At 43.1% G+C, this 288,358-nt stretch overlaps 2 protein-coding genes and 1 pseudogene across 9 annotated transcripts in view; all 3 read right to left on the bottom strand.

Annotated features, from left to right (window-relative positions):
• The window catches only part of ARID2 (AT-rich interaction domain 2), a 165,731-nt gene extending 138,945 nt beyond the window's left edge, over positions 1-26,786 (bottom strand). For 2 of the 3 annotated variants that reach the window (XR_007772046.1, XM_050936013.1), the window contains exons 1-3: positions 26,190-26,786; positions 25,936-26,029; positions 24,728-24,825 (exon numbers count right to left, since the gene is read on the bottom strand). Coding sequence is in view for 1 of the 3 variants with exons in the window: in XM_050936013.1 (XP_050791970.1) it covers positions 24,728-24,825; positions 25,936-26,029; positions 26,190-26,281 (284 nt within the window). In the remaining 2 variants the exon portion in view is untranslated. Of the gene's footprint in view, positions 1-24,727; positions 24,826-25,383; positions 25,462-25,935; positions 26,030-26,189 lie in introns of those variants that run through there. The other variant, XM_050936014.1, reaches the window with a different exon arrangement.
• Positions 26,787-52,496: 25,710 nt separating this feature from the next.
• On the bottom strand, positions 52,497-52,663 carry LOC127043401 (uncharacterized; annotated as a pseudogene).
• Positions 52,664-154,801: 102,138 nt separating this feature from the next.
• Positions 154,802-287,417, bottom strand: ANO6 (anoctamin 6). Of its 6 annotated transcripts, none has more exons than XM_050936115.1 (20): positions 286,749-287,415; positions 243,132-243,211; positions 226,939-227,067; positions 207,953-208,018; positions 206,265-206,543; positions 205,256-205,369; positions 203,972-204,087; positions 203,452-203,586; positions 195,180-195,285; positions 194,452-194,512; positions 191,022-191,167; positions 188,240-188,317; positions 184,626-184,776; positions 183,630-183,799; positions 182,692-182,789; positions 178,800-178,930; positions 177,745-177,950; positions 161,155-161,357; positions 160,637-160,742; positions 154,802-157,537 (listed from the first exon to the last, which is right to left on the bottom strand). In XM_050936115.1, the coding sequence occupies exons 1-20, from the start codon at positions 286,816-286,818 to the stop codon at positions 157,331-157,333; spliced, it is 2,652 nt and encodes an 883-aa protein (XP_050792072.1). In that variant the 5' UTR covers positions 286,819-287,415; the 3' UTR covers positions 154,802-157,330. The 6 variants fall into 6 exon arrangements, with proteins under 6 accessions (XP_050792072.1, XP_050792070.1, XP_050792071.1 ...); XM_050936113.1 differs by having other exon boundaries at positions 184,626-184,851; positions 286,749-287,414; XM_050936114.1 differs by lacking the exon at positions 286,749-287,415 and adding an exon at positions 285,145-285,317 and having other exon boundaries at positions 184,626-184,851.
• Positions 287,418-288,358: the final 941 nt, after the last annotated feature.

Below are 288,358 nucleotides of genomic sequence, written 5' to 3'. Positions count from 1 at the left end.
GAAACAAAAAAGCACATCTAAAACACCAGTGGAAAATATGAAAGCACCAGTCCACAAATGTATAGTTCAGCAAAATAATTGTTCAAAATTTAACACTGTATTTCACTGCCAAAGGAAAAAAAGATTTTCCTGAATTGAAAATAAATAAATAAATATAAGAAAAAGCTGCGTGACCTTCATATAAAAGACAAAGTTGAGTGAGGACAACACTACCTAGATGAAAATGGTGGCAGGAAGTTTGTGCATCATATTGCTGAAGTTGGTGACACAGCTGGGCTCTGCTCTGTTTCTGTTTATATGTGTCATAGCAGATGGGAGTAATGCCTGTAAGTAGTTGAAAAATTACTTAGTCTGTGTGTTAGGTATGTATATGTGAGTAAATCTTTGACATTTGTTGGTTTGATCGATATTGAAAGTGCAAGTAGATAAGACATTCACAAAGCTATTACTAACGCTCTAGAAGATGTGAAATTAAATGAGGTAAACAGACTTTAAATAATGGATACAAATGTGAGCATCATTGCTATAAACACAGAGGGAAGCTTCAGAATTATGCCACAACTGAGTCAGAAAGAAGAATACTGCTTATCTGAATTACTAGCACCATTTCTTATAGAACCTAAATATTATTACAGGTTTTCCATCGAAGAATTCAATTTATCCAGTCCCATCATGTGAGAACTGACAGGACCCCGATAGATTTTGAGGGCTTTCCGCAGTGCCCCCAAGGCACACTTTTCAAAGTCTGCATGCTCCGGAGTTCTGTGCTCCAGAGTTTTGGTATCCCCCACGACCTTTAATTTCCATTTTTGTATCTTTTCTGAGAGAAAGATTAAGTTCACTACTGTGTATATTTCACATTCGCACTACTGAGGTCAGCTTTCAGTCTGTTACCCTTTCAGCCCAGATTTGTTAACTTTCCAGGCAAGTCTGCAAAGTTTGTTTTTTTTTTTTTTTTTTTTTGGGGGGGGGGGGAAGAGATTCAGATAAGTGTTGGTCTATAGGTTGAGTTATAGTGTAGTTATTATTCTAGCAGTTAAATATTATGTTATTGAATGGATAGTTGACGAGATAAGTCAAGGATTTTTACCATTCATATCAGATAGTTTAAATTAAATAAAAATTTAGAGCTTGGTATATGCACTTAATAAATCACAATAAATAAATGGTCATTTTAAGAGGCAAGACAGCAGAATTTCCTTATTTTTTCTCAACTGTGGTCTCTGACTCCATAGTATATCACTGTTCCAAGGGCCACCATTTTCCAGCCATACTTCTGCCAGTGTTAAAAATTGAGTATCACTGGTCAACTTGTTCTATAGATGTTGCAAGCTTATTGGATGCTGCGTCTTACACTGGGAACTGGCCGCAGGATTGGGGCAGCATAAAAGTGATGTGAAAGCTACTTTTGTCATTCTGCATCCAAGTCCTATACCAAGAACAATTCAGTCAGACCAGAGTAACTGTCCCATCCCATACGAACATTAATGATGTGACAAGCCCAATTCTTTCACTGATAGGAGCAGATTTCTGGATCTCTCCACAATAAGGCCCAATTCTGCCATCAGATGCAATTCCCTTTGAAAACAATAGAAGGTGCACTTGTGTGTGAGGGCAGAACAGGGCACTATATGGGAGAATTAATTAACTAGCACTTTCCATGAGGATCCATTACAAGCAAAATGGACAGGTCAAATCAACATCTACCCACCTAATTAGTCGTATCCTGAATGAACACTACCTTAGTTTAGCTAATTCTTGTTATTTGAGCTCAATGCAGAAAATGATGTGGCTTTGTTTAGTAACTTATTCATTTTCATATATCACAACATCAAACCTAGTAGTATTTCTGAAAATATTCTATGTAGACAAACCACTGAAGGAAATGTTGCTATACTTCATCTGAAAAATTATTTTTTTGAAATATTTAAATGAACAAATATTCTGAGAGAATCCTTCTAAAGAAAATATTTGAAATGTTCATAATAACTATATCCAAATCTTTGAAACAAAGGACCAAATTCAACACTGGCATAACTAGGTACAAGTTCATGGAAATCAATGTATTATCATAGCATCTAGGAGCCTCAGTCATTGACTAGGATCCCATTGTGCTAAGTGCTGTAGACACACAGAACAACAGTCCCAGCCTCAAAGAGTATAGTGGAACCAATGAATGCCAAATATGAATTTACTCCAATGTTTTAAACATAGGAAATATGAGCAGTAACAATAGTTTCCCACCTCAGGTTTTTTGTTTGTTTGTTTTTTAATTACAGAGGACATTTTCATAAAACATGATCCTTGTCTCTGGTGAGTTCAACTTCTCCTCCTACTGTTTATTTCTCTTCTTAATTCATAATCCTAATAGTCACAGCATAATACTTTCCACAATAGCCAGGTGTGATGTAACCACTGAAGGGTTGTAACTTCAGATAAGAAAAACAGGAATAGATGAGTCTTAGCAAAGATATAATTAGTGCAGAAAAAAGACATATATAAAATGATTTCTTTCAAACTTTTCACTGTAGCATCAGTTGTTCTTAAATTTGGATAGTAGGATTGTATGCTGGAGTTACAGTGAAAAGCACAAATATCTGGAAATGATACAAGCTCTACTGTTACATTATTTTTGGTTTTTTTTAAAGTGAGACAGACTTATCTTTTATGCAGTTTTCAAAATCCGTACACCAATGCAAAAGGAAGTTGGGCATATAGGTATGCTACTAGGAAACGCAATGATGAGTGGAGTACAAAAAATGGATAGAATGATGGAAGTATACGGCCTTTGCACTTAAATGTATATTCTAACTCTGTTTCACATTATATAAAAACATTAAAAATCTATTTTAAAATAAAAGTTATATAGGTTGAAGAGTCAAGTACTCAAAAGTAAAGAAATGCTATACAGTAACTCCTCACTGAACAGTATAGTTATGTTCCTGAAAAATGAGACTAAGTGAAACGATGTTAAGCGAATCCAATTTCCCCAGAAGAATTAACGTAAATAGGGGGAGGTTAGGTTCCAGGGAATTTTTTTTTTTTTGCCAGTCAAAAGGCATTATATACATTTTAAACAAGCAATTGAATACAGGTGTAAGTTTTAAACAATTTTTAAATAAGCAATTTAATACTACGGTGGAGGGAGTAGTATGCACGTGCTGTGTGTTTACAAACATACTGTACATACAATACAGTACTACAGTTGGGAGGTATCCCTGCCTTACCCTACACAGGCACAGCTCACTGGCACTAGAGATGAGGCAGAAAAGGAGGCTGAAGGTGCTGTAGGCTAGGAGAAGCACATCGTGCAGTAGCAGCAGCTTCCCCTACTCTGCAAGCACCAGAGGTGGGGGATGGAAAGGGGCAAGCTCAACTCTCAGCCTGCCCACTCCTCCCCTTCCCCCAAGCCCCCATCCTTGACCTGCCTCTTCTTCCCCCCACGTCCTCCCCCTTTACTTCCCACACTGTGTCCTCGCTCCTCCCCCTCTCTCCTCTCCCTTCTAAAGGCCGCAAGCCAGCTGAGTGCCCTGGGCAGGATGCGGGGGGAGGGAGGGGAAGCCTGAACATGGAGTCCTCACTCCTCCCCCCTCCCTGGAGCAATCAGCTGGCTTGCGGTGTTTAGAGGGTGTTGGGGAGGCAAGGGAGGGAGGGGGAACCTGTGCACAGAGTCCTCGCTTCTCCCACCTCGCTCCTGCCCCCGAAACACTGCAAGCCAGCTGATTGCTGCAGGTGAGGCGGAGGGGGAAGGCGCTGATCTGCAGAGTCTGCCTGCAGCCATAGGCAGGCTGCCAGCTGTGGAGAAAGCAGGCAGCCAAACAACGTAAAAGTGGAGCATTGCACAACTTTAAATGAGCGTGTTCCCTAACTGATCAGCAACATAACAACGAAACAACGCTAACCGGGACGACAAAGTGAGGAGTTACTGTATTTACAGTTGCCTATGCAACTTGAATTTTTGATCTCTGATATGTCCACCCTGGCCACTGAAAAAGTCTGGGAGTATTGTGGGGGGAAAAAGTCTATCATGCGCAAGCACAAGGAGGCTGAATTAAGATTGGATGAGCAATCATAAATCTGGCAATTCCTAATTTTTGAGTGCTTGACTTTGCAACCTACTTTTTTTTTGTATAACATTTCCTTGTTAGTTTGGTTTTAAGAGGAAAAACTGAAAAACAAATTCAGCATCGCAGCACAGATTTCTACCACTTGAGCTGGACCAGCTGGCAGGTAGAAAAGGCTATTATGACAAAGAACGGGGATGAGCAGCTAATGCTGGGTCCAAAAAGCTGCTCATAGAGGAATTTAGTCCAGCTCTCTGGGTATGTCTACACTGCAATCAGGAGGTATGTAGACATCCCTGAGCTAGCTCTGATGTCAAACAAGAGAAGTGAAGCCACAGCAGCACAGGCAGGTGCACAGATTAGCCCTGTCCGCCCAGGACCCTGGGTTCATACTTGAGCAGCCACTGCCTGTGTTGCCACAGCCTTATGACTTTTTTTTTTAAATACAAGCTAGATCAAAGCTACTGCAGTTATGGCTAAATATGCTGCAATCAAACCTCCCAAATACAAAGGATATATCCTCTCCCCCTAGTCCTATGTATTACCCTCAGAGGGGAGATGGGACCCTGGAACAACACTGTGGAATGGTCTGAGAGGTATTATCTGAGGTGGAGCCAAAGGAGGTTTCCGCAGCTCCCAGGCATTCCATGATGATGATGCTACTTCAATGAGGGTGTGGGCACTGCCTTAGATTAAAATGTTTGTGTTCAGTTATTTTGGCATGTCAAATTTACCTGAAGAATGCAAGCAAGAGAAGGAAATGGCAGTTTTCAACAACTTATAGTTCAGCCAAACGTGAATGGAATTTCATGGGACAAACAAAAGGCATTTATCTAGCCATAGGGCTTTGTCCCTGCCAAATTTCAAAGGCCTGCTGCAAATAATGGAGGCGTTAGAACTCAGAAAAGCTGCAATAATATTTTATAATGGAAAGAGATAATCAACCTAAGAGTCTAGGAGTTTCTACTAGTCTCCCTCTACAATATCAATTTTGTGTAAAGGCTAAAGGTGGCACAACTTCTCTCCTGTCTACAAGCCTACATAATTTTTTAAAAACTTTCTAATTTTTACTAATTCTACAAACTACCTTTTTAATTATAAATTAAGTGCTTCTACATTTTTGGAGCACATAAAGGAATTATTCTTGATTGAAATAAAGAACTTTCAACTCTGAAAAAATTCACAGCAAATAATTCACCCTTTTAAAATAGTTTAATAGCCTATCAGAATACTTTGACTCCAAGCTATTTTACAAACAACTACTCAGTAAGAAGCAAAGACAAACTTATGTTATTGTAAAATTCTATTAACAGCTAAATCTGGTCATTGTCTGTAAGCTACAATATGTCTCATTACAGTATTCACATTAGCAAAGATGGTTCTCTACCAATTGCTAAACTTATTTAAACACACTGTATATCTTAAGAATATTTTAATTCTTACTTTCCATAAATGTACAGCATTTACATATTTTAGTTAGTTCTGTTTTCCACCATACAATAAAAAAGTAAGCCTTGAGTTCAGCACAATAAATCTGAGGTTGTAACGAGATATAGAATAACTATTATATGTTCAGTGTTGCTTTAGCAGAAACAATTCCATTTCAGAGAACATATGTTTTCTATTTAATCATGAATTGTGACAAAGGACATTTTGATCAAATCATATATGTAGCATATAGCTTTAGCTGACCACAAACCGATTCTTCTATAGACAATGGAAATTCAGTACCTTGCAGGATCATTCATAGAGAATACATGAGATTCAAAAAACTATGAGAAACAGGGATATTCAAGTGCTTGAGAGAAAAGGTAATTTGCCACCAGTCTTTAAACAGACCAATAAGGGATGAACTACTGAGGGCCTTATTGATATTCAAAAATTAGCATAAAAAATTGAACCTCTCCCCTGCTTTTCTATTTTAGAACACAACATGCACCAGACATCAGTCATTAACATTGCAATGACTGCTTGTTGAGTATTTCTGCCTTCTTTTTCATGGAGCCACAGGGAGCAGTAAAACTGCTGGGACTACAGAAGGTGGCCCATACATTTGTCTCTGTGGAAGGACACAAATTCCATCTGCTCACCAATGACCCACAGGAGGCTGCTGCTGATCCACTCTTCTAACTGTAGGTGAAATGGCTTTCTGTTTATATTTCAGATTATTGTCTGCAAGATAAAGCCTAAAATGGACCAACTGCTTTTCAACAGTCTGTTTCTTTTATACTTCTCAAAAACCATAAAGTCAGCATGCTTCTCCAATTTGTGTGCTTCAGTACTCAAAAATCTGAACTTATAGGAGTTTTAGCCTACTTTTGTACTAGCAGCAAAGACTCAGTTCACCAAGACTGGTACCACTGAGGAAAACTGAAAAACAAATATAAATTATGTGTTCTGGGGGTACACTAAATATCAAGTACAAGCAAGGGGATCAGAGGAACAGGTTTAAGAACATAAGAATGGCCCTACTGGGTCAGACCAAAAGTCCATCTAGACCAGTATCCTGTCTTCCGACAGTGGCAGTGGCAGGTGCCCCAGAGGGAATGAACAGAACAGGTAATCATCAAGTGATCCATCCCCTGTTGCTCATTCCCAGCTTCTGGCAAACAGAGACTAGGGACACCATTTGGGATAGGTTAGGGAAAGACTATTTGAAAACAAACAACACTTGAGGATAGTTCCTATTAAAATTTGGCAATATATTCTTTGGTAGTGTATTTTAGATTAATAAACACCTTCACCTTTAGTATTAGCCTGTTTACCCCTAGCTATAGTAACGATCTTGTAGACAGGAAGTGCCTGCAAGTTACGATTTAAACACCCAAAATACTTTAACAAAATAAATCAAACATTTTATTTCCCATTCTTTACTTCAGAAACTGCTTCCATATGGGAAAAGATAGTGAAGTGCATGTTTGCAAATGTATCTTTTAAAAAAATGAAGACCTTGGAACACTAGAGTAACTATCCCTGAATTAAATTCTTACATTATAAATAAATATCAGTTTAAAATATCACTGGTGGTGAAGAAGTAACCAAATCATGTAATACTTAGGTCTCTGATATTATATACCATATAACTTGATCATAAGCTGGTTCGTTTATAAGCCAACCTCCCCCCCAATATGGATAAGTAAAAATGGAAAATTTTGATGACCCGTTCATAAGCTGACCCTATAATTCATGGTTCAGCAAACTTTGGCTCCCAGGCCATCAGGATAAGCTGCTGGTGGGCCGAGATGGTTTGTTTACCTCGAGCGTCTGCACGCACGGAGGTAAACCTCAGTAAACAAAGTGTCCCAGTGCCCCAGCTGCTTACCTTGACGGGACAGGACAGCAACTAGTGAGGTCATTTTTTTGGGGGGGAGGGAGGAGGGAAGAGTGCTGGGGGTCAGGGGAGTAACCCGAGACTATCCCCCACATGACCCCACCCCTAGCCTGGGACCCCCACACTCTCCCCATCCCATCCCTTCCCACTTTATCTGGGGAGGATGTCTCTGGCCTGGCTGGAGCTGCTCCGGCAGACCGGGCAGCGTGGCTGCAGCATGTTCCAGCGGGCTGGGCCGGGCAGCACGGCCACAGCGTGATCCAGCGGGCCGGGCAACGCAGCCACAGCCTGCTCTGCAGGGTGGGACCAAGCGGCATGGCTGCAGCCTGCCAGCCCCAGAGCTGCAGCTACTTTGGAGGCTGGAGGGAGAGCAGCATGGCCAGAAGCAGAGACACTCTGGCTCCGCCTCCTCCCTTCTGGCTCTGCTGGCTGTGATGCCTCTCCTTTCTCCTTCTGTTGGGAGCAGGGGCTGTGTCCCACCTCTCCCTCTCTATACCCATTCATAAGCCGACCCCTTTCTCTGGTGCTTCCCTTTTTTACTACAAAAATTCAGTTTATCAACAAATCTATATGGTACTTGCTGGACTACTGCAAACTAAATGTTCACACTAACAGTCCACCTTCGTCCTTTACAACTTTAAAGATTAGTAGAACATAGCTAATTCGTTAATTTACAGCTTCAGAGGAAAAAGTATAACATATAAAACAACCATCACCTCTATCAAATTGTAATAGTTGTTCCCTATTCTAACAATCAGGTATTCTTACTAAAAAATAGAGATTGGTGGGGATTAACCTGTACTTACTATAAAGTATTCCTGTATGTGAATACTGGTACATTTTCTATAAGCTAATAAACTCATATTTTATCATAAAAATGGAAAACAGTTCTCAAGTAGCAGTTCTCAACCTCTTCTGAACTATACCAATTCACCAGACAGAATTCTTCCACCAATCAACAACTTTCTCCCTCCTTTCTCTTTCTTATGGCCAAACTCCACTATGAGTTACAAGAACTAACAGTTGAATAGGCGCAGCAGTGGCAACACATTGGGACTCAATACAGAGGCTGGATTCTCATATCTATTGAGACAAGAAGAGGTTTGCAGAGGTTCCAGAAAAAGGAAAATAAAATAAAATAAAATAAAATAAAATGAAGTTGGATAGCTAAGGACCAGTTTAAAAATTCTGAAGCATCAGTACTGGTACATGTACTAGAAGTTGAGAATTAACAACCTGGTCCAAAGGTGCCCTCTGTCTTAGTATTCTGTTCATTCTTCAACTCTTTTAAACCACTTTTTGGGGGTACAGAGTTCAGAGGGATAAGGAGTCCTTCAGATGATCTCCTTTTGCATACTAGATTAAATGTATTCCTTTTCCCCCCATCACCCTTCTTTATACCAGAGTCTACATCAGGGGTATGCAACCTATGCATATGTGCCAAAGATGGCACGCAAGCCGATTTTCAGTGGCACTCACACTGCCTGGGTCCTGGCCACCAGTCCAGGGAGGTCTTTATTTTAATTTTAAATGAAGCTCCTTAAACATTTTAAAAACCTTATTTACTTTACATACAGCAATAGGTTAGTTATATATTATAGACTTCTAGAAAGAGACCTTCTAAAAAAGTTAAAACGCAGTACTGGCACACGAAACCTTAAATCAGAGTGAATAAATGAAGACTCGGCACACCACTTCTGAAAGGTCGCCGAGCCTGGGTCTATATCTTATCTTGTTCTTCACAATTACTGTTCACAACAACACACACCGCTGGCAACAGAAAAAATGTTCTGGATAGTAACAGTGAAGAGCAAGATGAAATGAAGGCTCTGGTGTAAAGCGAAAACACAAAAGCAACAATGTCAACCACCATTCAGCAACTAAGCGTTGTTGCTCATTGACATGATCTTGCTGAGACATACTTCCATGGGATTTCCTTTCTCTGAGGGCAAATGTTCCTTGCCTTCTGTATCAGGAGCTGAATTATTGCCAGACACCACAGTTGTGATCTCTGAACTGATTAGCAGCAACAAAAATTTAACTAAGTTTCCTAAAGCTTCCATTAGTTTTTTTTAAGTCTTTTTTTTTAAGTCTTGCATTCTTTTCAGATTTAAAAATGCATTCAAATTAACACAAACATAATTGTATTCATAAGGTAACAATACATTAAATATTAAAAAATGAAGTACTGCCTCCTACAGCCCACAAGACCACAGGGAGACTTGAAAATTACCCCAATCTACTTTAGGTGTTTCAGCACCCACTGCAGGAGATGCAAAAATATCATGAATTCAACACTTAGCGTTTAATAGTGTGTTTATTTTTAAATACCTATCAAACTGTGCTCTCTGGCAACAGCCCCACATCTATACTAAAGAATCTTTCTCCTCCCTCTCTATGAAGTCCCACAAAATCCAATTCCCAATTCTCTTCCTTTTTATAACTATTTTCTTCCTCTCTAATATTTTCTCTACATTTAACTTTAATTATCCCTTTTAAGCTGCTGATATGCAAATGTACATTTCTTTGGAATCATTAATGGCTCTTTCCTATTCACTCTCACTGCCTGTCTTACCAAATATACTTCTGGATTTGTCACAATTTTGTTTCGCTAAATGACATGAACACAAAAGTACTTCTCATGGTCAAGAGAAAAAATATTCAGGCATAACTGTGTCTCTTCTACACTCGCGCCACGCTGACCTCCTATTTGACTCTGAACTTTCCCTTTGCCTCCTATAACACCTATGTGAGTTTATCTGCCTATCACTACCTCCCATATATTGCCTGTGTACACTACCCTCTTAATTGCACTTTTTAAATTATACACACACGCACACATTCATTATCTGGTTTTGCTTTTACTAGTGCAGCTCCTTTTCCTATGGCCTTTCAAATTCAAGGCAGAACACCTCTGGCCTGCTTTCTTGTACACGTACACACACACACACACACACACACACACACACACACAACAGCCATAGCACTCTCATACCTTCAGTGACATTCATTCATTTCAGGATCCACTTTAAAACTCTCCATAGCCTTCTCAACTTCCTCACTCCCTCCATTCCTTCAGTAATTGCATACTTCAGCCCCCTACCAGAAGCGCACTGTGCAAGTCTCCATCATCTGAATAATAATCCTATTACACGGCTTCCTCACCAATTGTCCAAATCATTTCAAATCTCAGCTGAAAAAAGTGTTCTTCCTTTCTGAATACGCCTTTTAATTTTGACTTTCATCCTTTCAGCCATGAGAGCTACCTGAGGGACAAGTCTTTGTCCACTATCCTAAAAGCAAAATGAAGAATATATTCCTGCCTAAATACAGGTGGGGCATGTCCCTAACTGCACTCCTCTTCTTGTTTATCTATAATGAGATTCCCCCGGATGTCCATGATGCCCTCCATAGAATCGAAAGGGAAATTGGAACAAAAATCTTACTTTTTAGAAAATTGAGTGTCCAAATGCATGAATAAATTACCAATCTTTCGCTTTTAAAAAAAAAGAATTATTAATCATTTTTAGGATTGAGAGAGATTTTGGGATTCCAAGGCTCAGATTCCCTTTTTCCCCTGCTCAGTAAGCCCCATCTCTGCTACTAATCGTTCCAATTCTGCACTGGTATCTGCTAGCTCAATACCACGAACCCAGTGAAATCAATGAAACTCTGCACAAGTACAGGATTTCATGTTAGCCTATCCCGGTGCAATGCAAAATCAGAATCTGTTATTATCAAGGGGCAAAGCCAGGAGCACAGCAGCCCCCCAAGGAAGGACAGCATGGCTATATGAAAAAGACACAGCAAGCTGCTTTGTCAGATAATAGCAACCATTTTTATATATATAGGGGTGAAAGAGCACAACTTATGTCTTTTCTCTGACATCCTCTACACCCAGGGGTTGATGTATATTGGGCACCCAAAAGGATGGAAATACCCCTTTCAAATAACATTTATTGCTTTTACTCTCTGCAGCTATCAGTGTTGTTCTGACAGAAGAGAAAACAAACAGAGTGGTGATAAGCATAATAGCCCCAGTTAGCATAATATTACATGAGATTTTGCCCACAACACCTGGAAGCCATTAAATCTTCACTGCAAACAATAATTCAAATTATTGCAGAAACAAAAACCATGTTTTTCTAATGATATTATATATATATGATCCAGCAGAAACTGCAGAGTCATGTGGTAAATTGCATTTTTCATATACCTTTGACTGCCTCACCTGCCCCCTGCTCACTATCTATCCTTGTCAGGACTACTTACATTCCAAACCTCTAAGCAGCTTCAAACAGCAGCCACCTTTTCAAATCAATTTGTTACAGGAAGATTTCCTACTCTCTCCAATATGTGAAAGTTCCAGCCCCAATATTACACTGGTCTGAGGACAAGGACAAGCAATAAACAGTCCCACACTAGGAACAGGATTATCATCAGATATCTCACGAACCATCAGAGCTGGAAACAGAAGTACTGTAACACAGCACTTTGTTCCAGCGGTAGAAGGTTCCAAGATAATGTACTTTAAGTCTTCAAATTTTTATGTATAGAAAGCCAGCAGATCATTTTTACAGGTGTTTTATTTTGTCTCTCATTGCACTCTGTACAGTTGGACTCATCACAACAATGAAATCTGGCTTCAGGTAGGAAAGATACAAGAAATAGTGACAAAACTTTCATGCCATATCATCCCATCACGTACTCTTTACATATATAATTTACATACAAAACATGTATGCAGATTTTGACAGCTAGATGTGCATGAAATAAATTTACTAATTTTTCTCACAGTAACAGTATCATTAGAAAACAAACACAACAAAAAAACCCCTCAAGATAACATTACTAACCAAAGTAAATGTAAAATCTTATTGCGATACTGTGTCCTTCCTTAGCCCTATAGTTTCTAATATTTGTTTTGATCCTCATCATGTTATGTCCTAATATAGAGTCCAATGCAGCACACCCTTACTTCGGTGAATAGTTCAATTGATTTCCTCACTGGGACAATGATTCCCACAAAAAAGGTTTTGGATGATCAGACACTCGGACTGTAAGTTCTTCAGGGCAGGGACTTTATTTATTTGTTTATAAATCATGGTATACAATTACAATATTGTAGAAATAATGATAAAATAACAGTAATTTTCCAGATGATATCTCCACTTTAAAAAAATATGTGAATAAAAATGGCAAATTTAATGGTCATGAAAAATGTTCACAAAAGTGCAATTGACAAAACTGGAAACTAATTCCTCTATTCACAGAACATTCATAACACAAGCAGAGATGCAAGAGAGCCCTGGGAAATCTTGCACAAGCATGTCTGAATTTTGTTCTAGAAGAATGGTCCTGTAGAGATAAGAAGGTGGAACTCAATCAAGTCCACAGCACACCCAACATTTATAAGACAATGGCAATGTTAATTCGCTAGTGACCCAGCATCCTGACCAGAATTCAGTTCCGTGACCTAGAGCTGAAAAGTTCCACATACTACAAATGCTTTCTATATTTTGTATAATATACATTCATATTCCCATTCTCCCTACTTTTCTCAAATTATGTCCACGACTAGTCCCCTCATTGAGATTACAAAAAGGAAATCTGTATTTATTGTGGCCGCTGAAAATCAGCAATATTGAGCATTATAATATACTGATGAAATTAAGGATGATAGTAAAGATAAAACAAAAAGTCCTGTTGATAGAATCTTGAAAACTTAACTAAGAACTAAACTAAGCAGCTACTTTGTACCAATTATTAAGTGAATTCTACTTTTACTAGAGGAGGGGTTATTTTAAATTTTGAACTGTCAAGCTGTGTGGGTCAGTCAGTGTAAAAATCTTTTCCATACTGAACAAGTAACATGAAGTTTAAGTTGATTTTGAAAGCCAAACTATATTTTATATACTTTTTTCCCCATCACCTTGCCTTTCCCAGTTTTCTGTCGATTCCTTCCACCCCTCCTCCCCAATGCTAGCTAGATCAGACATTAAACGGTCTTAAATTGATGTCATTGTGCCAAATACAAGTCCTATCCTTGAGAAAATTACTTCTAATGTGCTTTGAGCCTGCAGCCCTTACTTATCTACAAAGTCCCACTGGAGGCAATGGAAGTTGTGGGTGTTCAGTGTACACTAATTTTATTGTCATAAGTGTTCGGTAGATCTTTCCTGATTTCCACTTTTTAGACCAACTTTTCTCTAAAGCTGTATTTTAATAATTATGGCCCAGATCCTGCAATCTGTTCCGTACAAAGAGACCATTTTCCCTATGTGGAGGATTCCCATTGATTTCAATAGAATTCTGAGTAGGTACAGCAGGCTGCCTATGCAGATCCAAACACACTTCCACATATACCATACATATCCTACTGCAAATCAAACACCTATAAAAGCATCAATGTACTATACTACCAACATGATATTTTTGCTTCCCACTGGAGACCGATATATTTCTGAACAATCATTTATCTCCCTAGAGGTATCTCAGACAAACAGAATTGTATTTTTGTGTGAGTTGCGGGGCGTTTTTTGTTTGTTTTTGTTTTACTATGTCTTATGTAGAACTAGAGCTGATTTTTTTTTTTTTAACTGGGTACTCTCCTCAAACTGTCTTAATAAAGTTCAAATGTTTACTTCTCCAATTGCCAGATGAACTTTATTGAAAATATTGTTAAAATATGGTTATTTATTAAATGAGACAGCATATAGAATGCACATCTCTACATTGTTGTTAAGAAAATTCTCAATATATTTCCAACTAGCTGAATACAAGTAAACTGACAATGAGTTTTTTATAAGATCACATAAAAATTAATTCATGATTCTAATTGTTTAGCTGTATTAAGCAATAATAGTGTATTGATCATGAGGTGTAACAATGAAGCACTACCGATAGTGATGCAGTCATTGATACAGTTAGCGCTGTAATTTAATTTGGGAGTTCAGCACATTTTTACTACTACTCTATGGCACTGTATTTATCAACAGTGTGTTTAACTACAATTTACTGCATACTATTCAACTAAATGACTTTCATGGCATACATAGAGTAGCACATAGTACAAAATACGCAACCAGTTTGCCTAAGATTGAAGAAAATTGTATGATTCTACACTGTATTATTCAAAAAACGTCTTCAAAATTGTATCGTAATCAGTGCTGTTTATTCCACAAATCTGCCATCAGAATTTACTGTGAAATTCATCTTTTATACAGATTTCTGCTCCAGAAGCACTGTTTTCAATTTTAAAATATTATATTTCTAGCCCTTGTGGCTGCAGAGATAACCCTGGAAACATGAATCAAGTGTAAACCAATGTTGCAATGCCTGCCTAGGTCTGCAAAGACCCTGAAATAACAGTTCTAAGACACATGAACTGCCCCCATTCATCTCAGTTTGGTCCTATGGATTCTGTAATTCCACAGCTGTGGAATTTTTCCCAGACACTATGGAATTCAACATTTTTGTTGCAGAATTTTCTATTTTGTTGCAGCCAGGCACCTCACATTTGGTTCTCTGTCTCCCTGCCCTGCTAGGACCTGCCTGCAGCTTCCTTTACCTCTAGTCTTTCCCACAAGTGGGAATTAATGCTCCTTGAATTGTTCCATGGAGAAAGACAGCAATGGGATGCCGGGGGGGTGTCACTGAACTAAAGCTGGAGTCAAACTTTCATCCAGGGAGCCAGAAGAGGATGAGGGGAAAATCAGAAGCACTGACTGGTGAGCTGAGTTAGTCAACTTGGAAAATAGTACAACAGTAAAGACCTAGGAAGCCAGTTTGAGAAGCTGCTGAAGCTGGTTATGAGCTCCCCCATTTCCTGACACAAATGCAGAGGAAAAAAGTTTCTGAGTCTGACCAAATGGGCAACATGATGGAAGCCTGAGAAGGGGAGCTACGATACGTAGAGAACATAAAGAAGAAAAATCCATACTCAAAAATAATCACCGTTGAAAATAGTAAATGAATCTCATGTCAATTAGTATTTTTAACTATGAGCCATAATTGCATGTTTACGTAAGGATGGGAGATACAAGAGATTAATGTTGCTGTGGAATTTAGTCCCATTGTGTCACAGAGTATACAAGGCCCTGATCATAAAACATATGCTCTAGGGGCAGAGATAAGGTTGCACGTTCAGCCTTAAATTAGGTCAATCCTGACTTTTCATGTCTTACTGTGCAAACGTAGCATTTTATGAATATAGGTTATTTTAAATTTAAATTTCTTAGGTCTTCCAGAAGTAAACAAATGGGGTAGGGAAAAGAAAAATGTTCAGGAGAAAGCATTTCAAACTCCAGAGCTTCTAAGTCCTGCTATCCTGCCAAAAATTACAAACAGCACATGTGAATTTCATAAAGTAGAACTGTTTGCGGACACTACCTGACCTCTGCAATACTTGATCAAGACCACCAGTTGACCAAAGTCAACTGTGTACTGACAAAAGTATAACTCTTAATTTTTATCTGGCTATATGATATCAGAGCTTACAATTTTACACCTTCTTAACATCTTAATCACCGTTAAACTACTTGGCATTTACTAAATTTATACTGGAATTAAGGTAATCATGAAACTTAGCTAACTCAGTTTCTTGAGAAATAACCCAACAGAACAGACAGCCCAAGACACCATGTCCCTATAAAGCTCAGTATATACTGCAACTTCTATACACACCAGAACACTTTACACATTAACTTCAATTCCACTACTCACATTTTTAAAGTTAGACACAGGCATCAATACAATACAGACAGCATTATGGAATTGTAGCAACCTCAATTTAACTATCTTGAAGTTGAAAATCTAATCCAACTCAGTTTAGACTTCAACATTTTGCTCCCGGGAAACTATATTTGAAACTGGATGTTTAGCCAACTAAACCCTCAAGCAGAGTCCAAAGATCCACCACTATTCTAAGTAGCTTCTCGCTATTTTCTTTTCTTTCTAAAGGTCAGTTTCTCTCTTTCAGAAGTATTTGTATCAAAAATCATCCAATCTCTTCTGTTCTTTCTCTATGATTGTATTCTAATTTACATATTCCCTAAGGAGGGAATATGTTCTCCCTCTCATCTATGCCATGTTCTTTACTTCTCCACATGGCAGAGCACACATAAACAGTTTGGAAACAGATTTATCTTTTCTAATAGTTCTAATTCCTTAGTATTTATTTTCAAATACCCAAAAGCATGCTAGGCACATCACAGAAATAAGAAGACAGACAGTCTCTGTCCCAAAGAGTTCACAATCCCATTTTACAGATGGGTAAACATTGATGTCAAGGGACTTGCTTAAGGTTGCCTACCAAATAAATGTCACATCCAGGTCCAGAAACCAGGTCTTCCGGTTGACTTCCGGGCCCGCACCCAATTCACTGTACTCCAGGTGTGTCCTCCAAAATTATTATTTGTACTGAAGTAACTCCAAGAAACAATCAAGGACCAGAGCTCCACTGTACAGACAGACAGTAAAAAGACAATCCCTGCCCCAAAGAGCTTACAATCTAAGTTACTGATTTAGCTTTTCGGTGTCTCAATTTTCCCATCTACAAAACATGGCAAATACTACTACTTTGCACTAATATGGTGCTTGTTCAGCTATTGATTTCAAAGGTAGTAAGCATTAATAGCCCCTTTTATAGATAGCTTAACTAAGGCTCAGAGACTGGAAGAAGTTTATTGGATAAGATAAGGGTCTTACACATAAGATACCTGGGTTCCACTCTCAGCTCTGATATATGCTCTCAATGTAATTGGCTTAACTTCTGTGTGTCTTAGGCCTGGTCTACACTACAGAGTAGTGGTAAGCTTACGTTGACCTAACTCTGTAAGCCTCTACACTTAAATGTACCTCCCACCAATGTAGCCCACTCACTACACCCGCTTAATAACTCCACTTCCGCGAGAAGCCCAGTGCTTAGGCCAACGTAGTTAAATCGACAGCGTCAGTGTACACACTGCGTTGCTTACATCGACTGTTGTTGCCTTTCAGAAGCCGTCCCACAATGCCCCACACTGACAGTTAAACTGATGCAAGCGCTCCTGCTCAGGATGCACACTGCTGACAAAAAGAGCCTAGATTTAATTACTGTGGTGGTTGCATGTCAATATAACTTCAGTCGACTTAATTTTTCAGTGTAGACCTGCCCTCAGGCATCTCACCGGCAAATGAGGGCAAACTATATTACTCATTAAGTGTGTTAATTGCAAAGAATTTAAACCTGTCAGATGATGAAGGGAAAAGAACTCTGAACCTCTCGTCTCCCTGCCCACCGCCTTATTCCACTTCACTAGGGAACAAGCAGGAGTCTTGCACTAACAAGTATTCTTTCTGTTCATCCTATATTTGAAACTCAAATGGTTACAATTGCTATTTTTATGTCTGAAAATATAAACACAATTTTTACATAATAAAATGGCCCCCATAACCTTTCACCAGTTAGCAGAAGACTGAACAGGTCTTAGTGTAATCACAATAAGTAGAGCTGTTACCAAAAGGTTATATTTTTGTAAATTACAAGTCACTGCACGTAACTGTCAGTTTAAATATATATTTAAAGTACTTACAAAGAAATTCAGAACTATGTGTTAACACTGAAGTATAGTGTCTTGCCATAAATAAATAAGTAAATAAATAAATAAATATTTGTAAGTTTAGCAGCAGAGAATCCAGATCATTACCTCCAACAGAAAAGCCCACAGGAAGGAACCAGGAGAAAAAAAATTACCACAAAGTTCACTTCACAGAGTTTTCACCAGCTTGTTCAGCAGCAGAGAGGTGTTTGCCCCTTCACTGAAGATCTCAGGGATTCGATGGAGGCGAGGGCCATCTGCATAGAGGCCCTGTCTCTTCACCCTTGCTTCAGGGACTTTTGGTTGAGTTTTCAGACAGAACAACTTTAACATAACCACGCTACCACTAACTCCCTCATTTGCTGCTGGCTCCCAAACACCCCTCTCCTCCAAGTGCAAGTTTTACAACACTGAGGCTATATTAACTATTGAGCAGACTGCCAGTACATTGGTGGGGAGACAGAATCCATCTAAATAAATAACTCTTACCAAGAGACACCCTGAGATTTGAAATGACCAAGATATTTAATCTCAAAAAATCAAGTTTAGCCTTGACAGTAGAGGCACCAACAGTACTACTATAACTAAAACAAAATTCTCCATCAAGTATTTAAAATATTTCCCTAAGCCTTCAAACCAAGGCCTCAACTGCTTGATGGAAGCACGAACTATAAATTATTTTTCATTAAGAACGAATTAAAAAAAAACCACACACTAACAATTAACAGCCATATGTGATCTCTACTCTTGCAATCATTTCAGGGTCTGTGATAAAATTTAAGTGATATAGCTTTTTAAGGTGAAGCACATAGTGTTCCAGTAAAACCTGTAGTAAATGACAGCCTCCCTTAAAGTATTATTCAAGGATAGACAACACCTATAACATCATCTGCTCCATCTCCACATCAATGCTGTTTTTCTCCCTTGTTCCAAACAGTTTATTTTTAAATGATCCATGCAATCGGGTTTCCACCATTTTCTTGGCAAGCTATTCCACAATATAGTAGATCTTACTTTAAAAGTTTGGCCTGCTATTTAGTTTAAATGTATTATTTATTAATTTAATCCCATTACTTCTTATTACAGCCTCTTACACTACTTTAAATAATCCCACCCCTTTTTAAGTGTTAAAACCTGTGAAATGTCTGTAGGATGGATATCACCCTGGCCACTATAGTCCTTGCTTAGTCAAGCAACACATATTTATCTCAGTCTTTCCCTTTAAATCAATCCCAAAAGTCTTCTAAACATAGAATTATAGAACTGAAAGGGACCTCGAGCAGTCATCTAGTCCAGTCCCCTGCACTCAAGGCAGGACTAAGTATTATCAAGACCACACCTTACAGCGTTTGTCCAACCTACTCTTAAAAATCCCCAATGATGGAGGTTCTACAACCTCCCTAGACAATTTATTCCAGTGTTTAACTCCTATTTGTTCCACCTGGTAATGAGGTGTTGAAAGTAAAAACAGTATTCCTGATGCAGACATACTAGTGTCCTAGAAGAGAGACCATTACCCCACTGTTGTGACATGATGCCTCTGTGTATGCAGCCTAAAATTATGTTGGCCTTTTCTGCTGCCATAGCACATTGCAACCTGGGGCCTGATCATTCTGTCAGTAGCATGTAGAACTCCCATTAATATCAATGGGAGCCGTATGCACAAGTAACTGACAGGATGATCAGGCCCCTGATATCTCATTTGCTGTTCACTATCACTCTCATCTCTTTTTCAGCATTACTGCTTTCCAGGTTATTCCCTCACACCGAATACCTGTTTTTGGATTATTGCCCCCGAGATATTTAGCTTGAATTTTCAAAACTAAATCTCATTTTGTTATTTGCTGCCAATGTCTCTAATCTTTCTAGGTCTATTTCTTTTATTTCTCTGTCCTCACTGGTATTTGCAACTTTCTCCAGTTTAGCATCATCTGCTAATTTCTTTAGTATGCTGTTCACTTTCCCTTAAAGATCATTAATAAAGACAATTACGGTCTCGAAGCTGTAATGGAACTAAGTCTATGTGACTATGCATTTGTACCAGTGGATCTCTTTACAGGACTGAGGCCTTAAGCTGGACACAAAAGATCTTGGCAGTTCCGCACTATGCATGTCCCCCATTCTTTGCTATTTATCATTTTTTGTTTTGTTTATGGTTCTTCAATCAGTTTTTAAATCCACAAGATTGGCTATATTTTTAAATAATTTGAAGTGAGATTTTGAGAGAGAATATTTCAGACGTTTTACTCAAATTTAAATAAATTCAGCTATAAGTTTTCCATCATCCACCATGGCCCAGTCCCCTGACCCTACAACCAGATCCAACAGGCACATGAATCTTTGTATCCATGCAGAAATTACTGATGCCTGTACAGGTCCAGCTGCAAGATTAAAACCTAATTTTGAACATTTAAAAAAAAAAAAAGAAGGAAAATCAACATAGTTTGGCAAAAATCTGTTCTTTATAAATCCAGACTACTTATTGTGCATGGTTCCATTATATTACGAGGGGATTTTCTCAATATTTGTTCCATTCTTTTATGAGGAATAGAGGTTAGATTTTTTTCTGAGGGTCTAATTGCTAGGGTGATTCTCCTTTTTTGAAAATCAGAACTATATTTGCTTTTCTCCAATCTCGTATTACCTCAAAATTCAGCAGATTTATAAAACTGTTCAGATTTTTCTTCAAGTATTCTACCTACTCTTCATGAATAGCTATATTTAAGGTTTTCCTCAGCTCATAATTGTCCAAACTTGTTTATTTTTCTCATTAAAGATAAAATTTGTTTAAGTGGTTCAGTATGATGGTCTTTTTTAATAATTAATTTAATCCCTTTCCTCATTTATTAACTGACCTACTTTCCCTTTACTACTACTTCTTCCCCCTTGATATTTATTAAAACCCTTCTTATTCTCCTGTGCCCCTAACATTAACTCATTCTGCTTTTTGCTGCCTTTATCTTTAGCATGAGTTCACTTACAAAACAGCTTCACAATTTCAAAAAAATTACTTACATGACCGAAATTTAAACTCATTCTACCTGATATCTAAAGGAAACAACAATCTTTAGCCTAACTTCTCTAACCACCACAAATATATTAAAAGAAAGAATTCATGTCTCTGTAACAGTGATTTTTAATTCAGCCACCCATGTTCCATCTTTGGTTTTAAATTCTCTTCCCTCCTACCACCTGCTCCCCATATACAGCTACAGGCACAGAACCTACAAACAGATACATCCCTGTAGGTTTATGCCCACATGAAGTTACACTAACAGGACTCCACATGGATGGAAGGGCCACATCAGGGCAACTGTTTGTATGACTGGTGGCCTACCCAACCATTACATGAAATAAACTTCTGTTTTTTGTTAAAATTCTCTTTTGCCAACATGTTTACCAAGGCATAGATGACAAGAAATGTAAAACCATGCTTTTGACCACTATTTACATGTACTGCCCCATATTAAAATGTTTCCTTTAACACTGCAAAGCACCCACACAGAAGTATTTGGAAAATGCTTTACTAATTCATCTCAATTGACATGAAACATCTAATTTGCACTAAGATCCAAGGGAATTACACTAACTGCTATTGTAGAGACTTACACCACTATATTAACAAATAAAGTCCGTCAGTAGTTACTGGCACTGTGGCTTTTGACTGCTCACTACAGAATCATAGCGCATGAATTGCTGTACCTGTCAGACAATTCAAAGCAAATGTAGTCAAACAGTTAGTGTGATTAACGCAGTCTCTCACATATAATTTTTGGAGAATTTTCTTTAGCTTATTTGAATTGTTTATCATGGGATCAGGAGCGTATCCAGTTTGAAATTTATGTTTTTAATAAAGGCTAAAACACACTCTTACACTCATCTGGCAAAATTCCACAACAGTCAACATGAAAAAATAGTTACAGTTTAAAAACAAAACAACCCCCCTCACTACCTGATAAAGGGTGTGGTTTGTCTTTGACAAGACATTCAATTTGATGAAGACAAATGGATCACCAGTGTGTCATACAAATAGCTAGCTATTTACGCAATAATTTTAAATCAAAATGACACAAACCTAAGAGACGATATAGCAAAACAGGCTAATGGTCCACCTAGTTTGAGATCTTATCTCAAACAATGTGCAGTGCCAGATGCTTCACAGAAAGATACAGCTTCCTACTATCACAAACTATCAAGGCTCCAAACCTGCTAAGGTATCCACGTGATTCTTCTTCTTGGTGTATGCACAATGTGTCTCAGGTGGCACAAACAGTGAACATCAATGAGTGCCATAGAGTTCAACAGGGCTCCTGTGCAGGTCTCTTTACAGGATCCAGGCCCAATGTTACATACTGGGAAAAACTTCTAAGGTTGTTAGGCCCAAATTTTGACCAGTTCAGTTTGCAAAAGTCCTTAAAATTTGTGGGCCAAGATTTTGAAAAGTAACTAATGATTTTGTGTACCTAAACTGTACCTCCTCACAAGGGCCTGATATTCAGAAGATAGATGTCCAACAATTCATGAAAATAAGGCCCCTTTAAGGAATATTAAGTCAGGCAATGAGGCACTAAATATCACTAGTTATTTTTAAAAATGTGTGTGTTGGTGTCTTTCTTCCTTCTCTTCTCCTCACCTCTTCCCCCCCCACCCAAAAAAAACCCTGAACAAACAAACAAACAAAAAGTCAGTACCCCAACTACAACCTTGCAATAACAAACCAATGAGCGTGGAGTGGAGGGAAAAAAGTTAGTTAAGTAAACATTTCATCTTCCAATGGAATTACCAACAATGAGCCAAACAAGAATAGCAAAAATTATGAAAAAATAGTTGATAGGCTGCTCTTGAACTATACCATCTAAAAATTGGAAATCCATGAAAAATGTAAACTGTTCTTAAAGATTTTTCATTTTAACAATTTTTAAAAAAAAATTATTTTCACTAACATAAAATCAAATACAGTTCTTTTAAAGCTGTTATGACTGTTCATGTAAATCTTTTAGAAAAAATTGGTATTTTTAATACCCTTCCAATACTACTATGGTAACAATATACAAACTTTTAGTGATTTGGTCTACTAAGAATCCAATGTATTTTTAAATAAAAAATGGCACATTATATATTTTAAATTACTTAATATTTGAATTGTGCTAAAGACCACAGGGTGTAAGACACTTTCAAAACACAGAAGAAGGCACAGTAACTGTCCCAAAGAGTATACAACCTATTAGCGCAACAAGCTTGAGTATTCTGACATTTATTGATTTGAAAACATGGACACGAAAGAAGGAGGGGTCAGACAACAATCATCATATTACAACTTTAGTACATTTTTCAGGAGTTTGAGATCTCATAGTCCATTAGGAAAACTAAAAAAAGCAAAAAGCAATTCCTGTCATCCAGCACATCTTTAGCAATATTCTCTCAATGTTGCACTTTAATAAAACAAACAAACAAAAATTGATGGAAAACACCCAAAAATGAGATTCCAAATTTATTCCTAGGCCCACTAATAGCCATTAAAATAGTACATAGTGTTAGAAAAGTTTATTTCTTCAATTGGTGGGGATTTTAAAGAAATAACATGCCATCACAAACAAATCCAGTAGCTACAGATATCTGACTAAGGTTTTCCAGACTTGACTGTAACTCAATAACTGCTCTACACAGTGCTGTGAACTCTACAGCTTCAAGCTGGAAGTCAATCTAGGACAGCCAATAGAAAGTGCACCTGTGCAATTACTGCATTTTCTAATTCAGAATGCTAACCTGAGACAGATATAACTTCTGTGCATTGTGAGAAAACAAAAATCGACAATTAAAACAACAGAGGATATACCACATACAAAAAGCACAGCCTGTATCAATTTTGTCATTAAAAAATTGGAAAATTACTGTAATATATATAATTAAAAAACATAAACGTTGGCTCCTTAAACATATGGCAAACACTTTTAGAATAGATGTAAGAATATTTTCATGTAGATTACAGTTGATAAAAGTTATAATTAACATTAATAAAAGACCATTTAGTAACTGAACAGAAGCACATGTACCAAACTGAAAGATGCACTATAAGGTTCATAAAGGTCAGAAAAATAACCCTTAGCATTACTTTAAGGAACTTAATAAGATCACTGGGGGGGGGGAGGAAATGCAGGAAACTGACACTTTTAAGTAACTGAAAAAAAATAAAATATTCTATTTGACAACTCTAGGTGATAAAAATCAACTGAAAATACTGTATACTACAAATAGCTGATAATTGTGTATTTATATATTGTTGAGAAGCAAACTATGTTTCCACAAAATATGTATTTTTAAACCAGAGTTTAACTTCATAAACAGGTAACCAAGTCTACCAATAGACATTTTATTGCGCTGAAATGACACAAAGTTTCAATAACTAATATACTAATTTGGTTGCTAGTATCAGTTTTACTGTACTGTCAATTTAAAATAATCCATAAAAAAGGCCTCTGACTATTGTTTACGGACTAAAGTTTACCTGATAGGTTTAAGGCTGGCAGACGTAAAATACAAATATAAACAATAACAAAACAGATTACAAATATAAACAATCACAACATAGTTACTTTCAACTGACCAGTGAAATTGTTCAATAATCAGTTAGGAAGTGCTTTATTTCAGAGTATTTTTGGTGGGTGGGGTTGCTTTTAAATTTACACACATTGAAAATAAAATGCTATCCCATGCTCAATAATACTATTGAAAGAGCCCTTATCAGCACTTACCGCAAGTAATACTGTTTTAAAGCGAAGGCAGCGTTAGAACAACTTCTGGGAAAGTTAAACTCCTCTACAATTTCTCCCCACTGATTCTTCTCAGATACCTGTCAAAAACAACATACAGACAGAGATACACAACACACACAAATACATATCCTCGATAGTGAACATTACAAGGAATACGGGCTGCCATGAAACAAATAAATATATGAAAACTATACAGAGAAAGATCTATATCTATATATATGGGATATATGGCTATATTTCTCATTGACAGTCCCTGGTGGTCTCCTCTCAGGTATAACCCAGCCCCTCACCACTATTTTACATTTTATTTAATGTATTTGGTTATTCTGGGGGAAACGGAGGGATTATATTGTTTTGGAGTTGTTTGTTTTGTTTTTACTGCCTGGACAATAACCAATCGGGAGTCCCTCTGTCGCCCCCTTTTAAATCCTAACGCGGTCCGTTAAAAACCAAAAGAAGTTTAAAATGATTCACCAAAGTCTTGGAGGGGGCGCCCACTGGCGTCCGGGGTTCAGGGGAGCCGTCCCGGTGAGTCCCCCCCAAGACAGATCCATAGACACAGAGAGGCCTTTCATTTGAGGCCTACATTTCTGTCCCTAGCCTTGAAGCCTAAAGATGGCTATTTGATTACACACCGTCTTGGGTGCCCCTTTTGTTATTTCTCTCCGGGAAGGGCTCCGAGGGCAGCGCCTAGTCCCCCCCGGCTGCGAGGATCATTTCCTAGCCCATGCTCCGTGCCGATTATCGATGTTAAACATGCCCGCTAATTTTGAGTTGCACTAAAACTGCACTCAGACGCTCCTCTCCGTCTCTGCTTGTGTGAAACACACAGAAAGCAGCAATCGCAAGCGAGAGAAACAAACTCACACGCACACCTACACACTCTGCTCTCTCTCCTTCTCCGAGGGAAGAGGGGAAGGGAAAAGGGGGCTGTGGAGGAGGAAAGGGAGGCACAAGCAGTGTGTACGGTGCACCCCCAACGATCCCCCTTCATCTCTCTACCAACAAGGCCAAGCCACCAACCTGCCTGCCTGCTTCCTTCCTTCTTCCACCCCCCACCTTCCCTTACCGGCTTTCAATGGGACGCTTCCCGGCCACCCCACCTCCCCTCTCTGCCCCCGAGGGTCAGAGGAGACTTTTGAGAAGAGGTTACTGGGAGGGAAACCCAAATTAAAACTTCCACTCACCTTCCCAAATCCGCCTAAAGTGGTGACTCTGGTGTAGAGAGCGTGAAGATCCAGCTCCTTCCCACCCACCACAGGGATCTTCTTAAAAGGAGACCTGCCAAAGGCGATACACACAAAACAACACAACTTGTCAACTCTGCCCCCTTTTCTCCCCTCATAGGGGCTGCCGTGTCCTTCAGGGAAGGGGCTGGAAGTTGGATCTGGCCGGTTTAAAAGCCTCCCCCCCTCCCCTTCCATCTCCCCATTTTCCTCACCCTCTGCTGTGGTGAAACTGCCGCAGCTCGTCCAGGAAAGCGAGTCCCTTTCTCCGCTGGTCTGGTTGGGTTTTACCCGTCGAATTTGCCATTTTTTTGTATTAAAAAAGGTTTTCTTAAAAAAATCCAATTAAAAAAACAACAACAACAACAATCCCCGGCTCCTCCTTGTCTTTACGAGACCCAGGTGCCCGTGCTCGGCCGGGGATCAGCCATGGAGAGGGGCTTGTTTAAAAAAAAAGTTTAAAAGGAATAAGGGAGCCCCCGAGAGCGTGGTAATTGCGAGTCCCGTCTTCACACAACACACAGGCAGAGACACACAGGGAGGGAGAGGGGCACCTCTCAGTAATTCCTGCCGCTGCCTGTCTCAGCACCACAAACCCAACCGATCCAGCCTGCACATGAGACTCAACATGGTGCTGCTGGATCACACAATGAATTGGGTTAGTGTTGTGGTGGGGCGGGGGAGCTGGAGTGAGGTATTGACAGTGTGTGTGTTACAGACGCGGCTCCATGCAATCTCCCTCTCCCTCTCTCTCACACACACACACTGTACGGCGGCGGCGGCAGCGGGATTCACTTCTCTTCTCTCTCAGACAAAAAGATCTGAGGCCGCCGTGCGGCTGCCTGGGCGAGAGCGCAACACAGCGAACCCCAGAGGCCGGCCCAGGTACTGCAAAAGGCAGCTCGAAAGGCGAAAGCCAGCACAGCCCCAGCAAGCAGTTCCTGGCGGGGAACAATAGGCTCCTCTCGCCACTAAGGGCTCATCTGCAATGTGCCGCAAACTTCACACAAAGCCAGGCGGAAAGAGAAAAGGGAGAAGGAGAAGAGGGACGGGGAAAAACGGCTACTACCGGTTGTTCCAGGGTTAGGGATAGGGGAAATGTGCCCTTCTTCCCAGGCTTTAAAGGGACGAATTATTCCAGTGACTTATTCGAGGGAGAAACAAGGAAACAGGAAAGTTTGATTTGAAATATCTGTATTAAAATTATTGGCCTAAATCAAATGTACTGAGTTAACAAAATTAAGGGGTCAAGGGAGGATTTTGACTTAAAACCAAACTTTTGGGTGTCTCATCACTCTAAGTCATTTTGAATGATAAGGGGGATTTTACATACTTCATTCAAAGGCCCCCAAACTCCTGTAAGAGGTTAAATATTGTAAAATATTCCCAATGAGGAAGTCTGATCCCTTAAATGAGTGATCTCTTAGGCAGGTATGTCACTAGGGGAGTGAATTATCTTGCTAGGTAAATATTTTCTTTCTGGTTAAGAAGTGATATTCTTTGTAATTAAACAATTTTATTAATACTACACCCCAGACAAAGTCACATATATGCCTGTGAGCAGTTAATGGGATTTCCACGTGTATGCTTCTGTCTAATATTGGTCCTCATACAATTCATAGGGAGGGAAACTTGTCCCTCATAGACATTGAACATCTGACAAAGTGGATATTCACCCAGGAAAGCTCATGCTCCAAAACTTCTGTTAGTCTATAAGGTGCCACAGGACTCTTTGCTGATTGAACAGGATGTCTCTTATAATGAGGTCCAGCATCTAGGCCACCACATGTCCCCTGGCATACAATAAATGAGACTCCAGGTAAACTCTTGTCCTTCATATAGTATGTAGGAACCCAAGTGAATGCCTTTATAGTTTTTCATCCAGGCCACCATTCCGCTCCCATTAAAGTAAGTGGGGGTGGGTGGAAGGGGGAATGGGATCATACAGTAAATGGGATCTCAGGTGAGTCCTCCCTAACACTCATCCCTCATTTACAGACCAGCAAGTGATAATCCAGGTGAACACTTGTCCTTCTCATAGAGTAGATAGAACTTGAGGTGAGCACTTGTTCCACTTTATAAGACTACGGAGAAACATTTCTCTCTCACAGACAATAAACTGAAATCCAAGGCCATATTCAGCAGTTTTTAAGCAGAATTCCTCATTAAAGTCAGTAAGAAGTTCTGTTTTAAAACCAATGGCACATTATGACCCCAAGTGAGCACTTAAAGGAAAAATATAATTCCCTTATACTCCCTGTACTAACTTACTTAAGAGAATAAACCATTTTTTACGTAAGATTTTTTTTTTCTTTTAACTTGACTGCTCTTTCAGCTTGAATGTACCCACAGAGACAGAGATATAGTAAGATGTTGGAAAGGAGCTGCCCTCTAGGTCACACTCATTGTGGAGAGGGGGAAGCAGAAATCCCTCTGTTTGGAATTAACTCTCAGGCAGTATTTCAAGCCTCTCCCTCTCTGGATGGAGGATTTCGTTGTGTATTCTGTGTGAAAAATGTATAAAGTATCACTCAGCCTTGTTTTTAAAATGTCCCTAATTCAGTTTGAACCCAAAGAACATTCAGATCAGCACCCCTATGATATTTTGAGGGGGTTGGTATTTCAACAGTAGCGTATACAAGGCTGCCAAAGCTGAGATAATACGAATGAGGGATTTAAAAGAAAATAAAGACTTGGGGTCTAAATATCTAATTGAAACATACACAGCAAAAGCCTTTCTCACGAGCGGGAGACAGTTTTAACCATGCCTTAAAATGCTTCTGAACTCAAGAGGGGTGGGTCTCCCTAAGTGAGTGAGACTTGGCAGAGGTGAATCATTTTTCTAGCCTGTATGCAGTCCGGGTGGGGGCAGAGAGAAGGATAGTCAGATTGCGTAGCAGGGTTAGGTGGGTTTCCGTGCTAAGCACAGCAATTGCGCACGGTCCCTTACGTAACTGTCAGCTGGGGATTCCCTAGAGGGGGTCACTGTATTCAACCATTACACAGACCCCTGCCGCCGTTCCAACACGCCTGGCTGCCGTTGCCGCCGCTACTGAGGCTGCGGGTGCAGCAGCAGCTACAACGGCGGCTCCTCACAAAATGGCGGCGCCCATGGAAGCGGCTGCAGCCCCATTTTGTGCCCACAGAGCTGTCAACAAAACGCGGGACTTGGCCGTGGCAGAGACGCAGAAGGCGGCGGCGAAGCGACGTTACGGGTAGTGAGGGACTTCACCGGCCCCCCGCCCCCGAGAAGAGACTTTCTATAAAGCGTGCGCGCATTGCGCGGGGGAGGCGAGCAGCGGGCGAAGCGGCGATTTGAGCGCTGGGACCAGCCGGCAGCGAGAGCTCTGCGGGGACCTTCCGGAGCTGTGGCTCCGTGGTCGGGGCGATGGTTCTGCCCGGTGCCATCTGGGATGCTCGGCAGCAAGGCGCTGCCTTGATCTCGCCGGCGGGGAGGTTCCCCGTGGGGGATAGGTCTCGGGCACTGGGTGTGCACTGCGAGCTGCAGTGGGGATGGGAGCGGATTTGCTGTCTCCTCCTGGAGGCCTTGTTCCGAGCTCGCTCCTTGCTCTTAAAGCTCTCCACTCTTGAGCTCGTGGTTGGCAGCTCAGTTCATGTAACTTTATTGCTGTAGGAATCTAGCAAACCTGCAAGGAGCTGCAGGAAGATCTGGGTTCTTAGTTTAGTTAATTAGGTCAATTTCAGCACTTAATTACTGTTTGGTTGTTTTAGTGCGGGCCTATGGAATCGGCCTATTAGGTTGACGCTTCAGTTTTCATTAGCTAACAGCAAGGTATAAAATGTCTATGTTAGACTCTAACCCGTGACTCTGACATCTTAACAATATATGTTTTAAATTTAAACAATGGTTTGATCTTTATACTTTAATTTGGTATAGCTAGGTTCCATTTCTTATGGTTTTGTAACTAATGTTTGCAATATTGCAATGCTTTTTATTTCTTGTAGTAAAAGTGTAGCTTCCTCCAGGATAAACGATGGGGGACGGGTTGGAGAAGGAATTAAATTAAGATTTTACTGAATTTCTCCAAAGGTGACTTTTTTGTCTTGGTGCATTGTTCATGGTTCTGAAAGGTGAGGGTTGTTGGTTTTGTTTTTTTGTTTTTTTTTTAAATTGGAATTCTGAATATACAGCAATCACTTGAAATGAGTGGTGTTCAAAGGTTATGAAATATCTTCTAGTGTGACATATTAAAAAGTCATAGATCAAATGTAGGTAGAAAGAACAAAATGCCACTGCCTTACTGTAGCTTCCCTTCATTATTATTGTATGGTTCTTATAATTGTAACTTAAATTGGTATAAAATGTAAAATAAAACCTAAATTACAAAAATTGTTTAGATTATACATACAGGGCAGTTGATTTACTTTAATTTTTTATGTTCTTGTAGATCATGCAGATTTAATGATTGATCTAAGATTATTTATACTGTAAAATTTTTTTTAAAGGGGGTGGGGAGACAAGTATGATGTAGAGCAGTGGGGATTTTGTTTCACAATTATAGTTCCAGTTAGTCCATTTTGTCTGAATCTCCGCTTACTGTTATTTTGTAAGTCTCCTCTGTTATGCTTGCAACCTATTTGTCCAACTGCTGCTCTCTACAGGCCAGGTCACAGCAGCATTGTTAGCACACTACTACTCTACTGTGTTTCTCCTTTTCTGGAGAGTGAAATGTTGCTCACCTTTTCTCACTGGCCCTTTTCATTCTTGTTTTTGCTACTCTTGCTGCTTGGAAATGGTAGTTACTGCTAATCAGAAATGTAATTTTGCTAGCCAAATGTTGATAGGAACTCCTATCTCAGTAATTTGTAAGTTCTTGAAATTGAAGTGCTAGTGTATTTTCTCAGCTAGTATTTTTTGGTAATTGCAGCCCATTATATGGGCTAGAGAGGGCAGTTATGTAATGCATTTCTTAAGTTGTGCACATGGTACTGTGCAGTATAGGATGAAATGTTGGAAAGGAATACTGTAACTATAATTGTGGGTTGAGCATTTGGCTACAGGAGAAATAGTCAGACACTTCACATGACAGTCAGATATATTTCAAGCATTTTTAGTAACAACACATGTAGAAGTGTTGGCGTTAACTTCAAGACTTCGATGTTTGCACAGCTCACAAATACTGAAAAGTGTACTCTCTCTAACAAGGGGTATTTACTGAGCAAAAGTATAGAATACCTGCCATTTTTCCTTCCCCCTATTTACCATTTAATGCTTTTTAATTCTTTATTACACTTTTGAGTACTGGCTGTTTTAAAGAAGACGTTACTAAAAACCTGCAGATCATTGATAAATATCTTTACTGAACTGTGCAATATTATCCTATTTAAAAAAATAGCATATACTCTTAAGCATATACTGAATTTTAATGTACCATGCTTGTTTTATCATATTTAAAGTGGAAAAGAACCTGCAATATGATGGCAGGTCTGTAAATTCTTACCCATGAGTAGTCCCACTGAAGGTGCTGAGACTCTTCATGTAAGTATTTAAAGGGTCAGTTCTGCAAACCCCTAATCTCAATAACAAATACCATCATCTCATAACTAGTCAATCTGAAAACCTTGGTTTAAGTAAATTCAGGAATTATACTTCCTAAATTCTACTAATCTGTTTTCTACTTTCCTGTTTTTAAAAAACTAAGTGTTCATTGTAGTGTTACTGTGTAGAATTCTCCCTCCATCCCTCCACACACACAAATAAAAGGAAAAACTCACTATATACCAAGTCTTGTTGCATGCAAGTAAACTTTTTAAAAAAAATTCTTGTTACATGTAACAATATGTACTTACTATTTAATAGTAAGTCCAAAATTTTCAGACTTTTTTGAAAAACAACTTTTATGTATAACGCAATTAAAGGAGAAGTACTTGCAGTATGTAAATTCAAGACTAGCATACCTGTAATGCAAAGATATTAAAACTGAGGCTCTGAATGATGTGAAAGTGGTGATACTGTGGTAAATATATCTGGGGAATGGTAGAATTCAGAGATTTGCATATGGGATGGCCAACTGGTACAATTCTTAAAAGAAATACTCTATTGCTTACATTCAATTCATTTGCTTAATCTCTAAAGTAAGCATGACTAGCCACTGTGAAAGCATTGCTTTGCAATTACACCTGAGTTGGTCTGGATTGTTTGGTGGTAGTAGTATCTTTCTGATGCCATGACAGCTGTGCTTAAATTTAATGCTGATACTGTACAGCAGGGGTCGGCAACCTTTCAGAAGTGGTGTGCCAAGTCTTCATTTATTCACTCTAATTTAAGGTTTCGTGTGCCGGTAATACATTTTAATGTTTTTTAGAAGGTCTCTCTCTATAACTAAACAAGTGTTGTATTGTAAAATAAACAAGGTATCAAAATGTTTAAGAAGCTTCGTTTAAAATGAAATTAAAATGTTGATTTTACGCCACCGGCCCGCTCAGCCCGTTGTTGATCTGGGGTTCCATTCACCTAGGCCGGCAGTGGGCTGAGTGGGGCCTGCGGCCAGGACCCTGGCTGGGAAGGGTCTGGTAGCCAGAACCCCTGACCAGCAGCAGGCTGTGTGGGGCCAGCAACCGGGACCCAGACTGGCAGTGGGCTGAGTGGCTCAGCCCACTGCCGCTCAGGGGTTCCATCCGCTGGCTCCTGCCAACTGGGATCCTGGCTGCCGGATCCACTCAGCCCGCTGCCAGTCTGGGGTCCTGGCCTTGCCCACATACAGTGGGTACCTAACTTCTCCCTGGTTCTGGCCCATTCTCTTCCTCTCTCTGCAGTGAGCTGAGGGTGGGAGTGGACTGAGCAGAGGGCTGGGGGTGAAGGGTCTGACCAGGAGCTAGAATGAGGGAGGGGGTTCAGGGTTGGGGCAGGTGGTTTGGGTGTGGGGACACTTACCTGGGCAGCTCCCATTTGGTGTGAGGGGTGCAGGTGGGAATGTGAGTGGGGGTGCAGGAGCTCCTGTTTGGTGCTCAGGGTGGGGATGGAGATGTGTGAGGTGCATGGGATATGGGGGGTGCAAGACTCAGGGCAGAGGGCTGGGGGCATGTGAGGTGGTGCAGGTATCAGGGTGGGGGGGCTCGGTATGTGTGGGTGCCAGAGTCAGGGCTGGGGTCATGCGGGGGGTGAAGGAGTCAACAGAGGGCTGGGTGGTACAGGGATCAGGGAAGGGGCCTGGGGTGTGTGCGGGGATGCAGGGCTCAAGGCAGAGGGCTTGGTGACTGCTGCCCCCCCAACCCCCTCCCCCTTGCTCCTTGTCCCGACTACTGCCTCCTGGGACCCCACCCCCTATCTAAGCCTCCCTGCCCGTTGTCCCCTGACTGTCCCCCTAGGACCCTACCTGCCTGTCCTCTGACTGCCCCGCCCTTTATCCACACCCCCGCACCCAGACAGAACCCCCGGGACTCCCATGCCTATCTAACCGCTCCCTGCCCCGACAGGACCCCCAGAACTCTGGACCCATACAGCCTCCCCCTGCTCCCTGCCTGCCCCAAACCCTCTCCACACCCTTACCTCCTGACAGCCCCCACCCAGAAGTTCTGGCTACCAGACCCCCCACCCTCCTTGCTCCTTGTCCCCTAACTGCCCTGACTCCTATCCACCCCCCATCCCCTAACAGACCCCGAGACTCCCATGCCCCATCCACCCCCCTGCTCTCTGCCCCTGCCAGAGACCCCTGCACCAACCACCCCCCCCCCCCAGTATCCAACTCCTCCTGTCCCCTGACTGCCCCCACCCCTTATCCAACCCCCCGGACCCCTTACCATGAGGATCCCTGCTCATCCAGAGCCCTGCCACCGCGCACCAGCCGGCCCTGCCCCTGAGAGCGCTGCGCACACGGCGGCAGGGCTCAGAATGAGTGGGGAGTGTCTTTCCCTCCCCACGGAGCCAAACGCTGCCCCATGGGAGTGTGCAGCCCCAGCCCCCAGAGCGCTGCACGCGTGGCAACAGAGCTTCGGGGGAAGGCAGGAGAGAGGCCGGCAGCTTGCTGCACTCGGCGGGACGCTCCGGCCCAGGAGTGCAGATCCTGCAGCTTGCCGCGTCAGCAGGATTTTTAATGGCACGCGGAGTCCCAGCAGGCAGCTGCGTGCCATTAAAAATTGGCTCATGTGCCATGGGTTGCCGACCCCTGCTGTACAGTGTTATATGGGGGACTAATTTCCTATTGCATGTGTGAAAGTTGAATTGAAATATGAAATTGTGGGGTAAATTCCGTATTGTTGAATGTATTTCTGCTGAATGTTAAAAGAAGATGATTGGGTTATGCTTCGAGCTGAATTTAAGGGTTATTTTTTTATTTAGAAATTTTTCACAAAACTAAAGACCAATAAAATGTTATGTTGTTTGGCGGGGGTGGGGGGGAATGTTTGTTGGTTTTTTTTTTTTAAAGTTCCAGTGGACATTTCCCCCATAGTGTTTGAAGTCCAGATGTTCCAACATTGTGCTAGTGTAAAAGATCTCAAGATTGTGGATTGTCCAGTTTTCCACTAGTGGTCCATGAAACATTTGTTGGTCACGTGATGCTGGTTCATCTTTGTTGTATTTCCACCTATTAAACAGCAGTAAAAGATAGCTAAAAATACATTAAATGTTCTCTGAATAAGCAATTGCTTTGGTTAGCAGAGGGATTTTATGTAATTGTAAATGAAAAGGGAAGCGATTCCTGCAATCACAAATTCAAGGCCAGGTGGTCAGTGAGACAACTGATGAATTTCAGCCTTACTCATACTATGAAAAGAGTTGAGAAAACTGCTAGTTAATGGAAACCTGAAAGCGAATCTGACAAGAAGACAACTTAATAAAATTGAACTAACTAGTCCAGTCCCATTGTTCAAGCTGATTTGAAATGCTTAAAATAGTGTCACTGTATGGTTACTTAAGGGAACTTAATTTTTTTTTAATTACTGTATGACTTTTTAAACTATTGACTGTTAAGCTACGTAATATATATTCAGTATTAGCTATTAGCAGGTTAGCAAAGCTGCACTGAGGATGCTTAGCAGGCTGCTGTATTTACCTGAATAATGTGGTAGTACATGTATAACTTTTTTTTCAGCTAAAGGAAAAATCTCAAACTTATTCATTGGTCAGATAGTAAAGGGACACTACCTCAAATATCATACTGTCTGAAAACATTGTACTTACTGTAGTTACAAGTTACATTTAAGATTACCAAAACTGAAAGAAGCTGGTGGAAAATACATTTTTCTTTGTTTTGAGGTTCACTTTTCACATTTTGATAGCACTTCGTGTATAGTCAGTTTCGGATCCTCTTTCGTGCACTAGCACGATGGCATCACTCTTGCACTGCTCTGGGAGGAGCACATGGGCATGCTCTTCTCCAGATACTTCACTTTTGTTTATCAGCCCCATAGAAACAGAGCTCCTGCTATTTCTGAGTTTTGAGCCAGGAGGGTGTCTTCCATATGATTCTTGCTTGAGAATGGTGGGCATAAACAGGCCCAGGAGGCAACTGGAGCACAGGGACAGGAAGAATCCTGTTTTCCACCCAGCCTTGTGCACAGAGCTAAGGAGCAATTGTTCACTCCCAGAGACTCCCTGGCAGGTCTAGTGGAGAAGTTGTTCAGGAGTTGCTACTGTACACTTTTTTCAGCTCTGCTGAAGAGGCAGGCTGGTGGAGGGATCAGAAGAAAGGGTAGGCCTGAGTATATTTGGTGGTGCTCTTAGTTATTGTCTCAGGGTCTGCAGGGACTTAGTAAGATAGCACTTCATATGTTCATGCTTGATTCATGTTCTTAAGGCTTTGCAATTGTAACTTAGATTCTGGAGAACAGCTTTCTGGTAGCAGATTTTGTGCCCCCAAATCAGAAGAAATTAACCATCTCTCCCTCCTTTCCCCCACCAATTCCTGGTGAGTCCAGATCCGATCCCCTTGGATCTTAAAACAAGGAAAAAAAATCAATCAGGTTCTTAAAAAGAAAGCTTTTAGTTAAAGAAAGAAAGGTAAAAATCATCTCTGTAAAATCAGGATGGAAAATACTTTACAGGGTAATCAGATTCATATAGCCCAGAGGAACCCCCTCTAGCCTTAGGTTCAAAGTTACAGCAAACAGAGGTAAAATCCTCTCAGCAAAAAGGAACATTTACAAGTTGAGAAAACAAAAGTAAGACTAACACTCCTTGCCTGACTGTTACTCAAAAGTTTGAAACATGAGAGAATGATTCAGAAAGATTTGGAGAGCCTGAATTGACGTCTGGTCCCTCTTAGTCCCAAGAGCAAGCAACCCCCAAAACAAAGAGCACAAACAAAAGACTTCCCTCCACCAAGATTTGAAAGTATCTTGTCCCCCTATTGGTCCTCTAGTCAGATGTCAGCCAGGTTTACTGAGCTTCTTAACTCTTTACAGGTAAAAGAGACATTAACCCTTAATGTTGTAACTTAGATTCTGGAGAACAGCTTTCTGGTAGCAGATTTTGTGCCCCCAAATCAGACTATGCAAGGACTTACCTGTAGTGCATGCCATGATGCAGATAGAACTGTGAAGTCATTTTTTGGCAAGCTTGGGTTGAAAAGTATGGTCTTTCTCTAGATGAAACTGCTTTTAGTGTCATTTCATCCTTGAACAGATTACTCTAATTTATTAATTAGTTTACAAATGAGAATTCTTTAACGCTACAAATTTCACTTGTGTATGAAGACCATAAAAGTGAAACATGCTTGTCTCTAGATGAACCCCCTGAAGGTTATTTGTTCTAGTATATACATTTCAAACAGTCCGGGCTCATTCTTCGCTCACCATCTTAACTTTTAAGAAATTGTGGGTCAGACTTTCCCTCCATACCACCAGAGCTTGCTGAATTCTTATAGCTCCCATTATCTTTAGTTGGAGATAGTGGTGTTTAGCACTTCTGCAAATCAGGCCCTGTGGCCATAATCAGATATATTTATTCAATATTTTTAATGTCAAGCTTGCAATACTGTACAGTAGTTCATGGAGAACTCCATTACTAAGCACTGTCTTCAGGAATTTAGGAGTACAATCTGTCCCTGGGCAGAAATTTATTTATTTATTTATTTCAAAAGCAGTTTATTTCTAAATTTTGCGATCACTGAAACCAAGTTATTTGTTATGTGTTTTGTAAGAACAATTCTGAGTGGCATATTATGTGTCATAGTGGACAGAGCCCTGATCTGGTACTCAGGAGACTGGGTTCTATACCTGCCACTGGCATACTGTCACCCAGCAGGCCTCTCCCTGCCTCAATTTCCTAATCTGTAAAATGGGGATGATGATACTGACCATCCTTGAAAAGCACTTTTAGTCTACTGATAAAAAGCACTATATAAGAGCTAGCTATTATCATCAGAATTACTTTATTTTTACATTAAAATTTAAGCCTGTAAGCTGGAAGGGGTGACTAAACATCAACACAAGATATAATTACACACCCACAGATTACCTTGGAAGAATGTTAAGGTTTCAAAGTAAAGTGTATAAAGGTTAGGAAATGGCAGAATTAAGATTATCTTAATTCAATTCCCTTGTGTATATGCATTATATGATCATACATATATTCTCTTCCACAGGACCACCCCCACATTCAGTTCACAGGGTGGATGGTGCTCAATGACTGACCAGTTATTCAATATTTTGTTTTATCATTGTTGAGTGTGTGGGCCCCATGCTTTCTTACCTGCGCAGAATTCAAATTAAGAAACACAGTAAAAGAACTAAAAAAGAGCCACCGTGGCTTAACAACCATGTAAAGGAAGCAGTGAGAGATAAAAAAGACTTCCTTTAAAAAGTGGAAGTCAAATCCTAGTGAGGCAAACAGAAAGGAGCAAAAACACTGCCAAATAAAGTGCAAGAATGTAATAAGAAAAGCCAAAGAGGAATTTGAAGCACGGCTAGCCAAAAACTCCAAAGGTAATAACAAAATGTTTAAGAACATCAGAAGCAGGAAGCCTGCTAAACAACCAGTGGGGCCCCTTTATGATCAAGATACAAAAGGATTAAATATGATAAAGTCATTGCAGAGAAACTAAATGGATTCTTTGCTTCAGTCTTCATGGCTGAGGATGTTAGGGAGATTCCCAAACCTGAACCAGCTTTTGTAGGTGACAAATCTGAGGAACTGTCACAGATTGAAGTGCCACTAGAGGAGGTTGTGGAATTAATTGATAAACTTAACACTAACAAGTCATCAGGACCAGATGGCATTCACCCAAGAGTTCTGAAAGAACTCAAATGTGAAGTTGTGGAACTATAAACTAAGGTTTGTAACCTGTCCTTTAAATTGGCTTCGGTACCCAATGACTGGACGTTAGCTAATGTAACACCAATATTTAAAAAGGGTTCTAGAGGTGATCCCGGCAGTTACAGACCAGTAAGTCTAATGTTGGTACTGGGCAAATTGGTCGAAAACAATAGTTAAGAATAAAATTGTCAGACACTTAGAAAAACAAACTGTTGAGCAATAGTCAACATGGTTTCTGTAAAGGGAAATTGTCTTACTTATCTATTAGAGTTCTTTGAAGGGGTCAACAAACGTGGACAAGGGGGATCCAGTGGACATAGTGTACTTAGATTTCCAGAAAGCCTTTGACAAGGTTCTTCGCCAAAGGATCTTATGTAAATTAAGTTGTCATGGGATAAAAGGGAAGGTTCTTTCATGGACTGAGAACTGGTTAAAAGACAGGGAACAAAGGGTAGGAATTAATGGTAAATTCTCAGAATGGAGAGGGATAACTAGTAGTGTTCCTCAAGGGTCAGTCCTAGGACCAATCCTATTCAACTTATTCATAAATGATCTGGAGAAAGTGGTAAACGGTGAGGTGGCAAAGTTTGCAGATGATACTAAATTGCTCAAGATAGTTAAGACCAAATCAGACTGTGATGAACTTCAAAAAGATCTTACAAAACTAAGTGATTGGGCAAAAAAATGGCAAATTACATTCATCCACATTAAATTTCAAGTAGTGCATATTGGAAAAAATAATCCCAACGATACATACAATATGATGGGGGCTAATTTAGCTACAAGAAGTTAGGAAAAAGATCTTGGAGTCATCGTGGATAGTTCTCTGAAGATGTCCACGCAGTGTGCAGAGGTGGTCAAAAAAGCAAACAGGATGTTAGGAATCATTAAGAAGGGGATAGAGAATAAGACTGAAAATATATTATTGCCCTTATATAAATCCATGGTACACCCACATCTCGAATACTGCGTGCAGATGTGGTCTCCTCATCTCAAAGATACTGGCACTAGAAAAGGTTCAGAAAAGGGCAACTAAAATGATTAGGGGTTTGGAACAGGTCCCATATGAGGAGAGATTAAAGAGGCTAGGACTCTTCAGCTTGAAAAAGAGGAGTCTAAGGGTGGATATGATAGAGGTATATAAAATCATGAGTGATGTGGAGAAAGTGCATAAGGAAAAGTTATTTACTTATTCCCATAATACAAGAACTAGGGGTCACCAAATGAAATTAATAGGCAGCAGGTTTAAAACAAATACAAAGAAGTTCTTCACACAGCGCACAGTCAACTTGTGGAACTCCTTACCTGAGGAGATTGTGAAGGCTAGGACTATAAGAGTGTTTAAAAGAGAACTGGATACATTCATCGTGGTTAAGTCCATTAATGACTATTAGCCAGGATGGGTAAGGAATGGTGTCCCTGGCCTCTGTTTTGTTAGAGGATGGAGCTGGATGGCAGGAGAAATCACTTGATCATTGCCTGTTAGGTCCACTCCCTCTGGAGCATCTGGCATTGGCCACAGTCAGTAGACAAGATACTGGGCTAGATGGACCTTTGGTCTGACCTGGTACAGCCATTCTTATGTTCTAAATCCTGGTGTAAATAATTATTCCCTCATAGGCTTTTCTGTGGCACTCATCAGGATAGTATCTAAGGGCTTCACAGACATTAATGAATTTATTTTCATAACACTCTAGTAAAGTGATATTATCCCCATTTGTAATGGGGTAAACAAACCCCACATTGTGACAGAAGGGGTTAGAGGACTATCCTGGGCCCAGCTAGCCTCACCAAGCCCCACCCCTCCAAGCCTGCAGAGCGTGTTCCAACTGGAGACAGGGTTGAAAAGGGAGGAACCCGGTTGAAAAGGAGGAAGCTGTGGAGGAGTGCAGACCTATCCTAAAGTCTTCTGCCAAAAACGGGTGGAGAAGCCTCCCTGATGGAACAGGACTGAATGTGGAGCCCAACTGAGGCTTGATTTCCTTTTTCTTTTTTCCTTGCCTGGGACCAGAAACAGAGAAGGAAGCAGTGGTAGGAAGCGACCCAGGGAAGGTAGCTCAGAGGGCCCCTCCCAGAGGCCAAACACAGCTCACCTTCCTAGGGCTATGGGTTGCAGCCTGGTGGACTGAGTGGGCCTGGACTCCCCTACCACTACCCCATGACCAAGTGGACGCTAACCACTAGGCCCCTCGAGAACCCTATTACACCATTTCATAGAGCAAGAGCTGAGGCCCAGAGGCCTCAGTGCACACAGGGACTTTGTGCATAAGTCCAACATTTAGGCGTCACTGATATTCACAAAAAGCACTGATGCCTAATCTTGGAGGTGCCTTTTTGTCAGCATGTGCAAAACCACTGAAGTCCTGATGGTGCCAAGCTGCTTAACATGCTAGCTCAGGACTAAATCCCAATGGGATTCTCAAGATAGGTGTTCCCTTTCTTACAGGGCCAAATCCAGTTGGTGTGCTTAAAGCACTCCTAACCTACACAAAAAAGACTGCTAGGGTTGAGGTGTCCCTCCATCAGTCTTCCATGATACCTAATAGCCCACTGGTTAGGGCACTCACCTGAGATGCAGGTGAGCTAGGCTTTAATTCCCCTTCTTCCTGGTTTGAACTCAGATCCCCCATCTCCCATGTGAATTCCATAACCACAGGGCTATTGGCTATCATCGGCTGGGTTCTCTCTCCAGGTCTATCATGAGAAAGTTGCTGACCACAGGAGAGGGTTCATGTCTGAGGGAGGCGTCTCCTTCCAGCCTGTCAATTAGGTGCTTCTGGCCCTAAACCCTGCACCTTCCTGTATGCTTCACTCCTGGCTAGCTTAAGTGGCTTACTGCTCAGTATGTTGGCTTCTGTGAATCCTTTTCCTAGGCACCTAGCTTTTCCTATATAATGCATGGGGATCTTGGGTGCCTAACATGGGGCTTGGAAAACCCCTGGGATGCATAGGAGTTAGTGTTACAGTGTCCAAGTCTCCTTTGTGAATCTGTCCCAGAGAGATTAAGGTCAAAAGTGCCCACTAATTTTAGGTGCCCAATTTGAGATGCCTGGGACCTAATCTTTCAGATTATTTAGTATTATGTCACTTTATGTTCAAAGCACTGCAAATGAAGTCAAAAGGAGCTGTTGTGAATACTCAGTACTTGTGCAAATCAGATTCCAGGGCCTCAAGTTGGGTACCAAGAAAATGAGAACACAATTAGTGGTCACTTGTGAGTTTTTGGTTTAAGTGGCTTTAGAGGCATCCCTGATTCATTCACTACACACCTAACTTCTGCAACAAATGAGGTAGGGGTCCTACAGACAACACTCTTCTTCACTATACAACCCCGACTGAGCCCCAGAGCACAGTCTAGACTCTACTTTTTCTATTCATCTGTTCCTCCTTCCCCCACAGGATTCTTGACGCAGTCTCCTTTCCCAGCCAATCTCATTCTTTGCTGTGCCCCCACATCAGCTCCCAGTTTCATGCCCCCTTTCACCGCCACCCAGACTCCTTGTCCCAGTCCCCTACGTTATCCTAGTGGCAGTCTGTCCTGCCATTTCACATCTACCTCTTCCCGTCCCCTCCGCAAGTCCAGTTCTTTGTCTCATCTGTGTTCCACTCAAGCATCCTTCTCCATGCTCCCTGGACACCAGCAGGGGGAGCACTGAGCACAGGAGAGAGTCTCCCTGCTCTCTTGTGGTGCCCAGTGCCACAGCAGTCACCAGGAGCAATTACAGGGAAAGTCCTGCTCAGACCTCACAGCTGCAGGTTTGAGCATGCCCAGGGTAAACAGGATTTTTCAGAGAATTTAGCTGCTAACTTCTAACAAATCTCTGCTGACCAAGTGCAAACAGCCTTTTTCAAAGGCTCATAACCTGGCCTAATTTGCTGTTCCTGTGGGAAAACTGCCTAAAAGGTCCATCCTTAACACAAAGGTAAGCCCACTGTCAAATTTCAAGTCCCTGCTCCAAAGCATGAAGGTGTTAGCGCTTCTCAACTGAAAGGTTATAAGAATCTTTTTCACATGGGCAAAACATATTTTTCTCTTATCTCATTCTTAGAAATGACTGAAACCCCTTTTCTTGAAACATTCCAAAACAATTCAGCCTAGAGGAGATACTGAAAAATTTCAGCCACAATAGTTAGTTTGACAAAGTTGTAAGCAAAGAAAACCAGTTCTTATAATGAAAGCGTCAAGCAACTATAGGCAGAGAGGGTGGGAGTGCCTATAATATTAAGTAAACAGCTGAATACTGCAAACACACATCTGAGTAACTAACTATTCATGTCAGTAGTTGTATGGAATCCAAAAGATAAATACATAGTTAATATAATACAGATTGAAGAAGCTACTGTCATTTTTCTGTTTTAAATGAGGACTACATCAGTATATAAAATCCTGTTGCCTTAGTGGTCTTGCATGCCAGCTAATAAAATAGAAGTTAAAAATGGACCACGTAATCTAGTTATTTCACAACTTTTAAGTAGATTTTCTTGTTCATACCACAAGAGTCATTTGAATTCTATTTGTGCACACACTCCCTCCTCCCACCCCCCAGCTTTTGAACCCAATTCTAAACATTTTTATAGCAACTAGCTATGAAATACATCGGCTGAGAGCCTGGGACAACCACAATCTCCACGTGAGCAAAGTGAAAGTTGTGAATTATTGATCTGCAGACAAGTTTTTGCATGAATTTAAAAATCAGGTATAGTGGTTATCCATGGATGACGCAGAGGTCTCAATTTTGGGAGGCAAAGCCACAGTCCTGAGTCTCAGCACACTACATACAGAAATTCCTCCCCAAATCTATGCATCTCTGAATCCATTTAGTCACGTATCAGAAATAACTATGTTTTTTGAGACAACAGGCAAGATCCTTGTCTACTGTAAGTCAGCATTGTTCTACAGGCTTCAGTGGAGATACACCAACTGACAATTTGGTACAAAACCTTTAATGTGGGATTGAGAAACGGCTTGATTTTTTTTCAGTTTGTGGGAGATGTACTTCAGAATATCAGGCCCTTGAATTTGTAATATTGATATGGTTGGTTCTAGATGAAGTAACAGAAGCAGATCCCCCTCCCCGCCTCTTCATACCCATGGAGAAGGTACCATCAGTCTCCTTTGTGCATGAAGCTCACTCCCTTTAGGCTGTGGTGGCTTCCACCCTTCATCTGCAGTCTTAATGAGCCCACTGCATGCAGGTGGAGTCAAAAGGCAGCTTTCAGAGCAGAAGGAAGAGGCAGGTGCTTTGGGCATTGGAGCTCTGCCACTGGCACTAGAGTGAGAGCAGTGGATGGGAAAATGGTGGATGGGGCAACTACTTGCCGTGCGGATCCTGGGAAGAGTGAGATCACAAGTCTAAGGATGCTGCAGAGGAACACCAAAACATGCTGGGCCTTAGGATTGAATTTTTCAAGTTTAAAAATGGTCAGGCCACAATTAACTCTTTACATTCTTGATACAATTAAATGTTAATCAGCAGTACTCACATCTTCTCCTGAGTATTTCAGTTCTCCCTGTGCTGTTGGCTGCTTTTATGTTTTTCTTTATTCAGCTCATTCTTTCTTCCATGACACTGACCTCTTACGTTCTAGTGCTGCATATTCACTTTCCTTCACTTCCCATTTCCCCCCCGCGAAAGGCCCTGCCCTGACTGTCATTTCACTTCTGTTTACTTTTCTTCTCAACAGTCAATCCCAACCGCCATGGAACCTTCCGATTCCAACATTCCATTCCTTTTCCTTCTTTTAAAGAGTCATCACCCAAACCTTTTACCTATTGTTCAGACAGCAGTAGAGAGGAGCAAAAAATCACTTTTTTTTAATGTGTCTTATTACGTACGGATCAGTCCAAGAGACCTGAGGCAGAAAACAAAGTTGCACCCCCACCCCTCACCCCCCTACTTCTGCAACAGTTTCCTTGTAAATAGCACCAAAGAGGGTGGTGAAATGAGTTGATTCACCTACTCCTCTGCTAAATTCTCCCTTTAGCTCCACTTGGCCAGTCACAACCCACACTGCATTTTAGAAGGGGTGCACCTGGCTGGTTAGCTAACTGTGCATGCATTCCTTCAGTGCAATAGGGGATACAACTGTCATTCTGTGGTATTTACAAGGAAACTGAAGTAGAAAGTTAGATTTAATTTTAAGTGCAAGACCATTGTGAGATGGACAGAGAATATACAGAATTAGTCAGATGAAATATTTTGGCTACAATGATCATCGCTACCATATTTTTCTCAAATCAGACTATGCATGCTCTCTGGCTGTACACCCTAGAAGGTAGTAGTATTACACAGCACCTAAAATTTGAAATATGTAATGCTGGGAGGGAGCTCAGAGGCAGGCTACCATACTTGCTGGTAGTTTTCCAATGACACTTCAGAGGCCTTTGTGGATTGGAAAATAAGCCTTAGTTCTTCTTATACCTCAACATTAACATGAAAGGATCCAGCAGGATCAATAGAGTTTCTGTACATTTTAAATCTTTGTGCATTCTGAGGTCTGTGCATATTTGACTTGAGTATAGGCTCTAAAGCACGCGTGGGCAAACTACGGCCCGCCAGCCGATTTAATCCATCCCTCAAGCTCCTTCTGGGGAGCGGGGTCTGGGGCTTGCCCTGCTCCAGCTGAGGAGCAGGGTTGGGGGCTGCTTTGCGGGCATTTGCCATAGCTCCGCGCAGCTCCTGGAAGCTGTGGCATGTCCCCTCCTAACCCCAATTTCGTTAGCATTCATAGCCCACCATACCATTTCCATACCCAGATGTGGCCCTCAGGCCAAAAAGTTTGCCCACCCCAATCTAAAGCCTGCTCATCCAAGTGTAGTATGCAGGGTTGGAAGAGAGAGGCAACAGGTCAGGTTGCAGGGTTGGCTTAAAGCAGTCAAAATTAATTAGTTTTATACTTTCCAATGTAGGCCTATCTTACCACAAAAAAAATTATGTTCCTTATCTGAAATGGAGCAGGGGATAGGGGAAGATGGAAATGAAAATGAAGGAGCAAAATTGTTATTGGTCCTTGTTTTAAAAGTAAATATTACAGACTTCAGCTCCAAAGACAAAGTTGATGTCCTCCAGCCCAGCTATTGTGCTTTCCAAGAAATTGAAAAACACTGTGAAGAGGTAGATTTTAGAACTATATTTCCCTTTTGTAAGAACCTGAACTGGGAGCTCTGAAACAGCTCCCCATTCAGCACTGCAAGTAAAATCAAAAAAGCCAGATGCTTCTGAATTGCTATCACTAAACTGGAAGGGAAGTAACAGTGGTTTGACATCAGACACTGTCAGCAATGCCTCAGAAGCAGATAACTTCTTTTAGGATTTTTTATTTTACTTAAAATGCCGAGAAACTTATAAAGCAACTATCCTGCTGCAAATACCTCCTTAAACATATATCTGTTTTAATGCCTAAAAAGCACTCAAAATAGCTAGTGTGTATAATTTCTTAATTTATACCATGTCCTGCCCTCACACTTATCTGTTTTATTCACCTGTTGTTCTTCTCACATGTTTAGGCCTTGAACTGGCAAACATTAAAAAATGCTCTTTAACTGTACACATGCATAGCCTCACTGATGTCATGGGCTATTCATGCATAAAGTTAAGCATGTATAAGTTTGAAGGATGAGGGCCTAAGAATGTAAGCACTTTGAATCAGGGACTATCTTCCTTATGTGTGTGTGCGTAGTTCCCAGCCAAATAGGACTCTGGGGTGTCTAGTTGTTATCCCAGTACAAGTAACTAATGTTTCAGGACTCCAAGTTAAGTTATTTGACAAAATAAAGTGTAAGAGGAACCACAGCTGGGTTGTAGCATGGTTGGAAGGACTCAAGAGAAAAACAGCATTTTAAAACTTCCCTTCTCGTGTACTTAGCTGCACTATCAAGTGGCAGTGTTTGGCCCTTTGACTATTTTCCTACTTTCTGCTACACCTACATATGGAACTCTTTAACATTGACAATATAGTATTTGTAACTGAAAGAGACTGTTGGTCTATATTCTGTGCCTAAAAGGCAGTCCAGCTTCAAAAGGAATAATAGCAGTAATAGTCTGAGGAAGAAACAATTTAATGTATACTTTTGAAAGGCTGATGAATAGGTAAAAGTTGTCTGGCTCTGTGGATGAGGGAAAAGCAGTGGACATCTTATTCCTTGACTTTAGCAAAGCTTTTGATACGGTCTCCCACAGTATTCTTGCCAGCAAGTTAAAGAAGTATGGGCTGGATGAATGGACTATAAGCTGGATAGAAAGCTGGCTAGATCATCGGGCTCAACAGGTTGTGATCAATGGATATGTGTCTAGTTAGCAGCCGATATCAAGCGGAGTGCCCCAAGGGTTGGTCCTGGGGCCAGTTTTGTTCAATATCTTCACTAATGATTTTACTTAAAATGCTGAGAAACTTATAAAGCAACTATCCTGCTGCAAATACCTCCTTAAACATATATCTGTTGGATGACATGAATTGCACCCTCAGCAAGTTTGCAGATGACACTAAACTGGGAGGAGTGGTAGATATGCTGGAGGGTAGGGATAGGATACAGAGGGACCTAGACAAATGAAAGGATTGTACCAAAAGAAATCTGATGAGGTTCAACAAGGACAAGTGCAGAGTCCTGCACTTAGGACGGAAGAATCCCATGCACTGCTACAGACTAGGGACTGAGTGGCTAGGCAGCAGTTCTGCAGAAAAGGACCCAGAGATTACAGTGCAGAAGCTGGATATGAGTCAACAGTGTGCCCTTGTTGCCAAGAAGGCTAACGGCATTTTGGGCTGTATAAGTAGGAGCATTGCCAGCAGATCAAAGGATGTGATCATCTTCCTTTATTCAGCATTGGTGAGGTCTCATCTGAAGTACTGTGTCCAGTTTTGGACCCCACGCTACAAGAAGGATGTGGAAAAATTGGAAAGAGTCCAGCGGAGGGCAACAAAAATGATTAGAGGGCCAAGGCACATGATTTATAAGGAGAGTCTGAGGGAACTAGGATTATTTAGTCTGCAAAAGAGAAGAATGAGGGGGGATTTGATAGCTGCTTTCAACTACCTGAAAGGGAGTTCCAGAGAGGATGGATCTAGACTGTTCTCAGTGTTACCAGATGACAGAACAAGGAGTAATGGTCTCAAGTTGCAAGTTATCCTGAAAGTTAAGTGCTTTCCACTGAAGAAGTGAGTGATCTGAGAGGATGATTACTTGGGATCAATTGGATGGATGTTTACCTACTCATGGATTTTTAAGGGTACGTCTACGCTGGCAGAGTTACATCGCTGCTCAGAGAGTGCTGAAGGGAAACCGCTGTTGTGTATTCACACTTAACTGCCTGCGCAATAGTGTTTTCACACTTGCGGCACTTGCATCAGTATTCGGAGCAGTGCACTCTGGGCAGCTATCCCACAGAGCACCTCTTCCTCTTCTGCCGCTAAGAGTTGTCGGAAGGCAGAGGGGGTCGAGGGGCATCCTGGGTCCTGTTACAGTGCCCCATGATGCACTGCTTCGCATCCCAGCAATCCCTGTGCTTCCATCCACATTTGGCACCATCTTTCAACAGTTTGTGTATTGCGCGCTCTGCCTCTTCAGTCTGCAGGAATGGATCCTGCACTATTGACCAATATGCTGCTTTCTCTTAACAAACACGTCACAAGTGGCACTGGAGTTTTTCCTTAAACTACAAAGGCAAGCAGAGTTCTATGTTGATCTCGCAACGTGTAGTAGCTACGACACAAAATTGCTTGTGGCATTCACAGAGGTGCTGACCACAGTGGAATGCCGCTTTTGGGCTCGGAAAACAAGCACTGAGTGGTGGGATCACATCGTCATTCACGTTTGGGATGATGAGCAGTGGCTGCAGAACTTTCGGAGGAGGAAAGCTACGTTCATGGAACTGTGTGATGAGCTCACTCCACACCTGCAGTGCAAGGACACAAGAATGAGAGCTACCCTGTCATTGGAGAAATGTGTGGCAATTGCACTGTGGAAGCTGGCTACTCCAGACTGCTGCCGATCGGTCACTAACCAGTTTGGAGTGGGAAAGCTGACTGCTGGACTTATGTTGACGGAGGTATCAGGGCCATTAATCGCATCCTGATCCGAAAGACCGTGATTCTGGGCAACATGCATGAGATTGTGGATGGCTTTGCACAAATGGGCTTCCCCAACTGTGGAGGGGCGATAGATGGTATGCATATTCCAATTGGCACCAGACCACCTAGCCACCTAGTACATTAATCTAAAGGGGGGGTATTCCTCTATGATTCTCCAGGAGCTTGTGGATCACCATGGGCTTTTCAAGGACATTAATGCAGGCTGGTCAGGAAAGGTGCATGACGCATGCATCTTTCGGAACACTGGCCTGTTCAGGAAGCTGCAAGCAGGGACTTTATTCCCGGACCAGAAGATCACTGTAGGGGAAGTCGAAATCCCCATTGTTATCCTAGGAGACCCTACCTAGCCCTTAGTGCTGTGGCTTATGAAGCCATACACGGGACAACTTGACAGCAGCAAAGAGCAGTTCAACAACAGGCTGAGCAAGTGCAGAATGACTGTTGAGTGTGCTTTTGACCATTTATAGGCTCACTGGTGCTGCCTATATGGGAGGCTGGACCTGGCCAATAACAATAATCCTATGCTTATAGCCACATGCTCTATGTTCCATAATAATTGTGAAGGGAAGGGTGAAAGCTTCACTCAGGGCTGAACTACTGAGGCTCAGCACCTGGAGACTGAATTTGAACAGCCAGAGACCAGGGCTATTAGAGGGGCGCAGCACGGGGCCAGAAGGATCAGGGATGCCTTGAGGCAGCAATTTGAAGCTGAAAGCCACTAATATTTGTTGCTATGCTTGGGAGTTCAGTGCTTGTAATGCTAGGAGGTGATTGTGATTGGTGCAGACAATGCATTGTGAAGATTTAAGAAAATTGCCTGTTGCTTTGCAGGGCTCTGTTTGTTTTCAATTAATGGAATAAAGATTGCTTTCAAACCAAAACAATTCTTTTATTAAAAATACAACAACTGGAGGAGAGAGACAAACAAACACATCAGCACTGTGGGGGATGGGGAAAGGGAAGGTCCTAGGAGAAGGTGGGGTCCCTGGACAGTTAGATTTGTGTACGTCCAGGTATCCTATGCAACCTTGTCCTTTGGAGTACAGTGCAGCGGGTACTGTACTTCAGCAGGGATAAACTGCAGAGAGAGGGATGTTGAGTGCAGTGGGTACTGGGAGTCCGCAGGGCTGGACTGTGATGGTGTGACAGATTTATGTTACCAATCTGCCTGAGGCATCAGGTGATCAGGCTGAGGCTGCAGAATCATTAGGGGAGGAGATGATGGAGAACACCAAGTGACTGAGTTTTAAAGCTTTATTAATAAAATAAAAAATAACAGTGCTGAATGAGGGGGCTCCCAGCGTCACTCAAAGGAGGAAAGAAAGCGTTAGTGCCCCAAGCCCTAACCCACTTTCATACTCACACACGCACTGCCCGGGGATGGCCAAGCCTGAGTGTAATGTACGAAGAAGGGGGAAGAGGTGGATGGGAGTTCTTTCCTGTGCGCAGGTCATCCGGGGTCTGCTGTTGATCTTCGATTTGCTTCAGCTCTCAGGAGGGTTTTAGGTCCTGGGCTCTTTTTGGTGCGTTTCGTTCAGGGACCTCTATCCCCTGTGCTCTTTGTACCAGTCCAAACTTGCTTTCTGCTGCGTCCTGAGCTTTCCCAAAACACACTAGCTTCAGGGATGCAAGACTGTGTTTTCCCCCTTGCTGGCATTCACCTTCTCGCCAGTTTTGCAATCCCCTGCCCAGCTGACCCCCAACAGAAGCGGAGCGATGGCGGTGCACTCAGGTGTGGAGATGGAACGGAAGTTAGCTGGGGCGGGGTGGGAAGCGGCCAGTGGGTGCTGTGCACCCACCAATTTTTCCCTGTGGGTACTCCTGCCTTGGAGCACCCATGGAGTCAGTGCCTGTGGTCCTGCCACTCCTTCAATTCTTGTTTTATGGCCGCAGAGTGCATCATGACATCATGCAGAAAGTCTTCTTTAGTTTTTCGTGGTCGCTTTCTAATTCTGCGCAGCCGTTCAGCTGACAATAACAAAGAGGGGGACTGGGCTCCATGGTCATATCTGTGAAGCCAAAATACAACATTTTACAGAAGCAGTATCTATCTATCACTAACTGACTGACCCCAGGCAAGCATACATGAGCCACAGGACACCCAAAATGGAGAATAACCGCAGGGGCAGGGGAAATCAGTGTTCCAGGATCATACTGTACGCTGGGCACATGGCTCTTGGGGAGAGACAGCACTGTAGTGGGAGCCTTATAATCATTATTGTCTCCCACATTTTCCACAGGCTGTATTAATTATGGAAGATATCTCGCTGCTGAGGGTGAGCAGGGAATCAAGGGAGGGTCTTCTCCAAGACTGCAGCTTCCGCCCTGGCCCTTATGCAGCTTGCCTATGTGCAGCAATGGTTCTCCCCCACCCCCAGTGACGGCACAGTGGCGTGGGAAAGTTATCCTTAATGGGGCAAGAAGCAAAGCAGCTCTGTCGAAGAACCTGCAGAGCAGATTGCCCAATATCTCCATGAGAGTTTTGTGGAAATCTCTGAGGCAGATTCCTGTGAAGTTAGGGGGTCAATCCGCTGTTCCGCTGCTTAGACTAGGCATGCAGTGGTATGCGCATCAGACAGACACAAGCCTGCTTTCTGCAACCCTCCTGCCCCCAACAACTCGCTTCAGCGATTTCCAAAAGCCACTTACCAGGGACCTCCTTTCCTGTTTGCACTTCGCCAAGTTCCAACAGCTGTGACTGGCTAGTCTCCTCTGGGGTAGAGAAGAGCTCCTGGCTGCATACATCTCTGATCTCCAAGTCATCCTCTGCCTCTGGGTCCCCTTCTCCATCCTCATCCAAGATTTCCTCCTCCTAGTTCGGTCTACTCTTGAGTGGCGCACGAGCCACAGAAGTATCCACAGTGGCCTTTGCAGTGGAGGTGGGGTCGCCACAGAGTATCATGTCCAGCTCTTTGTAGAACCGGAAGCCTGTGGGCGCAGCACTGGAGCAGCAGTTTACCTCCTGCACCTTGCAGTAGGTGTTCTGTAGCTCCTTCACTATGACCCTGCATTGCAGTGTGTCCCAGGCATGGCCCCTTTCTGTCATGAATCATGAAATCTGTAGGTATAATTCCTACGGCTGAAACGCAGCTGAGACTGGACAGCCTCCTCTCCCCAAATGCTGATAAGGTCCGGCAGCTTGGTATTGCTCTAAGTGGGGGATCGGCTGGTGCATGGAGCAGGCATGGTTGCCTGGAAAGATGCACTGAAACCACTGCATGCGTCACTGAGCAAACAGGAAAGGGACTTCCAAAATTCCCAAGGAATTTAAGGGGTGGGGAATTTAAGACGTTGGTCACCTGAGGACAGGACAGTAGAGTTCAAATTGATGAACAGAGAGGTGAGAACAGGCATTGTGGGACATCTCCCGGAGGCCAATTGCAGCACTGTATTCAACCAGAGTGTCTACGCTGGCACTGTGCCGCTGTAACCTCCACATAGAAAGCTGTATGCCTCTCATCAGGGTGTTTTTTTACAGCGCTGCAACTGCGCAGTTTTTGCACACTAAGTGGCTTGGCAGTGTGTACACCTCGGGAGTTACACTGCAGAAAGCTGCTTTACTGTGCAGAAATTTGCCGGTGTAGACATAGCCCAGAAGTAAGGGGAAAGTGGCAGATGGGTTGGGATGGTCAAATAATGTGAGAATAAGACCTGTATGGGTGCTGGTTAATGAAATCATTTGTAGAATTGAATGAAGGGTAGTACTGATCTGCTGGAGACTTGCTTAGCAGTTACGGTATACTTTTAATGCTGTATTCTGCTTTCACTAACATCCTGCTTAACTTCAGTCTTTGTGTTTATGAAACAACTTAATAAGAATGCTGTTGTTGGAATCACTCTTTTGAGTAATTTAACATCCATAAAGGATTGTATGTGCAATTAAGCATTTCAAGGATAATTTCTTAAAATGAAAAGGCTGGCTTAAAATAATATCTTCTCTTGCAAGAAGGTGTGTAAATTCTAAGTGTAAAGTCTGGGACAGATGCCCATTATCCCCATCTGACTATGATCAAGTTCTGTATATATAAAAAGGTAGTAGCTGTAAAGAGTAAATATTTTTATAAAAATAGAGTGTATATCTGCTATATGTCCTGCTATGAGGCTAATACACATGGTACATTTTTTATGTTTGCTTTAAAGGAATACAGGGCTTGATTCTTCCACTGCCCTTCAGATTATGTACTTATTTACTGGTAACCACGATAGTCTCCCCGAGGGGAGATGCACTGTACCTGGAGGTACTGCAATACCAGGTCAATGCGTGGAGTGGATGGAGCAAGATCCTATTCCATCTCCCTGTTCTAAAAAATCATTTAATATATAGTCCTGTGCAAAATAAGCTACCTTTCTGATTTGGTAGCACCTTATACAGGTGTAAGGGATTATACAAGGTGTACAGCAATGAAGAACTCAGGGCCACTATCTTGAAGGAAATTATTAAGCATATCTTAACTTCTGTAAACTTCTGCAAAATGTTACTTGGATTTCTTTAAGTCTAGCATTTCATCTTTAGTTTAAGAAATAATAACTTCCATTTATGTGGCAATGTAGTTAAAGCAAGAGCCCTCTGCTCCTTCCCTAATTACTATAATAGCAATTAACTGACAAACACATGTTGGTTCATACTCCATTAAAAACACAAGGTAGCGAAGGTTTTCCAAGTGGGAAACAAATAAGTCATGGGAAGGATGACACTGCTCTTTAGTTTTCTTTTAAAAGAGTTTCCATTGATCTAAAATGCATAAATTTGTAGTGCACTTAATAATACAATAAGTACCACTCAACCATTTTTAGAACATATAGTCAGGAAATCAGCCCTAACTCATTAGTCTTCTTTTTCACCCTTTGTTCAAGAAAACATTCTCTATTTATAAGAACTTTGAAAATGATAGTCACCAAGATACTTCTTAAGAAGTAGTATAAAGTTTGTGATATAACTTAAAAACAAACCAACAAGGAACCTTCCCAATGTTTCAGTCCCTGAAAATATCCTTGCAGTACCTTTGCTATATCAAAATACCACTTATGGCCATAGAGAATGCTATGAAAGGTGCTGACTATTATTTATATGCAAAAAGTATAGAATAGTTACATAAATAATACCAGGTTAGCATATAACTGAATGTTAATAGACTGCTGCAGTTAATTAGCTCAGTGGTTTAAGCATTGGCCTACTAAACTCAGGGTTATGAGTTCAATCCTTGAAGGTATCTGGGGCAAAAATCTGTCTGGGGATTTGTCCTGCTTTAAGCAGCAGGTTGGACTAGATGACCTCCTGAGGTCCCTTCCAACCATGATTTTCTATGAATTCATGATTAGAGCAGTCAAGAATCAGGCATAATCTAAGAGTGCAACAAGATAGTCTAAATGGATGCGATACATTAAAATTTGTATTTATGGACTTAAAGGTTATTTTGCAGTGAAGATATTTTGCTCCCTCCATGCACCTTGTATCAAGCTCACTGAATTTGTGGTCTCATGGAAGAGGTAAAAGCAGTTGACAGGACTGGAGCCTGTAGAAATGGCTACCTTTACTGAATTGGGACAGCTCCATCCTTTAGAAATTGCTGCTCATCAACTTGAAATTGGGCTGGAGGACTCAGCAAATACTGTCTAGCACCATCAGTTCCTGTGAGTGAGATACTTCTTCATGAAACATTATTTTCATGAGCTACAAAACAATCTTTTTGGCTCTGAGGTGCTGAATGGAAGTTTGCACAAGGGTAGGAATCGGGAGTTCTAGATTTTATTCTCAGATCTGCCATAGACTTTTTTGTGTAATTTGTGCCTCGATTTCCCCATCTGCAAAATGGTGATATTTTCCCATACCTCAGCAATATTTTGAGACATATTTCAGTTATATCTATAAAGTGCTTTAAGATCAGATGGAAGGAACAAAGCTAGAGAAAAATTTTCATATTATTTCTCTATGTGAAACAACCTGAAGGCCCTGACATCTTTGAGGTCATTTTTGGAAGCCTCTCCACCCTTTGGCTTTCTCTTTACTAGAGAGAAACTGACTGTTTGAAGAGCCATTCTACCAGAATGCTTTTTAAGCAGCTCATGTGCACATGCAAAAGCATTTTAATCCAGTTAATATATATATATATATATTCAAAGAACATTTGACTGAAACTTGTTTTCAGCAGGTCTAAGGACCATTTTATTTTCAACTGTTTTACTACCAGTGTGGATATAAATTAGCCAAACAATTCATCTAATCATTTTACTATTGTCCCACAGAGTGCCGGTGGCTACTTGAAACTCCCAAAATGCATTGCTTCTAGGAGCTGGTCCAGGAATTACAGGCTAAATACTCTGACACAGACTATTTTAATGTATTGGTTTACATTATACATATCACTTTCTGTTTGGAGCTAGGTGCTTCTGACTAACATAAAGAGGACGGAGAGCCTCCTGCTGCAGCTCTGGTTCCTGTGTCCCCCACACACCACTACTCTTCCCTTCTGGAGAGAGGTTTAAAGAGCTGTGTCAGATCTTCCAATAGATTTTTAGATAGGGGAGGGGCAAAAAAGGAGAAGCTCTGCTGGACTGCTCATAATTTCATAGGATGGGTAGGGAAGGATGGAGCAGAGCTGGGCTCTCTCTGCTAATCTGTTTACTCCCTACTTGTTCTGTGAAAAGTGTGTCAGGCCAACAGAGCCACTTCTTCATCACCCGTCTCCTCATAAAATGGATGGTTTGTTTCCTTTGTAGCTCCTTACCTTACCTCAAAGGGGAGGGGGAAGAGAAGAGCAAAGGGCCCAGAACTGCAGCTGGGAGTTCCTGGGCTTTCACTCCTCAGTCCTAGGTAAGTAGGGCCTGGAAGGCATTAACATTAGCAGGGGGAACAGGTGCCATATGCTTTTTGGGGGAGCATGGAAAGATAATGCATTAATTGAAGGCGGCTGGCATGAACTGGGCAGGGGGAGAACATGACAATAGCATAAACTTTATGGAAGGGCTGCTTTAATGGTGGGCTTCATTAATTGTCTTTGGGACTGCCTGATCTGCTTCTCTCTCTCTTTATATCTCTCAGCAATGTGGGCAGGACAGGGGTGCTTCCAACCCACCCATCTAATCTCCAAGGGACCAAAATGTGTTATATCTGTGTCATCTTCTTCAAGTAGTGTCCCTGTGGGTGCTCCACCGTAGGTGTATCTGCATCCCAGCACTGCTGGAGAACTTTAGTAGCAGTGTCCATTCAGCCCGCACATGCACTGTCTCCCTCCAGTGCTCTGCCACAGGGCTAACCGGTTTGCCCACGCAGCACTCTCTTCAGTTCCTTCTCAACCATGGATGGAGCTTTAGCTGTTCATTAGCAGATTGTTAATCTCTTCAGAATTGTTAATTTTAGCTAGCTTTTGGAGCTTCCCTTTCTTTCCTATACTCCAGTTATATTTTTTATTTTGTTGTTAATTTAAAAAACAACCTTTTAATTTGAACTTTGTTCTTTTCTTCAACCCCCTGTCAGGGGATCCCAATGGACAGGATATGCCCGGCTCCCAGGGCTTCAAGAAATGTCTCAGTTCTTTTTTTTTTTTTTTTTTTTAGAAACACAGTAAAGACATGTCTCCTTCAGAGCCATGGGTTATAAACTTTACTTACAGATGACAGTGCAGTGAACATAATGTTCAGTCCTACAGTCAGGATGCAGTTGCTCCTTCCCACTCCACAAGATACTGCACCTTTCCATCAAGGGTTACCTGACAAATCAAAACACGGTATTTTTCACCACAAGCTATTCTACCTGCAGTTGCAAGGAATCTATCCCAGTGACTGACGAACACACTCAGTGCATCCCCTGCCTGGGAGAGAAACACATCCCACAGAAGTGTGGTTTTTGCCAGCAACTGAAGCCCAGTTGGATAGAGAACTGAGACACAAATTCCTATTAATCGAGGCACCCTTCAACTATCCTAGCTGCACCAAGACCCCAGACAGTGAGAAACCTCACTGCAACCCTCTACCTTTAAGGGAAGTGAGCCTAAGAAGACATCTACGAGACACTCATACAAGGCCTCTAAGAAAATTGCTGTGAGTTCCCACACTGAGTCCTGATCAAGCTGAAAGGAATCATCGGTACTGACTGGGCATGAGAGACATAGAGAATCCACCCCAGGAAAGGCTCCTGTGGCACGGACATTGACATCGTTACTGCCTGCGGCACACCAGATACCAACAGACCATACCCTCACTCCATATCACTGACTCCTTTGGAACAGACATCCCATGACTGACAATCACTTTCGGTACCAACACCTTCGGCACTGCTGGACCTCCGGTACGCAATAGACCTTTTGGTGTCTGATGCACCGGATTCACCTCTGCTCAGTGCTGGGGCCCCCGTACTGAGTTCATCTAGTGTTCCTGACTACTGGCAACCTCCTGCTGTGCACCACCTTCTTCATCCATTGAGTCAGATAGTGAGCAAGAGGACGTGGTTTCCTGCTGTTTTTCTCTCCCTCCATATAGTGCCCAATTCCACTATGGACCACAACCATACTGTCCATCTGATCCCCAGCCGCCCGGTAGAGGCAGCCATGGTACCAACCACCTGGCCCCTTCCCACCTTCTGAATGGTCCTACTGCAGGGGTCTCAAACTCCTGGCCTGCAGCCCTCTGTGGCCCACGAGTCTCCCCAGTGTGGCCCACAGGGCTCCAGCAGTTTTGGGGCTGGGTCTCTCCCTTGGCCCCACCTGCCACCCCCAGGCTTTTCCCCCTCAGGAGCCCCAGCCCCTGGCAGCACAGCAGAGCTGAGCAGCGTCTGCCTGCTCACTCCAGTGGCTGCCAGCCCCTCCCTGCAGCCCAGGGGTGGGGCGGGGCTATGCCTCCATGTGCTGCCCCTGCCCTGAGCACCCCTGTGGCCAATGGGATGTATGGGGGTGGTGCCTGGGGGACGAAGAGCATGGAGGCCCCCCAGCTCACCCTGCCTTGGAGCCCCAGGTAAGCGTTGCACCCCCTAACCGCCTCCAAGAGCCTGCACCCCCACCCTCTCCCCACACACATTCTTCTGCCCCCAAATTCCCTCCCAGAGCCTGCACCCAAGACCCCCTCCGCCACCCAAACTCCCTCCCAGAGCCTGCACCCCAGTCCCGCTAGGAAGATTCCAGGACTGGCACTGGCCCTAAGGTAAATTGAGTTTGAGACCCCAGCCTTACTGGGATCCTGGGCAGGCTCATAGACAACATGCCTCCCGTAACTCCAGCGTGGCCTACCAGCAACCAAGGAGACATTCTCCTTCAGCTGCTGCATCAAGGGCATCTGAACCACCCTGAACAGACAAGAGGAACAAGAGACTGAAGTCGAGGAGAAAGCTACCCCTCAGACTAATTTCTCATCATCACCAAACAAGATGGGTATGCCCCCTCCTTCATTATTGGCAGATTATTTTAAACTATTTCAGGAGCTTGCCCAGAGGGTGGCAGAGACACTACAGACATCACTACAGGAGGTGACCAAGTCACATCACAAACTAATGGGCATTTTACATTCTTCTCCCTCATCCAGAGTAGCCCTCCGTATTAACAAGCCACTCTTGGACCCTGCCAAACTCATATGGCAGACCCTTCCATCGGTCCCACCAACATGTAACCGGGCTGACAAAAAGTATTATGTGCCAGCAAAAGACACGGAATTTCTCCTCTCCCACCAGCCTCCCAATTCAAATCATAGTGGACGTGATGAACTGAAGAGGCCATCAGCACCGTTTCAAATCCCGCCCACGACAAGGACTTGAAGCACCTAGATCTTTTTGGGAGGAAAACATACTCCTCAGCCACTCTTCAGTTCTGCATTGCAAACTATCAAGCCTTAATGGCAAAATATGATTACCAGAAGTCTTCAAAACTCAATTCCTGTATTGAGCAACTCCCGGGTTTAAACAAGGAACAGTTTAAGGCCATAGTTAATGAAGGCCAACTGGTAGCAAAGACAACACTCCAGTCTGCACTCCACGCAGCTCATGTGGTGGCCTGCTCCATCTCTACTGCCGTCATGATGAGACGAGCCTCTTGGCTGCACCTGTCCCGCTTCCCTAAAGCGTTTCCAACAACTGTGGAAGACCTCCCCTTTGAAGGGACAAAACACCAAAAAGACCAATGTTTCCCTTCACACTTAAAAAAACTTCAGGGCTACTCTTTGATCACTCAGGATTTACACACCTGGGTACAAGGAAAGTGTAAACCAGGGTAGGCAACCTATGGCATGTGTGCTGAAGGCGGCACGGGAGCTGACTTTCAATGGCACTTTCAGTGCCTGGGTCCCGGCCGCCAGTCCGGGGGGCTCTGCATTCTAATTTAATTTTAAATGAAGCTTCTTAAACATTTTAAAAAACTTATTTACTTTACATACAACAATAGTTTAGTTATACATTATAGACTTATAGAAAGAGACCTTCTAAAAACGTTAAAATGTATTACTGACATGCAAAACCTTAAATTAGAGTGAATAAATGAAGACTCAGCACACCACTTCTAAAAGAGTGCTGACCTCTGGTGTAAACCTTTGTAAAAAATCAAGTCATTCAGTATCAGTAAACTCAGGAGGAAGTTGATGAAGAATTGTAAAAAGCAAGAAGTCTGTGGGTATTTTAAAAAATACCATATTGATCATTCATATTTCTCTAGTGGAGATCAGGCACCTGCTCCAAGTGGTTTTAGATGTACATTTGCTTATTTTGAATAGGCACAATGGATTTAGAGAGACAAGGTAAGTAAGGTAATATTTTTATTGCACCAGCTTCTGTTGGTGGACAGTATAAGCTTTCAAACTCTTCTTCAAGTTCTTCTTCAGAGCTCCGTGTAGCTTGAAAGTGCGTACCTTCCACCAACAGAAGTTGGTACAATAAAATATGTTACCTATCCTATCTTTTGTCTTTTATATCCTGGGACCAACATGGCTACAACAACAGTGCAAACAACCATGGATTTTAAGCAGTTTCATAGCAATAAGATGTTTCATAATACCCATTAACTTAGATTATAAGTGAGAATCAGTTTGCTGTATCCACTGTGGCCTGTGGGCGAACATTTTTTCTACTTTTTTCCCTATTCAGAAGAGGGTTTTTTACTAGATTTTATTTTGTAAAACGTTCTTATGAGTTTTTACTTTCCGATAACAAACTTGTTATACCCCAGAACTTCAGGAGAATGGGCATTTGAGGGATTTCTGCTTCACAGAATTTTAATAGTTATGGTGTGTCCTAGATGCTAATAAAAACCTAAAGGCTTTTTAACTCTGAAAATGTACCTTGGCAGCAATTAAACTGACATTCTTGACTAGTAAAGGTTTTAAGCTACTATTGCTACGTTTGTTGGGGGGGGGGGGGAATTGTTGGAATTTGAGAAGCAATTGTGGTATTCCTTTTTTAATGTGTATTTTTTACTTCCAAGGTACATCTTAACATCACTTTTGCAGTAACAAAGAGATAATTCTACATACAAACTACGGATAATGCAGTACTAAAGGCAGAGTACCAGTGTGATGGTCATGGTATAAAACCCAAGATTCTATAGAAATCAATCACTCAAAGAAATGCAGAATTAAACTTTAAAAATCAATCTTAACCTTCCCACTTAGCATCTCAAATTTTGCAAAATAATATAATACATAATGGATTTTATACAGCCTTTATAAACCATAAGTTACAATATATGCAGTCTTCAAACTTGGTTTGATATTTTTTCCGTCTCTTAATGAGTCCTACCAAACAAGCCAAATTTTAAAGAAAATTTAATTAATGGCTTTAAAAGTTCTATGCATGTTAAAGTTTCCAAATTTTGAGCTAGTCCTGAGTTCAAGTTGATTTTAACTTTTAGATCACTTGATAAAGATAAGTGAATATTCTAAACCATTCTGTATGTGTGTTTCTAATGTGCCTGTCACTGAGGGATTTGAACATCAATAATCATCACAGGTAGATAAATCAGACTTTAGACCTGTATAGCCACCATAGGCCTTCATTTACACCTGAGGTTTGAGGTTTTTGTTTGTTTTTCGCACTGGTGTAACTATGCCAATGGAGCTGCAGTGGTGCAAACTCCAAATATAGATGTGCAGACTAGTGTACAAAGTGACTTGCACTGGTGTGTGGGTCTTATCCCAAATTAGAATGGGACCATTTAGAACCAACTTTGTTCTTGTTTTACACTGGTGTAAATGACTACCCAAGGTGCAGGGATGCAAGTATGATTCTCAGATGTCTACCTTACCACCACATAAAGGCAACTCAGTGACAGGTGACTTGGATTTCAGCCCTTTTGTTATTCCTTTAGTGTTGCCATAACTGCCTCCTGACATCGGTGTCCTAGACTTCATAAAGTATTGTAAGGTTTGTAGATTTCAAACTTAGCATTAGTTTTTCTATCCAGTTATGTGATTTCTAAAGTTTAAGCTGCTTTAGATCGAGCAAAAGCCTAACAGCAAAGTCCATTGTACATGGGCACTTTTGACATTCGGTGACAGAGGTTTTGTTCCAGTAACTAATCTTATTGAATATTCATTAAAAGAACTTTCAACTTGCATAACTGCAGAAGTACTGAACCAGTTTTCTTCAAACTTGGGATGTTGCTTAGATCATAAAACATGGCAAAGTTAAACAAAATTGGTTCACCACTCTTCTTGAGTTAGATGTGTTATGCCTCTCTGATCTGAACATAGTTATTTTTTCCTCAGTCTTTTAAAAAAAAAAAAAAGCACAGATTTTGCTTAAACTTTCAAAAATAGTATTTGTCTCTGAAATGTGACTAGGCAGGGAAAACTTCAGTCCAAAAAATATTGTGAGCAACTGAAAGGGGAAATTTCAAATCATTTTATTGCATATACTACCAAATAAATAAGCTCAAATAATCACTTTTCATTTCAATAGTGTTTTCCATGAGAGGGGTCAAGGTGCTTGTATAAACATTAAGCCACACAACAGTTACTGTAACACATTTTTCATTTTGGACACTTACCTAACTATGCAGTGTAATTGTAGCCAGTCATGTTGGTCCCAGGATAACATTCCCAATTAAAAAAAAAATCCCCAAAAAACAAAAAAAAACATGTTAGGCTGGAGTTACTGAGATGTACTCCCAACATTACCTCAAGAAAAAAAACCATCAGAAGAATGTTGTAATCATTCCCAAAACCAAGCATTGCAAACCCAAGAGATTCAGAGTTAAGATTAAACTTATAAAGGTCGTAATATATTAAGATACTAAAATGCACAATTAGGCTCTCAAGCAACCTTAACTCTGCCCTGTAGTGGTCCCATGATGGGGAAAAATAATGCAAAACTAATCTCTCTTTAAAAATTGGTTTAATCTACTCTGGGACTCAAAACACTCATACTTTAATCACAACTGTATGTTTATTACATGGTTTCATAACAGGGAAATCTTAAATTAAAGCAGAATACAAATATGCCTCTTAAACAAATGCTTTTTTAAAAAAATATTTAAAAATACATTTTAAAAAACACTATGAATGAGTATATATTCCTGCAACATGTGTGAAAAGCAGGGGAAATGACATAATCAAATTGAAAGCAGTACTTGAATCTCTCAGCCATACCAACAATTTCTATATAAATGTATTTTAAAATGCTGATTTTAATTTAATTATTTTTGTAAGGCTTCCTATGTTAACTCATCCCATTTGAACTTTAATTTTATTGCAAGTCACAGTTGCACTGTCAACAGATGACAATAGATGAAATTTAGAACATCCAGGAAGTCAAACTTTCTACAACTTTTAATGACCATATTTTTGCTTTTGCTTAGAATTCTGTCTCCCCTCGCAGCTCCGATTTTTACAGCAGGAGTATATTCAACTGAACAGTGCATTGCCCGGTAGTCTGGCTCTTAATTTAGTAGAGAAGGTCCTTCAACTTCTAGATGAAGTGCTTTTTATATTGTCCTCCCTCTCTGCTCAGTAATTCCTGTTAAACTTTTATTCCCAGAGTTATACTAATATCTGCATGCTTATAAAGAAAGAGATTATGAAATCTTAATGGAGGGGGATGACTCATGTTGGTCTCTGATGTGAAAGGTGTCAATTGTAAGCTAGGAAAGGTCCTATTATCTTGCAGTAGTGAGCAACTAAAAACTCAGTATGGATAGTTGAACATTTACTTACTGTCTGTTGGATGAAGCACTAGCCTATGTGTGTGTTACCAAGAAAGAATGATGCGAAGTCCCATATTCTGATAAATATGCCTGTAACCCCACTGTACACACTGTATTATTAAATGACATCAGTACTGGCCCCTAAACTCAGTTTACCCCTCACTGGCTCTATGAAGTTACTATCATGCCAGAATTTACTCAATGGAGAAAATAAATGTTGTTCTTATTCTTACAATGAACCAAAAGGCAAGTCAGGCAGCATTTCAAGCCTTCCCGACAGTCATTGCAGTGAGAGGGAGAGGAGGAACTGTTATGCTTTTCTGTCTCAAGGGGATTTTGGTCTGTTTTTTCCCTGACCCTGTCTGGGTTTTTTTTTTTTTTGTTTGTTTTCCTCTCTTCTGTCATGGAGTGTACTCACCCTTCACTGAACAAGGAAGGGGCTTAGGAAGCCACATTCCCTCGCCCCTGCTGGGCATGCTCCAACTGGAGAAGCACTATAAAAGGAAGCAGCTCAGCTCAGTCAGGCCTGACCACTGAGAAGGGAGGACACACATTACCAGCTCCAGCCTGGGAGCTGCTGAAGCCCCAGATTGTGGAAGCTAAACCTGCGAGATCCAGGCTGGTACCCAGCCACCTGAAGACACCCAAGGGAGGGCAGAGCTACTGAGAGCAGCATAGGCTGAGGAACTTGTAGACCCAGGAGTGGCACAGACCGCTGCTTAAGGAGACAGAATAAGAGGTAGCCAAGGGGGACTATACATTGATACGGTTGCAAAACCAAAAGCTAAGTCAATGTGTTGCAGTAGGATATCTGGTGACCCAGTGATGAGTGTACTCCTCACTGACAAGACCGGTGGAGTAGGGAGGGTCCAGGTCCCTTGGCCCCAACCACTACCATCACCCCAGCCGGTGGCCCACCCCGCTACAGTCATTAAATCACACCTATCTGATTGTGGCCATTAGGCCACACAGCCTTAAGGAGGGCAGCTATACTGACTTTGGCCATCAAGCCACATCATTCTGAGGGAGAGGGCAGCCATACTGACTCTGGCCATTAGGCCACACAGCTCTGAGGGTGTGATAAATGAAGCGGGGGAGGGGGACTCCCTTTGATGGACACCCAGTCAGCCAGTTAGCTATAAAACCCCTGTTAGGAGTTGTTCTTTACTTGCTTTACCTGTAAAGGGTTAACAAGGCCACAGGTAAAAGGAAAGGAGTGAGCACCTGACCAAAAGAGCCAATGGGAGAGCAAGAACTTTTTAAAATTGAGGGGAAAAACCTTCCCTTTGTCTGTGTGGTGTTCTCTGGGAAAGAGGGGAACAGGGAGCAGTTATGGTTTGACAAGCTTTAAGCTAGGTATGAAAAATCATCAGTTCAGACCTCAAACCTGCTTATCTGAAACCCCAGATATGTAAGCATATTAAGGAATGTCTAATAAAACACAATTAGGTTTATTTCTTATCGGCTTGTGGACTCCTCTGTGCTAGCCCCAGATGCTTTTGTTTTGCTTGTAACCTTTAAGCTGAACCTCAAGAGCTATCTTGATGCTTAATTTTTGTAATTGTTTCTTTTAAGATCTAGCAAAAAGCTCAAGTTCCAGATGTATTTTCTTTCTTTTTGTTTTTAATAAAATTTACCTTTTTAAAGAACAGGATTGGGTTTTTTGTGTCCTAAGAGGTTTGTGCATGTTTAATTAGCTGGGGGCAACAGCTGATTTCTGATGTTTTTCTTTCTCAGCTCTTCCCTGGACAGGGGGTGGAAGGCCTTGAGGGTACCCCATAGGAAGGAATTCCCAGGTGCACCTTTCTGGGTTCTCAAAAAAGGGGTTTTTTGCAGTTGGGTGGTGGCAGCATCTACCCAGCCAAGGTCAGAGAAAAAACTGTAACTTTGGAAGTTTAATACCAGCCTGGAGTGGCCAGTATTAATTTTTAGAATTCTTGTGGTGCCCCCACCTTCTGCACTCGAAGTGCCAGAGTGGGGAATCAGCCTTGACAGAGGGAGAGCGCACCTATACTGACTCTGGCCACTAGGCCAGGGTGCCCTGAGGTTAAGGGTGGTCAGGTGGGCTTAGCCATGGGGCTGCAATGCCCTGGCCCCACCCAAGAGAGAGATGGGGTGTACTCACTCAGCAAAATCTTGCTGTGTCCATTCAGCTCCCTGATACTGTACTTCTCATACTCTGAATTCAGTTTCCTAATAACTCCCTCTTCTCACGGGATCCTGCTGCTGACACTCCTCTCTGGTCACCTCTCCTCTTCTAACTGCTCAAATCTAATTGGCATGAAACCTTGTCATTATAACATTCCATCAAGTCCCCTATTTAAAAAGGGTCATTGCCCAGAAGAGTCATCTTGCTGTTCAGATACCTCTCCATGTGTATCCTGTTTCATACTGACTGACCTGACCAGAGCATTCAAGAAGAGGATGTAAAGGAAATTGGCCTTCCATTTTCATTTCTTTGTAGCTGCTTTGCCTCCCTGGCCTGCTGCGTTCCTGAATTCCTGCCACAGCTTGGCTCATGCAGTTGTATACTGTGCTACATTAAGGAATTGCTAAGTAAATGTGTGCTTTTTGTGAAGTAAAATATGGGTTAAAAACGCTGTTCTGTGGTCAGGAAACTGAGCTGGGATTTATTTTCAGCCACACCAATATTGGACACACCAATAAGTACACACCCAGAATTTTAATGCAGATCAGATTGGTAGCTTGTCCTTGAAAAATAAATTAAATCATATGAACTTACGGTACAACACAATTTAATTTATTAAAAGTGACAACCATATCTTATTGTCTTGATAACTAAATGTAAGATTCAAGTTATCCTTGGAAAAGTCATTTAAAAAAATTTCTAATGTGGAAAGTTGTTGGCTTGGTTAAGTCTTAACTTTCCACTTATATGCATACAATAACGTTTAAAGTCTTTGGTTCCCAAAAGCATGAAGGAACCGACTTAAATATTTTCTCTATTAATAGATGCCACTTCCGTGAGGCAAACGTGCATGCATGCTCTCTCTCAAGCATCCTGTTATAAAGAAAGAAACTTATTTAAAGAATAAACTTCCAGTTTATCAAAAAACTTTTTTTAACCTATCTTAATGAAAAAATAGGAGTTTAATACATTCTATCTAACAAATCAAACTAAAATAGTACAACCATATTATATAACCTTGTTACACTGACATTCTAATAATTAATAATGATTCGTAATTAATTATTTCAGGGCCTGATTGAAGTCATTAGGGTTGCTTGAGGAGTAAGGTATTACTTGTCGTATGATTAATCTGCTGAATAGTCATAGGTCAGTGTGGCGACTGTGCTTTTGATGAGATATACAAAAGCAACAAGAGGTTAAGGAACTGCACTGGGCTCAGCCAGCCCTGCCCTGCCCCACCTGCAAAAGATGCACAGACTGGGGGAGGAGTAAAAAGGGAAGCAGAACAGCTCACTGGTGGGCAGACCAGGGAAGAGAGTACACTGTTAATTTGCAGATCCTGAGGAAAGGGCTGAGGGAAGGCAGGGACCTTCCCAACTGCAACTGCCTGAAGGTCTTTCTCAGATAGAACAGAGGACCTGATTCTAATAGCTCCTGAGACAGAAGCATTTCCACCCAGGGCCATTCTTAGCCATTTTGGTGTCCTACGTAGCCCCTCGGGGGGGGGCTGTGTGGGGCCCCAGGCTTTTGTGGGAGGGATGGCCCCAGGTCTCTGTGGGGGGATGGGGGACAGGCTTAAGGGACAGGGGGGAAACCACCCCCCAGCACTCACTGGCAGAAAGGAGCAGGCTGGGGTCTGGTTGCTCCACTTCCTGCCATCTGGTGAGTGGGGGGGGGCAGGCTGTGCAGTGGGAAATAGAGTAACCCAGCCCCAGCCTGCTCCGCTCTGCTCCCCTGGCTCCCAGACTTGGAGAGGCAGGGGGGAACTGTTCCCCAGCACTCACCAGTGGCACGGAGTGGGCTGGGGCTAGGTGACTCCACTTATCACTGCTGGTGAGTGCAGGCCCAACCGCTGCTGGAGTCCTCAGGGGAGTGGAAGCGCAGCTGGGATGGAGCAGGATGAGGCGGGCTGGGGGTGGGGAAGGGGTGGAGGGGCTGGGGCAGCACGCAGCTGTGTAGGGCCCCAGGAAATTTCCTGGGGCCCTATGCAGCTGTGTACTTTGCATGTGGGTAGGGACAGCCCTGATTTCTGTGTCTCTCATACTAATTCAGTTTGTGTTAATTCCCCTTGGTTTTGTTTATGGACTACCCTGCAAGGGGAGAGATTTGGAAATGACCTGGCTGGGGGGGTGGGGGCACATCACAGGAGGAGATATGCCACTGCACTGAGGAGGCAGAGCAGCTGGTGGCTGCTTCCCCCAGGAGAGAGAGTTGCCATGCCACACCTGGCCATGAGGAGGCACCAAGTGGTGTGCTGACCACCTTCACAGTGCTGCTTAGTAGCTGCTCTACTCCAGTGGGTGGGAGGCAGTAGGTCATCAGAAAGACAATATTCTCCGACAGGTGGTGGGGAGGCTGGGAGTCAGGCCCTATTAGGAACATGGTGTTGAAGGCAGTTGGCAAGTTGCCTGCTGGGACTCACCAGCTGTTGGGGCCCATAGAGCATTAGTAGCTTAAGCACTTACAGTTCTTGCCTCAGCCATGGTATGTATAGTATGCTACTGGGGACTGGTTCAAAACAAAGTTTGGTGCCACAGCCCTCTAAAGACCCCACAAAGAGGTGATAATTTCATGAGTAGAGAGGAGGCACAGTCTGTCTCTTCCAGTCTATGTGACTGATCCAAAACGCTTGAAGTCAGTGGAAAAACTCCCACTGACATTAGCTGGCTTTGAATGAGACACAAACTTGATGCCACAATAACTTAGCTACATTTGGGGAACTGAAACTAAAGTTGTAAGTGTGAGTGTATTCAGTGATAGGTCCATTCCAAGTTGCATGTTTCTGCATAATTCTATGAAAATCAGTAGGTTGGTGTGAATTGGTGAAAGGCATGAATTTGTAGAACAGGATTCATGATCTGTTAATTACATGGTCTAGATAATACTTAGTCCTGCCACGAGTGCAGGGAACTGGACTAAATGACTCCTCTAGGTTCCTTCCAGTCCTATGATTCTATGATATAAACATTGTTACAAAATTGTTATTTTTCCCAGAAAGATGGATCTGATTTATACTGTTTGCCATCGGATAAAACTGTTAATGTAATTTTAGTCCTGTTGAGCATGTTTTATTCTTCATAATATGCTATCAATCCATGAGGAAAATCTGTACTTTGGAGATTTAAAAAATAATAGAAGAATCGGTGAGAGAGCTGGCAGTGCCCAGATTAAGGTAAAGTGGTTCTCAGTTAATGCCAGTCATTGTTTATTTATTGCTTTAATAATGTTTTCTAACAATATAATTGTTACAAATGTCTGTATTTGAAATGGGGAGAGTTGGGATTCTTAAAAAAAAAAGTAACATCTTGGCAGGCTTTTGATCTAATGGCAGAGTTTGTCTTTACTCTGTTAATTTCAACAGCAGAGTTTAATTTGCCTTTAGGGGTCAAAAAAGAGGTGTTGATATGTGGGGAGTGAGGAATAGCAAAACCACAAACCAAATAGACAAAATATTATACTTAATATCTATATATTTTCATAGTGGGAGGGAAACTTAGACCAGAACAAAGAGTAACAAGGGTCTACATTCTGACACTAGAAACAGGCAGCATTTACAGATGTTAATATGCTAACTAGCTTTTTTAAAAAATGTTGTTAATAGAAATAAAGGAACAAAAAGGGAGAAAATTGAAATCTGTGTTTTGCCTAGTTTAGGCCTTTTTCAGCATTTAGAGTGCCAGAATCAATCCCCTTTAATACAGTTAATGGTATCAAATAGCTGTGTCAGCTGACAGGAAATAAGAAAGTTCCTATGGCAACTAAAAATATGCACAAGAGGAAAAATGCATCAAACAATATAGCAAACAAAATGAAAAGGAGTATATTGATGATAACAACAAAAGAATACACATAAGCCCTACCTTAGTAAATGCATACCTTAATACCTTATTTTTAGTTTTATTTTTTCCAGGTGGGAAGCAATTCTTATGGATAATGGATACTTTAACTATGTCAAATTGTTTTCCTAAGATACAATTCACTCTTACAGGTTGAGCAACACAGGAAACAGAATGCCACATATTTATTGCATACTGTTTCTTGATAGATATATGCCAAACTACCCCCTTCACCACAGCATGGGCTGGAAAGGAGGACTTACTCAACAAAAGTACAGGTAGCGTTGGCATTTAGACTGCAGTGCCTGTATTTCTACCTATTAAAAGATGTGTTTTGAAAGAACTAGATGTCTATAACTAGACACAAGTGGCTTAAAGTAGAAATGAAAAAGAGCAATCCTGTTTATGTACCTTACTAGCTTACATATCTGGATAATCATCCTCTTGAGGATTACAGCATGCTGCAGTATCCACTCTCATAGCAAGATGTCACAACAACTGTAAGATTTTTAAGGGGAAGGGAACTTTGGAAGAGCTTCTTCAAGATAAGTGAGCACAGGAGGGTAACAGTTACCTCAATGGAAGAGTCAGGTAGAATTAAGATGGTATGTGTTAATAGTGCTAAAGTACAAGACAGATTCTGCTAGCAGCTGCAGAGACAACAGCTACTGTACAAAATATCACTGCAGGAGGCTTGTTTCTTGAAGGACATCAGTATGGGAGTACAGTGGGTGGTCAGTACTCCACTAATTTACTCTTCAAGAAGGTATGGTTAGCAACAACAGTAAATATATAGTACAAATACAGTAGGACAAGAGGGGACCCTTCTGAAGGGACCATAGCAACTGAGCACATGCCTATTCTCATCTCTTACACTGGTCAAAGAAATTACATTCCTTAAGTAATCAAATTCTCATGGATGTCTACCACTTTCTCTCAGGATTACTTTCCAATATCCAATAGGATGCCTGGGTTCTATCCTCGGCTCTCAGAGAGGAGTGGGGTCTAGTGGATTAGAGCAGGGGGGGCTGGAAGCCAGGACTCCTGGATTCTCTGCAGGCCCATCCCATCCGCCACACCTTGTCCACTCTAGGGCAGCCATTTATCTGAGTATTGTGCGGGGGATCACCCATTTCTACCACGTGTCTCTGTTTTATATGATGTACATAAACCGAAGAGTTGAAGGATCTCTCTGCTGCCTCCCAGACATTGACACCCCCTCACAACAGGCTGCTGATGAAACTGACTCTCATGTCCTGGGGGGCCTGAGTTTCTTTCCTTGGGGTGGTCTGAGCCACTGCTTCCATTGTAATGTACTGTAGCAGGCTGGTCACCCCGCTCCTGCCCTGAAGGGCTTAAAACAGCCCTGGGAGAGCGCTGTGGTGGGGAAAAATTTGGCTGATTGGGGGAAGCAGCCACAGGTGGGGCCATGCCCCAATCAGGCCACAGCTGGCCCTATAAGAGGGCTGAGGGCCAGAAAGTGAGAGATGTACTCTCTCTAGCTTATTTGAGAGAGAAGGACCTGATTGCCTGGGAAGCTGATAGGGTACTTAGGGTGGAGCAGTGCTGGGGAAGGGTAGAGGGAGCTGGGGAGCTCCAGCCTAGCAAAGCCCTATGCTGCAAGCTGAGTAAAAGGCCCACAAAAGGATACTAGGGCTGCAGAGGGGTAGCCCAGGAATAGGCAGAGGCAGCTGGTCCAAACCCCCTTGCTGATAATGAGTGGTTTACAGGCTGCAGGCTGCCCCAGTGAGCAGGGGCTAGACAATGACTGGCAGTAGCCACTGAGGCAAGGTTGGGATAAAGGGTTGAGGGTACTGTGGTGGGCAGAACCCCTGGGCAAAGGGCAGCGGGGTCTGGGAAGTACACGGGACCAGTGGCAGGTGAGACACCAGCCTACAGACGGCACTCCGGGCTGGAAAGAGCTAATTCCCTGGATGACCAGCAGGAGGTGCCGCACCGATGAGTCATCACCCCTCCACATGTACATTAAAGACTAAGTGTTTAGCAAAAAAAAAAAAAGTCAAAGTATTTTAGAAGTGGTAAAAGGTCAAAGGGAGCAAGGAATGATACCAATATATTAGATTAGCTTCAATATGTTGTTGAGTGTTTAATTCTCAGGCAAGGCTAGATAGAGCATATTGAGATACAGGAATATTTGTGTCATTCTGTAACTCACACAGGAAAGCATTAGGCTGAGATGAGATTGCTTTTCTTGGCCATTTTCAGCACATGAAAACCTGAAATGCAAGACATGGGAATAGTTGGAGGCTGTATGGACTGGGATGTAGGTGTTGTGGCCTAGTAGTCAGAGCTGGAGTCAGGTCTAGTGGGTGGAGCAGATGTCCAGGTTGGAGAATGAAGCCAAGGGTCAGCACCAGTCTCAACTGCCAATTACCACAGCCAGGGGTCAAGCCAGAATCTGAACAAGGAATTAAAGCTGAGAGTCAGAGCAAAGGTTAGATACCAAATGCCCGAGCTGAGGGTCAAACCAGAGTCAGGGTCAGAAGCATAGGCGTGCGCAGCACATTCCATTAGGGTGTGCACCCAGGGAATTTTATTTATTTATTTTTTATAAAGGTGAACATCATAAAGGTTGAGGTGTGGGAGGGAGTGTGGGGTATGTGTAGAGGGGAGCAGTGTGCAGGAAGGGGCTCAGGGCAAGGGATTGGGGCAGAGGAGGGGTGTAAGGTGTATGAGGGGGCTCAAGGCAGGGGGTTGGGGTGCAGGAGGGGTGTGGGGTGAGGCAGGGGGCTCAGGGCAGGGATCTGGGGTGCAGGGGGCTCAGGGCAGCGGGTTGGGGTACAGGAGGGGTGTGGTGCAGGCAGGGGGCTCAGGGCAGGGGGTTGGGGTACAGGAGGTGCAGCAGGGGGCTGAGGACAGGAAGTTTGGGTGCAGGAGGGGTGCAAGGTGCAGGCAGGGAGCTCAGGGCAGGGAGTTGGGGGGCAGGGTGCAGGAGGGGCTAGGGCCCTGGCCCAGCGCCGCTTGCCTGCAGTGGTGTGCTCCCTGCCTGCCTGCCTGCCCAGGCCCCATGCCACGCCATTCACCACGTCCCTGCGTGGCCCCTGTGGGGGCGCACAAGGCTCCCTGCGCTGACCTTCCCATGCCTCCAGGTACCTCCTCCGAAGCTCCTATTGGCCACAGTTCCCCATTCCCAGCCAATGGGAGCTGCAGGGGGGCGGTGCCTGGAGCAACGCACGGAGCCCTCTGCCCCCTCCCCCCAGGGCCCCAGGGACGTGCAGCTGTGCCGGCCACTTCTGAGAGTCATGTGGGGTCTGTGGCACCATGGGGGGGCAAATTCCATGGGCTGGATCCAAAGCCCTGAGGGTCCGTATCCGGCCCACAGGCATTAGGGTGTGCCTGGGCACACCCCGTGCGCACGCTTATGGTCAGAAGTCAGAGGCCGGGGGCAGAACCAGACTGGTAACTGATGATTGGAAATGAGTCAGGGATCAAGCACAGAGCAGGAGCACAGTGAGAACAGGAGTGAAGGCAGGAGTGAGGTAGGAGCCAGGGGAAGAGTAGGAATCAAAACAGGGTCGGTGCAGGAGGCAGGCACAAGCAGGGTCCAATGCAGCTACCACTGGAAATCACCTTGTTGCTCAAACAAATGTCCTGTGTCTTCTTAACATAAGAAGATAAGAATGGCCGTACTGGGTCAGACCAAAGGTCTATCCAGGCAGTATCCTGTCTACTGACAGTGGCCAATGTCAAGTGCCCCCAGAGGGAGTGAACCTAAGAGGTAATGATCAAGTGATCTCTCTCCAGCCAGCCATCCCCACACTCTGACAAACAGAGGCTAGGGACACCATTCCTTACCCATCCTGACTAATAGCCATTAATGGACTTAACCTCCATGAATTTATCCAGTTCTCTTTTAAACGCTGTTATAGTCCTACCCTTCACAACTTCCTCAGGCAAGAAGTTCCACAAGTTGACTGTGGGCTGTGTGAAGAACTTCCTTTTGTTTGTTTTTAAACCCGCTGCCCATTAATTTCATTTGGTGTCCCCTAGTTCTTATATTATGGGAACAAGTAAATACCTTTTCCTTATCCACTTTCTCCACTTCACTCATGACTTTATACACCTCTATCATATCCTCCCTTAGTCTCCTCTTTTCCAAGATGAAAAGTCCTAGCCTTTTTAATCTCTCCTCATATGGTATCCATTTCAAACCCCTAATTGTTTTAGTTGCCCTTCTCTGAACCTTTTCTAATGCCAGTATATCTTTTTTTGAGATGAGGAGACCATATCTGTATGCAGTATTCAAGATGTAGGCATACCATGGATTTATATAAAGGCAATAAGCTATTCTCAGTCTTATTCTCTATCCCCTTTTTAATGATTCCTAATATCCTGCTTGCTTTTTTGACTGCAGCTACATACTGTGTGGACATCTTCAGAGAACTATCCACAATGACTCCAAGATCTTTTTCCTGATTTGTTGTAGCTAAATTAGCCCCTATCATATTGTATGTATAGTTGGGGTTATTTTTCCCAATATGTATTACTTTACATTTATCCACATTAAATTTCATTTGCCATTTTGTTGCTCAATCACTTAGTTTTGTGAGATCTTTTTGAAGTTCTTCACAGTCTGCTTTGGTCTTAACTATCTTGAGCAGTTTAGTATCATCTGCAAACATTGCCATCTCACTTTTTACCCCTTTCTCCAGATCATTTATGGATAAGTTGAATATGAATGGTCCTAGGACTGACCCTTGGGGAACACCACTAGTTAGCCCTCTCCATTCTGAAAATTTACCATTTATTCCTACCCTTTGTTCCCTGTCTTTTAACCAGTTCTCAATCCATGAAAGGATCTTCCGTCTTATTCCATGACAACTTAATTTACATAAGAGCCTTTGAGGGACCTTGTTAAAGGCTTTCTGGAAATCTTCTGCCTTAAATTGCATGGTTGGACCAATAGGTGGAGCCGAGTGATCCTTCAATCAAGTATCCCGTGGGTAGTGTGTTGGTTGAGACTATAGTCCTACTAACTTCTTGGCCTATCAGGTTTCAGCAGATAATGGGTGGAGGCCAGGATGCAGCAGCCATGGTACAAGACCCAGGACATCACAGAAGCAAGAAACAGAACAAAGCAATAAGGTAGAATCAGCAATGGTCCTAATAAAATCAGATTCATCATTTGTGTATCAAATAAACTACTTTAAATACCTTAAATTACAAATAAAACAAGACAGTGTGTCTGAATATACTAGGTTTTTGTTTTCATCTTATTTCCTCTTGGCTTGGTGGTAGGAAATGTAAGCATTTATCTGAGGTAAGCATCATTATTAAATATGATTTAATGCCTATGAAATGTTACAAATTGACATTGATGGTACTAGGTTTACTGTACTAAACTTGCATAAAATATATTTTAGTCTCTCTCTTCTTTTTGTTTCCAGCTTTTACTTTTATAGATCACTGTATATCTCTTTCCCTCCTGACCCACACCCATTAAGAGATCTCATGAACTGAGATCACTGCTAAGTGGACTCTCAGGGAACTTAGAGAAAGAGTCAATGATTTCAGATGTAACATACTCTAAAATGTCCTGAATCTTAGCATCTGTTGCATTTACACTCTAGTGACTGAAACAGATGGAAAAATGTTTCCACTTGGCTAAATAAGCAGATCTAGTGGAATGCTTTCTGCAAAATATTTTGAACTGCCAAAGAACAATGCTTCTCTGTTTCATCAAGCCACTCAATAGCCATGGTGTAAGGTGCAGGCTGTTCACGTCTGGGTGTAATAACTGACTGTGGTGTTGAGACAGTAGATCTGGAAGTGTAGGCAGAGTCCAAGGAAGCCAAATGGAGAGGCTGTGAAGATCCGAGAACCAGCACTGTCTCAACCATGCTGGTGGTTCTGAGAATTACTCTGGCATGGGCTTGTTTTGATATGAGGCTCACCTGTGGGATGAGATGAGTGGAAAGGAATGCATACATGAGGTATGGCCCCCACCAAAGGAGAAAAGCATCAGTCAACGAGCTTGGGCTGTGACCTGCTTGAAAGCAAAACTGACAGCATTTCCTGTTGTCATTCATTGCAAATGGGTCAACCAACAGGATTCCCCAGGCGTGGAAGATAGTTCCAAGCACACTGCACTTCAGAGACCATTTGCGATCATGAGAAAATCTGCAGAGATATTGGCCAACAGTTTCTGGGAGCCCAGTAAGTAGGAGGGAATGAGAGTAATGCCTTCCTTGATGTAAAACTCTGGAATGTTTGCCTCTTCGTGATAAAACTGATTGGACTTTGCTCTTCTTTGTCTGTTTAAGTAGTATACCATGGTTGCATTGTTGGTCAGAACCTGAACTGACAAACCCCTGATGTGAAGGAGAAAGGTATGACAGGCCTTATGAATTGCATAAAACTAGGGAATATAGATATAAGGTTCATTTCCTGTTCTGACCATAATATTCAGGTTTGTAAATCCCCCAGGTGAGCACCCCATCCCATGAGTCACATCAATGATAATTGTTTTGGATGGAAGAGGGAACAGGACACCTCTGCACAAATTGCTCTGATCCATGCACCACTCCAAAGATGCCAGACTGCAGCAAGTACGCAGACCAATTTGCCCACATAATGCCTGATTGGTTGATAGACTTGAGCTTAGCCACCCCTGGAGGCTGTACCGGCAAAGCCTGGCACGTTGAGTTGCATAAGCCACATGGCATCAGGTGTCTAATAACCTTAGGATCAAAATGTGGTGTTGGAGTTTGACTTGAGTGAAGCTCTCAGCTGAGGAATGTTCCAGAATCTTTCCAAGAGTAGATAGCCAATCAAATGTATAGAGCTGAGTAGGGTCCCAGTGCATTTTGAGTTTTGTGTTGGGGCTAACAGATTTCCCTTTACTTTCTATGGGCCCCAGATGATCGGACAGACCAGTGTATTGGATATTGTGGAGAGCCAATTGTTCAGATCTGCCTCAAATTAACCAACCATCCAAATATGGAAAGACATGGATCTTTTTTCTCTTCAGATAGGCTGCCATTTCTGTCATGCAGTTTGTGAATAATTAGACCCAACAATAGGCCAAGCCAAGTACTGTGTACTGATTATACAGCTTGCTATCACAAGTCTTGGAAACTTCTTGTGACTTGGCAAAACTACCACATGGAAGTAGACATCCTGCAAACCAGTTGGTACAATCTTGGGAAGGACTAATTAGTGCTAGAGACAATGTGAAAACTTACATATTTGACAGACTTGTTGAGACTGTGAAGCTCTAGAATGGATCTCAGGACTCCCTTGAAATGTGGAATTAGAAAGTATTGTGAATAACCTCCCCGCCCCTTTCCCAGTGTCAAATGGGAAATTCCTCTACAGCCCCTACATAGAGCAGAGTATGAACTCCTTGAAAAAGCACTGACTCGTGAGAGGGTTTCATGAAGAAAGATGGGGATGATGAGTGAAGATGTGAGATAGTCTATCCAGTTTCTTCCTATCTCAATCCCACAGTGCTTATGACCCATTTGTCCATAGTTATGGACTTCAAAGCATTGAGGAAATGAGAGAATATACCCCCAAATGGTGGGGAGGAAGAGGGTAGATTGCTGATGACTGTTTTGCTGTCCTTGAGTGGGAAGTCAAATGGACTGCTTCCCCATAGCTGATTAAGGATGGGATGCTAGTATAGTGGTAGAATTAGACTTTCCTACATTGAGATTTATGACTCTTCTTTGACAAACCTGTCTATGTTGATGGGTAAAATAGCTGCCAATAATACCACTGTTGCTGAGGCCTATATTGGCATCTCCTGGGTGTTGGAGTGAAGAGTCACTTGAGAGTCCTTAAATAAATGTAAAGTCTCATCCATTTTATTAGCAAATAAAAACTATCAACGGGAAGGTCTTCAATAGTTTTTTTGAATGTCTGTAGCTATGCCTGAGTTTTGCTATCAAAATACTTTCCTTATTGTTATTGAAGATGCCATCATGCTTTAAGAAGCATCAGCTACATCAACATAGACTGTAGTGAGATCTTGGCCACTGTGTGGCCTTCTGCAAGAAAAACCTTATATTCTTCCCATGAATCTTCAGGTAACTTATCAGTAATTTTGGACACCGCATGCCAGTTCACAAAGCCATATTTAGCTAAAAGCACCTGGTGAATCACTATGCACATTTGGAGAGAGGAGGTTTGAATACATTTTTCTACCAAGTAAATCAAGTCTCTTGGGTTCTTTCTCTTTGGGAGTTGATTTAAGTATTCCCTGTCATGATCCCTCATTGGCAATCATATCTACTAGAGAGTTGGATGCAGAATGAGAATAAAAACGGTTCTGGGAGTGGGAACATGATAGTGCTTATCCATGTGCTTAGAACTAGGGGCCAAAGTCTTTACCAGTTTTAGAAGAACTTCATTAATAGGAGGGGCTTCCCTCCCCAGCGTGGAAACCTGGAGAATATTTAAGAGTTTATGTGTGTGTTTTCTTGTACACGCTCACTTTGAATGCCCAAAGATATAATCATTCTTCTCAGTAGTTCCTGATGAGATTTAAAATAATCAGGAACTGGAGAAGACTCATCCAGAATTGTAAAATCATTTGTGAGAAGGAGGAAACTGCTCCAGCCTCTCTCATGATGCCTCACCCATTTTATATATGACTAAAAGAATTTGAATTTACTATTGAGAGAGATATTCCTTTGCATTAGTAAGTAAAGGGGAAACTGAGACAGATGCACCTCTCTTTCCACAGGAAAGTACCCCAGGAGGAGCTGTCCTATGACCAGACTGACATTTCTTCTCTTTTTAAATGAGAGAGAATAGAAATGACTTACTATCTTTTTAATTAGATTGTCAACTCTTCAAGGCAGGGACTTTCGTTCCATGTTTGTACAAAGGCCTAATACAGGTGACATAATCCTGATTGGGGGTCTCTGGGTGAAACTGTTATGCAAATAATAAATAGGGCTGTCGATTAATTGCAGTTAACTCACATGATTAACTCAAAAATAAAGATTCAAAAATTAATTGTGATAATCAAGTTTTAATCACACTGTTAAACAATAGAATACCAATTGAAATTTATTAAATGTTTTTCTACATTTTCAAATATATTGATTCCAATTACAACACAGAATACAAAGTGTAACTGCTCACTTTATATTATTTTAAAACAAATATTTATATTGTAAAACTGCACTGTATTACCTGTATGAGGTGAATTGAAAAATACTCTCTCTTATCAATCTCTTTAATCATGAAAGTACAACTTACAAATGTAGATTTTTTTTTGTTACATAACTGCACTCAAAACCAAAACGTATGCTCCAAAGTTTTACATCAGTCCTACTTCTTGTTCAGCCAATCGCTAAGACAAACAAGTTTGTTTACATTTATGGGAGATAATGATGCTAATTTCTTATTTACAAGTCATCAGAAAATGAGAACAGGAATTCTCATGGCACTTTTGTAGTCATCATTGCAAGGTATTTACATGCCAGATATGCTAAACATTCATACGCCCTTTCATGCTTTGGCCACATTCCAGAGGACATGCTTCCATGCTGATGATGGGTTCTCCTCAATAAATGTCCAAAGCAGTGCAGCCCGATGCATATTCATTTTTATCATCTGAGTCAGATGCCACCAGCAGAAGGTCAATTTTCTTTTTTGGTGGTATTCTATTATTGTTTAACAGTGTGATTAATCATAATTAATATTTTAATCACTTGACTGGCCTAATAAATAATTTGTGCTGAATTTCTCATATTGTTGTTAACTCATTTACAAGCTACATCAGTCAAAAAGGTGTAGAGACTGCAACCAACCAATGGGTCTTTCATTACTGTGCTGCTGTACAGCCCTGAACAACATGGTGATCATGGGCCAACATAATCTGCTGCTGACAGCCTTGCTTACATTAGCATTTCCACTGCTTTGTTGCAATGGTGGGAAACTCCTGTGACAGGGTGGCTGGGATGGGCAATACTGAGAATGCCACACTCAGGGCAGATTGCAAGAAATAGGGCAGACCATCCCGAGAGCTGGTGATTTATTCTGTAATTTGATTCACCAAGCCAATAACAGAAGAGCTTCTGAAGTACTACACTTGTTAACTGGAAGCCAAACACAGTTCCCTTTAGGTATTCCAGTCCTTGGCTACAACCCAGACAACCAAGTCAGTGAGGGGTTATTGAAAACCCATTCCACCATATGTGAGGTTCTTACTAGTCCCAAAGAATCAGACACTTATCCCCAGGTCTATATGACTCTCAGATCTTATTCAAATATCATGCTATCAGCCAATCCTTAGTAAACTAACTAAAGATTTATAAAGAAGAGAGTTATAAATAGTTAATAGATTATATACATACAGATGATTGCAAAGTCCTTATATCAGGTTTGTAGCAGTGATTGAATAGACTGCTGGCTTGCAAAAGTCTCTCTGGTAACTTCCAAAAGATTGGAAGGTCCATAGGTGCTGACTTCCTCACTGCCCCAATACACCCCCTCCCAAGGTCTCTGCCCCTCCACCGCCCTCGCTCTGCCCCTGCCCTGCCTCTTCTTCATCGCCTCCCCCGAGCGCACCACATCCCCACTGCTCCCCCTCCCTCCCTGAAAGTCCTAAGTGCTGCCAAACAGCTATTTGGCGGTGGGCAGGAAGCACTGGGAAGTACAGGAAGTACCGGGGATGTGGTGTGATTGGGAGGAGGAGGAGGAAGAGGGGCAGGGGGAACTTGGCTGCCGGCGGGTCTGGAGTACCTGCTAATTTTTCCCTGTGGGTTCTCCAGCCCTGCAGCACCCACGGAATTGGCACCTATGGGAAGGTCCTCAATCAATGGTTCAAAATACTCCTTTCAGTTGTAAATCCACAGTCCAGAGAATTGGAGCAGGAAAGAGGCAAAATGGAGATGTTACAGGTGTCTTTTATGCCCTCTGCCATGTGCAAAGAAAGTTACTGTCCCAAACAAAACCGACAGCCCCTTTGTATGGAAAGTTACTAGCCCAAGATGGAGTCTAGGGTCACTTGAGCATATCACATGTCCTTACATGTTTTGCAGAATCACAAGGAGTGGCCTCTAGCTCTTTGCTGTCTGAGGCATCCGCAGGAAAGGCTTGCTGGGTGGGATGAGATTCTTCAATGGCCAATTGTGAGAGTGGAGTGTCTTTAATGGGCAATCAACACATAGCTGTCTAGCCCTAATGTAAATCTATTTGGGTGTCAACCAGGAATACAACACATGTATAAGATACAAGCACATAGCCACTGTTCATAATTTCAGACACAAAGATGATACATGCATATAAGTAGGATAATAATATTTAGCAAATGATAACTTTTCCATTGATCCCTTACAGGATACACTTTGTATAAGATTTATGGAAATTGTGTAACATTTTAACAACAGTGATATAAATGGTCACCTTTCTTTCACAACTTCCAAAAAAAAAAAAAAAAAAAAAAAAAAGGGGGCTATTGTAGCTGCAGCCCTAAATACTATTTAAAATTAAAACAGTGTCAATCTAAATTTAAATCATAGAATTGGACTGGAAGGAACCTCAAGAGATCTTCTAATTCAGTCCCCTGCAGTCAAGAGAGCATTAAGTATTATCTAGACCATCCCTGACAGTTTTTTGTCTCACCTGCTCTTAAAAATATCCACTGATGGAGATTCCACAACCTCCCTAGGCAATTTATTCCAGTGCTTAACCATCGTGATAGGAAGTTTTTCCTAATGTCCAACCTAAACCGCTCTTGCTGCAATGTAAGCCTGTTGCTTCTTTTCCTATCCTCAGAGGATACAGACAACAATTTTTCTCCCTCCTCCTCCAATCTTTTATGTACTTGAAAACTGTTATCAAGTCCCCCAGCCTCCAGTCTTCTCTCCTCCAGACTAAACAAACCCATTTTTTTCAATCTTCCCTTATACATCATGTTTTCTAGATCTTTAATCATTTTTGTTGCTCTTCGGACTTTTTCTAATTTGCCACATCTTTCCTGAAATGTGGTGCCCAGAACTTGACACAATGCTCTGGCTGAGACCTACTCAGCACAGAGTAGAGCGGAAGAATTACTTCTCGTGTCTTGCTTACAATACTCCTGTTAATACATCCCAGAATGATGTTTGCTTTTTTTTTTTGCAATAGTGTTACATTGTGATCCACTATGACCCCAAGATCCCTTTCTGCAGTACTCCTTCCTAGACAGTCATTTCCCATTCAGTATGTGTGCAACTGATTGTTCCTTCCTAAATAGAGTACTTTGTATTTGACCTTAGTGAATTTCATCCTATTTACTTCAAACTATTTCTCCAGTTTGTCTAGATGATTTAGAATTTTAATCCTGTTGTCCAAAGCATTTGCAACCCCTTCCAGCTTGGTATCATCCGCAAACTTTATAAGTGTACTTTCTATGCCATTATCTGAATCATTGACGAAAATATTAAACAGAACCAGATTCCGGATAAGCTCTACCCCTTTCTTGTTAAGTGAACTCCATCTCTGCTTAGCAGTTCATCTTAGAACAGCATCCCACGGTCAAGGAATCCTCACAGCCATCCTCGCAGCCAGGCATTCACCTCCAGGATGCATCTGTGTCTGCCTGGGCCCCTGTGCTTGACCAGAAGGGTCGAAGAGAACACCTGTGCCTCTAGGTCCTTCACTCTTACTTCAGGAGCCCTGTAGTCACTTCTGATCTGCTGAGGGTCATAACTCGCAGTATCATTAGTGCCCACATAGATGGGTAGCATGGAGTAGTAGTCAGAGGGCCAGATGATCCTCAACAATCCCTCTGTAACATCTCAGATGTGGGCAGGGGCGGCTCTAGGCATTTTGCCCTCCCAAGCACGGCAGGCAGGCTGCCTTTGGCGGCTTGCCTGTGGAGGGTCCGCTGGTCCCGCAGCTTTGGTGGACCTCCTGCAGGCAGGAGGTCTGCCGAAGCCGTGGGACCAGTGGACCCTCCGCAGGCATGCTGCCGAAGGCAGCCTGCCTGCCGCCCTCGCAGCAACCGGCAGAGCGCCCCCAGTGGCTTGCAGCCCCAAGCACGTGCTTGGCGTGCTGGTTCCTGGAGCCGTCCCTGGATATGGGCCCCTGGCAGGCAGCATACCTCCTGGGATGCCATGTCAGACTGACAGATGGGTGCCTCCGTCTGCCTCAGAAGAGAGTCATCAACCACCACTACTCTATGTTTCCTCCTGGGAGTGGTGGCTGCAATCCTCTCAGCCTTGCGGTACATGGCTTCTGCTCCTCCACCTTTGGGGGCAATTCCTCATTGCTCATTCTTCATCACTATGGTGGGTGGGTCGGGGGTAGGGGTGGAGCACAGCCTGCTGTCAGAAGTAACCAGCAGCCAGTGTTCTCCCTGTGACAGAGCCATAGCCACCTCTCCTGGGGGCACGACAACAGTCCAATCTATTTGGATATCTTTCTCAGCCTTGGACATCTCCATATGAATACTTTCAATGAATTCCTCATGTGCACAGAGGCTCCTCAGCATAGTCACCTCCTCTGTATCTCTCCCACCTGCTTCCTGAGAGATTGCATCACCAGGCACCTTTCACACTGGATGGTATCCCCCCAGCTTTCTGAGTGGGAAATGCAGGCCACAGTCTCTGCAATATACACCAGGATCTGGGTAGAGGCATCCACAGTGAGGTTCTCTGTATGGATATAGGTGCAGGTGGAGGAGACATTGCCCATGCCAACACTGCTCCTGCAACCTTTCCCAACTGTAGTGATGATATTCTGACTCTGTCTTACAAACTCTTTCTCAAGCTCCCCTGTTTGCAGTCCCTTGGTCGCTTAGCCTCTGGCTTTTAAGGCCTTTTCTCATAGGTCAGCCCACACCCCCTCATTAATCACACAGGGGGAGAGTGATCAACGATGATCAAGGACGATCCAGGGAACAAAGGTTTAGACAGTCCCAAAACACAGAATTCCAACTGACCCTGTAACTTTATGATAACCTGAAAGAGACAGAAAAACACAAACAGCCAAAAACAAACAGCCAAACAAGTGCACTCACCCCCAGATTAATACTTGCACCTTGTTTGTTCAACAGGGGGATCTCCTCCTTTCCCTCTCAAACTTCCCTGTTTGTGGTCCCCTGTTTGCTAGCGAAATTGAAAGTGTAGCTAAAAATCCCAGTGTGGACAAGGCTTAAGTCTACAGCCAGAAAACTTGGCACAACAACTGTGCCAGCTGAATCACTTTATTCGTCTCAGTTCGGGGACTTAAGTCTGAAGACAGTTTAAACGTCAGAACTCTTTGCTTATCTGTTTATCCATTTTAACTGTATATGGTGGTAGTTAGAGTGGGGCTCTCCCTGCTGTCATCACTCAAAACGTACACTGCTGCAGTATAGTGCAATGGAGGCCTGAAGTTTTTTTTTCTTACTCTGTCTTTCTGACTGTCAAGGATTTGGTTTTCCACATAATTGAGTGTATGTGCAGTGTCAGCATAGACGGAGGAGAAAACTATTAAACTATAAAAAGGAGCTTGTTACTCTGAACTATTAAAGTAATTGAACATGTTCATTTTCATTCCAGAAATATGTATATGTTCATAGCATTGGGTGGAGGAACCCCACCCCATCTCAGGTCCAAAAGCAATATGCCTCAAGAAGAGATACACAAATTCCACTCACATTAGTGGAGAGTTTTATCCTTATTCATAACTTTTAATGTTACCGAATTATTGTTTTGTCCATTTTGTATTCATTACGACAGCTGTGAAAAGCATGTAACCCCGCTTTCAGTTCTAGCATGTGCATCTTACAGTGCAGCAATCTTATTCAGAAGATCTGAATCTTGTCCAAATTCATTTTATCCCCTATATTTTGCAACGAGATTAGTGCAGTTAGTAGGCCACATCTATTGTTCCAGTGAGATTTTCCATTTTCACAGTTGTGCTGTGCTTGTGATATTACATTGCAGGTATAGACCGTTATTACCAGACTCATGCTGCAAGTCACTGCATGTAACCACAGGCATGGGGAACAGTAAGTAGACATTAAATGCTGATGCTATTATAGCTTACTCTGCACTTTGGCTATTCAGGCAGCTATAGGTAATTCTCCACCCCCATACAGAAGCACTGTCATTGACTTCAAGAAAAGCACAAATACCTTGGCAGAACTTTAGGAACTGATCATTAAGTAATTCATAACAACCAACCAGAAACTGGGTAGTATAGCTGGACAATGGGAACCATTTTCTTAAAGTGGCTTGTGGCATCAAATACACATTTTATTTTGTGTTAACAGAGACCACAACTGACACTGCCAAGAAATTATCACCCTTCTTACTGAGCAAAGATGTGTGCATCCCTTAAGTACCTCAGATGACAAAAGGGCTCAGAAATCACCTAAGTCAGGATGTATTTGAGAAGTGAGGTTGCACATTGTACACCAAAGCAATTCCAGGAACAACTGTTGGCTGTGTTCAGTTACCTCTTGATTCACAAAAGAGCTGGCTCTTACATACTGCCTTTGCTAACATAGTTCAGTTCACATCTGTAACACTTGTGGATTATGCCTCATGGAATGTTTGATTTCTGTAACTTGCGTTCATGTTTGCAAAGTCACACGGGTGTAATCAGAAGCACAAATCAAAAGGTTCGGCAGTACTGATTCCAGCATTTGCCTCTCCCCTCATTAGCGCTTACTGCTGTGTGTGCCTGAGTAAGTACTCCCTCCCAGCCAAGATTGTACCTATAACTTGAGCGGCAACAAGGAAAGCAGAGGGCTACTTGTCAAATGAGCAAATGGTTGGAAGCATTGAGATGGAGGAGCTTAGAGTAGCTGACCAGGTAGATGGAGTAAACATCTTCATGTGAAAGCTGAAGTAACATTATTTTTCCCTCTGTTCCTTCGACTGAGAGCAAGGCAACAAGAGAGGAACTATGCAAAATATGACTATTTTGGAAGGTTGTGTCAGCTGAAGAATCATAAAACAAGACAAGATTTGGGAAAGAAACAGTAAGACAAGAAGTAAACTCAGTTTGTATATTGGAATTGGAAAGAAACAAGCTTTAAAAAATATGCAAAAGAAAGTTAATAGATTCCCCCCCAATTAAAAATGCTTTCATTAAAAAGGACAATTTTTGTGTTGTACCTCTCAGGAAAGTTGGCTGTAGGCCAGAATGGACTAAGAAAGATGTGCAAAATACAAATAAGACCTGCGCAAAAACTTACTTTTAATATCTCAAAGTATGACTGCCGAAATGCTGATGATGCAATTCAAAATGCCAAAATTCACCAAAGTTCAGATTTTAAAACTCTCTGGAGCAAAAATCAGTTTCTCCTATAAAAAGTGTAACTTGTGTGCTGTGAATACACTGAATTCCAAGAGCATTAGCTGCAGATATAACATATAAAGGCTCATTCTTGTCTCCTGTGAAATTTGTAACTTTGTCCCTCCATAGAACACCACCGCTGAATCTGGCCAACTGCACCTGAGCCTGCAATAGCAAATTATTTGGTTTATTCATTCTGGTTCCAAAATGCATTCTTCATCAATAGCTAGCAACCGCTGAATGGTAATCTGTCTGTTATCAACTCCTGTACAGCGTGTCTATACTAGGAAATGGCACTGTTTCAACAGTTGGGACTCAGCAATCAGATTAGCTGATTGCTGGCCATGCTTTATTTCCTAGTGCAGAAAAGAGAGTAGTCTTGCAGCGAAGGAATGGGTGAATACATCTGAAGTACTTGCATGCTACACAGTTCAAAAGCATGATCAGATTGTTAGGAGAAGAACAGCACTGACACTCTGAGTAAGAAAACATAACACGGCCATATTGATCTTCACTGTGAATTTTTACACCCATCACCAGGGGATACTTGGAGTTAAACTATGAGCTTTATTATAAATGATTCTGTATTTTTTTAATAAATCACTTTAGATTTATTCAGATTATTTATGTATTCAAATTATATTTGAAACTTCACTTTCCCTCCCATCTCTCCCCAATACGTCAACGAAGCACAAACAATTATAATTTGCTTTATCAGTTACTCAGTCATTAATCATTGGAATTAAATACCGTTCATGGATTTTGATATAACTTAAAAATAATGCTAATGAAATTAAAGATAAAAAAAATGGACATGGAAATCCAGCTATATGCAAGAGGGCCTCGCTCTAAGAAGGAACACTGGGAATTGGACGCTACCAACAACACTGCAAGAAGGAATTCTATCATCACGCTCCAAAGAAAAATCAAACACTTTCATTTACCAAACCATATTTATAGCAGAGAGGTGTTAGGCACACTGTTCTTATGCAGGTAGGAATATTTATTTGTACATCTGCAGACCAGACAGTGTGAGAGTGCATTGTGGTTTTTGTCATCCTCATAAATTGAAAGTTGTCTCTGAAAGCCATAGACTAGTGGCTGTCAACCTTTCCAGACTACTGTACTCCTTTCAGGAGTCTGATTTGCCTTGTGTACTTCCAAGTTTCACCTCACTTAAAAACTACTTGCCTACAAAAATCAGACATAAAAATACAAAAGAATAACAGCACGCTATTACTGAAAAATTGCTTATGTTCTCATTTTTACCATATAATTATAAAATAAATCAATTGAAATATAAATATTGTACTTACATTTCAGTATATATAGAAGTATAAACAAGTCATGGTGTGTATGAAATTTTAGTTCGTATTAACTTTACTAGTGCTTTTTATTAGGGCTGTCAAGTGATTAAAAGAATTGCGATTAATCGCACGATTAAAAAAATTGATCGCGTTTAATTGCGTGATTAATTGCACTGTTAAACAATAATAGAATACCATTTATTTAAATATTTTTGGATGTTTTCTACATTTTCAAATATATTGATTTCAAATACAACACAGAATAAAAAGTTTACAGTGCTCACTTTATATCTATTTTTGATTACAAGTATTTGCACTGTAAAAAAAAAATAGTATTTTTCAATTCACCTAATACAAGTACTGTAGTGCAATCTCTTTATCATGAAAGTTGAACTTACAAATAAAGAATTATGTACAAAAAACCTGCATTCAAAAATTAAACAATGTAAAATTTTAGAGCCTACAAGTCCACTCAGTTCTACTTCTTATTCAGCCAATCACTAAGATAAACAAGTTTGTTTACATTTGCAGGAGATAATACTGCCTACTTCTTGTTTACAATGTCACCTGAAAGTGAGAACAGGTGTTTGCATGGCACTGTTGTAGCCAGCGTCACAAGATATTTATGTGCCAGGTACGCTAAAGATTCATATGTCCCTTACTTCAACCACTGTTCCAGGGCACATGCATCCATGCTGATGATGGGTTCTGCTCAATAACAATCCAAAGCAGTGCGGACCAACGCATGTTCATTTTCATCATCTGAGTCAGATCTCACCAGCAGAAGGTTGATATTCTTTTTTGGTGATTCAGGTTCTGTAGTTTCTGCATCAGAGTGTTGCTCTTTTAAGACCTGAGAGCATGCTCCACACGCTGTCCCTCTCAGATTTTGGAAGGCACTTCAGATTCTTAAATCTTGGGTAGGTTAGAAATCTCACATTAAGTCCTTCTTTGTGTTTTGTGAAATCTACAGTGTGGTGAGCCTGGCACTGCAGCATCCCTTTGTGGCAGGGGTGGGATGCAGGGCCGGCTCTAGTTTTTTTGCCACACCAAGCAAAAACATATTTGCCTCCCCCCTCCTTGTTTTGGCTTTTACACATTTGCACTTTGCAATGTTGTCGTTTTGTTTTGTTTGACTGGGTGCGGTACTGATGCAGCATTGGGTAACAACTGCATCTGAATCTGCTTGAGCTGGGTGTATCTGCCTGAATTTCTTATGGAGATAGAGGAGCTGAAAACCCCATGGGCCAGCAGAGCACCTGAGTAACTCGCCGCCTGTGATATGTGCAGAGGGGAAATACAGAACAGAGAGGGACATTTCGAGAGGCTTATATCAGAGGCTTTTCTGCCCCCGTGTCACGCCTGGGTCTCTTGAAGGAGGGCTACCGAGTTGTACAGCCACAATTGGAGACAGCCCTTGGCTTTCCTGGGCACGCTCCATATTTCAGTCTTACTAGGAGCTGGGATGTTGCTTCTGCTCACTTTCTGCTCCTTTCGCTCATTTAAAATGAGCCTGGCATTCTCCAAATCATTAACTGACATGGGTAAGGAGCATGCTGGAGAATTGCCTGCTGTGTGACGGATGCTAATTCCGACACTGCCACTTGATCAAAGGGTCGGGTCATTATCTTTAAAATGTTGTGCCTGAAAGAAAGGATTTCTCCTGGCTCAGATTCATTTCCAAGGAGGTAGGGGCAGGAGAAAAGAAGGGGAAAGCCTGGCTAACCCTTGGGGGGGTATTTCATGGCGCTCTCTGCTGGTGTGTCCTCCTGAGCCCCACCGGCTGTATGGCAGCACAGAGTTACCTGGCTGGCGGCACTGACAGTGTTACTGGCCGCTTGGGGCTTCCTTCCCCGCCCTGGTAAGTTCTCAGCAGCTTTCTTGGTGTTCCTCGGGGGACTCTGGCTTTAGGAACATGAAGTTGCTCTTGGCGGACTCCGGAGTCAGGCAGACTTTGTAGCTGTAGCCTGGAGGGCCTCTGCCCGCCACATTCAGGCAGTTGCTGGGCACGTTGTTGCCCGAGGAGAGCTGGGGCTTGGTGCTGGACTTCTTGAAGAAGGCAGCCAGAATGCTGCCCCTGGAAATGTGCCGCCCCAAGCACCTGCTTGTTTTGCTGGTGCCTAGAGCCGGTCCTGGTAGGATGGGGTGTCGGCCCCTCACCACTCTCCAGTCCTTGCATCCGCCTCCCTGGGGGTGGGTGGTTATGGCCTCCTGGCCTTCTTTCCCCCTATCGCTCTGTCTGGAGGGGTAGCATGACCTAGCAGCCTGAGCCCATACAGCCCCCTACCACGAGCAGGGTAGCACGGCCTAGTGGCCAAAGTGCATGCACCCTGTGGCGAGCCTGGCACCGCAGCATTCCTTTGTGGCAGGGGTGGGATGGGGTGTCAGCGCCTCAACACTCTCCAGTCCTTGCATCCACCTCCCTGCAGGCGGGCAGTTACAACCTCCTGGCCTTCTTCCCCCCTACGGGCTCTGTCTGGCGGGGTCCTGTGGCCTAATGGCCAAAGTCCATACCCCCACCCTTACGAGCAGGGTAGTGTGGCCTAGTGGCCAGAGTCCACACACCCCCTCCTTATGAGTGGGGTAGCATGGCCTAGTAGTCAGAGTCTATACAACCCCTCTTACGGGTGGGGTAGCGTTGCCTAGTGGCTGGAGTCTCTAGGATTCCTCACGGTTCAGGGGTAAGGGGGCAGGGGGACTCAGGCCCACCCTCTCCACCGAGCCGCGACCCAGGGCCCTGGTAGTTGCAACCTCTCCTTGCCACTCACTCGGCGTGGATTCGCCTGCAACACGCTGAGCTTCAATACAGCTCTAATGCCATATGTCTCTAGAGTTCCCCTGGGTCACTTCCTACCATGAGTACCAGTTCATCTGCGGCAGGGGGTCCTCCGGTCTGTTCCTCCCCTGTGACATCCTCTGTCGGGATCTGAGGTAGTGCCTCGACTTGGCTGGATCCTGGCGTGCAGGCTGTCCCTCTTCAGGAGCTGGCAGTGTCCATCCTTCTCCTCCAGTGGTCAGCCCAAACTGAGCTGCTCTGCAGGCTTTTATACCTGTTCTCCAGTTGGAGCATGCCCAGCAGAGCTTCCAGGGCATGGCTTCCTCTGCTAGGAAGGAAGGGTTAACTCCTGCGGTACCAATGCGGGGCCGCTCTGCCCCGTCACATATAGCAAAAGTGAACATGTTCTGGGTCATCATCTGAGATTGCTATAACATGAAATATATGGCAGAATGTGGGTAGAACAGAGCAGGGGACATTCTATTCTTCCCCAAGGAGTTCAGTCACAAATTTAAATAATGTATTCTTTTTTTAACAAGCATCATCAGCATGGAAGCATGTCCTCTTGAATGATGGCCAAAGCATGAAGGCCCAACGATTGTTTAGCATATCTGGCATGTAAAAACCTTGCAATGCCAGCTACAAAAGTGCCATGCAAATACTTGTTCTCACTTTCTGGTAACATTGTAAATAAGAAGAGGGGAGCATTATCTCCTGTAAATGCAAACAAACTTGCTTGTCTGAGCGATTGGCTGAACAAGAAGTAGGACTGCGTGGACTTGTAGGCTCTGAAGTTTTACATTATTTTGTTTTTGAGTGCAGTTATATATAAAAAATCTACATTTGTAAGCTGTACTTTCACAACAAAGAGATTTCACTACAGTACTTGAAAAATACAATTTTGTTTTATCATTTTCACAGTGCAAATATTTGTATACTTTGATTTCAATTACAACACAGAATACAGTATATATGAACATGTAGAAAAACATCCAAAATATTTAATACATTTCAATTGATATTCTATTGTTTAACAGTGCTATTAAAACTGGGATTAATTTTTTTATTTGCAATTTTTTTTGAGTTAATTGCGATTAATTGACAACCCTACTTTTTAGGTAGCCTATTGTAAAACTAGGTAAATATCTAGATGAGTTAATGTACTTCATGGAAGACCTCTGCATACCCCCAGGGGTACATGTACCCCTGGTTGAGAACTCCTGGCATAGACCAAATCCTCTGCTGATATAATTCTATTGAAGTCAATGGAATTATTCCAACAAAGAATTTGGCTCATAAAAACACTCATAAATGCACGTAAATTTTCACACATGGAACTGAATTCTTTACTAATTTATGACTTGACCCTTCAAGGCACATGTGGTGGGATCTACAAAGGGACTTAGGAATTGCAGTGTTTAGTATCATAGCACCTAATGTTTAGGTGCCTAGAAAATCTCAGAAACAACACTGCAGTCAACAAAGCCAAGTTAGGCACCTTTTAGAGTCATTCTCTCTTGCTCTCTCTGGCCCAATAACTGTTCTACTGTGGACAAATACTTAAACTGTCAGGTTATGTCTACACTGGAATAAAAGACCCACGATTGTCCTGGGTCAGCTGACTTGGGTTCATGGCCTCAGGCTGTGGGGTTAAAAATTGTCATGTAGACATTTGGCCTCAGGATGGAGCCAAGGCTCTAGAGCCCTTCCCTCTCACGGGGTCTGACAGCCCGCACTCCAGCATGCTCAGAGGCCACCTACCTGAACAGGTTCCCCCCTGGGACTTAGGCAGCTGAGTGCTTATCTTCCCCCAGTTCATGGATCACTCTGGGACTTAGTTGGCAGATAGACATCTGGGTGCCCAGAGGGAGGAGGCAATGCGCATCCCCAAGGATCTAAAACTTAGGTGCCTAGTGAGTGGAAAGTTAGGGGCCGAGTGAGTTTAGGTGCCTAAAGGGATAAGTGGCAGTTAAGCTGGAGTTTCCTGGATCACAGTGTGGCTGAGTCCAGGGATTTAGGTGCCTAACTCTGGAGTTTAGGCACCTATGTTGTTTCGTGGATCTCACCATTTGCTCCTCCTAAGAGTTGCTATGTGCTCTTGACTCCCATTTGAAGTTACTCAGCACCTTGTAGGATGGGGTCACATTAGTAATTAGACATGACTACTCGCATGCTGCACCTCAGGCAATGTTGTATGAGATTGTATTGCAGTCTCTCTATATAATAATCTTTGCATTGTAAAATATAACAATCCTATAAAAGGCTCATTGCACATATTAACCTGAAAACAAACAAAAATGTTTTATTCTGTCAGTAGATTAAAAATATTCAATTGTCTGTTTAGTACACTGAAACACCAGAATTGAGTGTTAATTTATTTTAACTCAGGTACACATTTCTAGCTATCACTGTAGCTATTTTTCTTCAAAAAATTATACTTTGGGAAGTAGCAGAAAGGTGATTTATAGGTTAAAATCAATCACAGTGGCAAATTCAATATCTAATGAAGTCTTTTTTACTAGCATTTAAGATTTGTTAGTGATTGAGAAATATGAACAAATATCCCCATATGTTTTGTAACAGTTAATTTTGCTTGCTATTTTAAGGTCAGGAATGCACTGTCGCTTAATTTCTATCAGAATTATAAGTAGGGTGACCATATTTCCCTATGCTGAATATGGGACACCTGGTAAAATTACTCATATTCAAGTGAGTTCAACACAATTAATCAGAACTATGCACTACAAACGTTCAATTTAACGTCAAGTTGACTGAGCCCCTGTTAAAAAGAAATACTGCGTAGTTGGAATCTTTTTATTTACCTTCTTCTCTTTAGGCTTTAGGGTTGACACAGGGAGAGGTGACACACACATACACTTCCATTCACCTCTCTCACACGTGGGGGGGGCAACCTGACCCTCCCTGCCCAGCACTCTCCACCCTCTATGCCTGGCTGGGCCTCGGGACGGACCCACCTCTCTTAGTACCTGATGCTCCGTTTTCCAGAGTCTACAAAGCGGTGGAGGGGTAAAGTCCCAACCTCCCCTACCCCCAGCGGAGCCGCTTCAAGCCCTGAGGGGGAAGAGGGGTGGCAGGGAGGGCTAACCTGGCCTGTGTCTTTGCAGAGTTCATCTCTTCCCCCGCCTGCCCCTGCTCCCCTGTGGCTGGAAGCAGCTTGTCCCTTCCTGCCTGCACAGTGTCAAAAGGCAAATAATTCCTCCAGGCTGCTGCTGGTCACTGACATAACTCAGCCACCTCCTGTTCCCTTGCTACAGCATGGTTCCTGGCCAATGGGAGTTGTGGGGGTGGCACTTGGGGCAGGAGCAGCCCCCTGGTTGCCCCTATGTATAGGAGCCAGAGGGGGGACATGCTGCTCCTTCTGGGAGCCACGGCACGTGCGAAGAGGGGCAAGACCGTGACCCCGCTCCCTGGCGGAAGTTCAAGGGCCAGATTAAAACCTCTGAAGGGCCGGATGCAGCCCCTGGGCCACAGTTTGCCCACTTCTGCTCTAAACTAAGGGGAATGACGTAAAGGTTGCACAGAGCCCAAAGAGGGTGAAGAACTTGCTTTGGGCATTTGTTTGTTGTGTCTTACTTTGGACTTTGTTTATCTTGGAAGGGCCAAATCACCTAAATCTTCCCTGAGGGAAACTAAGTCAATGAAGAAAGAAAACTGAGGCAGGGCTGCAACCTGATGCTGCAATGAGGTAAGCTGTGTTCTCACACCATGTTTTGCTCATATTTCTTTAAAATAAAACGCTGACTTCTATATGAACTGTTAAAATGATCTTATACTTTGTTTTGGCTTCCTCCAAGCTTCAAGAGTAAATAGTCTACAATTAAATCAGTTTTCCATGTTGCTTAGCTTCATATGTCACACAATAAAAGATCTGAGAGTTGTTTTATATTCAGGGAAGTATCTCAGCAGGTAAGATTGTCAGTTTATAGGTTTCATTATATCCTTTGTGTGTTTTGTTATCATTCATACCTGTATTATGTAAGCAGAGTCTGAATGAGCTCTCCCATGACATCTAGTGGTGAGTTGTGGAAAAGGACTTCAGGGGCTGATCTCATTTGCATGGACACGCCCACTCTGCCTAGGTGCTCAGCATGATAAGATTGCTTGCCCAAATGATCACTTGTGGCTGGTGTTGGATCCCCAGTCTCCTTATTATTGGGGCAAGAGTAATAAAGGGTTGTTATCCTTGTTGTGTGAACCAAGGGAAGCAGAACTGTCCCCCAATGGAGTGACTCACCCTCAATGGAATTACACTCACTAGGCAGGGGCCATGGGTTCCAAAGCCCTGTGAGTTGAGAAAGGGTGGGTGTTGTTTAACTCTCTTGCTTGTCTGTCATGATATACAGTAAAAGAGCTAATTTTGACTTCATGGGGAGTCTTGTTGCATGCTGTAGAGCTGAAATCACTGATATCTAGGTATTAGATCTACTCTGGCACAGCTTCTCCATTGCAAGAGACTGCCTAGTGTGCACTAGCAGTGACCCCTACTAACAGCTGAAATTATTGAGAGCTGTATTAAGTGGTGGGCCTTGAAGACACCTTGGCAAGTGTGCAGCTGGTGAAGAGATGTGGTAAGCGGCTAGCAGTATGGCTAGCAGAGAGACATGACAAGTGGCCAGCAGGGTGGCTGGTGGAGAGGGCCAGAGCAGAGCCCTGCAGAGAGGTGTGGCAATTGGCTGGTGGGGTGATGAGTGAGTGCCTGAGCAGTGGAGCATATAAGGTGCCTCCTTACCCCCCTGCCACTTCCACACAGGGTGGGAAGTGAACTCTGTGGATGAACCTCTGAACTCTGGGCTTGCACTGGCCAAGGACAGCAACTGTGAGAGGGATACAGAGAAGGAACAAGCACGTTAAATGGACTTTTGGGTTGCTAGACTTAAGAACCCGAGGGGAAAAGGACACTGTCCAATTTACTTTTTTTTTTTGTGTCCAATCTTTTGCTCCTGGTTTATGTTTATGCATCCTAGTTGCAGTGTTTTCCCAAATTAATGCTGAGTTACTTCCCTCTTTTTAGTAAAAGTTTTTACTACACTCAGACTCTGTGCTTGTGAGAGGGGAAGTATTGCCTCTTAGAGGCACTCCAGGGATGGTGTGTAAGTGTCCTAGATCACTGGGTGGGGGCTAGAGCTGGCTTTGTGTTGTATCAGTGAAAAAGAACCCCTAGACACTGAACCCGGCACTTGTTGCTGCTGGCTCCACCTGGCAGAAGGGTTACAATTATATAAAATAAAAAACACAAAAAACGATGCAAAAGAAATGTTAGGGTTAAGTCAAGCAATTAAAAATTAGGAAAATCCAGAATTAAGGTTACCTGTACAATCTTAATTGTCCCCTTGTGCATCTGCTTTATGACACGATCTTTAATTACATGATCACATACTAATTTTTTGATGGGACCCCGCCTTAATCACTGCACAAGATGGATGGTGCTCAGTTAATGAGCATATTCAATATTCTCTTTTATCCTCATTGCTCAATTTGTAGCCTTCACAGCTTATTTACTGCATACCATTCAATCCCTGCTGCAGAGATGACTCGTGCCTGCTGATATTGGGGGGCACAATGTAAAAGGGGAGCCACATGAGTGCACCACGTGTTGCCTCTGGGAAGAACATTAGCCCCAGCTCCCTAGGCCAGAGCAGTGAATCCTGCTGGCTCCTGGGGAGCTGGGGCCATAGGAGTGGGAGCACATGTCTCTGGGCAAGGCTGGGGCTGTCCCTGGCCTGAGGAGACTCACAGCATCACAGTGTCTCTCTGACCTCCAGTGCCCTCACAGATACCTCAGCAGAGGAGGTACAGAGTGCAGGCAATGCCCCTAGCTCAGGCTGAGCAGGGAACCTGCTCCCAGCTCCTTCACCAGCAACCCCCCTCGCCTATGCCCGACCCGGGGCCGCTGTGCTCTCCCCGCCAGAGTTATCTGCAGGGAGGACTCTTTCCTTCTCCTGCTGCACTTCCTCCTCCACCTCCCCCCAGCACATTTCTGGTTCACTTGGCCCCTGTCCCCAGCAGCCAGGCCCAGTCAGGGAGTGGAGGGGGCAGGACGGAGCTGCTTCTCACACCAGGTGAGGGTGGCCGCTCAGGGTTGCTACCTCTGTGCAGCATGGCGGCTGCCTGAGAGAGCCCAGCTGGGGAGGTGGTGGTGGCCTGCACACTCTGCTCCCCACCTAGGCTCCGCTGCTGGGAACAGGGGCCAAACGAGCTGGAGCCCCCCAACCAGCATATTTCCGGCTCGCTCAGCTGCTGTCCCCTGCAGCTGGGTCTGGGCGGGGAACAGAGAGGGTGGGCTGCTGCCACCTCCGCAGCTGGGATCTCGCAGGCAGTCGTGCTGTGCTGTGCTGTACAGAGGCACCGACCCTGATCAGAGTCAGCCGGTGTGAGAAGCAGCTCCATACTACTATCCGGCCAGGCCAGGCCTGGCTGCTGGAAGGAGGGGCCAAGCAAGCTGGAAATGTGCCAGCAGGGAACAGCGTCCCCACCTCGCCTGACAGGCCAAGCAGAGAAAGACCTGCGAGGGCAGTTCAGTGCTGTGAGTACAGAATTATAAATATCTTCATGGGCTTTCCTATAGCAATCATCCTATTGTATCTGAGTGCCTCATAAACCTTTATTTATTTACTTTCACCACATGCTTGTGAGTTGAGGGGGTGGGATTATCCCCATTTTGCAGACGAGAAACTGAAGCACAGAGAGATTGAAGTCTAAAGTTTCTACTATTTTTAGTGCCCAATTTGAGGCACCTAGGGTCTGATTTTTTTCAGAGCAGTTAGCGTTATATAGCACTTTACATATTCAATGCACAGCTCCCACTGACTTCAGTTGTAGCTCTGAGTGCTAAAAATTTCTGCAAATCAGACCTCCAGGTCTCAAGTCAGGAAACACGCAGTTAGTGGCTACCTCTGAAATAGTGTTTTAAATGTATTGCCTAGCATTGGACAAAGGACTCTGTGCCAGAGGTGAGAGTAGAATCCAATTCTCCTGGGCAGCATTCAACTTTCTTAACCTTGAGACCATTTTTTCTTCTCCAGCCATTCCCTGCATCATTCACTACACACCTTTTAGCTGCTGATACAGAACAAGCAGGGTTCCTATAAACAACAATCTCCACTAATCAACCCTGATTCATCCCCGGAAAAGGTCCATCTTGTGACGTACATGAGGCTAGGGTGCAATGGAAAAATAGTAGCTGATCATGTAGTTAAAGGCATAGAAACTTTCAGCCCAAACAATTAGTTTGAAAAAGCAACTGAGAACAATATCTTATAATGAGAAGCATTGGGTTGTAAGGTGGGTCTGAATGAGCTCTACCCTGACATCCAGTGATGAACTGGGGGAAAAGACCTCAGGAGCAGATTTTATTGGCATAGACACACCTACTCTGTTTTGGGGATGTGTGTTACCACAGTGATCAATTTTGAGTGTTTTGGATTTGACCCTTCCCCTTTGGTATTTAAAGCAAACTAGACTCATTTGAGAGTTCTGGTTCTTTCTCAGCGATTGCTAGAGCTAAGCTCACTGATGTCAGAGGGCTGAATCTTAGACCTGGCGTGGATAGCATTTTGGTGAAGAGACAAAGGAGGAGAGGTAGCAGCAGAGAGGTTCCCCATTATGCAGTGAAATGATTGACAAGCTGAAATCACTCAGAACTCTCACTGCGAAGTGGTGGCTGTCGTGATGGAGGCAGCTATAAGTAGTGGTAGTGATGACAATGGTGGTAGCGATAAACAGCGTCAGACTGCTGAGTGGAGACAGAGGCATCAGCCAATCCACCCAAATGCACCCCAGACTCTGGGGACGTTGCTGACCTCAGACAACAAGTTGTGAGTGGGGTTCAGTGATGGGAAAAGGGGAGTGGTGTGTTAGAGACATTCATCCCTTGGACTTTCCCACCCCCATGTGCGAAAAAGATTTTATACAGCCTAAGACAATGTGGGGCCTGTGTTTTTCTTATTGGTTGTTTACTTTCAAATGCTTTTTGCAGTATTTTCCCCAAATTAATACTTTTTTTTCTTCTTTTATTAAAAGTTGTGTTTTGTTATACATAGACTCAGTGCTTGCATATGGAGAAGTATTGCCTCTTAGAGGTGCCCGGGGTGGTGTTTAGTTTTCCCAATTTAGAGGTGGGGTCTCAAGCTGGCTCTGTTTTGTATTGTCAAGAGGAACTTCTACATATTGAACCCAGCCTTTGTTGCTGCATATACTACCTAGAAGAAGGATTACAGGTGTAAACAGCACTACCAGATCAGTCTATAATATGGATGGTAAAAACATACTGCTAAAAACTCAACATATATGACAGTTTATTATGATAAAATTATCAATAGTAATAGATGCTTTTCCTTCGGTACACATAATAATTAAGTCTCTCAGCTAATTTATTTCTCTGTTGAAAATCAGAGAAAATAAATCCAAGTAAGAAGTTATTTGCTTATGTATAAGTGATATAGTGATAACCTCTACTTTGATCATTTTATTTTGCAATCAGTATCAGATATGGCAGATTTAAGATACTTACTGTAGATTGCTGCTCAGCTTTTATTAAATAGGTCTGATGTGAGCAAGATACATACCACAATATTATCAGTCTTGCTCTTTAGCTAAAGTTCAGTATGTACTAGTTACAGCAAATCATTTATAGGTAGGTAACTGATGAGATAATGCAGAGTATGTGTCATTTCCTTGGCTTAACTCAATGAAACTCAGGAGTGCGGTATCAGAACTTACATTATATGCTTCTAATTTTAGAACATGCAGAAAAGAGGTCCAAGTCCTTCAGGGTGTTGAATCCTTTCAGGTGTGTATACCCTGCAGCTAGGAGTTAGCCGCCCAGTCCTGGTAGACAGACTCATGATAGCAGGGCTCAAGCTAGCCCTCTAAAAATAGCAGCATAAACATGGTGGCTCTGCTGGAGACTTGGGCTAGCCACCTGAGCTCAGGCCCAGGGAGTCAGGTGGGCTTGAGAGCCCAACCTGCAATATCCACACTGATATTAGTAAGCACTTTAGCTGAAGCCCCATTAGTGTGAGTCTGTCTAGCGGGGCTGGGAGACTTGCTCCCAGTTGCAGTGTAGACATATCCTTTGACTCCAGTTGAAGCCAGAGGATTGAAGAATCAGATCAAGAATTATCTAACAACAAGCAGTACAAAATGGTATTTTTTACATTTTTGGAAGTTTTCAGTCATTTTGTCCATTTATTTTTCAGTCAGACTCCACTTACAGGCTGCTGCTAGGAAGCATGCTAATAGGAGTTCAAAAATACAGGGTTGAAGATATTATATAGTAGGGTATTATCAGCATAGTTTGTGTGTAGATAGCAAGTACTTCCCTTTCATTTGACATCTTCTGGCTGACCTAGTGATCCTGCTTGTGTTCATGAGGTTAACCCCACTACACTGATTCAAATAGAATTGTCAATGTGATCACATTCTTCTTTTCACTTGTGTGTGTCGTATTATAACAGAATAAAGGAAATCAATTTCTCATGGTGGCACAGAATCTGTTGGACATTGTGAAGCTACAAAAACCAGCATCCTGAAACCACATTTTATCCTCTTGTGACCAAAGGAAAAATTAGAGGGCAACAAGATATTCTTAGCAAGGTACCAGAAAAGGAACTAGAATATTAAATGGAAGATTGGTCTTTTTAACTAGGTGTTTCCCCCATATTTCAGTATCCTTTATCTTTAAAAATTCTAACAGCTTTCCTAGGCCAAAGGAACAACTTTTTGAATAGCTGTTTTTCATAGTGTTCCATTGCAAAACCACATCTACCCTCAGCAGAAGCAGATTACCTAGAATTTACAATGTAATATTGTTTCTCTGAGTCATTGTAATGAATCCACATTAGTTCATTATCACTTTCACTCAGCACTGGCACATTATCCAAATGATGTTAGGTAGCTTGCATATCTGAATGTTGAAGTCTTATAAATGTTAGCTGCTGCTCTGATTTAGAACCTGAAGGGACAAAGTGGTCTTTATAATGAGCATTTGTTTATTAAAAGAGTGATAAAATCTTAGGCAGAGCTTTACAACAAGATCAGGACTACTGAAATGTAGTGAAAAGTTGTAAATAAAATCTATCTTAAGTTTTGCTTGAGTGCCTATTACTGTACTGTCTCAGCTGTGGTCAGATTCTAATAGCCAATACTAATATCACATCCATTACACTAGAACATAAATAAAAGGGCTTGATGTTTGAATTAGTGTCTGGAAACATAGGTCAGGTGCCAACAGTAACCCACCATTCAGTCGGTCTCACTCCCTTAATTTAAATCTTTATGGCCTAACGTCACATCACTGTTGACTATTTTCTACCTTTTTAGTTTGTATTGTAAATGTCAATGCCTAGCTCTTGGCTTTTGTTACTCTAGGCAAAGTGAAAAAGCACATGTCTTGCAGTCTATAGCCATTAATGCAATTTCTGTCACTAAACATTTTTCTTCCCATGATAATCATCTGATTTCTCTGTTTGATAGAGCCAACTCTGCTCCCATGGTTGTCATGCCCTTTTGCTGCTGAACATAATTGCAACCTGCATTTAAGGACTCTTGCCATTGTGACAATTCATACATCAATAACTACATTTGTGGCGTTACATAAAAGATTATGCAGCCACAAACCCTATATATTGTACTATATTACAGAATTTTGGATATCTCAGCATACGACTGGAAAATTCTTCTCAGCTTGCACTCAAGACATGGTGGATAAAAATCAATATGATTTTTTTTAAATCAAGAAAATTGGATTTTTTAAAATTTAAATACATTTTTCTTTTTAAAAATAATTTCAATTATTTATAATTTGAATTTTAATCTAATTTACTATTCTTTATTTAAATTATTTTAATAGATAAAAATAATATTCTGCATCAATGAGCCATCTTCAAATTTTTTTGAGTTAAAAGATGCTGCTTTTTTAATTACACACAGAATCAGGGGGAAAATGTCTAACTGTTGAGGTCACCTCATGCTTTATAAACATACCACAATGTCAAGCATTGCATTAAGTATCTATATATTTTGATCTTTAGAATGGCACAAATGCCGGTATGTATAGTTTTCCAAATGTAAGTACTTCCAATTTGTTTTATGAGGAAAAGCTTGTGCTATAATTACTTTTATTTTAGTTTAGCTAGTAGGTGCAGAGAGAATATTTTCTTCATTTGGACTACTTCATTCAAAGGTGAGAAATTGATTAGGAGTTTAAAAAGCAGGAAAGCTTCATTTTCCTTTTTCAGTCAATGATTAAAAACCAGATAGTAAAGGAAGAGATTACTAACTCTAAAAACTTGAAGGAGATGGAGCAAGATTTTTAAAGGTGTTTAGGTGCCTAAAGATGCAGCTAACTGCTTTATAGGATTATCAGGGGTGTCTAAATAGGTTAGGCCCCTAACTCCCATTGGGTGCTTTTGAAAAATTTACTAAACATCTCTTTACCCACCTAAATTCCTTTGAAATAGGTATGACCCATGGTAATCAGAAACAATCTGTCAATTGACTTAACTATAGCTAAGAACAGCCATACTGGATCAGACTAGTGGTCCATCTAGCCCAATATCCAGGCTCCAACAGTGGCCAGTACCAGGGTTTAGGGGGAATCTGCAGAACAGAACAATTTGAAGAGATCTACCCTGTCTTCCAGCAGCCAGAGGTTTAGAGTCACCCTGAGCATGATGTTACATCCATGACCATCTTGGCTAATAGCCACTGACGAACCTATGCTATGGACTTATCTAATTCTTTTTGAACCTAGGTATACATTTAACCATCACAACATCCCATGGCAATGAATTCCACAGATTAATTGTGCGCTGGGAGAAAAAGTACTTCCTCTTGTTTGTATTAAACCCACTGCTTAATAATTTTATTGGATGACCCCTGTTTTTTGAACTGTGCGAAAGGGTAAAAACCACTTCTGTATGCACTTTTCCCACACCATTCATGATTTTATAGACCTCTTTCATATTCTCTGTTAATCGTCTCTTTTCTAAGATGAACAACCCTCAGAGTCTCTCCTCATATGGAAGCAGTTCCATATGTTGATCACCTTTGTTTCCCTTCTCTGAACCTTTTCCAGTTCCACTATATCCTTTTTGAGATGGAATGACCAGACCAGGACACAGGTTTCAAGGTGTGGGTGCACCATGGATTTATATAATGGCATTATAATATTTTCTGTCTTACATTCTATCCCTTTCCTAATAGTTCCTAACGTTCTGTTAGCCTCTTGGACTGTCGCTGGGCATTGAGCGGAAGTTGTCAAAGAACTATCTGTGATGATTTCTTTCTTAAATGGTAACAGCTAATTTAGAACCCTTCATTATATATGTGTGGTGGGATTATTTTTTCCAATATGCATTATTTGGCAGTTATCAATATTGAATTTCATCTGTCATTTTGTTGCCTAGTCACCCAGTTTTGTGAGATCCCCATAACAGCAAATATTTCCTCTATTTCATAAATCAATTTTAAATACAAAACATTTTGATAAACTTATTTTTTGTTATGTGTGCAGCACACTTAAGATTGTTTTTATTAGTTAAATAAAACTATTTAAAAATGCTTTAAAAATTTTAAAATTTCCATCCAAATGCAGCTTGAAACACATCCCAAGTAAAAAAGAGCATTTAGTAAATAAAAGCCTTATTCCCCATTTCTTAACATAATGAAAAAAGTAATAAAGAATCTGAATAAATGTATGTTAAGCTATATAATTACCTAAATAAATGTGTATAGTAAATATAGTGTATCCTCCTAGTTAGCAGAACAACGTACCAGATTTAGTATGAAGACTATATTTGGTTTTAAATCAACATGTTTTAATAGTTGTACCAACCAATGAGAATGAATCTTTCATTAGAAAATAGCTAAAAAAGTGCAAATGCAACACAAGATTCAATTGATTTAAATGAAGTTTTCCCATTTGTGGATTTAAATCATGATTAAAATCAGTGATTTAAACAAATCCACCCTGACACAAGAGACAAAATTTTAACAAATGCTTTAGGCAATTTTTATTATAAATCTGCATGACTTCCTGAGTTTAGAAAAAAATTGGTCTTTGGAAATGGTTTCAGTCATGCTAGGAAATATCTGACAGCAACGCTTTCAGAAGGGGTCAGCAGTTTTGGGTGCCCAACTTGGGATACTCTGAACTTGTTTATTTCAGAAGTGCTGAAGGCCCACAGCCCCCATTTGAGTCAGGTAGCTGGGGATGCTCAGCACTTCTGAAAATCAGGGTTTGTCTATTTGGTGAGTTTGTGCCTGGCAAGCCAGAATGTGAATCCACAGAGTGCAATAGGCTGATGCACTAAGTGGCCATGTCAACTCTACTGCTGTGCACTAAAAGTTCCCTATGGTGCTTTGATCTACTGGAATAGTAATAACTGTTTAAAATATTATGCAACATAAAATAATTTTGAATGTGGATGTTATGTTAAGATTTTTGTTGTATTTTTAGTGTTTTATGTAACTACTTGTGAAATAGTACCAGAATGCTGGAAATGAAGTTTTGTGGGTTCTCTGCCTGGCTCTAAGAACAAAAGAGAGTCTCATAGTTAGATATAGCATAGCCAAGAGTTATGATACTCCTGTTTGGGTCATCTGCAGGAACTGAATGTAGGACCTCAGGATCAAAAAGTACAAGCCTTCATCATTTGAGCTAGAGGACCAGGTTCAATAGCATGGAGAGGAGGCAGGTGCAGAAAGGGACAAAGACATATATTGTGTTAATGTGGGTACACAAATATATAATTTGGTATATTTCTTCTTAAAGGCTGTGTGGCAAAGTGAATGAGAGTTGGGTCTGTTTAGCTTAGAGTTGGGTGTTCTATTTGTAGCTCTGCCTAAAGTGATATTGCAGACACACTCATATTTCTTATTTTTAAACAGGTGAAGGATAATTGCCTCTCATAAGGGGAGATATAAAGCCTTGGTTAATAATAAAGTTTGTGAAATATGCAGAAATACTAATTAGAATCAGTAGCTGAACTGGCATGAGTGCTGATGGATTCTGACTTTACATGTTAACCAGTAGTCCAGGGGAATATATGTTATCTTGTAGATGAGCCTGACATTTTCCAGTTCTGTAGGAATGCATAACACGCCTATCAAATGTGAGATATGTGACACTAGGCAGGTCTGCAATGCCACTGGCTTACTTAGGGATCTGCAGGGTTTGGAATTCTCTGTTGGAGCCAGTTAATTTCCTTCTGCACTGAAGGAGGAACGGCTGAGGGAACAGCAAAGAAACTCTTGCATTATTAGGATAAGTTGTTTTACAATCTCTGTGGAAGGGAAAGATCTGGGCCCACCCAGACGACCCAGATTCCCACAATCTAGTAGTTATTACAACCCTGATGACCACACTGCGTTATTAAAGTGCCGCATTACCAGTAGTATTGACTGCTGCTGATCCTCCTTCACTAAACGTGACTTCTTACTGTCAGATGCAAGATCTTACTCAAAGAGAAAAAGAAACGACCTGCTAATTTTTAGACTGAGCCAAAGACAGTTCAGGCAGCATTCAAACCCTCTCCGTGGTTAGTGCAATGAGATATTGAAAAGCTGCTTCACTTGTGTGTCTTCAATGGGATTTCAGCTGCTCCTTGCATTTTTGATTTCCTCTCTTGCTTTTTTCCCCACCTCCCTGACAGTGTTCTTTTCTCCCACTGAACCTGGCTTCCTATCAAGTTTCTCTCAGGGCCTGCTTCCCCCTTCTCTTCTCCTCACAGGGATCCAGTTGCTGCTGTTTGGTTATTCTCTCCAGAACTCTCCTATCTAATCTGAAGATCACTCAAGTCAACAGAGAGTCTCCCATTGACATCGGTGGACTTTAGATTGGGTCCTAAATGACCAAATCCAGCTTCCATGGAACTTCCTGACCTAACACTTTGTCCCATACCCTTTTACAAAGGGATAGTGCAGAAAGAGTCTATCAGCTGTTTAAATACCAGAAGAGAGGAAAAGAATCATTCTTTGTGCTGTTAGTGTATCTTTCTGAGATCAAAATGAAAACTGACGTTCTTCCTGTCCCTTGCCACCTCCAGTTAATATTGTTATATGTTGATTTGCCTGCCTGGCTTAGCTCAGTTTGTTTTGCCCCATAATCTACTTTGGGAAGAGTGTGCCTGACTAATTTTTATGTGCTCTCCATAGCCATTCCGTGGCATATACAAAGATATTGAGGCTTTAGGACATTTTTCACTTAGCTTCAAGAGGGTGATGCTAGTCAGCTATTATACCTGGGATCTTCTTTTCAATAGTTTATTCTTAATTGCATCTTTCTTTAGGACACAGAAAAAAGTAATATAAGTAAAATTCACAGACACTGTACAAGTACTCTCTTTCCTCATTGCTTGCAAGGAACGATTTCAAAATCATTATCCTATATAAGACACTTGGACAGACAACCTGCTGGACTCCTTCCAAGAAACAGTGAGACATCCATCATAACACCAGAGTGTAATTACTTTAATTTTGTATTCTAATTAATCTGAAAATAGTGCAGACATTAAAGAAATTCTCATCTGGCTATTTTTTATCGACACAATGCTCAGGGCTGCCTATAGAATTGGATGTCCTGATTAAACAATGGTCTAATCAAGTCTTGCCTTTCTAAAAATACTTCCTGAGTATTGTAATGTGGAGGTGGTGAACTCTATCTCTTGAGGTTTTCTTATCCATGTTGTCCTCAAAGTTTTTTCTTTACCTGGCCACAGTACTGGTACACAGCATATAATGTCAATATTTTACACATATCTTTCTTTAGAAACTGATTTCTGCTGGAAAATGTCCTAAAATGGAAGAGACTTTTTTATTCAAGTGTACAGTACCTTATGAACCGAGATCCAATCTAAATCCAGCTTTGGACACTTGCAAGATTTGTGTAAGACCATACCCTTTTCAGTAAACAGGAACAAATATTCTCTTTAGGATGACAGGGGGAACTGAAAATCAAGTTATCCTTCTCTGAAATTCCCTCCATGAGAGAGAGAATGTATTGTAGTCACATGCGTGTTGAGCATTATTTCTGACAGTCTCACTTTCAGGGTTCTCATTAATTTTGATTTTCTTCTTTATCTTAGATAAATCATTAAATATTATATGCATTATTTGTTTCAATACTTGTCTTCATCTCTCCCAAAGGAATTTTTCACCCAAATCAAGTTATACATATGTAGGTTCCTTTGGAAAGCGACCCAACTGCTCTCTCTTGAGTTAAGGGCAGGTAAGACCATTCCCCTCTCCTGATCCCAAGGGTATTCTGGAAGCCAGGAATTCCATTCTGTTTAGGGTCTTATATCATGCCTATTTCTGTGGTGTCTGAGCAACTACTAGAGTTAAAAAGTTTCTAATGTCAGCCAAATGAAGTTTCTTGTATACTTTCCCCCTATGTGTGAATCAGGAACAAATCAGTGAATTTTTCATTTGGACCAGAAAGTGGTGTGGTTTGCAATCATTCTGGGCCAGATTCTCTGCTTTGTCAAGCTTATGTTCAGCGCAGCAAAGAGGATCAATTAGGGAGAGAGAGAGAGTCACGGTGTGCTGATCATCTGTCTGCTTCTTGTGCATGTTACAGCAGCAGTCTGAACTAGAATAAGTCCTTCTACATCAGGGACACTAGCAGTTTAGTATGCGGATTCTTGTACTACAGTGTCCACATTATGGTCCTGATCTTGCAGTTTTGGTCCACATGGGCAGACCCATGTGTCTCTGCAGAGATCCACTGAAGACTATGAAGTTCTGCCTGTGTGGATCAGTTTGCAGGGCCGTATAACTCTTCCGTGACAGAGGACATAGTTCTCTGCTTCTACTAATTTTGCACCTTCACAAACACTAAAGTAATTATGACTTTAATCTCTTCTTTCTACTGCATTCTCACTCATACCTTTACTTGACCCCTCTCCCCTGATACCCTGGTCTATTCCAATGCTTAATTACTTTAACTGTTACACTTTGCCTTCCTTAGTTTTAGGCTGTTACTCTTTGTTTTGTCTTTTTTTTTGGTAATGTGAATAATCTTCTTCCTTTGAAAATATTTATACAACATGATCTTTTCTCCCTTGAGTCTTCTCATCGGAAGTCTGTAGAATTTGAGCTCCTTCGGTCTAACTTCCTATTTGATACATCATTCACTAGATAATTATTTTTTGCTGTGTGCGTATTCTTTAGCTTTTCAATGCCCTTCTTAAGCTATGGGTCCAAACTGGGTGGGGTCACAGTGATTTTCCAAGCTCCAGTATTCTATAACCCAGTGTCACATTTATGATGTTAGCTTAAATTCAGTCACCCTTCTTGAACTCTCTCTACATATCTCCAAATGAGGACAAGGAGGAAGGAAGAGGGAGCATCCATTAACCCATCTGCCATTAGCTAATGTAAAGTTTATGTAAAATATACAATTGATTATAGCCATCATGCACCTCTCAGATCCTCAATAATGTATTAAGATTGAGAAATGTAAATGTATATATTTCAGAGTTTTGGGGCTGAGCCTTATCTCACCTACATTGGCTAACTCTGTTGATTTAGGTGAATTTATGCTAGATATGCAGTAATGTGAAACAGAATTAAGCCCTTTGTTTCATAAATAAAACTATTCTTCCAAGGTATAATTAGATAGAAAGCTGACCTCTTGTGAGTGGATAGGACTTTTGGTGAGGATACAGTGAATCTTTGGAAAAATCAGAAGCACTGATATCCCCATGTGCTGGATTTTTCCCAACAGGGAAATTTGTAATAAATTTTGAAATGTCTTCATTGATGATGACAATATGGATACCCAGTTATTCTGCCTCTTTGATAAGTTTGGATGAATGAACTCTGGCCAGAAGATGAACAATAATTTATGATGTACACGTGTATTTACAGCAAGTGCTAAACTAATGTCTCTGCTGGGTATCCTGGGGCATTGTGTCTTATCTATGTTTATTTTTGGGCCCTGATCCTGTAATCGGCTCCATGTGGACACAGGACTCCGCCTACACGGAGCTCACTGCAGGATCAGAACTTTAGACTGTAAGCAGGGACTGTGGTCATGTGTGCTGGGTACACTGCTGAGCATATCACCTGCCCTTAACAAAATAAACGTTCAATAGTATCAGATATCTTAGTTACCTTGAATCAGTCAGGACTTTTAAAATCCCTCTTGGTCCAAGTGCAATTTACCTAGGTAATCAAGAAGCAGCCAATTACATTCCCAAAAGGCATGAATAAAGCTTGTTTAAAAATGTTTTATATATACATATACACACACTCAATGAGCAATATTAAGTATCTCTGGAAGAAAAGAAAACTTGAAGCAATTATTTTTCTAGTATCCTTGTTTATCTCAGGACATTTGTGCTGCATTACCTTCTTTTTAATATAGTAAGTGATAATTACACCCCTTGGGTACATCTTGGTGGCTGCCTAAAAGACATCTAGAGTTGTTTTCTTATTACAATGAAAAGTATTTGAAATGAGAGGCTATATATTCTTTAATATGAGGAGCACAAAAGGACACATGAAGAAACCTCTATCTTTTAAAAATGCTAAGTGCCTCTGAGATATGCTAAATACTAAAAATGAATGGCTCACCCCCCGCCCCCATAACTGTACCTCCCTGTTTTATTACTTTTATTTTTTTTCACCTCTGCCTTTTAATCAACTTTATGCACTAGGAAATCTAGTACAGATGAGAAATACCCTGTTGAATACCCAAAATGTTTATAATCTGGCATAGAGATGCAAGCATTGCAAAATTTCCCACCATAGTGTTCAATGACTTCAGTGGAGCCAGGATTTCACCTTAAGAGACTAACTTGTCTACAGAAATTACTCTGATAAAAGCCCCTGCCAAATAAAAGAATATAATTAAAATTGTTTTTTAGCAAAATGTGGTTACATATTGGTAGGAATGTGTATGCTTCTGTATATGGAGTGAAATGTACCCCAATGTGGTTGGCCAGCACTAGGCTGAAATGCCCACTTACACCCTATTTTCAGTGGTACTTAAATGGTGCATAGGCCTTTTGCTGGCACCTGCACGGGGGGAATTTCATCCAGTGTATTAAAATGGCACATTCAGTCTATCTTAAGTTACAGGAGATCAGTAGCCAGCTTAAGTCTGTCTTTCCAGAAAAGCAAGAAAGTTTTGTTACTGAACAGCAACTGAAGCATTCTTTACTTATTTGCAGGTCCAGCTCCAGGTTTTTTGCTGCCTCAAGCAAAAAAAAAAAAAAAAAAGGCTGGAATGCCGCCCCTTGAAAAGGGCCGCCCCAAGCACATGCTTGGAATGCTGCTCCCTAGAGCTGGCCCTGCTTATTTGCTAGTTTATTTAAATCCAGACTTAACGTGGAAAAATAGACAGTGGTATTTACTAAAGATCAAGGCCCCATGGATTCTGTGGCACGATGTGACCAAACTCCACAGCAGCCGCTTCTTAATTCTATGGTGACATAAATTTATTCTATCATCTTGAAGCAGACTTCACTCACTTGTCTCCTGCTCTTTGCTGCCCCCACCCCCGCAATCATGGTTCATAGTTAAAAATACTTACCGACATAACATTGGTTGATTTTTCCACCACGATTATTTCTGAAGACAGGTTTTTTGTTATGGTCTCTTGGCAGCCCAGCTGCACTTCTCTGGCTTTGGTTCCCCATGATATTGTTCAGGAGACCACTACCCCTTCAGAGCCTCTTTCTCTCCATGTGCACCTGGGAAGAGGGAAGCTTGTAGCTACCTTCACCAGCTCTTCAGCGCAAATCCCAGGCTTTGGCTGTTGCATTGTTCTCCAGGCTATCTAGCTTGCCAGCCTACACATTTGTTTCCCCAAATCCCTGGCCACAAGCTGGATTCTAGCTCTCAATCCTCATTAAAATGGAGCAGTGCAGGGAGCATAGCTAAATGGAACAGGGTCAGGAGCATTCACAGTAATCCAGTTTGTGACGGGATGGATCACAGAACCCTCCTTGGGAGCTGCCACCTGATGTGCCAAGACTACTAGTACCCCTGCTTTCCCTGCCAGCTTGGGACCCCAGCACTCTGTCTTGCTGAGCCAGACACTCCTGTCTGCTCCAACGAAGACCCAGAGTCTGAATTACTTGCCCCAAAGCTGCAGGTTTACCTGAAAGCAGCTAAAAGAAGTGTTCCTGTCTTTAACACTCAGGTGCCCAACTCCCAATGAAGTCTAAACCCAAATAAATCTATTTTACCCTGCATAAAGCTTATGCAGGGTAAACTCATAAATTGTTCGCCCTTTATAACACCGATAGGGAGAGATACACAGTTGTTTGCTCCCCCAGGTACTAATACATACTCTGAGTTAATTAATAAGTAAAAAAGTGATTTTATTAAATACAGAAAGTAGGATTTAAGTGGTTTCAAGCAGTAACAGACAGAACAAAGTAAGTTACTAAGCAAAATAAAATAAAATGCGCAAATCTATGTCTAATCAAACTGAATACAGATAATCTCACACTCAGAGATGCTTCAGTAAGTTTTTTCCTCAGACTGGACACCTTCCAGTCCTGGGCACAATTCTTTCCCCTAGTACAGCTCTTGTTCCAACTCAGGTGGTAGCTAGGGGATTCTTCATGATCATGTCTCTCTTCACTTTGTTCTGTTCCACCCCTTTATATATCTTTTGCATAAGGCGGGAATCCTTTGTCCCTCTGGGTTTCCACCCCTCCCTCACTGGAAAAGCACCAGGTTAAAGATGGATTCCAGTTCATGTGACATGATCACATGTCACTGTAAGACCCCAAGCCTTAATTCCTCCCAGCCTGACTCACAGGAAGGCTTGCCTGCAAACAGAGCCATCCACTCAATTGTCCTGGTTGATGGGAGCCATTAAGATTCCAAACCTCCATTAATGGCCCACACTTTGCATAATTACAATAGGCCCTCAAGTTACATTTCATATTTCTAGTTTTAGATGCAAGAGTGATACCTTTGTACAAATAGGATGACCACATTCAGTAGACAATGAGCTTTGTAATGATACCTTACAAAAGACCTTTTGCATGAAGCCTATTCCAGTTACTTTATATTCACTCATTATCAATGTTTTATAAAATCATATAGATTGCAACGTCAGACAGTTAACTCTCCCTGGTGGGGAAAGCTGTAGAGTAAGAAGCAGCTGCAGACTTGCAATGAGCTCAAACATAAAATGGCAGATGCAGGGTGACAGCAACATTGGGAAATCCATGGCAAAAATGCTGGATTCTATGGCATCTTGGGAAAATATAGAATTGTTTAGTCCACGGGACCCTAACTGAGATGAACAGGCTGGTCACACCCCTCAGAACTATTTTTTCAGTCCCTCTGCAGACATGGGCATATAACATCACATTGGTTTACACTCAATTCACGTTGGAGGTTTCCTCTGCTCCTATAAGGCCTAAAAACATAACCTTTTAAAAATGAAAGGTTTGATTCTGGTGCACAGTTCTGCAGCAAGGGGGCATGGGTAGGATAGGATTCTTTGGCAAATTGCATGGCCCTGACTGCGTGGAAGTCTTGTGGCCCTGCACATGATTCATTAGATTATGGAGTCAAGATTTCTGTGAGTTTGCTCTTACACTTTAATAGGTTGCATACATCTCTAGCCTATCAGGGAAAAACCACCTTATGTGCACAAACCTTGAGAATTCAAAGAATAATGCGCATATAATATGACAATCCATTATCTGCTTGCCACATAATTCTGTTTTAGAAACTTACCCCCTGCACATAGCTTTCAGAGTCTGAAAGCAAAGAAAAAGCAGATGCAGTGCAAAACACAACCTACTGTTAAGTGAAGAAAAAATCAAATGTGAAAATAAAAATTTATGCTCAGTGAGCTGATGAACACAATTTTTAAAAGTTGGCTGAACAAAGTATGTGATGTTGACTTCAGTATAAAGACATATTGAAATTGGAGAGCTATATGAAATAAGTGCAAATGAACAACTGTCTAGAAGCTAATTGCTCCTGTTTCCATATAATTCAAAGTGATAACATTCACAATAGTTACTTCATCATAGAAATAGTCCAGAAAAGAGGAAGAGTTCTGTGAAACTGAAAGAAGGATTTTGCCCTAATTCTCTCAAAAAGCCTTGGGCCTCCGTACTCTCCTGTTAAGGAAAAACAATAGGGGATTCAAAAAGCCACTTATTTGAATTCACCCTTTCCATAAAGGGTGGAATTTGCCCCATGAAACAGCAGGGCACTTGGCCCCCAAACTCTGTGGATCTTAGATGAGCTAACAGAAGAAAAGGTCTATCCACAAAGAGGTTCCTTGCCTCTATATAGTCACTTGCCTATCCCAGTACCTGCAAATGGTACACAGCTACCTGGCTATCTGCCTCCTCTTGACAGTATGGTTCCTGCAATCGGTATCCATGCTGCTAGGGACTCCCTATACTGCCTGCTGTTTCCAGAGTCCCTTGGAGTGTGTGGGTTGCACTCTTAGGGCTTGTCTACATCAGAAAGTTGCAGCGCTGGTGAGGGAGTTACAGCGCTGCAACTTTGAAGGTGTACACATCTGCAGGGCACCACCAGCGCTGCAACTCCCTGTTTGCAGCGCTGGCCGTACTCCCGTTCTGTCTCGGGTGTAGAGGATCCAGCGCTGGTGATCCAGCGCTGGTAATCCAATGTAGACACTTACCAGCGCTTTTCTTGACCTCCGTGGAAGGAGGAAGCCTCTGGTAATCAAGCTGGTCTCCTTCCCTGCGGTTTGCTGGGTGGCTCCGGGAACGAGAGAGCAAACCGCGGCGAAGCGGGTCTCCTTTCCCGGTTTGCTCTCTCGTTCCCAGAGCCCAGAGCAAGCAGATCTCCTTCCCTGCGGTTTGCTGGGTGGCTCCGGGAACGCGAGAGCAAACCGCGGCGAAGCGGGTCTCCTTTCCCGGTTTGCTCTCTCGTTCCCGGAGCCCAGAGCAAGCAGATCTCCTTCCCTGCGGTTTGCTGGGTGGCTCCGGGAACGAGAGAGCAAACCGCGGCGAAGCGGGTCTCCTTTCCCGGTTTGCTCTCGCGTTCCCCGAACCCCGAGCAAGCAGGTCTCCTTCCCTGCGGTTTGCACGGTGGTTCGGGAACGCGAGAGCAAACCGGGAAAGGAGACCAGCTTCGCCGCGGTTTGCTCTCGCGTTCCCCGAACAAGCAGGTCTTCTTCCCTGCGGTTTGCAGGGTGGTTCCGGAACGCGAGAGCAAACCGGGAAAGGAGACCAGCTTCGCCGCGGTTTGCTCTCGCGTTCCCCGAACCACCCTGCAAACCGCGGGGAAGGAGACCTGCTTGCTCGGGGGTTCGGGGAACGAGAGAGCAAACCGGAGAAGGAGACCAGCTTCGCCGCGGTTTGCTCTCGCGTTCCCCGAACCTCCCTTGAAGCCGCCCAACAGCGCTGCAGTGTGGCCACATCTAACACCACTTGCAGCGCTGGTTGCTGTAAGTGTGGCCACTCTGCAGCGCTGGCCCTATACAGCTGTACTAATACAGCTGTAACAACCAGCGCTGTAAAATTTTAGATGTAGACATGGCCTTAGTGATGCATTGTAAGTTGGCAGGTGAGAGGAAAAGAAGGAAAAGGTAGCGCATGATGACACCCACAGGCCTGGATCAACATGAAGCACCCACACAGGGACTACACAGGAACAGAGGAACATGATGTGGAACTGGCACTCTCTGTCCCTCGAGCCTGGATTCTGGGTTTGAGGTTGCCTCCTATCACAAACGTGGAGGAGTGTCTCTTGGGTCTCTTGGGCTTAACAATGGAATTAGATCACAAAGAATACTGTGGAAATCAAATACCTGATAAAAATGCAAGTGACTTTAGCAGATTGTCTGAAAAGAGCAAAATGACTTTCTAAGATTAATAGACTAAAAATGACAGTGAAAATAATCATATTTAGTCAAAAGCATATATCAAAATATGTTTTCTTTAGAAATCAATAGCAATTAATCTATAACCACAGTGACAGTATAAACTTAATAAAATCCAGAGCACCAAAAACATTTTAAGAGTAAAGTGTTAAAATTAGTCAAGCGAATACAGCAGAAACATTAAGAACAAGATTTTAAAAATGATAAAATCAAGAAGAGAGTATGCAGGCAAGGGTTCAAACAAAGCATTTTCCCTAGTTCAAACCACATTTCGTGGGATATAATTTTGACCACAATCCAATTTTATGCATCTGGCAGAAAAACTTTGAGTGTTTTTTCTTTAAAGAAGCAGCACAGTGGCAGAAAGGAACCAGTTCTGATCGGGGCTCACTGGAGGAGCCTTCAGAAATGCTAAGGTCATAAGGACCTGTGTGTCTGGTTCACCTGTTGTATCCTTTCTTGCACCTACGCCATAAGATGTGTAGGACAAGTACCATCTTCTTGGAGTCAGTGACCTAGGGCAGGAGACTTGGGTTCTGTTCCCAGCTCTGCCATGGGATTATTTTGGACAAGCTACTTTCCCTCCATGGGCCTCTGTTTCCTGACTTGTAAAATGGGAATAATGATGTGGACCTCCTTGGTAAAATGCTTTGAGATCTATGGATGAAAAACACAGTGTAAGAATTAAGTTTTATTATTATTGTTCGTTTGTTTGCACAGTGCTCCCCTGATTCTAATACTACCATAATAGAAATAAGAAACAACAACAAAAGGAACCCTGATGATCATCTTGTCAGACCTCCTAAATACCACAAGCCATAAAATTTCACCATTGAGTTTGATCAGAGGAACAGTAGACCTATTTTTCATTTATGTCTTTGTTTTAAGAATAAAGGCCCTATAAGTGGGTGTTGGGAAATTATTTCTTAGCTCTGAAGATAGAACCCAATATGCAGCAGGTGATGTGAGCGAGAGTAACATGTCACATTTCAAGCTGACTACCCTTCTCACTGTATTTGCCAGTGGTTATGTAGGTTTTGATATACAGCAAGGAAAATAGCTCTATATAAACATAGCTCCCTTTCATTTCTTCTTTCTCCAGCTGGTCAGCCACAGTCTAACTGTTTCTTCTTTCTATTTCTCAGCACAACCAGGACCACTACAAAGCTTTTATCCTTCAGGGAGCAACTCCTCCAGTCATTTGAATCAGAAATGTAAGGAGGTCTGAGGCCTCCTATGCCCCCTGCTAGAGGCATTAGTGCCCTGACACCTCCTTGCTTAAAAAGAAATCCACTCAGCCTGGGGTACCAATGAGACTTAGGGTATGTCTACATCTACAATTTTGCAGCGCTGGTTGTTACAGCTGTATTAGTACAGCTGTATAGTGCCAGCGCTGCAGAGTGGCCACACTTACAGCAACCAGCGCTGCAAGTGGTGTTAGATGTGGCCACGCTGCAGCGCTGTTGCACACCGCGGGGAAGGAGACCTGCTTGGAGGGGGGGGTCGGGGAACGCCAGAGCACACCGCGGGGAAGGAGACCTGCTTGGAGGGGGGGTCAGGGAACGCCAGAGCACACCGCGGGGCTGGAGACCTGCTTGGAGCGGGGGTCGGGGAACGCCAGAGCAAACAGCGGGGAAGGAGACCTGCTTGGAGGGGGGGTCGGGGAATGCCAGAGCAAACCGCGGGGAAGGAGACCTGCTTGGAGGGGGGGTCGGGGAACGCCAGAGCACACCGCGGGGCTGGAGACCTGCTTGGAGGGGGGGTCGGGGAACGCCAGAGCAAACCACGGGGAAGGAGACCTGCTTGGAGGGGGGGGTCGGGGAATGCCAGAGCACACCGCGGGGAAGGAGACCTGCTTCGATGGGGGGTCGGGGAATGCCAGAGCAAACCGCGGGGAAGGAGACCTGCTTGGAGGGGGGGTCGGGGAACGCCAGAGCACACCGCGGGGCTGGATACCTGCTTGGAGGGGGGGTCGGGGAACGCCAGAGCACACCGCGGGGATACCTGCTTATTCCACGGAGGTCACAAAAACGCTGGTGAGTGTCTACACCTGATGACCAGCGCTGGTGATCCAGCGCTGGATCCTCTACACCCGAGGCACTACCAGGTGTACGGCCAGCGCTGCAAACAGGGAGTTGCAGCACTGGCTGGTAATGCCCTGCAGGTGTGTACACATCCTAAGTTGCAGCGCTGTAACCTCCTCACCAGCGCTGCAACTTTGTAGTGTAGACAAGGCCTTAGTTTTTGAGGCCTAGAAGGGAATGGAGGAGATGTGGATTAGTAGGGAGGTGGCAGTCCAGTTAAGAAGCCTTGCCTGGTTTTCTCTAGTGCGGAGTGAGCACGGGATGAGAGAAGAGCTGCTTAGTGCTACCCCAGGGCCCTGAGGCCTTTGCTTAAGCACTGTGACTAGGTGGTCACCTTTTGTGTTTGTTTATAGTTTAAAGGCACAGACAGCCAAATCTTGCATTTGTTTATTGTTAACCATTGAAGCTTGACACTGAACTAATAGCACAGGTTGATTTGCTCCAGCCTGGGTGCCACAAGGGGCAGGGAAGCTATCCTTTTTTTAACAACCTCCGCCCTCCCCCCCCACCCCCAAAAAAAAGTTCCAACCAAAAACCATAGTCTCTTTGTTTCATACAAACATGATTTTAAGTATAACTAACAGGAAAGAAGGAATTTTGCCACTACCCCTTTTCCCGTCCAATAAACTGACCCCTTCAGGGTTATAGCTGCTAACTAAGGTTGGCAACTATTTAATCGCACAAACCCAAACACCCTTGCCCTACCCCTTCCCTGTGGCCACGCCCTTGCCGTGCCCCTTCTCCAAGGCCCTGACCCCTGCTCATTCCATCCCAGGGCTGGCTCTACAGTTTTTGCAGCCCCAAGCAGCGTGCTGAATTGCTGCCATGGGCGGCAGGGGCAGTCCATGTGCCCTTAGGGCAGCAGGCGCATTTCCGCGGTGGCAGCAATTCGGCGACAGCTTCTATGTTTAACTGAAGCCACCGCGGACAGCTAAACATAGAAGTTGCTGCCGAATTGCCGCCCCTGTGGAAACGTGCGTGCCACCCGAAGGGCACACGGACTGGCCCCCCCCGTCTGCAGCGGCAATTTGGCGTGCTGCTTGGGGGCAAAACAACAGGGACTGCCGCCCCTTGCAGATTGCACCCCAAGCACCAGCTTGGAATGATGGTGCCTGGAGCTGGCCCTGTTCCATCCCACCTCCTTCCATTGCTCATTCTGCCCCACCCTCACTCATTTTCACTGGGCTGGGACAGGGGGTTGGGATGTGTGTGAGGGGTGCAGACTTTTGGCTGGGGGATGGGGCCAAGGAGTTTGAAGTATGGGAGAGTGCTCCGGGCTGAGCCTGGGGCAGAGGGCTGGAATGCAGAAGGGGGTGAGGGGTGCGGGCTCTGGGAGGGAGTTTGGGTGCAGGAGGGGGCTCAGGACTGCAGTAGGGGGTTGGGCTGCGGGCTCCAGCTGGGCGGCGTTTATCTCAGGAGGCTCCTGGAAGCAACTGGCATGTCTGGCTCCTAAGTGCAGAAGTGGCCAGGCAGTTCTATGAGCTGCCACTGCCTGCAGGCACTGTCCCCACAGCTCCCATTGGCGGCGGTTCCTGGCCAATGGGAGCTGTGGAGCTAGTGCTCGGGGCGGGCAGCACACAAAGACCCCTGGCCAACCCTGCGCCTAGGAGCCAGAGAGATGTGCTGCGGTTGCTTTTGGGAGCCACGTGGAACCAGGGCAGGTAGGGAGCCTGCCTTAGCCCTGCTGCGCTGCCAACCGGACTTTTAGCAGTCTATTAAAATCTCCCAGATTACTTTCAGTAGCAAAGGGGAGATCAAGGCTGATTCCAGAAGATTCCTGGCCAGTCCAGGAGGGTTGGCAACTCTACAGCTGACTGAAGTTATAACTGGAACAAAAGGAAGTGTCTGTTTGTGCAAAGGCAAAACTCTGGCTAGAGAAAAGCAGACAGACGCTGTCTGTAGCTATTCAGCAATTGGAATCCTGCTTGGTACTTTATAAAGCAAACACTTGTGCTTATCAAAATGATTATTGGTTAAGGTGTGAGTATGGATGTTTCTTTTTTCTGGAGGGAGGTGGGAAGGGAAGATTAATAAATGGCTTTGGGCCTATTTGGTGCCACAGATGTGGTGAGCAAATGCATGTGAGCTGAAATCCCCTTGATTTAAAAGGGAAGGAGCTGTTGCCAGGGAATTTTTCCACAACAGCCCCAGATTTTAGAATAAACTTTCCCACCCTAGTCTGCAACAGCCAAATCTCTCAATCTCCAGGGCAAACCAAGTCTCATATCTTCTCCCATGCTTTTGAGGAAGGACGGGTGAGCTGATGTTTGAGATGAGAGTATTGTGGCCTCCCATGACTAATCTCCCCAGTATTTTTGGGTTGCATGTGGAGAGGAGACAGTTTTTTGGGAAAGTCGTGTTTTGTTCCTGATTTTGGAAGGTCCTAAATAACCTTGTTGCATCCAGAGAACATTTTCTTCAAACTTGAGTTTGAGCAGAATTCACATCTTGGCTCCTGGGTATCTTATCTTGGTTTATGGCTTGGGAAGATAAAATTTATACTTCCTTAGTCTTAGCCTATGAATTTTCAGTCCAAAAAAAGCTTTAATGTCTTTAAGTTTAACTTATTTTTTGGAGCACATTAGTAAGGTAAATCAATTTCTGCTTGTTCTCTGATATTGCTCTATTCCAGTTTCTTTTAGATTATTTTATAACCCTTTTATTTAATTATTTTCAGATCTGGCTAAAAGGAGTAAGCCTTTGAGTAATAAGACAGACTATTTCTCATACTTGATACAGCATTTGGGAGGTTATTTAACTTTCCTCTGATTTAAATCTTTGACACCTTTGTTTGTTTTTTTTATGACAGGGAGATCCAGTACATTATGCTTTCTTAGCTACCCAAGTTTCCCTGATAATAGCTGTAGGTTTTCAAGATTGTCACCGATAAAGTTCAAAAGGAGAAAATTATGTAGATGTAGCTAGCATATGAAAAATAATCACAATCCCTGGAATCCCCTTGAACAAATTTTTTCAGCATCTTTTACAGAGCATACTACAGCCACATGATCAGTGCCAGAATGGTAAGAGTACGTTTGTGGTTGTTTGGGGCCAGATTCTCGGTTGATATAAGTTGACCTATTTTTCACTGACTTAAATTGTTCCTATGCATTCATACCATTTTTATTTAATGGAATTACAGAAGTGGCCTGTTTCCTAATCTGTTAATTCAGAAGACATTTCTATCTGAGCAAAAAATTGTACTTTGTATTAGAGATGGAAATATTTCTGGAATGCATCACCTTTGAATATTTAATCATTTTAATAATGAATACCAAATGCACCAATTTCCCTTCTCTTCCTTTTTTGGAGAGTAATTATTTTTGCAGTTAGTTAAGCTTGAGAAGCACTTTCTTTATATTTTGAAAGACTGATGATACAAAGAATCAAAAGAAGAGGAAAATATTACAAGGAATGGTAGTGTTTAGAGAAAGGTTAATGAGGGCAATTGTGCTTGCTGTAGATGTGTTTTAAAAGCCCTAGTTCAGGCCTAATCAAAGTTTAAAGACTACCTAGAAAGATAAGCAGTTCTAACCAAGTGTCCATTGATTTTTACCTGAGTAGTTCAACTGTCAAAGTGGGTTAAACTCATCATGCCAACTGTTTCCAGCATTGTATTTCTAAGTGCAAGAGCTAAAAGTGTAAGTGTAGAAAGGATCACAGGAAATGTTCAGTAGTGCAACTTTTTTGACATACTGTGGACTTCTCCATTTACATATTTCTGTGCAGGGGCTAGGCACATTCCAGTTCTTAGGCTTCTGGGGCACAGGATTATTGAACCTTAATACCTTCCATGTGCCTCCTCCTAGAACTGGACTGGCATGGAGAGCACATACTGCACCATGTAGAAGCATGAATGAAAAATCACTACTGAGTGTACGTCCCTAGTGCCATAGAAGCTGCCCTATCTTCAGTTCAGTGTGAGCTGTGGCTAAAACACACAACAAAGCCAGAAATGAGTGCAGGTCTGTTGGCTGTTTGGCCAGCTCCCTTATCTTTCCTATGGCAGAGTGGAGTAAGGTGTTCTGTCTTTGCAAATGGTCAACAATAGTGTTTTAATTCTGGTGACTCTTTTTTGGCCATGTCTACATCTAAAATTTTGCAGCGCTGGTTGTTACAGCTGTATTAGTACAGCTGTATAGGGCCAGCGCTGCAGAGTGGCCACACTTACAGCAACCAGCGCTGCAAGTGGTGTTAGATGTGGCCACACTGCAGCGCTGTTGGGCGGCTTCAAGGGAGGTTCGGGGAACGCGAGAGCAAACCGCGGCGAAGCTGGTCTCCTTTCCCGGTTTGCTCTCTCGTTCCCCGAACCCCCGAACAAGCAGGTCTCCTTCCCTGCGGTTTGCAGGGTGGTTCCGGGAAACGCGAGAGCAAACCGCGGCGAAGCTGGTCTCCTTTCCCGGTTTGCTCTCGCGTTCCCGGAACCACCCAGCAAACCTCAGGGAAGGAGACCTGCTTGCTCGGGGTTCGGGGAACGCGAGAGCAAACCGCGGTGAAGCTGGTCTCCTTTCCCGGTTTGCTCTCGCGTTCCCGGAACCACCCAGCAAACCTCAGGGAAGGAGACCTGCTTGCTCGGGGTTTGGGGAACGCGAGAGCAAACCGCGGCGAAGCTGGTCTCCTTTCCCGGTTTGCTCTTGCGTTCCCGGAACCACCCAGCAAACCTCAGGGAAGGAGACCTGCTTGCTCGGGGTTCGGGGAACGCGAGAGCAAACCGGGGAAGGAGACCAGCTTGATTACCAGAGGCTTCCTCAGGTATGCTGGGATACCTGCTTATTCCACGGAGGTCAAGAAAAGCGCTGGTAAGTGTCTATATTTGATTACCAGCGCTGGATCACCAGCGCTGGATCCTTTACACCCGAGACAAAACGGGAGTACGGCCAGTGCTGCAAACAGGGAGTTGCAGCGCTGGTGGTGCCCTGCAGATGTGTACACCTCCTAAGTTGCAGCGCTGTAACTCCCTCACCAGCGCTGCAACTTTCTGATGTAGACAAGCCCTTTGATTTGTTTCCCTGGGCTAAACTGTATTATCTACATGTTGGGGACTGGGAAGACACCTGTATAGTCTATACTTCTCCTTTGTAATTGTTCATAATCTTATCACATAAATGGGAAACTCTCCAACACAGAAACTGCTCATTTACCATTTTCTATTTGGTGTTACATCTACAACTTGGCATGCTCAGAGAAAATTCACAAGAATTGATCCATGATCAGCGTGTTAGAGAATTCTTCCAAGCTTTTATTTTCAGACTATTAAATAAATAAATAAATGAAAATTCAATCTTGCATAGCTTTTCCTTAAGGGCATCCAGTTGAGAAACTGTGAATTCATGGAAACCATGCTGTTAGATCTCTTCATTTACATCAGAGTAGATGTACATCCTATACTCTCAAAACTTTTTACATGAAGTCACTAGACCTCCTCCTGGCACTGGCCAAAGTAGCCATCTACAACACCAGGAGGAGGATGCTGGATGGGCAGGTGCTCTGCGACTCTGGGGCCTATTTCCATTCCTCCCTTCTCTTACGTATCCGAGTAGAGTTCCTTTGGGCAGTGTCTGCAGGTTTCTTAAACTGCTTTGAGGAGCAGTGGGCGCTGTCCAGCATTCTCTGCTCAGAGTCCCCTCTGGATCCCTAGTTTTGAACCTATGACCCCCACTCCCGACCCTGTTATTCCTTACTTGTTCCACATCATCAGTTGAGTCCTGGGTCCAGTGGTTCCTTCCACAAGGCTGGGGGAGGGACCTTTAGACATGAGCAGGCCTGTGTCCACCCACCTCCCAGAATTTCAATAAGGATCATTTCCTCCATGGATCATTTCCTACTGGTCTCCTCTTTCCCAATGGGTAAGGAATCAAGGATAGAATCTCAGACCTTCTGAGAATCACAAGTCTCTTCCCTTTGGGCTTTGCAACAGCCAGACCTCAGATAGCAGGCACACAGCGTGTATTTCAGTTCCCCTCCACTGTCTGCTGGCTTTGCAGGAGTGGCAGGGTGGAGCTGCCTCGTCTCAGAGCAGCTGCTTAACTCCTTTCTTATTGGTGAGGATTAAGAGTGGTGTCACAAAAACCAAAAACAATGTAATATACATAACTCACCAATACAGCACAAATTTGCAAATTGCTAGTCTCAATGTACTCTTCATGGACAATCTCCAGAGCAAGAATTAGTCACAGAAGAAATAAAAACAAGAGATATACCTGAGAATTTTGCAATTTGTTTGCAGACAGTTCACAAAAGAAAAAAGTGAATAGTTATCTAATAAATTATTGAGGTTGAATTATTGGCCCAATGCTAGTAAATAACACAGGGACAGAAGAATTACTGTCTTTTGACATATCAGAGGTCCTATCTAGTCTGTATCCTGTCTCTGACTGTGGCTAGCACCTGAAGCTTTAAAGGATGGTGCAATAAATTCTATAATTAATATTATGTAGCTATCTGCCCACAATACTAGTTCTTAATTTCAGGTAGTTTATGCTTGGCCTATGCCCTGCGTCATAACACCAAACATCTCAAAAGGCTTTTATTTGCCTCCTCCCCTACTATGACCCTGTTTAAAATAAAATCAGAATAAAAACTAATTTCTAGAATTTACTTATATGTTTGTGCTTTTTTTTTTTAAGTGACTCAAGGTATTGACTTGACAGTCCCAGAGAATGAAGTCCTGTATTTAACCAAATAACTGATACAGCATAGGCAGTGGCAAAGGAAACCTCCCCCTACTGCCATGCTGTGTATTTTAAAGTAGTCCTTAAAGGACCAGCTCTGGGAAGGGAGGCTGGTTCGGCTTCCATGATCACTTTTGCTTTGGCTGCTCAGACTGCTATCTCCCATGAGATTCATCACCAAATGTCATGGTAGATTTTTGTTATATAGCTACCTGTTTACTATTAGTTGTATTGAGATCAACATTTAATTTCACATACAGGTTCTCTGCCAAACATATACAGGTTGCCAAGCATTAACAACTTTCAGTCACTACTGTGCAGACTCATTTTTCCTTGCTATTTGAAAAACTTTATTAACTTTTTATTACGCACGCATGTGACCTTTTCTCCTGATATAATTCAATTCTCATGTTAGTATTTCATGATAATAAGTCTATAAACTCCATGAATTCTCTGAAATGGGACGTGTCACCAGATGATTTGAACATTCTGAACATGTTTTTCTTAATGATCAGTTATTATCACGTGACTTGAGTACTTTATTTTGTGGGTTTATGGTTGTTTCTATAAGTAAATGTTTGAGCACTGGTTAGCTATTCAACTACTAACATGAGTAGACACTGTGGACTGATGGAGCATTACAAATAACTGTTTATAGAGAAGATTAATAAGACAAATGTGCTCACTAACCTAAATCCTGATACTCTCCCATTTTATTGAGTGCCCGACTATTTTCATTTTCATTGCAAAGTTAAGGAATTAGTTCTCTTGCGATATTCTTTACTGTTGAGAACCTATTTTAATGACTGCAAAAACAAATACATATAAATGAACAGAACGTTGCTTGTGCATTTCAGTGATTTCTCTTGTATGGATGACCTTGAGGACTTTTCTTATTTTCTCTAGTCCTTCTTCTATTTTCTGTCTCCTTGGGATTTTTGTGCCTTGTTCTTCTATTCTTCTGTTCTTTGAGTACTTTCAGATTATTTCACTCTTCTTGGGCTGTTTCCTTACTTCTTAAAGATGTCTGGTTCTTAACTCTTTCCGTTGGTGTTCTTTCTTGTGTCTCTTGTAGCATCTTTCCTGTTTCAATGCAACAGCCTTAATTAACGCGCAGGTTTTCTTTAATAGATGAAGCACTCATGTCTTTGGAATGTACATAATCTTGTTTTAGAACATTGAGTTTTGTTTCTCAACTTACTAGGTAAAGGTGTATTTACTTTCAGCCACTTTGTACAGCTAATGTATCCTGCCAGTATTTCATATTGAGTAATACATGAATGGCAGGCCAAGCCATTCCTTTTGTTTTCCTAAAATTAGACAGGAATTCACATAACTCGTGACTCATTAATAAGAATGGGCTAGATTGATACATGTACACACCTCCATTTATATGAGTGGAGCAAGCAAGATTGGAACATCTGGGGTGAGAGCATGGAAGAAGGACAGAGGTGGGTCTGGTGCATGCTCTCCCACTTTGGAATCTATGGAAATCCCTCTGTAACTACTGGAGAGTGCATGTTGGGGGAGAGGTAGAGGCACCAATATCTGCACCATGTTCCCTAGACACCTGTTGGATATCCACTGAGAGTGAAATCCTGGTGCCTTTGAGGTCACTGTGAGTTTTGCCATTGACTTTAATGGGACCAGGATTTCACCCCAAGAATTCCTTTCAGAAGTTAATGTTAATGTAGAAGTAGTATTAACCTCCCCCACCCCCAGTAACTTCTGCAGCCATGATGAGAATTAAAACTATTCCTGCTAGGCCTTAATGCAAGAGGAGAGGGACAGGATTTGTCTATGCCTTCCCCCTTTTTTAAAGAGCAATCTGTAATTCCTCAGTTCTGTTCCTGCTAAAAGCTCTCCCCATCCAATATATGACAATAGAGTTAAAAACTGTCCAAATTTTTTCACCAAAATGTTCCCATTTATAAGTTTCAAAAATCAGTAGGTGTGGAAATACTGTAAAAAGTCTCAAAGAGATGAAATTTCTGAAAGATAGTTGGATTTAAGGTGAGAATTCATAAAAATGTCTTTAGTTAGGCATAACTGAAAAACTTACAGCTATCTATGACATACATTTATATTGATTTGATTTTTTTAATTAGGAAATTTTTTTCTTTTCATTGTGAAAACCTCTTTGAGCAAAGCATTAATCAGTTGTCTTTGCCTCTAGACAACTACTTGACTGTATTGAATCTGTAAAATTCATCATAATACAATGCACCATGTCACAGAAAACATTTAGATGTTAAACTGATAATCACTATTAAATGTCAAATACATATCTGAGATAAGACCCTCCAGACTGGGGTTTGACACTGCGAATACACCTAACTCAGTGCTCAAAGGCACTTATCTGAGAGAAATGGATGGTAACTGCTGATGGACAGTTCTGTTCCCTGCTCTGTTACTGGCCTGTTGTGTAACTTTGGTCAGATCATTACATTTTACTGTGCCTCAATTTCCCCCTCAATAAAATGGAATAATTATGTTCGCCCTTCTTTCTAAAGTGCTTTGAGATCTAAGGATGAAAAGTGCTAGATAACCCTGTTGCAAAGCTGTTGAGGTGAATAGAAAGGTTTCTGTTGATATCAGTGGAATTTAGATTAGACACTGTGACGGACAAATGGTGAGAGTAGTAGTAGCACTATGTAAGATATTGGGACAAATTAAAGCTTTGTAAAGCAACTGAAGCTAGTGGAGTTACACCAACAATGAGTTAGGCCCCTTATCTGAGAGGGAGGTTAACTGAACTGGAGAAGATTTCCTAGATATTGCAGAGCACATGGGCAACGGGGAACAGACCACTCACCCAGCATGAACAGACATCTATTACAGGCAGAGAAAGATTTCTTATGAAGAAGGTTTGAAAAGATGGGACAGTTTTGTTTAGAAAGGCAATGAATAAGAGGATATGAGAGGTATACAAAATTATTAGTGTTATAGAAAATGTGAAATCGGGCCTGCCTATCTGCACAATACGAAAACAAGTGGACATTAAATGAAATTGAAAAGTAAAACCAGGGGTGAAAGTAACTTAAAGAACTTACCAGTATGCCGGAGTTCTGAGCGGGGGCATGGCCTCAACCAGAAGAGGCAGGGCCTCAGCTGGAAGAGGTGGGGCCTTTCAAGATTTAAAGGCCCCGGGGCTCCGGCTGTGGCTGAGAGCCCCAGGGCCTTTAAATCACCCCAGAGCTACCAGCTGCAGACGTGGCTGGAAGTCCTGGGGCTCAGGGGTGAATTAAAGGGCCTGGGGCTCTGGCCACTGTGGAGCTCCGGGCCCTTTAGAGCCCCACCTGAGCCCAGCTGCTGGAGCTCCAGCGGGTATTTAAAGGGCCCAGGGCTCTCTGCAGCGGCAGGAGCACTGGGCCCTTTAAATCCCTGCCTGAACCCGGCTGCCGGAGCTCTGGCGGTGCTTAAAAGGGCCTGGGGCTCCACGCAGCGGCTGGACCCCCAGGCCCTTTAAATCACCACCGCAGAAGCTGATCCAGTCTGGCATGGCTTACTGGCTCTTGCCGGTATGCTGTACTGGACAGTACCAGCTTACTTTCACCTCTGGGTAAAACATTGCATAATTAACTTATGGTACAGATTTCCACAAATATCACTGAAGCTAAATGTTTAGGAGGATTCAAGCAAGGAGAAATTCTTTGTATGGATAATGAGAATATCCACAACTATATTGAATAGGACTTTATGGCACGAACTGACCACTAGCTGACAGGTTAGGGGAAAAGAACCCAAGTGTGTAGGATATTTCATGAGTGTCCATTACCGTGTTTCTTCCTACTTCCTCTAAGATGTCTGCACTGGTCAGAAGGGGATACTGAAGTAGATAGACCACAGTTCTGAACAGGCATAGCAGTTCCTGTGTACCTGGTTTTAATTACAGTTTCTGAAACAATACTAAATACAGTTATTTGCATTTACAGTAAAACTGTGTTCAGCACCAGTTCAGTTTCACAAGTTGCTGACACCTGTTGTCAGGAACGGGTAATTTTCAGGACTGATAATTCTACAGAAACTGAACTCTGCCTGGGAACTTAACTGAAGAGGAGTAAATTCATCCTTGGGATAAACCCATTGACTTCAGCGAAGTTACATCAGAGATTAATTTGGCCTTAACCTGTTTTGCTGTAGTTCTGTCACTGGAGCTGCGTCTGCTGGCAGCATTGCTGCTGCTTGGGCTGTTCTATCTGTCTTTGTTCAAAGCAATAACAGGAATTAGATGGGGGTCAGAGAAGGGTGACGAAAATGATCAGAGCCACGGGAAAACTCTCTTTGTAGAGATAGATTGGAAAGACTGGGATTGTTTACCTTAGGAAGCAGATTAATAAGAGGGGATACAATAAAAGCACATAAAATAAGGAATGGTCTAAAGCAGGGATTCTCAAACTTCATTGCACCGTGACTCACTTCTCACAACAAAAATTACTATGCGATCCCAGGACGGGGGCCCAAATCTGAAGCCCAAGCCCTACCACCCCGGGAAAGGTGTGTGTGTGTCAAAGCTGAAGCCCGAGGTGGGAGAGCTATAATCTGAGCCTGGTTGCCCAGGGCTGAAGCTGAAGCCTGAGCCCCTCTGCCCAGGGCTGAAATCCCTGGGCAGTGGGGCTTGGGCTACGGCTTCAGCCCCAGGCCCTCCAGCAAGTCTAACGTCAGCCCTGGTGACCCCATTAAAATGGAGTTGAGACCCACTTTGGGGTCCCAATCCTCAGTTTGAGAACCGGTGGCAGTTGGTTTCAACCTGTGGTCCTCAGACCCCTGGGGGGTCACAGATTATGTACAAGATTTCCAAAGGCATCTGCACCTCCATTCGAAAAGGTTTAGGAGGTCCACAAATGAAAAAGGATTGAAAACCACTGGTTTAGAGCAGTCAGCTCCAGAGCTTCTGTTATCAGAATTTCATGACACAAGAACACAGAGACTTTCAATGAAATTAAAAGTTGGCAAATTCAAAACCAGTAAAAATGGAAATACTTTTTCACATAATACATAAACAAAGAGGGAACCTCATTGCCACAGGATGTCATTGAGGCCAAAATTTTAGCAAAAAGGGATTGGTCATTTATATGGCTAATGAGAATATCCAGAGATGGTATAATTCTAACTAATTTTGGAAGCAATATTGACTTCATGCTTTAGGATTTAAAACAGCCTACAACTATTAGAGATTAGGAGGAGACTAAATGTGCAGTCAGATTACCTCACAGCTGCCTAATGCAAGGTTTCTTGCACCCTCTTCTGGAGTACCAGGTGCTGGGCACTGTCAGAGCATACTGGATGCTGGACCACAGGACTGATCCAGTCTGACAAATCCTGTTATATATATCTATTATAACTTATAGTATACCAGGAAAGAGTGCACCTCTGTCCCAGCATGGAAGTAACTCACACTTTGAATTCACATCTTTTCTCATCATGCAGAAGCTGGGACAATTTATTCACTTATCAGAGATTTATATATAGTTGTAAAGGGGTCTTTCCCATATTCCCTTTGATTCCCCTCCTCTCCCACAGACATCACAAGTGGCAGAGTCATGGCAAAGGAGGTGGAGATTGGGCTCTATGGGAAACCATTAAATACATTCCTGCATCAGTTAGAGGAGTTGGTTTGGCTAGACAATAACTGAGGTGGTCAGTTACTCTGTTGTGCTCCCAGATCTTGCCAGCTCATGCCCAGACCTTTAAAGGCATTTGGGTGCCTGAGTTAGCTACCTAAATACCATTGAAGATCTGAGCCTCGGGGCCTTGGCTTGTGTTCTAAGTGATGCTGCTATTTTTTTTCATTAATTTTAACTTCTCTCCTTTCTTCCTAAGAGATTCTTTGAATTTTAGAAGTTCATTCATGTACAGGGACTTACACAGAGAACTCCTGTTAGCTGTCACTAATGGGAACTTTGCGCTTAAATCCCTTGTGTGTTGAGGCGATAACATACCGTTAAGTCTTTCAAAGCAAACTCTAATTTATGATCATTCAGCAGAGAAGTAACTACAAAACTTCTCCAATTAACTAAAAGTATGGAGTGTAGAACTCTAGACACCCAGCTATATTATGCTCATCAGTTGCTAAAGTAAGTGACTAGGTAGAGAGCCCTTACGAAGGGGAATCTGTTGTTAACATTACAGATGTAACCTACAGACTTTCTAAAAAAGATATTAACAATCTTCTTCAAAAAAGAATAGATTGCAGGTGTGCAAACTGCTCCCTGTTTTCTTTGTGTCATGAAAATGCAGTCTGTACTTTCAAGATCAGAAGATTCAGTTGCAAATGTTCCCAGGGTACTTTTCAGACAGATTGTGGTCATGTCTGAATCTTGCAGTTTGCAGGTGTGTGAGCTCCCTGTGGACACTACATATGGTTACTGCATCTTTAAAGCCTGGCACCTTCTGGACACAGAGTACAAAAAGACTTGTTAGGTGGAGAAACAACATGGGTGAGGTAATACCTTTTATTGGACTAAGGGTACGTCTACACAACCCGCTGGATTGGCAGGTAGAGCATCTAGTGTAGACGCGATAAAATTGATCCCCAATCGCTCTGCCATCAACTCTGGAACTGCACCGCGGTGAGAGGTGGAAGTGGAGTTGACAGGGGAGCGGCAGTGGTCGACTTGCCACCGTCCTCACGGCCAGGTAAATCGACCTAAGATACACTGACTTCAGCTACGCTATTTGCGTAGCTGAAGTTGCGTATCTTAGGTTGACACCCCCTCATTGTAGACCTAGCCTAACTTCTGCTGGTGAGAGAGACAAGCTTCAAGCTACACAGAGCTCTTGTTCAGATCTGGGAAAGGTACTCAGAGCATCTCAGCTAAATGCAAGACACTTTAGCGCCTCAGGTGCCAGAGTGTGGGAGGGGTGCCACTAGGACCCAGAGCAGGGGAGGGCAAACTTTTTGGCCTGAGGGCCACATTGGAGTTGCGCAACTGTATGGAGGGCTGGGTAGGGAAGGCTGTGCCTCCCCAAACAGCCTGGCCCCTGCCCCCTATCCATCCCCTTCCACTTCCCGCCCCCTGACTGCCCCCCTCAAAACCCCCAACCCATCCAGCCCCCCATGCTCCTCATCCCCTGACCGTGACTCTGGGAAATGTGCATGAAATAGTGGTTGGCTTTGCAGAAAAGGTGTTTCCCTAACTGTAGAGGGGCAATAGATGGCGCACACATTCCCATTTTGGCACCAGACCACCTTGTGATGGAGTACATCAATAGGAAAGGGTATTTCTCCATGGTATTGCAGGGGCTTGTGGCGTTTCACTGACATCATCATGGAGTGGTCTGGGAAGGTGCATGACACATGCATTTGCTGGAACATTGTCCTGCATAGAAAGCTAGAAGTGGGGACTATCTTTTCAGACCAGAAGATTACAGTGGGGGATGTTGAAATGCCCATAATGATCCTGGGAGACCCACTATACCCCTTACAGCTGTAGCTCATGAAACCTTATGCAGGAAACCTGGACAGAAGTAAGGAGAGGTTCAACAACAGGCCGAATAGGTGCCGGATGACAGTGGAATGTGCCTTTAGCAGATTAAAGGTGCGCTGGTGATACCTTTATGGCAGGTTAGACCTCAGTGAGGATAATATTCCAATTGTCATAGCCATGTGTTGTATGTTGCATAATCTTTGTGAAGCTAAGGGTGAAAGGTTTGCTCAGGGGTGGAGTATTGAGGCAGACTGCTTGGCTGCTGATTTTGAGCAGCCAGGTACCAGGGATATCAGAGGGGCCCAGAGAGGGCCAATTTGAACCAGGGAGCCTTTGAGGCTACACTTTGAAAATGAGAACCACTAATTTATATCACTGTGATTGGCACAGCAATGTTATGTTACATGTAGTTTTCCTAGGAAGCAATGGTGATATCTGGGGCCTTACATTCCAGTAAGCAAATGATTAAACTGCCTGTGTATGTATTGCTAGTGCCTGCTATCTCAATTTGCAGAAAGCAAAGATAAGTTACCATTCAAAAACTTTTCTTTTATTGCACAAGAACCAACGTACATACACAAAGATGCTTGGTGGGAAAGGAGGTACCAGGGAAGGGAAGGGCAGACTTTCAGAGCTGTGTGTAGGTCCAGCTATTATTTTGAAAGTTGTCTGAGGAGGTGGAGTGATGGGGAAACCGAGAAATCCCAGAAAGTGGAAAGGACTGTGCAAGTCGAGTTTGTGGGTGTGTGAAAAAGATTTCTGAATGTGCTGCAGGGGAGGGCGGGCATGCATCTGCTCAGCCTGTAGCATTATTAAGGACTTCAGCACCTGCATTTGGTCCTCCGTGACTTTAATTATCCGCTCAGTAGCATCCTGAACAAACTCCTGATTTTCCTTTCTGTCTTGCCTTTTGGCTTCCCTCCATTCTTTCTGTTCCTTTTTCTCTGCATTGGAGCAGTGCAGTATGTCCAAGAACTTCTTCTTCACTCCATCTTGGGCACTTTCTTATCTGGTGGAGACACTCGGCTGATGTGTGTCGGGTGTTCCTGAAGGCCACATCTGCCAAAGCAGAAGGACCAATGCACAGAAGCACGATTGTTGTGTGTTCATGCACAGCATTGAAACATTTCAGTAAAATACACCTTTTGTAACATAACAATCACTTTCTCATTGGCCCTGCCAGCTTTGAACATTTCTATATCCTGAATCCACCTTTGCACTATACAAACCACAGCCACTTACCAGGCATCTCCTGTCCTGTTTCTTATTCACCAGAGAACAACTGCTGAAATTGGCTAGACACCTCTGGAGTAGAGAACAGTTCCTGACTGCCTGCCCGCCCCACAAGGTGACCCCATCAGGAGCTCCACATCATTGTCTAACTCCACCTCTTCATGAATGACTTCATCTTCTGAGTTAGGTCGTCTTTCCTCTGCCTCCAAATCCACCAAAGTATTCATGGAGCTCTTGGCGGTGGAGGTGGGGTCGCCACCAAGGACAGCATTCAGCTCCTTATAGAACTGGCAGGCCTTAGGTGCAGCACCAGAACTATGGTTTGCCCACCTCGCCTTATGGTACGCCTGCTTCAGCTCCTTTATCTTCACTCTGCACTGTAGTGTGTCTCAATCATAGTCCTTTTCACACAAACCTCGAGAAATCTGCCCGTAGGTGTCAAAATTCCTACGTCTCAAGCACAGCTGGGACTGCACAGCCTCCTCTCCCCATATACTGAGCAGATCCAGCAGCTCTGCTATGGTCCAAGAGGGAGAGCGTTTGCTGCGATAACCTGCCATGGTCACTTGGCAAGGTATGATGAGACCATGCCAAGCCAACAGAAAATGGAATTTCAAAAATTCCAGGGGCTTTAAAGTGGTAGTGGTGGATGGTTGTTTACCTGGCTGCAGGGCAATGGAGGTCAAATTGTTGACCAGAGAAGTCACGATGGTCATTGTGGGACATCTCCTGAATCCCAATTAAAGTGATAAAATTAAGCATGGTGTCTACACTGGCACTTTGTTGACAAAAAGCCTTATGTCTCTCATTAGGCTGGTTTTATTTTGTCACCAAAATGGGGCCTTTTTTCTGCCAAAAGTCACATCGCAGTGTGTATGCACCACTGTTTTGTCAACAAAAGCTGCCTTTTGGGGACAAAACTTTGTAGTGTAGGCAAGGCCTAAAATCAGAATCAGGGCTGCTGTTTTTCCATTTTGTTATGCTAGAAGTTGTTAGTTGCTACTAGTATGCATGTCTTTGATCTATAGGCAATCACAGAAAGTGTTAAAGCTGATGAGCACACTAACCATCCCTCCATTCAAGCTATTAAGTCCCTTTTTCAGAGTAAGCTGAAACAATAGCAACCACCATCCAAGGCACTGGGCCATATGAGAAGGCTTAAGCAAGAACTAACTCATAGAGAATAAGAGCGTGGTTGCCCTGGGGACTGATTGCAAATAAATACAGGGAGTGGGTCATGGATTTGTTGGAGCAGTGTGTGGTGTTTGTGCCTTCTGTGTTCAGGGAAACAGAACTCTGTGTACATGCTTTGTAAATAAACAGGATGGTACCAAAGAATATAACTGACTCATATAATCAATTTCTTCTCCTGATGGAAAACTACTGGCAAGGCCCCGAATATTGGCTAAATGTTCACAAGTGTCTCTTTGCCTTATGGACCTGGTCTTCCCACATGTGTAGGAGTATTCATTACTTGCATAAGTAAACATTTGTAGTACTGCAATGGCCCTGACTCTATGAACATTTGTGTTTAACTTTGCATTTGGAATCTGATTGCTAAATGAAAGAGGCACTCCCTCTACAGGACACTGTATAAAGTGAAAAACCTATTTTTAGGAATAAGCATTCATGTTTCTTATTGGCAAGAAATTTATGTCACCATGGCATTACTGCAGTTAGTAGGAAGCACAATATATTCTTTTAATGCTACTACAGTTTCTGCTGTTACTGAAGGCGTTCTAAATGTAATCCAGTACTTTAAAAAGACACAGTATTGAACATAAAGATATGTTTTGCTTCAAACTACTTTACACTTTCCCCATTTTGTTTGTAGTTTTAAAATCTGCTATACAATAACCAAAATGTCAGATGTATAATAACATATTATGAAATATTTAACATCATTTCAAAATTATTTTATTCACATTTTTAGAAAATAGCAAAATGTATTTTCCATTTTACTTATTTGTAATTGCTGAAAATGTGCTCTCACCTAGGGTGACCAGACAGCAAGTGTGAAAAATCAGGACGGGGGTAAGGGGTAATAGGAGCCTATATAAGGAAAAGACCCCAAAATCAGGACTGTCCCTATAAAATCGGGACAGCTGGTCACCCTACTCTCACCTTTGGTAGGTAACTAAGGTCACATCTGTACAGCTGTGCTGGTGCAGCACATCTGGTGACAATGCTTTATGCTAGGGGTTCTCAAACTGGGGGTTGTGACCCCTCAGGGGGGGTCACAAGGTTATTACATGGGGGGTCACGAACTAGCCTCTACTCCCAAACCTTGAGTGTTTTTAATCTATAAGGGGAGGAGGGGCACACTCATTGGTTTGCTGTGTGAAAGGGGCAGGGGTGAAAGTAACTTAAAGGACTTGCTGGTACTCCAGAGTCCTGTGGAGAGGGAGGGGCCTCAACCCGAAGAGGCGTGGCCTCTATCGGAAGAGGTGGGGCCTTTAAATCCCCAGGCTTTTAAATCAGGATTTAAAGGGCTCGAGGATTCATCTGAAGCTAGGAGCCGGGCCCTTTAAATCACCCCTGGAGCTACCAGCTGCAGAGGCAGCTGGGAGCCCTGGAGTTTGAGCAGGGGTGAAAGTAATTTACATTTCTTACCCATATGGTCCAATCGCAAGCAACTCACCTCTCCTATGTACTTCATGGATCCCTCCCACTGCATGACACAGATAGAGAAAATAAAGCTACTATTACTACTACCAGGACTGTCTGTAATAAAATGTTACTACTGGAAAAAGCCTGACAAAGTGAAAACTCACTGTCACATTTTTCTCTATAACTTCCCTCCTCCTCCAGCCAGGCTGAGGACACTAGGATCCATGCTTTCTCCCTGCCTGGCACTGAGCAGCAGCTGCAGGGGCTTCCCTCTAGCTTGCAGCAGGGAGACTGGCTGAGAGAGAGAGAAGCCTGCCTCCTGCATAAGAACAGTTTAAACTCAGCTGTTCCTTGCATGGTTCAGTAACATTTCAAAGAGGATCTGCAAGCAGTTGGGACATCACAACCATGATCCTCTGCTGGGGAGGGAATGGGATAGATTTGAACTTGGAAATGGTTCCTGATTTTGATTGTGTTTTTTGTGTACAGAAGATTCCCTCATCCTGGGGGCAGAAAAGAACTGCCCCTGCCATGGTCACACACTGTTCTTATGCAGGCAGCAGCAGCAGGCATCTCAGCCAGTATCTCTATTGCAAGCTAGAGCCTAGAGGAGAACCCCTGCTGAGGGTGAGGGTGGGGGTGGGGAGAAATGCAGAGCCTTGTCTGCAGCCTGGCTGGAGGAGGAGGAGGGAGGAGATGAGAAACCAATGTGACAGTGAGTTTTCCTCTTCCACCTGCTTTAATTAGCTCTAGATTTAAGCTGTGCAGCCAAATGCTTGTATTTGTTGTGTATATAGGTATTGGAGACAAGATCCCCTCATCCCAGGGGCAGACAAGGACTGCCCCTGCCATGGTCAGACACACCCTCCCCACTCCCCACAGCTACTGTGAGTGAAATTAACAAGGATGCCAGAAACCACTCCTAACCCTGAGGGCTGAACCACGCAGGGAACAGCTGAGTTTAAACTATTCTTATGCAGGGTCCAGGCTTTTCCCTCCCTCAGACAGTCTCCTTTTCTTACCGGTCCTCTGTACCGGCCTGTACCTGCTTACTTTCACCTGTGGAAAGGGGTCACAATACAAGTTTAAGACCCACTGCTCTATGTTGATGAGAGAGAGCTCACTCACTGGCATAACAAAACCATGACGGGCAGAAGCTGTGTTGCTATGACATAGCGCTGTGCACACAAGCACTTATGTCTGTGTAACTTATGTCACTCGGGCGGAGGTATTCACACCCCTGAGCGACATCAGTTATGCTGACTTAGGCTACAGTGTAGACATAGCCTAAGTCTAGTCCAATCTCTCCCATCCAGTGCCACAGAGAAACTACACAACTCATAGCCCGTGATCACATGATCAACACCCATTATCTAGGAATCCTCATATTGCAGTAAGCAATATACAGATTAACCAAGATTAGGCAAAGAAACACTGAGGATTTGGGAGCCATGAAGAGTGTCAAAGATGAAAACAGAAGATTGTTGATGGAAGATGGCAAAATCATTAGAAGATAGCAGCAGTTTTGTGAGAAATTGCTCAATAAAAAGGATCTGAGGAAACTGTTGAGGGAAGTGTGTGTAAGCAACAACCTCACAATTTCTTAGCATAATGAGTTGTCAGGTAGCACTAAAGAGGATGAAACATGGCAGTGGGATTGGATGGTGCAACAATTGAGGCATTTAAAGCATGAGGCCATAAGGGAGTCGTGGTGATGATGATAAACTTTTTCCACTTAATCTTGAATTGGAAAAATACCCAACAAATGGAAGAAGAGCACATTGGTCCCAATCTTCAAAAGTAAAGAGGATGTTCAAGAATGCAGTAAATACAAACCCATCGAGTTAATGAGTCACATGGTGGATGAAATGGGTGGAAAGAATTATGGAGAAGAGATTTCATGAGGAACCAGAACCCCAAGTAAATGACAATCAATTCAGGTTTATGCCAGGAAGGTCAACCATAAATGCAGTATTTGCAGCCTGAATGTTGCAGAGCAGAAGTACAGGGAGAAACACAAAGAATTGTGTTTGGTGTTTGTGGACTTGAAGAAGGCTTATCACAGAGTTCCTAGAGGATTGATATGATGATGTCTGTGGTCATGCAATCTGCTGGAGACATCAGAGACATTTACAAGTGTAACACAACAGCAGTGAGAAGCAGCTTCAGCTACAATGAGCCATTCATTATACAGATAGGCCTACATCAAGGATCAGTCTTAAACCCATGCTATTTGTGATTGTAATGGACATGGGATTAGAGGAGAGACTCCATGCAGCATGCTTTTCACTGATGACATTATATTGTGTCATGAAGATAAATACTCACTGGAAAACGGTATAGAACAATCGAGGGCTGCATTAGAAAAAAATGGTTTACAAATCAGTCAGCATAAGATGGATTACATGTAATGCTTCTTTCAGAGGGACACTGAGAAGCCAGTAGTTCTAAATAGTATAGAGTTAAAGTCTGTGGAACAATTCAAATACCTCAGTTGAGTGTCAAACTATAATGGGGATGTGGATGTTAGGAGCTGTATGAAGAGCACTTGCTGCAAATACATGGAGCTGATGGGAATTCTCTGCGTTAAGGATATGCCAAGTAAACTGAAGAACAAAGTGTATAAGACCATGATTAGGCCAACCATGACATATGGGTCAGAATGCTGGCCAGTGAAGAACAGAAAACAACAACTACATCAGAGTGCCAAAATGAGAATGCTCAGGTGATGCTGGGTAAAACAAGAGCTGATATGCTGTGCAGTAAAATAGCATGAGCCATGATGCAGGTAGTTCTTATAAAGGAAAAGCTATGGAAGCATCAACTGAGAAAATTGCATCATGTGAAATGACGAGGCATGGGATGTGCTGGCCAGAGAGTACAAGATCTAGTAGTCATAGGACAAAGACCACAAGGAAGACTCAGAAAAAGATGATTTGAGATGCTGAAGGAGGACATGAAGAAGGTCAGTGTCTGCTTGGAAGATACATTCAACAGGAATGCTTGGAGATGAAGAACAAGAACTGCTGACCCCAACTAATGGTGCAAGGTGAAGACAAAGAAGATTATATTGCAGTGATCTCTCTGTCTCCACTCAGGTCCATTCTAAATTCTTTGATTCCATTATCTTCCCTCAGAAAATGAAGGATACCACTAGCAGCTGAAGGCGCCCCATCATTCTGGAGGTCCAGGAAGCAATCCAGAAGACAAGGGCTAGCTAAGCTTTTGGAAATGCTGGTTTCCCAGTAGACTTCTTCCAACACCTATCCGAAACACTTGCCTCTCTGTGTGTACATTAATCTGTGCATGTTAATAAAATCCTAAAAGGAGATGTTCTACTTCCTATCCTGCAAACTGCCCGTATTTCATGACTGCTAAAACCCAAATTAATATGCCAGTTACTGCCCACTGTCTATGATAAATAGCAACAGTAAAATATTGGCACAATATCTGCACAGAAACTGAAGAAAGTTCTCCCAACCATTAAACATACCAATCAGATGGGCTTCATTAAACCACCTGCAACATTTGATAACCTAATATTAATCTCTCAGACCTCCATTGCACCTGTCTCTGTAGATACAGAGGCATTTGACAGTCCCAGTCTATGCTCTTGTCTCCATAGGGTTAGATTTGTCCACAAAACCTCTATATACAGCTTAACCTATGGATACTTACTTGTATTTGGGACACAAGACAGCAGATACCGAGACCCCATTCTCATTGGGTATCTCTCTATTCACAGATCATGAAAAAGGAGATGGTGCTTTTTTCCATCCTAATACTCAAAAATGGCTGAGCAGATTTTCCTCAATCTTCCCATAGAGATAAAAACAAACACACTTCAACTCTTCAACTGACCCCAACGATGGAAAATTCAGCCAAAAGGAGATGAAAACAGTCTTACAATGGAAACTCTTTTTGCACCTATAATAGTCAATCCAGTCACATATTTAGACACTGAATGGTCTCATGAACTGCATAATGTTAATTAGCTTTGTTTGAGTGAGATTAATATAAGAAAAATCATATATTTAAGATTATGGGGCTCTAGTCAAACTGTGTGAAGGAAAATTATGGAAAATTGGAAGTTGGCATTCTATCAGGATATACTGCATGTATTATGAACTTGTCCAAAAGTCAAATTTTTATTATTACTGTCAGGGAAAAGACCACCACCCAGTTGATTTTGGATCAGACGGCCTGAGGCACCTTTAATTGCTATAACAAGACTAAAGATTACAAGTATGCATACAGGGAGAGACAGCGTAATCCCATGCAAGGGGTAGGCTGCTCTGCCCTTAACAATTTTTACCAAGCTTATAAAGGTTAAAACCGCAAAACGTCATATTGATTACACAAGTTATTTGCCTTTTCTGGTAAATTAATATTGCAAATCAGCAAGCTATTTCAACATGTATCATGTGTACCGTATCTGGTATAAAATATTATAATTGAGCAAGCTGTTTCAACACCTATCACACATTTTGGCAGTGGGTGAGCTGGTCATTCTATAATTGAGCAAGCCATTTTCACACTTATCATGCGTTTTGGCAGTAGGTGAGTTGGTCATTCTGTAACTCCACCTTGCAGTTATCGTAAGCAAGCAATAATTATCATGCTATATTTTGGTTAAAGCAGCTGGCACTCAAGTGACCCCTTGTCCCCCTCCTAGTTCCTCTTTTGTCAGTGTTTCATACCCCGCTTTCTTATATCTAGGTTCTCCACACCCAGTGCCACAGTATGCAGATAAACAACTATGGCTTTTATTTTGCATTTATTTAGCTTGCATGGGCCTGTAAACTAATAAAGCTAAAAGCATATAATTGTTACAATATTATATGTTAAAATCACAGATGCTTATATCAATGGCAGGGCTCTGCAGCAGGGACTGATAGATTACTATTTCAATTTGGGCCCTGATACAGCATCCGACCAGTGACAGCAACCTCCCAAAAGGCTTTGGTGGCAAGACAAGATCCCATATAAACAGTTGCAAAGCTCTATCCAATGAGACGGGTGTGTGTGTGTGTGTGTGTGTTATGTTCCCTCACATTACAGTAACTATTTTGGCTGAAAAAATGTATTAACTTTACATTTCATTTATTTTGCAGTATCCATAGATAAAAATGATTTTATATTTAGGTATTACCTTTCACATGTTTCTATGGGAGTAAATGTTTTTGCTTTCTTCTTTGATTTTTAAAAAGTAACTGTCATAATTAAGAAATTGCTATTTTACTCTGAAAGGTGCTTGATATACAGTGTTAGCAGATTGAACTAGCTGATGTTGCTGCTTTGAAAAGAATTACACAAAGGCATTTTAAATGGTTTAAAAAAACTTCTTGGAAATGGCTGCCACAAAGTTAATTATGTGTTTAAATAGGAGGAACAGATTTCTGGAACACAAGAGTGCTTTTGAAAACCAAAAGTGGTGTAGAGATTCAGTCCTCAAGTGCAGGAAATTGTGATGTGGCAAATAAGTAAAGAATTTGGGTACAAAGGTGGGAGGAAAATATCTATTTTATAAATGCATAAAGACAATATCACTCTAATGTACTAATTGTACTGTAATAACAGCGCTTTGGCCCTGTCTTGAAGAGTACTCAAGTTATATTGCTATTATGGTGTAATATATGTCCTGCCTTGTGTTACTGCATACTTGAAATATCTAATAGACTTGTCATTGGTGGTGTTTTAGTTCCTTACATCTGAAGACCATTGGCGAGATTTTCAGTTAGGGCTTGTCTTCATTATGGGAAGATTGATGCTGCTGCAATCGATGCAGCAGGGGTCAATTTAGTGGGTCTAGTGAAGACCAGCTAAATCGAAGGCAGAGCACTCTCTGGTCGACCCTGGTACTCCAGTTCTCTGAGAAGAGTAGGGGAAGTTAACTTGAGAGCATCTCCCATTGACACTGCGTAGTGAAGACAGTAGGGTAGGTCAATCTAAGCTACAGGTTTCAGAGTAGCAGCAATCTTAGTCTGCATCCGCAAAAAGAACAGGAATACTTATGGCACCTTAGAGACTAACAAATTTATTTGAGCATAAGCTTTCGTGGGCTACAGCCCACTTCATCAGATGCATAGAATGGAACATATAGTGAGGAGATATATATACATACAGAGAACATGAAAAGGTGGGAGTTGCCCAAACAACTCTAAGAGGCTAATTAATTAAGATGAACTGTTGTCAGCAGAAGAAAAAAACTTTTGTAGTGATAATCAAGATAGCCCATTTAAGACAGTTTGACAAGAAGCTGTGAGGATACTTAACATGGGGGAAATAGATTCAATGTGAGTAATGGCTCAGCCATTCCCAGTCTCTATTTAAGCCTAAATTGATAGTATCTAGTTTGCATAGCAATTCAAGTTCAGCAGTTTCTTGTTGGAGTCTGTTTTTGAAGCTTTTCTGTTGCAAAATTGCCACCTTTAAATCTGTTACTGAATGGCCAGAGAGGCTGAAGTGTTCTCCTGCTGGGTTTTGAATGTTATGGTTCCTGATGTCAGATTTGTGTCCATGTATATTTTTGCATAGAAACTGTCTGGTTTGGCCAATGCACATGGCAGATGGGCATTGCTGGCACATGATGGCATATATCACATTGGTAGATGTGCAGGTGAATGAGCCCCTCATGGTGTGGCTGATGGGATTAGGTCCTATGATGGTGTCACTTGAATAGATATGTGGACAGAGTTGGCATTGGGCTTTGTTGCAGGGATAGGTTCCTGAGTTAGTGTTTTTGTTCTGTGATGTATGGTTACTGGTGAGTATTTGCAACAGGTTGAGGGGCTGTCTGAAAGCAAGGACAGGTCTGTCTCCCAAGATCTGTGAGAGTGAGGGATCATCTTTCAGGATAGGTTGTAGATCTTTGATGATGCGCTGGAGAGGTTTTAGTTCGGGGCTGAAGGTAACAGCTAGTGGTGTTCTATTATTTTCTTTGTTGGGCTGGTCTTGTAGCAGTAGTCATGTTTTCTTTTAATCTAAGCTACGTTGACTCCAGCTACGTTATTCACATAGCTGGACTAGCGTAACTTAGGTTGACTTACCCCGATAGTGAAGACAAGCCCTTGGTGTAAATAGGCATGGCTATTTGTAAGTCAGCTTAGCTCCCTTATATCTGGTGAGAATATGACCCTATGGTGTATTTAAATGATACAAGATTTATAATAGAAGGTAACATACAAATTTAAGAGGTTTCCCAACATATTTTTGTTGTCTGCAGCGACTGTTTCTCTTTTTCATTATTACTGTATATATTTCACTTGGGCTTTGCCTTTTAATCTAGTTGGTCTCCCCCAAACTGCTCACATGAGCACATTCTACCACAGAAAGAGACATCTGCTTTTGCGTGTATTAATAATATGCTGTTGTATAAATGATTAATATAAGACACCACAGGCCTTGAGTTACGATGTGGTAATTCACACTTAGCTCTTAGACGGCTCTCAACCTCCAACCTTTTGATTCACAATGCACTAGGCATGATTTATTACATTGTAATTCACACTCTGTTGTTTCTAATTGCTAAAATTTAGTGTCTGGCATGTACAGAATGGATGATACAGTTGATTAGAATGTGCAGATCAGATCTTGCACCCAAAGGGTACAGTTGAAGTAATTCTCCAGATTGGTTAATTATGCAACTTTTGAGATGACAACTGAAAGACAAAACAGTGAAGCAGAGTGTAAGGGCTCAATCCTTCAAGGTGCTAAGCACTCAGAACCTGATCCAGCAAAGCCCTTAAACATGTGCTTAACTCTGATCATGTTTAAAATTAAGCATATGCTCAAGTACTTCTTGGATCAGGACCAGAGTGCTTAGTATCTTGCAAGATCAAACCCAAAGGAAACCTGTACAACCCTTTCAAAGATGAGTCTAGGAGCTTAAATTCATAATTTTGTTAGACATTAAAAATCGCAACCGTAATAAAGACATTGGATTTATGGCTTATTACAACAATCCGTAACCCAGTAACTCCCCTTTTTGTCCTGTGACTACAGGGGTATTGATGGGCACCTTCACCTTGAATAGTACCTTAGACTATGTGCTAACTACTTATACTTATGCTAAATCACTCATTCCATCTTGTATTTAGCTGTGATGACACTCTCCCTATCTTTCCCAGACCTGAAGAAGAGCTCTGTATAGCTCAGAAACTTGTATCTCTCTCTCACCAACAGAAGTGGGTCCAATTAAATATATTACCTCACCCATCTTGTCTCTCAAATCCTAAGACCCTGGTAAACACATGCAGGTTTCTTGAGCATCTGTGTTCATAGGGTCTGACGAACAGAGGGTCAGTAGGATAGAACTGTACAGCTTTTGAGGTCAAAGGTGTTATTTTCCTATTTACAACCATGGTGAAGGGTGAAGGAAAAGACCATTGTGTACAGAAAAGACCAAGCCCTTGCTCCTTCTAAATAGAGGAGATAATTACAATTATTAACTGGCTATGGCTATTGAAAATATCAATTGAAAATTGAAAAAAAAAAACAGAAAAATACTGCAGATTCCTAAAAAGATAGGTCAGATTGGTTGAGAATTAACTAGCCTCAGAACTCCATGTTTAAGAGCTATGGTAATTTCCCTGAATGATTAGTACATTTCTTGTTTACATTTTTTTTACTCTTTGTCAATCAAATGATTGATTGTCACAATTGATTGGTCGTGAAAAGAAACCTTTAAGTCTCAGTTTGCAAGCTTGTCTACACAGGGAACGGCTCCCGGTGCTGTAATAAAACAACCTCCCCAAAGGGAATAGCTCCCAGCACTGTAGCACTATCTACGCTGCCACTTTATAATGCTGAAAGTTGCATTGCTCAGGGGGGTATTTTTTCACCCCCCTGAGCGAAAACAATTTCAGTGCTGTAAGTAGCAGTGCAGACAAAGCCTTACTCTGACACATAGCTGCATACATTCTGTCCATGCCAAACTGAGGATCTGAATCCTGCAGAGAACTGCTCTCTGGATGTGAGCAGAAGATTCACCTTAAATTATGATGAATTCTCTGAACCTGAACTACAGAACGTTTCTTTTTACAAATAACAGGAAAACAGGGCAGAGGGTCAGACGGTGAGATGCAAATCACACAGCTAAGTTCCACTTAATCAGCATGACAATCACACTTATTTGTATAACATTGTGCTTCACAGAGGTTGTTCTCACACTGATCCTTAATAAAGGGGATAAACAGCTGATGAGAATAACAGCCAGAGGAGATATTTCTAGTCTGCTATTGTTCTTTTACTTGGCCAGTCTCTTTGCAGCCTAAGGGTATAAATAGAGAGACCTGTACAGGGGATTAACATACTTTCTTTCCAGCACTACTGATAAGCCAAGATGATCACTCTATTGGCATTGTTTCATTTGAAAGGTTTATTTCACTCAGACTTTCTGAAATCCATCACAAAAGCAAAAACTCAAGAGTTCTGGGGCTGTTTCTTCTTCCTTCCCCACGGGAACGAACTAGGCAAAGATTACCTGCTTGGTCACTGAAAGATCACTAAGGATCTAGCCACCCTGTGGGCATTGTGGCAGTAGATGTAGCCCTTAAGTCCTGTAAGTGCTGCTTAAAACAAACCAACCAAAGTTATACCTCACATTTCCTGCTTAGCTCTGCCTATGGACCAGGAAACCACAGTCAAGATGCATGTGAATATTATGTGCCCTTACAAGCTCCCGATGGATACGAATATGGCAGAGCCACTTTTCAGCATACTGTGGGTAATAAGATTGATTTCAGCTTCACTATAAATTGTCTAGTAAAAAAGATAGATGCTCTTGCCCTTCCAATTAACTTTGGGGGTGGTGGTGGTGGAATAGAACAAATACAGCACTCTTTCCCACATATTTCATCCTTGAAGGGAGATCTCTATTTGATACCCAAACAATTAAACAATGGTGGATGACCAAGCCTGGGGAATTTCTGATCTTATAGAAACTACTTTTCAGCTCAGTTTCTCAGCGTAGCCCATGCCAGGGCAAGACAGAAAATTGACCTCCTGGGCCCCCAATGCTCTCAGCTTTTTATCGGAACGAAGTCTCATATTCCCTAGAAAGATGAGAATCCTTCCCATCAACAGAATCTGTGTGTTATCTGTCCACAGGGTAACGAGATGCAAGTGCTCTATACTACTTTATAGAAATGTCTGTGTGCTGATTGTCCCATTCAGGCTGCCACTGAGTTCCTGATGTGCAAAGACACACTTCACGCATGCTTAATTTATGCTGATGGAATTACTCACTGCTTTTAAAGTTAAAGGGTTGTTTTGGTGAACGAGTGCCTATGGTATTTATGGCAGTGTTGAAACCAAACAGAAACCAAACATGGTTTGTTTGAATTCCACTCTGCAAACTGCAGTCACTGAGATTTGCAGAACTCTTTGCTGTTTTTATATTCACTGAAATATCATAGATACTTTTAGAAGAACAGTGGGGAAAATTGCAAATTGTTTCACTAGAAAAAGACAGTGACTTTCAGGTGGTTGGCATGTATAAAACTTGAAGACTCCTGTGTGGGGAAAATTATGTGTGGACAGCAAGTATAGCCCCCATGTACTCCAGGCTGCTAAATTTAAAAATTTTGAATAGATTTAGTGATTCTCTAATCACATTCAACCTTTGATAGTTTGAAAAACTGTGACCAAATTTAAGTTTTCACTCTAACCGTACACACATAGTTGAGGATAAATTATTAGACAACCTGGATTTAAAGGAGTCTTCTGACCCTGTTGCTTGACATTCTTGGGAAATAAATTAATTCTTTGAGCCTCACAGCTGAAAATTTCTAACCCTGCCAATATCAGAGGATCAAACTAGTTTATTTATAGGGCACTCTGACCTTTCCAGTTGTAATACAGTTTTAGGCCAGGTAACAGGAATTAATGAAACCTCTGTGTACAGCAAGACCCTAAAATAGGGGATTCTGTATTCACTGAGCTGTGGGATTCATACACGTGGTTTAATTATAATTAAAGATGGACCAAAGAGGTAGCGTCAGCTTAGGTTGAATTATTATTATTTGTGTTGCAGTACTAGAAACCCCGGTCATGGATCAGGACCCCATTGTGCAAGGGGCTGTACAAACACAGAACAAAAAGACAGTCCCTGCCTCAATGAGTCCACAATCTAAATATAAAATGAGGTGCCAAAGGTGATACAGCGGCCAGGAGGAGCGCAAGGAACCAACTGAATAAGCCAATAATGTTTTAAGAGTTTGGGTCCAGGTTTGAGGCTGAATCAAAGCTAGTGCCTGGGTTCAGATTTGGTGGTGCTGAATGGCAGAAATATCACAAGAGCTGCTGACATTGTGAGACTTCCACCATCTTGGGTCAATGTTTTGTGACAGCAGCTGGTCTTATGAGATTTTGGCTGCCCTGAATTAGATGTGCTAAATCCAGGCACTTCCTGGTTTTGAATCAGAACTGGAACCAAAACTATGGAGTGCAGGGCTGAATATTCTAAGCCAACCCAACTATTTTAGACTGGATTTGAGTTCTGGTTTTGGACATCTTTTTCTTAGAAAACATGACTGAGTATAATGTAAACTATAGTGTAAACTTTGGTGGATACTTATGAAGCAGTCTCCTGGACAGGAGAAGAGGTAAGTTAGCGATGACCTGTCAGATTCTTTGCTTTAGTTGGACAATGGAAAGAGGAGCGGGATACCTTTAACCACTTTTAATAGTCCTTTAAAGAAAATGGTAGACAAGAACCATAGCTTCTCTGTAGATCAAATGACAGCTGGGACTATCCCACCTAGTTTGTTCTAATTATTACCCCTCTCTAAAAATGTGGTTGATTTTTAATCTACTCCAAATTTTTCCTTCCTTGACAAGTTATCTTTGAGCTGAAAGGAACATCTGGAAAAGGAAAGCTCTTATCCTGGGCCTTCTGTCTGCCAACTTGGAGGAAGGAAAGAGCTGCTAGTGGCACATCACTTTTAAAAACTGAAGCCTCCGTGGTTAATTAATCCATCCATCTTCTCCAGTGACCAATCCTGGAGTTGTTTTCAGATTGTAGGTGGAGTCTCAGCTCTGTCCTTTTTCACTTGCTACTATCCTGGCCTTTGTTTATTTGTATTCCTGTAGCACATCTGAACTCTAGCTCTGGATCATGACTCCATTGTGCCAGGTGTACAAACACAGAACAAAATGACAGTCTCTGACCCCAGGTGCTTATTTACCCCAGGTCTTTACTTGTTAAAATACCATAAATACAAGGTAAAAGACATTACACAGTGCCCAGCAGACTGTATATGCTAAATGCAGGACATTAGTCTTAACCTTGGCTTCATCATCAATACATTTAGTATTTATTTCAAAGTTATATTTGATACAAGATTTATTAAGGACTTAATATTGACTAGGTGAGCTTTTTCTTCTCAGTGTATTTTGTTGTGTGTCATTAATGAGAATGTATACATTGGTGTTATAAACATATACACAAAAAAAATGAACAGTACCATCCCTGAGCCCCGAAGACCCTTGCTTTTGATGAAATGTTTCAATTCTAATAGTTGAAAGCAGCCCACACAGTGTAACTTCTTATCACGTTTGTAAGGTCTGTTCCTGTCTATGCCTTTTGACTGTGAGCATTTTGGTGTAGGGATCCAGTTTTTGTTTGACACTGACCTTCAGTTGTTCAGTATCACACATATATACAGAGCTAGAGTCTCATTTAAGATCTGCAGTAGCCTCTCCTTTGCCCCATCCTGCGCTCTGTCAGGAGGAGCTTGTATGTAGAGGAGAATCTGGCCTATGGTGTGGGTATAAAGGTTAAGGCTAAGATTCTGACATGGAGGCCATGGTGTAAATGGTAACCGTGAATTTTAATGATGTCTGTGACCCCTGTAGCAGCTATAGGCCTGGCTTCTAATTTAGGCATTGCGATCTGACCCACGTGGTCGCAGCACCACTCAGGTTTGCTATGTCTCTCCCTCAATATAATCCCAACTAGACATATAAAATGATGGGGTCTAAATAGGTTGTTACCACTCAAGAAAGAGACCTTGAAGTCATTGTGGATAGTTCTCTGAAAACATCAACTCAGTGTGCAGCAGCAGTCAACAAAGCTAACAGAATGTTGGGAATCATTAAGAAAGGGATAGATAATAAGACAGAAAATATCATATTGCCTCTATATAAATCCATAATATGCCACAGCGTGAATACTGCATGCAGCTGTGGTTGTCCCATCTCAAAAATATATATATATCAATTGGAAAAGGTTCAGAACAGGGCAACAAAAATGATTAGGGGTATGGAACAGCTTCCGTTTGAGGAGAGATTAATAAGATTGAGACTTTTCAGCTTGGAAAATTGATGACTAAGGGGGGATATGATAGAGCTCCATAAAATCATGACTGGTGTGGAGAAAGTAAATAAGGAAGTGTTATTTATTCCTTCTCATAATACAAGAACGAGGGGTCACCAAATGAAATTAATAGGCAACAGGTTTAAGACACACAAAAAGAAGTACTTTTTCACACAACACATAGTTAACCTATGGCAGTCTTTTCCAGATGATGTTGTGAAGGCCAAGACTATAATAGGTTTAAAAAAAAACTAGATACAATCATGGAGGATAGGTCCACCAATGGCTATTAGCCAGGATGGGCAAGTGTCCCTAGCCTCTGTTTGCCAGAAGCTGGGAATGGGTGACAGGGGATTGATCACTTGCTGATGACCTGTTCTGTTCATTCCCTGGGCATTGTCCACTGGCGGACAACAGGATACTGGGGTAGATGGACCTTTGGGCTGACCCAGTATGGTCGTTCTTATGTTCTTTTGAGATGGAAAAGCTGCAGCCTAACATACAGGATCACAATACTCAGAGTGGAGAGCTAGGTCCAGCCCTGTGGGATAGGAGCTGCTATTGTGGGGTATATGCATGATGGGCTTACTCCAGCCCTACCCCTGGGGCGTCTCCTCCTCACTGGGGTGGGTTTGCTCACTAGCCACCCTCCTCTCCCTCAGCCTCTTCTCCATACCAGGGTGTGTTCATTCTCCATCCCCAGGACCTCCCCTCCTCTCTTGAGTGGGCTTGCTTATCAGGACTTTTGGGGCTGCCTGTCCTTGCTGGAGTGAGACCTTTCTTCTACACTCCTCCCTCTCCCTTGGGCCATGATCTTTCCTGACTATGGGTTTTTTTCTCCCCATACCTGCACCATGAAATCAAGTACAAATTTGCATGACAAAATTGTAGCCTTAATAATAATGGATTAAGAACAGTAGTGGGATATATTTTCAAAAGGGCAAAGTTGCATGTGCATGTCATCAGTGAAGTGTTTGCTTTCCTTCAGCCAATTTTTGGTCCACAACAGTGTTCATAACCATGCTATTTGAATTAATTTGACAAGATATGATCATGAGACAAATGCTAGCAAATTAATTTACAAAAATAGCTAGAGAGACAAAGCAGGTGAGGGAATATCTTTTATTGGACCAACTTCTGTTGGTGGAAGGGACAAGGTTTCGGGCTTGTAGCTCCTCTTCCCATACTACTTCTTCAGAGCTCTGTGTAGGTTGAAACCATGTCCCTTTCTCCAATAAAAGATATTACCGCACCCGCCCTATCTCTCAAGTATCCTGGGTTACAATACTGCAAACAAAAATAATTAAGTAAGGCTGAATTAGACCTTTAACAAACACTTTGCACTCTCAGGCCCCATCACATAAAGTCCAGTCCTGAGACACAGTTACAACATGGTTTGCATATGTACTACTTAACCCTTTTATTTGTCTCATTCTTTATTTTAAGCAGGTCCCCTTACTCAGTTATGTTTAGATGGTTAACAATGCCTCAGTGAGCTAGAAAGAGGTTTTAAGCAACTCTGACTGCCAAAGGCAAGCTGAAAAACTAGTGAAGTCTTTAGTAGCAAAACCTGTTTTCATTACTCAGCTTGAAGTCCTGAGGACAACCCAAATTCCTGTAACACTGAGCTTTCAATAAGACACTGTTTACTCCACTGTGCTGTCAATAAGGTGTTATTACTTTAATTGCAAGATATGAAAGGATTTTCTAGTTGCTCCAATTAGGGATGGTGAGTGTCTTATTCTTTTCCTTGCAGCTCACTGGGAACAAACCAGGGAAAGAGAGAAACACAAGGAAATTTGATGAAACTATTCTCTGAGTTTATGCCTTTCAATTAAAGCATTTAAGATGTAAAGTTGCATGAGGTCTCTTATTTTTAAAAAAATGCTCCTGGTGTAGAAGAGTATATAACATGCAACATTATGGAAAACATGAAAGCCTGTCTGTGTCTGTGTCTGTGTGTGTGTTTAAAACAAACCATTAAAGGTATAAAAAGCAAGACACATTTTTGTCAGTTAGGGAAAAAAAATCTCCCAGTTCCTCCGTCATTAAAGGAAAATTACAGTGAATCGTTATGGGGCCATAATCCGCCATTAATCCAGAAGCACAGGCCTTTGAGATGTAGATCAGTGGCAGGATATGGCTTTTACATAGCTAACTAAGTAGTTACTAATTAACAACAGCTATGAAAAGAATTTTCAGTTTAGTTCTTAAAAATACCTGCCACCAGGCTATGGCTCCATAACTGTGAATGGAGCTGCTCTTCCATTGGTGACCAGTGCCCCATTACCGATACTTCTCAGCAGAAATTCTTGTCTGATCTAGTTTATGACACAGACTTTTAAAAGACACAATAGTTAAACATGTCAGTCTCGGGACTTCCTCACATTCTCCAATGCTGCTCAGGTACATTTCCTGTCACAGATTCCACTAGCAGGCTGTCAAAATGGCAACTTCCTGTTAGATTCTTGCTTATTCCTTTTAAAACTACATTTAAGGCCCAGTTCTGCACACTTGTAGCCATGTCTATAATTTTCCCATTCCTTTAAATTGCACACATGAATAATAGGGCTTGTCTACACAGAAAGACTAATCTGGATTAAGATAGGGTGAATAGTTAAAGCACTGATATCCACATATGGAGTTATTTGGGAATAACTATTGCACTTTAAATTCACATCCTACTTTAATCTGAATTAATTTCCATGTGTAAACAAGCGTTTGCAGCAGTGAAGGATCAGCAACTAGAGTCTTTAAAGATCGAGTAGGACTTGGTCAGCAGATTAATCAAGTAAAACACACGTGGGAATGAAGCTATCTAAACGTTTCATTCATTAATTCAGTAAAAAGTTCCATAGGCAATGGGACACATTGGGCATACTAACTGTAGGAGAGGGATTTCCTAGGTAGAAGGGGTAAAGATTTGCTCCTTCTCAATGGCCAGAGACTCCCTCTTCTCCCCGCTGCAAAAGATGCCGTCTAATCTGCTTCCAGATCTGCAGACCCTAAGGAATTAGCAAATCCCTGTACCATCCACTTGCAGATTTGTACATTTCCTACCCATTGACTGCTGAGCTGTAGATAATTGTCACTAACTTGCACTAGTGTTGCACTGGAGATGAACAGAAAAAAGGCCCCACAATTTTACAATGGCTTATTTGTAGATGACTCAGTGTGATTCAGTTCAGTCTGGGCAGGGCAGGGCCAAACAGTCAGACTGGTTTAGAAAATGACTGGTTGAATGAGAAAGGTGTGTCTGTAACAGGAGACAGTGGTTACGCAGGGCTAACCTGGATTCTGTACAGTGGAGGTAATACACTAGCTGGCTGTATGGCTGTGGATATAAGCAGATATTGCTTATTGACTCATGGGCATTAGCCAAGGGAAATGATACAGGTGGCTGGTTAGTACGTTGATACTGTCAATAAAAACAACTTTTATTAAACAATTGTTATTAATGGTGTAGATTATTAAAATGGAACATTTGCTGAATTTATTTTTCTCCACTTATGCTGGTAGTTTGGATTTCATGCAACTTGGACAGTGGGAACAGATGTCTCAATCTAAACTCATTTAATTAAATTTTTCCATTAATATTGTGTTTTAGAACACACACATCCTCTCCCTGTGCGAATTCCTGCGTGCCTTTCTTCACCACTTCCAGATAAAGCTGCTGCTTCTCATATTCAAGGCCCTCCTCAACTGGTCTACTCTTTACTTTTATCAATAGCCCCCTTACTCAAACACTCTGCCAACTGTGCTAGTCTTGTCTACCAATTGATCAGCTGCTTGCATGACTGTCTCGATATCTGCCATGATGCCCCTTACACACCCTCACTGAATATGGAAATGGAGGGCAAAGGAGAGAATTGCCCAGGGGCCCGGGTGGGGGCCCAGCTGCCATTACTGGCAGCACAGCATGGCTAAGGCAAGCTTCCTGCCTGCCCTTGCTCTGCATTGCTCCCAGAAGCAGCCAGCACATCCCTGCGGCCCCTGTTAGGGGGTTGTCGCACGCTGCCCCCACTCTGAGCGCTGACTCCGGAGCTCCCATTGGCCGGTAACTGCAGCCAATGGGAGCTGTGAGGGCAGTGCCTGCAGGCAGCAGCGCATGGAGACCCCTTGGGCCCCCTGCCTAGGAGCTGCTGCCAGAGGGGTGTGTCGGTTGCTTTTGGGAGCCACCTGAGGTAAGTGCCCACCCAACTGACCTCCTTCGACGCTCAGCCCCCATCCCAGCCTAGAACCTGCACCCCCAACTCCCTCCCAGTGACTCAATGTTACCTGAGTCTGCTAATCAACTTAAGAACACTTTTTTTTTCAGTGAAGCTGTGCTCTTCAAGTCCCACCTCTGCTATCAGCTAATTAATAATGCTTATTTGCAAGAATAGCAGCACTTTATTTATAATTTAAAATTAAGCAAATGTGTTTATTTTGGTATCCTTTTCCCCTTAGCTGCCGATGTTTTTTGGGGGGTTAAAAGCTCTTTGATGAAGGGACAGCTCTTAGCACAGTAGGACCTGATCAGGGCTCTGGCACTACCACAATAAAAATAATAATGTACAAAAACTAAATTTTGAGACTAAATTACCTACCCAGCTGCCCAGTGTACTGACTGGAGAGCCAGTCATAGCAAGAATGTGATCCACACTGATCACAGTTTGATTTTGTTTGGAATTTGGGTTATATTTTAAAAGTAAAGGAGGAGGGACTGGGAATAAAATATGTATGCAGATATGTTATAACCATATTGGTCCCAGAATATTAGAGAGACAAGATAGGTGAGGTAATATCTTTTATTGAACCAACTAGAACAGTAATCTTGAGACTAGACAATTCAGCAAGCAGGCTGCAGTGACTAAACTAAGATGCTGGTGAATTAATGAGGGACCCTTGATGAGTATGCGTAATGCCCATGAAGATAAATTGCGGGACCTGCATGTGCCAAAAGGCTCAGAGCAGTGGAGGTGATTCAAAGCAGTAACATGTTCTGTACTAAAGTTGTGAGTTCTGCAAAGGGGAAAACTGTCCTGGGGGGTGAGGAAAGGGCCTGGCCCAGTTGCGGGGGTGGGGTGCTATTATAAAACACATTTTAAAAAATTGAAAAACCACCCATGGCTGAATATAAATAGTTTCTCAAAGGGCTGGGGGAAAATTAGAGCATTAAACACAGAGGCTGGAGGAAGAATTCAAATCTCCAGCATGTTGCCAAATACTGTGTGACTTGCACCTGGGTCTTGCTAGCTGGGTGACCTGCAAGGCATTGGCTAGGAATAGGGGGTGGGGGTGGGGACAGCACAATTCCAGCTGTGTACCCCACTGTTTGATGTGTTCAACTAGCTCTTCACCAGGTGTGAGTGGCACGTTATGAATGCAACAGTGTGCAGTGCTGGTGCAGGGAGGATGGAGCTTGGACAAGAAGGGCTGAAGAACCAAACCCTCACCCAAGAGTACCCACTGCTTCTATCAGCATACCCATCCTCTCCTTGGAGCACGTCCCCCATTACTAACACATCCAGCAGCACCCATTCAAGCACCTTTTCCCACCCAGTAGCACCCATCAGAACTCCTCCCCATCCAACAATCCTTATCAATGCCAAACCAGTCAGATTTCTTCTGTGACTACATGTCTTGTAAGGCTCCTAATTTTGGGTGCTATCTTGGTCTTCCAAGTGGCTGGCTGGGCCTCCCATTGGGACAAGGTGCCTTCAATTGAGCTAAAGACTCTACACTTTTGCAGGGTGACCGTCTCCTCACTAGCCCTGCCTCCTCCCACAAAGCCACAGCCTGGCTGCAGGCTTCAGCAGGAGGGAGGCAAAACCCCTCACCAACAGCCTGGGGAGGGAGCAAGATTCTGGCTTCCAAACACATAACCGAGATGAGGAGACTTCCTAGCTCCACCCACAATGCAGGAGAAAAGGAACTGCTGCCGCAGGGGGAGCCAGAGAGATGGCTCAGGGCAGGGACACTCAAAGTGGGCAGGGGGCACCAGGGAGAGGAAGGGAACACATAAAGGGAAACAGAGCACGAGGTGGGGGATTCGTCAAATTCAAGGACTTTAGGAGGATCCAGGAAGAGAGGGAGAGATGGGGGAGATGAATGATCTGAGGGCATGGAGGTGGGCAAACTGATTAGTTTAACTGTGGTTAAATCTACAGCAATATCTATCAAATATGCAAATTAGGCTCTAGTTGCATAAGCTCTCCAGATACCCAGCCCACATCCTTCACAGGTACCCTGTGACCCACCTGGATGATTTTTGGCAGGTGATATGTGTGGATTTGAGTTTTTTTGCCCTCTAATGGCTGGCCAACTGAGGCTAATGCACCATAATACTACAGAGACCTACACAAAATTCTTCTGTAACTGGAGGGAGCATCCTCTGCCATGAAGCAAGTGTGAGTTCTGTTCCTTGAGCGGCATGGCGATGGTTTCGCTGATGACCAGGGTGTACGTGTGTGATCCTGTATTGTTAGTGTAACAGATTAAAACTACTGAACTACTGAATGGCGAAAATATACCAACTCAGGGTGACGAAAAGCAAGAGTGGTGAGTTAATAAGTACAGTTGCTGAGCGCCTAAATCAATTCTTTGCTTCATTGTTGACTAGCAAAATGGAGTTGTATTCCAGAGATTAGTGCTGTTTTTTAGGAGCTAATCATATCAAAGCACACAATTAACAAATTAGGAAAATAAAAGGTGCCAATCCTAATGCTGTCTGAGCTTGCAAATAAAATCCCATTTACAGAGCAGGCTCAGGAAGAATTCAATACTGTGCTATTACTATACTACTGAGAAATATTTCTTTCTTACTAGAGAAATAGCCCCCAAATAAATGAAAGTTCACACAGGTTTTGTTGTTGCTGTTATACCAAGTCATGTCCTAATCACTGGGTACATATACAATGCCTAGTATAATGGGGCTCAGGGCTGGGGCAGAGAGTTGGGGTAAGGGGGTGGGCTCCGGGGTGGGGCCAGGGATGAGGGGTTTGGGATGCAGGTTGCCCTGGGGCTGCAGTGAGGAGAGAGGACTCCCCCCCACCCCCAGCCCTCTCTTACTGCAGCAGCTTGGGGCTGGGGGAGAGGTGCCTCTCCCCAGCTGAAGCAGTTCTGGGTGGGCTGGGCTGAGGGAAGGGCTTCTCTCTCCTGGCCCCGGCAAGTCCAGGGCAGGTCTGCACTGGGGCCGGCAGAGAGGGGCACCTCTCCCTGCCGTGGCAGGTCTGTGCTGGGGGAGAGGCAGCTCTCTCTGCTGCAGCCCTAAGCCCCTGTGTGGGGCTTAATAGGCAGCTGCATGTCCGCCCAACTTAGCGGGAACTTAGGCCTTGATCTTTGACTGGGTTGTATATGCCTAGGTAATACAAGTAAATATTTGCTCCAAAGCCACTTTGCGTGTTTCTTTCCTGAAAGGAATTACAGTAACCCCCATCCCCCTTTTACCAGACATGAAATGACAATTGGAGCATTAGGCAAAATCCAGATTTGGTGTAAAATGGTGTAACGCCAAAGGCAATCTCTGGGCCAAATTCTTTTGTGAGGGATGGGTGAGATTCTGTGGCCTGCATTGTGCAGGAGGTCAGACTAGATGATCATAATGGTCCCTTCTGACCTTTGAGTCTATGAGTATACAGTGGAGTAAGCTACACAGCTGGAGTATGTTAGAAAATGGGTGCAACTGGTGAAGCAGTGTAAGCTGGTATGCAGTGGGTATGCAAAATAAGAGTAATTCACTCGAACAATGGCAAAAAGGGAAGGAGACAGCAGGGAAACTACTAACAGTAAAAGCAACTAACGGGCTGCAAAATAACTTATTCTTGTTAATGCATATGAGCTGCTTGAAGTGTGAGCCCTAGGGTGGACTGCCTTGTCTACAACAGGATTTAAGCACATTAACACATTAGCTAACATTTAAAAATAGATCCATTTTCCTAGCATAGACATGGCCAAATATGATGCTACAACCTCTATACTCATAGCTTGTAAATTGCACTCAGCATCAGCTGAGTTTATGTCAGTGAGAGTTTATGTCATCACAGCACCTGGCCATGTGAGAGCAACAGTGTAGATGGGGTACTGGCATTTTTATGGCTGGGCTGTCAGCTTGCTCAATACAGGGCTAGACACCACTGTGGTAAAAACAGCTAAACTAGTGCTCTACTGTTACCACCACTATGGAGCTACACTGGTGTTAAAGAGCAGCTGTGTGGAAAACATAAAAAAAGGCTAGTGCAGAGAAAGTTTGTGTCTGAAGTGGCCAGAGAATCTTTTATCCTTCAAGCCGATCCATTCTCCTAGGCCTCTGAAGAGGGTATTGTTGGGCTAGAGAGGCATAAGAGAGTTAAGTGGCCTGAGGTTTGAATGGATGATGGGAAGAGGAAGAATTCATGAGTGCAGTAAGATCTGTAGATTGTTTCCAATTGTACGTACATGCCTAAGTCAAATAAAGACCCCAACCCCGTACACAGGGGTATAGGAGTAACAAACAGTAATTCAAGCTGATTGTGCAGTCCCAGATAGGAGATAAACCTGGACTAGCAGGACCCCCAAGAAGGAACCTGAAGGCTGAATTACCTGGAAGTGGGGTGCTCATTATAGGCCTGATCCTGCTGGAATAAACTGAATCCCAGATCTTAAGTTTTTATGAGCGCATAACGATTTCCCCGCTCCATATCACAGCTCTGCTGTGGAAAAGGAGGAATTCCATCATCCAGAGAATTTAAAAAATAAGCTGATAGTTCTCAATAGCAGTGGCACAACTTCATGGCAAGAACTTGGAAAAGGACAGTAATATGGAAAACAGACAATGTTGATATTCTAATAATTTAAAAATGATACTTGGCAGCTCTATTCTGCTTCTAAAAAGGACAACACAAATGAAAAACACTGAATGCATTTTAAAATAAATTTTATTAAAATGATAAATATAAAGAAACATCTTAATGTTCGGAAAGTAATAGCAAATATTCTTAACAAAAATACAAAATGCATATTCTTATGTGTCAAATCATATCAACTTCTGAAGAACCTTACAAATATTGGCATTGTTATGTAGTTTATAAAGTTGCTCAGACAGACTATTAGAGAGACAAGGTGGGTGGATAATATCTTTTACTGAACCAACTTCTGTTGGTGAGACAGCCAAGCTTTCGAACTTACACAGACCTCTTTATCAGGTCTGACTTCACTGAATTTATACCAAAGATGATTTTGGCCCACAGTGGATGCTGATGTCACAATTTGTGATCTGCAGCATCAAAAGCAAAAAACCTATTTATATTTCAAGCAGATTCTAATTTCCCTTTAAAAGATTAGTGAAATATTCTCCGAGTGACCTAGTTTCAAAAGGAGTTACAAATACTGTTGTTTTTCCTCTCCTGAATGTTTCATTCTTATGCTTCAAAAAGTTCAGAAAGGCCTAGTAATCCCATCTTTAGCAGGTGTAGATAAAGTCTATGTAAACTGCACAGAATGTTAAGTATCTTTTTATTTAAGATGTTCTTTATTAAGGCACCATACTTTTCACTATCTGTAATTTTGAACTGTGCTTAAAATAAGACTCTCTCTCTCTCTCTCTCTCTGTATATATATATAGATGATATAATGGATCAAAGGCACTCCTGGTATAATGTTATCCTGAAGAAGGAATAATTGCCAGATGTGGATTAAGACTACTATGTTCAGGAGAATAATGCTAGGTGACAGCAAAAGGAAGAGATAGTACATGCCCTTGGGTATACAGGGATGAGGTCCAGTGGATTGACTAGGTCACTGGGGACCAGTAGCTCCTGCATGTTAATCCTAGCTCTGCCACAGATCGCTGTGTGACCGTAGGAAAGGCACTTAACCGCTCTGTGTCACAGTTTCCCCACCTATAAAGTAGGTGATAAGTGTTGTGAGGTTATTTACATAAGGCCAAATCACGGTCCCGTCTCAGGCTGGTCTCTCTTCCATTCCCTCGTGATTTTGTCCTTTTTCATTAGTTAAATATTTTCCCCACCAGCACTGTTCTGTAAAAGAGTCTTTAAGGTTAACATGGATTTTTTTTTTGCATGATGATCATAGATGCGTGTGGCACTGGGGGTGGCTCTGGCTAGCTACCCAACCTCATGGGTACTCACATGGCTTGCCTGAGCTACTGTGGCTACACTGCTCTTTTTAGTCTGCTGGTTCAAGCAGAGCTTGCAGGTGTCTGTCTACCTGCCCTGGAAATCACATTTCCTGGCTACTGTGTTGACACAGGCTATTTGGTGATGGATTGAATTGAGGCTATCACAGTAGGTCCAACCCTGCATTCCTTGCACACTGAAAACTATCACTAAAGTGAATGGAGTTTTGGTTGTGAAAGATAGAAAAGTGAGCCCTCTGTGGATATTGATTTAATGTGTGACAAGAATTGAAACTCTCACTCCTGTTACAGGTAAGAAGCCTCCAAGAGCATACAGGTTCAAAACAGAATGGGCAAAATGAACTACTTAATGTACATCAACTGGCTAAAGACACATCACCTGATTCTCTTCTCACTCATACTGCTGTAAAAAGGCAGGGATCTCCACTGACCCTATGCAGGTATCAATACGAGGAGAAGCAGGCTTGCAGTGCTTCCTCTCATTGTGATTCAAATCCATTCTTATCACGTTGATTGAGATATCTTGTTATCTGTATAATCCCCACTGTGCATTTCTTAGCATCTATGGCACATAGCAGGCTTATCGTGGCAACAGCAATGGCTGAACATCCTAATGTTTAGTTGTCATCATCTTTTTTCTTCTGTCTCTTTCTGATTTTGGCTTTTCCTCTTAGCTTAATTATATAGCCAGTGATGGAATTATCAAGTGACAGCTGCTTCAAGTGATCACAACTCATTCAATGGTAGCTAAAATGACCAGACAGCAAATGTGAAAAATCGGGACAGGGGGTGCGGGTAATAGGAGCCTTTATAAGAAAAAGACCCCAAAATCAGGACTGTCCCTATAAAATTGAGACACCTGGTCATCCTAATGGCGGCTGTATTGTTTTTAATACAAATGATTTGGTTTCTGAGATTATGTGCAAATTGAACAGCAGACGAAATAACCAATGGCTGAATGAAGTGGAAGGCACTGTGCTGCATTTCAGAATGAATCTGCCCCTTCTTACAAGGCAACAGTTTAGAGAAAACCAGATGACTTATTTTCTGTCCGGCTAAAACTATTAAATAAGTCATTTAGCTTTTTTCCAGGTTATACTGGATCTCAAGGTTTTGTATTTTCCAGTCCTTGCTTCTATAGCCAATGATGTTCCAGACATAGCCAAGAGTTACAAGACACTATTTGCTAAAGGGAGTTAATCCCCAACTTTTGATTAGCCATTAGTAACATTTTGATTAGCCATTAATAACCTGTACTGAGCCGGTTAAGTACTGTCTGTGTGTAAAATTCTTAGTCAAATTTAGGTCGGAAAGTGCCATCTTCTCCTTTCCAGATTCTGTCAGCTATTTTCCCCATATTTTTTTTCATAACTTTGAGATGATTCTCATGCAGGAGTGTCTGTGTTAAGTATTTCTCTCGTTTGATCTTGCTCTTCGTCTTTTGTGATACATCCGGAATTACGTATGAAACAATAAACTTCACACAGTATATGACATGCTAGGGAAGATGAAAATCAAGAATGTCATTCATGCAGAATAGCCTATTATTATTACTAACTAGGAGTTAAAAGCCCATGCTGTCGCACAGGTGTAATTCACAAAGTCATGCATGGAAAAAAAAAGCCAAAAATGACTGAGATCTTAAAAACTGGATGGTAACTGATCACAAATCCCATTCATGATTGAACCTGGTGATATTTTGAACAAAAAGAGCTCTCAACCATGTTTGTAGCTGTGTCCATTGCTGCACACTGACTCAACAGATATTTTAGGCTTCAGAGTGATGTTTGGGGTGACTGTGTGTGCTGGCTGTATGGTTGTGTGCGTCCTTGTGTTGATTTGTGTATGAGTTTTGTTTTGGGAGAGTTGTGTGGATCTGTGCAGAAATAAGCAAGGGACAGTGTGCGGTGAGTGTGCTGTGGTGAGAAGCTGTGTATATTTGGGGTTATTGTGTATGCTGGCTGTGTTGCTGTTTGGGTAGTTGATTTGTATCTAGGGGGAGTGTGCTGGAAGAGTGGTGTTGATTTGTGCGGGTGGTGAATATGCGTTTGTGCTGTGATGTGACAATTGGGCCAAGTAATCCACCCTCTGTGCAGTCTCCCTCATACAACCAATGAAATTGTTGCATGCAAATAGGGGCAGAGTAAGGGTGACGGATGATTGAGTTATCTCTGCTATCACAATGGCTGAGGCCTCTTGGCATGGCATAGATCCATGCCTTACTGTATTGTGCACTGCACAGGTATAATTTGTATAGTTAAAATGGCTGAGAACTTAAAAACTGGATGGTAACAGACCACAAAACCAGTGATGATTCAACCTGATAATATTCTGAACATAAATAGCCTCCAAAGCATGCTTATAGCTGCTTCCATCACTTCACGCTGATTGCACAGACATAATAGGCTTCAGAATGACACACAAAGTGACTTTCTTGCAATCTTATTATATAGATGAAATGTTACATTAAGGGACATTTGTGTTTTATACCAAAGTAGCTAAATGTCCCAATGAATACAGAAGTCTGGAAAGGAGCAATGTCCTGGGAAAAATTAGTTGTCTGAAAATAAGAGAGAGCCAGGAACTCCTAATTTGTAATCCTGGCTGTGACAGTGATTTCTCCTGTAGCCTTGGGAAACTTGTTACCTGATGACTTCCTTTCTGGGATTGACCTCTCCCCACTTTTCCTCCCCATCTGGCTTGAGTCTCTCTCTTCCTATAACTATTGGAGCTGCTGCAGACTTGTTCAGATGACTCTAGGACTTGGGTACATCTCCTCTGACCTCCTACCTGGACACTGACCCAATAACCATTGAAGTCAGTAGGAGTCTTTCTATTGACTTCAGTGGGCCTTGGATCAGGCCCTTGATGAATTTTATACAGAAACATTTAACTAGTGTGCTCCTCCCACAATCCTAAACTGCTTCATACCTCCCCAGATGCCTCCACAAAAGCCTCCACCTTTTCCCAGATGACTTCCACCATGCAGTACTTCCAAAGCTGTATGGAAATACAAATGTCTTACTAGTAGATGAAATAGAATTTTTGTAACAACAGTGCTGTATTCCATTCTCTATATGGCCACCCAGTAGACTTAGCTGGGGTATACTAGGAGGCAGGTCAGTCCCAGAAAGGAAATCATCATGTAATACATTTTCCATTCTGGATCCTGCCCTCTCCCTGAGACATTTGGGATGTGACGGGCATTAAAGAAAATTAAAAGGGTGGGACAGAGAAGCAGAAAATAATGCCAACTCTTCCCTAAACTTAATAATATTAGAATATTTTGAAGCAGCTGCTTGGAATATCTTCCTTTAGAAGGCTGCTTCTGCAGTGGAATAGAGGCCAAACCTGTATTGTTTTACTGAAGTGCTGATGGATGACAAGGTGGCACTTTACAGATCTTCTGTGATGGGCAATGCCCTTTTTGTGTCGAATGGACTGTGATCCCTTATAATTTATTATTTGCATTGTGGCAGTACCTAGGAGTATCAATATGCAAGGCACGGTACAGCCATAACAAAAGAACAGTCCCTTAGGCTTGGAAGTGTTTACAGTATAAGGATATGATGAGACAATGAGTGGATACAACAGACTTGGAGCTGGTGTGCACAGAACAATGGAAGGGACAATTATATTTAGTGTAAGTAAGCAGTGGTCACTACACACCAGCCGCCTTGCAGTGGGCAAGTGTTTTGGCAGAGACACTGGTGAAAGGGCAGAAGGAGTGTGGCCAAATTCCAGAGATGGAAGAACCAGTCTGCATTGCCTCCAATATTTGTACGAAGGGAGGAACAGCCCAACTCTCTTGCACTGTGGGAGAGGTCAGAGTACAGAGGTCATTCAACCTCTCTGACTCAGAACCCCCATTTTTAAAATTGGGATAATAACATTTCCTTATCTGCTATATCAGATATGATGTGGATTAATGTCTGTCTGTAAACTGCTTGGTAGATGAAACATATTCTATAAATTACTATTATTACTAATATCAGAGGGGTAGCTGTGTTAGTCTGGATCTGTAAAAGCAGCAAAGAATCCTGTGGCACCTTATAGACTAACAGACGTCTGTTAGTCTATAAGGTGCCACAGGATTCTTTGCTATTATTACTAATGTCTGCTCTGCTACTGCTTTTAGCTGCTTACCCATCAGATTTGCAGTTCAAGATTTTATTGCAAGTCTCATGATATTTAACTCTTTCTTAATCACTGGATTCCAGTAACTGGGGATTTATGTTAGAATCTTTGCTTTTCCTCTTTTTTTAAAAAATAGTAAGTTTCTAGCTCCCATGATTACAAAGAAAAGCTTGAAAATGCAAAACCTAAATGCTCAAAACCCAGACAGAAAATAAAAAGAATCTAACCAAGTTAGCTTCACACTTGAGAACCATGCAGCTTCTCTGCTGCTCCTTTCCCAGCTAGAATTACAGATGCCCATATCTACCGTATAATGCTACCGAGCAGCTATTTTGCTGTTCACAAAACAAAATGAATAACTTTGAGTGAAGAACATAATTAATTGCAAACTGAAAGTTCTCTTTTTATTGAGGGGAAACCTAAAATTATATTTAAAAAAATCAAGACCGAATGTACTGACCTCCATGACAATGATGAAAGACAACTTGGCAGCAATCACATGCCAGTAATATATGTTGTGTTCATACTGATGTTGGTGCCCAGGAGGGTATCGGAAATCACGATATCTAAAGACAGTTCAGAAAAGCCAAGAAATAATTTCAGTAACCCCGGAAGTAATGAACTATGACCAGGGGATGGAGCAAAATATGTCACATTTAACACAGCCCAGAGTCATGAGCTGTATACAGCTGAAAGGATGGGTAAATTTTACATCTACAGAATAAGCTGAACTTAATGAAATACATTTTTTCTCTACTATACCAAAAATATATTTAAATCACCTTTATATTATTTTGCATAATGTATTATTAATTATTGAGGGAAATACAATGAATCAAAGATTTAGAAAACTCCATGCTGTTTTATTTTACCTTCTGACTGTTCTTGAGATTAGCTGAGTCTTAATATTACTAAAGAGATTTTTATAAACAAAATTAGGATATTTTCCAATGATGAGAATAATTATTTGACACTTGCCTGCACGTTGTTTGGTTGCCAAGCCAAGGAAGTGAAACTGGTTTGCTTCCATTTTTGAAGTCCGCTATATTGAAGACAGAAAGCGTATTGTTGATATAGCCCTTCATGGTGTAATTACTGTGATCCCCATAGGGAGGGACTGAAAAGGACCAGTAATAAACCAAACGAGGAATCATGTCAGACGTAAAAGCAATGATCATTGCCTGTATTTTAGAAGAGGAAGACAAAAAGGGAGTAGTATTTAACTGGCAGCCTTAATATATACATAGCTTTTCCATGCACTTTAGATTTCAACAAATATGCATTACTGCACTAAAAATCAGAAAGTTTGCACTTTTCCTTTGAGTGGTTCTCTCTGCAAATAGATGTGCAGTCATTCAGTGGCATAAAACAATCTCTCTGGAATGCACATTCTGTATTGTTTCTAAATTACATCTTTTGTGCAGGACACCTTCAAAGAGTTGCGCAATTAAAGTTTTTTTCTTATGGCTACTCTCATACTGTATATTCCACTTCAGTCCACATGTTTCCTATCGACATCTGCTCACCACATATTTTAAACAACTACTGCCTGATGAATTTCAAGTAAAATGACACACACTAAGAACCCTACCATTACAAATAAATTAAAATTCACAAGGAACATTTTAAAGATAATTCAAACTTAAAAAGCTACAGATCTTTCACCTATAACCTCCAAAACATTCCTTAGGGGTCATACCCAGCCCACATTCATTTCTGCAGCTGTTGGCTAGGAGATTCCAGTTGTCAGCAGATGTGGAAACCGCTCCTGATACCAAGACAGTATTTCCCATCTTGCTAGCAGCTGCTTAATGCCAGTTCATATATTACATGGCCTCTTATTGCCATCCTGTTCCAAAGAGTATCTATACCCTACTCAGAGTGAGTGCCATAAACTGTATGTGGTAATCAGCCCTGTGGTTTTTTGCGGGGTGGTTAAAACAGTGACTCACAAAGACCTCCTGTTCTGGAAGAGTCATAGATTCCAAGGCCAGAAGGAACCACTGTGATCATCTAGTCTGACCTCCTGTACAACACAGGCCACCGAACGTCTTCAAAATAATTCCTAGAGCAGATCTTTAAGAAAAAAACCCAATCTTGATTTAAAAACTGTCAGTGATGGAGAATCCACCTTGACTCTTGGTGAATTGTTCAATGGTTAATTACCCTCACTGTCAAAAATTTACGCCTTATTTTTAGTCTGAATTTGTCCAGCTTTAACTTCCAGCTCTTGGATCATATTATCCCAGGGGTAGGCAACCTATGGCATGGGTGCCGAAGGCAGCACGCGAGCTGATTTTCAGTGGCACTCACACTGTCTGGGTCCTGGCAATTGGTCCAGGGGGCTCTGCATTTTAATTTAATTTTAAATGAAGCTTTTTAAACATTTTAAAAATCTTGTTTACTTTACATACAACAATAGTTTAGCTATATATTCTAGACTTATACAAAGAGACATTTTAACGTTTTTAAAAGGTATTACTGGCACACAAAACCTTAAATCAGAGTGAATAAATGAAGACTCGGCACACCACTCCTGAAAGGTTGCAGACCCCTGTATTATACCTTTCTCTGCCAGATTGAAGAGCCCATTATTAAATATGTGTTCCCAATATGGAGACTTATAGATTGTGATCAAGTCACCCTTGATCTTTTCTTTGTTAAATAGATGGAGCTCCTTGAGTCTAATCATTCTAATGGCTCCTCTCTGAACCCTCTCTAATTTATCAACATCTTTCTTGTGTTGTGGACACCAGAACTGGACAGCAGCAGTCGCACCAGTGCCAAACACAGAGAGAAAATAATCTCTCTTCTCCTACTTGAGATTCCCCTGTTTATGCATCCCCAGATTGCATGAGCTCTTTTGGACACAGCGTCACATTGGGAGCTCATGTTCAGCTGATTATCCATCATAACCCCTAAATCATTAGATAGGTTCATCCTGGCTAGTCAAATGTTCTCCTTGGCTGCCTGATATTTAAAAGGCTGCACTATGAAGAAGGATCTTCATTGTTAAACTCTGCAATTGAGGGACTAGGCACAGGCCCAGTTTAACAACTGGGCACAACAGGCTTTTGCCCAGCACTCCCAGTTCTGGCTGACATCTTGTGTTCCAGAATCTAAAAGCCAAAAAAGTCTTTTGTCCTTGTGGCAGCAAATAAAACCTTGTCAACGTGAACAGAGTAGCTGATGCATTGATGGGGAAAGAGAATGGGAGCCAACTGGGGAGACCAAAACCCAGAGTGGGAAATAGAGAGGTAAAGACAGTGAATGAATGAAAGCCAAAGAAAACGGGGCGGGATTGAGTGAGAGGACAAAATTAGATACAGGGACAGAGGCAAGATTTAACAAAATCAATAAAGGCAGTGAGGAAAAATGGACAGAAAAGAAGAAAAGGAACAGCGATTACAGAAAGTGGAAAATGGAAGGAGAGAGAAGGCAATAAAGTAATGGAAAGAATAAGGGAACATGTATAACTTCAAAGTTGGTGAAACTGTATTCTAGTCACATTCATGATAGCCTTTATGTTTAGGAATGACGTTCAGGGTGAATTTATATTTAATATACATAGTTCCTCACTTTTGGGGTGAGGAGTGACAAATATTCTTTGCCAAGGAGCAACCTTTGTACCTAAGGGAAGTCTTGATTTGAGGACATTTGTGATGGATACAAAACTCTGTGTATGTGTGTGTGTGGTGGGAGAAGGGGGTAGACGGAAGACTGTGGAGATCTCTCTCATATGCTGGGTAATACGTCACTCATCAAGTAGACCCACTGTAAAGAACTTGATGAGCAAGGTGGCAGGATCAAGAGTCAGACCCTGGTTCCAACTGGACAAAACTCCCATTGACTTCTATGGTACCAGGATTTGGCTTTAAAAACCTGATTTCAACTTTTAGTGTGTTTTGAAACTTTGAAGTTTAGCTGAGAAAACTCTCATCCATTTAGCTGACAAAAGGGAAAATGGCAGTAGCCTATGGGTAAGGAATCTTGTTTTTAAGTTTTTGAGGATAAATAACTACTTATGAAGGATTTTTGTAACATATTCTAGCATAAATTAAATGTAGGGTATGTCCTTTTAAAAACCATTTTCAAGAAACTCTATGAAATGCTACATTGTTTAAATTTACAGTAAGATTAGTTGTTTTTAGCATACAAATTCTCTCCAAAGGGTAATGTTAGAACAAAAATGCATGATATTAACAAGTTTTCTAATTGCAGGGGTGGGGTGCGGGGTTCCCCTCCTGCAGAATGATCTCCAGCTGTGTTGCAACAAGGACAGAAACATGAAAGCTAATTCTACTGTGTTGTCTAAAAGGAAACACCACCCCCTCACCCCCAAACTGTGGGCTGCTTTTTAGAGGATCATGCTGAAAAAGTACAAACCAGTAGTGTTCTCCATTTCCCAAGCTACACTGAACACAGTTTTCCATTTATACCATAACAAATTAAAATCAGTCTTCAAATCAACAACATCTGCTCTGGCATGGTACAACAGCAGCTCTGCTGCTTGAACTGCAAGTCCTAAGACTGGTAGTTTTACACAAAAGTTTCTTGTAGCCCTGCAGGTGCTGCAAAGGTAATATATGCAGTGGAAGACTATATGGTGCCTTAGGCTATAATAGCTAATCAGCAATAGCAAAACCAACAGTTGAGTGGAGCAGAGGAGATATAGATTCTGTATATTCAGGCTAATCAATCAGGTGGGAGGTACAGATGGTGAGGGAAAGATCACATGTGTATATGTAGAAGCCCATACCACAAACAACAAAATAAAACAAAAAACAAAAACGACACCAACAAAAAGCTCCTTCTTATATTTGGGCTACCGCACCATATCCTGGTGCTTAGCAAACTTCCATCCAAAATGAATCTTGAATCCCTTGTATTATTGGAGACGCAGTGCAGCCCCAGCTAGAAAACCCGAAGGATCTTCTGGAGGCTGGCCAGGGATCCCAGGTGCAGGACCAGGGACTTGAACTGGTGCTAGAGCAAGGACAGGACCAGCTGGTTGAGCACCTTCACCCTCCCTTGAAAAGAAAGGCACCAGAGTAGCCTCTGCAAGTTAGCCACCCTGGCCTCGAGATCAACCGAATTCTCCAGCAGGGAGGGATTGGTGGCAGAAAGATAGATGCTCAAATAGAGCAGTGGACCTGTGCCCCAGTGGATGGCCCATAGCGCAGATGGGAGGAAAGTCACTTGCCACCTGTCCCTGACCACTGGGCCAGAACTCTTGACCCAAGAGTAGGCTGCCAAATAGATGGCTTGGCAAGTCTCCATTTGCACTACGTCTCCCACATCCTGGAGGATCAGGTTGTTGGCATACGCTGACTGCACCACCCACAAGACCAGTTCTCAAAGCACCAACCCCATCATCCTTTTACGGAGAAGACAGAGGAGGGGCTCAATAGCCACAGTATAGAGCTGGCTGGACAGCAGGCAGCCCTGATGCACCCCTTGACTGAAAACGATGGGTTCAGTCAAGTCCCATTTGAGCTTGACCAGGCACTCCACAGAGATGTACGGCACCTGGAGAAAGCCCATGAAGCAGGGCCTGAAGCCAAATGCCCACAGAGCACCCATGAAATACTCACGATCCATCCTGTCAAATGCCTTCTCCAGGTCCAGGGACAGGAGGGTGAGTGACAGACCATCCTGGCATATGAGATGGAGTAGGTCTTGGACCAGATAGAGGTTGTCAAAGATGGTCTGGCCTAGGATGGTGTAGATCTGGTCAGAGTGGTGCATGTCTATCAGCATGGACCCCAGCTGCAGTGAGATGGCTTTTGCTATGACCCTGGAGTCCATGCTAAGGAGCAAGACTGGGCACTAGTGCGTAAGGTTGCAGATATTCCCCTTCTTAGGCAGCAGAGCAAGCATGGCCCACTTGCTCGACAGGAGGAGCACCCTGCTTCCTAAGGACTCGGCCCAAATGGAGGTGAGGTCTGAGCTGAGGACATCCCAGAACACGCAGTAGAACTGCACGGTCAGCCTGTTGATGCCCAGAGATTTGTTGGTTGGCATCACACAGAAGGCTTCCGAGAACTCAGACCAAGTGAGAGACTGCTCTAGCCAGTCCTGGTCGCCTGTGCTGACTGTAGGGAGTCCGTCCCACAGGGTCCTGCAGGCTTCAGCATCGTTTGGCTCTTGAGTCCCTTGTGTTTCCTAAAACAACTGGGACTGGAAAAATTGCAGACGAGCCACTCACTGTGATCCTGCAGCCCTTATGTACTAATAATCTCACTGAAGTGAAAGGGAAATGTGTTGGTACTCAAGGACTATAGGATTGTAGTAGTAGTAAAGCTGCATTTTAAATTTACCTGACTAGTGGTGGTTACAAGTATTATACATTTAAGAGCTGTTGCCTGCCTTTTGAGAGAGTGTTTACAACTAGTCTGAGGGCTTGTCTACATCAGAAAGTTGCAGCGCTGGTGAGGGAGTTACAGCGCTGCAACTTTGAAGGTGTACACATCTGCAGGGCACCACCAGCGCTGCAACTCCCTGTTTGCAGCGCTGGCCGTACTCCCGTTTTGTCGCGGGTGTAGAGGATCCAGCGCTGGTGATCCAGCGCTGGTAATCCAATGTAGACACTTACCAGCGCTTTTCTTGACCTCCGTGGAAGGAGGAAGCCTCTGGTAATCAAGCTGGTCTCCTTTCCCGGTTTGCTCTCTCGTTCCCGGAGCCCAGAGCAAGCAGGTCTCCTTCCCTGCGGTTTGCTGGGTGGCTCCGGGAACGAGAGAGCAAACCGCGGCGAAGCGGGTCTCCTTTCCCGGTTTGCTCTCTCGTTCCCGGAGCCCCGAGCAAGCAGGTCTCCTTCCCTGCGGTTTGCTGGGTGGCTCCGGGAACGCGAGAGCAAACCGCGGCGAAGCGGGTCTCCTTTCCCGGTTTGCTCTCTCGTTCCCGGAGCCCCGAGCAAGCAGGTCTCCTTCCCTGCGGTTTGCTGGGTGGCTCCGGGAACGAGAGAGCAAACCGCGGCGAAGCGGGTCTCCTTTCCCGGTTTGCTCTCTCGTTCCCGGAGCCCCGAGCAAGCAGGTCTCCTTCCCTGCGGTTTGCTGGGTGGCTCCGGGAACGAGAGAGCAAACCGCGGCGAAGCGGGTCTCCTTTCCCGGTTTGCTCTCGCGTTCCCCGAACCGCCGAGCAAGCAGGTCTCCTTCCCTGCGGTTTGCAGGGGGGTTCGCGGAACGCGAGAGCAAACCGCGGCGAAGCGGGTCTCCTTTCCCGGTTTGCTCTCTCGTTCCCGGAGCCCCGAGCAAGCAGGTCTCCTTCCCTGCGGTTTGCTGGGTGGCTCCGGAACGAGAGAGCAAACCGCGGCGAAGCGGGTCTCCTTTCCCGGTTTGCTCTCTCGTTCCCGGAGCCCCGAGCAAGCAGGTCTCCTTCCCTGCGGTTTGCAGGGGGGTTCGCGGAACGCGAGAGCAAACCGCGGCGAAGCGGGTCTCCTTTCCCGGTTTGCTCTCGCGTTCCCGGAACCCCCCTTGAAGCCGCCCAACAGCGCTGCAGTGTGGCCACATCTAACACCACTTGCAGCGCTGGTTGCTGTAAGTGTGGCCACTCTGCAGCGCTGGCCCTATACAGCTGTACTAATACAGCTGTAACAACCAGCGCTGGAAAACTTTAGATGTAGACATGGCCTGAGGTAGCAGGATTTGTCTTATGGGAAAATGGCAGACAAGTAAGTAATCAATTGTAGGGGGGAATGCATCTTCAATAATCTAGAACTCCTTGCGCTGGAGAATGTGAGATAGCCCCCTCTTCTGTCTTGTGGAGGGAAAAGAGAGAGAGATAGACCAAAATTAGTTCTTTGGGTCAGTCTTCTATAGAACCTAAAAATAGAACATTCTAACAACTTCCCGGGCACTAAAAGGAATCCAAACACATTAAGGTATCTAAATGCATAGTATCAGAGGGGTAGCCGTGTTAGTCTGGATCTGTAAAAGCAGCAAAGAGTCCTGTGGCACCTTATAGACTAATTGTTAGTCTATAAGGTGCCACAGGACTCTTAAATGCATAGTTAAATCACCAAAACAATCTTAACAATCTACAGTCTGCCTCTGACCTGTAGAGACAGCATACAATAACCATAACGATTATGATGAAGACATTTTAGGGTTTGTGCTCCCAGAGTAGTTTAAACTAATTTTTTAAAATGCATTACTTTTTTTTTCATGATGTCTTTACAGGGCAGAGTTAAGGTTGTTTGGATGTCCTAACTGTGCGATAACATGTTTGGATTTCTTTTGGTGCATAACTGCATCAGGGTTATATATGTTTTATTATTAGGTTTGTAGCAGAGTGACCCAAAGGAAGTTACTAATAGGTGCTCAGAACCTTACCTGTAGCTTAATAGAGCTATTTTTGTCTGGGAATTTTCCTGGTTTTTTTAATCGAAGTTATTATTAAAAACTTTGTAAATGAACACTAAATAAGAAAGCCCAACCCCCTGCCGGTGCCATGAAATATTTCTAATGATATGAAGATATGTACTATCAACTCTGAATCATTTGTATGTAAACTTTTAGCACCAGATTCACCAATAAATTCTAGCTGCTTGACACCACTCTTGAGCCGCACGAATCAGCCAGACAATACTGGACATTTAAGCTGGATTTACAGTTGCTTTGTATCACCAGAGTAGCACAAAGCAACTTGAATGTTTCTATCTCTTGTTTTCCACATTTGCTTGTGAACTCCCCTTGCTCTAAGTTGTCTTCTTGTCTGCACTCCCCTCTATAATCCTTTATGCATCTGCATACACATGCACAGGAGTAATAGTAATTTTTTGTTATTTGTCATAACTGAAAAATGAATCTGTCAGCAGAGGGCAGGGCTGCCCAGAGGATTCAGGGGGCCTGGAGCAAAGCAATTTTGGGGGCCCCTTCTATAAAAAAAATTGCAATACTATACAATACTATATTCTTGTGGGGGCCCCTGCGGGGCCCGGTGCAAATTGCTCCACTTGTTCCGCACCCATGGGCGGCCCTGGGAAAAATAAACCTTCTGCATCTCGGCACAAACCCAGTTTTGAGAAAACTTCTTTACAAGGTGTCACTGGTTCTCAGCATCAGCTAGTACTAAAAGACACTAAAGCTCATTAAAAGGGTTGGACAAATATTTTCCGTCAAAACTTTTTCTGGATCGAAAAAAGACGGTTATTCACCTTTGTAACTGTTGTTCTTCGAGATGTGTTGCTCATATCCATTCCAATTAGGTGTGCGCGCGCTGCGTGCACATTCGTCGGAAGATTTTTACCTTAGCAACGCTTGGTGGGTCGGCTGGGTCACCCCCTAGAGTGGCACCGCCATGGTGCCGAATATATACCCCTGCTGACCCAACGGCCCTTCAGTTCCTTCCTGCCGGCTTCTCCGACAGAGGGGAAGGAGGATGGGTTTGGAATGGATATGAGCAACACATCTCGAAGAACAACAGTTATAAAGGTGAGTAACCGTCTTTTCTTCTTCGAGTGCTTGCTCATATCGATTCCAATTAGGTGATTCCCAAGCCTTACCTACGCGGTGGGGTCAGAGTGAGATGTTGCAGAATGCAAAACTGCTGAGCCAAAGGCTGCGTCATCTCCGGACTGTTGACCCAGAGCATAATGAGAGGCAAAAGTGTGGACCGAGGACCAGGTAGCTGTGCGACATATCTCCTGGATGGGTACATGAGCCATGAAGGCAGCAGATGAAGCCTGAGCCCTGGTAGAATGTGCAGTGAAGTGGCTCGAGGGAACATAAGCCAAGTCATAACAAGTACGGAGACAGGTAGGCCCTTCATTCGGTCTGCCACTGCGACGAAGAGTTGGGGCATTTTACGAAAGGGTTTTGTCCGCTCGATATAAAATGCGAGCGCTCTACGGACGTCTAGGGAGTGCAATTGTTGCTCCCATCATGATGAGTGTGGCTTCGGGAAGAAGACTGGAAGGAAGATATCCTGGTTGACATGAAAGGCCAAAAACACTTTAGGAAGGGTGTGGTTGGAACTGCACCTTGTCCTTGTGAAACACAGTATACGGTGGGTCCACCGTGAGACCCTGAAGCTTGGAGACTCATCTGGCCGATGTAATGGCTACGAGGAAAGCTGTCTTCCAGGACAGGTATAGTAGTGAGCAGGTTGCTAACGGCTCGAATGGGGCAGACATGAGTCTGGTTAGAACCAGGCTGAGGTCCTAGGTTGTGGGGGGGGTGTCGTACTTCGGGGTATAGGCGTTCCAAGCCCTTGAGGAACCTAGAAACCATAGGGTGTAAGAACACGGAGCGGCCACTCTCCCCTGGGTGGAAGGTAGAGATGGCCGCCAAGTGTACCCTCAATGATGATACTGCTGGGCCCTGCTGTTTGAGAGACCAGAGTTAGTCCAAGATGGTGGCGATCGAGACCTCAGTGGGAGTAACATTCTGCGTTTCGCACCAGCAGAAGAAACGCTTCCACTTGGCCAGATATGTTGACCGAGTGGAAGGTTTCCTGCTACCCAGGAGTACTTGTTGTACTGAGGCAAAGCAATGTAACTCTGACTGGCTTAACCACGCAGCAGCCATGCCGTGAGGTGAAGGGATTGCAGGTCTGGGTGGTGAAGTCTGCCTGGTCCTGAGTTATGAGGTCTGGGTGAAGAGGTAGGGTAATGGGGTTGTCTATCGACAGGTCGAGCAACATGGTGTACCAGTGCTGCCTGGGCCACGCTGGAGAGATCATGATCAAGCGAGCTCCGTCCCTGCGGAGCTTTAGCAGGACCCTGTGAACCAGCGGGAACGGTGGAAAGGCGTAAAGCAGTTGGCTCGTCCACGGCATCAGGAAAGCGTCCAAGATTGAGCCCAGGGAGAGGCCTTGGAAGGATCAGAACATCTGGCATTTCCTGTTCTCACGGGAAGCAAAGAGGTCTATGCGGGGAAATCCCCACTTCCGGAAAACAGAATAAATAACATCCGGATGAATAGACCACTCGTGAGACAGGAAGGATCTGCTGAGTCGATCCGCCAGAGTGTTCCAAACCCCTGAGAGAAAGGATGCTACCAGGTCTATTGAGTGGGCTATACAAAAGACCCAGAGTTGGATGGCCTCCTGACAAAGGGGGGGAGGACCGTGCCCCTCTCTGCTTGTTTATGTAATACATGGCCGTTGTGTTGTCTGTGAACACTGAGACACAACGGCCTTGCAAGTGCTGTCGAAACGCCTGGCATGCAAGGCGAACTGCTCTCAGCTCTCGGACACTGATGTGCAAGGCCAGCTCCTGAGATGACCAAAGGCCTTGAGTACGAAGATGTTCGAGGTGAGCACCCCAGCCGAGAGATGATGCGTCCATCGTCAGGGACATAGAAGGCTGGGGTGGATGGAATGGCATCCCTGCACACACCAGGGAAGGTGTCAGCCACCAGTCGAGGGAGCCTAGGATGCTCGGGGGAATGGTGACTATCATGTCTATGGCGTCTCTGCCCGGGTGGTATACCGAGTTGAGCCAAGATTGGAGGGGGATGGAGGCGTAGCCTGGCGTGTTTGGTCATGAACATGCAGGCAGCCATGTGACCCAAGAGACTAAGACAAGTGCGAGCCGAAGTTGTTGGGAAGTTCTGTAGGCTTTGGATAATTGTTACCATCGCCTGAAACCGAGCCGGTGGTGACCAGGCTCTGGCGAGACTGGAGTCCAGGATGGCCCCAATGAAGTCTATCCTCTGTGTGGGAACCAGAGTGGATTGCTCTGTATTGATCATCAGGCCTAGACGTATGAATAGGTCCTTGATGATGCTCACATGATGGATGACTTGTGTCTCAGAGGTCCCTCGGATGAACCAATTGTCCAGATACAGAAAGATGTGTATCCAGCGGTGGCGGAGGGAGGCGGCGACTACAGCCACGCACTTTGTGAATACTCTCGGGGCTGTAGAGAGGCCAAATGGTAGGACCGTAAACTGGAAATGCTGACGGTTGTGCAGGATAAATGGCGATTTGAAAATACGCATCCTTCATGTCGAGGGCGGCATACCAGTCTCCGGGATCCAAGGATGGGATGATGGTCCCCAGGGATACCATGTGGAACTTCAACTTTATCATGTGATGAGTTCTCGCAGGTCTAGGATAGGTCTGAGACCTCCCTTCGCCTTGGGGATTAGGAAATAGCGGAAGTAGAACCCCTTCCCCCTTTTGTCTTCTGGTACTTCCTCCATGGCTCCCATGGCAAGGAGCGTCCGCACCTCTTGTAAGAGGAATTGCTCGTAAGAGGGGTCCCTGAAGAGGGACGAGGGTGTGAGGTGGAAGGGGGGGGGGGAATAACCTGGAGGTGGTACCCAAGTTCCACCGTGCGTAGGACCCAACAATCTGAAGTTAGCTGGGACCACGCAGGGAGCAAAAAGGAGAGGCGGTTGGAAAAAGGAGGGAAAGGATCCTGGAAAGTAACTGGTATGCCATCCTTGGGCGCACCTTCAAAAGTTTGGCTTTGGCCCCGTAGGCGGTTTGAAGGGACCCTGATTTTGGCCCCCTTGGGGTCCAGACTGCCATCTACGATTGCCTCGGCTTCACCTTCTGCCCAAGTCCTGTCTTGGTCTAGGCGGGGGATAAGGGCGGTGAGGCTCGGGACAGAAGGACCTGCGCTGAGTCACTGGGGTGTGCATGATGACCCTGTTGTCCTTAAGGCTCTGCAGCCTGGGGTCAGTCTTTTCAGAGAATAGGCCTTGACCGTCAAAGGGCAGGTCCTGTATGGTGGTTTGTAACTCAGGTGGAAGGCCTGACACCTGAAGCCATGATATTCGCCTCATGGCGACACCTGAAGCCAGGGTTCTGGCTGCGGAGTCAGCTGCATCCAGGGAGGCCCGAAGAGAAGTTCTTGCCACCTTCTTCCCTTCCTCCAAAAGGGCAGCAAACTCTAGGCGAGAGTCTTGGGGAATGAACTCCTTGAATTTCTCAACCACCATCCAGGTGTTATAATTGTACCGGCTAAGCAGAGCTTGCTGGTTTGCCACCCTGAGTTGGAGGCCCCCAGTAGAGTATACCTTGCGGCCCAATAAGTCCATGCGCTTAGCCTCCTCTGATTTTGGAGCAGGAGCTTGCTGGCCATGGCGTTCCCTTTCATTGACTGATTGCACGACAAGGGAGCAGGGAAGAGGGTGCACGTACAGGTACTCATATCCCTTAGAGGGTACCATGTACTTCTGCTCAACTCCCCTGGCCGTGGGCGTAATAGATGCTGGAGATTGCCAGATGGTATCGGCATTTGCTTGGATCGTACGGATGAATGGCAAGGCCACTCTTGTGGGGGTGTCAGCTGACAGGATATCCACCACCGGGTTCTCTATCTCCAGGACCTCCTCCACCTGAAGATTCATATTCAGGGCCACCCGCCTCAGGAGGTCCTGATGTGCCTGCAGGTCAATTGGAGGAGGGCCGGAGGAGGATGTCCCCGCTACCGCTTCATCTGGAGAGGAGGAAGAGGAAAGGCTAGGGACAAGAGGGTCCTGCGTGGGCTCCTGTTCTTGAGTAATGTCAGGCTCAGGTGGAACTTGAGAGACCGTCGGCTGAATGATAGCCTCCTCTGTACCCGCGGGAGGGGGGGCGGCTGACCATTGCCTACGGCACCCAGTGTTCCGATGGTGCAGAGCGGGATGGCACTGGAGGCGCACCTTGGGCTTGATGGTATGCCCAAGGTGTCCAGAATGACCACTGATGAGGTCCCTGTTCCTGAGCCTGGGTCTCCTGGAAGACAGGGCCGGGCACTTCTGAGTCACGGTCCTGTGCATAGGAAGCACTGTCCGCGTGAGATGACACAGATGTGTGACGAGATAGCCAAGGAGGAGCTGAAAAACCCTGGGAAGGGTCTCCATCTCTAAACGACCTCTCCCTGTGTGGCACCGGAGAGCGGTACCAGGTGTCATACTGGTACCGGGAACAAGACCGGGACCTGCGACCGAAGCGGTGCCGGGAGGTCAACCGGGATCTGGAGGCTCGATGTCTGGAGCGGCTGCAAGAGGCGCGGTGCTGGGAACGGTACTGGGAGCTGGATCAGTGCTAAGAGTACCGGGCCAGCGAACGGGACGCTGAGCGGTGCCACGAGTGCGACCGGTACCGAGCTGGAGAGCGGTGCCGGGACTGCGAGTGGCGTAGGGACCGGGATCGGCGACGGGACCGAGAGTGCCAGTGGGACCGTGATCGGTGCCTCTCGATGGTGCCGACAGAGAGTGGCCTCAGCAGCGCAGGCTTGCCTATCTATTGAATGACCCTCACCGGCGGTGCTGGGGGTTGAGGCAGCGCAGACTCCGTCAGTGCAATCAGCTCCCTCGCCATAGAAAAGGAGGGAATTGTGAGCTCAACCACGGCATGCGCCGGGAAGCTTTCAGGCACTGGACTCGACGGCCTTTGCGGGACCGGAATCGATGGTGCCAAAGCTGTCGGTGCTGTGGCAGGTGTCGGTGCTGGGAGATCCGGCTTAGGCGGGTGCTCCAACTGCGGTGCAGGTGGCACGGAAGCCGCAGGAGTCTTATGCTTCTTAACCTGCAGAGAGAGGGAACGGTGCCGAGCAGAAGACGGTGCCGGCGACGGTCAGTGCCGAGGGACCTTAGCGGTACCGGCTCAATCCGGTGCCGAAGAGACGCTTCTGCCTGATGCGGACTGTCCAGCGCTCGGTGCCGAGGGCGGAGGAGTAATTGCTGCCTCCATCAGGAGCTGTTTCAGACGAAAGTCCCGCTCCTTCTTCGTCCTGGGCTTAAAGGCCTTACAGATCCGGCACTTATCTGAGAGGTGGGATTCCCCGAGGCATTTAAGGCAAGAGTCGTGGGGATCTCCCGTTGGCATCAGCCTGTGACAGGTCGAGCACGGTTTGAAGCCCGGTGAACCGGGCATAGGCCCCAGTACCGGGTGCGGGGAAGGGGCTAATTCCCGAACTACTACTCTCAACTATATACACTAACTATAACAAAGAATGAATAAAACTAACTATAACTGTAGAATTTATAACTATATACATGAGAATTAATTAAAGAACTACGAGTAGCTAGGGAGGTGGAGATCAGCTAAGCCACGCTCCACTGTTCCAACGACCGACACGGGCGGTAAGAAGGAACTGAAGGGTGTTGGGTCGGCAGGTGTATATATTCGGCGCCATGGCGGCGCCACTCTAGGGGGCGACCCACCCGACCCACCGAGTGTTGCTAGAGTAAAAATCTTCCGACGAAGGTGCACGCAGCACGTGCACACCTAATTGGAATCGATATGAGCAAGCACTCGAAGAACTAGGGGTTTTTAAAAAGCAGAAAAAAATCACGGACTATGTCTGCTTTCCTTCAACATTTGTTGTGGTTTTTTTAATTGAAAAGCTGAAATTAGTCTGCCAAAACCTGAATATGGTTTGGGGTTTCAGAAGCGTGTGGCCAAATATTTGCTGCTTGCTGTGTTTGATTGTTTAAAGAAACAATACAAAAATTCTGCTTAAAAAAAATCCAAAACTTCTGAACCACCTCAGCTTGTGACCAAACACCTGAGCCCATCCAGTCAGAGATTTTTTCAAGTTTCTGATACTCTGCTGGCTTTCTTGACTCATATCTGTCTCCATAACTTTGGGTTCATTTAGGTTAGAACATAAGAACAGCCATACTGGGTCAAACCAAAGATCCATCCAGCCCAGTATCCTGTCTCCCGACAATGGCCAATGCCAAGTGCACCAGAGGGAGTAAATCTAACCAGTAATGATCAAATGATCTCTCTCCTGCCATCCATCTCCACCCTCTGACAAACAGAGGCTAGGGACACCATTCCCCGCGGGGCTGCGAGCTCCAGTGGGGCCTGAGTTTCCTCTGCTCAGCCTGGAGCTCGCAGCCCTGCCTCCTTACCACGCGGCTGTGAGCGAGGCGGAGCTCAGGGGCCCCGCCGGAGCCACACTGCCACTGTTGAGCAAAGCTCCTGGATGGGCTGAGGCTCCAGGAGAGGGGCGGAGACGGGGTTGGGTCAGGCTGGGACTGGGGAGTGAGCCTCAGCCATTCTCGTGGGGGCCCCTGCGGAGACCGGGGCCTGGGGCAAATTGCTCCATTTGCTCCCCCCCCGGGCGGCCATGGCAGAAGGTTACACAAAACCTCCTTCAGAGAAATTCACCACGAATTGCCCTCTTTCCAAATGGCTGATTGTTCACTCAATAGTAGAGAAGCCAAACTGCCCTCTGGGCAGATGATAGCACCATATGAAGTCAGAACTGGCTATCTTTGCTAAGGACAGCTTGAGGCCTCAGTACTATTGAGAACAATGGAAGATGGTGGCCATTTTGAGAAGGACATTCACTGAGAACACTCTGTGGCTCAGTCCTTCTGAGGGGGGAAAAGGCAGCCATTTTGAAAGAGGGCAGTTGGTGGAAATTTCTGAAGGATGAGATTATTTGTTAGCTTCTGCTGGAGAACAAACTCTTTTGTACTTCATAATGGCAAAAAAGACCAACATAGTCTGTGCGTAAGATTTCAGTATGATTTAACTATACGAGACGTTTGAAGAGTCTGCACTTGATTAATAAGACCATAAAAAGATCTGAAACCAAGTACTAAATTTCATAAAGGACTTTTTTTTTTAAATTAACTTTAACTCAGACTGATCAATGGATTTACTTGCAATTCTCAGAAAATTCATTTTACACTCAAAGGATAAGTGCTGTAATTTTGAGGCTACATTGTATTTTTCAAACCTAACAAAGCTGTTGAATCTCTGCTTTAAGTGCAAAACTACTTAGAGGGGGGAGGCACAACCATAATAAATACAATAATAATTAATAAAGTTTAATTACAACCTAATTTCTTCAAAATCCATGCAGTTACCTGAAAATTCATTCTGCATTCAGTGAGCATTGTAAGTTTAGGGAGGACATATTCTTCATACATAATGGAAGGTTGGACACAGAATTTTCTCAAGGATGTCACATTGTGAAAAGTGAAACTTCCTTTATTTAGGCCTAGGGTTTTTGAGAACATGTAAATGACTTTGGAGCCAAAGTCTCATTTTCAAAAGAGACTTAGGATGCTGGATATTTAGGCTCCTAAACGCCCATATCACTTTTAAAAATGGGACTTAAGATCTAAGTTCCCTATAAGCTGAGTGGCCACAGGCTATCAAGGGCTGCACAGGTGGGGTGAGTTGCCTCTCCTCCTGCAGCAGTCCTGGGGCAGCTTGCACCCCAATCTCCTCATCCCAAGCCCCACCCCAGAGCCTCCTGCACCCTCAGCTGGAGTCCTCACTTCCTGCACCCCCATCCTCTGCCCCAGCCCTGAGCCCCCTCCAACACCCCAAATCATTCATCCCTGGCCATACCCCAGAGCCCACACCCCGAGACGGAGCCCTCACCCCCAAATCCTCTGCCCCAGCCCTGAGCCCCTCCCACACTCCGAACACCTTGACCCCACCGCCGCTACACATCACCTCTCTATTGGTGCACATAACAAAATTAATTCCGCACATGGATGTAAAAAATTAGAGGGAACTTTGCTTAAGATCCTAAATTACTTAGATGTTTTTGAAAATGTTACCTCTAGTCAGTCTGGCACGATACATATTAATATTTCACATCCTCACTTGACTAGAATATTTAGAGTATTCCATTTTTTATAGTTCTCAGGTCATACTTACATTGGTCACCACTGCCAGCATTGCTATTCCTTGCATGATTGGCTGCCATGCTCCTATATCTTGTGCTTTTTGTGGCACCATGCGTCTGAACTGGGTTGTAATCTTCCAGGCGTCAACTCGTATTTCCAACAAATTATTAACAAGAGCCAGAAGAGGAGCCAGTGGGAACGATGCCACAAATAAAGTGACAAATCCAAACTGTATAACTGCCAACGAGAATGTGACATACGTTGGTGATGCCTTAACTCCAATGTGTATATTTACCCACACCATGACAAAGACAGGAATGCATGTTTTAAAGGTTAATCAGAGACTTTCTCTCTCTCAAATAGCAGACCTTGTTTGAACATACATGCAGAAAAGTACAATAAACCCCTGAAAGATAGTGAGGCCTACCAAGAATGAACAATAGACTATAAAAGTATGTGAGGTGCACACTCGCACAAAAAAGCCATAACTCATACATATGAACTGTTCTGAATATTTAAATATCTGCTTCTTTTATATGTCTTCTTATCTTTCAGGCATGTAAATTTATTTATTAATCCAGTGCTATGCTGAAAAGCCTCAATTAAGAATCACATTATTTGGTGTTTGTGTGCTGAAATAAGTATGATTACAATCACATTAAAGTATGGCTGGTTGCAAAGAAATTAAAGTTTTGACAGCTTCCAAAAAGCAAAAACTTGAAAGCTGCTGTAAATCTACAGTAAACTGGTATAGGAATGTGATGCTGCAGTGCTGGAGTTGAAGATAACAGTCTTCTGGCCCCTGACTTGCGGATAGGGTAATAGATGAAGAGGCAACCTACGTAGTCATACAATCCCTAGCTACTGAAGCCATATTGTCTTTGGTTGTAAACTGGATTGTCATTTATTTGATTTAGACTAACAATTTTTTTTACCTTTATTCATTTTGCACAAGCTTTAATCTCTATAACATGTTTACACTATCTATAAAATCATCAGACATTATTCATCTGAAGAGTTTTAAAAAAAAACACCTTTGAGTTCTGAAAATATTTCATATGAATCAGAATTGCACTGCTGACTTACCCATTTCCAGATACTCATAAAACAATCCAAGTTTTCCAACGGGTTGCAGATGGTAGTCCTGCTCCCAGCGGGGAATAGTCTTTTCTGATCTGGCAGCTGAGCGACATCTTCCAATTAGATTCTTAACCCAGCTATCAGTCAAGAGAGAAATGATGATTCACATCGTTAGTCTACTCTGCCAAAGGCTGAGCTATTGCAAAGATCTTGCTCTGGTGGTATAGTCAAGTTTGAAAATTCGTTTTTGATCATAACTGAACTACTGAAACTCCTTAATGCAAACAATGGGTCTGGGATTCGCTATTGCCTTGTACCTTGGGCAGTCATTTACAGTAATGCAAAGTGGGTGTATAACACTACCATTCTGATCTGTTAGCATTTCACAACCGCTTTGCACTAGTGTAAAAGACAGCATCAGGTAAAAAGGCAACAGAGAACCAGGCCCAATATGTTCCTCAGACTGCACAGTTTTTAATCCCTCCCCCCTAAAAGCTCTTGGTCTGAAATGCGAGCACCAGAATTTAGGAAAATTGATGATGTAGTTATAACTATTTCTATCTGTTACCTTAGAATAAGGAGCGGCAGCAGATGAGCTTTTAAGAAAAAAAAGAGGGTTATTGTTTGCACATAAATGTCCTTCATAATAAGGGAAGAGAAAATTTCCATTTGTAATAAGAGAAATGCAAAATGAAATATCAGCCAAATGCTTTTAAAGATTTGCATGAGGCATCACAGTTTTACAAAAGATGTGTTATTCCTTAAAATATACAGGAAGGATTGCTTTTTCAATAGTGTTCCAAATTTCCCATCAATCCACCTTCTAATGCATCCCGTGGTATCTGGGCTTAAAGTAGTCCTTAAATATATCCTGAGACACAGATGCACTGAGACTGAATCTGAAACTGTTTAATATCAAGTAAAATGTGACACTCTTCCTTTATACATTATTCTTTCTCCCTTCTCATCTTTCTTACAATTTTTGGCCTAATCATTGCAAATAGGAGTTCAATGGAAGTAAGATTTCGGCCTTCTCTCTTTTCCTCCATTTCTAAGTCTTCTTTACCCATATTTGTGTTTTAGGTCACTCCCTATTTCCAATCCCCTTCTCCACATTTTCTTCCTGGTCATTTCCTCTTACACTTCCCTCCTGCCCACCAGCCACCTGTTATCAAGGCCCCAAATCTACACTCCCTAATAAGGTTGTCAATATTCTTAATGTTATCTTGTTTAAAGCAGCTTTATTTGTCAGACAGCATGCTCTCCGTCTTGTAATCTTTCTCCTTCATTGCCTTCAATCCATGTATTGTTGTAGCCAGTGTGTATTGCTTGTGTCTGAATTAGATTGCAAGATGTTTGTGTCTGGAATCATTTGTTTTCTGTATTTGTATAGCCTTGTGCATTCTATCAGTGCTCAATAAATAATAAAAGTCCCTGATGCATATCCAACTCACTGCATACTTCACTTGCTCCTCTGAATCACCGTATGTAGACACATTTTAATCTTCACAATTCAACTTTTCTCATCCTAAAGCAACAGTAATGCCTGTTACATTACTGTTGCAATGATTAAAAATGTCAAAATTGGGTGGATCTAGTTCTTTAAGTGCAAGCAATACCAGGCCATGTTAAGAATTGATCTGGAAAGGAAGCATGAACCTAGGACTTGATTACTGGTTGCAAGTGGTGATACATCGTGTGTGGTGATGGATAGACATAAGTAATGGGAAGAACAGATAACTGGCTAAGCAAACTGGGACAATCACTGGCATAAATGAAATCAACTAGCACAATGAGACTTATTGGCTGTCAGCCTGAAGAAGGAAAAACTGACTCCTGTGGCAATTTTTTTAAATCTACAGATGTAAATACACAAAATAAGGCCTGCTGATTCTAAGGGACATATTCTGCTTGTATTTGCAACAGGGTACACTTGAAGTAACTCTCCTGAAGGCAGTGGAGTTACTTTGGGTTTACACTAGTGTAAATGGGAACAGGATCTGACCCTAGTTTCTAGGACTCCCACCTCCAGTTTTCAAGATACAGTCAAACCTCGCAATAACGCGCCTCGCCATAACGCGAAATCGCATATAACGTGATCATAAGTTGGCTCCTCTTCAAGGCCTAATATCAGTGGTCCCCAACACCATGGCGCCCGCCGGGACATTGATGTGCCCCTGCCTAGTGCCCAGCATGGGAGAGAAGCTGCGGCCCTGCGCCTGCCGGGGACAGATAGCACCAGCGCCCACAGCCTCGGAGTTCTCTGTCCCCGGGAGGCGCGGGGCCGCGGCTTCTCTCCCCTGCTGGGCACTAGGCACTAGGGGCACTAGGCACTAGATGGCGCACATCAATGCACCGCGTTGGGGACCACTGACTTAAACTGACCGGCTTGAAACCCCACTATACTGCGACCCTGCATTTATTGCGATGGAATTTTTTGGACCCCAAACATCGCGTTATAGCGAGGTTTCACTGTAATTGTTATTATTTACAATTGTGCATACTTGATCGGTGAAGAAATGTCATAAATTTCCATTACAACTCCATCAGATACGTATTTAAATGAGTTTGTGCTGGTTCCCTCTCTTCGCCACCTCCCTTCGCTATACCTTTTCCAGCTTTCTGTACTTAGATCATTCCTGTCTCCTGACGAGGGCCAGGGCAAGTGCAAAGATGTTTCACGCCCTAGGCAAAACTTCCACCTTGTGCCCCCCACCCTGAGATGCTCCCCCCGTGGCAGCTCCCCCCCTCCGCCCTGAGGCGCCCCACTGTGGCAACTCCCCACCCCCCTGGACGCCCTGAGGCACCCCGCCCATGGCAGCTCCCCCCCTCCGCCCTGAGGCGCCCACCCCGCGGCAGCTCCCCCCGGCCTGGGGAGCCATGTGGCAGCTCCCCGCCCCAGCTCACCTCTGCTCTGCCTCCTCCCCGAGCACGCCATTGCCGCTTCACTTCTCCTGCCTCCCAGGCTTGTGGCGCCAATCAGCTGTTTGGCACCGCAAGCCTGGGAGGGAGAGAAGCAGAGCGGGGCGGCGTGCTCGGGGAGGAGGCGGAGCAGAGGTGAACTGGGGCAGGGAGTGGTTCCCCTGCATGCTGCACCCCGCCTTACTTGCTGCAGATGGCCCTCCCCGCGCCCTCGTACCCCAGGTCACTCCACCTAAATGCCAACGATGACCAGGGCAGCCGCAGATCCAGCCATCGCGGTTGCCGCCAAAGGTCCTGAAATGCTGCCCCCCAAATGCTAGTGCCCTAGGCGACCGCCTAGGTCACCTGATGGGTTGCACCAACCCTGACAAGGGCAATACTATTTAATAAATTTGTATAAGTTACATAAAAGAGATGCAGCCTCTGGTTTTACTGTATCATTTACATTCAACATTACCCTTTGGGAATGTCTGTCATATGAACAGAGCTGTGAATGTCAAAATACAACTACAAAAATATATTTAAAAAACTAAAATAGCATTTTAAACACTTGTTCTGTGGAAAGTCTGACACAGAACAGTAAACACTAAATCGCGGTATGCCATTTAAAGCAATAATAGGGTGAAAATTGTCAAGAGAAGCCTCCAGTTTTGGTTGCCTCAGTTTTGGGCACTCAACTTGAGAAATGTTGGGCCTGATTTTCGGTAGCGCTGAGCATCCACAACTTGAACTGAACTCAGTGGGAACCGGGAATTGATAGCACCTTTGAAAAATCAGGCCCCAAGGCTTTTCAAGCTGGGCACCCAAAAATGGCACCCAAGTTGGAAAATGTTGGTCTTGTTCTCCAGGTGCCTGAGCATATGCTGCTATTGAAATCTAAATGCCCACTTACTTCAAACAGAAGCAGGGCCTCAGCCATCAAATATTTGACTTTTTTGTTGCATTAGGTCACTTTTAAAAAACATTAGGTACTTACGGAAGAAGCACTTCTTGAACGTTATTCCAAATTGCTTTACCTCCCATTATTATTGTTAGCTGCGTTGTAAGTTCAAGGAGACAGCCACCTGGATCACACTAAAGGTTGAAAGAGGTATGAAAAACGCTGCATAATTCTTCAGGCAAGATTAAAGTGTTTTAAATAAAATATATACTAACATTTTAAAAATTATATCATTTTAACCTTAAAAATAATCCAGGAAGACAAATGAGACAAATCCCTTTGATAATTTAGACAAAAGGCCCAATAGACCAAATCTGACATTGCTATAAATGGGCAGGATACCAGTGAAGTCAATGGAACAATAGCCCAGATCACACAGCCTCTCTGTGTTGCACTGTCATTACAAGAAGATCACTCTAGTGGAGGGGGATCCACGGATGGTGGAGAACTGGTGCAGAGGATGTTATACCACCCTCTATCTGCTGTTGATATAGGTGTTCATGGGAAAGTGAGTGTGGCTGGGTCTTTGTTATGCCACAGTGGGTTCCTTGTGAGTCAATGACAACCTAAGTCACTTTAAGAAACCTTGAAGCTACTCTAAATTATGCTAAGGGGCCGACCCAGCACACCGTTGGCCTAGAACTGGGGAAGTGAAAAGGCTACCATTGAACTCCCCTTCTGTGCTGTACATTCCTTGGCAATAGCTGAAGATCTAGGGCTTGTCTACACTCAAAATGCTACAACGGTTCTCCTGCTGGTGTAGGTAATCTGTCTCTTTGAGAGACAGTAGATAGGTTAATAGAAGAATTCGTCTGCTGATCTAGCACTGTCTACACCGGGTATTAGACCAGAATAACGACATTGTTCAGGGGTGTAGATTTTTCACACCCCTGAGCGCCATAGCTGGAATTGACCAAACTTTTTAGTGTAGGTCAGGCCCTAGGCTAACATCTTACACTACAGTGGATTCTTACCTCTTCATTTCTGTATTTTCCTAACCAATAAACTGGGTCCCCAGGGTATCCTACAAATTTACCCTTAAAGAATGCAATGTAGAAACATGAAGAATAATAGTTGACAAACTGGAATAAGAACATCTTCATGGTCAGACTGTTTTCATAATCAGTCTGCGTCCTTGGTAGTTCTGTAGTTTAAAAAAAAAACACCAAAAAACAAAAAGGAAAAGAAAATTAATATTTGAACAGCTTTAGTGCCTCCGTCAAAAAATGTGCATGTGCCTTGCATGCTTGAATAGAATTTACAGCACAATTTAGATTGTTTAGGTTCCCTAATACAATGTACCCATTATGTTAATTATAAGACTATTGTAAAGAGGAAAGAATTTGTTCTTTGACGCTAAAAGAAAAAAAGCAATACAATTCTCTATTGCTTTCATAGAAAGAGAAAATTCTCGCAGACTCAACAAATAACAAACATAACATTTTGACCTGATGGAAATAAACCATATTAAAATACCACTCCTTTACACATCTAAAGTAGAACAGCTACTTTAATGTAGATGGCCTGGATGGAAAGAATAGTAATATTTGTGAATGGTTATCTGTTTAATAACGAGAGAAAATCATCTAGCATTGGACCAGTGACCATATTCTATTTATTTACAAAAAAGGGGTTGTTCCCTCCATAAACAATAGCTAATGTACTTGAATGTGTTATGTGGTACTGATCTGTTTTCATAAAGCCTGGGTATTATAGAAATCTTCCTAGCTTTGTCTATTTCACAAATACAAAGCTGTAAACAATTGCTCTTTCATGCTGGCTATACAAGGATTTCTTAGGCAAGGAGTAAAATATATTTCCTTGATGAAAGTGAAAAGCTATATTTGAAAAATTCTAGAAGTCATTGCATGCTATAGAGGGAAAATTCTGAAATACTTGGTGTAGATATTCATTTACTGGGAGAATGATGTTGTTTTCTGTTACAGTTCCTAGCTAAAGCATAAACTTACCAAAGTCAGTAATCATGATTGCCACTTTTTCATAGATGATGTTCAGAATCATGATGATTATAAAACTGATGATTGAAGCAGTTACTGAAGTGGCTGCCTGGGGAGTCAGGTACTTCTGAATTGCTTCTGTTCCATTAATGTGCCGTGGCAGCTTTGCAGAAAACACAAGGAAAACTGAGAGTCTGTAGATGATGATGCCAATAACTGAAGCAATGATCAAAAGAATCTGAAAATAGAATACAATATATATATTGGTGTAAAATCATATGGCTTGGGAAAAACAGTGGTTTGAAATATATATTACGAAGGGCAAAGTGAAATTAATTGGAACCTCTTTCTCCCCATCCCATAATATGAGAGCAAGGGGATGCTCTGTGAAGATAAAGCACAGTAAATTAAGAACCCATAAAAGAGAAGACTACTTTGTGTAGCATACAGTCAACCTGTGGAAAAAAAGATGGATAATTTTATGACAGATAATGTTTGTAGCTATACAAGCTAAGATAATGAGAAAGGTATTCAGATCTCATGCTTTGGGGCATATGATGGTCACTTCCTTGGGTTAGAAAAGAATCTTCTCTTCCCAACACCCCATGTACGGCACTGCACAATTGGCAGGATGCATTCTGGAGGAAAAACACTGTATATGAGCCAGGTATTGTTGTTGTGGATTGTAGCCAAAAAAAAGCAACTGCCCCTCAAGAGAAACAGGCACATTTTAATTAGGGCTGTCAATTAATCGCAGTTAACTCATGCGATTACCTCAAAAAAATTAATCGCGATTAATTGCGCTGTTAAACAATAGAATACCAATTGAAATTTATTAAATATTTTTGGAGTTTTTTGTACATTTTCAAATATAATTGATTTTAATTAGAACACAGAATACAAAAAGTGTACAGTGCTCACTTTGTAGTATTTTTTATTATAATTTTTACAGTGCAAATATTTGTAAACAAAAGAAGTAGTGTTTTTCAATTCATCTCATACAAGTACTGAAATGCAATCTCTTTATCATGAAAGTGCAACCTACAAATGTAGTTTTTTTGGTTACATAACTGCACTCAAAACCAAAACAATGTAAAACTTTAGTCTACAAGTCCACTCAGTGCTACTTCTTGTTCAGCCAATCGCGAAGAGATACAAATTTGTTTACATTTATGGGAGATAATGCTGCCCACTTCTTAATTACAATGCATCTGAAAGTGAGCACAGGTTTTCACATGGCACTGTTGTAGCTAGTGTTGCAAGATGTTTATGTGCCAGATGCACTAAAGATTCATATGCCTCTTCATGCTTCGGCCATCGTTCCAGGGGACATGCTTCCATGCAGATGACAATCTTTAAAAAAATAATGCATTAATTACATTTGTCCAATCTCTTTATCATGAAAGATGATCTTAAAAATGTAGAATTATGTACAAAAAAAAACTGCATTAAAAAATAAAACAATGTAAAATGTAGAGCCTACAAGTCCATTCAGTCCTACTTCTTGTTCAGCCAATCGCTCAGATGAACAAGTTTGTTTACATTTCCAGAAGATAATGCTGCCTGCTTCTTGTTTACAATGTCACCTGAATGTGAGAACAGGTGTTCTCCCTTAGGGGAGAATTGTATGTCTCCTGCTCTGTGTTTTACCTGCATTCTACCATATATTTCATGTTATAGCAGTCTCGAATGATGACCCAGCATGTTGTTTGTTTTAAGAACACTTTCACTGCAGATCTGACAAAATGCAAAGAAGGTGAGATTTCTAAAATCTGAGAGGGACGAGGTGTGGAGCATGCTTTTAGAAGTCTTAAAAGAGCAACACTCTGATGTGGAAACTACAGAACCCAACAACCAAAAAAGAAAATCAACCTTCTGCTGGTGGCATCTGACTCAGATAATGAAAATGAACATGTGTTGGTCTGCACTGCTTTGGATCGTTATTGAGCAGAACCCATCGTTAGCATGGACACATGTCCTCTGGAATGGTGGTTGAAGCATCAAGGGACATATGAATCTTTAGCGCATCTAGCATGTAAATATCTTGTGATGCTGGCTACAATAGTGCCATGCAAACACCTGTTCTCACATTCAGGTGACATTGTAAACAAGAAGCAGGCAGCATTATCTTCTGGAAATGTAAACAAACTTGTTCATCTGAGCGATTGGCTGAGCAAGAAGTAGGACTGAGTGGACTTGTAGGCTCTAAATTTTACATTGTTTTATTTTTTAATGCAGTTTTTTTTTGCACATAATTCTACATTTTTAAGTTCATCTTTCATGATAAAGGGATTGGACAATTGTACTTTTATTAGGTGAATTGAAAAATACAATTTCTTTTGTTTTTTACAGTGCAAATATTTGCAATAAAAATAAATATAAAGTGAGCACTGTACACTTTGTATTCTGTGTTGTAAGAAATCAATATATTTGAAAATGTAGAAAACCTTGAAAATATGTAAATAAATGGCATTCTATTATTGTTTAACAGTGCAATTAATCACGATTAATTTTTTTAATCTCTTGACAGATTAAATCCCTAATTTTAATCAGTCATATCATCTGCATTGGTTGAAATAATACCTTTATGTTGAGTATTCTCTTTTCCCTTGTTTTTTGTCATATCTGCTTCTTTCCCCATTTTTATTTCTTATTAGCTATCTAGTTTTTATTCAGACTGTAAGTTCTTCAGGGCAGTGAGTTTCTCTTCTTATACGTCTGTAAAGTGACATTTATCCCCTGCCCCCCCCCATAGACATAATACCATAGTAATAAACCAAATCACAATACATGTTACAAGATTCTCTTAGCATTCTGAACCCCAACCGGCCAGTTAGTTATTTTCCTCACTGTGCTCGAGACATGAAAACCCAGAGCATAGCCTCTTCCCTGCTGGCCAGTCAGCATTCTGTACAGTCCCTGTGCTCCAGCTTCATTTCTCATCACTGGTGACGGTTTTCCAGCTACAGGATGTTGTACAGGCTCTGGAAGCATGCAATATATTAGAGCCCTCGGCTTTCAGAGATGGCTTTTCTGGGCCGGCCCACCATGTTACATATTGTTTCATGGATGGCTGGACTTCTTTCAGTTTTTAGTTTTAATTAAAGTAGCAAGATTGGGAAAATCAAAGAGCTCCCAGCTTTGCTCTTTAAGTGAAACGAAAAAGCTGAAAGAGGCCCAGTCGTCCATGACACGCTATTGAACTGAATGGCTGGAACAACAACGAAAGAAACTGTGAAGAAGGGGGAGGAAAATGCAACCAGGTCTGTCCCCAAGGTAATCCTCTGTTCCACTTACTAGCAAAACATGTATCTGAAAATGCTGATGGAGGAAACAGTGGACCATATTTTCAAACATAGCCCACAAGTTGTAGCCACAAAATATGCATAAGTATGAACTTATACGCACGAATATCTTTACTGCATATGCAAATGCATGGTTGGTGTATGCAGTTATGTGTTTGGGCATGTGTGCAAATTATTTTTGGGTGCAACTTAAACATCCATATTTGAAAATTCAGACCAGCCTGCCACTTTATTGACTCATATATAGTTTAGTTTTTCATGAAGCTATTATTTGTCAAGAGAAGTATATTATATTAAAGAATAAGATCAATAGAATTTTACCCAGAATAAGACTGCACTTATACCGAAGGTCATCCGTACACACTTTCCACAGGCAGTGTATGGCACGTGCTCTTCTTGCTGGAAAGAGAGTTGATTTAGAAGGGGATTAATCATACATCTGCTCTTCTTTTAAATATATTTTTCATGTGATCTGTTAAACACTTTGATACATTTAGGGCACAAGAATGGGAATCAGGATCCTAGTTTCTATTCCCAGAACTGACATCTTTGCCGGGTCCCCCTGGCAATTCATGTGGGCCCACGCTTAAAAAAAAAAAAAAAGTGTCCACTGATTTTGGGTGGTTCAGTTTTTGGGTGCCCAATTTGAGAAACGTGGGACCTGATTTTCAGAAGTGCTAAGCACCCACTGCTCACATCAGCTGGATTAGTGGGTGCTTAGTACTTCTGAAAGTCAGGTCCCTATGTACCTGAGATTTGGCATCCAAAAACTGTCACCCAAAATTAGTGGACACGTTGAAAATTTAGGCCTCAGCCTCTTTGTCTCTCAGTTTACCACCCTGTAAAATGGGGTTGATGCCTACCTCACCCAGGTGTGATGGGGCTTCACTGATGTTTTAAAAAATCTTTGAGACACTCAGATGAAAGGTCTATATAATGGCAAAAATACTATTTTTTAGCCAAATCTTCTCTATCTAAAAATACCTTAAGAATTGTTTAGAATTATCCTTGTGTAGTAAAGATAAGCTTTGTGACAGACCCAGACCAGTGGGGTATAGGAGTCTGGTAGAGGGCAAATATATTGGCCACTGGATGAATAGTTTTCTGTTTCTTGAGTGACCAGAGCAGGGCCTGCACTAGAGTAATCAGGAATCTGCTAGAACCAATTAAGGCAGACAGGCTGATTAGATCACCTGCAGCCAATCAAGGCAGGCTAATCAAGGCACCTTGGTTTAAAAAGGAGCTCACTCCAGTCAGGCGAGGAGGAGCCAGAGGAGAGGAAGTGTGTGTGAGGAGCTGGGAGCAAGAGGCACAAGGAGCTGAGAGTGAGAGGGTGTGCTGCTGGAGGACTAAAGAGTACAAGCGTTATCAGACACCAGGAGGAAGGTCCTGTAGTGAGGATAAAGAAGGTGTTTGGAGGAGGCCATGGGGAAGTAGCCCAGGGAGTTGTAGCTGTCATGCAGCTGTTACAGGAGGCACTATAGAGAGCTGCAATCCACAGGGCCCTGGGCTGGAACCCGGAGTAGAGGGTGGGTCCGGGTTCCCCCCAAACCTCCCAACTCCTATCAGACACAGGAGGGGCTAACCCATACTGTGGGGAAGATCACTGAGGTGAGAAAATCTGCCAATAAGTGCAGGACCCACCAAGGTAAAGGAGGAACTTTGTCACAGCTTATTAATAAAACCAGGTATCCTGTAGCACAAGATTATAACACAGAAGGGGCCACTTAGGGTAGATTTTTAACCATGTCAGTCTAGTTTTGGAACTTTTCAAGTTCTCTATTATAAACATTAATATAGTATGACTAGAACATGAAAGCAAAGCAAATGACCCGGTAAACCAGGTAGTGATGCAATAACAAAAAAGAATAAAAACCTGACAGCTGAGTTGGAGTGAACCGCTAAAGCCACTTGAAAACGTATATAAAAAAAGGAGCTCTAAACTAAGAGCCTCATAAATGTGTATTGTGTTTCACTAGAATGAGAATTATTCCTGTCCAGGTGAACTCATTAATGTTATTAGCATCCATATATGCTTGGCCATAATACCTGTTTGTGCTTCTCTCATTCAGACATCTGTGGATAACAAAGTCTGAATACTGTATGAAATTCAACTTCTCTTCCTCCATTTTGTCTTGTTTTTTACCTGGCATGTCTCCAGGCTTTCAAGAACAATGAACAATCAGTGAGTCTACGGTTGCCAACCCTCTAGGATTGTCCTGGAGCAGGGGTAGGAAATCTATGTCACGCGTGCCGAAGGTGGCACGCGAGTTGATTTTCAGTGTCACTCACACTGCCCGTATCCTGGCCACCGGTCCGGAGGGCTCTGCATTTTAATTTAATTTTAAATGAAGCTTCTTAAACATTTTAAAAACCTTATTTACTTTACATACAACAGTAGTTTAGTTATATATTATAGACTTATAGAAAGAGATCATCTAAAAAACGTTAAAATGTATTACTGGCATGCGAAACCTTAAATTAGAGTGAATAAATGAAGACTCGGCACACCACTTCTGAAAGGTTGCCGACCTCTGTCCTGGAGTCTCCAGGAATTAAAGATTTAAATAATTAAATATTATGTCATGTGATGAAACGTCCAGGAATATGTCCAACCAAAGCTGGCAACCCTATCAGTGACCACTGTGGGCTTTTCACAACAAAAATTATTCAATGCCAGGCTGTTACCTGGGTTTAGAGGTACCATTTTGTGGCACCAGATCACTGTACTGCAGTCCCTCTGGCTGTTCGGAAACTGCCCTTTAGTAATCCCCCCCACACTTGGTATTATGAATTACAGAAAGTTGTCAGTCCCAAGGTTGCAGTAATTGGTACAACCAGCTTCAGTGATAAATTTGATTTCTGTGAACTCCAGGCCTCACATTTTAGCCTGATACAGATTGGTGTATGCTAGGCCTGTAATTTATTAGATCAACATATTGAGTCACATCCTCAGCTGGTGCAAACAGAGGTAGCTCCATTGACTTCAGTGGAGAAATGCTGATTTATATCAGTTGAAGATCTGGCCCATCACTTTCATGAGGTCTTTGAATTTCTAGCTTTTACAGTTTACAGTATGACCAATTCTAAAAACATTCCTTACCTGTGTGATTTCATTTGTTACTACATGAGTGCATCGTGCTTCGTATTCTGGACGTATATATTCTTCCTGCTCTAAAAATTCAACAGTATCCCATTCATATTCCAGTTCAGCCTGACGTCGCTTCCAAAACTCCAGAAACAAAGTAACTAACCAAAGGATAACAAACAGAATGCTATCACATGTGCACTGTATAGCGTTTGAACTCCTATCTTGTAACATGTGAATCATTAATTTTTTAGATCACTTTTCGGAGACATAGAATATAACCTTTACTGACTGGTGGGATAGTGCCAAGACTTTCTCAGGGAGAAAATAACTGGATCTATTTCTTTACCTAATTACTGCTCTAATGATGTAGGTGTTTTTATGATATCAACCTGTGGGTTCTTTATGCTAAAGAATGCACAAAAGTTTATTTTTCCTTTCTGAAAATGTATAGAATATGAACAATTTGGATTTTATATTGCAGGATGGGTTTCAAAGCAGATTGTTTGATTAATTGAAAGGAAAATAATTTTGGAGAGTTATGGATGTTTTTAAAATAAAACCTTAGCGCATATAAAAAATTGCCATAGGGAAAAGGCTAATGCCCATTTATTATACACTACAGAGTTAGTGCCACACCTACTAAAGGTTTTCCAGAAACAGTTACAGTCAATTCACCAAAATCAAGCATGCAATAAACAGACAGACTCTAAGGGCCAGCTTGGGAGAGGCCGTTGCATGAGCACATCCATGGATGGAAGGTTCCTACCTTTACATGGCTTCACACGGGCCTCTCACACTGGCAATCCGTGTGCTCCCTGAACTCTGGGGTGCACAGAAACTACTCTTTCCAAGCAAGAGGCCAAAAAAGGGGAAGTGGAGTCCTGATCTTCTGTATCAGCCTGCAGAGCAAGGCCAGTGAACCAAAGAGGAGCAAGCTCCCCCATCCCTACATCGGGCCATTGGTCTGGTCCCCAGAGTAATTTAGAGAATCTCATCGATGCTCAAATTAGCACCAGCTTCAAAAGGTCCTCAAGGACTATTCCAGTGGCCGGGAATTATCGGAGTGCATGGTTGTCCTGGCCTTACAGCCTGCTGCCCCTCACCCTGCCACAATTCCCGTGCTAGCAGCCAGGAAGCGGGTGTGGCCCAAGAGATGCTATGATAGCTCGGTCACTGAGGGAGCTGCCTACACAAAGGGAATCCTCCAGGTGTGATAACTTTACAGCTGTTTTGTACTGCTCAGGCCTCAGAGCAGGGAGGGTTCTTCCGTCTGTATTTTAACTGATCTTTTCTTTCATTTATTCTGTGGAGGCATTCTCTACTGGTTAAAACAAATGACGAGGAGTCTGGAGATTTAGGTTTTAATCCTGTCTGGTCTTGGACATGTCACTTACTATAATTTAGTAGTCCAGACCCACTTTGCAGGGGGTATTGTGAGGCTGAATTCATTCATGTTTTGTAATTGAGTTCTCTGAAGGGAACATATTACAAAAGTACCTTTATTAACAAGTATATTAATGGTAGCAATGCAATCATAGGGCTAAAAATGTATCATTCCTTAAATTATTTGGACCAGTCTATTTACAAAAGTATTACAATTCAATGAAAATTACAACTGAAATGGCATCACTTGGATTCAGTACAATTTTGATCGTCAATTCACCTCCTTATAGAGCGGGTTTATGATGAGAATACTAACAGACCCTTGTAAGCATTATTGTAGTTATGCAGTTTAACTTTCCATTTATCATTTTTGGAACAATACTACAAAACAGAAAATCACAATTTTCAATTAAGAGGCAAATTACAAATAAGTTAACTATTGGGACAACAGAAAAAGGATCAAATTAACATCAAACTGTTCTAATCTTTGATTTAGGGAATTTCCTGCTGGTATCTTGAGCATAGTATATCTTTGAAAAGTTCTTAAAAAAATCACATTTAACGTAACAATTATTTTATTGAAATAGTTACTTTAAAGCATGTTATATTAAGTTCATTATCAAAAGATCAAGGTAGAACATGTTTTACAATAACAAGCATATTAACCTTTCCTTATCAAGCTGATATATAGTTCTAAAATGTTACAGTAGTTGTCTTCTGTACACTACCCTTCATGCAGCACCACTGATAACAAATAAAACTTACTTCTGTAACTTTGTTGACTAGCTTCCAAGTCAACATTACTTATTAATCACCCACTAGTAATCACTCTGGTTAAGGGGCTACAGTTAAAGCCAATTAGCAACCTTGCTAATGTGGACAATCCACAGAGGCTTAATGAAGGTTGGGCCCTCAGGCTCCTCCCTTGGCCATAGACAATGTTGTTATTACTAATTCACAGTCCCCATCTCTCTGATGGGAGAGGAGGGGTGGGAGGAAATGTCCTGACCGCTCCCCATCTCTCTGGTGGAAGGGGAGGTAAGGGAGTAGAGGTCCTGGCCACTCCCCATCTTTCTAGTGGAAGGAGAGGAGGGGGTAGAGGTCTCGGACCTGGCTCCCCACTTCTGTGAACCCTGGGCTGCCATCTCACGCTGCCTCCTCCACCACATCCACTTCCAGGCTTGCTCTGGAAGAAGAGATTGTGGCTTGGTGAGGACATGGGTGACACTATGAAGTGGTGGTGGAGGGGAATGAGAAGGAACCCCATACACACCTGCACACCTCCTGGTCAGGAGTGCATGCGTAAAGCAGAGTCCTGTCAATGAAGAAATTGGGAAGTAACACATACTACAACATCTCTGCTACTTGGCAGGTAAGGTGGGCCCCCTTGTTAAGAAAATTCTAGTTCTGCCTCTGCGTTCAGTGAAACAAGACACTTTCTGGAAAAATAAACTTTGCGTTGTCCATTGAATCTAGTACAGAATAGAATCAGTCGGGGGAACCCCATGATTAAAGAGACACTTTCACTGCCACAAGATGTCCCTAGTGCTTGTAATTACTGCATGTTTAGCGTACCAAGTACGTAAATGAAGAAGGAAAGAAATAATTACTAGAGTATATAATAAATGGCTTTATTTTTCCCATTGCCTTTCTCAGTCATGCAGCTGCTAGTAGGAATAGACAGCTCCAAGATTCCCTGGAGAATAACAAGTCCTTTGCCAGATATGTTTAAGCATGTGGGCTCCTGCCGGCTTAACATTGGGCAGTTCTAATCCCTTCTTCTTACTTTTCTCCAAATTTAAAAGGATGAAGCAAACACTGAAAAAACTCCAACATTCCTATTTGCCACTGGAAGTCCTCAAATCAGTCTCCAAATGATGCTGAAAAGAGTTACCGTCATGCTTAATTTTTTCGTGTGAACCCCCTTTTGTAATATTGCTGAACACTAGAAACTGAAATAGTTGTTCATTTAGCTACATTTTTTGGCATATGCCTTAGGTCTGCCCAAAATTAGATGACAAAACTGTAGATAGAAAGCAAAGCCTTGAAATTGACTTACCCCATATTCCCATAAATACCGCAAATACTAGTGTTCCGAAGCTATCGAATATACACAGTTTCTGTAAAGAATTAAAAAATAAATGCTTTAGCTATAATGGGTCAGTAATTTTTCTACACGGGATAAGAATGTTGAAAGAACGTTGCACATTTTGATTTTAGTTTTACATGGTTTAATAAAGAATCTTCACCTTTCCTCCCAGTATTTTTCCAATATGCAAAATCAAGGAAATTAAATGCAAAAAACCTACATTAAATCTATGAGACAAATATGCAGCAAAAGGATATACAACTGCTGTCGTAACAATGTTGCACCAATTCACTGTACTGGAAGAGGAGAGCCAGTACTTCAGTGCTAGGAATTTCAGTTGCCATGACATACACACATTGTATTCTCTCTCTCTCTCACAAACACTCACAGAGCAAATGAACAAGTAATTCTGACGAACAAGAAGTGACATGAAAAACATTAACCTATTTAATAAGAAAACACTGTTTTGATATGGTAATTGTGGGGCTGCCCTCCGCCTTTTCCTTCCAACATTTCCCTTTTCATGTGTTTCTCTCTTGTACCTTTCATATTTCTGTGCTGAAGAAACATTAATCTTGCACTGGTGGGGGGAATAACACTGCTGCTACTTTACCCCATGGATGGTGTAAGAGAAAATACAAAGGCTATTGTAAGTGAACTTAGAAGCCCATTTCTGCAGGATATAAATGGCACATTACCTTAGAGGATTCACAGGTGATAGTGAGGTTCCAGTATGTACATTCATGATCACACTGCGGGCACATTATGATGTTGCCGCCGATGTTGGGATCACACACTTCTTGGCTAAAAATAAAATCAATCAATAACACAAACACGAAACTCAGACTACCTTTTAATGCTTGTAGATGATGGGTACGTCTACACTACGGGATTATTCCGATTTTACATAAACCGGTTTTATAAAACATTGTATAAAGTCGAGTGCACGCGGCCACACTAAGCACATTAATTCGGCAGTGTGCGTCCATGGTCCGAGGCTAGCGTTGATTTCTGGAGCGTTGCACTGTGGGTAGCGTAGCTATCCCATAGTTCCCGCAGTCTCCCCCGCCCCTTAGAATTCTGAGTTGAGAGCCCAGTGGCTGTTGGGGCAAAAATCATTGTCGCGGGTGGTTTTGGGTAAATGTCGTCAGTCATTCCTTCCTGCTGGAAAGCAACGGCAGACAATCATTTCGCGCCCTTTTCCCCTGGATTGCCCTGGCAGACGCCATAGCACGGCAACCATGGAGCCCGTTCAGCTTTTTTTTTTACAGTCACCGTATGTGTACTGGATGCCGCGGACAAAGGCGATACTCCAGCGCTACCCAGCAGCATTAATTTGCTTTTGTATGATAGCAGAGGCGGTTATCAGTTGCTCTGCACCGTCTGCTGCTGGTGTAAATTGGCGATGAGATGACAGTTATCTGTCCTTCTGTGCTGTCTGCTGCTATCATGGGTGCCCCTGGCTGAGATCGGCTGGGGGCGCAAAGGCAAAACTGGGAATGACTCCCCGAGTCAATCCCTCCTTTATGGTTTCTAAAAATAGAGTCAGTCGTGCCTAGAATATGGGGCAAGTATACTAGAGAACCAGTGTATCAGAGAGCACAGCTGCTCCGTGTCAGATCCCGCAGAAATGATGAGCTACATGCGATTCATGGGGGGTGCCTCTGCAACAACCCCACCCGTTGCTTCCCTCCTCCTACAACCTTCCTGGGCTATCATGGCAGTGTCCCCCCATTTGTGTCATGAAGTTATAAAGAATGCAGGAATAAGAAACAATGACTTGTTAGCGAGATAAAATGAGGGGCATGTAGCCTCCCGGTGCTATGACAGTCCAGGCAGGACATTAAGCGGTGCTGGGGAGAGGAGCCCAGCATGCCGCTGCTATGACAGTCCAGGCAGGACAGAATCTTTTCTTTACACGGGAAAGGGAGGGGGCTGATGGAGCTCAGCCCCTAGTTGCTATGATGAGGATGGTTACCAGCCGTTCTGTACCATCTACTGGGAATGACCGAGAATCATTCCTATTTTCACCCAGGCGCCCCCAGCCAGCCTCACCTGAAGCCAGCCAGGAGCACTCACGGGTTGATAATAAGGACGGTTACCAGTCCTACTGCACCATCTGCCACCGGGCAGGGGAGAGGAGTGGATACTGCTCTTCACTGCTGCAGCATCGCGTCTACCAGCAGCATTCAGTAGACATAGGGTGACATTGAAAGAAGTCAAGAAACGATTTCTTTCCCTTTTCTTTCACGTGCAGGGGGGAGAGTAAATTGATCATCTATTCCCTGAACCACACCGGACAATGTGTTCGAACCTACAGGCATTGGGAGCTCAGCCAAGAATGTAAATACTTTTCGGAGACTGCTGGGGACTATGGGATAGCTGGAGTCCTCAGTACCCCCTCCTTCCCTCCATGAGCATCCACTTGAGTCTCTGGCTTCCCGTTACGCTTGTCACGCAGCACTGTGTAGCCTGGAGCCTTTTTTTTTTCAAACGCTTTGGCATTTCGTCTTCTGTAACGGAGTTTTGATAGAACAGATTTGTTTCCCCATACAGCAATCAGATCCAGTATCTCCCGTACGGTCCATGCTGGAGCTCTTTTTGGATTTGGGACTGCATTGCCACCCGTGCTGATCAGAGCTCCACCCTGGGCAAACAGGAAATGAAAATCAAAATTTTGCGGGGCTTTTCCTGTTTACCTGGCCACTGCATCCGAGTTCAGATTGCTGTCCAGAGCGGTCACAGTGGTGCACTGTGTGATACCGCCCGGAGGCCAATACCGTCGATTTGCGGCCACACTAACCCTAATCCAATATGATAATACCGATTTTAGAGCTACTCCTCTCGTCGAGGAGGAGTACAGAAATTGGTTTAAAGAGCCCTTTATATCGGTATAAAGGGCCTCGTTGTGTGGACGGGTACAGCGTTGAATTGGTTTAACGCTGTTAAAATCGGTTTAAACGCGTAGTGTAGACCAAGCTGATGTGATAACTCAGTGAAGGAAGGAATATGTTGCTAAGTGCGCTGCTTTCAGACAATGTGCCTCCTCCAATTCCACTCTTAGCCTTCAATATACTGCAAATTAGACTATGAAGCCTGGAAAGAATTATCTCCCATTACTCTTGGTGCTATTCTCTAAAACAAATCATGTTAAGAAGAAAACAGAGATCTTAAAAAATCCTATTGTTCACATTTTCAGGATTTCAGGGTGACTCTTTTACCTGATTTACAATGGGCAAACTCACCCTATAATGTTCAGTCTGAGCATGGTGGTAGGGGAGGTCTGACCCAGAAAAGTGAGGAATTCTCTTCAGGCCAGAGAGTGGCTGCAGAGTCACTTGGACCTGGTCTACACTACGCGTTTATACTGATTTTAGCAGCGTTAAACCGATTTAATGCTGCACCCGTCCACACAACGAGGCCCTTTATATCGATATAAAGGGCTCTTTAAACCTGTTTCTGTACTCCTCCCTGACGAGAGGAGTAGCACTGAAATCAGTATTACCATATCGGATTAGGGTTAGTGTGGCCGCAAATCAGCGGTATTGGCCTACGGGTGGTATCCCACAGTGCACCATTGTGACCGCTCTGGACAGCAATCTCAGCTCGGAGGCACTGGCCAGGTAGACAGGAAAAGCTCCGCGAACTTTTGAATTTCATTTCCTGTTTGGCCAGTGTGGAGAGCTCACCAGCACAGGTGACCACGCAGAGCTCATTAGCACAGGTAACAATGCAGTCTCCTGAGAATCGAAAAAGAGGTCCAGCATGGACCGCATGGGATGTACTGGATCTGATCGCTATATGGGGAGAGGATTCTGTGCTAACAGAACTCCATTCCAAAAGACGAAATGAAAAAACATTTGAAAAAATTTCCAAGGCTATGATGGAGAAAGGCCACACCAGGGACTCAGTGCAGAGCAGAGTGAAAGTTAAGGAGCTCACACAAGCCTACCAGAAAACCAAAGAAGCAAACGGAAGGTCCGGGGCAGGGTCGAAAACATTCCGCTTCTACGCTGAGCTGCATGCAATTCTAGGGGGGCTGCGCCACCACTACCCCACCCCTGTCCGTGAATTCCAAGGTTGGGGTGGTAATCTCAGCCATGGCTGAGGATTCTGTGGACGGAGAAGAGGAGGAGGAGGAGGAAGAGGAGGACGAGCTTGCAGAGCACACACAGCACTCTGTTCTCCCCAACAGCCAGGAGCTTTTTCTCACCCAGATGGAATTACCCTCCCAGCCCTCTCAAGCCAGTAGCCCAGACTATGAAGCCATGGAAGCGACCTCTGGTGAGTGTACCTTTGTAAATATAAAACATGGTTTAAAAGCAAGTGTTTTTTAATGATTGATTTGCCCTGAGGACTTGGGATGCATTAGCGGCCAGTACAGTTATTGGAAAAGTTTGTTAACATGTCTGGGGATGGAGCGGAAATCCTCCAGGGACATCTTCATGAAGCGCTCCTGGAGGTACTCCAAAAGCCTTTGCAGAAGGTTTCTGGGCAAGGCAGCCTTATTCCGTCCACCATGGTAGGACACTTGACCACGCCATGCATATAGCAAGTAATCTGGTATCATTGCATGACAAAGCCTAGCTGCGTATGGTCCCGGTGATTGCTGGCATTCAAGCAACATCCGTTCTTTATCTCGCTGTGTTATCCTCAGGAGAGTGATATCGTTCATGGTAACCTGGTTGAAATTTAGGAATTTAATTAAGGGGACAGAGATGGCCATTCCTACTGGGCTGTTTGCCTGTTGCTTAAAAGAAATCCTTCCTTGCAGGTAGTCAAGCAGGGGGATGGGGGGTAATGGCGCTGAACTTTTTCGCATTTGGCTACCAGACACGTGGTGGGGGGGGGAAGGGGAGTTATTAGCAGTGATCTTCCACGATACCAGCCACGCGGTTGGGGGAGGGGTAAAGTGATCATCCCAGATAATTGGATGGGGGGGTGCTTTCTGCTGTTGCATGTTAACAGGAAAGAAGCAGCACTGAACGGGCTTTGCTTGGTATTTGGGAAAGGAGGGCACTCTGTATATGAAGGCTGCAGAAGCCGAAAGACAATGGCTTACCATGGCTGCATACAATTCTGAATTCTGCTGCCTAGACCTGCGTCTGTGAGATCTGTAACACCAGAGCCGCAGGCACTCAATATTAAGATGCAAAATGGGACTTTCTAGTAAAATCACATGTGCTACGCAAGGTGAATAGTGTTGTTCATTGTGAAAGAGTATAACCATTGTTCTGTAAAATGTATCTTTTAAAATGCTTCTCTCCCTTTTTCACCTCCCTCATGCAGCTGCAAATTTTTCAAGCCTCCCTACTCCATCCCGAAGGCTATCTCAGATAAGGCGGAGGAAAAAAAAAGACGCGAGACGAAATGTTCTTGGAAATCATGGAAGTAACCCGCAATGAAAGAGCTCATCTGAACGAGTGGAAGGATGTGGTATCAAATTACAGGAAAGATGCCAGTGAACGTGAGGAGAGGAGAGACGCTCGAGATGAGAGGTGGCGGCAGGAAGATCAGAGGTGTAGGCAGGAAGATCAGCGGTGGTGGGATGCAACGCAGGGGCTGCTGCGTGATCAAACTGACATCCTCCGACGTCTGGTGGAGCTTCAGGAACAGCTGGGTCACAGAGTGCCTCTGCAGCCCCTGTGTAACCACCCTCACCACTCACCATGTTCCATATCTTCCTCACCCAAACGTGTAAGAACGTTTGGGGGAAGGCTTCGTGCACCCGCCCACTCCACCCCAGTGGAGAGCCCAACCAAAAGGCTGTCATTACTTTTAAATATTTTTAGTGGCCTTTTCCTTCCCTCCTATCCTCCTCCCAAACCACATCCGGGATACCTTGTCAGTTCTCTGCCTCTTTTTATAATGACTTTTTAATAAAGAATAAATGATTTTTAAATGATAGTGACTGTATTTCCTTAAGCAAGCTGTAATCGAAGGGGGAGGGTGGGTTGCTTACAGGGAATAAGTCAATCAAGGAGGGCGTTCATCAAGGGGAAAAAAACACAACAGTCACACTGTACTCTGGCCCACGATGAAACTCGTTTTCAAAGCTTCTCTGATGCGCACCACTTCGTGGTGTGCTCTTCTAGTCACCCTGGTGTCTGGCTGCGCATTATCAGAGGCCAGGTGATTTGCCTCAGCCTCTCACCCTGCCATAAAAGTCTCCCCCTTACTCTCACAGAGATTGTGGAGCAGCAATAACAATGGGGACATTGGTTTGGCTGAGGTCTGAGCGAGTCAGTAGTGTGCGCCAGTGCGCCTTTAAACGGCCAAATGCACATTCTACCACCATTCTGCACTTGCTCAGCCTGTAGTTGAACAGCTCCTGACTACTGTCCAGGCTGCCTGTGTATGGCTTCATGAGCCATGGCATCAAGGGGTAGGCTGGGTCACCCAGGATAACTACAGGCATTTCAACATCCCCAACTGTTATTTTCTGGTCTGGGAAGTAATTCCCTTGCTGCAGCTGTTTAAACAGAGTAGTGTTCCTGAAGACGCGAGCGTCATGAACCCTTCCTGGCCATCCCACGTGGATGTTGGTGAAACGTCCCTTGTGATCCACCAGTGCTTGCAGCACCATGGAAAGTACCCCTTGCAGTTTATGTACTGGGCGCCCTGGTGCTCCGGTGCCAAGATAGGGATATGGGTTCCATCTATCGCCCCACCACAGTTAGGGAATCCCATTGCAGCAAAGCCATCCACTATGACCTGCACGTTTCCCGGAGTCACAACCTTTCGTAGCAGCAGCTTAATGATTGCTTTGGCTACTTGCATCACAGCAGCCCCCACAGTAGATTTGCCCACTCCAAATTGATTCCCGACTGACCGGTAGCTGTCTGGCACTGCAAGCTTCCAGAGGGCTATTGCCACTCGCTTCTCAACTGTGAGGGCTGCTCTCATCTTGGTATTATGGTGTTTCAGGGCAGGGGAAAGCAAGTCACAAAGTTCCATGAAAGTGCCCATACGCATGCGAAAGTTTCGCAGCCACTGCGAATCATCCCAAACCTGCAAAACTATGCGGTCGCACCAGTCTGTGCTTGTTTCCCGGGCCCAAAATCGGCGTTCAATGGCTAGAACCTGCCCCATTACCAGCAGGATCTCCAAAGTTTGAGATAATTCTGTGTCCATGTCCTCATCACTCTCGTCGCCGCTCGGCCGTAGCTGCCTCCTCCTCGCCTGGCTTTGCAGGTCCTGGTTCAGTATAGACTGCACGAGAATGTGCGAGATGTTTACAATGTCCACGATTGCGGTCTTGATCTGAGCAGGGTCCATGCTTGCTGTGCTATGGTGTTTGCACAGTTCAGCCAGGAAAAAAGGCGCGAAACGGTTGTCTGCTGCTTTCATGGAGGGAGGGGTGAGGCTGTACCCAGAACCACCCGCGACAATGTTTTTTTCCCCATCAGGCACTAGGATCTCAACCCAGAATTCCAAGGGGCGGGGGAGACTGCGGGGACTATGGGATAGCTACGGGATAGCTACCCACAGTGCAAAGCTCTGGAAATCGATGCTAGCCTCGGTACATGGACGCACACCGCCGAATTAATGAGCTTAGTGTGGCAGCGTGCACTCAACTTTATACAATCTGTTTTACAAAACCGGCTTATGTAAAATCGGAATAATCCCGTAGTGCAAATATACCCTTGGAGTAGCCAAAGTGGCTGAAGTAGTTCTAGCTACAGAGGGCAAAAGAGGATCAGGGGATCTGAATAAGTGCAGATCCAGTAGCCCCTTCCCACCAATGTCTTTTTTCAGGGTGTAAAGAGGGAGCAGCATTTCCCCTGTGCTGCTGTTCTGCCTGTTCTCCTACAGAAGAGAGGGGGAAGGAATGTCTTGAGTTCCAAGCAGTGCCTTTTAGCAGGCCTTCCACCCATATGTGAATTTCACCTATGAGAAAGGTTTTTCTCTCCCTTAGGGATTAGCAAACATAAATGGACATGCTATGGTAAACTGTGCTGAAGTTTTGATTTTTCACTGTTTTCTTTACGTTTTTACATTATATGTGTATTCACATAGAAATGTCAAACTATAAAGAATGAAAAAACCCAAAATCTTAAATACAAGTCATTCGTAACCTCTCACGTCTGTCTATTACTTTTTTGCCCTGTACACTACATCTTTAATTTCACAACCAAGTCAGTTGCTATTCTTATTCTCTGTATTTGTTTCTCCATTAACTTGATTTTTGTTCGGGCAGGGATTGATCCACCACTCACTGTAGTCAATGGGAATCATTTCAATGACTGACGAAGTATTGGATCAGGTCCTTAGTGAGCCCTTTCCATCCAGTTCCCTTGATTCTGTTTCAGATGCTGAGCTGTATTCTTTATTTTCTCCCCAGGATTTATTGTCATTTTCTTTCCCTGTTTTTAATTTCCTTTTATGTATTCTTTATTTTGAAGGCAGAAAACTGATTCATATTTTGGGATGCTCTTTTAATGTTTTAGTTGCTTTAATCATTTTGCTCATCTGCCCCTTTCATTCCATGTCCTTTTTATTTGACATGAATGTCTCTGTATATTCTGATTTGTAAAAGCCTTTGGGCCATAACATGCCATCAGATTTATAGCACAACTCCCCACTGATTTCAATAGGGAGTTCCGCTTAAAAGCTGATGGCATGATATAGCTCTTTGTTTGCTTACAGTATGTCAGGAATGAGAAGGAGGACAGAGAGTAGAGGAGGGAACATGCACAATGAGAAAGGAGGATGAAAGGGAAGTAGAAGAAATAAGAGGGCATCAGAGGACTTTCATGTCCCTTGGACTAGATGACCCAGGAATGTTCTTGTAGCCCTGATATATACTTGTCATTTTCTTTTCACAGTGTTCATTCAACAGCACCAGGAACTTCAATCTGGGATCACTAACAAGGTTCCCTTTTTCTTATGCCTAGAAAACTCTGTGCTATTTGTGAGTACTCAGAACTGTGTCAATATGAAAATATATTTGAACTGTCCATCTGGTACCTCCATGTGCAGTTGTCCTTTGTTATGTAGCCATACAAAAAACAGGCAAGTCCTACTACTGCTGCCATGATCAGCATGTGAGTGTAAAAACCAAGCCAAGCAAAATATATTCCAATTTTCTCTCCATAATATTTCCTGTGGGGGGAAAAATACTCTTTGAAAATGCAAATAACTCCACATTTCTTTCTCAGACAGCTGTCTATTCCAAATATTTAGGGCTAGACTCTATTTTCATATTTTTACACTGTGTGACTGCAGAAGTACAACAGCTAACCATTTCTGTGAATTTACATGATTTTTTATATTTGCATGAAATACCTACTTCTCACTGAAGCTCAATTTTGATTGGTTACATGTATCTTATAAAGTCAGAAACAGAGCATGCTCAAACGTGTGTGCAGATATGGGCGTACATATCTGCAATTAGAATTAAGGCTTGAATCTTCAATGTACCAAAACATAAAAATGTTACCTGAATTCCTAGGTCCTTCTGAATTGTACTGACCATATGCATACCCACCTGACAAGATCCAATGGCTGCAGTTTGTAAAAACTTCGAGGGTGAGCCCATTCCTTGTAAAGAAGATACCGTTCACTAGGGCAGTTGGGGTCCTCTAACCGGCGATTGAATCTAGACTGCAAAAGAGAATGAATATGGAAACACTGTCCCATAAAATAACTGCTTATAGTACCCAAACTTTATGGGCAGCTGAACCAGTTTACATGACTAGACTGTAACTGTACCATCCAGTGCCTCTTCAGCCCCACTGGCTGTGTGAAATCTGATCCCTGTGGAGCTACACTTGTGAGACTAGTGTCTGGAGTAATCTCTTAGCCCAAGTTCCATTGCAAATTACAAAAAGAAGTAGGAAGTAAGCAAGCAGTGACAGTACAGAGGCTTGTCATTAAGGACCCATTCTTGCAAATATTTATGCACATGCTTCATTTTAATTATGGGAGTCATCTCATTGAAAATAATGGGGTTTAGTCATGTGCTTAAACATGCATTTAAGCAGTTGCAGGCTTGGGGCCTAGAATTGGGAAAATAAATAGAAAAGAATCAGTTCTAATTAAAAATGAGACTTTAAGTACCTCTTACATACTATCAGGTGCTTTCCTCAGGACAGTGATGTACTATAATGAAGGCTGAAAACTCTGGAGAATAAATGAAGGGCTTTCAGCATCTGTTTCAGATTCAAAAGAGGGTACAGAGGGAAACAACCCTTCATTTCCTTGCCAGGTTGGTTGTAAACATATTTGGTGAAAATGTGAACTTGTATTAAGAATTTTTAATGGCGTTTTCCATTCTCATTCTATAGTGCAACAAGAAAGGTGATGAAGAAGAACACTTGGCTTTCCCTCTTTGAAAGGGAAGTGATGCATCCTGGGAGTTTCTGGCCATGGAGCATCATAGAAGATATAGACTGGCGGGGGAGCCTGGCCCATAGAGGACAATAGGGACATGAGGCAACTGAACTACATACAACTCCCATCAGGCACCTCTGCAGCATTTCCAGATGAAAATATTTCAGTTTCTGGGTGTTTGGTTTTTGAAAGGAAAATTGAAATCTTCTGTGAAAAGACACTTTTTGTGGAAAATTCTGTTTACTGGAAAAATCAATATTCCTCTGAAAAAGAGTTTTGAAGGAATATTTTCTTCTAGTCATTGTCTTCAGCTATGACAGTCAGTGAACAAATAAAATCAATGCCCATATGTATTTTGCTATAGGAATCATACATGTGTCTTCAATTAGCATACAAATTTATTCCCAGCTAAGACACCTGTTCCAAGCATTGGACTTACATCGTGAAGAGGAAATGCTGCCTTGTAGATCCCAGAGTCCAGGAGTCTGTTAATACCAAACTTTTTCACATTGTCTTTTACTGCATATTCCACACGGGAAAGAATAAAATGAACCTGAAAAATACAAAATGCCCTGAATCTCTTGCAATTTGTAAGTGAGGAATATAAACTATAACTGTCATAGAATTTTAGGGTTGGAAGGAACCTCAGAAGATCATCTAGTCCAACCCCCTGCTCAAAGTGGGACCAATCCCCAAACTGCCCCTTCAAGGATTGAACTCACTACCCTAGGTTTAGCTGGTCAATGCACAAACCACTGAGCTATCCCTCCCCCCCCCCAAATCATAGATATCACCACATCTATGATTGTGACATAGATGTCACCACAGAATCATAGATGTTAAAGAGGGGCAAGTTCTCTGTGTGAAATTCACTGTACAAGGCCACTGCCCCATTTAAGTCCCACTTAAACTCTATTTTGGGGCATAAGTGGAACTCAAGTTGGACAAAGGTTTGGAATTTCACCTCATTAGATCATCCAGTCAGTTTCCTAGTCAATGTAAGATTGTTCCCTACATTTCTAATGTGTCAGGAGGGTTGGTTGTTATTGGTAATGGTGGTTGTGTTGCTCTGATTGACTTTGGCATGGTCTACACTGTGATGGAGGGAGATCGATCTAAATTACGTAACTTCAGCTACGTGAATAACATCGCTGAAGTCACCGTACTTGGATCGACTTACCGTGGTGTCTTCACCGCGGTGAGTCGACTGCTGCTGCTCCCCCGTCAACTCCGCCTGCGCATCTCACCGAGCTGAGTACAGGAGTTGACGGGAGAGTGCTCAGGGATTGATTTATCATGTCTATACTGGACACAATAAATTGATCCCCGCTGGATCGATCGCTGTCTGCTGGTCCGGCCAGTAGTGAAGACATACCCAAAGGGAAATAAACAAATGTCTTCGTGTGGGTATAGAGACAGAAAAGATATAAATATTTATATTGACTTACAATTCGGCTTCTGGTTGCAGGGTTGAAGAAGATGTCCTTGTCTTGAATATAAAAATCAGATACACGAGCCTTTTCAAATGGGGCAGTGAAAAACTCTTGCTCTGGTTTGATGATATTTTCATCCACTCGGAGGAGTCTGCTAAACCAATTGAAAGCTGAATCTCGGGTTTTCAGGTCATTGGGCTTCAGAGGCAATTTGATGTGCATAACTTCAGCATATGTACATAGCACTTCCCAAGGCGCGTGCACTTTTACAAAAATAAGCTTTTCATTTAAGACCTAAAGTGAAAGAATATTAAAAATATATGTGCACAAAAAATGAAAGCAAGGAGCCCTTCATAATACTTTTAAGTAACACAGATTTTCCCTTCTTTTTAAAAGCCGTAGAAGATCAATTCCAAGGTTTATTCTTTATCCAATTTAGTGAACATCTCATTAACTTCTGTAAAGACACTGAAGGGAGATGAAAACTCTCTGGAGAGAATGGTATTTTAAAAAGATCACTAAATTGTTGCTTTAATGGTAACACCTTGCAAAATATTTTACAAAGCAATTTAAATTTTAACACACGTTATCTATATGGATTTCTTAATGCTGTTTATAGATCTAATCCTCAGGAAGCTCACTATTAAAAAAGATTTTGAACCATGAGCATTGCAGGATTACCAAAACCTGCACAAACTTACAATGTACCATTTACAAGTAGCAATATATCCATGCTGGATTTTCTCCTCACAATTCTCCATGTTGCACGCTGAGGTACATGCTATGGTCAGAGGGCCAAATCATGTGCTGGGATGCACAAGTGGAGCTTCCACTGCAAGTTTCTATCTAATCAAAAGCCTAAAGATGTGGATTTTGAGCCCAATTTGTGAGGAAGTGGCATGTTCCAGAGCTCATTATATTAGAAAAATATTTCGTTCCAGATTCTGTGCAGCATCTTCTGGGAGCCACAGCACAGAAGATGCAGCCCAGGAGGAAAGGAAGGGAAGATCTATCTTTGTGCTGCCTGGATTCTGGGATACTGTGGTGGCTAACATGGCCTCCATTGTAAATAAGAATATCCCCAGTGGCTGCATCATCTTGTAGCAGTCTATCCAGGGCTGCCTACAGGCTGGAATGCAGCCCAGAATCTCCACAATGCTGAGTGCTACAGCTACTCCCACTATGCTGGGACTTGCAAGGAGCATCCACCTAGGGCCACTTATGTCAGATCTATGGCTGCTCTTTCATTAGGCGAATTCTCCCCAGCCCCTGGTGTCCCATTTACAATTTCTATATGCCACAAGGGCAGGGGGCAGACCTGGCCCCTTAGAATGTTTACAGGGCTTCATGTTTTCGAAGTGCTGAACAAAGTATTTAATTTTCCCAGCTCGTCTGTGAAGTAGGTTACTACTACCTCCATTTTGCAGAGAAAGAAACAGACACAAAGCTTAAGTGACTTTGCCCAAGGCCACAGAGCAAGTCAGTGACAGATCCATGATTTCAGCACAGAGATTCCTGGCTCTTAGCCAAAGAATAGGGAAAGAGGCAGCAGGGGGAACCTCTTATGACCCCAACATTTGGATCTCATAGGAATAAAGAGGGGGAAGAAGCTATAGTGCATTCATGGACTTCATTTCCTTTTCCATATGGAGCCAAAGTCTTCCTTCAGACACATTAGTCCACACAAAGGAAAGGATACTCACTGATCTTGTTGCTTCAAGTTGCAAGCCATTGCTTATCAGATTAGACTCATATGCTTGCCTCTTCCTCTGTTAAAATCAATTGCAAATAGTAAAATATCTTTGTTTGCTGATTTATGTCATTCATATAAAGTAGTGTACATAAAATAAAGGAACAGTATTGTCAAACAAAAGTGAAGAATCACCCAGATGATAAGTTATTATCCTTAATATCTACATTATAATTGCTATAGCAATCAGTGCTCTATTAACCACTAGTCCAGGCCTGCACAACATGCGGCCCTCGGAGGCTCACTGTGCAGTCCATGGGGGGTGAGTAGGTGGGCTCACTGTGTGGCTCGTGGGGAGTGAGTAGGCAAGTGGCGGGTGAGGGAGGGGGGCTGAAGAGGCGGATGGGTAGTGGCGGGGGGTGAGGAGGCAAGTGGGTGGGCAGTGGCGGGGGGTGAGTAGGTGAGCGGGGGGATGAGGGGGTGAGGAGGTGAGTGAGGAGTCAGTGGCTGACCTGTTCTACTGATTTGGTCTGGCTCCCATCCCCTCTCCAAGGGTTGCAGCTGTCTGGAGGTGCTGCCTTCCACGCCTTCCTCAGTCACACCTCATTCATTCAACAGGGCAATTGATTACAAAGTGGGGGGAAGATCTTATTCTACTTCTAGCAAAAAGACATTTTTCTTTTACCTTAATTATACTACCTTAGGGGCCTGCTATAATATATTACCAAGGTTCAATACTGCTGTTTCAGTGGGGAAGTGCTGGGGAAGGAGGGTTTGTTTCTGAGGGGTGGGCGGTGCTGGGAGTGCGGGGGGCACGGTGATGGGGGTGTGTGTGTTGTTTTTTGAGTGGGCTTGGTGGCGCTGGGGGGGGGACGGGGCGGGGGGGTTCGGCCCTCAGCTGTTTTCTTTGGAGTAATATGGCCCTCGCCACTTTACGAGTTGTGCAGGCCTGCACTAGTCTTATACTCTTTTCTAAAAGCAATAACACTTTAAAATGCAGTTTTGTGGAATACCTGCTCTCTTGGATTGCTGAAGGCTCTTGACCTTTAGCCCATGTTTTACAATTACAGGTGGGCCGAGCCATGAGTTCAGATCTTGATCTGTATCTAGCATTTCAGTCTGATGCATCACAGAGATAAGTCAGCCCCAAATTTTGTCTCTGTGAAAACGGTCATCCACATTGGCAATCTTCTCCTTCTTTTCTCATCTAATTTAACCAGTGAGGGAATCCCTCCCAGCAGCAAATATTCTTCCCTTCCAAAATCTTGCCATGACAACCAATCCCCATTTCCCTGCCAATAGCCTGCAATTTTTTCCGTCTTTCACAACAATGACATAACCTTATATTATGATTCTAACTAAATCCTTACCAATCTCACAATCCATAAATGCACCATCCTAAAATTAAAAAGCTGGTGGCTGGAGCGGCTGGAGGGGAAGTGGTGTTGTCCCAGTAGTCCTCAGTATCCCTAGGTGGGGGCAAAGCCTGGTTTCATAGCCTTTCCTCATGTAACAAAGGAGTTGGCTGATGGGGCAGCTACAGACCCCAGATGTGTACAGTGACAGCAATTTGTTGAAATCTGTGAGAAATGTTAATTTCACTCACAGAGTGTATCACTTGGCAATCTATCCAGAGGCTCAAAAATCTGAAATCTGTCTCTGATGCTCAACTCTCCTCTGTGAACTTCCTCAAAAAATCCTGAATAGAACAAAATAAGGAACTCACAAAGAGATTTGTATTTTTACTAGATATTTTAAAAGTTGATGTAAAGTAGACCAAATTAAAGCTACTTGAAACCCTCTATATAACTCCTCTATGAACAGTTTGTTCATCCAATTGATCACATATTCTAGGTGAAGATCCATATTTAGTCTTCTGGGTTATTAAGTGCAATAGATTGTTTTCGTACCCCAGACCATTTTCTTAGTTTTTTGTATTGTCCTGTGCTTAAGGACTTCTGGTCTTAAAACTTCTCAAACAAGACTTCTCAAACAAAAACAGCCCAGATCCACCTACTCTGGTACCCTGCATCCGGCTGTAACCTCTGTACTTAAGGCCCAGTCCTACTCCAACCATCAATGGCAAAACTCTCATTGACTTAAGTGGAAGCAGAAGCAGTACCTTGATAGAAACACGGGAATTGGCATACTGGCTCAGATCCAAGATCCACCAGGTATCCTGTCTCTGATAGAAGTCAGTACCAGACACTTCAGAGGAAGGTCTAAGAACCCCACAGCTGATGTTGGATAATCTGCTTTCAATTTAGGTTTCATCCTAATTGCAAATAGTTAGAGATTGGTTTAAACCCTGAAGTTTAAAATCTCTTCCAAAATTTTTGTTAGCATTAACTATGATAAGTCTGGATATTCTTGACAGCCCTATAAATATCCAATCCCTTTTAAGAACTTGTTCAATTCTTGGACTCAACAGTTTCTTGTAGTAACACATTCTACAGTTTAATCCTACATGTGAAAGAAGTATTTCCTTTTATCGGTTTCGAATTTCCAACTGTTATTTAATTAAATTGAATATTCATCCCGTTGTTCTTATGTTATGATACAAGGATAACAGAACTATCTTCTTTATGCCATTTATTATTTTAATCTTTTTATGATGTCTCATCTTAGTCATATTTCTTCTTGATGCCTGCTGTCATTTAACTAATACATGAAGCACAAAGACAGAAAGCCTCTTTTTTCTAGAGAACGTAAATGTTGATACTGTTGTAATACCCTTAGTCCCAGATTTGGACCTTAGCGTCCAAAATATGGGGGTTAGCATGAAAACCTCCAAGCTTAGCTACCAGCTTGGACCTGGTACCTGCTGCCACCACCCAAAAAATTAGAGTGTTTTGGGGCACTCTGGTCCCTCCGAAAAACCTTCCCTGGGGACCCCAAGACCCAAATCCCTTGAGTCTCACAACCAAGGGAAATAATCCTTTTTCCCTTCCCCCCTCCAGGTGCTCCTGGAGAGATACACAGACACAAGCTCTGTGAATCCAAACAGAGTGAATCTCCCTCTCTGTTCCCAATCCTGGAAACAAAAAGTACTTTCCTATTTCCCCAGAGGGAATGCAAAATCAGGCTAGCGATCCAACACACAAATCTCCCCTTGATTTCTTCCTCCCACCAATTCCCTGGTGAGTACAGACTCAATTTCCCTGAAGTAAAGAAAAACTCCAACAGGTCTTAAAAGAAAGCTTTATATAAAAAGAAAGAAAAATAAGTACAAATGTTCTCTCTGTATTAAGATGATACAACACAGGGTCAATTGCTTAAAAGAATATTGAATAAACAGCCTTATTCAAAAAGAATACAAATCAAAGCACTCCAGCACTTATATTCATGCAAATACCAAAGAAAAGAAACCATAGAACTTACTATCTGATCTCTTTGTCCTTACACTTAGAAACAGAAGACTAGAAAGTAGAACTACTTCTCCAAAGCTCAGAGCAAGCAGGCAGCCAGAAAACAAAGACAAAGACACTTAAATCCCTCCACCCAAAGTTGAAAAAATCCGGTTTCCTGATTGGTCCTCTGGTCAGGTGCTTCAGGTGAAAGAGACATTAACCCTTAGCTATCTGTTTATGACACGCCCCCCAAATTGCAGACAGTGGGGAAGCTCACTGGCGGCGATTTCCTTCTAGAACTTGAAAATAAACAGATTAATACAACACATACACCTTTACATATACTCCTAAGTATATAACTAACAGACTTCTACATTTTAAGAACACTTTTTAACTACTGAATTCTGGGAAACTCTCACGGGAGAGTGCATCAGCTACTTTGTTAGAAGCTCCTGTGATGTGTTGAATTTCAAAATCAAAATCTTGGAGAGCTAAACTCCAACGAAGAAGTTTCTTGTTGTTCCCCTTGGCAGTATGAAGCCACTTTAGTGCAGCATGGTCAGTTTGTAGTTGGAACCGCCGTCCCCAAACATATGGGCGTAGCTTTTCCAGGGCGTACACAATGGCATAGCATTCCTTTTCACTGACTGACCAGTGACTTTCCCTCTCAGACAGTTTCTTGCTGAGAAACACGACAGGATGGAAGTTGTGATCTGTTGCTTCCTGCATGAGCACTGCTCCTATACCACGCTCAGATGCATCTGTGGTTACTAGGAATGGCTTGTCAAAGTCCGGGGCCCTGAGCACAGGGTCAGACATGAGCGTTGCCTTAAGTTGGGTAAAGGCCTTTTGACACTCATCAGTCCACTTAACTGCATTTGGCTGGGTCTTTTTGGTCAGGTCGGTCAGTGGGGCAGCGATTTGGCTGTAGTGTGGTACAAATCGCTTGTAGTATCCAGCCAAGCCTAAGAAGGATTGGACCTGCTTCTTTGACTTTGGGACAGGCCACTTTTGGATAGCATCCACCTTGGCCTGTAGGGGGTTTATGGTTCCTCGACCCACCTGGTGCCCCAGGTAAGTCACTCTGTTTTGGCCTATTTGACACTTTTTGGCCTTAACAGTTAGTCCTGCCTGCCTGATGCGCTCAAAGACCTTTTCCAGGTGTAGTAGGTGTTCGGGCCAGGAGTCTGAAAAAATGGCCACATCATCGAGGTAGGCAACTGCAAATTCTCCCAGTCCAGCTAGTAGACCATCTACCAGCCTCTGGAAGGTGGCGGGTGCATTTCGAAGGCCGAAAGGAAGGACATTGAATTCATACACCCCCGCATGGGTGACGAATGCTGACCTCTCCTTGGCAGGTTCATCTAGCGGTACTTGCCAGTACCCCTTGGTTAAGTCTATTGTAGAGATGAACTGGGCACGTCCCAACTTTTCCAATAGCTCATCGGTACGTGGCATTGGATAGTTGTCCGGACGAGTTACAGCATTTAGCTTACGGTAGTCCACGCAAAAGCGTATTTCCCCATCTGGTTTGGGTACCAGAACCACTGGAGATGCCCATGCACTGGTAGATGAGCGGATTATACCCATCTGTAGCATGTTCTGGATCTCCCGTTCTATAGCAGCTTGGGCATGAGGAGACACTCGGTAGGGTGGGGTTCTGATTGGGTGAGCATTACCTGTATCAATGGAGTGGTATGCCCGTTCAGTCCGTCCTGGGGTGGCTGAGAACAATGGGGCGAAGCTAGTGCACAGCTCCTTGATTTGTTGCCGTTGCAGACGTTCCAGGGTGGTTGAGAGGTTCACCTCTTCCACGCCACCGTCTTTTTTCCCGTCGTAGTAGACACCGTCAGGCCACTCAGCATCATCTCCCTGGACTGTAAACTGACAAACCTGTAAGTCTCTGGAATAGAAAGGCTTGAGAGAATTAACATGGTACACTTTACGCTTTAGTGAGGAATTGGGAAATGCTATGAGGTAGTTTACAGCTCCCAGGCGCTCTTGGACCGTGAAGGGCCCTTCCCATGATGCTTCCATCTTATGGGCCTGTTGCGCCTTCAAGACCATAACCTGGTCTCCTACCTTGAAGGACCGATCTCTGGCATGTCTGTCATACCAGGCCTTTTGCTCTTCTTGAGCATCCTTTAGGTTCTCTTTAGCAAGGGCTAAAGAGTGTCGGAGGGTGCTTTGTAGGTTGCTTACAAAGTCCAGAATGTTAGTTCCTGGAGAAGGCGTAAACCCCTCCCATTGCTGCTTCACCAACTGTAATGGCCCCTTAACCTCGTGACCATACACAAGTTCAAATGGTGAAAACCCTAAACTGGGATGTGGTACAGCCCTGTAGGCAAACAGCAACTGCTGCAACACTAGGTCCCAATTATTGGAGAATTTGTTGATGAATTTTCGTATCATGGCCCCCAAAGTTTCATTGAACCTTTTCACCAGGCCATTGGTTTGATGGTGGTATGGGGTGGCAACCAAGTGATTCACCCCATGAGTTTCCCACAGTTTTTCCATGGTCCCTGCCAGGAAATTAGACCCTGAATCTGTAAGGATGTCGCAGGGCCAACCTACCCTGGCAAAGATGTCTGTTAGGGCCAGGCACACAGTGTTAGCCCTGGTGTTGCCTAGAGCGACTGCTTCTGGCCATCGGGTAGCAAAGTCCACTAAAGTCAGTACGTACTGCTTTCCTCTGGGCGTCTTTTTTGGGAAAGGGCCCAGAATATCCACAGCTACTCGCTGAAATGGGACCTCAATTATGGGGAGTGGCTGGAGAGGGGCCTTGACCTGGTCTTGAGGCTTTCCCACTCTTTGGCATACCTCACAAGACCGGACATACTTGGCAACATCCTTGCCCATCCCCTCCCAGTGGAAGGACTTCCCCAACCGGTCCTTGGTTCTGTTCACCCCAGCATGGCCACTGGGATGATCATGGGCTAAGCTTAAGAGCTTCTCCCGGTACTTAGTTGGAACCACCAACTGTTTTTTGCGGCTGCCATTCTTCCCGGTGTCCACCAGAAAGAATTTCCTTGTATAAAAGTCCTTGGTCTATAACAAACCGGGATCGATTAAAAGAGCTGAGAGGCGGTGGGGTGCTCCGTGCCGCTGCCCAAGCTTTCTGAAGGCTGTCATCCGCTTCCTGCTCAGTCTGGAACTGTTCCCTTGAGGCTGGGGTCACCAGTTCTTCCTCAGACTGTGGACTTGGGCTTGGTCCCTCTGGAAGCGATGTAGGTGATGGGGTTGTTTCCGTTGCTGGTGAACCGCTCTCCGCTGGTGCACCTGAGGGTATTTCAGGCTCTGGCTGAGCCTTTTGGGTATGGCTGTCTGTTGCTTATGCCAGTTTTGGCTCGCTGGCGCCCTCTGGCGTTGAGTTTGAAGATGTAGTTGCACTTGCTGGTGCTGGTTGCTGTTCCAGTTCCGGGCCTGGGACTGGAGATGCTGTGGCTGTTTCAGTGGTAGGCATGGAATCCGGGTCCACTACCTCTGTCTGGGTCTCTGGTAACACAGACGGGGCCTCTGTGGACGGCTCAGGAACAGGAATGGGTCTGGAAGCTTGCCTGGTTTGGCTACGTGTAACCATTCCCACTCTCTTGGCCCGCCTCACCTGGTTGGCCAAGTCTTCCCCCAGTAGCATGGGGATAGGATAATTGTCATAGACTGCAAAAGTCCACATTCCTGACCAGCCTTTGTACTGGACTGGCAGTTGAGCTGTAGGTAAGTCTACAGCTTGTGACATGAAGGGGTAAATTGTAACTTTGGCCTTTGGGTTGATGAATTTGGGGTCAACGAAGGATTGGTGGATAGCTGACACTTGTGCCCCCGTGTCTCTCCACGCAGTAACCTTCTTTCCGCCCACTCTCAAATTTTCCCTTCGCTCCAAGGGTATTTGAGAGGCATCCGGGCCTGGGGATCTTTGGTGTGATGGTGGTGTAATGAATTGCACTCGCATGGTGTTCTTGGGACACTTGGCCTTGATATGTTCCAGTTAATTACACTTAAAGCATCTTCCATCTGATGGGTCACTGGGCCGAGGTGAGTTACTGGAGACTGGTGAGGTTGAAGGGTAGGGTATCTGTGGCTTTACTTGGGTGGTATGTGGGGTCTTTGGCTGTCCTCGGTTGTAGGGTTTATGGTCTGTGTGCCCCCTGGGGTAATCGTTCCCCTTGACAGTGGCTGGCACAGGCAGCCCAGCTTTTGCCAACTTCAGTTCATGTTTTCTCTGTTTTTCCTTCTCTTCATTTTTTTTTTGTTGTTTTTTCATTTCTCGGTGGTGGGCCGACTCTTTTTCTGCTTGTTTCCTTCGGTAGGCCACCTCTTTTTCTTTTTGCTTCCTTCTGTGGGCCAACTCTTTTTCTGCTTGTTTTCTTCGGTAGGCCACCTCTTTTTTTTCTAGTTTTCTTTTGTGTGCTGCCTCCTTGGCTGCCTTTTTGGCTGCCTGTTCTTTTTGGTAGGCTGCCTTTTTGATCTGTTTTTTTCTTTTTTTTATCTCCATTTTTTTTTGTTTTATTTTTAGTTGTTGCCTGTGTTTAGCTTTTTTGATTTGTTTTTTGGCGTTAATTTTTGCCTTAGAAGTCATGGTTCCTGTTTTCTTGTGTTGGGGTGCCCTCCGGTGTTTATCTTCTGAACTGCAGGTTCTCTGTTGCCTCCTGAAGTCTGCCTAGCAACAGTGCCTTTAGCTAATTTTCCTTTTCTCTTTCTAGCTAATGTTCAATGAAGGGAAACCAGAAAAACCACTTTATTTGCATGCATATAAGTGCTGTTACTTGCCTCCTAATGGGAGGGCTATTGCATGACAAAAGACCCTCAACAGTTTCTTAATGGCTTCTCGCTTAACATGCAAGCCACAAACTGCCAGAGAGAGCAGAAAAAAAAATTCTCTCTGGTTCCCTTTTAAAACCAACTGTTTCTCTCTGCTAAAAAGCCCTTAGCAGAGAAAAGAAAAATATAATATTCCTACTGGCTTCTGGATTCTGTCTATATCCCACCGCTGCCACCATGTAATACCCTTAGTCCCAGATTTGGACCTTAGCGTCCAAAATATGGGGGTTAGCATGAAAACCTCCAAGCTTAGCTACCAGCTTGGACCTGGTACCTGCTGCCACCACCCAAAAAATTAGAGTGTTTTGGGGCACTCTGGTCCCTCCGAAAAACCTTCCCTGGGGACCCCAAGACCCAAATCCCTTGAGTCTCACAACCAAGGGAAATAATCCTTTTTCCCTTCCCCCCTCCAGGTGCTCCTGGAGAGATACACAGACACAAGCTCTGTGAATCCAAACAGAGTGAATCTCCCTCTCTGTTCCCAATCCTGGAAACAAAAAGTACTTTCCTATTTCCCCAGAGGGAATGCAAAATCAGGCTAGCGATCCAACACACAAATCTCCCCTTGATTTCTTCCTCCCACCAATTCCCTGGTGAGTACAGACTCAATTTCCCTGAAGTAAAGAAAAACTCCAACAGGTCTTAAAAGAAAGCTTTATATAAAAAGAAAGAAAAATAAGTACAAATGTTCTCTCTGTATTAAGATGATACAACACAGGGTCAATTGCTTAAAAGAATATTGAATAAACAGCCTTATTCAAAAAGAATACAAATCAAAGCACTCCAGCACTTATATTCATGCAAATACCAAAGAAAAGAAACCATAGAACTTACTATCTGATCTCTTTGTCCTTACACTTAGAAACAGAAGACTAGAAAGTAGAACTACTTCTCCAAAGCTCAGAGCAAGCAGGCAGCCAGAAAACAAAGACAAAGACACTTAAATCCCTCCACCCAAAGTTGAAAAAATCCGGTTTCCTGATTGGTCCTCTGGTCAGGTGCTTCAGGTGAAAGAGACATTAACCCTTAGCTATCTGTTTATGACAACTGTGCTTATTGACATGTGTCTAATCCTTTTTTTAATCTTGCTAATCAGTTTTCTTCAATAATAGTAGCATGGCAATGACTTCCACAAGTTAATTTGGTCTTCAGAACATTAAAGGGAGATCTGTCAGTCACCAAGAGAACATGGGCTCATCAGGCTTAAGGCATCCTGCTGATAGTTGGGTGGGAGAGACTACAAGAAACAACCCTTCAATCTTATTATTGCCATCTCTCATGATTTTTTGGGAGGTTTTCTTAAAGCTACTAGTTCTGTCATCAAAAGATTCTCCATTTCGTTTTTTTCTTTAAAAAAGTAAGTTTCTATTGCTCATGGTTGCAAGACTAATGCTTGAAAATGTGAAGTGAGTGTACTGTAAAGGCTCATAAACCTGAAGGCAAAGAAAAAAGAAACCCTATATAGTAGAGTTATATATATCGTTAAGTTTTAAGCCACTCATGATTTCCGCAGGACTGACTCATGATTTTTGAACACTTGGGACTGGTAACACTGCTGACTCCACCCTGACTGTCAATGATCATTTTTAATAATTGTACTTGGAAAGAAGTTCTGGACCCATCTCCCCATGCCCATTTATAATTCCTGATTTCTCTCCTGACCCAGTAGGTGAGGTGAGAAAGTGGGAGCAGGATACAAGTAGGGCTGCCACAGGAATAGAGACTTTATTTCCAGGAGTTCCTCACTACCCTCAGCCCTGCCAAACAAATCTCTCTACCAGACTGCAGAACAGGTGTGGTTGCCCTCCTTCCTTAACTTAATGGGCTCATCCATCTTTCTTACCTCACTGCAAGATAGGTCATCTTGGCACACAACCAGTTTATGTAGCTTGCTGTCTTTTGCAGACCCAAGCAATGGCATAAAATGGACCTAAAATATGATATTTGTTTGTAGTGCTTATTTTAATAACACAGATATTGTTCCTTTTCTTCAGGCATGACACATTCAAAAACAATGGAAGAAGTAATGTTTTTTTAAATTGTTCAAACCAATTTTCCGTTTGTCAGGTAGCTAAACTAATTTAGATGAATAATATTTGATTAGCAGGAACAATTTAGAAAAAGACTGTTTACTTATGAAATCAAACCTCTCATATCCTGCTAATCTAGAGTTCTCTGTAAACTCTCTGTAGAAATTGCTGAATATCAAATATTTGCTGTTGGTTGTTTCTTTGTTGTCTGGATAAAGATTTTTTTTAAAAATTATTTTTATGAAGCATGGATTGTTTATCTTCATTGGTGACCATGATCAGAAATGAAGGTTCTGATCCAACTCTCACTGAAGTCAGTAAAAGTCTTTCAATGTAAATTGGATTAGGACAAAAACCACATTATCTGTTAATGTATTTTGAATTTACCTTTCTATTGCTGTCTCATTAGTTTTCAACTACAAGCTATTTAAGGATCCCAGCAGGAAAAAAAAAAGGCATATTGGAACACTTACTGAAACTCTAATTACTTGTAACAGAAAATAGTCCATGGGGTCTGAACTGAGCACATCAATTGCGAGGATTTAAATTCATACTTCGTGGGAGAAATTTTAATCTCAGACATGCTTAGCATACCCTCAGATATCTTATAAAATTTACTTGAAATGCACTCCACCCATTGGAGTTTGGAATCTATTGTTGTGATTTTCAACAGTGCTTGCTATGTTAGTTTCAGGTAAACTTCAAAGGGCTCAAAGTTCAAGTTCAGATGCTTATATGAAGCTTATCAACTTCATATATATTAAGTGAATTGAAAAATACTCTTTTTTATTTTTAAAGTGCAAATATTTCTAATAAAAATAAATATAGTGAGCACTGTACACTTTGTATTCTGTGTTGTAATTGAAATCAACATATCTGAAAATCTGGAAAACATCCAAAATATTTACATAACTAGTATTCTATTATTGTTTAAGAGTGCCATTACTCACAATTAATTATTTAGTTGCGCGAATAATCACGATTAATATTTTTAATTGCTTGACAGTCCTTAAATTAACATGGGTCAATTTCTGTCCTCAGTTACACTCATGCAATCCCATTAGAATTATTAGGGATGTGACGCTACTGAGCTGTCACACTGCAAAGTGACTCTGGTGAAAATGCCTTGACCAGGCTGACCTTCTCCATTACAAATTCATTTTCTGATCGTTCAGTTCTACCATCTTCCTACCTAAATACCTATCCTACAATGGGGTGTAGGCAGTGTGACCTACTGGTCAGAACAGGAGCCTGGCCTACTGGGTGGAGAAGAATCAGAGGATAGAACCAGAGGCATGGTCAGAGGCCCAGCCAATGGCTGGAGCCAGCAGTCAGAACAGAACCAAGGTCAGAAGCCAAGGTCAGAGTCAGCAGATTCTAAGACAACGGTTGGAGCCCAGAAGTCAGAAAAACTGAGGAAGAGAGCTGGAACTGGAGCAGGCATAGATTAGAGCAAAGTCCAGTACAGGAAGCAGGCCTGGAACAGCTGCAGGAAAAGAGCACATTGAGCAGCCACTGTGCAGCTCTCGCTTCAAGGCTTAAATGGTGATCTGTTGGCCCTTTTGTCTAATCAGGGAGTATAGTCACCTTGTGAGGTTTTAATGGTCCCTGCTGAGCTCAGTGGGGTGCTAGGTGATCATGCCTGGAGCTAGCTGGGGTCCTGTCAGTACCTCTACACTGCCCCTTGAGGGCTCCTGCAAGGGTCCCTCAGCCCTGGCTTGTCAGTGTATCTTCCATGAAATTACTGCAGGAGACAGGGAGTATGAATGGGTTTTTTTTGGTTTCCAGAATCGCTCCTCTAGTCTGTACCTCTTACAATCTATCTAGAGCAGGGATTCTCAGGACAAATTTTTTGCTCGCCTCAGAGTGCGGTCACCAACTTTTGCGGGTGACTGCTCTCACACTTTTTCCTAGAGTACTTAATTAGCTTTAGGAAAAACAAATAAATATGCACATAGATATGTCCAAATCATTGTAATTTATTTATTGCTAACCAGTAAGTCTGCTGTGAAAAGTGATATTAACCAACATACAAGTATCACTTTTCACAGCAGACTTACTCAGCCCTGCCAAGCCCGGGGACAAATTAAGCCCTGGATATCCGGAAGGATGGGGGAGGCTGCCAGGGGCTAGAGCCTGAAGCCCGGAGCGGGATGCTGGGGCCTGCTGCCGTGCAGCCAGGGTCCAAGGCTGAAGCCCAAAGCCTGAGGCCCATCACCCCGGGAAGGTAGGGAATTCACCAGCTGCCAGTTCCTCCAGTGTTGTGCCCCAGGTGTCAGCCCAACCCGTGTTGGCAGCCCCAGCAACCAACACCAAGGAAGCACATCCAGGAGCAACCGGGAAGGGGAGGGAATGCTGCTTTGCCCTCTCCTCCCCCTTAATCAGAGCCCAGGAGGCTGTGGCCGCAAGAAAAGCCCCTGGTGGCTGCATGTGGCCAGAGTGGCTGCATCTGAGAAATGATGATCTAGAGCTTCCCCTGACCTGCTTGGAGTCAAGGACCAATGAACTTTGTATTCCTCCTATCCCTGGACAGTAACTGGAGCATGGATGGAGAGGATGGTCTACCAGGTTGGGGAAGGAGGTTGTCAATGAACCATGTGGGGAGATAAACTTAAAACACGGGTGTATCTTTGAGGCATTCTGGGAGTTGAAGTTTGAAGGCCACTGGGTTTAAATCTGTGGCCACTTCTGAATACATGGATCCTAACTCTCATTAATTTTAATGAGTCAATGACCTAATTTCTGCCCTGACTTACATGTCACAAAATAGGGTTGTGTGGAGTTCAATTCAGGTCAGAACTTGTCCCAGTAGGTATTATCCTTATCTATCAAGGGTGAAATCCTGTTTCCATTGAAGTCAATGGGAGTTTTGCCATTTTCTTCCACGAAGCCACAGTTTCACCCCAGGAGAATATACCCCTTTGGATCTATTACTCTTCAATAAACCAGATTTCTAAAGCTCTATATATAATAAACCCTTGGGTAATAGGTATGTAAAGCTGCTAGGAGAGTCAAAGAAAGAGTAGTACAAACAAGGAAACTTAGTCTTTAAGCACCTTGAATTACACAATGTGCTGGATATAAAGTTTGGTTTTTTCCGTTTATTATTGATCAGGGACAGACAGTGAATATGCAGTATTTAAAGTTGATTATAAATGACAACATTTCCCATTTTGGTTACTTGTAATAGTATTGCATCATAAAAGTAGTAGTCAATTTGCCCCAAATGAAAATATAAACAAATAAGTACTAGAGCATGTAAAAGACAACATAAAGGTTAGAGATTACTCCAAGGCAAATAAAATCTTTATACATAAAATATTTCCACATCTTTCAGGGAATTCTGATAGGCCAAAATGCTAATTCTGTCATTACATTTTCTATTTATTAGTATTTTCCCAGGCTGCAAAATTTCATAACAAATAAATAAGCCATCTTCCCTTCCACCTCTTAGTTACCGAAGCTTTTGTTTTATCCCCTCCTCAATTATTCTAACTCCCTTTATTTCTTTGTTTCTCTCTCTCTCTCTCTCTCTCTCTCTCTCTCATAGCAGGGTGCAGTAAGACCCAGAGAAAATCCAGTGCATTACTTGGAAGGAAACAGGAAGTTTTACATGTCTATACATAATTTGCTTATGAAATGAAGTGGTGTAGAATACTCTCTCCACAGCAGGTGCTCTGAAATGAAAACAAGCATCTATGCACTGGAGATACTTTTGAAAACTGGGTTTTAACAGTGCACATTTCAGCAGAGATTTTTTTGTAATAAACCTAAAACCATCTAATAAACAAGTGAGGTCTAATTGCACAGAGTGAACAACAGAGTTGATAAGGGAGGGACAGCCCAGGCAAATCCCGCCTTTATCTCAGGAGCAAATGTACTTGGAGCTGGCCCTCATCTACTCTATCATCAAAAAGGCAGAAACCTCTCACCTTTTAAAGCTGCCAGAATCCTATTCCTTGACTAACAGATAAGGAAAGTGTATTATTAAATCCACACCAGCAGTATTTGATGTGTTTTTCAATATTTAGAGAAATTCACCACAGGATTCTGGTCACCGTGAATAACTCACTTCCTCTCATTCCACAGTACAAAAACTTCCCAGATTAAAAGGGAAACAGTCCATTTTTCTTTACCCTCTTCTTCCTCCTCCTTCTCAACCTTTCACTGTCCTCTCGCTTCTTCCCTTCACTCATCCATCACCTGGTCCATATCACCCTCCAGCTTTGAATCCTTTTACTGGTTCTCCATCTATGAATACATCAGATTCAAACTCCTTGTTCCAGGCTTCAAGACCCTGCATAATTTTGACTCTCTCTAGTTCTCCATCCTTGTCTCTTTGTGTCACCAGCCATCTCCTTGGCTCTACTGATACCAATCTCAACATAAAGAACGAGGAGTACTTGTGGTACCTTAAAGACTAACAAATTTATTTGAGTGTAAGATTTTGTGGGCTAAAGTCCACTTCATCAGATGCATGTTTGTCCTAAGCTCCTATAACATTGCCGTGCCTTCACACTGTCCCTATTCATGGAAGGCCCTTTCCTAAAGGCTACTATCTCACTACGTTCAAATCTTTCCTGGACACCCACTTCTGCTGTGAGACCTGCAAAAACGTATCAGACTGATAATGGCAGAGTTGATAAGTGATTGGAAATAGTGTGTATATATCATGGAAAATACACCCTCCACACTAGTCTCCACCATGGCCACTTGTATTCCACTATCCCCTCTTTTTGTGTCCTATGGACCCTGGTCCTACAATTCATAATATGTAGGTGTATTACTGCATGTACACAGAGCCTCACTGACTTCATTTGGGCTCCACAGGGGCACAGCAGTCTGGGCACATGCAACAAATTACAGGATGAGGCCTTAGATTGTAAGCCCCAGGGGACAGGTGACTGAACCTTCTTTTATGGATGGAAGGCACCTAACATAATATTGATACTCTTACTGGTCTGATAATTCAAGAGTTAATTTTATCCACATAATAAAATACCAATAGTTTATTGCACATGTTTAATTTTATAACTATTTGGAAAAGACACTCATTTAAAAAAATACATTTGGGTTCTGACCAAAAATGACAAACAAAAACATAAAAATGTAATTGATACGAACGCGTTTCCAAAAGGGCAGCTTTTTGTTTTTAATTACCTCTCCACTTCATTTTATTTTTGGTACTTGTGACCATGTGTAAAGCTACATCCACCCACTGCTGTACTCTATTAAACACCACTAATGACGTTCCTTATGGCTGCCTCAGCAATGCCAACTGCAAGCCTGTGCAATGAATATCAACCCATCTAGCTACAAGGCTTTTTACTCCAACTCCTCCTTTTCCCTAAGGCAAGTCACTATTCATAAACCTGCTGCTTTTGGTATTGTGTTGTATCCTTGGCCGTCTCCAGCAGAGTCTATTAAAACTCAAAGATTTAAGAGAGAAACGTTGCTCGGATACAAGAGTGAAGTCCTGTGTTAAACAGGGCTGCCTGGGGGGGCAGCAAGTGGGGCAATTTGCCCCAGGCCCTGGGCCCCGCAGGGACCCCACGAGCCCTGGCCTGGCATGCATTTCAGCGGTGGGGAGCCCTTCAGTGCTGCCGAAGACGCAGAGTGACTGAAGGGCCCCCGCTGCCTAAGGCCCGGACTGCTGCCGGGTGAGTACAAGTGCCGCAGCTGCCCCACTTTGCCCCAGGCCCCCTGAATTCTCTGGGTGGCCCTGGTGTTAAAATGCACCTTTCAAGTTTAGGGATGTCTACATAATCCTAAAATTAAAGGGACAATATCAAGAAGTCCAGGATTAAAATGTGACCTACAATGCCTATGCGCTGTAATAATATGGCTGGGAATGTTCTCTTGGTTCTACATGTCTTTATCAACAAAATCTGCTGTTGGGCATATTGAAGAAATTAAATAGCCATGTTTGACCTTTCTCTGTAGCAGTTCATTAGCACTATTCCTACTGTAACACTAACAAGACACTGGTGTGAATAGGAAGCTGACGTATTACAGGGGATCATGGTGGAGGATCAGACTGTTGGGGTGACATGGGAGAAGAAAATATTGGGGGAACAGTATTGCTGGGGGAGGAACACGGAGAGAAGTGAGTAGGAAGGTATGGTGTTGCTGGAGTACATTTGTGTGTATGTATGAGAAACAGGTGTTCTGGAGCAGGCATGTGGAGTGGGAAAGATGGACGGAACAGATTAAAGCAGGGGCTTTAAGGCAAAGCGGGAAGAGGGCCCTACCTCCTGCCTCCATGACCTGTTTATCTCCCTCCACACCTCGGGCTTAGCCCTTTTGTATTTTGTCCTGATCCCTTTCTTATGTGCATACATTTAATGCTGAAAACTTTACCTATGTAAATGTTATACACCTTAAAATATGTTGAGTTTGGAGTTCATTGAAAAATAGGATTCATTTTTCATGAACATTTTCATGAAAAAATTATCCTTTTTTTCTTGTTGAAAACTTTTGGAATTTGAAACTTTTTGACCAGCTCTTTCTGGGGCAAAGGACTGTGAGGAGAGAGGATATAGGAAGTGACAATCTGCTCTCTTTATTCATGCCCTTGCCCTAGTCAAGATTATTCTTTTTAACACCCTATTTCTCCCTGGTGCAGAAAAGAGCAACAGGGATGATTAAAGGCCTGGAAAAAACTCTCATCTAAAGAAAGATTTAAAAGATTGGGGTTGTTTACCTTGGAAAAGAGATGAGTAAGAGTGTCATTATATATGCACATAAAATAATAAATATCAAGAAGGCAGATCAGGAACTTCTGTTCTCCCTGTTTTATAACACAAGAAGAAGGGAAAAATTTAAAAAGTGGATAATTCTGAACTGATGAAAGGAAATACTTTTTCACGCAACGTGTAATTAGACTGTGGGATTCAGTGCCACAGGAAGTCATTAAGGCCAAGAACTTGACAAGATTCCAATAGGGACTGAGTATTTATATAGTTTTCAAGAAAATCCAGAGTTGTCATAATTAATGATGACTAAAACTTTGGAAGGTCTATTAAACTTTTTGCTCCTAGGTTTAAGCCAGTCTCTAACTATTAGAGACTAAGATGAAACCTATATTTGGAACAGACTATTGAACATCTGTTTACTGCTGGGTTCTAACACCTTCCTCTGAAACATGTAGCTCTGGCCACTGTCAGAGGCAGGATACTGAACTAGATGAACCTCAGATATGATCCAGTCTGGCATTCCTGTTTCCATGTTCCTCCTCCCAACCACTCGTAACACCCACGTTTTCCCTATAACTCCCAGCAATGCCCTCTCTTTCTCATTCCTCTCCGTGCCCCCACAACTGTTTTCCAAAATAACCCCTGCTCCATATCCCCAAAAATCCTGGTCCTTCAGGACACCTGAGTTCTCTGTCAACCATCTACTACCCCTAGCGATCCTTAATATGTATCAAGTCAGTGATGAAGCCCCAGAGCACTTCAGGTGCTGATGCTTTCGTTACAGAAATCTAACCCTGTGAAGTGCACAGATGGATCACCAACTGCAAGCTTGGCCCAAGCTCCGAGCCATCTGGGAGCTCAGGCTTGGAGGGCACCACTAATCCCACAGTTTATGATCATCCCTCACATTCAAGGCCAGATCCTTGGCCCCACTGCTGGTTGCTTTGTGCTAAAGCTGCCCTTATGGGGCTGATGGGGATTTCCTTTGTGTAGGCATAGCCCTGAGCAGCTTAATGCCAGCACAGACAGCTGTATGCTCTCTATTCCCAGCACCTTCCTCCTGCAGCATGGTGGGGCATGTCAGGACCAGGAGAGAGTGTGCTCAGAGTACGCTATGCCATCCTGTGCTACTGAAATGGCCCTAACAGGTCATTCCAGCTGGTGCAAGTTGGGGTAGTCCTGTGACTGTTACAGCTTGTGCCAGCATCCAAACCAGCTTTCACCCGTGCTCAGGAGAGGGGGTGTGGAAAAGTGGTGGAAAACCACTCCCCTCAGTGTGTAAAGCAGAGCTCAGCCACACCTGAGGATTTGGTCCTCTCTGTCTATAGGTTTCCACAGTGAAGGCCTGGTGTACTCCGGTGCTCACTTGGGTGTTTAGGTCAACACAGTGACACTTCTGGCTTTGGTACCTTTCTAGCACTGACTAACTTGTGGAGGAGACAGCCTACAACAACGATTCCTTGATGGTTCTCTCAAGGGAAGTGGTCTGTGAATTAAAACTGCCCTATTCCTCACTGCCTAAAAATCAGTCTTTATGAGTGAAACTTGAGAGTTCAGAAAACTTGCTGCTGCTGAGAACATGTGGGCTGAAAAATCAGCAACCACAGGGAAAACACATGTAATTTTTGACTAAGCAACATATAAACATCTCTATTCCAATTCCCTGAAAGAAGTTTCACAGGCTAGGTTAAGCATTCCAATGCACAGACATGTTGGTTACTCCAAACAAAAGTGAGAAATAGTGCTTAAAATACAAGTCTGGCTTCACTCTGAACTATGGAATGGGTGACCCTTTTTTGGCAAAAAGTAAATTCACTGAAATATGCAGTTTTCAGGGGCATTGATGCTATTTGCCAAACTGCATTTAGAGAATAGTTTCAGCCAAAAACAAAAACAAACAAAAAAAAAAAAAGAAGGGAAAAAAACAACAAAAAAAAAAAGGACAAAAATACTGAAAAAGTCAAAACATTTTGTAACTTTTCATTTTGACCAATTCCCCTCCCCTCTCCCCCAGCTTTCAGTTTAGCCTGAACTGAAAAATCAATTATTTTTTCCATGGTAATTATGACCAATGCCTCCATGAAACAAAACTGAGAAACACCTTACCATTTGCTTTTTATTCACACTCTTCTTGCGATTCTCATTTTTGCTCTCATCTTCATACACCAAAACAAAGTCAATTCTTCGCTGGCCATCGTTAAAGAACAAGGAGTCAGGTTTTTGATCAAACTCTGCCTGCAAGGAGTGCAGAACATTTTAAATATGAAGATCTTTACAAGTCAGTTTTTTTTGTCTGTTGACTACGTACAGAAGTTGAGGAGTAGAAAAACTCAATGTCAAGTCATTACAGTAGCAACAAAACTCAGGATCATACTGTTCTCTTTTGTAAAGAGCCAGGTGTCTGTATGACATAAGGACAGCAGAACTTTTACCTAATTTTCTCCTTCAGAAATTGCAGATTAACTTTTGCAAATATGGCAATGGAAGGATCTTAGGTGACAGTACCATTACCAAATAAGGCATCTGTCAAGTAACTTACATACCATTGTGATATACTGTTACAGATCCTTGTTATAAAACATTTTGATTCCTGCAGGGACTCTCACAATAACTAGCTTCCCATCTTTCCCAGAAACTTTGCCAGAAGTCTGAGCTTCTCAACAACTGAAAAATCCTTTCATGGCTCCATACATACTAATATCTATAAGAACCAGTGTCACATGCATGACCCTGAATCAGAGAAGGATATGGCCACAGTGCAAATGCATACACAAAATGTAACACATCCCATGTGGATATACTTCTTATTTTTATTAGCAAAATCTCAGCAGGCACAGAACATTGTTAAACGCCACACATCCATCATGTTATAATATATGCCAAAATCAAAAAGATTAATATATCCATAAACCATCACCCAGTCCCTAGAGGAACATAGGATAGATTGTCATATCCACTAATAACATCTCAATGTGTTAATTCATGTGTATAATATTTTAGGCACAATTGATGATGGGCTTGATGGAGAAATTTGAATGCTGGAGTTACATTTTTGCAGTTAGTTTGTGGGAATACTTGTGTGCATCACCACGTGTAATCATGCTTAAGGTTAAGATTTCATCACAGTTATTTTTAGTAAAAGTCACAGACATGTCGTGGGCAATAAACAAAAATTCATGGAAGCCAGTGACCTGTCTGTGATTTTTAGTAAAAATCACAGGGGAGGAGGGGCTGAACACCAGGGGGTAGGACTGAAGTCCGAGCCCCGCAGAGGGGGACTGACAGCTGCAGGGCAAAAGCTGAAGAGATCTCTTATAGGCCTGGTCTACACTAGGTGTTTAAACCGATTTTAGTAGCGTAAAACTGATTTAATGCTGTACCCATCCACACAACGAGGCCCTTTATATCGATATAAAGGGCTCTTTAAATCAGTTTCTGTACTCCTCCCCAACGAGAGGAGTAGCACTAAAATCGGTATTACCATATCGGATTAGAGTTAGCGTGGCCGCAAATCGACAGTATTGGCCTCCGGGCGGTATCACACAGTGCTCCACTGTGACCGCTCTGGACAGCAATCTGAACTCGGATGCAGTGGCCAGGTAGACAGGCAAAGCCCTGCGAACTTTTGAATTGCATTTCCTGTTTGTCCAGCGTGGAGCTCTGATCAGCACGGGTGGCGATGCAGTCCCAAATCCAAAAAGAGCTCCAACATGGACTGTACGGGAGATACTGGATCTGACCGCTGTATGGGGAGACAAATCTGTTCTATCAGAGCTCCGTTACAGAAGACGAAATGCCAAAGCATTTGAAAAAAATCTCCAGGCTATGATACAGAGTCCACAACACAGTGATGCGTGACATGCGTAAAGGAAAGCCAAAAAATCAAATGGACGTTCATGGAGGGAGGGAGGGGGTTCCGAGGACTCCAGCTATCCCACAGTCCCCACAGTCTCCGAAAATCATTTGCATTCTTGGCTGAGCTCCCAGTGCCTGTAGGGTCAAACACATTGTCTGGGGTGGTTCAGGGTCTATCTCGTCAATTTACCCCCCCTCCCATCATAAACAAATAGTTAAGGGTTAATAGAACAGAAGTACTTCATGTCTCTTTTGCCTGTAAAGGGTTAACAAGATCAGTGAGCCCGGCTGTCACCTGACCAGAGGACCAATCAGGGGACAGGATACTTTCAAATATTGAGGGAGGGAAGTTTTTGTGTGTGCTGTTAGTGTTTAGTTGTTGTTCACTCTGGGGGCTCAGAGTGACCAGACGTGCAACCAGGTTTCTCTCCAATCTCTCTGATACAGTCTCTTATATGTCCAGAATAGTGAGTACTAGGTAGATAAGGCGAGTTAGGCTTATGTTTGTTTTCTTTATTTGCAAATGTGTATTTGGCTGGAAGGAGTTCAAATTTGTATTTTGCTGAAAGGATTTTACTTTGTACTTGTATACTTAGGCTGGGAGGGTATTCCCAGTGTCTATAGCTGAAAGACCCTATAACATATTCCATCTTAAATTTACAAAGATAATTTTTACTGTTTTTCTTTCTTTAATTAAAAGCTTTTCTTGTTTAAGAACCTGATCTTTTTTTTTTATTCTGGTGTGAGATCCTAGGGGACGGGGTCTGGATTCACCAGGGAATTGGTGGGGAGAAAGGAGGGAAGGGGGAGAGAAAGGTTAATTTCTCTCTGTGTTAGGATTACTTTCTCTCTCAGGGAGAATCTGGGAGGGGGAGAGAGAAGGAAGGGGGAAGGTGGATTTTTCTCTCTGTTTTAAGATTCAAGGAGTTTAAATCACAGTGATCTTCCAGGGTAACTCAGGGAGGGGAAGTCTGGGAGAGGCAACGGGGGGAAAGGGTTTACTTTCCTTGTGTTAAGATCCAGAGGGTCTGGGTCTTGGGGGTCCCCGGGCGAGGTTTTGGGGGGACTAGAGTGTACCAGGCACTGGAATTCCTGGTTGGTGGCAGCGCTACAAGTACTAAGCTGGTAATTGAGCTTAGAGGAAATCATGCTGGTGCCCCACCTTTTGTACGCTAAGGTTCAGAGTGGGGAATTACACCATGACACCCTCCGTGATAGAAAAGGGGAAAAAATCGTTTCTTGACTTTTTTATATGTCACCCTATGTATATTGCATGCTGCTGGTAGACACGGTGCTGCAGCAGTAAACAGTAGCATCCTCTCTCCTCCCCTCCCCGGTGGCAGACGGTACAGTGCAGTAGGACTGATAGTCGTCCTCATCATGAGCCCATGAGTGCTCCTGGGTGGTCTCAGGTGAGGCTGGCCGGGGGCACCTGGGTAAAAATAGGAATGATTCCCAGTCATTCCCAGTAGATGGTACAGAGCGGCTGGTAACCGTCCTCATCATAGCAACTGGGGGCTGAGCTCCATCAGTCCCCTCCCTTTCACGTGTAAAGAAAAGATTCTGTACTGCCTGGACTACCACAGCAGCGGGATGCTGGGCTCCTCTCCCCTGCACCGCTTAATGTCCTGCCTGGACTATCATAGCAGCTGGAGGCTGCCTCCCTCCCATTTTATCTCAGTAACAAGTCAGCGTTTCTTATTCCTGCATTCTTTATTACTTCATCACACAAATGGGGAGGACACTGCCTCGGTAGCCCAGGAAGGTTTGGGGAGGAGGGAAGCAACGGGTGGGGTTGCTGCAGGGACACCCCCTAGAATGCCATGCAGCTCATCATTTCTGTGGGATCTGACACGGAGCAGCTATGCTCTCTGGTTCTCTGATACACTGGTTCTCTAGTACACTTGCCCCATATTCTAGGCAGGATTGACTCTATTTTTAGATACCATAAAGGAAGGAATGACCTGGGGGGTCATTCCCATTTTTGTCTTTGTGCCCCCGGCCAACCTCAGCCAGGGGCACCCATGACAGCAGCAGACGGTACAGAACAATAGATAACCGTCATCTCATTGCCAATTTACAATGGTGCAGCAGACGGTACAGAACGACTGATAACCGTCTCTGCTGTCACGCAAAGGCAAATGAATGCTGCTGTGTAGCGCTGCAGTACTGCCTCTGTCAGCGGCATCCAGTATACATACGGTGACAGTAAAAAAAAGCTGAACGGGCTCCATGGTTGCCGTGCTATGGCATCTGCCAGGACAATCCAGGGAAAAAGGGCGCGAAATGATTGTCTGCCGTTGCTTTCCAGCAGGAAGGAATGACTGACAACATTTACCCAGAACCACCCATGACAATTATTTTTGCCCCATCAGGCACTGGGCTCTCAACCCAGAATTCTAAGGGGCGGGGGAGACTGCAGGAACTATGGGATAGCTACAGAATAGCTACCCACAGTGCAACCCTCTAGAAATCGACGCTAGCCTTGGACCATGGACACACACCGCCGAATTAATGTGCTTAGTGTGGCCGCATGCACTCGACTTTATACAATCTGTTTTACAAAACTGGTTTATGTAAAATCGGAATAATCCTGTAGTGTAGACATACCCATAGTCACGAAATCCGTGATCTCCATGATTAAATTGTATCCTTAATAATGCTCATCCTCACGTCCATTTTGTTAACAACTAAACCTTAATGTCATTAGAATTCTCACCCAGTTTGAAGAAGTGGGTGTCTGTATGGCTTAGGTTAAACTGGAAGATGTTCATGACATTGGGCCAGATCCTCAGCTGCTGTAAACTGATATAGCTCCACTGAAGTCAATGGAACTATGTTAACTTATGCCAGTTTAGGATCTTATTTCCAAAGTTGTATGAGAGAAGACATGTATTCCTAAAGGTTTGCAAAACTGCTGAAAACAAGAACTTCTTTCCCTGCCTTTCCTATATTGACCCTGATATCAAAGTAACGACTTGTATGAGGCAAGATAAGGTTATATTCTTCCTCCTTAAGCAAAATAAATACACCTCTACCTCGATATAACGCTGTCCTCGGGAGCCAAAAAATCTTACCGCATTATAGGTGAAACCGCGTTATATCCAACTTGCTTTGATCCACTAGGCGCAGCCCTGCCCCCCGGAGCGCTCCTTTACCGCGTTATATCCAAATTCGTGTTATATCGGGTCGCGTTATATCGAGGTAAAGGTGTATCTCTAAACAACAAACAGGGGTACAAAGGTATCTGGAATGGCTTTACTCACTGTTGTTTGAATGGTAATGTTACTTATTATTACTAACGAGTTTAGATACAAGTGTTATAAATTACTCCAGGCTTTAAAGGTTTGGGATAATTCATGTTTAAAACTTCTTGACATCCAGCATCTTTAGCTTATTGCAATGACACAGAGTATCTGTTTGAACCAAATCAATCAGCAGTTCTCATTTCTTAGAATTATAGGAGTTAGAGCTGAAAGCGACCTATTAGATCATCCCACTTGGCCATTCAAGGATTGTCTGCAACAGCAGTAGTTTTAAATATAAAATGCAGCACTGCTAGTGCAATCTCCAGACTAGTTTTAAATGTCTTGCAATTGGGCTTAGCTGCATGGTATCTACATTTTAGTGTGGAGTTAAAATATCAAATTACTGTAAAATAGTTATGTTTTGTTTATTAATTAGCACCCTCTCTTCTCCTGAAGCAGAACCTGATCATACTTTTACAACTTATTACATTTCTTGGAATTAAAATAAACAGTGGAGTGATGTTAGGCATTGGATTTGTATTTTTATCATACTGATTCTACCTTGACAACTATACTATCATTTGCATTTTAAAAAACGAAACAATATGAACTTGGGAAAGAGTCAAATGACTAAAATCAAGTCAGCAGCCAGGTGTTCGAAATATAACAATCATACTAAAAAGAATGTATAACATTCCTGTTACTTAAGAGATAAAGACAATAAATACTAAGTGGGCCAATCTCTATGCTCATAATTACAATAGACTCTCATGTATCTAAGTCTATAATAGAAAGGGGAAGATAGAAGTGACCCATATATTTAGGTAGCCAAACATCTTCTATTATAAAAGGATTCTTGTAATTTTTTAAAGAGAAATTCTAACGCCTCTATTGTTTGCAGAAGGCCTCAGACATTCAGCAGAAAGACTTCAGGTTAGAGAAGAGCCTTTTCTTTGTCCCATGAAATTCTGTTTAGGTTTTCTTGAGATTTAAACTGTTGAAAATTACTATTTCCCTCTTCTCACTTGCGTTCCTCAGGAAAATTCTGGCAGTATTTCAAAATATCTGAACATGAACATTCTAAAGATCTGGGCATTCACTCCCACTGAAGTAGCAGCAGATACAATACTGAAAATACAACTGAAGAGAGCTGTTGTAGCAGCTGTTGCAGTGGGAGTGGGGGAAAGGGAAGAAAGCCAGGCCAGATTTCTGCCAATCATTCCCTTCTTTCTCCCCGTTGGACCCAATACATGGTCCAGCAGACTATGCCCTCCCCTGGGCAAAAAACTTTTTTCAAACTGCTGGCTGGTTTGGTCCTGTAGCTCAAATGGTAAAAGTTGCAATGCTGAATGTACAGCGTTCAGACTTTTACGATGATGAATAACGGGGGAAGGGGGGGGGATTGTTACGGTTGCACATAACAAAATTTTTGTTTGCTTTAATAGGAAATTACATTAAAAATCCAATGTTAAAATAAAGTCATTTAGGTCGCAAAGTTAAGCTCTCAAAAGTAGGGCCGGCTCTAGGTTTTTTGCCACCCCAAGCAAAAAAAAAAACAAAAAAACCCAAAGCTGCGAAAGGTAGCCAGAATGCCGCCCCTGAAATTGTGCCGCCCCAAGCATGTGCTTGGTTTGCTGATGCCTAGAGCCAGTCCTGCTAAAAAATTAGGAAATGACAGATTTAAGGTTTCCCATGCCACCTTAATTTGGCCCCCCTCATGGGCATGCATTATGAGGCAGACTTTAATTACATGATCACTGAGGCCAGTGTTTTCCAGCAATGAAAACAGAGTAACTTCAGATTTTTCAAGCTGTATATTTTGGAAATTTCAGATATGAATTATAGTGATACAAAAAATACACATATCGACAAACCTGAGCAATACGTAATCCTTTACAGCAGGAAACTGCACTGGGGAAGGGGATAGGAGACAGCTGCACTGGAGAGAGGTGGAGGACAGATGCTGGGCACTGAGGGCTAGAGCCAGGCCAGCTGTGTGATGGGGTGAGGGGGCAGGAGCCAGCTGTGTAGGGGAGAGGAGAGACAGATCTTGGGCACTGACAGCCTAAAGCCAGCTGTGTGGTGGGGGAAGAGGGGAGGAGCCAGCTGTGTGCAAGGAAGGGGAGCAGGGGAGAGGAACTGTGAACGCTGCCAAGAGTAGGTGCAAGGGCCATCCGCTCTGCAGCATGGTGAGGGAGCCCGGCCCCACTGCCAAGTGCCCTGCCCGCCCAGGAGAAGCTCCACAGAGGTTTTTCCAAGCACAGGCCTGTGTAAGAATGGGAGAAGTTGGCGACGAGCCTCAACAGTAGCCAGCCACCAGCTTCTGCCCTGTGCCCTGGGGATGAGTCAGGTGTCTCCAGCCGGAAATTGGTGGAGTGGGGGGGGCGCATCCCCACCCCTCCTTTGATTGGCAATTCCAGAATTGAAGAGTCATTTTGGAAAAAATTGTGGCAATAGCAGCAATTTCCAGAAAACACTGGCCCTAATGATCACATACTACTTTTTCCACAGGTCACATGCCTCATTCAGTATGCAGGACAAACATATAAAGGGGTCAATTGAAGATTGCATGGGAAACCTTAAATCTGGTATTTCCTAACTTTTGAGTGCTTGACTTTGCAACCTAATTTTCTTTTAATAATGTGGAGGTTTTTTTGAGCGTAACAGTATATAGGGGCAATAACACTATAAGCATGCAGAGGCTGGTAAAACATTCCCCAGTGTCCTACGTTTCACTAGCATGCATATGTATCACCTTTTATGTAGCTGAAAGATTAAGCAATTTTATTGCAACTTCATGAATCCAGGTCCACAAAGGGTTCACAGTTGTGAAAATATAGCTGGAAGCCCATTTTTCAAATGTAAGCCCACCAGGAAGCCTTTGTTTAACTTTTGTTTTTTGCTACTGTAAATAGTGTCCAGTTTTCCCCACATTACACACTTTATAAAGCATTAAAGTAAAATAACAGATTAAACATGGGTATTTATCATTTTGTTGTAAAATCAAAATTATGAAATACAAAAATTTACATTAATGTAATAGTAAGTGCTACAAAGTTAAAATGTTTAAAGTCGGAAAATGCAGAAACTCAGGTTCCAATAGTCACACTAACTCAATTGCGTTGTACATCCCATATATTTCATTGCACAGCTTTTGTAATGTACAGTAATAGATTAAGCAACACATTTAATTGAAAAAAGAGAGAAATAGAAAATAGCATATCTGTGTAATGCAGCTAAATTAACAAAAAATAAGATTCCAACAGAAATGTTATTTCATCTATTCAACTATAATGTTACATTATTATACTCTCTTACTTTTCATTTTCAGGTTTAAAACTGTTAAAATGATGCTTCAAAATGCTGTTATCAGGGATTAAATGTGAGTGGAGGGAGTGTGGGGGGGGGCTCCAGGAAATACTCTGGAAGAATTTAAATTTATTATTAAAATTAGCTGAACTGGGCTGCAAATTTAATGAGTTCTGCTTAAACATCAATGGCTTAATATAGCCCAAACATTATAGAGAAACCCTTTGTATCTGATAGCCCTTTGTTCGGGAAGAAATAATCATGGGTCCAATTTTCACAGCCACAGTTTAATCAGCATTTTAAGTAGTGATGCAGATACCGCTCTTCCAGTCTGACATTATAATGCCCTAATATATAGCAGACTGATATTGATCAATAATGTTAAACAATATGAAACAATACATTTACCCGGTGAATAATTACATTTAGCACATATTATGTCATGTTTTTGAAGACTCAAAGCACTACACAGTACACTCCAATCAATCAATCAATCACCACAACACCCTTGCGAGGTAGGTACCAGTTATCCTAATTTTATACATAAGGAATCCGAATGAGAGGAGACGGGCTAGATTGTGGGTAAATGTTTCAAATACACCGAAATAATTTAGGAACTTATGTTCCATTTTCAAAAGTGATTTAGACACTTAAGTCACTGAGGTGCTTTTGGAAATTAGACCCTGTAATAACTATTGCCCTGAATAAAGAGTGGTGTGTAACGTCTATGCCCTAGAAGCCAGACAAAGGAAGAAACTGTGACTCAGAGTGACAGTCCTCTTTCTTTTCCTGGTTCTGTATTTAGTAAATTGCTGTCCCCGTGAGCCTAACTAGCTACTATGGTAAGTGAATTAAGGGGCATTGAGGCAGGGCTGTGCCCTCTCCCCATTTCTCTCCACTTCCTTCCCATCTATTTGCTAATATGAGCGAGTATCAGGCGAGTAGCCCTTGCTCTCTCATCGTCAGGACAAAGCTACAATCTGAACAGGGAAATAAAGGGGATTTTATCCTGAACAGCTAAGTAAGGTCTGGGATAACTTGGCTGGCAGTGACTGGACCAAGGCCACGTGGCGAATCAGTGAGAATCTGTAGTGGAACTGAGGACATCCTGACTCTCGGTCCTGTGCTCTAGATCGCTGTGCCTCTCTGGCACAGAATGCTATTTGAACTTTTATCATACATATGTCATACATATGTGAAACCTCACTGCATGAGACTTCTCCAGCAGAAGACGAAAGGGTAACATTCTAGCAGTGAGCATTCTTCAGCAACAGCTTATGTCTATGCTGCAGTTTCATGGAAACAAAGCCACGTGGCATTAGCCAGCGTGAAATGTGTCTACATTTACAGCAGTATCTCAGGACACTCAAATGGTCTGTGGGTGGAGGCAAGAAAGATCAGTAAAAGGATGAGAATGAAGAAAAATGCGTGAACTAGTAAAAGCCAAGATTCTTGTTTATTTATCTTTTACTACACCATGAACAAGCACAACATTTTAAGGTCAGTAGATAATCTAACAGGAGTACTTGTGGCATCTTAGAGACTAATAAATAAATTTGTTAGTCTCTAAGGTGCCACATGTACTCCTGTTCTTTTTGCGGATACAGACTAACACGGCTGCTACTCTGACACCTAGATAATCTAAGTGACAAGACCCTCTGCAAGAGTGACTTGTCCAACTGGCATTTTCATGGCAGAAAACCTAAGATCACAGTATTTTTGAACTTATGGAAGACGCCTTTCACAAGATTAATTGCTCTTCAGTAATTCACCATTGTAGTAAAAATGTGCCTGCCTTGGACATCATGTTATATATATTGGGCCGTATCTGCAGCTGATGTAAATCCCTGTTAGAGAGACTCGATGTCCTGATATTAGGGGCTTTGTCTTATATAGGCAACTATGCTCCCTGCACCCTCCCAAAAAAGTATCCTGATTTTTCATATTGCTATCTGGTCACCCTAATCCCTAAAGCACTAGTGAAGTCAACAGGACTGTGTCGTTTTACACCACCTGAGAATCTGACCCATTGTTTTGCTTTATCTTTAAATTAATTTTCCCTTACACATAGAATAACATAACCATAACACAACATCACAGAAGCTCCTTTGCACTAGTGTAGGCTGCTTTTTCATTGACATTCAAGTGCCAAGCTCACGATCCATATTATGACTCAGACAGTTCTATTAAAAATCAAAAGAACTATAGTGCTTTGCTGAATTTCCTTTTGTTGCCAGATGCCATCAGCCTGACATGGAATTAAGTTCTGGTCCCCAGATGTCAGCAGTTAGTCTGGAAACAAGTTATCCTTCTATCATGCCCTGAGCTTAACTATTCAACTTGGGCAGAGGGAGAGAGACTCTCTCTGAAAGGAACTCAGAAAGACTAAAACAAAATAATTTCCATATGGCTTGGGACCTCTTCAGGCCAGAGATTTTCTTCGTTGTGTGAATTACACAGAGCCAGACTCATTGCTGGCACTTGACATAATAACCATGTAGGCCCCTAGTTCTACCACTCTTGCATTGAGTAGCACTTTACTCTGGAATATTCCCAAAATCTCCACTGTCCCTTGACCTAAAAGTCACAAAGCGCATGAGATGGTCAGAACAGCAGGAGGGAAAGCAGCATTTTAGAAAGGCTGAAGGGATGCAAACTAAGAGTTGGGCAGGCTGGACTGCAGGAAGTTGCTGTAAGGCTGGTCTACATGGCGCGGCAATGTGCACTACAGGGATGTGATTTCTAAAGTACTCCAACATGTGCTTGCTGACTGGCCTGTGTAAACCCTGCTGGCTCACATTAAAAAGTCCCTAGCATGCATTAACATAGTGATGGGGAAGGGGCAGATTTTGGAAAAGATGTTGTAAGACTACAGAACTTGCACTGCTAAAGCTGTAGTACAAATCTTTCACAAGTCTGTGCTTGAACAAGTGACCTGTTGGGTGTTCAACCAACCAGAGGCCTGTGCATGACAAAGCATTCACCATTTACCGGGGATGTTTTCCGAGATATGTTTTGTATCTCCCATGACAAGATGAATGCTGCTAGTGCTGCAAGTGGTGGTGCAGGTACATCCCACACACATTCTGGGTGTGCTGTTCTGTCCCATCTAGTGGCACCGAGACCACCTGGAGCAGGGGTGGCCAACCTAAGGCTCCAGAACACTATGCAGCTCTTCAGAAGTTAATACGCGGCTCCTTGTATAGGCACCGACTCCGGGGCTGGAGCCACAGGTGCCAACTTTCCAGTGTGCCGGGGGGTGCTGCTCACCGCTCAACCCCTGGCTCTGCTGCAGGCCCTGCCCTCACTCCAGTGTAACGAAGTGCTAAAACAGAGGTAAGTTTTAGTTCTGTTTTTAGCAACAATGAGATTAGCAAGCATCAGTCAAAAGGAAAACTTTCCTATATGGTTTCAGTAGCCAACATGTAAAAGGAGAAAGCTGCTTCCCTTCTATTTACTGAATGAAGCTCAGTACTAAAACTAAAGCTTTTGCACCAGCTGGAACAGAGAAATATACCAGGAGTCATTCGTACCCCCTTGACTTAAGAAATCTGATGGTAACTGCTGACATATGATGATGTTAAAGTCATTTGACTGCACTGTGCTAACATGCATCCAACGAAGTGGGTATTCACGCACGAAAGCTCATGCTCTAAAACGTCTGTTAGTCTATAAGGTGCCACAGGATTCTTTGCTGCTTGTGCTAACTTAGGTTAGACATCCAGCTGATTTCATGTTATATTTTTCATGTAACTTTTGCAACTGACAGAAGAAATTTGTTAAGAGAGCAAACCGCGGCGAAGCTGGTCTCCTTCCCCGGTTTGCTCTCGCGTTCCCCGAACCCCGAGCAAGCAGGTCTCCTTCCCTGCGGTTTGCAGGGGGGTTCGGGGAACGCGAGAGCAAACCACGGCTAAGCTGGTCTCCTTCCCCGGTTTGCTCTCGCGTTCCCCGAACCCCGGTGCAAGCAGGTCTCCTTCCCTGCGGTTTGCTCTCGCGTTCCCCGAACCCCGAGCAAGCAGGTCTCCTTCCCTGCGGTTTGCAGGGGGGTTCGGGGAACGCGAGAGCAAACCGCGGCTAAGCTGGTCTCCTTCCCCGGTTTGCTCTCGCGTTCCCCGAACCCCGAGCAAGCAGGTCTCCTTCCCTGCGGTTTGCAGGGGGGTTCAGGGAACGCGAGAGCAAACCGCGGGGAAGCTGGTCTCCGAACCCCCCTTGAAGCCGCCCAACAGCGCTGCAGTGTGGCCACATCTAACACCACTTGCAGCGCTGGTTGCTGTAAGTGTGGCCACTCTGCAGCGCTGGCCCTATACAGCTGTACTAATACCGCTGTAACAACCAGCGCTGCAAAATTGTAGATGTAGACATACCCTACATTGCTAAAAGAAGCAGTGTAGACAGGGAAGCACTGCTTGGGCAGGGAAAGAGCTGTCCAGGGTTATGTACTCGGGCACATACACACACCCTTCAGGCATGTCTTTACTTGCCTCACAGTTTACACTATTTATACTGGGCTAGGGGAGCTACCCACGTATATACTTGACACGCTTCTTTCGGCAGCCTACAGTGTAGATGTACCCTCAGGCTGAAAGGTATGATCTGAACGGGTATGCTAATTTACTAGTTAGAGTTTTTGGGATGATTCCTCCCATGAAGTTGTTGAACTTAACTCTCTTACAGATTACAACCTTGACAAATTGGAGAATTGTTCTGAATTCAATGAGATGAAATTCAGTAAAGACAAGTGCAAAGTACTTTGCTTAGTAAAGAAATTTCAGACACATAGCTACAAAATGGGGAATAACTGAGTAGGTAGTAGTACTGCAGAAAAGGTTCTGGGGTTACAGTGAATTGCAAATTGCATATGAGCTGACAGTGTGATGCAGCTGTGAAAAAGGCTAATACCATTCTGGGGTATGTAAGACATGTTGTATGTAAGACATGGGAGATATAATCCCACGCTACTTGGCCCTGGTGAGGCCTCAGATGGAGTACTGTGTCCAATTCCGGGTACCCAGAGGTGTGTGCAAGGGAGGGGCAAGCAATCAGAGCAGGCACAGAACTCTTCCGGGGCCACAGGAGAAGGGGGGAGAGCCAAAAGCAGCCAAATTTTTATTCCTGTGCATGCTCCTGTGGGCACCACACCTTAGGAAAGATGTGGACAAACTGAAGACAGTCCAGAGGACAGCAACAAAAATGATAAAAGGTTTAGAAAACCTGACCAATCAGGAAAGGTTAAAAAAACTAGGAATATTTAGTCTTGGGAAGAAAAGACTGAGGGGAGACCTGAAAACAAGCTTCAAAAATGTTAAGGGCTGTTATAACAAGGACAGTGATCAATTGTTCTCTGTGTCCACTGAAGGTAGGACAAGAAGTAATGGATTTAATCTGCAGCAAGGGAGATATACATTAGATATTAGGAAAAACTTTGTAACTATATAAGGGTAGTTAAACTCTGGAACAGGCTCCCAAGGGAGGCTATGGAATCCCCATCATTGAGGTTTTAAAAAACAGGTTGGACAAACACCTATCAGGGATGGTCTAGATTTACTTGGTCCTGCCACAGCACAGGAGGGCTGGACTTGACAACTGTTTGAGGTTCCTTCCAGTCCTGCATTTCTATGAGTCTATATTATGGCTACTATTACATCCAAAACAGACTACATTAAAGACAGTTAAGGTTGTGAAGTCAAGCATTCGAGTTGGAAAATACTTCCATTAAGACTGCCTGTGCAACCTTCATTTGGCCCCTCTGTGTGTATGCATTACGATAGGCCAGGGGTCGGCAGCCTTTCAGAGGTGGTGTGTCGAGTCTTCATTTATTCACTCTAATTTAAGGTTCCATGTGCCAGTCATACATTTTAATGTTTTTAGAAGGTCTCTTTCTGTAAGTCTATAATATATAACTAAAGTATTGTTGTATGTAAAGTAAATAAGGTTTTTAAAATATTTAAGAAGCTTCATATAAAATTAAATTAAAATGCAGAGCCCCCCGGACCGGTGGCCAGGATCTGGGCAGTGTGAGTGCCACTGAAAATCAGCTCGCGTGCTGCCTAAGGCACGCGTGCCATAGGTTGCCTATCCCTGTGACAGGCTTTAATTCCATGACCAGTTACTATTTCCCCCCCCACAGGATCTCTGCCTCATTCAATGAATAGGTAGTTATTGACTTATTTTTTATCCTCCTCATTCAACGTCTGGCCCCAGGCTTTATTTATTGCACACCATCCAAACCGTGTAGTGAACACAGTATTATTTTCCTCCTGTGTGTTTCTATGGTATTTGGGTACTTCACGAACATTCGTGAATTTATCTTCACAATACCCCTCTAAGATAAAGTGGCATTATCTCCATTTTATAGACTGGGATGGGTGCATGGGAATGAGGCACACCAAGATCAAGCCAAAATTGACAAGTGTCTACTAATTCTGGCTGCCCAACTTGAGATAACACGGGCCTCATTTTTTTCCAGAGAACTTAACATTTTTTACAGCCCTTTATTTGTTCAAAGCATAGCTCGAATCTACTTCACTTGCAGTTGTGAATGCTCAGCACTTCTGCAAATCTGGCCCTTGTCTTGCCTGATACATCCATAAAATAGGGAACACACCAGCAGTGGTCACCTTTGAAAAGCTTGGTTTAAATGACTTGCCCTATATCACACAGGAACTCTGTGGCAGAGGCAGGGGCAGAATCTAGTTCTCCAAGGCAGCATTCAGGTTCCCTGATCATAAGACCATCCTTTCTCTTCTTCAAGCACCTTGCCTCATTCACTACACACCTTCCAATTTTCCTAAACAACGGAGGAGGAGTCCTACACATAATAGGTTTGGTCTCTACACAACCTTGATTCATTCCTAGAGCACTGTCCAACCTTTGTATTGAATAGGGTAGGGGTCTTGTGGAAAAAAATAGTGTAGGATCATGTAATTAGACTTTATCATAATGCATATACAAACACAGGCAGCCTTATTTCTGGCATTTTCTAACCTGAGTGGTTGACTTTGCAATCTTAACAATTTTTAATAAAAAGTTTTTGGATGTCACTTCCCTTTTTTTTCAATAAGAGAAAAGGAACCATATTGACCCCCAACTTGGGTCATCATCAGAGGTTGGACTTTTACATCCACAGCACAGACTTCTACCACTTGAGCTACTAGAGCAGGGGTGGGCAATAAGTCATCATGGGCTGCACATTTCTACTACATTAATGGAGGGGGTGCGGGGTCTGGGAGGGAGTTTGGATGCAGGAGGGGGCTATGGGCTGGGGCAGGGGGTTGGGGTGCAGAAGGGGATGCAGAGTCTGGGAGGGAGTTTGGATGCAGGAGGAGATTATGACCTGGGGCAGGGGGTTGGGGTGCGGGAGGGGGTGCAAGGTGTAGGCTCTGTCTGGGACGTGCTTACCATGCCGCTCCCAGAAGCGGCTGTCGCTGGGTGCTGCTGGCACATCTCTGCGCACCCCTTGGGGGGCAGTGGGTCTCCTTGCACTGCCTGGGCCCACAAGCACCACTCCCACAGCTGCCATTGGCCGGTTTCCAGCCAATAGGAGCTGTGAGGATGGTACAGGGGGCAGAGGCAGCACACAGAGATATGTTTTCAAACCGGTTTGAGGCCTGACCTCCATATTTATGTGTGTAATCTGAGATCACATTTTTCACCCTAAAGTGAAGTGTCAGTGCAAATCTGAGTAGCTGCAACTCCAACTTACATGAATTGTGGCCACAGTCTTGTTAGAGATGCAGCTATTCAGACTCATGCATGAATCTGAGCTGCAGACACTAACTGCAACTGCAAAAGGAAAGCCACTCTTCTGGAAGCCTACCCTTAAATTCTACAAAACACTTTAATTTCATTGGAAATCCAAAGGTAAACTTAAAGTGAAAGAGTACTCACCCACTCTGAAGTATGAAGCTTTTGCTGGTCTGGCGTTGTTCCATAGCTGGGAACAATAGTCTGTGCCATTTCTTCCAAGACTAAAAAATAAACAAACAGAAGTATAACATATTGTAATGCATTTTTTGTAGCTTTTAAATAAGTGGCTTGGTGACAAAGTGCTTTACTGCACTTCACATTTTCAGGCTTTGCTTAATTTTGTCCTTCCACACTTTCAAATACAGTCAAGCTTGATCAATCAACATACAGTTGGGGTGACTCTTGACTCCTTTAGATTGATTTTGTCTATGGAGTTATTCTTTATTCAGTTTTGCTAGTGTAACACCCTTAATTTTTATTTGGAGTAGAAGACTTTCTATTAGCACCTCACTATTCATAGTGGAAGAAAGGTTATCATTAAGTCTAGATTCCACCACCTTTACTCACATGCTAAATAGTACCTTACTCTGCAAGGAGCCCTGTTCACGTAATATAACTAAAAAGCCAAAGGGGTATTTTCCAACTTAGGCCTGGTCTACACTACGAGGTTAGGTTGAATTTAGCTGTGTTAGGTTGATTTTATAAGGAATGCGGCTACACAACCAACCCCATTCCAACCACCTACAGGGCTCTTAAAATCAACTGCTGTACTCCTCCCTGACGAGGAGAATAGCGCTAAAGTCCACCTTCCTGGGTTGAATTTGGGGTACTGTAGATGCAGCGCTGTGCAAATCGATGGTATTGGCCTCCAGGAGCTATCCCAGAGTGCACCAATGTGACTGCTCTGGACAGCACTTTCCACTCTGATGCACTAGCCAGGTACACAGAAAAAAAAACAGGAACTTTTTAATTTCATTTCCTGTTTGGTCAGCATGGAGAGCTCAGCAGAACAGGTGGCCATGCACTCCCAGAATCACAAACAAGCTCCAGCATGGAGCAAATGGGAGACACTGCATCTGATTACTGTATGGGGAGAAGAATCTGTGCAGGCAGAACTCCAATCCAGCAGAAGAAATGCTGATATATGTGCCAAAATCACATAGGGCCAGTGGATTACCCTGATGGGCCATGTGTGGCCCACGGGCCGCAGGTTGCCCACCACTGTTGCAGACAAAGCCGTAGTCTCAGAAAGAGAACACAAGAAATTAAGGAGCTCAGGCAAGCCTACCAAAAGACAAAGGAGGCAAACAGTTGCTCCCGGTCACAGCCCCAGATGTGCTGCTTCTATGATCAGCTGCATGCCATTCTAGCGGGGGACCTTACCACTACCCCACCACTGTCCGTGGACACCTGCAAGGTGGCAGCCTCATGCAACATGGAGGAGGATTTTATAGAGGAGAAGGAGGAGAATGTGCAGGCTAATTATCAGATATTTATGAAAGGTGAATCATTGTGAGCTATCAGGATTGTGACCTTCCCTAAGCTTTTAAATATGAATTTGACATTATTCCCATTTCGGATTCTAAAAAGAAATGCCCTACATGCCTTAAAAATGGAAGGGATGGCCTTCACCATGGAAAGGGTCACTGGGGCATGGGCACCAGCCCAGAAGTACTGAGTGTGGGCCTGGGGCCCAGCATCAACCCTCGCCAACTGTAGTAGGCAATTTGATTAGATGGTGCTTTTAGAAGGCTATTTAAACAAGTATCAGATAAACAGGCGAGACTTACCAACCTCACTAGTACTTAAACTATATTATATATGCCCAAATCCTCAGGAGGTGTAAACAGGTATTACTCTGTTGACTATGCTGACTTACGTCAGCTACGGATGTGGCCCTACAATGCTTGCTGATCCAAGATGTAAAAAGACTTCGAACAGTGTACCACAAAGGAGAATAATGTTTATGGTTCCAAAGCTGTACATTGTTAAAGTTACTTATAGTTTGGTTGAGACTTTGTAGTAGATGTTGAGCCATCATTTTCTAGCGCTTTAGTGTGGCGATGGTATTTACTCCAGGGAGTAAAGCAAAAACAACTCCATGAATTCTCCATCAGCCTAAGCTTCAGAAACATTTGAGTCATAACCTAAATATTGGCCCAGTTGGATAATCAGAGCTGGTCAGCTCTCAAAATAATCATTTCTGAAGCTGATGGGGGAATTACAGAAAAATCTTAAACGCTGGCCAGCACAGGCAAACATAAAACAGGAAAGAGCCCAGCAGTGCAGTTGAAATATCAGACGCATACTAAATCCTATTACAGGTAATGAGATAACAATGATACAATTCAGCATTTACTGTAAGGTTACCACATATGCCCATCATTATTCTTTTTGTAAAGGCTCAATCCAAACCAGTGTGTGGAAAAGTGAATTACATATCTCCTACATTAGGCTCCTGTTCATCACTTATACTCCTAAACATCAGTGCTGCACTGAGTTAAAGGCCTCTGCATAGTCTATCTCTGTCCGTGGAATATGTCTAAAATCCTATGGAGGAGAAAGGGAAATTGTCTATACTGCAAAAGGGGCAGGGGCTAGGTGGAGAGTAGATATTTTGTACCATTGGGAGATGCGGGCAGCCGTGCCTGTGGACAGTCATGCCTGTGGACAGTCAATGTAAACAAACTGCCTTGTGACCTGCCAGTGGATTACCCTGATGGGCCATGTGTGGCCCACGGGCCGCAGGTTGCCCACCACTGTTGCAGACAAAGCCGTAGTCTCAGAAAGAGAACACAAGAAATCTGATAGGTTTGTCTGGCCTGTGATCCTGCTTTGTTCTGATTTTTTAAGTGGCCAATCCACCAATTCTTCTAGTTTTGGATGGTCCTTTTTGGCAACGTAATTTTTCTGTGTTTTTACATGGACAAAATTTCATCTTAATTTTCTCATTTTTATCCTAGTTTGAGTTCATTGCTCAATGATACTCATTTCTTTATTATATTCCTTCCAACAGATCCTACATCTCACTCAAACTATAGTTCCTAGATTTATATACATTACTTTATTAAATATCCTAACAATAGCTTAGAAGGAAGCATGACCTACAAGTTAAAGACCAGGGGGTCAGATTCTGTGCTGCATCTCCTGAAAGATGCAACTCGGAAGGCACATTTCAAGAAGAGGGGGGGACAGAAGTCCCTTTATGGCACCTTTGTGTTGTCAAGATTCTGGGATGCTGTGAGGTAGAAACAACTTGCAGCGTAAGGTAGAGCAGAGCCAGGAGTTGCTCTAACTCACAGTGTCCCCACAGCTTTCTATTGGTTACTCTGCAGCCAAGATTAGCCACACTGCAGAATACACTGACCATATCCCTGGACGTGTCCTTGACATTCTCTTACGCCAGTATAAGACACCTATGAGGCTCTTTTACAGCCAATATACTGCTGTGGACAGGCTGTGGGAGAGGTCAGAATTTGGCTTCAGGACTGCATCAGGAGGCCTGGGTTCTGTTGTTGGCTCTGGCACAGATTTGCTATGTAATCCCAGGGAAGTTTCACAGCCTTAGTTTTCCCATCTGTAAAATTTGGATATTTGCCTAACTCAGAGGCATAGTGAGGCTGGATTTACCAAGGTATGTAAAATGCCTTGAGAGCCTGTCACAGGGTAGCTGGCCCTTTAAGGGAAAATGGGGCCTCAGCTCACAAGTGACAAGATCAGTTCACCTCCCCAGGTGGGTAATGAATGAGGTAATGAGATTAACTCAGGCCAGGTGTCAGAAGGGAAGGCATGAAGGGACAGATTCCTGGGTAGTCCATGGAGAAGGGAGTTTTGAGTGGGAGCCTAATACTCCAGGTAGGAGGGCTGGGCCTGAGAATCCCAGGCAGGACAGAAGCCTGGAGAATTGCACCTGGCTGGATAAAGCAGCTGTAGGTGAGTGCTGCTGTGAATAAACTGAACTGAACACAGTTCTGGGAGGAGGACCTGGGGCTCCTGACTTAAGGAATGTGAGGAACTTGAGTGACAACCAAAAGCTGGAGCAGAGAGAAGGAAGTGTCTTTTTTTATTTTTTGTTTAGTTTATGTAGACCCAAAGTAGGCCCCTGTCAGAGGACTTACGTTTCATACCTTTGGGACTGTGTGGTGTTGTTTGAATGTTGCTAATGGTAAACTGAGGCAGGGTGCTGGCAGGGCCACCCTGGACTCGTGAAGGAGTGACTAGGTGGTGGCTGACCCTGTTACAGAGCCTGAGATGGAAGGCCCTATGGAAGTGTAAAATATTACTGAAATACAAAGTATGTCATTTTATCATTTGGCTGCTTTTGTGTTACAGTTTCACTGAAAATTAAAAATTTCTATTATGCAGTAGCTAGTTGATACTAACTGTAAGCTGTTTATCTGCTTTTGTAGTCTCTTTGCCTTATTTTTCAATCAAATAATTCAGTTTTACGTAGCATTACACTATTTCCATTTTATGATGGAGGATGGGTGAAATCTCATTGAATCTGATGGGTATAATAACCATCCTTCACTAAGGATAAATGGAAGAAGTGGTTGGAGTAAGATAATTGAAACCACAGTAGACACCACCTGAAACACAGACCAAATGCAAGCCTGGTCAACAGGGTTTTGCTAGGTATCATTTGATGGAGGTGTGCATTGTCAAGCAGAAGCAGATTGAAGGAGCTTGGCTTATTTATCCTAATGAAACAAAGGCTGAAGGGAGCTCTGATTGCTGTCTATAAACATGAGAGGGATAAGCAGCAAGGAGGGAGAGGAGTTATTTAAGTTAGGGGTCAATGTTGGCACAAGACCAAATGGATATAAACTGGCCATCAACAAATTAGATGGTTTCTAACCATCAGGGGAGTGAAGTTCTGGAACACCCTCGCCAGGGGAGTAGTGGGAGCAGAAACCCTAACTTGTTTTATGACTGAGCTTGATAAGTTTACATAGAGGATAGTATGATGAGACTGCCTATATTAGCATATGGACCATCTATGACTGCTATTAGCAAATATCGCCAGTGTCTGGAGATGGCACACTACGTGAGGAGGACTCCGAGTTACTATAGAGAATTCTTGCCCAGGTGTCTGGCTAGTGGGTCTCGCCCACATCCTCAGGGTCTAACTGATTATCACATTTGGGTTGGAAAGGAATCTTCCCCTAGGTCAAACTGGGAGAGACCCTGGGCTTTTTTTTTTTTTTTGCATTCCTCTGCAGTGTAGGATACAAGTCACTAGCTGGTTTGAACTAGAACAAACAGTGAATTCTCTATAGCTAAGTTTTTATATCAAGATTTGAGGATTCCAGTAACTCAACCAGAGGTTATGGACCTATTCAGGAGTGGATGGGTGAGGTTCTGTGGCCTGCGATCAGGAGTGGCTCTAGGCATTCTGCCACTCCAAGCACGTCAGGCAGGCCGCCTTTGGCGGCTTGCCTGCGGGAGGTCCACCGAAGCTGCGGGACCAGCAGACCCTCCGCAGGCAAGCCGCCAAAGGCAGCCTGCCTGCCGCCCTCGCAGCGCCGGCAGAGCGCCCATCGTGGCTTGCCACCCCAAGCACGCGCTTGGAGTGCTGGGGCCTGGAGCCGCCCCTGCCTGCGATGTGCTGGAGCTCAGACTAGATGATCACGATGGTCCCTTCTGGCCTTATACTGTGAGTCTTGGGAGAAAGCGGAGAAGTTTTTAGGGCAAGTGCTAACTGGAAAGAGGCTTGCAACAGAGAGCAAATAAACTGCCACCTGTTTGATTCTTACTGAGTTTGGGGAAACAGGATTTTGTGCACATTCTTTCATGCAATCCTCTTTACTTACAAATAAATACCTGAGTCATCAATTTCTCCTTTTAATGGAAACAATCAGCATGACTGTATATTGACTGACTGCTTGGTGAAAAGGGAAATGGTTATTCAGGCTTCTAAATCATAGCAGGGTGACAGCTCTTCTATACTTTAGGGTAAGACCAGCTTTCTGTTTAAAACTCGGTTGTTCTAAAATCCATACAGTTGATCAGACTTGCTTGAATTTTGGTGTGCCTCACAGGGGTGTGGGGAGTAAAACAGCTTTTTTCTTAAAGTTGACATATTCTGGCAATTTGTGTGGAGCTGTGTGTTTCCCCCCACCCCCTCACAGATGGAGATCAAACTAAGGCTCATTGCACCAGAGTCTCAAATACTTGATGGTTACAGCAACAGAGTGCAGGGCACCCACCAGCTCTTAGAGGAAATCAAATTAAAATGTTATTTGAAAAAGTTTGCTTTTCTATTTAGGCACCCTGAGGCTTCAGCATCTGTTCACATATTGAATGCACTACACTGAGCATACACTGAAAGAGAGGCTAACTATTTGGAAAACAACTCAGGATTTACACAACCTGTGTGGCTCTGGGAGTATGCTATGGGCTTAGAATTCAAGTACTGCATGTTCAAATCTGGCTCAGGGTAGAAATGTGAAGGGGAGGGGAAAGGCATATTGCCTTTATCAAAGGGAGATTTTTATTTTGGTGAAATGTTATTCAGTACAGAAGAATATTCAGAAGGCACTGAAATAAATAACATCTACAAATTAATATAATGTATTTTAATGAAGTATACTACACAAATGCTTGCTGGGAGTGGAGGGTGATTGAGGTAGAAGGATATGCAGGGAGATGGATTGAGAGAATCACATGATGGGGACTAGACAGAGTGATGGGGTACTGAGGGAGACTAGGACCAGGGGTGCCTGTAAGCCCCACATTCCACTCCCATGTGTGTCACATTCGAGGAGTCACCCAACCAATCTCCAGGGGTGTAACGGAGGTAAGGTTGCCCTGTAATAGCTAATACCCTTCCAAAACACTGAGCTCAGCAAAACTCAAGATACCTGAAAACCAGGAAATACAAAATTATGCTAAATGCCCACATAACTTTAACTGTGCCCTCTTTGAGCAATGCCCCAATACACACACAAATTTCTTTTTCCCTGTCTTTTCACTACAATGGATAGGTGTTACTTGCACTTGTCCTTCTAGCCTCAAACACTAAGCCTACTTCCCTGGCAGAATACCATTCTGGTAAAATTTAACCATCATTTTATACCCTTTTATACCCCCTTCAGACTTGCACAGAGGATACCGCCTAAACATATACTTCCCCCTACCCATCACAGAATCCACAGATTGCTGTCATATTCCACTATACTACTGACAGTATCCTTGTCATGAAGACCCCAGTGCCCTGTTACTGACACAGCCTACACAATTCTGTATTGAAATGAGGTAGACTGGAACCTCAAGGTGCACATGCACTGTTGATGATAAGGCGGGGGGGGGGGTGTGGTGGTGCTCAGACCCAGCCCTCCTCATATCACAGCTCTTCCAAACTGCTCCAGCTTATCCTTCTACTGTTCAGTACAGCTACACCTGAGGGCTTGTCTACATTTACATTTTATAGTGCTCTAACTTGCTGGCTTGGGGGGTGGGGGGGAGATGAAAAATCACCCCTCTGACAGCGGCAAGTCTGAGTGCTTTAAAGTGTTAGTGTAGACAGGTTCCGAGCACTGGGAGTTGCACTCCCAGCGCTCGGAGCTAATCCCCTCGTGGAGGTGGATTACCAGGAGCACTGAGAGAGCTCTTTCCCAGTGCTCGTGAGTGATCACACTCACACTTCAAGCGCTGCTGCGGGAACGTTCTGGAAGGTCACCAATGCATTGTAGTTTCCTCAGGAAATCAGTGGTGTCACAGAGATAGCTGGGAGTGCTGGTAGCATAGGGTCTGAGTAGAGAGTCCACATATCCAGACAGTCTGGGAAAGTGATAACTTACCTCTGTGTTACTGAAGTTTTTTGCCATTCAATTATCTAGAGAAGCCAAACCAATCAGAACAGAACTACTCCGAGCATCAAGATCTCTCTGCACAATACTGATAGCATGCAATCTTAAAAACTGAGTTCTTTGCTTCAACCCTGTCAGACACCCCAAAAACTCAGGCACGGCAATGAGTAAGACACCTACTGTGTAATCATGAATGCAAGGCCAGTCTGCCAGAACTTTCAATTCTCCAATGTCCTCAAACATTGTTACCTTGCCATAAATGTCATCTCTCACTTTCCTGAGAGTACCTGGTAAATGAGAGCACTGACTGGTTGTCACAGCAGTTTAAAAATAACAGAGTCCAAATCCTTCACTCACAGGGGAAAAAAAGAAATGGAACACTGCACTCTCATGGGGTACAATCCACTCCTGAGCAAAAGGTCAATACAAAGCCTATATGCCAGTCAGCACCCACTGAGTCTTTCAGAGGGATTTGCCTGCTGCACAGGCTTTATACTTGTGCCCTCTGCACATGGGAAGAGTTACAGATAATTATTTAGAGGAATTCACTGACTGACTGAATAAAAACATAATCATACATTTTGAGACAACTGGGTTTCACCAGTTTAAGGTTTTGGAGGGAGACAGAAGTACTTACTAACCTAATAGAAATGTCACAAATTAAAAAACCCAATAAACATTTACAGTTAGTAAGTAAAATACAATAAGTTTTTATGTGAATTTAAATATTCCCCTGCAGTGTTCAGTCTAAGCGCGAGAAGCAGTATATGAAATGGATTAGACTTAACTGTCCAAACTGAATGAAATGACAAAATAAAATAAAGGGGTTAACAGATCTAGATTTGCAGCTACTGAATGGAGTCAGATGGTCCTGGCTCTGTTCTGTTCATCTGGTATAAGCTGCAGTGTCTAAATGCAGTGGAATCCTAGGGCTTTCTTTCAGGATGCTCCTTATTAAGGAGTGCTAATTGTGTGACTGAGTTCCCTAAAAGAGGGACGGATGCTCCTCACGTTGGCATCCGATCACACCAGTGGAAGAGTCTCCATCAAGGAAAGCAGATGAGCCCACCTCTAGGTCACAGGCCACTGACGCGCAAAGAAGCAAGGAGCCTTCTGAAGACTGCCCCTTGCTCACAAGGCCACATCTCACAGGCACTGTTCCAGGAGCTCTGTGAAGGGATAAAGAATGATACAGGGATACAATCTGGCTCCTGAAATGAAGTCTATTCTGCCGCTTGTTGTCTAAAAATCATACGTCACTCCAGAAGACCATGGGATGACTATGAGTGGTCTCTCCCCGATTCTGAGGAAACCAAAGGTCCACAGATGAATTACTTTGACCTGGGATAGGACAAATACTCAGGCAAAGGTATCTCCTAGCAAAGGATGGCTATTCACACATCAGACATGAGGAACTGACAATTGTTGTTTCTATCACAGAAGAGGTAATGCGAATATCTGCCAGTACATAGCTACTGGAGTCTGGCTTCTTCAAAGTCTACAGAGCACATGTAGTATTTGGGGAGAGATTGGTGCATAGCCTGAAATGGGCTTTATGCATCTGCTCACTCTAAAGAGGAGACCCAAGGCTAGGTCTGAAGTCCCCTGACATTTTGGTAAATAGAAAAATGATATTAATTAAAGCCTAGAACCTTGTTCTGGCATTTTAGAAGGTAAACATGTCTTGTTGCTTTAAGCTAGGATCTCAAGCACACTTGAAGACCAGTGGTGGGAGAGGCTGAATCTGAAGATGTAACTATCTTGGACTACTGAAGAAATTCCCAATGAAATAAAGAGGGTCTCCCTAAACGTGGGAGGATTTCCCTTTTCCAAGTACCAGTATCCAACTGTGGAAGGCTGAAGATGCAATTTAAAAAAAAAAGCTGTGCACCATAGGGCCATGGAGTCAATTGAGCTGCGCATGAGCAAAGGATGAGCTGAACATACGCTGATATAAGGTAACCTGACAGAGTGTACCAACCCTGCATTGGGGAGGTGGGGGTTAAAGAGCTGTTCCAGGCCCAGGAGGTCACACCCTCTTGCCTCTGCTGGGCATGCTCCCAGTGGAGGGAGCATTTAAAAGGGAGTGACTCAGATCAGTCTAGGCTGACTGCAGCAGAGAGAAGTGGGGTGCAGCAGCCTCCTGCTGGGAAGCTGCCAAGCCTCCATGCCACTGGCACTGAGCCTCATAGCGAAACCACTGGAAGAGTGGAGGGTGATGACTCACCAGGGCCAATGGGAGAGACACCGGCTACATACTGGAGGAAAATACAAGAGAATCCCATGTCCAGCTCATGATGACCCCAGAGTGACTGGAACAAGGGTAGGAAGTGACCCCAGAGCATGCTCCCTGGGTATCAGGCCCTGAGCCCTGCACGAGGGCTACTGCTGCAAAGGGCCATGGGTCGGAACCTGCTGGAGTAGGGTGGACCCAGGTTCCCCTATCCGCCCTTGCCAGTAGATGACGCTACCCCTGAACTGCAGCCACTGGGTGGAGTGACCTTTGGTCTCTTGCCAGTGGGCGACACTACCTTGATCTATAACAGACAGAGAAATCGACCCTTGGACTCTCACCATTAGGCGTTACATCTTGGAATACTTTGCATTGTGCCAGACCGGACCACACAGCCACCTCCAACATGTAGGAACTGGAGCATTTGCTTCCAAAGCTTCAACATTTGCTTCAAAATTACAGGATGGGGTGAAGGGGATGACGACCTGAGGAAGACTTCCAGAATACACACTCTTTTCCCAGTCATGGCTGAAACTCAGAATTCACAGCCAGCAAAAACTACTCCTTAGTTCAGGAGATAAGATACTCTAACCTGCTGTTTGGTTTTGGGACTGCGTAGATTTGGGGGGGGGGGGGGGGGGGCGGGAAGATACTGAATTAGGACTAAAGTAGTGAGGCGTGATCTTTACCTTTCAAAAGAAGGCAAAAAACCCTAAAAACCCGAGGAAGAGGGGCGGGTTGCAATATTGACACTAGAAATAAGGGAGTCTTCTTTCCTCCTTGTTAGGTGGATATGTAGCACTATTTGTCAGGATCTTCTCAATTGTTAGATACTATCTGGGGCCATGTCTACATCTAAAATTTTGCAGCGCTGGTTGTTACAGCTGTATTAGTACAGCTGTATAGGGCCAGCGCTGCAGAGTGGCCACACTTACAGCAACCAGCGCTGCAAGTGGTGTTAGATGTGGCCACACTGCAGCGCTGTTGGGCGGCTTCAAGGGAGGTTCGGGGAACGCGAGAGCAAACCGCGGCGAAGCTGGTCTCCTTTCCCGGTTTGCTCTCGCGTTCCCCGAACCCCCGAACAAGCAGGTCTCCTTCCCTGCGGTTTGCTGGGTGGTTCGGGGAACGCGAGAGCAAACCCGGGAAAGGAGACCAGCTTCGCCGCGGTTTGCTCTCGCGTTCCCCGAACCCCGAGCAAGCAGGTCTCCTTCCCTGCGGTTTGCAGGGTGGTTCCGGGAAACGCGAGAGCAAACCGCGGCGAAGCTGGTCTCCTTTCCCGGTTTGCTCTCGCGTTCCCGGAACCACCCAGCAAACCTCAGGGAAGGAGACCTGCTTGCTCGGGGTTCGGGGAACGCGAGAGCAAACCGCGGCGAAGCTGGTCTCCTTTCCCGGTTTGCTCTCGCGTTCCCGGAACCACCCAGCAAACCGCAGGGAAGGAGACCTGCTTGCTCGGGGTTCGGGGAACGCGAGAGCAAACCGCGGCGAAGCTGGTCTCCTTTCCCGGGTTTGCTCTCGCGTTCCCGGAACCACCCAGCAAACCGCAGTGAAGGAGACCTGCTTGCTCGGGGTTCGGGGAACGCGAGAGCAAACCGGGGAAGGAGACCAGCTTGATTACCAGAGGCTTCCTCAGGTATGCTGGGATACCTGCTTATTCCACGGAGGTCAAGAAAAGCGCTGGTAAGTGTCTATATTTGATTACCAGCGCTGGATCACCAGCGCTGGATCCTCTACACCCGAGACAAAACGGGAGTACGGCCAGCGCTGCAAACAGGGAGTTGCAGCGCTGGTGGTGCCCTGCAGATGTGTACACCTCCTAAGTTGCAGCGCTGTAACTCCCTCACCAGCGCTGCAACTTTCTGATGTAGACAAGCCCTGGGTAACAAGAACAGTTGTTCTCTGGGATAAACTATTTTCAGAACTCACTTGTGAGCCCGGCCATTATGTTCAAAGACTACAAAGGGATCTTTATCAGGAGTTTACATTGTTTGCTTTATTACCCTTGTGCAGGTCTTAGCTTAAAAATACATGCTACTAAAACCTGTGCTCCACTTTAAGTAGGGGCATGTATTTAAAAATGAAATTGATCTTTTTCTTTCCAATGAGCTGTCTTATATATGCAGTATTTATAGTTAACAAGGTCATATCACTTTTTAATATTAGAACTTAGTTCTCTCCTTATGGTCACTTACAGCTCCTAATAAGGGTGGGTAAGAAATAGATAGCAATTAGTAATGCCACAATGGCTTTTAAGCTGTTGGTAAATTACACTGTTAGCATAGTCACAAACCGCATGTGTGTAAGTATTATTAAACCAAAGACCAAACTACATCACCTAATAAACATTTATTTTAGTTTCAGAATATACAACCTGTATGTAGTAACACACACACACACACACACACACACACACACACACACACTACTCAATCTTAAAAGAAGTGCAATGGCTGTCTTGAGAGACTCTTCTTTTTTGCTTGGAAGACTTATTTTTAAGTTGTTTCCCCCCCCACCCCGCACAGCTGTACAAACAGAGCACTGAGAACAGATGATCAGAAATCCAAAACTAAAATATCTGCTAAGACTAGCCATAAAGACAGAGACAGTTCTGTGTTGAGAATATAAATACAAAGAACACCACTATAAAACCCTGTTGCTTGAAACTGGTCCGAGCCAAGGTAACTCTTAAGAAAAGGAAGCTGCAACTCGCTGATTGTTACAAAGTGACAGATGAGGGAAATGATTATGCTAAATGTAGTGTACATTAAAAAGGCACGAGACTGGGACGTTTGGGGATTCAGTAACCAATTATTGCTCAGTTCTTGTGTCCAAACCTTGATTTGAAAGTTGGCCACTTGCCCAAAGGCTGGGAAAGGCTCTTAACTGCCTGTTTGTAGGCAATGCTGACTCATCAGAAAAACAAAGGGCCATTGAAGTCCATGTCAAAACTCCCATTTATTTCAATGGGAGCTGGATTGGGCCTGATGTTAGTTTATATAATGGACCGTGGGCCAGAGTCTGATTAGTTCCACTGCTATAAATCCAGAGTAACAGCAGTGAAAGCCAAATGCTAATGCCAAATCTTCACTAGGGTAATTCAGACCAGAATTGAAACTCCAGAGTAAATCGTACTGATTTATACACCACACAATCTCAATGGGGTGCACAAGGAGTAAATTAAAGCAGAAACTGATCCATTAGTTTGGCAATGATAAAGACTCATTTTAGAGGCCAAGCAGTTATTCTTCCTGCAATGTGGTTAAGAATTATCACAAGTTTCATGTATCACTAAGGCCAAATCTAGATGAGGAAAACAGCTTGTTTTAAGATCTGTTTAACACTATTTAAAGCCTGTTACAAATAACAATGCAAGTAATGTTTAAAAAGATGTTATCTGGTGTGGTCAAACCTAGGGCATAATGGACTAAACTGACCAGGAAATTCAAAATCCTTTCTGTTGACATAGGCCTGCCTTGTTCCCTGAGAGCAGCGCATTGAGAGAAGACCTCCACACACGGATCTTCTTCAGCTATGTGTGGGCTCAACTGTCTCTGTGCCATGGTCCCTGAGTCTTCACTGAGAGCCTCTGTGGGGCTGGGGATATGGACTGGAAGAGGGTAGAATTGTAGCCATGTTACCTGACTCCTTTCCCCTGAATACCAGAAAGAGTCTGCTGAGATGCAACCCAGTCTTCTCTTCTCCAAATCACGCTCTGCATCGTGGAGACACTTCCATTTTTAAAGGGGATATCTGAAGTAGTGGGGAGGTCCTGGCCAGGCTGCCAGGAAGCTGGCAGATTACGGATGTGAAGAAAGGTGCCCCGAGCTAGTACAGAGGGCTATGAGCTTCCAGGCTATTGGACTCATGAAATTTGGAAGCTGAATCAAGCACCAATGCAGGATTTCCACCTCCAAGAATAAATCCCCTAAGGAGAAGACATCTTCTAGTCTGGCCTTGTGGGGATGGGATTTCATTTCTCCCATTCAACTACCTTGGGAGGAATGGGAGGCATGATTTACACTGCAAGCACTACAACACAGGCTGAAATCCAGAATCCGTTGAAGTCGATAGCAAAATTTCTATTGACTTAATTGGGCCAGGATTTCAATCTACACTGCTAGATTAGATAGTGATTGGGTTACTAGACTTCCATATAATAGATGGTGTATGTACCAATGTCCATAGTTAAGGTGCACAGAGGATACCAGTGCTAGAGTATGGACAGAACCATTGGTTAACAACCAGTGCCCTCCCTCAAAGGAAAGACTGCACATGGTGGAGGCTCAGGTTCTCACACCCGATGGGGAGAGCAACTAAGGGGGAGACTTGTCCCCTCCAGAGGGAAGGGCACTCCCGGGGCAGGGCTGTAAAAGCTGAAAGGGAAAGGAAAGAGGATTACAAGGGAGCCTGTCTTCCCAAATGAAAGGGCAGGGCAGGGCCAGGCCAAAAAAGGGGAATAAGGGTGGGGACAAACAAACAGACCAAACAATCACAACAGAGGAAGGGAGATCCTCAAACAAAAGGTACCAAAATGAACAAAGGGAAAGGGCACCAAAATGGAGGGCAGGCCAGGCCTCAAGCGGGAACTGGGGAAACAACAACACTGACAAAAAGCTGCTGCTACTAGGAGACTACAGGCAGCAGAGGGGGAGCCTCGCTGCAGCAACAGCCGCAGTCAAGACAATCTCCCACCATCAATGCCTGAAAGAGTAGTATGAGCAGAGCAGCCACACACCCTCCTCCAGCTCCAGCTGCTGGAGTAGCAGCAATGGCAGCTCCACACAACAAGGAAGCGTGCAGGATGCAACTGCTCTGGAAATGAAGCTGGGTTGGGTAGTGAAAGAGGCCGTTGTTTATAGGGCCCTGCCTCATTTGTGCTAGAAGCTGGAAAGTGTGTACCTATTGTGGTTCCCAGGGGACAGGGGCCTAAATCTGCCCAAAGCTAAAGTCCCACCCCTTCAACAAAGGGGGAAAAGCCACTGAACCTAGACCACAAGTAAATACTGGGGACAACAAATGAAAAAACAGGAACAAGATGAGGTCAAAGGTTGAAATTCAGGAATGTGCGGGGGTGAGGGGAAGACACCAAGCAGAGAACTCCCGACAGCACCCACTGCTCCTCAAAGGTGTCTAAAGAGTCAATGGACACTGCTTGGAAAGTATATTGTGAATGAGGCAGGGGATTAAAGGAAGAGAGAGGATGGTTTTATGGTTAGGACAGTTTAAATGCTGCCCTGGAGAATTCATTCTAGCCCTGCCTCTGCCAGAATTGCTATGTGATGCTAGAGCTAGGCAAGTCACTTAAATAACATTTGTCCCAGGTGGCTACTAATTGTGATTCTCATTTTCTAGATACTCATAAAGTGAGACATGTGAGGCTAGATTTGCAGAAGTGCTGAGGACTCGCAGCTGAAGTTTGTTCAAAGCACTGCTCTGATAAAATAATAAAAAATGTTACGTACTCTGAGAAATCAGGCCACAGGTGTCAAGTCAGACACCCAAAAGTACTAGACATGATCATTTTGGTCTCATCCTCTGTCTTTCCATCCCCCAGCTGTGAAATGGGGATGATGATGTCATCTGATTTCACAGGGGAATTAAAAAGTTAAATTCATTCTTTGTGAAGCCCTCAGATACTACAGAGAGAGGACTGTAAAAAACATCCTTGAGGAAACAACAATGCAGTGCAGGATTTGGATAATGGGTATTAAATAAAGTGGATGGAGGACACATATCTTTTGAAAGTAAAAAACACTGTACTAACTACTAATTTATTGAATGAGGCAGCAGACCTGTAGGGGAAAAAATAGTGTGATTACGTAGTTAAAGACTGTATCATAATATATGTGCACAAAGAAGGCTGAATTAAGATAGCATAGACTAGCTTAACTCTGGCACTTCCTAACTTCTGTGTGCTTGACTTTGCCACTCTAATATTGGGATGTAATGTACAGGGCCGGCCTTAGGATTTATGGTGCCCTAGGCGAGATTATTAAACTGGTGCCCCTGTGCCTCATCTGCTCTTAGCAACACAAACATAAGCTTACAGTATTGGAAAACTTGCCACATTCACGTTATTAAAACCAGTTTAACTTAATTAAGCACACTGTAATGCTGATGGACTAGCACTAAAGAAGCAGCACTATAGAAAAAATTCTGATATGACAGAATGATGCAAATAATATTTTTTTTTAATTTATCAAAATTTTATTGGAAATTTATATGAAGAGGTATTGAAACAAAGATTTGTTTTTAATTAAAAGCAATCTTTCTGGCTTTTTGGGCTGCAAAATCAGTAATAATGTCATCTTATGACAAAGACAAAGTCGTGTCTTGTTCGATTGCAAGAATAGCAAGACCAGTTAAGCGTTCCTGACTCATTGTAGAGCAGAGATAGTTTTTAATGAGCTTTAGTTTTGAGAAACTCCATTCTCCTGATGCTACTGTTACAGGAATTGTCAGTAGAATACGAGTGGCAATGTACACATTAGGATATATGTCAACAAGTTTGCAGGTATGAATAAACTGTACAATGTCCATCACCGATTTTGCATGTGGCAACATTGATGACAGTGTACTCAATTCTTCGTACAGTTCAAGTCCATTTAAATCAAAACTATCACCGTGCTTCAGGAGGCTCTCTAGGTTCTTGCACTTTGTCATTAGTTGCTCTTGTTTTCCTATTTCATTAAATTTAGTTATGTCATACAAAAATCCAAACTGTTCATGGTGTACTTGCAAGGTATTAAACCTTTCATCAACAGCAGATACTGCTTTATCCATCACAACATTAAAAAATTCAACCTCAAATTTCTTTTCTGGATCGTCTATGGGCATGATCTGCTGTACAGATTCTTCACAAAGAAGTGTCCCTGGCCTTTTTAACTCATATTAACTATGTATTTACTTTATGAAAGTTGGAGAAAACATTGTGAAAACGTAAAACATTGGCTGCCCAACTTCTGGGCTGGCAAAAGTTATACTGACTCACAGGGAAAAAAAAAAGCAGGAGAATCTTAGTACAACATACGGTCACTCTATACCAGGGGTCGGCAACCTTTCAGAAGTGGTGTGCCAAGTTCACTGTAATTTAAGGTTTCTCGTGCCAGTAATACATTTTAATGTTTGTAGAAGGTTTCTCTCTATGTCTATATTATATAAATAAACTATTGTTATTATCTGAGGTCTTGGCCACCGGTCCTGCTCAGGCCACTGCCAGCTGAGTAAATGAAACCCCAAACTGGCAGCGGGCTGGTGGCTGGAACCCTAGACAAGGATCCCAGGCCCTGCTCAGCCCGCTGCTGGTCTGGGGTTCTGACCACCAACTCCTGCCAGCCAGGATCCCGGCCGCCAACCCCCCCTCAGCCCGCTACCAGCCTGGGATTCTGCTCACCCAGGCTGGCAGGAGGCAGAGCGGGGCTGGTGGCTGAGCTCCTGACTGGAAAGGGGCCGGCAGCCGGAACCCCGGAGTAGCAGTAGGCTGAGTGCTGCTGGCACCCCAGACTGGCAGCAGACTGAGCCACTCAACCCCCCACAGGCCCTGCTCAGCCCGCCACCAGCCCACTCAGCCCGCTGCCGGCTGAGTGAATGGAACCCCAGGCTGACAGCAGGTTGAGTGGTTCAGCTGGCCTGCTCAGCCCACTGCCAGCCTGGGGTTCCTTGGGGGTCCCCAGGCCAGCAGCAGGTGCTGAGTGGGGCCGATGGCTGGTATCCCAGCTGGCAATAGGGCAGCAGCCGGAACCCCAGAGCAGTGATGGGCTGAGGCACTCAGCCTGCTGCTGCATACCATCAAAAATCAGCCACCTGCCACCTTTGACACGTGTGCCTTAGGTTGCCGACCCCTGCTTTATACACTAGTAAGGAGATGAGCATATTACAGTTGTTGGAGGGCTCTTATCAGGAGTAACAGGCTATAGGAAAGTCAGTCAACATTTTTTGTTTCTCTGATGAAAACTGGCCCACTCCCTGCCTCAAACCAAACCTGTCACTAATAATTGTCAACAACTTAATTTTCTGTTTTTGGCTAAGATATTGATTTTAAAAAAAAAATACTGAAATTGGATTCAGGATTGTTAGCAAGAATTTTTGGCAAACAAAGTTGTTAAATGACAATCTAAATGGCAACACAGTACTGCTTTCATGCTTGGCTCACCCCCCAGCCTGCTGGTCCAACAGCTGCAGTAGAGGAGGAGATAGGTGGAAAACAGCAGGACCCCAAAATCCACCTCTTGGGTTGCAGAGTGGCAACAGCAGCAGCAAACCCTCAGGTCCAATCACACGCCAATGGGCACCACCACCAGCCTTACGGACCATGGTGAAGTTAGCACAGCATCTGATCTCAGGGACGGGGCACCCATGGAGCCACAGCAGCTCATCCTGCCCTGTGCAGCTCCCCCCGGATTAGATGGATCGCTGGCAGCTGCCAGCTTGGGGGAGAGGCGCTCCCCAGCTAGGATGACCAGATCCAGCTGTCCTGATTTTATAGGGCCAGTCCCGATATTTGGGGCTTTGTCTTATATAGGCATCAATTACCCCCACCTAGAGTGACCAGACAGAAAGTGTGAAAAATCAGGACAGAGATGGGGGGAGGGTAAAAGGAGCCTATATAAGAAAAAGACCCCAAAATTGGGACTGTCCCTATAAAATAGGGATATCTGCTCACCCTACCCCAATCCCCTATCCTGATTTTTCACACATCTGGCTAACCCCAGCCAAGCCCTGTGTGACATTCCAATCCTGGCTGCCTGCCGAGGAAGTGAGTTACTTTCACTTTCATTCCTCAGCAGGCAGCCAGCCTCCCCTCCCCCCCCCACCTATCCCCCAGCACCTCACCCAACCCAGCCCTGACGGAGGGCAGGGAGGAGAGAGAGAGGGGTGCTCCTGGGGAGGAGGGAGAAAGGAGGGGGTGCTCCATGGGGCAAAGGGGGAGAAGAATGGATGTTATGGGGCACAACAAAGGATACTGGTTCCAGAGCCGCAGAGCCTGCCTCGCCTCACCTCACCTCAGCCGGGGGGGAAGAGTCACACTCACAGGTGAGCTCCTTCCCCAACCCCTATCCCCTCCCCTTCCCAGAGACCCCAGCAGCCAATCCCATTCCTCAGACTGTGCTGCATTCGGCTCTTTCTAGGACCCAGCAGCCCTGCTTCTACACTGTCTGGGCTGCCTGCAGAGTGGTGCCCTACGCGGCTGCCTATTCTGCCTGTGCCTAAGGACGGCCCTGGTAATGTATGACTGTCAGCTGTTGCCAATAAGGAACCAATGAGAGCTATATTAAACTGATATCTGCATTTGAGCTCACACATGTTTAAAGGCTTGTGTCTTTAACCAACAAGCTGGTCCAATAATAGATATTACCTCACCTACCTAGAGTCTTTAAATTATTGCTGGCTACACACAATGTAATTAAACAGCCAGTTACAAACAAACGAATATTGAAACATTTTAGAGGTGCCCCTGACCAGAAATGATGTAGCAGTAATTGTTCCTGAAGGAGGGGAAACTTTGTTAAGGCTCTAGAATTACACCTAATCAAGTGATCTGATTAGTATAAATATGTGTAGAAGCTATAAAAAACACTTCTTACTGCCTGATCATCTTAAAGTGTGGGTATTATGAAATACGTGACTGACACAACTCTTCAGCAACTTGCATATCAGATTTGCTAAGTTTTCAAAGTCAGTACAAAGTGTCTAATTTAATGGAAATGTAACTTAATACCAGAAAACAAAGCTGTATTTTGGCTTTGCACAGCCACTATTAATAAAAAGTTTTGGATCTTGTTGACAATTCATGAAACTCAATGACTACAGCTTGTTCCTAGCTGTGTTTTGATAACTTAATGCAAAACAGCTGTGGCTTTGAAGACAGTGCATGTAAGCTACCTTTTGGTGGAAAGAGGCAAAGAAGGACCAACAGGAAGGATATACTTGTGCTCACAGCTTTCTATTAATGTTCAGCCAAGTACGATAGTAAGGGTAATTTATTTTTGTCTACAGTCAGAGTGTTGGGTGCACTGTACAACAGAACAAGAACCAACCAAACATGACACTAACATACAAAAACAAATTTGGAAAATGTGAATAAAACAAACAACACAGGGCCAAGAGTGATTAAACAAAATCCCACCCTGAGGATGTGGGAAGGTGAAGGGAAGTCGGATGATAAATGGCAGGCCTTTTATAAAATGGGGATGGACCAAGGCCACGGATGTCACTGGGGAAAGAATTTTACACTATAGACCCCACCACTTTCTTCTGCCTGATTGTCTGATGACCTTAGTCAATGGTGGAAACCATAAACTTTGGGTGATGTGTGAGTGCAGTGATCGATCGATACTCTGCTAAATGAGCAATCCTGAAGTACAGCCAGGGAAAATAACGTTACAGGCTTTAAAAGCCGATACTGCCAATTTAGTTTAAAGTTAGCTAATATACAGAATGGAAAACAGGAAAAATATAACAGCCACCTCAAACCAGTGAACAATTGTGCTGCTGCAAAAGATGCCACAACCCTTCTGAGAGCCATGAAGTGAGGGGATTACACCAAATGAATCTTATGATCACAAGGCCAAGTGTACTGTTGCAAGGTCAGCACAGTATAAATAAAGACATGACTGACAAGTTATGCAACTAAAGCAAATTCCAGGACACATCATGTGGAAAGGCTATCATGTTTCCCCCTGCTCCTCTCAATGCTCTTTTCTTTGCTATATGTGAACAATTCTCATTGTGAACAGATGTACAGGAGTGAGCTTCCTCTATGGACAACTGCTACCTACCGGCAAAACTATGGTCTTCTCAGGGTTGAGGACAAAATAGTTGCAATGCATCCAGCTGGCAACATTCATTTTTCCAGTGCAGAACTTCAATTTACAGAGTACACAGCCAAAGAGGTACGTACAGAGCTAGATCATTGCAGGCCTTGCATAGTTACAGAGTTAGCAAGAACCCACCATCTGCAACTGTACAACTGTCTCACACAACAGAACGAGCACAGGGACAGCTTCCTCCTTCCTCCCCCTACTCATTGAAGTTGTAGAAGGGTGGGGCAGGGACAGGATCATGCCTTCCAACCCCCTCCACGCCCCCATGGATTAAGAGTGGTGCACTAGGAGGAGCAGTATGCTCCATCTAAATGGGTGAGTGCATTGCACTTTATGCTCAAGGAACAGCACTGGCAGAGACTATATCCCTAGTGCTCCTCCTGGGGACAGTGCAGGATCTCGAGGACTCTATGCACAGATGAGATCTGAGTGCCACACTCTAACCCACAGCTGTGTACAATACTGATGTTACTCCACCACAGGGATACTCAGACTGAGATTCAGGAGCCTGAAGTGGCTCTTTAATGTGACTCCTGTGACTCTTTGCAGCACCTGATAACAAAACACTGTTTGATTTAATTATTCACCAACCTAAGTTATTAACCAATCAGGTTGCTTTTACTATGTTATTAACGACTTGTAGTTAATACAATAAAAACACTTCATCAGTCATTTATATACTAAATATTTTTTCCTGTCACACTGTTTAAATATGACTATACAGTACTATCGTTAAGGCTAAGATTTTGTTGCACATAGTTTTAGTAAAAGTCGCAGACAGGTCACAGGCAATAAAGAAAAATTCATGGGAGCCCGTGATCTATCCATGATTTTTAATAAAAATATGCGTGACAAAATGGGGAGTTGTGGGGTCCCCACACCATCCTGGCGGTCCCAGCTCAGAGCTGCAGAGTCCCTCAACACCCATGGCTCCAAGCTCCGGGGTACCCTTGCCGCTCATTGTGACTGGGAGCTCAGTGCCCTGAAATTCTCAGCCACCACAGGAGATAGGGGGACCCTGTAGCTCCTGTGGGCTCAAGTCACGGAGGTCTCTGGAAGTCACGGATTCCATACCTTCTGTGACAAAATCATAGCCCTAACTACAGTAAATGAAACAATGAATTCACACTACTGTGGGTCTTTTGGGTAAGGAGGGGAGGGATAGTTCAGTGGTTTGAGCATTGGCCTGCTAAACCCAGGGTTGTAAGTTCAATCTTTGAGGGGGCCATTTGGGGAACTGGGGTAAAAATCTGGGAATCGGTCCTGCAGGGAGCTGGATTATATGATCTCCTGAGGTCTCTTCCAATTCTAATGTTGATCACTAATTTGGCTCCTGAGGCTTTAGGTATCGCTGCTCTAACACATGCTTAGAAACCTTCTCAAAGGGCTTCTTTTGTGCACGAAACACATGCACATTTCCTATTCCATAGCGATGAGATGGCTGACTTCTGTCTTCTAGGGCTGGAACCAGTGAGGCAATTTTAGAACATCAAAGCACACAGTAAATACACTACAAAGGTGCAGTTTGTAGAGTCCAGCAGTAACTTTACCCTCCCACAGGATTGGGCAGGAAGATGACCAGAAGACAAAATAAGACCTAATGTAAAAAGAACATGAGTAAATGTGAGTCTATAGCTGATTAAAATATTTATAACATGAAAATGTGGAAAATTCATGTTTTGAGAGTTTCCTGTGCAGGGAGGGAGAGGAGAAGAGTGTGTGGAAAGGGTAGCCAGAATCACATGCTGACTCTTGGTAGTGGAAAAAAATCTGGCCTTTGACTCTGCATGCCACTCAGCCCTAAGAAAGCCAACAAAATAAATAAATACAGAAATGAGACAAGCCAGCTTTGCTCTGGATTCACTTTTACTTTGAGTGAAGATAAGATACATATTGTGGGTGTTATGAAACTATTAGTTAATAGTATAAAAATAACAATCTGAAATATGTTGGGTTTGATCTTTTCATCAAGTGTTAGGGAGATGTTTAAATAACTATGTCCCTGAGAAAGCAAAAATGCTTTTCTTTCCAAAGTTATTTCTGTTTCTATTATAATCCATTCATTAAAAATCTGGAAATGGGAACGCTGTTAAAAACCACACATTTCAGCTCCAAGCTCCACAGAATTGTTTCTCATCTAAGTAAGAAGATCTTTTATTTCATCACTGTTTTATTTACACATCTTATTATTACAAGTTTCAGCTGAAGTGACATTTTTTCACAGCTGTGAATATGATAGGGCCATACACATAACCCCTGAGAAAGCAGCATGGCAGCCAGACGTACAACTCTTCATACACAGACTGAAGAGCCCATGGCAAACGACTGTTCTTCTTCCTCTTAGTTTGACTATGATTAGATTTATAAACAAAACCTTCCGAGCCACTATATTTGCAGTTCTGTCTAAATTTCCAGTGTAAACTTCATTTTGAGGAATCTCTCATTCAAACGTTGAGCTGAAAGTTGTCTTAAATTCTTAGAACCAACTGAGGTATTATTTGATGTGGTTATAGTTTCATATTATGCACTTTCACTGTCTTTTTATTAGAGTGGTTAAAGTAGTTTAGTTTCTTGTCCCATTATCTCTTTTTGTACAGCTGGAAGATTTTTCCTTGGCCAGACCCAGGAGCAGTGTCTCTCAACTTTTCCAGACCACTGTATCCCTTTCAAGAGTCTGATTTGTCTTGCATATGCCCAAGTGTCACCTCATTTAAAAACAACTTGCTTACAAAGTCAGACATAACAATACAAAAGTGTCACAGCACAGTATTACTGAAAAATTACTTATGTTCTCATTTTCACCATATAATAAATCAACTGGAATATAAATATTGAACTTACATGTCAGTGCACAGTCAGGGCCGGCACTTCCATTTAGGCGGCCTAGGCAATCGCCTAGGGCACCAGGATTATTGGTGGGCGGCGTTTTGCCAGAGGGGGTGGCAGGCGGCTCCGGTGGAGCTGCCGCAGTCGTGGCTGCGGACGGTCAGCTGCTCCCGCGGCTCTGGTGGAGCTGCCGCAGTCGTGACTGCAGATGGTCGGCTGCTCGCGCGGCTCCGGTGGACCTCCCGCAGCCACGACTGCGGCAGCTCCACTGGAGCCACGGGAGCAGCGCGCATGGCGGCGAAACTGACGTGCGCCTAGGGCACTAAAATCCCTAGCGCCAGTCCTGTGCACAGTATATAAACAGTATAAACAAGTCACTGCCTGTATGAAATTTTAGTTTGTACTGACTTCGCTTGTGCTTTTTATGTAGCCTGCTGTAAAACTAGGAAAATATATAGATGAATTGACATAACCCCTGAAAGACCTCTGAGTACCCCGAGGGTACATGTACCCCTGGTTGAGAACTACTGCCCAGGAGCACAGTTGGGGGGAGGGTGGGGCGAGGGGAGTAGGTACGGAGCTTGAGCAGAACTGTCAAAATAATGCACTGACCACTCCTTAATTATTGCCTCAGGAAAAGCTAGTGCCTCAAAGGGGGCAGAGAGTAGGTGGAGACGTGTCCACTATATGCTAGCCAACAGAGTTGGCCTGCTGCACATTACATAGCATGCTACACTCTTTAATGTACTTATGTATTAGGGACCTATGAGACAGAATGCCTCCAGTGCTCCTAACACAGGGCTGTTTCTACCAGGAGCAATCTAGCCCTGAATGAAAAACAAAAATACTGCACACTTGGTGTATATTTTGGAAGAAAGAGGAAGAGAGAAACCAAACCTAAAACCACACAAGATCAGAAAGAAAAGGATTAGGCATAGAAAGAATAATACAAATATGACCCATTGATTTACACAATACTCAATATTACATCCTAATAAGCGTTGGTGATGCAACCGTATGTGAGAATGTTGTTGAGTGTGATTATTCTTATACTATCCCTTACCAAAGCTAACAGAACAGCATGCTGATACATACCACCTGTAGATATGAAACAAGCTACATTTTAAAAAAAATGTTGGCACATTCTTTTTTAGTGTGTTTAAGAAATGAAACTCAGATGTTCAGTAAGAAATGGAAAATTGTGCTGATACATTCATGGATAATGGGAAAAGATGCAGAGTTGTTTCCTAGATGCAGATATATATAATATTTCAACTACCTCCAAAGTAAACTTTGCTTCCTCAACTGCAAGGTATTTTTATAATGTCAAATATATACATTTCTACTTTTGTTAGCTTTAGTCATTGTTTTTAAGCACAGTTAAAATGGAGGCTCTTTATCAATGCTTTTTAATTATAGCTGTTCATGGTCATACTACTTATGGCCTGATCCCATATTCCCTATGTAAGAAAAACTCTCCCCTAGGAGTTTTTTTAACATAGAGAATATGGTGTCATTGCTTTGTTAGACTTATTACAGATGAGATGCGTTTATGCTGAATTTACATTAGTAAGATTTTAATGATCACCCTCACTCCACTCACTTGGCCAACAGACTGTAGTACACTCGACTTAGTTCAGTATGAGAAATTTAGGGTTGCCTCTGAGGTGCAGAAGTAGGTCCGATTTCAGGACTGAGCTCTGTCTTTTCCTGCAGGTCAGCCTGTGCTATGCACATCTCAATACTGAGTGCACCTTGTATCACCCTTGACTAATTTTCTTCTGGTTGATATTTTGATTAGCACGGATCAACTCTACAGGGAATCACATTCTGCCCCTCCTAAGGTCAGGCGGGCTATGGGGGGAGGTCACTTGAAGTGGTGGAACAAAGAGGGAGAAAGTGAAGGGGAAGCTGGATGGCAAAGAATTGTGCAAGCTCCTCTGAGAGTTAACAACGAGATCTTTGCTTGGCTGCAAAACAGGATGATCAGAGTTTGTTTCAGTGTGAACTGCATATGTTGAAATGTACAGAAAATCTATGTAGCTGACACATGCATTTGGTCTTTAGTTTTATCTTAAAAATATAGGATAAACATATACTCCCAAAACATTTAATTAAACTCTTTCTCCACTCAAAGCAGCCATAATGTTGGAAACTTCTGAGGGAGACCACGGCACAATTCACAGGTTCACATAATACCATTATTAACAATCTCTTCAAATGGGGTTTCTCTAATGACCTGCATGTAGATTCAGTCAACTTCAGACTATGTCGCATATCCTTGATGAGTGCCCACTGACGTACTTTGACGGCAGTCTACAGGCTTTTCATCTGGCTGATGATGAAGCTATTAAATAGCTTGTGATTTGAAAGCTAAACCATGGCTGAGAGGGAGGGAGGCAGGGATAGCTCCGTGGTTTGAACATTGGCCTGCTAAACCCAGGGTTGGGAGTTCAGTCCTTAAGGGGGCCACTTAGAGATCTGGGGCAAAATCAGTACCTGCTAGTAAAAGCAGGGGGCTGGGCTCAATGACCTTTCAGGCTTCTTTCCAGCTTTATGAGACAGGTATATCTTATATTATATTAACATTCATGGTACTTGGCCCAGTAAACATACACATGAATAAATCTACTCATGCAGATATTTCTGTTTCCAGGATTGCATCAGTGATGGAAGTCATTTATAGCTAAGTGTTTGTGTAATAAGCTTGTAAAATGTGTGGTGTGTCCTTCTGTAGGGGCTGGTACACAGAAGATAATAGCCTGCTGCTGCCAGTTAGTGGAATTACTCCTTTACTCAAGCAATAAAGGTCTAGATTCTGGTCTGAAGATCCTAGATTCAAAGACTACTGAAATCCTGTAAACATAATAATGCATTTCATGGATTGTGCCCTATATGAGGGGAACAAGCAATGTTTCTACACATTAATGAATAACAAGAAACTAGAAGCATTGTGCAACTCATGTCAAATTACATAGGTTGTGATTGCTTTTTCCAACATGCTTTCCTGGGAAATGTCTAAGGTGACAGTTGTTACTGAGATCTGAAATAGCCTAGCACAAAATCACAACAATTCTGTTTTGAGGGTTGCAAAGGAAACAAGTAAGCAGCAGCAAGAGCCGTTTGTTATTTGGTGTCTATATGTACTATAGCCTGTCTATCATAATCAAGAGACCGCCCAGAACCTTGCCTAATTAAAAAACAGATATACTGTATGTGTGACTTATTGAATCACGGTTGTCTCAACTTCTAGAGGGGCTGCAAAAATAGTTAACCTTATAGTCAAGTGTTTGGCAAGCTGCTTCCTCCAACTGTTATCTGCCCCAGAACTAAAGAGCATCATTTCCAAATGCACCTGAGTTATGTCAGCTCAGGGAGCTATTCTTGAACCTGTGTCTAAGTATGTGTCACCAATGCCAAATCTCCAGGCAGCTGTGAAACTAGATTTTAATGAGAACTGAAATCATAAAATATCAGGGTTGAAAGGGTCCTCAGGAGATCATCTAGTCCAACCCACTGCTCAAAGCAGGAACAATCCCCAGATTTTTGCCCCACATTCCTAAGTGGCCCCCTCAAGGATTGAGCTCCTAACCTTAGGTTTAGCAAGCTAATGCTCAAACCACTGAGCTATCTCTCCCCCACACTATAGTAACCCCTAAGTTACATGGTATTGTTTCTGTTCCTGACTAGATGATGTAACTGTTATAAACAGGAAGAGTCATTCTTGGCCCATGAATTACCCATGAGCAAATTGCCACTTTTATGAATTCATTCACTATTTGTAATTATTTGTGTCTTCTAAAGAGAGCTGTGACAGCACTTCTGCTGCTGCTCTTCATTCACATTAGCATTTGCAATACTTTTGAGTTCCATGAACACTCTTGGGAACAAGAAAACACCCATTTGCTTAGGAGTATGTGAACAAGGGGTGTGAGCGGCAATGAAGTGTGTTGGTAGGTTGGAAGAATAGCTTTGATTCTTTTTTTTAAACGGTTTGACTTCTGAATCTGGATCTTTGTCCATCCGTCATATCTTTCTACTGAAGCCCCATCTTCAGCCTCCCTGCATATTTTCAACTCTTCCCATCTCACCAAACTCTTCAATCTAGATCCTGCCCCATACTGTGGCTTCTTTACATTACCTAAGCCTAGAGCTCTACCCTCTAGTTCAAATGCAGTGCTTACACTGATGTCAACAATACTCCCCAGCTTGTATTTGAGAGCAAAAGTGGTAGATCACTGGGCCAAATCCTGAGAGCCTCACTCTATTTTTACTCATACACATTCTAACAAGTGGTTTGTCAGTGCTGTACTGCCAAAACTTTAACAAGGGGCTCATTCAAAATTTCCATCTCAAATCGTGAGGCATGTGACATTTCCTGGGTAAAACACTCTACTCTTCCACGAAAAAATCCATCCGTTCCACGCTCTTTCTTCTCTCCCCACAAATACAACAACTCTATATCCTCTCCCTGCCCAAACAACCAGTCCCCTTGCCATCAAACCAGGAGAGGCGAGTGCCATTTAACAATTGTGCTTCCTCCTCCTTAGCACCTCCCGAAGGCTCCTCTAGATGGCTCCTTTACTTGGCAGCCATTCCCTGCAGCAGTGGTGGCTGAGGGATTGTCCTGTGGCTTCTGCTGGCAGCAGTGGTGAGAAGCACCGAGAGTCTTGTTTACAGGCCCAAAGGCTGGCTCTGTTAACAGGGGCTCCCCTTAAGCCCCGTCCAACTCACCAATGAGCTCTCCCTGCGAAAGGGCTGAGAAGAAACTGAGCAAGGTCCTCTGAATTTGACACAATGTTAATCTATAACTTGGTCCTTTCATTCGCTCCACAGAATAGAAATAACACCGAACACCCAAATTGTCATACATTTAGCCCACTATTATCCATCATCTGCAAGGGCTCTTTTCAACTAGTGCTTGTGCAGAAAAGGGATGCCTGCAGTTTTTTAACGCAAAGTGAATGGCGGAGTGGGAGTTTGTTCTGAATTAAGCGCTGTATTATGTAAATATTTAATGTCCCATGGTGAACCACATTTAAAAAAATCCTGTTGAACTTGATTGACCAGATTAAAGTGGCAGGGGAAGAAAAAAAATCACTCCACATGAAACTGAAAGGAACAGATACTGTAAAAGAAAAACACACCCCATAACTGGTGGCAGTCACTACAAACCTTGGCTTTTCAGTTATTTCAAAAAAAGAATAGTAACTAATGGTTTAGATGGAAAGTATTTAATGTAAATGCTAAACGAGGAGGTTGTTCTTATTCAGCCTTCTTACAATATTTTGAAAGTGAGCCGCAATTTCAACCACATGAGGCATGAAATCAATTAATGAACGTTTATGCCTCAGCACACTTGTAACTACACTGTTTAAAGTTGTCAATTTACGCTTTAATACATTTTTGTTAATTTCCCAATCTGGATGTGTAATAACTAAAGATATGAACATACAGCATAAGCTTGTCTCTCTAAACCATTTAGTTTTCCTAGATTTTCCTGATAAAAGGCCAGTTTAACTGGTTTGAATTTTACCCCTGTACAAACATGACATGCAAATTTAACTAATATATCTACTACCGCAGACAAAACAACTAGCCTCTGGCCTTTTCATTATCCTCTTCTGATTAAATAGTATTATGCACTTTTAATAGTTTCATTACTGTACAAAGACTGAAGTGGAGCAAATACAGTAGGACATTTATATCAATAAGGTTTAGAAGTGACAACTTTATAAAGGGGAAACATAGTTGGACATAGTATTGCTGTAGGTACAGACAAGGGGTACAATCATAGTTCCTGATCCACACACGGGCGGTACTCCATCTACAGAATAGGGAGGAGGTAGCTTCCTCTACAGCACCATTTCTACTATTACCTTGGATTCTGCGGAGTAGGGACCAATCCATGAGCCCTGGAATGAAATCCTGGCATTACTGATGTTAATGGGAGTTTTGGAATGGACTTGAGTGAGGCCAAGATTTCACCCCTGAACATCACAAGGGGAGCAGGGAGGCACAGTGTTCTCTCCTCCAGCTGTGCAGTGCTCGGCACTGAAAGAAGGCACAGCTATACTATCTTAGCAAGCAGAAATGTATTTCAGTTGTTCATATAATTCTCCAAGAAAATGCCAATATACCTATCCTGGTGTGAAGCAGAATCACATGAAAATGACAGATACTTGGGTTAAAGCATAAAGGGTGAACCCGATGAAGGATTCTACAGGAAGACATTTGTTTTACATAGGGCTTGTCTACATGGAGAAGCAGTGCACACTACAAGGATGTGATTTCTAACACACCCATAACATTGCACATTAATGGATCTATATAGACCCTACCAGTGCACACTAAAGGTTCAATAGCACACTTGAACATAGTACTGTTTTAAACAGCATTACACTAAAGCACACTAGGGAACCTTTAGTGTGCACCAGCAGGCAGGGTCTACATGAACCAATTAATGAGCAACACGTCAGTGTGCTTTAGAAATCACCATCGGCAGGGTACATTACCCTGTTGTTTAGACAAGCCCTTGTACAAACTGGCAGACAAAAACTATATTTAGTGACTTTTATGTTTGCAGGAGGACACCACCCACCCACACAAATCTTTAAAAGCACAACCATAAGAAGCTGGGAGAACAGACTCCTTTCCGCCTTCATATGGCTTACAACACTGTCAATAAAACACTCCAGTGTGCCATTTCCATTTCCAACAGACATCCAAAAGCAACACAAACCTCAGCTCCATCAAGCTTGCACTCTAATGCCAAACCTTAAGATTGACCTTATATGTTTATATATTAGACCATTCAGTGGGGCAGGTTCTTTCAATTCTACACTGCTGAATGCTGAATTTGGATAGCAAACCTGACAGAATACGACTGCAGGTACAAGTGATCTCAGGGACATTACCAAAGGAACTGTTTCTCATTTTAGGTCATTAAATGCTTGTGGGTCAGGAATCTGTTTAATAGTACATCTATACTATAGACCAACACTTCACAGTTGTTACAAAGGACGATGCCAAAGACACATACTGAAGCAATGACTACAGCACAGAAAATGAAGTTCTGTTTTTCATTATTTTAGGTTACAAAGCTCAACAATTGCTTTGATCCTTCCACAATTCTTCTCTTCTGACTCTTGCACTCCCAATACAAAAACAACAAACACAAACCCTCTGTGCTTCCTATTTCTGTTTACACGCCATTAAATTCATGTCTTGTTAAAATACGCACCTGCAGAGTCTTTATAATCTTAATGTCTTCTACACTGTTTAGAAAATGTTTTTTCTTATATCAAGTACAGCATGCTTAGTTTCTCTAGCGCACACTTAACTATTTCATAGTGGAATGGACAACCCTTTTCCTGACCTGCTCCTGCTAGGCAAGACTTGTCTAATGGTGCTTCTCTCTCCCCGCCTCTTTCCCGCCCCCGTTGAATACAGAGTAAGTCATCTCACATTGCCCAATCCAAACAACCAAAGAAAATTCTTTCAGCTGTCTGTGCAAAAAGAAAAAATGGAAAATCAGTGCAAGGCCAGTTACATTTGCTATTGGCAAATGCTCTTACACATAGCTCAATGGTTAGTTCTTGTTTTTTAAATGCAGTATTAGAAACCTCAGGGTTGTGGTTAGTTACCCGCTGGGGTTTGGCACATCTCTAGTTGCAAACCAGACCATTTGAATCCACAGCATCCAAGACATCATCTTCTATGAAATTACAAGCCTGGGTGCCAAGAAATGCTAGGATGAAGTGGTTTAAAGGATATGGTAAGATGTACTTTGACAAGAATGGTGCCCTTTAAAAAAAAATCTTTTTATTTTGTCATTAACATACTTGACCTTTCCATGCATGTATTATTAACAAACCTTATTCATAACCTATATCTGTTACTTTTAAAAGATCCATTGATGATTGGTCAACCTCTTATAATCTGTGTATATATTCTGTTCAAAGTCCCAAAATGGTCACCACACATCATAAAATCTACTTGATCCTGATATAAGGCTGTCATTTTTCCATATAAGGGGTTTTCCGTACTTTATTTCTCCATGCCACTGACGTTGGGGGATCTGTCCATTTCCAAAACAAGCTATCACACATTGGGTAATTGTGTTATCAATGGGTCCTTCTTCAAGTCAATAATCGCTAAAGTAATAGAGCCGCTATGGATTCTGTGGGTAACCTAACTTCAGTTGTCTTGAAAGTTCTATTCGTTATTTTCCTCCAAAATACTATTGCCTTAAGGCATTCCCACCATAAGTCAGGAAGGTCCCTATTCTTCCACATCCTTTTCAGCATTTATGACTAAAGCCGAGCAAATAATGGGGTTTTTTGGTTCAAGAACCAAACCAAAAAATCCAAAAGAAAATCCAGTTTGATTCAAACCAAATCAAAACCAGAGTCAACCAAAAAAAAATAATTGATTTGGTTGTTCCCCTCTCCCCCCATGGCTTTTTTAAAATAGGCTAAATTTGAAATAAAAATGCTGGTTTGATTCAAAAAGTTGAAGCAGGAGGAAGTTCGGGAGATGAGAAGTTCTATAAAGAGAAGCAGGAGGAAGTTCAGGAGATGAGAGGCTTCTACAGGAAAGACCATGACATCAGGAGAGTTTGGAGTCCAGTGAGTGAGAGGCTCCTGGGGGAAACTCTGCTTGGCTTTGCACTGGGAGGCCAGAGCCAGAAGGCTGAGCTCTAGCTAGTAAGAGCTCGGAAGGCTGGCTGAGAGAACAGAGTGGGGCAGAAGAAGAGCTCCGGTTATGATATAAGATGCCAGAGCTATATATAAACATTAGTGTTCTTGTTTTGTGGTTATTTTGGGACTCTGAGGATTGTTTTGAACTGTTACTGTTATTAAACCAGTCCCAGGCAGGAGTGGAAGCCTAATGCAGTTCTAAAGGGGCTGTGAAGCAGGGAAAACAGAGGCAGGGTGCTGCAGAGTAACCTTTGGGCACAAGCGAGCACTCAGGAGGCAGCGGCTCAGTTATAGTCAAATTTTGCCCAGCTCTATTAATGACTCTTTTTAATACATTTTATACGAAGTAAGGTACCATTCATAAAGTATTTATAATATTTTTTCTTAATGATTACACAACTAGATGGGTCCTTCCTCCAGCTTACTTTCCCAATCATAGAATTGGAGGACTGGAGGGGACCTCGAGAGGTCATCTTGTCCAGTCTACTGCACTCATGTCAGGACTAAGTGTTATCTAGACCAACCCTGACAGGTGTTTGTCCAACCTGTTCTTAAAAATCCCCAATGATGGAGATTCCACAACCTCCCTAGGCAATTTATTCCAGTGCTTAACCACCCTGACAGCTGGGAATTTTTTCCTAATGTCCAGTCTAAACCACCCTTGCTGCAACCCAAGCGCATTGCTTCTTGTCCTGGCCTTACAGGTTAAGGAAACAATTTTTCTCCCTCCTCCTTGTATCAACATTTTATGTACTTGAAAACTGTTATCATGTCCTCTCTCAGCCTTCTCTTCTCCAGACTAAACAAACTTCCCTCGTAGGTCATGTTTTCTAGACCTTTAATCATTTTTGTTGCATCTTTCCTGAAATGTGATGCCCAAAACTGGACACAATACTCCAGGGTGATTTCTTATTTCAGATCCTTTCCCCATTTTTCTATAAAGGTATTCTTATACTCTAGACACCTCAGTAACAATTCGCTATACCTGTGTTTCTTAACCTTTTAAGGTTGGTGACCCCTTATTCAAAGTGAAAAACTTTCACAGCCCTTATATGTACTATAAAAGATACTAAAGAGTATCACTGATAGGCCTGTATAATTTGTCTATGTTTTTGCAAGATGTTGACAGACTACTTGACCTTCAGAGGCAAGGGAGTGCAAGGAGTGAGTTTTTCTTTGTTTCAGATTGTACTAAAATTTCCAACACCTCGCAACTCCCTTGACTGCCTTTTGTGACCACTTCTGGTTCATGACCCACTGGTATAGAAATACTATTATACTATGTGGAGATCAGGTCCTTTGAGGTGGCCTTTTTGGACTAAGGGATTTTATCCTTGTTAATGGTCTTCTGAAATCTGGACTTTCTACATGGGTTTTGATATAATGCCTTAGTTGCAAAATAGCCAATGCTAGTGTATTAATACACAGTATGAGTTCTTTGATGTTAATTTCCATAATTGAATCATTATGGAACATCTGGCCAATGGTTATACAGCTTTTTGTCTCAGACATCATATTGTATTCAACAGAGCTGGTTGTCTTTAACTGCCTATTATGGTAAGTTTTCTTTATGAATCAGAGCTGAGAAAAGCTTGGTTATTTTACTTCAGTTCTGTTTTAGCCAGTTAGGTGCTTGGGGCAAATAGTCAAACTGGACAAATTTTTGTGAATAATAATGACAGAAAAAAACTACTACCTCTGACATATTCAGCAGCAAATTCTGAGAGAAATTTTGTTTTAAAAAAACCCTTTGTGGAATGTGTTAAAATAGTTAAACCTTTAAGGAAGCCATTGTGATATACATATTTAATAAATATCACAGGCACATAAGAAAACAAAATAACTGCTGGTAAACTGATCAAATAACACAAATTAGTTGAATAAATAAACAGAGATATCCTATCTCCTAGAAGTGGAAGGGACCTTGAAAGGTCATCAAGTCCAGCCCCCTACCTTCACTAGCAGGACCAAGTACTGATTTTTGCCCCAGATGGCCCCCTCAAGGATTGAACTCACAGCCCTTAGTTTAGCAGGCCAATGTGCAAACCACTGAGCTATTCCTCCTTCCACCTTCTGCCTACCATCCCACTCAATGAGCATTTGACTATATGCAATTTTCACCTTACGGGCTGACTTCAGAACCTAACCCTCGCGTACGATGCAACTCCCCTGTATACACCGGACTCAATAAAGTAATTTCACTTGCAAGATCAGGGAGTGTATTTTGGAGAGCCAGGACTTAGGGGGTTATAGTGGATAACCAGCTGACCATGAGCTCCAATATGGAGTGTGACAGTGGCTAAAAGAACAAATGCTATTCTTGGATATTTAAGAAGATGTTATTTTAAGCATATACAGCATTAGTAAGACCATTACTGGAATGCAATATTCAGTTTTGGTGCCTGTACTTCAAAAAGGATGTCAACAAATAGGAGAACGTTCAGAAAAAAGCTAGAAGAATGATTTTGGGTTCTGGAACATCTCTCTAAGAGTGGGAAAAACTAAAGAAACTTGATCTATTGAATTTTTCCAAGAGAGATAGTTAAGAGGTGACTCATCATTGTAAGTGTGCATGAAGAGATGGTATTTATAAAGGGCTCTGATCTGGCAGACAGTCAAATAAAAAATTAAATTATTGGAAGCTGAAGCTAGATGAAGTCAGACTAGAAATGTGGTGCAAATGTTTAACAATGAGGGTTACAATTGGAATAATCTGTCTAGAGAAATGGTGGATTTTCCATCACTTAAAGTCTTTAAATTAAGATTTAAGATATGGGCTAGATGTAGAAGTTGCCTGGTGAAATTCTATGGCATATGTTATTCAGGTGACTGGACTAGATGATTATAATGGTCCCTTTCTGGCCTTAACATCTATGAAGATATGTGAACGGTGTTTGCATTTCAATCGATTTTTACAGAATACAAATTCTTTAGTGTGCTGATCCGTACCAAGGGTTTAAAGAAGGTGCAGAACTGCCAAAATCCTTCCCATTCTTTCACTTATTTAAGTTGAAGAATTTTAAAGAATTACATTCAACATTTTACTATCTCTCACTAGTGTTTTCCCAGAGGGCCAACACTCCATGAAACTAGAACTATCCAGCATTTAATTACTGGCATATATATAAGTGACCAATATTAAAACACTACCAAGATCAGACAAGCATTCCAAATCCATCATAGACTCAATGGACAATCTCATCCAAACATTAAATGCATAACATAAAGCCTTGTATTAACTGGGTTAACTATTTCATGGCTACTAACCCCTCCTAGCCATCCTAAGATTTTATTCTGCTGTCCCTCTCCACAATATCTGAGGGCCTTCCATGAGACATAGGCTGGGAATAGTGAGGTCCTTAATGGATTTCATAGAATACACTCTGTTTAAGGTAGGGATTATTTTTTGTTTGGCGATTTTTGAATTTGTTTAGCTTGTTGATTTTCTTTGTTTTTAGTTTTTTGTACATAGAGGGGTGTTGGTGGTGTTAATGTCAGAGAGGGAATGTCATTCTGCTGGAAAGGTGGAAAGTCTTTATCATTCAGAAAGATCTTGGAAATTCCTAATGTTTGCCAGACTCTTGATTCCTTTTTGTTTCTTAAATGTTCTGGTATCTTCCAGAGATTGTAAATTACAATTACTGCAAAGCAGTAATTATGCTGTAGTTACATATGTATATTGCCACTTACATGTATTTTAGAAGATTTGTGGAAAAAATAATAAAGACTATTTTAAAAAAAAAAGCAAGGTAGCATTCGTGTGGGGGAGTTCAGGCATGATCACATTCTATTCTATTTTTTTGCTGGGATGCTGTGTAGTAAGTGAAAGTAAAATGGGGACAGAGTAAGATGGTAGAAGGAAGAGGGGAAGAAGAGATGCATGTAAACCAAAGGGTAAGATGTGTAGAAGGATAAGCAGGCAGAGAACATGAGCAATAATTAACAATTGGATGGCTATTACAGGGATGATCATTGTTCTGTGTTTGTAAAGCGCCTAGCACAATGGGGTCCCAGTCGATGACTATGGCTCCTAGGTGCTATGCTAGTACAATAATAAATAAAAACTGCACTCCAAAATTTCTGAATTTCCACCATATTTGTCTGTGAACGTGCAAGAAATTCCACTTACTACAAATATGTTAAAAAAAAAGAAATCCAACTTCTGTCTTCACATGCTAGAGAGGCAGTGAACATGGAAATGGGGACCAGAAACTAATGAGCTCTAAATCACCTCTGCCACTTACTATGTGGCACAGGGTGAGGCCCTTCATCTCTCTGTTCCTTAGTTTCCCCATCTGCAGACCAGAGATATTTACCCACCTGAGAGATTCTCACACAAAAGATGCCAGATAGATGCAAAATATGTAAATCAAAACTAAAACTAATCTAAGAATTTGTGTTTTTCAGATTAAGTTTGTCAACAAGTTTCTCTCAATCTTTTGACAATGTTAGGAGAAAAACTGCCTGTGGAAACAGCAACAGAACTGTTGTTGCCATAGGGTATGTCTACATTACGGGATTATTCCGATTTTACATAAACTGGTTTTATAAAACAGATTGTATAAAGTCGAGTGCACGCGGCCACACTAAGCACATTAATTCGGCGGTGTGCATCCATGGCCCGAGGTTAGCGTTGATTTCCGGAGCGTTGCACTGTGGGTAGCTATTCCGTAGCTATCTCATAGTTACCGCAGTCTCCCCCACCCCTTAGAATTCTGGGTTGAGAGCCCAGTGGCTGATGGGGCAAAAATCATTGTCGTGGGTGGTTCTGGGTAAATGTCGTCAGTCATTCCTTCCTCCGGGAAAGCAACGGCAGACAATCATTTCGCGCCCTTTTTTCCTGGATTGCCCTGGCAGACGCCATAGCACAGCAACCATGGAGCCCGTTCAGCGTTTTTTTTTTTACAGTCACCGTATGTGTACTGGATGCTGCTGACAGAGGCGATACTCCAGTGCTACACAGCAGCATTCATTTGCTTTTGCATGATAGCAGAGATGGTTATCAGCTGTTCTGTATCGTCTGCTGCCAGTGTAAATTGGCAATGAGATGATGGTTATCTGTCGTTCTGTACTGTCTGCTGCTATCATGAGTACCTGGCTGAGGTCGGCCGGCGGTACAAAGGCAAAAATGGGAATGACTCCCCAAGTCAATCCCTCCTTTATGGTTTCTAAAAATAGAGTCAGTCCTGCCTAGAATATGGGGCAAGTGTGCTAGAGAACCAGTGTATCAGAGAGGACAGCTGCTCCGTGCCAGATCCCGCAGAAATGATGAGCTGCATGCCATTCACGGGGGGTGCCCCTGCAACAACCTCACCTGTTGCTTCCCTCCTCCCCCAACCTTCCTGGGCTACCGTGGCAGTGTCCCCGCCATTTGTGTCATGAAGTTATAAAGAATGCAGGAATAAGAAACAGTGACTTGTTAGTGATATAAAATGAGGGGGAGGCAGTCTCCCGCCGCTATGACGGTCCAGACAGGACAGAATCTTTTCTTTACACAGGAAAGGGAAGGGGCTGATGGAGCTCAGCCCCCAGTTGCTATGATGAGGACTGTTACCAGCCGTTCTATACCATCTACTGGGAATGACCGAGAATCATACCTATATTCACCCAGGCACCCCCGGCCAGCCTCACCTGAAGCCAGCCAGGAGCACTCACGAGTAGATAACAAGGACGGCTACCAGTCCTACTGCACCGTCTGCCACTGGGCAGGGGAGAGGAGTGGATACTGCTCTTCACTGCTGCAGCATCGCGTCTACCAGCAGCATTCAGTAGACATAGGGTGACAATGAAAGAAGTCAAGAAACGATTTCTTTCTCTTTTCTTTCACATGTGGAGGGGGGGAGTAAATTGATGAGCTATTCCCTGAACCACGCCGGACAATGTGTTTGAACCTACTAGCATTGGGAGCTCAGCCAAGAATGTAAATACTTTTCGGAGACTGCTGGGGACTGTGGGATAGCTGGAGTCCTCAGTACCCCCTCCCTCCCTCCATGAGCGTCCATTTGAGTCTCTGGCTTCCCGTTACGCTTGTCACGCAGCACTGTGTAGCCTGGAGATTTTTTTTTCAAACGCTTTGGCATTTCGTCTTCTGTAACAGAGCTTTGATAGAACTGATTTGTTTCCCCATACAGCGATCAGATCCAGTATCTCCCGTACGGTCCATGCTGGAGCTCTTTTTGGATTTGGGACTGCATTGCCACCCGTTCTGATCAGAGTTCCACGCTGGGCAAACAGGAAATTAAAATCAAAATTTCGCGGGGCTTTTCCTGTTTACCTGGCCACTGCATCTGAGTTAAGATTGCTGTCCAGAGCAGTCACAGTGGTGCACTGTGGGATACCGCCCGGAGGCCAATACCGTCAATTTGCGGCCACACTAACCCTAATCCGATATGGTAATACCGATTTTAGCACTACTCCTCTCGTTGGGGAGGAGTATAGAAACCGATTTAAAGAGCCCTTTATATCGATATAAAGGGCCTTGTAGTGTGGACGGGTACAGCGTTAAATCGGTTTAACACTGCTAAAATCGGTTTAAAGGCGTAGTGTAGACCAAGCCACACTGAATGGTTCCTGCATTATCTCCAGAGTCTTGCTCTCCCAAATACTGAAAGAGTACCAAAACTGCAGTATAAAAAGTATTATTAAATATGAAAGCAATTCTTGTAGCTTCAGTGAAAAAAGGATTTTTCTTCTATTTGAATTTTTTTTGGTGGTTGTCATTGCTTTGTGCCAGCCAGTCGCTTCATTTAGTATTCCAGCATGAGCCTAGTACAGCAATAAATAGCAGAGCAGAGCAAGCTGCATATTAACCCTTCTATGCATATGCTCAGCCTAATATGTTTTGGCTGAACAGCAAACCAAATTACCCTCATGATCCATCTCCAATTATTCTGCAACAGACATTCAGCCTGTAGTGCGCTTCAAGATGAGGGCTGACTGAGATGTACCTTAATTGATTTTTAGTTAGATTACTAAACAGAGAAACAAACTGAAGAATAACAGAAGTGACAGGAGTGGTGCAGAACAGACAATGGTTTGTACTGTAGGGATTCATATCCCATATGTAAACTACAGAGGGAAAATCTCTCCCTATGAAAATAAAATTGAAAATGATGTTGACTTTGTTAAAAGACCAGATGCATTATTAGGTCACTGAGTCCAATACCAGCATCTAGTGCAGAGTAGACTAATTTGAAATCTTCCACAACTATATGGTTTGCAGTAAACTATAGCAGAAAGTAAGTTATATTTTGGTAGGTCAGGAAATCTCCTGACAATTGACAAATTCCTTTGCTGATTGGAGAATCTGGCACATATATATATAGGATTTATATTTCTAGAGTATCATTCAGGCCCTAGTACTGGAGTGCATTACAGAACATCATAGTATGTTCATAATATTTTACGTAAGTAAACTATTTAGAAAACAATTTATTGTGCTCTAAATTTACTTACGTAAAATATTGTGAGATTTTGAATAGCAAGAGAAGAAGAATGAGAATGAGTGGGAAATGAGTAGTATGAGAAAATAATTAGTGCATCCTCTTGGGAGAACAGAATTAAAAGCAAAGGTAATGAGGTGAGGAATCACAGTAATTATTCTTCTGTATTTGTACTGCAGTAGCACCCAGATGGTCAGTTATGCAAGGAACTCCACTGTGCTGGATGCTGAACAAAACATAAGAAGAAGTTAGGATCTACAGAGGATCTTGAAGACGAGGAGAGAAATGTGCTGGATTCAGAAATGAGCAGGAAGCTGCTGTAGATTTGTGATGAACTTAAGAGGAACAACATTAAGGACGAACAGGAAGAATTGTTCAGGATGGGGTAGGAAGAACTAACTAGAAACAGTGGCTTAAGAGCTAGGAAAAATTTAAGACAAACAACTGGGTCAAATATGAAATCTTGTTTTTTAAAAAAGTACCTGGCAGGCATGAGCAGAAAAAGATATGGATTGGTTCACCTGTAGTTAAGATCACATGAACAATGCAAAGCAGCATCCTGCAAAAGATGTTTCAGTGGTTATAGCAGAACATTTTCAAGACCAGACAGATGAGAGGCTAGTTTTCAGGTTCAAATAATGTACCTAGGTTCTCGAAGAGGGGACAAGTGTTTGATTTGAGTTGGCAGGAGATGAGATGTTGGAGTTTGGGCCAATAATGCATACCTTATTGACTGGATATCAATTTTATGGTAGATTTGGGAGTTGATGAGATTGAGGCAGGCAGACAGGCTGAACAGTGAATTGAGTATATCTGCAGAGAAAGAATACCCAAACTAAAATTCAGAAAAGAGATCAGTAGGGAGGAGAGAGAGGGACTAAGGAGTGACTACTAAAAGGCACCGTCATGAAGAAGACCTATTTATTCCCAATCACACACAAGTACACCTAGAACAGAGCAAAAAGAAGAAACTAACTGCCTGAAACTGCAGCAAACTGCTCCATGCAAGTGACAAGGACGCTTTGCTGAATGGTTCTTCCATCTGTGAAAATTGCCTTTAACGTTAATTCCTCTAGGGAGAACACTGAGAAATTTAGGAAATCCCCACACATATATATAAACCAATTTAGATGCAATATGTGGTCTGGCACTAGCAAAAGAACACAATATTTTGCAGAGCTGTCCATAGTAAATCATTTAAGGTGGTTCCTAGAGAAAAAATTATTTTGGGAATTTTAGCTCCTGCCTCTAAAATACAGAGATGTCCACGCACTGGAAAAATATCCTTCCAACTTGCTAAAAGCCCAACCAGAAGGCTAGACCATGCAGTCAGTCCTTACTACGCCAAAACTTCCACTGACTCAATGGGAGTATTGCATGACTACAAATTTGAAGAGAAGGCCCGTTTAATACTAATATAGAGCAGGTGCTGCTTTTTTGCTAAATGCATGTGCACACTTGCATGAGAAGGCTGGATGCAAACATGCGAACTGCTAACTTCTCTGACTAGCAGTTATATTTCATGGTAAACATCCTCTCCATACATAGCTCTACAGTTACTGTAAAAAACCTGACATGTAACCTGAATATTCATGCATTAACAGAACATGCACTTCACCAGGCTGAATAACAGTTTCAGCAAAACTCTATGATGGAATTTCTCTGTGTAACAATTTAGGAGATCACCCCTTCCCACTTTGTAGTTAAATTTCCAAAATATCCTTGTTGTTCCAAACTGGTGTATCCTGCAAGTACATAACCCATGCTAGCTAGCTTTGGGAGCTGAACCCAGCCCAGATCCAGAGCTGATATACAATCCTGAACAGTAAACAATTGAGTTGTTCACTGAAGGACAGGATGGAAAGGAAAAGTCATGAAGTGATTACAAATTTTCCAAGTGGAAAACTAGTTTTGCACTCTTCCCTTTAGTATTGTGCAAATACTCCCAAAGGGCCTGATTCAACATCCATTGAAATCAGTGGAAAAATTCCCACTGATTTCAATGAATTTTGGATCAGGGCCAAAATCTGTGCAGTTTTGTACTGAACACATAATAAACCCCATGAAGCTAGTAACGTGCTTTAGTTTTAGTGGCACTTCACAAGAGTTAGTGTTTACAAACATCTGTGATATCACGAGGATCAAACGGTGTTCGTGCCTTCATTTTTGCTGTTTTCTACAAATACAGAATTTCAAGCCCAATGTTTTGAAAATATCAACATTGTGTAATTGACATTAGAACTACTCATTAGCTTTTGAATATTAGTAAGCAGGAATCCTATTTATATTTTTAAAACTTAACATATGGAAATCTACTCACTCTCCCTTTGATGAATCCAGGATAATATCTGATATCCAATCTCTATCATTGACAAAGACAACATGTCAAAGATAACATGGCTGCATTTCTTGCTTATTTTGGTTTTTTTTTTATCAACTTATGTAGAAACAAAAGGCTTCTGGATGCCATGGCTATTATCATCCAACAACATAGGATCAGTTCCTCAGCTGGTGTAAATCAGTGTATCACCATGGAAATGAATGGAACCACATCAGTTTACACCTGCAGAAGATCTAGTCCATTACATCTATAGTCTGTAAGGGAGATACTTTGACAGAATTCAGTCCAGTATTAAACACAGAAGAGATAGCTCTGGCGAGTTGCTATTGGTACAGAAACTAGTATATAATCCTAACAGACATAACATTCTCCGGTCATTTTACTATTGGTAGTATACATGTTCCAGTGAAAAGTCATTCTCTGTTGGGCCAGTCTTCTCCCTGCTTTGCTCATTGCTTCTTCCCCATCCTCGCTCTCCCACCTCTTGTTCGGCTGTCAAATTAAAGCACTTAAGCCTGGCAAGGCGAATGAGCAATCTGCTTTCTCAGGACAGGTATGCCAATAGCATAGGCCAGATCAGCCTCAGGGGATCTTGTGTGTGGTGGAAACTGAATTATTTTCATTATCCAAAGGTACTGGGCCAATCTCACCTCCACCTTCCTCCAAAACAGGCTCTGTCTATGATCTGGGATCCTGGCTACATCCTCATGGTTACTGCAAAGTGCCTCCTCTGTGTCATCAAACTGAGTTCCTTTTTCTCTTCAAAAATAGGCCAGTTTATGGGTAAAGTTTTCTATATATTTATGCATACTAAAATAGCTCAATATTGTCTTTCACATGAAAGGAGGAAAGATTATTTTCAGGCTAACTGTGAAAGACAACCCATTTCTACATGCATCACTTGTGCTGACAAATTTGTGTTTTCTGTCTCGCCATCATCTGGAGAAGTCCCAGACCTTGCACTTGAAACTTGCAGAACAAAAGCAGATCATAAACCTAAGCACTGCAATTCACACGTAAGCCAGGTATCTCTCTGTCTCTCACCGCCATTCACACACACACTGCACAGGCAGCTTCATTCATTCCAGTAAAATCTCAGGCCAGCATTTTCGAACGTGGTATCTAAATGTAAGCACCTCAGCTCCATCCTCAGGGCCGGCGTCTCTTTGGCCTCAGCTCTTCACACAGTTCAGAGCAAAACTGAGCCGTCAGGGAGTTTAGCTTTCGACATGAGCTGAAAGTTTCTCTCCCAGCGTGCTCTTTCCCAGGTATGCAGCAGGGCTGGCAAACGGAGATTTTCAATACGTGAAAGCAAAAAAACCCATGTGCCACTGAAGCCCCCTCAGTACAATTCTCGACCTTCCTCCTCCGCCCCAGGAGGAGACTCGAAACCACTCTCTTAAAATTAATCGCAAGTAACGGGCGCTTCCTCCCTTCCTGAGGTTTGGGGCCAGGACTATCACACCCGCTCCAACACGGCCCCCTCCACGTGTCTGTACTTAGCTCCAGGACTCCCCCTTCTATTTCTAGGGTGCCGGCTCTTCACCTCGCTCCCAGCCTGCCGTGATCCAACTCTTACTTACCAACCTCCCCATCCTCTTCCTCCTCCTCCTCCTCCACTTCCAGCAGCACGTCCTGGTTCTCCGCTGCCATCCTCCCGAAAGGTTTGGCCCCACTTCGTACAGACTCGGCCTCGCACACAAGTTCGGTCCGTTCCCTGGAGCAGGGTCTGGCGCGAAGCCTTCCTGGCAGGACCGAAAGCCGGCAGCTGCGCTGAACTCCGCTCGCTAAGTCCCAGCCGCGCAGCAGCGAGCTCTGGCTAGGCGTGGCAGGAAAAGGGAGGACGCCTGGGGAGGCCAGATTCGTACAGAGCCAAGGGCGGCCAGGGCTGCAACTCGCACCCGCCTAGCGAGCGTTGCTCAAGGCGGGAGAGTCTCTCGTTGACCTGAGAGACAGGACAGCAGAAGGGAAAGGAGTGACTGGCCAACCCTCCCCTTTCCGAGCAACGCCCGGACAGCCAGAGTCTGACACCTTAACCCTCCCCACCCCTGCCAAAGCAGAGACACCTCCCAGCTGCCAGAGCCGGAGCACTCACTCCGACTGCCGCAGGGCATGTGGCCTCACTGTCTAGCAGCCCAGGGTTATGCCACCGCTGGCTGAGGGGCAAGGGAAGGTCTCCCACTGAAACTCTAGTGGGCCCATTGCCACACTGAGTTCTGCCCTTTCCTGTGTTCTGAGTCTAGACACTGGCAGAAGAGGAGTTAACCAAATCCCCTACAGCATCAGCCAGTCCTTCCTTCCTGGGTTGGATGTTTATGGGAGTGTTTTCAAAGTGGTAGCCAGGGCAATGGCCACGTGTTTAAAGTTTAAGGCCCTGCTTTGAAAAAGTAAAAGCAAAGGTGACCAATTTCTAACTAGTAGCAAATTGCGACCTGCATGGCCATAAAACAAAAGTGTGTGTAACAAACATGGCCACATACACGCCAACACTTCAGCCATTGCCACTGTATTGAAGTCTGGATTTTATAGACTGTGGCCTATGCTGAAATTGGTCAGATTCCCATTAGGTATGATTATTCCTTTTTTCTATGGGAGTAGCATACAGAGGTCCAAGTCAGAATCTGGGTCCTGTTAGCTAGGCACTATATCACTGAAGACAAGGTTCCCACCCCAAAAAAGATTATGGGGCATGTCTTCACTGCACTGTTAGCTCAAGCCAGAACTGAAGTTTGCTCCTAACCCAACTCCTGTCCACACACACAAATCTCTGGCTTGAGTAGTGCTTTAAACTTGAGCTAACTGGCCACTGTGTCAGGGTATGTGTGCTGAAGCTCCACTGCCACTGATGCCAAAGCCAGTACATGCTGTGGGGGTGCAAAAGATCCAATTACAGCAGCTCATCTGCTAATCTAGTTACTCTGGATATGGCTGCTTTGCAGTGTGGTCACTCTAAGGACTTGACTACACAGAGACAGTACGTGGCAAGTGAGGGTGTGAATCTACAGCACACTAGTTTGCCATGTTGACCCTGCTACTGCACACTAATAGTTCTGCAGTACACCTACTCTTAGGCCACGTCCACACTACAGAGTAAAATTGAAATTAATAAAATCGATTTTATAAAACAGGTTTTATAAAATCGATTTTACGCATCCACACTAGGGCACATTACTTCGGTGGTGTGCGTCCATGG

This window comes from Gopherus flavomarginatus, chromosome 1 (genome assembly GCF_025201925.1).
Source record: "Gopherus flavomarginatus isolate rGopFla2 chromosome 1, rGopFla2.mat.asm, whole genome shotgun sequence".
Classification (NCBI taxonomy): domain Eukaryota; kingdom Metazoa; phylum Chordata; order Testudines; family Testudinidae; genus Gopherus; species Gopherus flavomarginatus.
The sequence above is the reverse complement of the archived record's forward strand: the minus strand, read 5'-3'. Positions and strand labels throughout refer to the sequence as shown.

Excerpts from the sequence above, each read along its gene's own strand:
- ANO6 (XM_050936113.1), bottom strand. The coding sequence starts at position 286,818 with ATGGCAGCGGAGAACCAGGACGTGCTGCTGGAAGTGGAGGAGGAGGAG. Across the intron at positions 204,088-205,255 it reads CAGCATTTCCTCTTCACGAT|TCTAGATTCAATCGCCGGTT; the intron begins GTAAGTCCAATG and ends TCTCTTTTGCAG. Across the intron at positions 188,318-191,021 it reads TAACAAATGAAATCACACAG|CAAGAAGAGCACGTGCCATA; the intron begins GTAAGGAATGTT and ends CTCTCTTTCCAG.